We start from the raw sequence: 242,633 nt of genomic DNA, 5'->3' as shown, positions 1-242,633 counted from the left end.
TTAAGGATTTAGGTCACTAAATCCCAGGCCATTCCTGGACAGGCTGAGCCTGGGTCATGTGCCCACATTTGCCCATATTCATCTGGAATTGAGGACAGACCCTATTTGGCTCCTTTCAACACCAAAGACAGAGACTGAGCCATGCTTCCAACAAGGCTGAAACAATGGTGACTGCCTCAGTATTCATTACCTTTGGGGTGTAACAAATTACCCCAAATCATACTGACTGAACAAACATCATCTCACAGTTTCTGTGGGTAAGAATCTGGATACAGATTTGGCCCTGGATCTCTGATAAGGAAGGTTATTAGCCAGGAGAACAGTCACCTCAAGGCTCAACTAGGGGAGGGTCCACCTCCAAGTTCACTCCTGTGGCTCTTGTCAGACCTCAGATCTTTGCTGGCTCTTAGCCAGTCTTCAGTTCCCTGCCACACAGACCTTTCCAGAGGGCTCCTTTATGCCATGGGCAGCTCCTCCCCCAGGGTGTGGGTGGGGAGAAAGGAATGCCTGGTGCCTTCTCAATGCAATTAAGGAGTAAAGTAGAGAAGAGCAAGAAGAAGGAATTAAAGTAGGAGGTAAGGGCAACCTAAAGGACTGGTGAAAAGGTTTGATCTTCAGCGATTTCCTTGTGTTCTTCCATATGCTAGGCAGATAGATTCCATATGGAAAAAATATATATAGCTTAAAACTAAAGGAAAAATAACATAAAGTTTAGGAATCCATCATGTAGCAAGAAATGAACAAATTTTCAATATAAAAAAACATGCAAACATAATTTTAAAATGGATAAAACTGAAGAAGTCTAGCAGTTGCCATGAAATACAAGATCATTGGAACAGATGGAAATTACCAATGGTATTATACAGCAGGTGGAAAAGGAATGTTAACCCCTGGAAAAAATGAGTCACAGTTTGAAGCCTGTAAGGTTGTGGCATACGTTTTAATGGCAAAAAGTCATCCCACCATGTTTTGGTGTTGGGGCTCCCAATTAAAGATACTCTTGGGAGCTCTCTGTGTGTACAGAATACTTTGCATATATCCTGAGTCTGCACGAGTGACTTTCAAATGCTTTTGACTGGACAAAGAGGAAGAAATAATTTTTTTTTTTTAAGATTTTATTTATTAGACAGAGAGAGAGAGAGGGAGAGAGTGCACAAGCAGGGGGAGCTGTGGAGTGAGAGGGAGAGGCAGACTCCTGGCTAAGAAGGGAACTGATGCTGGGCTAGATCCCAAGACCCTGGGATCATGACCTGAGTTGAAGGAGGAGGCTTAACCCACTGAGCCACCCAGACACCCCAAGAAATACATTTTATCTAACAACTAATGTGCATGCATAACCCACACATAACTGAAGTACAAGTTTTATGAAAACAACACTTATCCTTATTATGTTTTATTAATCGTGTGTATTAATAGTGTATATTTTATTAATAGTGTGTATCACATTCCAATTTTTATTGTATGTCATTTTAAAATTCCGGTCAAGAGCCACTACATGGATTTCATGACCATTATTAGGTGGTGACATGCTGCTAGATTAACACTGCTTTGTAAAATTTTTACCCAGTTTCACCCTGAATTACAGAGAATAATCAGGATATAAGACATAAAGCCCAAACTTACATCACCTGACTTCCCCATAGGGAAAAGGAAGGAATCATGTATGAAATAAACATTTTCTTTTAAACTTGAATAATTCATAAAATTGAATCAAGTACTTTTTCTTTTCTTTCTTTTTTCCAAAGGGACAGGCAAGGTTTTCTTGGGCCTATGGCTCAGGGTAAAAGGATAAACAGCCCTAACAGAGAGCAGTTAGACTAGCTTCTCAACCAAGTACTCCTAAATTTTTATTCTATATCTGTGCTTATTTCCCCATTCTCATTTCTTATTTTGTATATTCATGTTTTCTTCTTTTTTATGTCTTAGGTAAGTTAGTAGTTTACTGCATTTCAAAGAGTCAATTCTTGGATTTATTAGTTTCTACTATTTCTTATATCTCTAAATTGTTGATTTTTGTATTTGATCTTTTATGTTTTTTAAAAAAATGTTTATATTCAGTGCTTAATTTGTTTAATTTTTCTTATTGTATTATTTGCTTATTGCTAATTGTTGCTAATAAATTACCTTAAAAGTTGGTGATGTAAAGTAACATCTTTTTATATTTTATTTATTTATTTTTTTAAAGATTTTATCTATTTATTTGTCAGAGCGAGAAAGTGAGAACAAGCAGGGGGAGCACCAGGCAGAGAAAGAAGTGGGCTCCCTTCTGAGCAGGGAGCCCAATGCTGGACTCCATCCCAGGATACTGGGATCATGACTGAGCTGAAGGCAGATGCTTACTCTACTGAGCCACCCAGGCATCCCCCGCATACTTTTTAAAGAATCAAATCATAGTGGATACACAATGTTACATTTGCCTCAGGTGTACACCATACTGATTTGACATGCTAGGCTGACCACAGGTGTAGCTACCGTCTGTTATTACCATACAACACTATTACAGTACAATTGGCCATGTTCCCTATACTGTCCCTTTCATCTCCATGACATACTCATTCCACAACTGGAAGCCTGTATCTTCCACTCCCCTTCACTCTTTTTGCCCATCCTCTCATCCCCCTTTCCCTCTGGCAACTATCAGTTTGTCCTCTGTATTTATGGGTCTGTTTCTGCTTTTTGTTTATTTGTTCATGTGTTTTGTGTATTCTACATATGAGTGAAATCATATGGTATTTGTCTTTCTCTGATTTATTTCACTTATCAGAATACCCTCTAGGTCCATCCATGTTGTCACAAATGGCAAGAGTTCCTTCTTTTCTAATGTGGATATTGGAATAATATCCATTGGTTTTACATGCCACATCTTTATCCATTCATTCACCAGCAGACACTACAGTTGCTGCCATGTCTTAGCTAATGTATATAATGCAGTAAACATGGGGTACATGTTTAGTGTTTTAGTTTCCTTCAGATAAATACCCAGAAGTGGAATTGTTGGGTTATATGGTCATTCTATTTTTTTTTTAAGATTTTTTATTTATTAATTTGACAGAGAGAAATCACAAGTAGATGGAGAGGCAGCCAGAGAAAGAGAGATAGGGAAGCAGGTTCCCTGCTGAGCAGAGAGCCCAATGCGGGACTCGATCCCAGGACCCTGAGATCATGACCTGAGCCGAAGGCAGCGGCTTAACCCACTGAGCCACCCAGGCGCCCCTATGGTCATTCTATTTTTAATTCTTTTGAGGAAGCTCCATACTATTTTCCTTAGTGGCTGCACTAATTTAAATTCCCACCAACAATGTGCAAAAGTTCTCTTTTCTCCATATCCTCTCCAACATTTGTTATTCCTTGTCATTTTGGTAATAACCAGTCTGACAGGTGTGAGGTGGTATTGTGGTTTTGATTTGCTTTTACCTGAATACTTGTGATGCTTAACATCTTTCCATGTGTCTGTAAAACAACATACATTTATTATCTCATAATTTCTGTGGGTCAAAATTCCTGGCTTCACAGGCCCCCTGCTTCAGGGTCTATGGTGAGGCTGCAATCAGGATATTGACCAATGAGGGGTGCCTGGCTGTCTTAGTCAGTGGAGGATGCAGCTCATGATCTCTGATCATGGGTTCAAGCCCCATGTTGTGTGTAGAGATTACCTAAATAAATAAACTTAAAAAAAAAAAGGTACTGGTCAGTGACACAATCATCTCTAGATTCAACTGGGATAGAACCACTTCCAGACTCACTCAGTGGCTCAGTTCCTCTTGCAGCTGGTGGTTTGAGGTTGGCTGTTAGTTCCTTGATAGCCTTCACCATCAGAGCAGGCATGAGAGAAGAGCCAAGGATAAAACCGACCAGGAAGATGAAAGCAGTATTTTGTAATGAAGGAAACCAAAAGATTTCACCCCAAAATATGCCTTTAAAAAAAAAAAAGTTTATTTGAGAGATAGAGAAAGCAAGCACAAGTGAGGGAAGGGGCATGGGGAGAGGCTGGCTCCCTGCTGAGCAGGGAACTTGATGTGGGGCCCAGTCCCAGGGCCCTGGGATCATGACCTGAGCTGAAGGCAGATACTTAACTGACTGAGCCACCAAAGAGCCCCTAATATATGCCTCTTTGATATAAAAATTATTTTGAGCTAAAGACAATTAAGAAGCAGGTACAAGGAAATGTCTCTGCACTCCCCCTATTTGCGTAAAAGTAGAGCATAAATATTAAAAAGATGTCTCTCCTCCTCTTTCTACCAGGAAGGACAAAATTTAATTACCAGAGTCAATGTTAGATAGACCTATATCAACCTGGAGATGGCACAGAGGAATCTACCTAACAAGCTTTACTAACTAGCTTTTATTTCTATTTTTTTCAGATTTTATTTTTGGGGCACCCAGGTGGTCATTTGGTTAAGCATCTGACTCCTGATTTTGGCTCAGGTCATGCTCTCTAAGTCATGAGATCAGTTCCTGAGTTGGGCTCTGCACTGGGCATAGAGCCTGCTTAAGATCCTCTCTCTCCCTCACCCCCTCCCTGCCCCATGCATGTACTCTCACCTCTCTCTCTTAAAATAAAATAAAATAAAATAAAATAAAATAAAATAAAATAAAATAAAAATTAAGTAATCTCTACACCCAACATGGGACTGGAACTCACAATCCCAAGATCAAGAGTCACATACTTTTCCAAATGAGCCAGCCAGGCACACACTAACTTGCTTTTATTTGCCATTAGTTCCCATATATCTAGCTTCCTATAGTTTGCCACCTTTAGAAGTCTAAAACTACTTTCCCTTGTCCTGTCATTTCTCTACAGATTTATTGTTGTTTGTTGAAGATACTGTATAAGCTGGAGCTCTAAGCCAGCTCTTTGAGTTATTCTTAGTCTCTCCCATGCATATATGAGCTATACATGTTAACGATGTCACTTCATTTTTTTCTTGTTACGTCTTTTGCCACAGAGGTCCCAGCTGAGGACTTAGAAAGGTAGAAGGAAACGGATTCTCTTTCTCCCCTGCAATAATCTGCTTAAAGAAGCTTCAGTCCATTACTACTGTTGTATTCTATTGTTAGTAGGAAATTGTTAGGTCTAATCCATGCTCAAGGGAAAGAGATTTCACAAGCGTGTGAATATAGGAATTAGGAATCCCTAGAGCCATGTCAATACTGCCTTCCACACTTACATACTATCAATTTTTGGGTGCTTTTGCAATCATTCTCAGACATGTGCAGCATAGCAAAAAATTTGAACTGGGCTGATGTGCCTGTTCCCAGCTGAATTGAATAAGGTTGAATAAGGTAACACTCTTGCCTTTTTATTTCAGCTCTCATACTATAAACGAATGTCTTTCCACAATCTATGTAATGCCCCATTTTCCACTTTACCCAAGATTTTATTTATTCATTTGAGAGAAAGACATCATGAGCAGGGGACAGTAGCAGAGGCAGAGGGAGAAACAGACTTCCTGCTAAGCTGGGAACCTGATATAGGGCTTGATTTCAGGACCCTGGGATCATGATCTGAGCCAAAGGCAGACACTTAACCATCTGAGCCTTGCAGGCATCCCCATTTTCCACATTTTTGTGTGGTTATTTATTTGTGATTTCACTGTTTATACCCCTACATTAAGTACTGAAAGGCTGCCTACTGTTCCTAAGCGCAAGAATGTTGTGAGGGGCACCTGGGTGGCTCAGTGGGTTAAAGCCTCAGCCTTTGGCTCAGGTCGTGAGCCCCAGGGTCCTGGGTTTGAGCCCTGAATCGGGCTCCCTGCTCAGCAGGGAGCCTGCTTCCTCCTCTCTCTGCCTGCCTCTCTGCCTACTTGAGATTTCTGTCTGTCAAAAAAATAAATAAAATTTAAAAAAAAAAAAAGAATGTGATATGCCATGGAGAAAATACACGTGTTAGATGAGCTTCATTTAGACATGAGTTATAGTGCTATTGGACATAAAGTTAACCTATCAACAAATATATAACTAAGACTTCTTTTTTTTTTTTTTTTAAGATTTTATTTATTTGTCAGAGAGAGCGAGCGAGAGCGAGCACAGGCAGACAGAGTGGAAGGCAGAGTCAGAGGGAGAAGCAGGCTCCCTGCGGAGCAAGGAGCCCGATGTGGGACTCCATCCCAGGACGCTGGGATCATGACCTGAGCCGAAGGCAGCTGCCTAACCAACTGAGCCACCCAGGCATCCCTAACTAAGACTTCTTTAAGCAGAAACACCCATAAAACAAACTTACACATTGATTGTTGGACAAAAATATTAGGATCAAAGGGTCACAGGAAGCTTACCCTCTGTTTTCCACAGGAGCAGTAGTTCAGTATTTGTTAAATCAGTGTTCGCATCAACTTTAAAGAATTTACAAATAGAAAAAAAATTTTACAAATAGTGGTGCCTGGGTGATTCAGTCCACTAAGTGTCCAACTCAATCTCAGCTCAGGTTTGTATTTTTGTTTTTTTGGTTTTTTTTTAAGATTTTATTTATTTTTTTGAGAGAGAGACAGAGCATGAGCAAGGGGGGAGGAGGCAGAGGGAGAGGGAAAAGCAGAATCCCTGATGAGCAGAGAGCCTGACACAGGGCTGGATCCCAGGACCCTGAGCTCATGACCAAGCCAAAGGCAGACACTTAACCATCTGTGTCACCCAGGTGCCCCTTAGCTCATGTTTGGATCTCAGGGTCGTAAGATCAAGCCCTGTGTTGGGCAAAAAAAAAAAAAAAAAAAAAAAGGAATTTACAGATAATAATATTACTACAAATAACATGAATCAAGCTGTATTAGTATTTGTATTTAAGATTGTGACTTTTCTTTCAAGCTTGGCTTTACATGCATCTTAGCATTCTGACATGTGAAGTGTATTTTTTGTTAAGCTATTCTCTGTCAAATCCAAACCCAGAAAGAATTGCTTTCCAAGGACCTTGAGTCCTACATGCTGGTGGTTTTGAATCCTCCCTGCTGGGCTCCATGAGGCGGGGCTGGAACTCTACAAGCTGCATTCCTTCTCTTTGTCAGTGGGCTGCTGTTAGGTTCTACCAGGAGGGGGCACTGGTGGGGGGGGTGCTTGAAATCAAGAGGAGGAAGTCAGCAATGTCTGTTTACTGTGGTGGCAACAGCAGCAGTTTGTTTTAGCCTCCAGGTTCTTTTCCATGCTCCTTGAACCAGCCCCACTGTACCCCTCAGAGGCTGAGTCTCAGTTCATTGGGACCTCTGCCAGAATATGGCCCCTCCTACCTGTAGGCACTACCCTGGAGTTACCTCACTGTTTCTTTGCTTTTTTCTGCCCTTCAAGATCTATGTAAGGGATTCGATTTCCAAATTAAATCCTCTCTGCTGACCCATCTACTAAGTGTCCATTTTCCTGGATACTAACTGACATATAGAAATTCTTCAACTTTTTATTTTGAAATAATTTCTATCTTACAGGAATGTTGCAAGAATAGTATACAGAAATTCTCAATACCGTGGCGCCTGGGTGGCTCAGTGGGTTAAGCCGCTGCTTTCGGCTCAGGTCATGATCTCAGGGTCCTGGGATCGAGTCCTGCGTCAGGCTCTCTGCTCAGCAGGGAGCCTGCTTCCTCCTCTCTGCCTACTTGTGATCTCTCTCTGTCAAATATATAAATAAAAAAATCTTTAAAAAAAAAAAAAGAAATTCTCAATACCTTTATACACTTTGTTGAAATCCATCAATTTTTTTCATTTGTGGTGAGATTCACATAATATAAAATTAACCATTTTAAAGTGAACAATTGAGGGACTCCCGAGTGGCTCAATTGGTTAAGTGTCTGCTTTGGCTTAGGTCATGATCCCAGGATCCTGGGATTGAATCTCTCACCAGGCTACTTGCTCAGTGGGGAGCTGGCTGCTTCTGCCTGCCACTTCCCCTGCTTGTGTTCTCTTCCTCCTACAAATAAATTAATAAATAAAATCTTTTTTTTTTTTTTAACTAAGGAAACAATTGAGTGGCAATCAGTACATTCAGTACATGCAATCAGTACTTTCACAGTACATTTGCTTTAAAAATAAATAAATAAATAAAAGATTTGGGTCACCTGGATGGCTCCGTGGGTTAATAACCCTCTGCCTTTGGCTCAGATCATGGTCTCAGGGATCAAGCCCCACATGGGACTTTCTGCTCAGCAGGGAGCCTGCTTCCCCTGCTTCCCCCTCTCCCTCTGCCTGCCTCTCTCCCTACTTGTGATCTCTCTCTGTCAAATAAGTAAATAAAATATTTTAAAAAATAAAAATAAATTTTAAAAAAGATTTTATTTATTTGAGAGAGAGCACGAGAGGAGCATGAGCAGGGGTGAAGAGGAGAGGGAGAAGCAGACTCTCCACTGAACAAGGAACACAACCGGGATCAATTCCAGGACCCCTGGATCGTGACCTGAGCCAAAGGCAGACACTTAACTGACTGAGCCACCCAGGCGCCCCTACTTTATTATGTTTTTTAAGATTTTTGAGAGCACACACATGAGCTCTATTGGGAGCGGCAGTGGGAGAGGGAGAGAGAAACCCAACCAAACTAACTCCCTGCTAAATGCAGAGCTCCTTGTGGGGCTTGATCTCACAACCATGAGATCAGACCTGAGTGGAATCCAAGAGCTAGATACTAAACTGACTGTACCACCCAGGCACCCCACCACATTTGCTTTATAATTCACTAACTCTGTAGATACATACCTGTGTGAGCATATTTATGCATTATTATTTTTTACCCCCATTGGAGAGTAAATTGCGTATGTCACATGTCTTTATCTCTTACTATAATTACATGAATTTACAAAGAACAACATTCTTATAAACCTTTGGTGCATTACTTCTATCTATAATCTGTAATCCCATTTTGTGAATTGTCCCAATAATGTTATTTATAGTATTATTTTTCCTATTAGTTCCAGACCCAGTCCAGGAAGACATATAGTTGAATTTAGTTTTCATGTCTGTTTAGTCTCTTTTATTTATTTATTTATTTATTTATTTTAAGATTTTATTTATTAGAGAGCGAGAGAGAGCATGAGCAGAGGGGGAGAGGTAGATGGAGAGGGAGAGGCAGAGAGAGATCACAAGTAGATAGAGAGGCAGGCAGAGAGAGAGACAGGGAAGCAGGCTCCCTGCTGAGCAGAGAGCCCGATGTGGGACTCGATCCCAGGACCCTGAGATCATGACCTGAGCTGAAGGCAGCAGCTTAACCCACTGAGCCACCCAGGCGCCCCTGTTTAGTCTCTTTTAATGTGGACTAGTCAGTGCTTCATAGCATTGACATTTTTAAAAATATATATTTTATTTATTTGACATAGAGAAATCACAAGTAGGCAGAGAGGCAGGCAGAGAGAGGGGAGAAAGCAGGTTCCCTGCGGAGCAGAGAGCCCAACGTGGGGCTCGATCCCAGGACCCTGGGATCATGACCTGAGCTGAAGGCAGAGGCTTTAACCCACTGAGCCACCCAGGTGCCCCAGCATTGACATTTTTAAAAGAACACAGATCAGTTATTAGAGTGTTCTTCAGTTTGGGTTTCCCTTTGAGTACAGTCTGTTTTTACATTCCCGTAAATGATTTGTGACCTTTTCAGGATATCATAAAATACCTGTCTACCTCTGATGGTGATTTTAATTTTGATCATCCAGTCAAGGTGCTGTCCAGTTTCTTCACTATATACTCTTTTGCCCTTTGTAACTAATGAACAATCTGTGAAGAGACACGTTGAAGCCATGAAATAAAATCTTAAAGAAATAAAGTTTCTTTAAGAAATTTCATAATATTTATCTTTTTCAGTTCCGTCTTGGATCTTCTCTTGTATTTTTCTTGGAGTCAAACTTATTACAAAGAATGCTTTCAAATGTCAAGGTTTTAGGGTGTAAAATGGAACTCCACAATTTCCGTTATTTATTATTTTTTAAAGGAAAAAATATTTATTAAAAAACTATTGTTATTCTTATTTTGTGATTATTTTGTAATTGAATTCTTTCAATTAAAAATCATCCTTTTAAATTGTTCATATAGTTCAATCCTCAGAAGATGCAAAGAGCGTACAGTAGTCTTTCACGAGCTCCCAGTTCTCTGAAGTAATCAATGTTACAAGTTTCTCTGTGTCCTTCTAAAACTAGTCTCTGTATATAAAGCAAAAAATATATATATCCCCCCCCATACAAATAAACTTTTGTCTATACTTGCACCACTGTCCACATTTGGCCTTTTTCATTTAACAATATATCCTGGAGCTCATTAAATCTTAGCTTCCTTATTCATCCTGATGGCTGCATGCTATTTTTATTTTATTTTATTTTTTATTTCTTTAAGATTTTATTTTTTATTTTTTTAAGATTTTATTTATTAGAGAGCGAGAGAGAGCATGAGCAGAGGGGGAGAGGTAGATGGAGAGGGAGAGGCAGACTCCCCACTGAGCAAGAAGCCCAATGTGGGGTTGGGGGGAAAAGGAAGCCCAATGTGTGAGCTCGGTCCCAAGGCAGACACTTGACCAACTGAGCCACTCAGGAACCCCTTAATATTTTATTTTATTTATTTTTTTTAAGATTTTATTTTTAAGTAATCTCTACAACCAACGTGGGGCTTTAACTCACAACCCTGAGATTAAGAGTCGAATGCTCCATTGATTGAGCCAGCCAGGTAGCCCCTGATATCTGCATAGTATTGTATTGTCTACATATACTATTATTTATTTAGCTACTCCTCTTGAATTTTAAGTTGTTTCCATCCTTTCGCCTTGTATAAACTATGGTGCAGAATAACCATGTACCTATATCAGTACACGTGCAAGTATATCTATAATATAAATTCCTGGATATAGTATTTCTGAGTCAAAAAGTGTGTAATTTTTGTACCGCAATTTCGATAAATGTTGCCAATGTACGTTTCATCAGGACTGTGGTCCACAGAGATTATACCAATTTACAGGGACTGGGTCTTACCACATTTGTTCCTTTATATGCAGTAGCTGTGAGAAAGGAAATTTGAAAATGTTATCAACCCAAGAAAATTCTAAAGGAGTGGCTGCTCTTTTTTTTTTAAGGTTTTTTTTTTTTTTTAAGATTATTTATTTATTTGACAGAGAGAGAGAGAGATCACAAGTAGGCAGAGAGGCAGGCAGAGACAAAGTTGGAGGGGGAAAGCAGGCTCCTTGCTGAGCAGAGACCCTGATGTGGGGCTCGATTGATCCCAGGACCCTGAGACCATGACCTGAACCGAAGGCAGAGTCTTAACCCACTGAGCCACCTGGACACCCCAGGAGTGGCTTTTCTAAAAATGATACATACATTCCATTTTGCAAAATATAATTCTTAAAGTTCAAAAACCTTACTTCATAGGTAAGGCTGGAATTTAAGCTTAATTCTTAGACTTGTAAAGATAGTTGTTTCTCCCAATCTGAAGTTTTGCTGTTTGGCTTAATTTTTACTTTAATGATGTGCATATTTCCAGGTCTGTGTGAAACAACTGAGTACAGACTCGGGAAGGTAGCAAATAGTTCAACTCTTACAGACATGAGCCTGGCAAAGGGGAAGAGGAAAAAAGGGCTCTCATCTGAACCTCTCCTGCAGGCTCTTACTGTCCCTGAGGCATTTTCTTTGCCCAAATAAGAAGGAAAATTATTTTCCAGTCTTGAATTGAACGCCAAAATTATTCTTGGAATTGCTCCCTTCATCTGTCAGTTTCATTTTTCCCATGGAGGCGTGATCCGGGTGGCCAAAACTTCCCAGTCAGAATGAGGGCTGGAACTTGATTGCTCCCGCAGATAACTACTTCGGAAAAACTCCTGGCGAGGTGATTTTAATAAGTGACTACAAACATCAGAGAGCTGGTTCTGGGATCTGAAACTCTAACTGCACAGGTGACTTCCGTCTGTCTACAGTCTAAGAGCTAACAGAGATACAGAGGAAGTTGTCATTTCCAGGAAAGAGAAGGCTGAGGAATCAAATTCTAGGGCTCTTAAGTGTTGATCTCTAGCTCATTTCTTAAGTTCTTCATTTTCTTTCTCTTCCCCAGTCTGGTCGAGTCAAGAATTTGGGCTTGGGAACCAGACCCACCTCTGCTCACATCCAGGCTTTGTCCCTTGCTGTCACAGGTGAGTTAGATAGCCTCCCAGAGACAAAGGGTCCTCACCAGTAAATCTGGGATCCCACTACCTTCCCTGCAGTGTCAATGTGAGGATTGCTGGAAGTCAAGTGCATGGGCACAGTGCCTGGCACAGTCCTGACAAACCTCTGTAGGTGTTTTTTTTTTTCCTTCCTAGTATCCCCTTTCTAAAACCCCTCTGACCAATGGCCTGAAACCCCTTCTTTCAGAGCTTATAGTTTTGAATATATATACCATATATTATATATAATTATATATATACTATATATAATTAATACTTATATTAATTATATATACTATATATATAAAATTAATACTATATATAGTATTAAGTTAGAAAAGAAACATTATAGTAAGGCAAACAGTGGAAATACCAGGCTTCACTTGGGCCTAAATCAGATTTGGAAGTTTAAAAAATACCCATTCCTTTCTAGGTGGTAAGATTTTAAAACCTCGGAAATGTATTTTGCAGTGTTGACAGTCACACTATTAGAAAATCCATACCTTTGGATACAACTCTGGCTGGTTTTGTAATCAAGTCAAAACTATAGCTTATATTTAAACATTTCACAATCTTGTAAGGCAATTTAGATAGAAATGAAGTTTTTACAAAGATCAAATTCAAGTTTCTCCTTTTTTTTTCCTCTCCCCAGGGAATATAAAAGACAGCTCTCAAAAATAAGGAATGGTTTTATTATAGACGGAGACTGTAGATATTCTCTGAAACAAATGGTTTCCAGATTTCATAAATATAAATATACAGTAGTGAATTATTTTACTTTAAACTCTTTATTTCCAGATACCTAACAGGAATCAACTTACTTAACTACAGCGGCAAAGTTGGGCTAGCTGTTCAGCTGACCTGTTTCCTTCTCCTAGGCATGCAGCTACAACTGTACTCCCCAGCCTCCCTTCCACTTAGGTATATCAAGTGCAGTGTGGTCAAAAGTGGTATGGAGCCCTTCCAGGCCTGGCCTATTAGAATTCCCATGACTCATGCTCTGTGCCCTTGAACCCTCCCAGCTGACAGGAATGGAGTTGACTCCCAAGGCAACCTTGGGAGCCACATTTTTAATATGGAGGGAGCCTGGATCCCCAAATCACTACTTAGAGAACTGCCCAGCCAGGAACATCTGCATTAGACTATTTTGTGAGTAAGAAATCAGCTTTTTTGTATTAAGCCAGTGAGATTTTGAGGGATTAATCTCTCATAGCAGCTAGTATTCCAATATAGTCTAATTTTTTAATTTATTTATTTGACAGAGATCACAAGTAGGCCGAGAGGCAGGCAGAGAGAGAGGAGGAAGCAGGCTCCCCGCTGAGCAGAGAGCCCGATGTGGGGCTTGATCCCAGGACCCTGGGATCATGACCTGAGCCGAAGGCAGAGGCTTTAACCCACTTGGCCACCCAGGCGCCCCTATCAAGATAGTCTTAAACACAAAGTGCTATCTCAAAGTCCTTAAAATGTCTTTATGCCAGCCTCCTCCTCCTCTCCTTTCCTCTTCCTCCCTCCTTCCCTTCCATTCTTCCCGCCATCCTCCCGCCTTCCCATCCTCCCTCCCTTCTGTCCCTCCGGCTCCTTCCCTCCCCCTGCTTCCCTGCCTTCTTTCCTTCCTACCCTCTCTAATGAGCATCCAGGATGCTCCTTCTAGGGTCTATTCTAGGCACTGGAGATGTTGGGTAAACAAAGGAGACAAATCTTAGCCCTCCTGAAGCTCACATTATAATGGAGGAGACAGGCAATAAACAACAAAATAATATGGTTTCAAGCATTGCTAATTGGTTAAAAGAAAACTAAAGAATAATAAAAGGAGTGGGAGAGCGGCAAGAAGGATCTTTCAGACAAGGTTAGGAAAAGGCTTCCTGGGGAGGTAGAATTGAGCAGAGACCTGAATGATACAAAGAAGCTAATCGTACAAATATGCAAAGGAACGAAGATCTTAATCATTTCCCTAAAAGTAGTGACTGGTAGGGATGCTGGGTGGCTCAGTCAGTTAGGTGTCTACCTTCTGCCCAGGTCATGATCCCAGGGTCCTGGGATCGAGCCCTGCATGGCCTCCTTGCTTAGCGGGGAGACTGCTTCTCCCTCTGTGTGCAGCTCCCCCTACTTGTGCAAGTGCTCTCTCTCTCTCTCTCTCTCTCTCTGGCAAATAAATATATAAAATCTAAAAATTAAAAAAAAAAAGTGATTTATAGAAGGGGAAAAAACAACAGTACAAAAAGAAAAACAGAAATGACAACTTAGTCAAAATGAATCAAAGGGAGATGAAACTCAACCCCAAGTTCCTAACCTGATGTCGCCCTTTACCAAGAATCTTTAGCATCTTCAGTAAGCTCTTTCTTGCATTCTTGGCTGACCAGTTTCATACCTCAGAGTCCTTCAGTTTGAAGTTTGCCTATATATTCAGGAAGCCCAGAAACTGTAATAATATGTCAGGCTCTAGCCTTAAATTTTTTTTTTTTTTTTTTTTTTTAGGGGATGGAGGTACAGAGGGAGAATCTCAGGCAGGCTCCGTACCCAGTGCAGAGCCCAATGTGGGGGTCAATCTCAGGAGCCTGAGATCACGACCTGAGCTGAAATTGAGTTGGATATTTAACTGACTAAGCACCCAGGCGCCCCAGTCCTTAGACATTTCTAACCCATCGAAATGAGCTTAGCTGTGGAAACCCTAGCAGGTTATAGAACTCTTCAGTCCTTCACTGCCTTATCTCTCAAAATGGAGAGTCCTAGTAGCTAAGTTACTTCACAGATTTGTTCTGATAATAAATGAGATTGTACATGTAAAATGCTAGCTCAGAGTAAGCGCTAAAGAAATATTTTAAAGGGGCACCTGGTTGGCTCCATCAGTAGAGCATGTGGATCTTGATCTCAGGGTCATGAGTTCAAACCCCACATTGGGTGTAGAGCTTGCTTAAAAAAAAAAAAAAAAAAAAAAAATATATATATATATATATATATATATATATATATATGATTAACCTGCTACTTGCCATTCAAAGTCTGTCTGTCCAATCCCCAAGTCCATGTTCTTAAAATGCCAAGATAGTTCTGACTTCTTTAGGGTCACACTCTAATTGAATCCTGATCTGAGGGGAAAGGATAATATTCCCCACAGCCTTTGTAGACAGGAACAGGCAGGAGTTGGCTCTGATATTCAGGAGGCTTTATGTTGGGGACACTTAGTTATGAAGCTGAGACATCCATCTGGCTGTCTGAGGCAAGATCACTACCAGTCACTGTTCCATACAACTCCATAGGGCACCAGTTCTATAGAACTGTGAGTAGCACTCTGTTTGTGGGTTGGAAAATCAATTTGTAGGTCATGGCCAGCATCTTTAAAAGTTTTTATTTAAGTATAACCTAAGTATAAGCAGAAAGTGCACACATCAAAAGAGCTCAATAAATTTTTACAGAATGGACACACCCATGTAGCCAAACTGACCTGAAGAAACAGAATATTACTAGCATCTCAGAAACGCTCCTCAGTCACTACTTTCCTCCTAAGCTAACCACCAGCCTGATTTCTAGCACTAGAGATAAATTTTTCCTTTTTTTAAAAAAAAGATTTTATCTTGAAGTTTTCTCTGCACCCAACAGGGGCTTGAACTCACAACCCTCAGATCAGGACTCACACTACTGACTGAGCCAGCCAGGTGCCCCAAGTTTTGCCATGTTGACGTTTCATACAGATGAAATCATATGGTATGTCTTCTTTTGTATTTGACTTTTTGTATTTGACTTCTTTTGCTCAACATTATGATTTGTGAAATTCATCAATGTTGTTGTATGTATCAATAGTTCTCATTGCCCTAAAATATTCTATTATATGAGTACACTGCAATTTATCCATTCTGTTCCCAGAAGACATTTGGGTTGTTTCCAGGTTTTTGGCCATTATAGATAGTGGTATAAAAAAATGGTCATTTATCATGTTCACAGATTTCTCTGAGTTGGGAATTTGGAAAGGGCACTTGTGGGGAACAACTTAGCTCTGCTCCGGTGAGGTTTCGGGCTCTGGCTGAAAAGACCCAGCAGCTGGAGGTGAATTGATGGTGGTGCTGGTACATGTCTGGCACCTGGGTTGAGAGGGCTCTTAAGACTGAGTAAGTCAAGGGGCACTGGGGTGGCTCAGTCAATTAGGAGTCTGCCTTCGCTGGGGTCATGATCCTGGGGGTCCTGGAGTGAGCCCCTCTTCAGGCTCCTTGCTCAGCGGGAAGCCGGCTTCTCTCTCTGCCTGCCATTTACCCTGTGCTCTCACACTCCCTCTCTCTTCTCTGTCAAATAAATAAATAAAAACCTTCAAAAAAAAAAAAAAAAAGACTAAGTAGGTCAATTAGGTTACCTGTAAGTGGATTCTTCTGGTTGTTGGCTTCCTTACAGTATGGTGGCCTTAGGGCAGTTGGACCTCTCACAGAGTATCTCCAAAGGCCAAGCACAACCGTCCTTAATCTCCAAAGGCCAAGCACAACCGTCCTTAAGAAGGAGGTAGAAACTGTGAGGCTTTTTCTGATAGAGCAGAGAAACACGGTTTTCCCTCCACCCATCTTAGTTGATTGGCTGAGGTCCTGTAAATTAGGTGGACAAAAAAACAGATTAAGGAGGAAAAAACAGTGGATTAACATGTAAACTTGGTGATGAGTTATACACAAAGGGCCCTTAGAACTTGACAAAAGAGTAACAAAGTTTTAGAGAAATGGCAGATGAAGAGGACTTCAAGTTTTTAGGATGTCACGTTGTGGGAAGGGAAATATATGAGGGAACTACTGGGAAATAAAGCTCAGGTTAGAAGGTTTGTTATGTAAATTCCTCTAGTACCATCTCTGGACTGATAAGATCTACAGTTGTATTGGATGATTAACTTCTGTCCTTCCTGGTGGAGAGGAGGGGAGGACCGCCTTTACAAACTGTGCCCCACCTTTAGGCACAGACAGCGATGGCAGAGAGCTTTGCCTATACATGCTTTTTCTCAGTTGCCTTCTGCTCAAAAGAATCAGAATGCCAAAATGCCGTATTTGGGGGCGGTGTATTCTTCTACCCTCCATTAACTTAACTTTGCTTTTGACTTAACACAGCGTTACTTCCACACCATTTTGTTTGCTGCAAATGAGTCATAAGCTTGCTTAGTTTCAAAGGGTGGAAACACAGATCCTACTCCTCTTAGTAAAGTGAAGACTTTCTAGGTTACATTGGAGGAAAGAATAGCAAACAGGAGAGATTGTTGTCGCCATTTTGGGACATGTGGTATGCCCTAGCTGCTAAAACCATTCTTAGATATTTTTCATGGCCACATGTATGTTTTTGTTGGGTTTGTACCTTGGAGGTGCAACTGCTAAGTTGAAATGTGTATGTATGCTTAGCTTTAGTACACAGTGCTAAATAGTTTTGTTTGTTTGGGGTTTTTTTTTTTTTTTTTTTTTTAGCTTGTGCCAATTTATACTCCCATAAATGATGTGTGAAAATTCCAGTTACTCCATAGCCTTACTAACAATTGGCATTGTTTTTCTCAGTTTAGCCCTTTGACTAGGTACTGCCTTGTGGTTTAAATTTGCACTTCTCTGATGACTAATGAAGTTAAGGATCTTTTCATATGGCTATTTGTGTATTGTCTATGTGAATATCTTTTGTGACGTGCCTGTTCAGAGGGTCTGTGTATTTTTTCAAATGGAACAGAACAGAAAATATAAGAGTACACTATACATAACAAGAGTAGGTATTTTGGGGAGACAAACCATAAAAGACTCAATCTCAAAAAACAGACTGAGGGTTCCTGGGGGGAGGGGGACGGGAGAGGGGGGTGGGGATATGGACATTGGGGAGGGTATGTGCTATGATGAGTGCTGTGAAATGTGTAAACCTGGCGATTCACAGACCTGTACCCCTGGGGCTAATAATACCTTATATGTTTATTAAAAATAAATAAATAAATAGATTTTTTTTTTTTTAAGGGTAAAAAGTTTTTAAAAAACGAAAAAAAAAAAAAAAGAGTAGGTATTTTTTCCCCTGAAACATTTGTTTAGTCTTACACATTCTAGTAGATGCTGTGGTACCCTACCCTGATGACTCCCTACAGGATTAAGACGCATAGTCCCCAACTCCCAGGAATGTTGCCTCCTGCTGACTGAATGCTCAAAATGACTCTTTCCCCAGAAGCTGCCCTCGGTCTGAAAGAACAGTCATCCAGGGTTAAGATCCCGCCCCGGGGAAAGCCCACATTCAGTGGCTGGTCAGTTTGGAAGGTGGGTACAGAAGTGTACCCCTCCTATAGGCACCAATTTATCCTGGTTTGTCTGGAACTTTTCTAACTTTAAAACTGAAAGTCCTATATTCTGGGAGACTGCCCAGTCCTAGACAAAGTGGGATGGTTGGCCACCATACTCTGGCCACAATTTCAGACAGTACTAATGAGCCAACTTCAGAACTTTCTGTAGAACCAAAGGAAGCTTCATCTGGGTTGCAAGAGCATCACAGTTCAACTTCTCCCTCTGCCCAGTTCTGCATCCTTTGTTCTGTCACAGGTACTGATCCCAGAGTACTCCCCAATAAATAAGTTGCATGCAGTTCTTCATCCAGAATCTGCTTCCCAGGTAACCCAAAGTACTGCATACAGGTAGTAGTCCTAACGATTAAAATTCTTTTCTTTCGGGGCATCAAGGTCAAAAAAGATGGGGAAGCCACTGTTAGAATAGACATTATTACCACTGTCCACCCAGTACCCCTCTCTTCCATTAGTGGTAGCACTCTGGTTCTTCACGAGAGGTACAACTCCTCTGACTCAAGTCAGGGGTTCTTGTGGGCACCTCCAATTTAAGCACCCCAGCCTTCACTCTCAACTACCATCACAGAAGTGGTCCTAGGTCTCAATCCAGCATCCTTTCCTAGCATTTCTCACTTCAGCATTAGAGAAAAAGAGTCCTTTCCCGGGTCAGTCTCTTCCACTACAACACTAAACGAGAGGCCATGTAGCCCCTACACAGGGCAAGGAGCGGGGAAAATATGGAGAAAGTGATTCCTGTGACATTAGAGTCTGGCTCCAGGACAGCCCTGAGACCCATTTGTGCCTCTTCACCTCCCTGATTCTCCTTCAGCTCGGCTTCTGCCTTTCGCAGCCAAAAAGTTCTGGACTCGTGCATAGGCTTTTAAGAAGAGAAAGTCGGGTGCCTGGGTGGCTCAGTGGGTTGAGCCGCTGCCTCTAGCTCAGGTTGTGATCTCAGGGTCCTGGGATCGAGTCCCGTATTGGGCTTTCTGCTGGGTGGGGAGCCTGCTTCCCCATCTCTCTCTCTCTGCCTGCCTCTCTGCCTACTTGTGATCTCTTTCTGTCAAATAAATAAATAAGATTTTTTTTTAAAGATTTTATTTATTTATTTGACAGAGATCACAAGTAGGCAGAGAGGCAGGCAGAGAGAGAGGGGAGAAAGCAGACTCCCTGCTGAGCAGAGAGCCCGATGCGGGGCTCGATCCCAGGACCCTGGGATCATGACCTGAGCCGAAGGCAGAGGCTTAACCCACTGAGCCACCCAGGCGCCCCAATAAATAAGATCTTGAAAAAAAAATAAGAGAAGGTTATGATAATTCATCAGCCAAATAATCAACAGCTGTATTGCTATCTAATTTTTTTTCAGTATTCTATTTATCTGTCTTCCCTTCTTCTGCCTTTTTTCTCTAGGTAATCAAATCAAACCCATCCTTCCAAGATTTGTTCAAAAGCCCTCTGCCCAGTGAAGTCAGACTTTCCTGACACCCCAAGTTCCCAAGCAGGCAGAACCCAGCCATTACTGAGCTCTTGGAACTGTTATGCAGAAAGCTGCTGCTGTGCGAATGCACGAATGCTCGAAGATGGAACAGGGTATGGCCCAGGCCTCTGGGTGCTTGAGTTCAGTAGTGGGAGAGGCTAACCCAAGGACAGATAGTTAATCTTATTGAATGGCAAGTGCAATGCTAGAGAGGGGAAGAATGTGGCAGCTAGCCTCCAGGATGGTCACCAATGACGCCCAGCTCCTGGTGTGCATACTCTGTGCAGTCCCCTCCCACACTAGATCAGGGCTTATCTCTGTAATCAATAGAATACCATGAAAGTAATGCTGTGTGACTTACAGGGCTAGACCAGAGGTTGGCAAAAAAATTTTTTTGCAAAAGGCCGGATAGTAAATATTTTAAGCTTTGCAAGCTCTGTGGTTTCTTTCTTTCTTTTTAAAATATTTTATTTACTTATTTGACAGAGAAAAAGAGAGCACAAGTTGGGGGAGCAGCAGAGGGAGAGGGAGGAAACAGGCTCCCCACTGAACAGGGAGACTGCTGTGGGACTTGATTCCAAGGCCCTGGAGTCATGACCTGATCTGAAGGCAGACGCTTAACCATCTGAGCGACCCAGGCACCTCTATATGGTTTTTGTTGCAACTACTCAATGCTGTCACGGAAGCATTAAAGCAACCAGTAAGTAATTAAATGAGTATAACTGGGTTCCAATAAAACTTTATTTATAAAAACAGGTGGCAGCTGGCTTTATTGGCCACTTGTAGTTTGCCAACTCCTGGTCTAGGTCATAAAAGACATTGCAGCTTTTGACTTGCTGTTTTGGGTCACTTGGCTTTGGGGGAAGTCAATTTCCATGTCATAAGGACATTTGAGTCCTACAGAAAGGTCCACATGATGAGGGACAAAGCCCTCTGCTGAAAGCCAGTACCAAGTAGTCCAGTCATATGAGTGGGCCATCTTCTAAGTGGATCCTTTTACCCCATCAAGCCTCCAGATGGGTCTGTAGCCCCAGCTGCATCTTCACCACAACTTCATCAAAGACCTTAAGACAGAAGCACCCACCTAAGGTGCTCTCAATTTTTTTTCCTTCTTTTCCTTTCTTCTTTCTTTCCTTCATTCCTTCATCAGGAAGAGAGAGAGAGAATGAGAGAGTGCACAAGCAGGCGGAACAGCAGGCAGAGGGAGAAGCAGACTCCCTGCTGAGCAAGGAGCCTGATGTGGGACTCAATCCCAGGACCTTGGTATCATGACCTGAGCCAAGGGCAGATGCTTATCCAACCGAACCGCCCAGGCATCCAGGTGCTCCCAGTTCTCTGAAACTCTCTGAGCTAGTTAGTGTTTACTATTGTTTTAAGCCACTAAGCTTTTACTTAGTGCAGAAATAGAAAACTAGGGTTACCTGAGTGGCTCAGTTGGTTGAATGTCTGCCTTCAGCTTGGGTCATGATCCTGGCATCCTGGGATTGAGCCCCATGTCGGGCTTCCTGCTCAGCAAGGAACCTGCTTCTCCCTCTTCCTCTGCTGCTCTCCCTGATAATTCCTTCAGTCTCTCTTTCTCTCAAATAAATAGGTAAAATCTTTAAGGAAAGAAAGAAAGTGAGAGAGAGAGAGAGAGGAAGGAAGGAAGGAAAAACTAATGGTTTTAATTTTTTTTTAATGGTTTTTAATACTGAGATTTGTTTTCCTCCTGACTCTGGAGATAAGCATTAAGAAACAATAAGCTGGGGGTTCCTGACTGGCTCCATCAGTGAGCATGCAACTCCTGATCTCGGGTTTGTAAGTTCAAGCCCCACGCTGGGTATGGAGATTACTTAAAAATAAATCTTAGAAAAAAGGAAAGAAACCATAAGCTGTAGCCTAGATTCTTTGGCAAGCCATTTATTTAAATTACAAATACATAAATATAAACTCATAATAAGATTCAAATAATACAGCAGTACAGACCCCAAACAAGGAGATCTCCCCTTATTAACTCCCTACCCTCCTCAGCCTCACACCCACTGACCTTGGAGGAAATAGTGACTTTTTTTTATATAACCTTTTGGCCCCTTTCTGTTGTCCTTTTCCCCCTTTCTTCCTTTTTTTTTTTTTTTTTTTTAAAGATTTTATTTATTTGTTTGTCAGAGAGAGAAAGCACAAGCAGGGGGAGGACCAGAGGCAGAGGGAGAAGCAGGCTCCCAGCTGAGCAAGGAGCCCGATACAGGACTCGATCCTAGGACCCTGGGATCGTGATCTGAGCTGAAGGCAGAGGCTTAACCTACTGAGCCACACAGCCATCCTTTCCCGATGAAGAATACCCGATGGCTTTTTCCTTTTTTTGTTTGCTCAGTACCTTGTGTATTCTCTTGTGTTTACTTCATTCTTCTTGGCCTTAAGGGTTTGTTGTTTTCTTCAGGGCCCACTTCACCTGTGCGTAATCTATTCAGTGCACGGAGCCCTGCAATTAGAAGGGCTCTGTTTTGATGGAATGCTCTGTTGTCATGTTCTTGAAAATTCTAAAAAATTTTTAAGAAGGGGCCCCCACATTTTCATTTTTTACTGGACCTAGTTTTTTGGGTTTATCTTCCCCAAGATTATAAAGACAGGGGCCAAGGGCTGCAATCCTGTCTATGTCCTGTCATGGACCTCTCTGAATTTCCCATAGTACCTTGAGAATGCCCCTAGTAAACATCTATTAATATGAAGGGAAAGTTTCTTCTCTCTAAAGGGCTTTTTTCTTCTTTTTGTTTGTTTGGAGAAGCCATACACAGATATCTTTAATAATGATCAACAAACACAGAATGATCCAGAGTTTTTATTATTATGGTTCAGTCTCATTTTCCCTCTGATTTTTGCATGTTACTCTGAGCTTCATTTGTTCCATGCAAGGAACAAAGGAAGAATACTGTTCTCTGTTTCTCATTCAGAGAGATCTATAAACACATTCTTAAGAAGCAACAATTTTAGCCCTTTGCAGCCTACAAGTGCCATGTTTCAAAAAATATCCGTCCTGAAAGAAGGATTGTGAAACCAGGCATAAAGAAGTGCATATTTTCAGGCAAGCTCAATAGGAGCAAGTGAATATATAATGGAGCATGTAACTGTGATGTTTTATAATTTTCATCTGTCTATGCTCCTGTGAGTGATTCTTCTGGTCATTTCAGGTGTTCAGTATTCCTCGAATTTCAGTCTTGGGAAGATTTATCATGACTTCTTCAAAAGGACTTATTAGATTTCCGATTATTCTGAGTAACATTTTCAAACAGATTATTTAAAATCAAATTCTCGGGGCCCCTGGGTGGCTCAGTGGGTTAAAGCCTCTGCCTTCAGCCTATGTTATGATCCCAGGGTCCTGGGATGGAGCCCTGCATCCGCATCCGGCTCTCTGCTCAGCGGGGAGCCTGCGTCCTCCTCTCTCTCTGCCTGCCTCTCTGCCTTCTTGTGATCTCTGTCAAGTAAATAAATAAAATCTTTAAAAAAAAAAAAAAGTTTTAAAATCAAATTCTCTACTTTTACAGATTTATATTTGGAGGTAGTTCAGGCCTTTAAGTACATTCCCCAAATACTGAGAGAAAATGTGCCCCAGGAGGAAAAAAAAGAAAAAGAAAAATTTCCCTGATTTTTATTTTACTTGTTAAAGTGGTTTTTTTGGGGGGGAGGGGCTTTTAAGAGTATGTTCCATGATTTTTTTTAAGTTTTATTTAAATTCCAGTTAGTTAACATACAATGTAATATTCATTTCAGGAGTATAATTCAGTGATTGCCATGATTATTTTATTTTTATTTTTTTAAGATTTTGTCTATTTATTTGCGATGGGGAGGGGGGTGGAACAGCAGGGGGAAGGGGCAGAGCAGGTAGCTCAACAGGGAGGGGCTCAATCCCAAGACCCTGCCCCGAAGGCAGACGCTTAACCCACTGAGCCCCCATGTGCTCCTTCCATGATTATTTTAAAATAAAGTAAATAACAACTTCAGAAAAGTAAAATAGTAAAAATTTAATACAGAAATAGTTATATCTTAACATTTAAGGTAAAATTTTTTTTTTTTTTTAAGATTTTATTTATTTATTTGACAGAGAGAGATCACAAGGAGGCAGAGAGGCAGGCAGAGAGAAAGAGGAGGAAGCAGGCTCCCTGCCGAGCAGAGAGCCCGATGCGGGACTCGATTCCAGGACCCTGAGATCATGACCTGAGCCGAAGGCAGCGGCTTAACCCACTGAGCCACCCAGGCGCCCTAAGGTAAAATTTTTTTGTTACTCATTTAATCATCCATTTATCAAATATGTACAAAGTTCCTACTAGGTGCCTGGCATTCAGATAGGGAATACAGCAGACAAGTCCTCTGCACTCTGGTGTGAGAACATGACAATTAACAGAAATAAGTGGAGGATGGATAAATAGTTATAATAATAGAATGTTTAATTTTAGCTATTATTATGTAGTAAGAAGAAAAACACAAATTTGAGGGGTACCTGGGTAGCTCAGCCAGAGGAGCACGTGACTCTTGATCTCAGGGTCATGAGTTCGAGCCCCATGTTGGGTGTAGGGATTACTAAAAGAAAATAAACTTTTAAAAAATACAAATTTGGGTATTTATTGATATGTAAGAATCTTGAGAGTATATTGCTAAGTGGAAAATGGAAATTGCAAAATAATAACATAAAGGGATCTCAGTTTTAAGGATATTAGGTTTATTACCCAAAATTAATAATGATAAAGTTGAGAAATATATACACTAAAATAAAAGTATATAAAATACCTTAAGGGGCACCTGGGTGGCTCAGTGGGTTAAAGCCTCTGCCTTTGGCTCAGGTCATGATCCCAGGGTCCTGGGATCGAGCCCCGCATCGGGCTCTTTGCTCCGCAGGGAGTCTGCTTCCTCCCCTCTCTCTCTGCCTGCCTCTCTGCCTACTTGTGATCTTTGTCTGTCAAATAAATAAATAAAATCTTTAAATAAATAAATAAAATAAAATACCTTAAAGAGAGAGAGAGACCATTAGAATTTGGGATCTATTTCCCAGTATTAAGAATAAGAAGAATATGGGAAGCTTAATTCTCTGGGACCATCGAAACCACTGGCTCTATCAGATTTTATGGCTAACTGGAGAGGAATTTTTCCTGATGGCCTGGAGCCAATACTGACAAAAATAATTGACAGGGAGCCAATTACTCTATGATCTCTGGTTTGTGTTAATGTGCTCAGAGCCCACCTCTGTGGCCAGATTTTCACATTACCCGAAGCAACGCTGTGCACACAGTAGGTGCTGTTGAATGACTCTTTGCCACCAGCTGGCAGGAAAGAATGTGTGACCGTGCCACACAATGGAAAACAGATGTGACCACTTCGGAAATGTCATCAAACAGCTTCTGAGGTACTGGAAAGGAATGTATTTGCAAACCAGGAAACACCCAGCCCCAGGAAGCAGATGCTGGTCTACTTTTGGTCAAAACATCTTTTTCATAGAAAGCTTCTGGGTCTCATTTTTCTTTTGGGGATGATCAGAATTTTTAATCTGTCTGGGGAGTTGAGTTCCAAAATGAGATTCTGAGTGACTGCCTCCATTCACAGCAAGCCGGGTTTTATGATAATTGCCTTTGATGTCTGTTCTTTGGCCTTTCTACCTCTCCTAACCCCTGTCGCTGTCAGTTACCCTGGGAGGCTGCGCACAACAATGGAGACTATTGCCTCAGGAACAGTGGTACCAGCAGTGGCCCGGGCTGCAGGTTCTGCTGAAGGCTATGCCAAGAGCCAAGGGAATTTCCAAGGGTTCGCTCACGCTGGAATCTGTGATTTTTCTTCCTACGCTGTATGTTCACCATCATAGTTTGGGGCGGCAACTCCATCTCGGATCTTCCGTGCATCCCCAAACTGCCTCTGCTGTGGTCACAGAGATTGTTAATGTTGCAAGGCTGCAGCTGGGAGACTCTGAGGACAGGTAGGGAAAAGAGATCCTGCCCTAAGGGGCTGTCTTCCATCACCCATCCTGCCTTCTACACTTGGCAGTCTTAGTTGAAGGATTAACATATTTTAGGCAGTGCCAGAGTGAGGAACTAACATTTACTGAGTAGGGGCTATGGGCTACAGGTTTACAGATCTATCTTAATCTAGCACATTTAAGATGTACTATCAGTGGGGCGCCTGGGTGGCTCAGTGGGTTAAGCCGCTGCCTTCGGCTCAGGTCATGATCTCGGGGTCCTGGGATCGAGTCCCGCATCGGGCTCTCTGCTCAGCAGGGAGCCTGCTTCCTTCTCTCTCTCTCTCTCTGCCTGCCTCTCAGTGTACTTGTAATTTCTCTCTGTCAAATAAATAAATAAAATCTTTAAAAAAAAAAAAATTAAAAAAAAAAAAAAAGATGTACTATCAGTGGGGCGCCTGGGTGGCTCGGTCAGTTAAGTGACCAACTCTCGATTTCAGCTCAGGGCCTGATCTCAGAGTTGTGAGATCAAGTCCTACATCAAGCTGTGCTTCGGGCTCTGTACTCAGCAGGCAGTCTGCTGGAGATTCTCTCTCTCTCTCTGCCCCTCCCCTGCTCTCTATCAAGTAAATACATCTTTAAGTTAAAAAAAAAAAAAAAAGAGGTTCTATCAGTCCCACTTTACAGATGTGAAAAAGGAGTTTCCATTTGGGGTCTAAATTCATGTTATTTTGGGGCACCTAGCAGGTTCAGTTGGTGGAGCATGTGGCTCTTGATCTTGGGATCGTAAATTTGAGCCCCACTTGGGTGTAGAGATTGCTTCAATAAAGTGAAATCAAATCAAATCAAATCAAATCATGTCCTTTCCACTACAAGGAGCTTTGAGGGAGTGGGGATATAAGATTCAAGATTATTGGCTTGTTTGGAGTGGTATACTCAGTAAATGGCACCACAACAATTCTTCACAGGGATTGTTATAAAATAGGATAATCCAACATAGTAGTTTATTGTATTTTATTTGTGGTTTTATTTATTTATCTTTTTTAAAAATTATTTTTTTTAAAGATTTTATTTATTTATTTGACAGAGAGAGATCACAAGTAGACAGGCAGGCAGAGAGAGAGGGGGAAGCAGGCTCCCCGCTGAGCAGAGAGCCCGATGTCGGACTTGATCCCAGGACCCTGAGACCATGACCCGAGCTGAAGGCAGCGGCTTAACCCACTGAGCCACCCAGGCGCCCTTAAAAATTATTTTTAATTAATTTATTTATTTGACAGACAGATCACAAGCAGGCAGAGAGACAGGCAGAGAGAGAGAGAGGAGGGAAGCAGTCTCCCGCTGAGCAGAGAGCCCAACTCGGGGCTCAATCCCAGGACCCTGGGATCATGACCTGAGCCGAAGGCAGAGGCTTTAACCCACTGAGCCACCCAGGTGTCCCTGAAGAGCCTACTTAAAAAAAAAAAAAAAGATAGGGGCGCCTGGGTGGCTCAGTGGGTTAAAGCCTCTGCCTTCGGCTCAGGTCATGATCCCAGGGTCCTGGGATTGAGCCCCGAGTTGGGCTCTCTGCTCAGCGGGAGACTGCTTCCCTCCTCTCTCTCTCTCTGCCTGCCTCTCTGCCTGCTTGTGATCTCTGTCTGTCAAATAAATAAATAAATAAATAAATAAATAACGTAGACTCTTCAGCCCTGAGACAAAGACCTGAGCTGCAATCAAGAGTTAGATGTTCGGGGCACTTGGGTGGCTCAGTGGGTTAAGCCGCTGCCTTCAGCTCAGGTCATGATCTCAGTCAGGGTCCTGGGTTCGAGTCCTGCATCTGGCTCTCTGCTCAGCGGGGAGCCTGCTTCCCTCTCTCTCTCTGCCTGACTCTCTGTCTACTGTGATCTCTCTGTGTCAAATAAATAAATAAAATCTTAAAAAAAAAAAGAGAGTTAGATGTTCAACCAAGTGAGCCACCCAGCTGTCCCCCAACATATTAGTTTAATTAAGTTAGAGTAAAATGTTCACCTTTAAACAGTTCAACAGGTGTCTTGATTCCCAGACCATCACGAAATCCAAGAATTAGTCAAGGAAGAGAGGCTCCTTTTTCAGTTACTTTCTTTCCAGGTTCCCAATCTTGGCCATTTCCTTATAAGATAACCTAAGGATGCCAGCCATACATACTGGAGGAAGTTACACTTTGGGCTCCCAAAGTCTTCCATAATCAATCACATTTCTTTCTTTTTATTTTTAATCACATTTCAAATATGCTGACGTAATAAAAGTTACCTTATCATCATTAACTTATCCGTGTCTTTTTCTTTTTTTCTTAAGATTTTATTTATTTATTTTTTAGATTTTCTTTATTTATTTGAGAGAGACAGAATGAGCGGTGGGGAGGGGCTGAGAGAGAATTAGACTCACTGCTGAGCAGAAAGCCCCATGTGGGGCTCCAGCCCAGGACCTGGAGGTCATGACCTGAGCCAAAGGCAGACGCTTAACTGACTGAGACACCCAGGCACCCCTAAAGATTTTATTTATTTATTTTAGAGAAAGAGAGAGTGCACGAGCATGTGCATGCACAACTAGGGTAGGAGCAGAGGGAGAAGCAGAGAGAATCTCAAGCAAAGCAGACTCATGGCTCAGCATGGAGTTCCACACGGGGCTTGATCTCACAATCCCGAGATCATGACCGGAGCCGAAATCAAGAGTCAGACACTTAACTGACTAAGCCACCCAGGCGTTCTTCTCCTTGTCTTTCTGAGCCTATCCCAACATTTAAAATAGACTAATTCTTTCCTATAAGTGATACTAAAATGTACCTGCAAACCTGGCAAAGAGAATTACAGGTAGAAGTGGTTACCAAAAGTTCCACGAAGCCAAGAAGTTCACAGAAAGGGAAAGGTGGTTTCTCATAATGAAAAACTATCAATGTCTTGACTGTGGAGTAGAACAAGAATAAATTGTCACAGAGAATGCTAGGTTGTCTACAAGCAGTGTCAGATGAGTTCTTTATAAATAGAAAAAGATTTTTTTAAAGTGGCTATACTTGATTTTGGAAGGGAAAGAAAAAAAATATGGGAAGAGTAACTATCTTACCTCTTCTACCATCTGACCTGTATTCTTAGAGATGACTTTGTGCCAGGACTGAGTTTAAAATAAGAAATTTGTCTTTTTCATTGTCATCAGATAAGTTCTACTTATCAATACAAAATTCCAGCTCTCTGGAAAAAGTTGAGTGCTTACAAAGGAGCTTAACCTCTCTAGCAGTTCACTTGAATGAATAATACTAAGTGTCACTGAATTTACTAGAACTTACAAATCTGATTTTAGAAAACATTTCCATATTAGATTTAGATTTAATTTGTCCTACCTCTATACAAAAATCTCTTAGTTCCCTGAAGTTTTCCTAAATTCCTTTTACCTATTTTTTTTAGTAGTGCTTTTATTATTTTAATGTACAAGACAGCTTGGTGGAGGTCTGGTATTCTGCAATTTTTTTTCAGATTTTATTTATTTATTTATTTATTTGAGAGAGTGAGAGTATGAGAAGGGAGAAGGTTAGAGGGAGAAGCAGACTCCCCACAGAGCCCAAGGCAGTTGCTTAACCAACTGAGCCACCCACCACCCTGGGGGTTCTGCATTTTTAAAAAAAGATTTTATTTATTTCTTTGACAGACAGAGATCACAAGTAGGCAGAGTAGTAGGCAGAGAGAGACGAGGAAGCAGGTTCATTGCCAAGCAGAGAGCCCGATGCGGGGCTTGATCCCAGGACCCTGGGACCATGACCCGAGCAAAGGCAGAGGCTTTAACCACTGAGCCACCCAGGTGCCCCAGAGTTCTGCCTTTTTAACAAGCTTTCAGGTGATGACAGTGTGTTGGCCCATGGACTGTACTCTGTGTGGCAAGATTTTAGATCACAGAATTCTTAAAACCCAGTGAAACCAGGTCTCAAAAGCCTTCGTAAAGACTTTTCATAAAGGGACATTTAAGAATGAAAAGGACACAAATAGAAATTAACTTCAACCAGGACTTGTTGAGGCCTTGACCTTGGAAAAACATGGATGGGTTTTAAACAAAAGGGACTTGGTCAAATTAGTATATTATCACTCCTTTCTTATTAGGTAAGGACGAAATTTTAGTACTAGAGTCAATAATGAAGGATAGTTAGAAGAAAAGCAGGCAGGTTGGGCTCCCCGCCCAAGAAGAAGCCACCTTTGAAAGGATTTTACACCACCCTGGAAGCAGCCCTCCACCCTGTCCCATGTGACAGGTAGATGACACAAACCTGGTTGGATGACAGGGGCATGGAGGCTTAATCAGAAAAAACAGCCCACCAACAAGCCCATAAAAACCTCTAGACTTAGAAACTCTGGTGGTGCCCTCCCTCTTTGGGAGCTTTGTAATATCACTCAATAAACTTTGCTTTGCTACTCACTGTTCTTCATCCGGTCTACCTCTCATTCTTTGCTGCTCACCACTCTTTGTCTGGTCTACCTCTCGTTCTTCGAAGCAGTGTGACTGAGAACTGTGGGCACTAAAGGAAAAGATATCCTCAGCATCAATATTAACACCCAAGTCACCACTGGAGAAAGAAGCCATAGAACAGAGCAACAATGCCCTGGCCAAGTCTTTATTTATCTCTCCCTGTCTCCCACCCTTCCTCACAGCCGTTTAATGTAAGTTGAGAAATTTCATCAAGCAAAGGATAGGAGATATAGTCTTCGTTTAAGGTATGTATGATCTCAAAACTACAGACTCCTAGGCCTTCATGGTTTTGCAGAATAACTAAATCGATCAGTCAGTCTTTAAAGAAGCTTTCTGGATTCTTCATCATCTGTTCTCTGATATTTCTAAGCTACAATTTCTTTGTAAAATGCAGTACATCTCCTTATAGGGTCATCATAAGGAAAAAAAAAAAAAAACGATATAGTCCAGATGACTCACCTCAATGAGACTCTTTCGTGTGCTCCTATTAGCCCAAGCATCTCCTCTGCCCTTCCATAACCCCAATGCGTGCTTCAATCATGACACCGTATACCTTGTATTTATAAGGCTCTTTATTTTCTTACTTAAGCGATCTCCTTAAAAAAGATAATGAAAGTGACCTTTACTGAGCACTTATTATGTGCCAGGCATCTTCTAAACACTTCGTATCTCTACAACAGCCTTATGATAGAGGTAGTCCCCTTTCTACAGATGAAGAAACCGAGATTCATGTTATGGTAATTGCTGAGATTCATGGAGCTAGTTGGTGATAGGACTGGTATTTGAGCCCAGGCAGTCGGTCTCTAGAACCCACATTCCACTCAAGTGGAAGCTTCCTCAGGTATTCCTCTCAATAATTCTAATATAACACAGTGTGGTGTGTAGTAGGCGTCCAATCTTGTTGGATTTCCCATTGGTGACATCATCAGGATCCTTTCAGAAGTGTAATAAATGGTGGTCAGGGTGCCCGGGTGGCTCAGTTAAGCATTTGATTCTTGAGGGTCATGGGATCGAATTCTGCATCCAGGCTCTGTGCCCAGAACTCCGTGGGAAGTCAGCTTGAAGATTCTCGCCCTCAGCCCTTCCCCCAACTCATGCTCCTATGCTCTCACTGTCTCTCTCTCTCAAATAAATAAATCTTTTTTTTTGAGATTTTATTTATTTATTTGACAGGCAGAGATCACAAATAGGCAAAGAGGTAGGCAGAGAGAGGGAGGGAAGCAGGCTCCTTGCTGAGCAGAGAGCCCGACGCAGGGCTGATCCCAGGAGCCCAGGATCATGACCAGAGCCAAAGGCAGAGGCTTTAACCCACAGAGCCACCCAGGCACCCCTCAAATAAATAAATCTTTAAAAAAATGTACTACAGGGTGCCTGGGTGGCTCAGTGGGTTAAGCCGCTGCCTTCGGCTCAGGTCATGATCTCAGGGTGCTGGGATCGAGTCCCGCATCGGGCTCTCTGCTCGGCAGGGAGCCTGCTTCCCTCTCTCTCTCTCTCCGCCTGCCTACTTGTGATTTCTCTCTGTCAAATAAATAAATAAAATCTTTAAAAAATAAAAAATTTAAAAAAAATAAAAAAAATTTAAAAATGTACTACATAGTTGTAGAGTCTAGATCTCTGCTGGAAGTCTCAGGTTTATCTATAATAGAAGTTTTCCATTTGTGTTGTCTCCACATCTTTAACTTCCATTCATCCTTCAACCCATTTGAATCTAGCTAAGCCTCTGTCTCATTACTCCACACAAGGTGACCTTTTAAAGTCACTGCCATCTTCCACGTTACCATATCTAATATATGCACTCTAGTCCCTGCTGTCACTACCGCTCAGCAGCATTTCACCTGGATCAGCTCTCTGGTTTCTCTGACACTAAACTGTTTTCTCTGATGTCTTCGTTCCCTCTCCAGTGTCCTTTGCTACTTCTTCATCCTCCGTGGGTCTCTGTATACCAGAATTCCAATTTGACGTTGCATCAGGTAAACAGTCTTCATTGCTTCTCTCATTCCTTTTCCTCCTCCCTCATCCCTCCCCATTTAACCTTATGTCTTTAAATACCTTCTTGATGAATTCTGCATCCAGGCTCTGTGCCCAGAAGTGGTGTGCTCTGTCGTGATGGCTTCTAAACTTACATTGTCAGCCCAGGCTCTTCCCTCAGTGTGAAGGTCAGAACTTCCGCCATCTCCACTGGCATGTGTCATGGACATTTCCAGCTTCACATGTTCAAAACTGAACTGGATAGTAAGTTATAAGCAGAAAAAATAAACCCCACAAGCTGTGGAGACAGGGTGAGTTTCTGGCCAAAGTAAAGGTCTTGTCACATGACATTAACTACAAAGAGGAAACTAAGGGGTTAGGAAATTAATTATTAGTAACTCGCCCAAAATTCAAATATGGCTCCCAGACGTATGTGTGTGTGTGTGTGTGTGTGTGTGTGTATGTGTGTGTGTAAGATTTGTTTAACTTACCTGTGAAGGAACTCAGGAACTGGCAAAGGTAAAGCCAGTTCAAAGACCCTTTGAAGAATAGAGATTTATAAAGTCTTCCAGGAAACACATTCTGAAATAAATGTGCTAGATGAGAGAGAAAACCAGTTGATGTCCTACAGGGCAATAAGACTGGAGGTATCTTTTCCACTGGGGAGAAATTATTTGCTTCTCTATCAGACAAAAGTCTGCAAATTATCATGTAACTTCATGTTAACTCGTCACTGAATCTGGGCCTAATCAGTAGCAAAGAGCATAGCAAAAGCAGTCATTTCCCTAGAGAATTAAATCATCCTCGGGCAGGCCGGTTAAGACAGAACTCAAGTATGACACTGAAAAGATACACAGCCTTCTTTTTGCCTATTTCCAAATTTTGGATAATTTTTCTTAACCAATGTCAGAGTCCTTTCACACTTTTCCCTTGAGCACACAGTTTATATTGGACAGCGCTGCCATGTTGACTCCAAAGCTCATATCCTTCTACCATACTCCACTGCCACGTGATATCTTTTGTTTGGGAGGACCCCTATAGAGATTTCCAGGCTCTAGGGCTGACAACTGAGTATCTGTTACCAGGACCAAGTGTTCTCATAACTTGAAAGGTAAAATCTTGTTGCTAGATTTCCTTAAAGCCTACTCTCTTGGGACGCCTGGGTGGCTCAGTTGGTTAAGCGACTGCCTTCGGCTCAGGTCATGATCCCAGGGTCCTGGGATCGAGTCCCACATCAGGTTCCTTGCTTAGCGGGAAGCCTGCTTCTCCCTCTGCTTCTGCCTGCCTCTCTGTCTGCCTGTGCTCACTTGCTCTCTCTCATTCTGTCTCTGACAAATAAATACATTAAAAAAAAAAAAAAAAAAAAGCCTACTCTCTTAGTCCCATTGAGTTTTCTGCTCCCAGAGACCTAGTAAACACTTCAGGGTTATGCCATTCATTTGCCACTTTATCCAATGTTTTCTTAGTGTTATTTATATTTATGTACATGTCCAGTCTCCTAGTGTAGATTAGATTATAAGCCTCTGGGGAGCCTGAGTGGCTCATTTGTTAAACGTCTGCCTAAGGCTCAGGTCATGATCCTAGAGTCCTGGGATTGAGCCCTGTGTTGGGCTCCTTGTTCCCTGGAAGCCTGCTTCTCCCTCTCCCACTCCTCCTGCTTCTGTTCCCTCTCTCGCTGTGTCTCTGTCAAATAAAATAAAATAAAATAAATCTTAAAAAAATAAATTATAAACCTCTCAGAAGAAGATGGGTTTTCTTAAAAAATAATTTAGGGGGTGCCTGTGTAGCTCAGTGGGTTAAGCCACTGCCTTCGGCTCAGGTCATGATCTCAGGTTCCTGGGATTGAGTCCCACATCGGGCTCTCTGCTCAGCGGGGAGTCTGCTTCCCTTCCTCTTTCTCTCTCTGCCTGCCTCTCTGCCTACTTGTTATCTCTCTGTCAGATAAATAAATAAATAAATAAATAAATCTTTAAAAAAAAAAATTTAGAAAGGAGGCTGGATTTCCTAATACATTGCTATAGTAACAGCTCCTTGACTATACTCTATAATGCTATGGATTAGCAGGTAATCCATATGCACATGACAAAATGAATGTTTAAAAAATGGATAAAGGGGAGCGCCTGGGTGGCTCAGTGGGTTAAGGCCTCTGCCTTTGGCTCAGGTCATGATCCTAGGGTCCTGGGATCAAGACCTCCATTGGGTTCTCTGCTTTGCGGAGAGCCTGCTTCCTCCTCTCTCTCCCTGCCTGCCTCTCTGCCTACTTGTGATCTCTGTCTGTCAAATAAATAAATAAATAAAATCTTTAAAATAAATAAATAAAGGATAAAGGGGCGCCTGGGTGGCTCAGTCGTTAAGCGTCTGCCTTCAGCTCACGTCATAATGAGGGTCCAGGGATTTGGGCTCTCTGCTCAGTAAGAAGCCTGCTACTCCCTCTCCCACTCCCCCTGCTTGTGTTCCCTATCTCAATGTGTCTCTCTCTGTCAAATAATAAATAAAATCTTTTTAAAAAATGGATAAAGGAGACATATTGTAAAGTAAAGTAAAGTAATATGGAAAAACTTAGTGGAAAGGAGCAATCTGGAATTCAACCAGAAGGAGGACTAGGATTTGTACTGATAAACTAAGGCCGTACTTTGCCTCAAGGCAAATTTCTGTAAGTGAGAATTTCCAATGATGAGTGCTGCACAAATTGTTGTTTCGTGAGCAAATAATTTATTCATCCACCAATTTATATTGTCTATTATGTGCTAATCATTGGGGATACAGCTATGCATAAATCAGACGTGACTCTAACCTTCATGGAGATTACAGTGTACTGGGAAAAACTGATACTGATTGCACTACAGAGAATTAAATTACTATTGGGGAGTTATACTTAAATAGAAAGTTTACTTGAAAAAATAACATCCAGCCATACATCTCACCAGGCCTCCTCAAAACTGTCAAGGTTATCAAAAATACAGCAAGTCTGAGAAACTGTCACAGCTTAAGGAGATACGATGACTGAATGTAATTTGGCATTCTGCATAGGATGCTGGAACAGAGAAAGGACATTAGGTAAAAACTTTAAAAATCTAAATAAACTACAGACTTTAGTTAATAACATATCGAGGGGCACCTGGGTGGCTCAGTGGGTGAAAGCCTCTGCCTTCGGCTCAGGTCATGATCCCATAGTCCTGGGATCGAGCCCCACATCGGGCTCTCTGCCTGCCTCTCTGCCTACTTGTGATCTGTCTGTCAAATAAATAAATAAAATCTTTAAAAAAATAATAATAACATATGGAAAGTAATGAACACATAATGGTTCTCTAACAAACACACCATTTTATTTTATTTTATTATTTTTTTCAATGTCTTTTTTTTTTTTTTAAGATTTTATTTCTTTATTTGACAGAGAGAGAGATCACAAGTAGGCAGAGAGGCAGGCAGAGAGAGAGGATGAAGCAGGCTCCCTGCTGAGCAGAAAGCCTGATGCTGGCTTGATCCCAGGACCCTGAGATCATGACCTGAGCCGAAGGCAGAGGCTTCAACCCACTGAATCACCCAGGCGCCCTTATTTGATTTTTTATTAACAAATAATGTGTTATTTGTTTCAGGGGTACAGGTCTGTGAATCATCAGTCTTACACATTTCACAGCACTCACCATAGCCCATACCCTCCCCACTGTCCATCACCCAGCCACCCTCTCCCTACCCCCCACCCCCCAGCAGCCCTCAGTTTGTTTCCTGAAAATGCACCATTTTAATATAAGATATCAAAATCACATTATGATGGCACTGACATGAGTTATGTCTTTCCATAATATCAGCTTTATTTAATCATAAAGCAAGGCTACCATAACTGTAGAGCAGGATTCTAACTGTAGTTCAGGATTCCAAACTCGAATGACATTTCACTACGCTTTTAACTTAGCTTCAGGGGCTCCTGGCTGACTCAGTCGGTAGAGCGCGCAACACTTGACCTTGGAGTTGTGAGTTCAAGCCCCACACTGGGTGTAGAGATTACTTAGAAAAATAAATAAATAAGAGTGAAACAAAACAAATATCCTTAACTTGGCCTCGTCTATGTCAGACAAAGCAAAGCACAGTACAAAGCTGCCCAACAACAAGATGCAAGAGATGGGAAGTTAACCAAGTGCCAGGTCAGTCCGTGAGCATATAGCTGAGACGAGGACTCAGTCCAGTTGGGGTCAGCTCTGGGCACATGCTGCTTACGATGTTCAGGTAGTGAAGAATCTGTTAGGATTCAGGAGATCAGGTGGACAGAACCTGTGGTGGCAGTTGCCTTTTTCATGTGGTCAGACCTGAGAGGGTCAGTTTCTGAAGTCTGACAGTTTGCTGCAGAAATCTCCCATTTGAAGCATTTTTTTCGGTCTTGGGGCTGTGCAGGCCTCTTCTGGTTCTGCTGGTTATCGGTTCTGGGAGCCGTCAGACCATGCTGGCTCTAGTGATATCTGGTCTTGGCTGCGCCATCCTCGGCTGCTTAACTCACTGCTTGACATGTGACTCCATCTTGCTCTCTACACAGATGTTAACAAGAGGGGAAACTGTGTGTGTGTTGGGGTGTTAAAAAACAATATTCAACCAAGAGAGTCTGAAGATCTGGTTGGCTTTATAAAGGGACTCGTGAATTGGGCAGCATCCCATCTGGCAAAGAGAGAGGAGCTCTGAAGGCCGGTTGTGCAAAATGGAAGGTTTTCATAGGAAGGAGGGTAGGGCAAGAAAATTATTAGTAAAAGAAAAGAAAGGATTGTTCCAGGCAAGATCACCTTCCCTTTGAGGGTGGTGGGGGAGAAGACAGGGGGTCTTAGATGACCTCATTGTCCTTTGTGGGGTGGAAAGGGCCACCATATGACAGATTACCTCGCTGTACTTACCAGAAAATTCCTGACTGACAGGTTAAGATTTTATTATTTCTGGGGGAAGTTGACACTGCAGTTGGGTTTAGGATTAAGCCCTGTTTGGTAACTTGGCCCCCAAATGACACCATTTGGGCCTGTGGTTTTTTTTTTTAAACTGGAGACAAAGTATGTGGGAACTGTGTACTATCTGTTCAATTTTTCTATAAATCTTAAACTGTTCTTTAAAAAATAAAAGGTCTAGAAGTTAAAAAAAAAAAAAAAACAACTAACTCTTCACTGTCAATATAAACAGAAATAATCTGAGAAAAACACCAAGAAGGCAAAAAAACAAGTGTTTGTTGTTAGGGTCTATAAAGGTCACAAGCAAATGTTTTCCTGAAGAAATCACATGCAGGCTGAGACTTGAAGTTTGAAAAGGAGTTGGCTAAGAGGAAGTCAGGATCCTTGTAGGCAGAGGCCACAGGGAATTCTAAGACTGTGAGAAAGTTAAAAGTGAGGTCAGTGTGGCTGCAGCAAGAGCCCTAAACATTAATGATAAGATGTGGCTGTGACTGCCCTAAACAAACCTTGGATACCAAATCAGTAATTTTAAAATTTATTCTAAAGACAAAGGAGCACCGTGCACTTGATAACCAATATTGTCAACACTAGTCTGCAAAGCTCTGCTAAGCATTGGCCCTCTAGCAATGAAGAAAACAAAACCCCTCCCTCATGAGGCCTCCAGTGGCTGCGTGGGGGGGGGGGGGTATGCAAGAGGGAAGAAGACAGGAAAGGGGACAGAACACTAATAGGCATTCGGGTTTACCCTGAGATGAAGGCTTTTGAGCCAAGGAATAATTTGACCTTTGTGCATTATTTATAGACCCTCACTTAGGCTGCTACACTTCCCTAGCATTCATTCCCCCACATCAGCCCAAGTGACCTTTTGCAAACACAGTCAGATCAGCTCCTTCTCCTGCTTTCAACCCCCTATTAGTTTCTGCTTGCATAGAGACAAAAATCCAAACTCCTAAAACACTTAAAGAAACTAAACACTTAAACACTAAAGAAATCTCAGCAAAACATATCTATCTGAAAAGTAAAAAAAAAAATTTTTTTCAAATACATTTTACCTACAGTCATTGGGGAAGGGTTGTGGGGGCGTGGGTAATTTTCTCTCCAGGTTAAACCAGGTCCCAGAGGAATTTTCAACATCTGTCTGCAATGACCTGAATGGGCAAACCAGTCTTTATCTAGTCGACCAAAAGCCTTATCTCTATTTAAAGATTTCCCTCTGTGGAAGATGGAGGGAAAGTTTTCACTGTATCCTGAAACTGTATATCAGAAATGCACAAAAAAATAGGTTTGTGAAAAATCCTTTTTATTTCTTCTGTACTGACTTCTTCTACCCTTCTACCCACCCAGACCCTACTCTGGGGAGATTTTCTCCAACAAATTCGATCTTTCAATTTGATTTGGTAGGTTTTATATCTGAGCAATTTTTTTTTTAAAGATTTTATTTTTAAAAAATAAAAATAGAACCCAGGTGCTCCTATCTGGACAACATTTGCTGTAATCTTTATAGATTACACAATCCAGTGAAAATGATAAGTGAGGGTATTTCATTTGGACAACCTAATACGGACTTAATTTCAGTATGCAAATATTTAATTTTGTTTTTGGAATGCTTTAAATTTTTAATTAATGGGGACGCCTGGGTGGCTCAGTTGGTTAAGCAGCTGCCTTCAGCTCAGGTCATGATCCCAAGGTCCTGGGATCGAGTCCCGCATCGGGCTCCTTGCTCGGCGGGGAGCCTGCTTCTCCCTCTGCCTCTGCCTGCCTCTCTGTCTGCCTATGCTCACTCGCTCTCTCTCCCTCTGTCTCTGACAAATAAATAAATAAAATATTTTTAAAAAATTTTAAAAAATTTTTTAATTAATGGAATTCTGGGAAGTTATTAAAAAGAACCAGATGGGGCACCTGGGTGGCTCAGTCAGTTAAGTGTCCAACTCTTGATTTCGGCTCAGGTCATGATCTCAGGGACATGAGATTGAGACTGGCAATGGGCTCCGGCTCAGCGTATGCTTGGGACTCTCTCTCTCCCTTTCCCTCAATCTCTGCCTCCCCAGCCCTTTCGAGGACCTGGTTAAACCAGGTCCCAGAGGAATTTTCAACATCAGTCTGCAATGACCTGAACGGGCAAACCAATCTTTATCTAGTCTACCAAAAGCCTTATCTCTATTTAAAGACTTCCCTCTGTCTCTCCCTCTCTCTCCTTCTCTCAAAAATAAATACATAAAATCTCATTTTAAAAAGAGAACCAGGGGCGCCTGGGTGGGTCAGTCGTTAAGCATCTGCCTTTGGCTCAGGTCATGATCCCAGGGTCCTGGGATCAAGCCCCACTTTGGGCTTCCTGCTCAGCAGAGGGCCTGCTTCTCCCTCTCCCACTCCCCCTGCTTGTGTTCCGTCTCTCACTGTGTCTGTCTCTCTGTGAAATAAATAAATTAAAACCTTAAAAAAAGAGAGAGAGAACCAGATAGATCTGCATAAAATAACAGTTTCAAGATATATTATTAAAGGGGAAAAAAGTAAAAAAAAATAAAAGGAAAAAGTTTCAGGACAATACAAAGTAATTTTAATTAATGTTCATTCTGGGGTACCTGGGTGGCTCAGTCAGTTAAGCTGCCTTCAAGCTTGGGTCATGATCGCAGGGTCCTGGGATCAAGTTCCATATCTGGCTCCCTGTTCAGCAGGGAGACTGCTTATCCCTCTGCCTCTCCTCTCTGCTTGTGCTCTCGCTGTCTCATACAAAAATAAATAAATAAAAATCTTTTTAAAAAATGTTTATTCTGTATGTATGTTTGTATATGGTTATAAAAAAGTATGTAACTAAGTATGTACCTGTTGACACTACTTACTCTGGAGCACAAGTAATGTAGAAGAAGATTTTAGTTTTCAGGTGCACATTTCAGAAATGTTCGATATTTTCTATTTTCTACAACCTTTTTTTTTTTTTCTTAAAGATTTCATTTACATATTTATTTGAGATAGGGTAAGCACACATATGAGCAGGGGAAGGGACGGAGGAGGGAGAGGAAGAGAATTTGGAGCCAACTCCGAGCTAAGCATGAAGCTGGATATGGGGCTCCATCTCAAGACCTTGAGATCACGACCTGAGCAGAAATCAAGAGTCGTCCGCTTAGCTGACTGAGCCAGCCAGGTGTCCCTGGACTTTCAGTTCAAGATGACCTTACACTTGGTGATAAGTCATTGGTGATTATTCTTTAAAAAAAAAAAAAAAAGTTGGGGGCGGGGTGCCTGGGTGGCTCAGTGGCTTAAGCCTCAGCCTTCAGCTCAGGTCATGATCTCAGAGTCCTGGGATAGAGCCCCACATTGGGCTCTCTGCTCAGCGGGGAGCCTGCTTCCCCCTCTCTCTGCCTGCCTCTCTGCCTACTTGTGATTTCTCTCTGTCAAATAAATAAATAAATAAAATCTTTTTTAAAAAGTTATGCTGTCATTTTGCAGCTTAAATTAAGGAAAAGTCTACCTCCTTAACTGTAAACCCCACTCCCTTCTTTGGGAAAAAAGGGCTCACCCGGGGAAAAAAGGTCTCAGTGGTTGCGCGTCCGCCTTTGCCTCGGGTCATGATTACAGGGTCCTGGGATCCAGCCCCACATCGGGACCCCTGCTCAACGGAGAGCCTGCTTCTCTCCCTCTGTCTGCCATTCTGCTTACTTGTGCTCTCTCTGTCAAATAAATGAAAAATCTTTAAAAAAAAAAAAAAAAAAAAAAGGGCTCACCCAGTTCTTACTCATTTATTAACCAAGCCCAACTTAGTACTTATGATTAGTTGCTCTGCCTCCAACCCCATAAGTGAGAAAGCGTAGACGGCACCTGACCCCAGGACAAATAAATAAGTCTGGGGGACTGTCACGTGGGCATGTCGGCATCCGAACATTCCCAAAAGGTCACTGAGACTGTCCTTTCTCACTGCACCCCTGCCTGCCCCCATAGATACTTCGTATATAGGCTTGTTGAATATATTTCTCCCACAAATTCCCTGTCTCCCCTAATATGTCTATCCTGGCCAAGAACTGTGTTAGGTGTCTCCTGAGTGGATCTGAGGTGTCTTGCATCTGTTCCCTCATCCTACTACTTCTAGTAATGCATTGTCACTTTCCTATCACTTCTCAGTCTGTCCTCCCCACCAAACTATGAGTGCCTTTTTCTCCCCAAGGCCTCATAGGGAATGCATCATTTATCCACAAATACGTATTCGAATGCCTATTCTGTACCAGGCCCTGTGCTCTGTGCTGGCATTACAGTGATGGCCAACACAGTAAACACAGCCTTATGGAATTTACAGTCTGGTGGGGGAAATGAGTGGTTAAGTAAATGCAAAAATGACGAACTAACATAGTGTTTAAGGCCATGACCCCCAAGTACTAACAGAGCATATACAGACTTGGTAGGACTTGGCCCAGGCCGGGAGAAGGCTTTCTGAAGGATGTAACACTTAAGCAGATTCCTGAAGAATGAGAAGGAGTAGCCCAAGCAGAATGTGTCTGTGTTGGGATGGAGGGAGGTGGAGTGCTGAGGCCCAGAGGAACCCTCCAGGTAGTTGGAACAGCTCATAGAGGGAGCAAGGAATGGGAAGGCACTAAGGGGACTTTAGTGGAGGAATGATGTGATCAGGAGATCAGATCTGCATTTTAGAAGTTGACTTTTTCAGGCCACCAGAGGGAAAATGGAATGTAGAGGAGCAGGAATGGGTGAAGGGAGACGAATTAAGGCAAAAGGTAAAGGTGGCTTAATGAGTGTATATTGAATGAATGAACCTTAGGATCAAAGTATAGGATAGAAGGGCTGGAAAGTCTCCCAAATCCCATCCAAGTTTTATCTCAATTAATGAGAAAACCTAGTCCTGGAGTGGCCCCATAATGTAGTCATGCTGCACGGTTTATTCACAGCAGAGCTGGGACTGCAAACCAGTTATGCATTTTGTGTCTTCCCATGGATCTCCTTAACGCAGTAAGTTTCTGGGTGGAAAAAAAACAAGAAACAAAAAACAAAACAGTGCTTCACTAAGTGATGGGTATATGGAATTCCCTGCACTGTTTATTTTTTTAGAGACAGAGTGCACGAGTGGGTGGAGGGAGGTACACAGGGGGAGAGGGAAAGAGTCTTAAGCGAGCTCCATGCCCAGCAGGGAGCTCAACTCGAGGCTTAACCTCATGACCTGAGCGAAAATCAAGAATCGGACACTCTAATGACTAAGTCACCCAGGCGCCCCTCATTGCACTATTCTTTACTTTGATGTTTGAAAACGTTGATGATAATGCAGTTTTATAAAAAGTATTGCTTTAAAACTGTTCGGGCATAGGTCAGATTTAAAGCCTTTGAAACAATTTGGCAAAGGAAACCAGTCCAGGAGGATGCCTGGGTGGCTCAGTTGGTTAAGCGCCTGCCTTTGGCTCAGGTCATGATCCCAGGCTCCTGGGACTGGGTCCTGCGTCAGGCTCCTTGCTCAGCAGTGAGCCTGCTTCTCTCTCTGCCTGCTGATGCCCCTGCTTGTGCTCTCTCTCTGTCTGACAAATAAAAAAATAAAATCTTAAAAAAAAAAAAAAAAAAAAGGAAACCAGTTGAGGGCTTCCTGGCACTATTCTACTTATACAGCGCCCTCGGGTTCCCAGCCTGGTAGGCTCAGCAGAGTGATGTGAGGACTGATTGCTGTCATGGATAATGCCAGCTTGCTGGACTCCATGGCACTTGCCTAGAGACACCCAACCCCGCCCTTGCTCTTCTGTAAAATTGGGAGTCCACGCTGTCAAATGACAGAATTAATACAATTTCATAACAAGTTTATGTTTTTTGTTCAAGGTAATACAACCCATGGATTGGGGAACTACAGTGCCTAACAAGCACTGAACACTCTTCCCAAGGGATTTTGGGCAGGCGTGAGTCCTACAGAGTGTTAGAAGAGGGAACATAGGAACAGGGCGTGATTGGCTGGGAGGCTGGGGACTTCCTTATAAGACTAGCAGGTCCATAGGGCAGGGACGAAACAAAACAAAACAAAAAAACCTAGCAAGTCCTATTTTGTAGGGTAAGCTAGCTGAGTTGGAGGATTGTGATTGGTTTCTGTTAGGTTGTCTTGACAATGAGACATTTCTTGTAAATGCAGGCTATCAGGAGGTAGACTGGGGCAAGTCTAAATTACCTGGAATTGAGTTTATTTGGAAATCGCAGAAGAATTGAAATTCGAGAAATACATGCTGTAGCAAGCTAGAGTGTGCTGAGAGTCTGGGATAGGCTCCCCCACAGGGAATGTAAAGTGGGGAAGCCCAGCCAGAGTCCCAGAAGTAAGTTAGGTGGCTTGAGGAATAGGAGAGAGTCTTGGCAGATGTCCCTCAGTCTTTCACAAATCAGGCATTTATTGGGAATCAGTCTCTTGGTTCTTAAATTTCTTTCTTCTCAAAGCATGGTCATGAGCTTCTCCATTTCACAGCCTCTGGTTCCATTTTAGATTGAAATCCTTTCATGGGGTTTCCTTGGGTTTGTGACCTAGGCTGGGCCACAAGGCAGCTACCATTCAGTGGGTCCCCATATATGAATCGCTTTTATCAAAACTTTTTACAGAGTGCATGTTGTGAAACGAAACTGAGTCCATATATCTTCCATATTTCCTGAACCATGAATGCTATTTTTTTCCTTAAAATTTCCTTGAAACTGAGTAATCAATGTCTCCACGCTGTTTGCATAAACCACCGAGTGTCCAAATAGTGTCTATTTATAATTTATATTGCATGTTAAAAATAAACTTGAAGGGGTGCCTGGGTGGCTCAGTGGGTTAAGCCTCTGCCTTCAGCTCAGGTCATGATCCCAGGGTCCTGGGATCAAGCCCTGCATTGGGCTCTCTGCTCAGCGGGGAGCCTGGTTCCCCCTCTCTCTCTGCCTGTCATCCTGCCTACTTGTGATCGATCTCTCTCTCTCTCTCTCTGTCAAATAAATAAATAAATCTTTTTAAAAAATTTTAAAAATTGAAGAAGTTCTGTTTTTTCCTTTTCATTTAAGCTGGGAATTATTACTCATTTAATAGGTTCAGAATATGGAAAGCAAAGGTAATAGTTTAGAGTCACTGAAACAATTTCATGGAAAGTGGGTGAGGTCATCCTATTTGCTTTCAGTCTGAAATCTCTGGGTTTTGGTGGGTGGCAGTTGACTGATAAAAGGATTAATTCACTTTGGTTATCAGTTTCTTTTCTAAAGTGACCGGCGAGGTGGGCCCTCTTTGGCGGATGGGATCCAGAACTCTGCAGATAACACCCTGCCTTTTACCTTCTTCCCAGTCTTTCATTACCACATTGCTTCTCTGCTATCCCGAGAACAAGCAGCTAATGACCTCCCTATTTTGTGTTCTTTTAAAATTATTTTTTCACGCCAATCTTGTGAAGGCAGATTCAAAGGGGCAGACCTTGGGGCGCCTGGGTGGCTCAGTAGGTTAAGCATCAGCCTTCGGCTCAGGTCATGATCTCCAGGTCCTGGGATTGAGCCCCACATTTGGCTCCCTGCTCAGTGGGGAACCTGCTTCTCTCTCTCACTCTGACCCTCCACTGTCTAGGCTCATGCACTCTCTCTTAAATAAATAAATAAAATTTAAAAAAAAACAAAGGGGCAAACTTGGTGACCCATTTTAAGTACCAAATAGTTACGAAGCAATTCATAAGCAAATTTGAACCCTAGAATCTAACTATAACTTAAAAGATGCATATTACAGAGGAGCTCCTGGGTGGCTCAGTGGGTTAAGCCTCTGCCTTCAGCATGGGTCGTGATCTCAGGGTCCTGGGCGATCTCAGGGTCCTGGGCATCGGGCTCTCTGCTCAGCGGGGAGCCTGCTTTCCCCTCTCTCTGCCTGTCTCTCTGCCTACTTGTGATTTCTCTGTCAAATAAATGAATAAATAAAATCTTTTTTTTAAAAGATGCATATTAAAGAAATGCATGTTATAGAAAATGAAAATACCCTCCCATAAACCTGTTCCACAGAATAATCCTGGCTAATATTCTGACCAGTAGCTTTACTGGAGTCACAGGACTGAACATTCTTGTATGTCTCCGTGCACCATGGAAGGTTATGTTGCGTCTATGCCGTGTGTGTTTGTTTTGGCAGTGCCATCTCATTCTCCAAAAAAGTTGCAAAATTTTTATTCCCCAAACAAAATGTTATGAGATGGCCCATGATTATTTTATTTTATTTTATAAAAGTGATACATTCGTTCAAAAAGAGTTGGAACAATTTGGAAGTATACAAAGTAGAAAATTAAATTTTACAAATCATAATCCTAATGGCAGGAAACAAATGGAGAGTTGCTAGAGGAGAGGTGGATGGAGGGGGTAACGACATTAAGGAGGGCACGTGATGGAATGAGCACTGGGTGTTACATAAGACTGATTATCACAGACTTCTCCATCGGAAACCAATAATACATTATATATTAAGTATTTGCATTTCTATTTTAAAAAAGCTAAATTTTGCTACATCCAATTTTCGAGATTATTAAGAATAAGACAACAATATAGTCAATATAGTCACTTCCCAAAACCAATGTTACTCTATCTTTTCTTCTTTTTCCCCAGCATATGTAAACAACCTATGTCAGTGCTAGGAAATGGGAGAAACACGCCTCAACCTTCTAGGCCTTGCATACATTTACATTTCAAGACTCTACTTCACCTCTTACCAATCATCTTCAGATGTACACTGTCAAATATTACATGTGTATGTAATATATAAAAGGGTAATAAGTTAATTTTTTTTCATAAAAATACTTGGCTATAAATAATTTATCAACTATAACTTCTCAATAATTTTTCTACTCAGGATTTCTTAGGAGGTGAGAAAATGTAGCCCATAAGATTTTTAAATTGACGTTTTTAAAAATGCTAAGTTTATTAAATTATGTCAACTTAATATATCTATAGACATTTCATTAAACCTTTATTGATATCTGTCTTACTATTTGTTATTCAAAGTTTGAAGCATAAACCTTTGTAAGCACAGCTGATCTGGCTTAGAAAGGATCAGACCAGCTGCCTGGAGGGCTCAGTTGGTGAAGTGTCTGCCTTTAGCCCAGCTCATGATCCCAGGATCCTGGGATCAAGCCCCACACCAGACTCCCTGCTCAGTGAGGAGTCTGCTTGTCCCTCTCTCTCCCTCTACCACTGCCTCCTTCCCTTCTCATGTGCACTCTGTCTCAAATAAATAAATAAATAAAATCGTTTAAAAAAAACATTGCGGGGCTTAGTTTACATGAGAGAATTTTCTAGATGATACTATTAATTATTTGGTGGCAGCATAACAGAACAGGAAAATGACTTAGTTTTTTACAGGTTTCCAATCAGCCTTCTGGCCATGTCTATTTCACAGTGAAGAAAGGGACAAAAAGGTGGATTTTCCATGCAAAGATTGCTGCTCAGAAAAACAATGAAGCAGCATAACACCCAGGCTAGTGGGTCTCAGCCAGGGCAATTTTCTCCCCAGGTAGGGTTGCCAGATTTAACAAGTAAAAACACAGGATACAACAAGTATTACACAGGACATACTTATAAAAAACTGTTTGTTGTTTATCTGAAATTCAAATTTAACTGGGTCACTGTATGAGACAACCATATCCGTAGGAGACATTTGTCAGTCTCTGCAGTTACAACTCAGGATTGGGGGGTGTGCTACTGGCATCTAGTGGGGAGAGATCAGGATGCGGCTAACACCCCATAATGCAAGGACAGTGCCTCCACAGTAAGGAATTATTCAGCCCAAATGTCAGTACCAAAATCTAGAAACTGATCTAGGCTAACTGACATGTAAGGTATTTGCTGGGTTGAATGTGTTTCAACTTATAAAATAATAAAACTCATTATGATTTTGAAAATTCTGGGATGCCTGATGGCTCAGTCCATTAAGCGTCTGCCTTCAGCTCAGGTCATAATCCCAGAGTCATGGGATTCAGTCCTGCATCAGGTTCCTTGCTCATGGGGGAGCCTGGTTCTCCCTCTGCCAGCTGTTCTCCCTGCTTGTGCATTCTCTCTCTCTCTCTGATAAATAAATGAATAAAATCTTAAAAAAAAAAAAAAAACCCAAAAACTCATTCAGCAAGAAAAGTGCTATTTGAAAGCAGAAGTCTCCTGTGAGCCTACTTCCTAAATCACCACAAATAGTTTAAATGTTATTTTTCCATACCAATATATGCCCTTTTTAAAAAATTAAAAAGTGGCTCATACTCTATGTTGTTATTTTTTAAAATAATTTCTTTCTTTTTTTTTATTACAGATTTTAGTAATTTGAGAGAGAGAGTATGAGAGTGGGGAGGATCAGAGGGAGAAGCAGACTCCCCACTGAGCAGGGAGCCTGATGCAGGGGACTGGATCTTGAGTCTCCAGGATCGTGACCCGCACTGAAGCCAGTCATTTAACTGGGCCACCCAGGCACCCTCTGTGTTCTGTTCTGAAACCTGCTTTTTTTTTTTTTTTAAAGATTTTACTTATTCATTTGACAGAGATCACAAGTAGGCGGAGGGTGGGGGGGGCAGGCTCCCTGCTGAGTAGAAAGCCCCTTGTGGGGCTCAATCCCAGGACCCTGGGATCATGACCTGAGCCAAAGGCAGAGGCTTTAAACCACTGAGCCACCCAGGCACCCCTGAAACCTGCTTTTTAAAAATGGTACAGTGTGCCTAAGATAACTTTTTATATCGATATGCACTTTATTTTGTCCCTTTTATTTTATTGTTTAAATATTTATTTATTTGAGAGACAGCATAAGAGAAAGTGAGCACAAGCATGGGGAGGGGCAGAAAGACAGGGGCTCCCTGTCCCATGCGGGGCTCCATCCCAGGACCCCAGGATCATGACCTGAGCCAAAGGCAGACGCTTAGACTGAGCCACCCAGGTGCCCCTATTTTATTCCTGTGACTATGTCTAAAACCAATTTTCTACTGACAGGCACTTGGGCATTTCCAGTTCTTTTGCAGTTGCAAACAGTGCTACAATTACCATCCATATACATAACACATTATACATATATTTGCAGATATTTGCAAATATTTCTGTAAATTCTTAGAGATGGAATTGCTGGGACAAGGGGTCAGTACAATGAAATCTCTGAGTCATAACCAAATGACCCTCCCAAGAGGTGATACCTATTTACACAGCCCTTAGAGTAGAAGAGACTGCTTAGTCTCCCCCTGCCCCCAGATTGAAAAAGCAATGTAATACCAGCAAATACACATATTTGAAAGCCAAGGAAAAGCTCTCACTGGGGCCTCAGATCTCTTTCTGCTCTGCTGTGTTCCTCTGCATCTGAAGGAGGCTGGCCTTGGCCAGCTGCAGTTCCCAGGCTTCCCGGAAGCTGCTGTCTGACCAGGTTTGGGTAGTGGAAAACCCCAGCAAGACACTGCAGCGGTGAGGAAGTGAGAAGTCTGGCATTTTCCCCCACTCTCCGTCCTGAGAAGTGTGTTCGCCAGGCCAGTGATCTCCGCCTTTGCTCCACCTCTGGCTGGATTCCTGCCCAACAGGCTCACTGTGGAAGTTCTCGCACCTGTTGGATACCCCTAGCTCTTTGGTGGCCCTGGTCGGCTTCTCAGCTCTTCCGCCACCACTGTGAACAACATCTTGTCTCCAACTCCCTCTGTTTTAAATACTTAGAAATGGATTTTGTTTTCTGATAGGACCTGATTGCTACCCTCATCACCTCACCATCCCAGCATTATTTTCTTGGCATATTTTCTTCCAAATCCTCACATATTTTGACATTGTCACAACTGTGTAACTTAATATTTTGGCTTGTTTCCTTCATTTTTTTAAAAGCAAATTTATTCTAAAGATTTTATTTATTTATTCGACAGAGAAGAGAGAGAGAGAGAGCAGAAGCAGGTAGATGGCAGGCAGAGGGAGAGGTAGAAGCCCGATTTGGGGCTCCATCCCAGGACCCTAGGATCATAACCTGAGTCGAAGGCAGCTGCTTAACCAACTGAGCCACCCAGAAGCCCCTTTGCTTCCTTCATTTAACATTATATCATCAAATACAACAGTAACATATTTCCAGTACTTTTAATAATTATGTTTAATGGCTGCAGAGTATCTTTTCTTGTTGATGTACCATGAATCATTAACCTAATCATTTAATGTGTTTGTACTATAAAATTACTAGCCATGAGAACTGAAACTTGCTTACTTTCTTGTCCCTGGGCTAAAGAGTTCTGGGCTCAGACAGAGATAACTTAGCTATTTGTGCTGTGAAATTCTTGTTCTTGAAAGATACCACTATGAACCAAGTAAAACAGGTTACTAATCAAGATTAACATCTTGCTCATTAATACGTGTTTTAATACCCTCACCCTGCTATACTTACTAATCCTAAACTATTAATTATAATTCTGCTTATTCCCAACCAGTTTCCTGTCCTCCCAGACCTGTTGAAGTCATCTAACCTGGGCCTAGAACCCTATAAATACCCTTTCCCGATTACTAAGATTCTGTCAAGGTGCTTCTCCCTCTCCCTGCAGGATTCTAATAAACTTGCCTTTGCCTGATCAGCAAATTTTTCTGGTGGTCTTTCGGGAGGTTAATGATTGACAGCAATAATCTATATCAAGGATTACCATGAACAGTGAATGAAATCAAGTATTTGAAAGCCTCTCCAAACAATAATGTGCTTTCCCATGCATGGCAGACCGCCTCTAAGATGGCCCTAATTATCACTTCCCTCCTCTTCCCTTTTCTGGAAACATCAAGATCTAATGTGACGTGAGAAACTTGGAGCAGAAAGGCAATAGACGGACACTTAATGAACGTTCAATATGTGTCAGGCACTTCTGTGAGCTCATTTTGTCCTTGCATGAGTCCTGCCAAGACAGCATCATTATTGTGATTGTCCAGGCGAAGAGAGGTAGACTGAGGGAGGTTGGACGATTGGCTTGAGGTCTGACTCAAGCCAGCATTCCAACCGGAATGCTGAGTACACTCAGCCTGTACTTTCCCTCCTGTTACGACTTTACTTCCCAGACTTGTACTGTTTTTATTGCAATTATAGAAGGTGAAGCGGAGATTTCAGAGCAGAAGGCTGTTGGGCTCCTTTAGAGAACCCCCACAGAGGAAAATAACATTCTGGAGCAGCCCTGATCAAATAGAAATATAACGCAAGCCACATATGTAATTTAAAGCTTTCTAGTAGCTGCACTGAAAATAGTAAAAAGAAAGAAGTGAAATGACCTCTTTAAACTTTTCATTTTAAAATAATTACAGAGTCACAGGAAGTTGCAAAAATAATACAGAGGGGTCCTGTGTTCTCCTTCCTACTTTCCTCTAATGAGAGTATCTTATGTAATTATAATATAAGATTGAAGCGAGGAAATTGACATTGGTACAATCCACAGACCTTATTCAGTTTTCATCAGATTTACATGCAGACAGGGACACTTGTGTGGCTCAGTCGGCTAAGCGTCTGCCTTTGGCTCAGGTCATGATCCCAGGGTCCTGGGATTGAGCCCCAAGTAGGGTTCCCTGCTGAAGGGGTTCCCTGTTTCTCCCTCTGCCTCTCCCCCTACTTATCCCACCACTTGTGTTCTCTCTTTCAAATAAATAGAAATAAAATCTTTTTAAAATTCATGTTTTATTTTTTAAAAATATTTACTTATGTGAGCAAGAGAGAGTGAGAGAGAAAACATGAGCACAAACGGGGACAGGTTGAAGCAGAGGAAGAGGGAGAAGCAGGCTCCTCACTGAGCAGGGAGCCCTGACCCCGGGCCTCTGGGATCATGACCTGAGCCAAAGGCAGGTGCTTAACCAGTGGAGCCACCCACGCACCCCTGAAAACAAAATCTTTTTTTTTTTTTTTTTAAAGATTTTATTTATTTATTTGACAGACAGAGATTACAAGTAGGCAGAGAGGCAGGCAGAGAGAGGAGGAAGCAGGCTCCCTGTGGAGCAGAGAGCCCGATGCGGGGCTCTATCCCAGGACCCTGGGATCATGACCTGGGCCAAAGGCAAAGGCTTTAACCCACTGAGCCACCCAGGCGCCCCTGAAAACAAAGTCTTAAAAAAAAAAAAAAAAGATTTACATGCAGACAGAAGTGTCCCATGTCAACAAAGATTTCCTTTGTGGTACCCCTTTAAACTTGGCAAGACACGACCCCACATCCCATTCTTAGCCCTGGGCCACATCGAATCCACTCTGAGTGTGTACCTCCATCAGTTGGCAATGTCACATAGATGGAATCATGCTGTGTACAAGTTTCCCAGGGCTGCTATAACAAATTGCTACAAACCGGGTGGTTTAAAACAATGGAAATTTATTTTCCCACAGTTCTGGAGTCAGAGGTTCAAAATCAAGGTGTCAACAGGGCCGGGCTCTCTCTGAAAGGCCTTTATGGAAAGCTCCAGTCCGGGTCTCTTTTAGCCTCTGGCGGTTGCCAGCCTCTTTGGCTTGTGGCCAGATCACTCCAAACCTCTGCCTCAGTCTCCACATTGCCTTCTCTTCCATGTGTCTTTTATAAGAACACATGTCAGTGGATTTAGGACACACCCAGATAATCTCACCATTTCAAGATCCTTAATTTTATGACATCTGCAAAGGCCTTGAGACAGGAGGATGCCTGCCAAGTGTGGCTGGGGTTCAGCGCGGGAGGGTGAGGAAAGGAGATGTAGTAGATGTTAGTGGAGAACAGCAGGAGAAAATGCAAAAATCAGAATACCAGTTAATAACTTAATTGTGTCCTGGAGTCAACAGTGTGGGGGCAAATATTATTACTATTAAGTTGTTTTGTGAGCATGCACTCAGTGTCAGGAAAGCTTAAATAATTTTGACATCTATGCTAAGTCATGGAGAATCCAGTGAACTGTCCTTTGTCCTAAATCTAGGATTCTAGAAATCTAGTTTCTAACTGCCACATCCAGTGTCTCAGTCTTCTCTGGATAGCATGAGATCAAGCCAATTCTCTCCCTTTCATTTTCCTCCTTTCGAGATTAGAGGTGGACCAGCTTCTTCGGGAAACACCTTCTTTCTTCTGAGCAGAGTACAGGTATCTACATTTTCTCTTCATCCCAATCAACATGCGTGATTTGGTTAAGGTTTGATTGTGTGACCATCTCTGGTCTGATTAGACTGTAGTGTGGATTCCATTGGTGTTTTTGTTTGTCTGTTTTCCTGAAAGAATTCATCACTGCTTATTTAAGACATCGTTGGTAGAAAGCCAAGCCGGTACTTAACAGGGTGCCAGGCCCAGACTGATGCCAGGCACTTCACCTTTAGTCCTCTTTTGCTCCAGCCCGAGCTGGTTTGCTCTTCTGGTTTACCTGACTTTCCTTCCTGCATCTCTGTTCTTGCTTCTTCGTGTTTCATCAGAGAAGCAGCCTCCTCCTCCTGGAATGACACGTTAGCCATGACCTTAAGGTAACTGGTCTCTAGACTTTGAACTCTTTCCTTATGAACTATATCCATGGGCTGCTTCTCGTCCTGCAAGACATCCCGGGCTGCCTTGTGGAAGCTTTGCTGTAGCTGGAAGCAATTTCTCTTCCAAACTCAAAAAGCTCTTATGGTCTGTTCTTTAACTAAAGCAGGGTTTTATTTCCCCAGCTCAGTTGTAAGCTGCTAAAGATCAAAACCTACTTTATACTTCTTTACCGCCTCCCACCCCCCAACCCCACCCTTGTGCCCTAAATGGAGGAGGTGCTTAGTAAATATCTATAGAATAAAAGAGCTTTAGGGCTAGAAATTGACTTTTTAGAATAAAATGGCAGAGATTTCTATTAGGAGAAAAGTCACCATTGCCAGATATATCATTTTGTGAAAGGATTTCAAACACTTCCCAAAATAACTCAAATAAACAAACACCTAGACAAAGAAAAACTCACTTCTATTTTCTACAGCTATATTTCTGAAAGGTGAGGCTTATTTTTTTAATTAATTAATTAATTTATTTGACAGACAGAGATCACAAGTAGGCAGAGAGGCAGGCGGAGACAAAGAGGGGAAGCAGGCTCCCCGCGAGCAGAGAGCCCGATGCGGGGCTCGATCCCAGGACCCTGAGATCATGACCGGAGCCGAAGGCAGAGGCTTAAACCCCCACTGAGCCACCCAGGTGCCCCAAGGTGAGGCTTATTAAGGCATACTATGCATTCAGTAAAATTTGCCCATTTAAGTTGCTCATGTCTATGGATTTTGAGTTTATACTTGTTGAATTGTGTAGCCTTCCACCATAGCCAAGATACAACCTTTGACATCACCCCCAAAATTCCCTTTTGCCCTTTATTTATTTATTTTTAAAAGATTTTATTTATTTATTTGACAGACAGAAATCACAAGTAGTATAGGCAGAGAGGCAGGCAGAGACAGGAGGAAGCAGGCTCCCCGTGGAGCAGAGAGCCTGATGTGGGGCTTGATCCCAGGACCCTGGGATCATGACCTGAGCCGAAGGCAGAGGCTTTAACCCACTGGGCCACCCAGGCACCCCCCTTTTGCCCTTTTGAAGTCAATCCCTTCCCTAACCAGTGGCCCCTGGCAAGCACTGATCCCACTGTGTCTCTTGCCTTCCCTAGAATGTTATATAAAAGGAATCATACGGTAAGTGGACTTTTCTCTCTGGCTTTTTTCACTTGGCATAATGCTCTCCAGACTCATCTATACAGTTGCCTTATAGCTAGTTCCTATTCTTCCAATAGCTACCGGAAGAGTCCAGAATATGCCACTTAATGTGGCATAAATATTTTTAGAAGAAGGGGTGCTTGGCTGGCTCAGCCAGTAGAGCGCATCACTCTTGGTCTCAAAGCTGTGAATTTGAGCCCCACATTAGGTGTAGGGATTACTTAAAAATAAAATCTTAAGGGGCATCTGGATGGCTCATTCAGTTAAGCATCTGACTCTTGGTTTCAGCTCAGGTTGTGATCTCATGGATCATGGGATCCAGCCCTGTGTAGGCTCCATACTCAACAGGAAATCTGCTTGAGAGTTCTCTCTCTATCCCTCTCCCTCTGCCCCTCCCCCCCCCTCACTCACTCACTCTCTCTCAAATAAATATTTGAAAAATAAAAATAAAATAAAACCTTTAAAAAGATTTTTAGAAGTCATTTGAGTTCCTGAAATCTCTCACCTTCCTAAAAGCAGAGTCTCTCAAAAGAGCTAAAAAATGACCTCAGTTGTCATAAACCCCCTCCCTAGGATCAACCAGTAACAGAGACTCTTGTCACTTATCCCAGAAGGTGAGAGGTCTCCACACCTTTTCACAGGCATTGTCACAAAACTCTTAACACCTCCCATCTCTTCTCCTGAGGCCATTTGTCTTCCCATCAGTACTATTCCCCAACCTTCCCTTAAGAAGTCATTAGTAATTTTTCCCCCTCCAAGTGTCCTTCTCCTCCTCCCCTGGCCTTTTCACGGTGGTGTCCAAGCCACAAATGTCCAAGCCACGGTGGTGTCCAAGCCACAAATGTCCAAGCCACGGTGGTGTCCAAGCCACAAATTCTGACAGCCCCTTTGTGTCACGTTTTACTGTGTGCCCTTATATGATTAAATTTGATCTTTTGCTAATCTGTCTTTGTTAATCTAATTTGCAGGGCCCCAATCACTTAAACTAAGAGAGTAAAGGCTAAGTTTTAATTCCCTGACACTATGGGGCGCGCCTGGGTGGCTCAGTGGGTTAATTCCCTGACACTATGATTCCATTGTATGGGTAGATCAAAATTTGTTTATTCATTTACCAGTTGGACTTCTGGGTTGTTCCCAGTTTTGGGACACTTTCCTACAGGGTCTTTGCAAGGATGGCATGTGTTTTCAGTTCTCTCGAATTAGTACTGTTAAACAAAATCAAGTGAACTTGAAAATCTAACTGGCTTTATTTATCAATTCTTGAATTGGGCACCATCCCCCCCACCCCCAGCAGGTAGAGGGGACGCTCTGAGGAGGTGTACAAAAATGGAATGTTTTTATAGGAAGAAGGGTGGGGCAAGGAAGTTATTAGCAAAAGGAAAGAAAAGGTTGTTTCAGATAAGATCACCTTCCCTTAGGGGGAAGAGCGGGAATCTTATCATGCAGATTACCTCATCTTTTTTTGGAAGGGGGGAGTTGATGAAGAGGGCCCACGTGACAGATTACCTCATTGATGTTGATCAGAAAATTCCTGACTGACCAGTTAAGACTCCATTTATGGGGGAGGATGAAACTTGGCTTAAGTGATGCCATTTTGGTCCTGTGGTTTTCTTTTTAACAATAGGATACCTGGATTATATGCTAAATGTCTCTATAGGAAACTACAGAGACCGATTCCAATGTGCATTTCCACCAGTAATATATGAGAATTTCATTTGCTTATCCTTCTTCTCAATACTTAACATTGCCAGCTCTTTTATTTTTAGCCATTTTTATATGTTAGGTGATTATCTGAAGACAAATAAGGAAAAGGGACAGTTTTACTCATCTAAGAAACATTTATTGATAAAACCAGTGCCTGGTTTTAGCTTTGGCTAGGTTGATATACTCTGTCAGATGTTTGATTTTGTGGACTTGGGGAGGGAATATTATCATATTGAGTTCCTTATCTCCAGGTTCTCACAGGTGAGAAAGACACAGGAGAGAAAAGAGGTACGAGTATACTTTCTTCATGGCACTTCGGGAGCATAGATTGGGAGCTTTTTGCTTCTCTGTGGGAGGAAGGAAAAGGCTGTCTTTTAAGGTAAGTCGCTTTTCCCCTAAACTGATAGTGAGTTTTGTAGGTTCAAATGTCAATATTGGGTCATGAGTACTTTGAAGATTTACTTACTTATTTTGAGAGAGGGGGGTGGTGGGAGGTATAGATGGAGAGGGAGAGAGTGTGTTAAGCAGACTCCACACTGAGCTTGAAGCCTGCCGTGGGGCTTGATCTCAAGACCCTGAGGTCAGAACCTGAGCTGAAACCAAGAGTCAAATGGTTTAACTAACTGCAGCACCCAGCTGCCCGGGAGCTGGAGTTTTTTAAATGCAACAGAATACCATAAGCGCTTCCCTAGCCTTCCCTTTTAAGCCTATTTTAATATGAAGAATCTTATATTTTCTGGATATATATTTTCTGGTTATATTTTGGGAAGACTGGAGATTTTGAGAGATGTGGAAAGAGCACCAGACTGGCTGGAAATCTGAGCCTCTGGACCCTCATTTCAGTTGTACCCTAACTTGAGTGCCGACCTGCACAAGCCACATACTTGCAGGCCTATCTTCTTTCATCTATAAAATAAGAGCTTGGATCCCTAAGATCGCTTTCAGTTGTGAGATTTTTGGAGAATTCTGGGAGGAAGAACAATGACAAAGGCCGGAGTAAAGAGATAGAATGCTGGGAAGGGCAACAGATAGGGGCACCAGAGAAAATCCAACTAGAGACTGCTGTGTGAAACCAGCGGTGGGCTAGAACACAATACGCAGAGGAGGTGAGAGGGAGATTTGCAACAAAAAGGCAGACCACAGGGCCCAGGGGTCCAGGAGAATATCTTTATTCCTTCAACAAATAATTAATTATTGAGAAGAGAATATTTTAGGGGAGAGTCAGAGAGGCAGGCTAGCATTTAGCATGAGGGAAGTCTGTGATGGGTACTGAATTGGAGGTACTGATATATGTAAGGGGTGTCCTCGCTTTGAAAGACTGCCGAAACCAAGCTGAGATCCCCCAACCATTCATTTCACAAACTCTTGTTGAACAAGGACTGTGTTATAGGCACTGGAGATAAAGAACAATTTCTCTTCTGCAGCTTAAGTTCTAGTAAGGAAAGAAAATAAATAAGGCAAATAAAATGTATAGCATGCTAGTTAGTGATAAATGCTAATAAGAAAAACAGCAGGAAGGACAGCAGGATTGGATGCAAAGGGGAGGAAACTGTAATTCTAAAAACTTGGTAAATGGGAAGATGACATCTGAATCAGGAGGGGCAGGAATGAGCAGCATGGATAGAGGCTACTGGAGAGTGTTTCCGAAGAGGAACGGCAAGCAGAACAAGGAACCACAACTGGGCTTCAAGGAGGCCAGTGGTGCTGAAGGGAAGAGGAACAAGGGGAGAGTAGTTCAAAGAATGTTCTGGGCTCTGGGAGTGGGCAGGAGGGAGCCCAGCTCATTCTGGAGTTCCCTTGTTCACCTCCCTTCCTTCTCTCAGCATTTAGGGGGCATCTCTGTGCCTCAAGCTGCAGATACTGTAGTGGATTAGACATTGCGTTCCAGCTGTCAGAACCAGAACACAAGGTCAGGGTCCTGCTGGAAGCTAGGATAGATAGATGATCCCACATTGGGTAGAGCTAGACCAGGCCTCAGATCCCTGGCTTCAGACAACACCAGTCTTCAAGCCAGTATGGCTCAAGGCTACTGGTGGGTTTCCAGAGAGGGCAAAAGAGAACCATAGAGAAGAAACCAGGGACACCTGTACATTGAACTTAAGATGTATATAATTGTACTAGGAAAAACTGCACATGATTTGAAATTTCAAACAGAATAAAAAGCACCCTAGGCTTCAGAGAATTTTTTTTTTATTGTTTTTTAAAGATTATTTATTTATTTGACAGACAGAGATCACAAGTAGGCAGAGAGACAGGCAGGGGGGAGGGAGGCAGGCTCCCCGCTGAGCGGAGAGCCCCATGTGGGGCTCAATCCCAGGACCCTGAGATCATGACCTGAGCCGAAGGCAGAGGCTTAACCCACTGAGCCACCCAGGCACCCCTGTGCTCACTCACTCCGTTCTTTTCTTTTCTCTTTTGCCTTCCTGCCTTCCTCAATCCCTCTTTCTCTCTCTTTTTTTTTTGTAAACTTGATGAAACAAGGACCCCAAAAATTGGCTTAAGACTCAGTCATCCCTTTCCACAGAAATCTTTAGTAAAAAGCGAAACATTTATATGATCTGAAGAGAAATCAGAGTATCCAGTGTTTTTTCTGTCACAACCCTCCCCCCCCCTTTTTTTTAACTCTCACTATAAGTTTCAGAATAGGGACGCCTCGGTGGCTCAGTCAGTTGAGCCACTGCCTTTGGCTCAGGTCATGATCCCAGGGTCCTAGGATTGAGTTCCGCATTGGGCTCCTTGCTCGGCAGGGAGCCTGCTTCTCTCTCTGCCTCTGCCTGCCACTCTGCTTGCTTGTGCGCTTGTGCTCACTCTCTCTCTCTCTCTGACAAATAAAATAAATAAAATCTTTTTTTTTTTAAAGTTTCGGAATAAAATTATAGAGAAGCTAGTGCAGTGTTGTCTTTTAAGTCCACTTGAACTAAATGCAAAATAGAAATTGGGCTAACTCACAGAGCACAAACTTCAGAGCCAGGGTTCAGGCCCTGTAGGATCAATTACATGGGGAAGAGATTCCCAGAAGTGTGAATAGTGACAGGTACAACTGAAAATGCACACAGTGGGAGAAACACCCAAAATGTTAGTCCTTGACACACCAATGTCTCCCTTTGGTTGGTGACAGCAAAAGAGTGGAAGCAAAATCTTTTAACATCATATTGGAGATGTTGTACCCCAATTTCAGTCACAAACCTTGAGTTTATGTAACATGTAGAGCAGATAATTGAACTTCAGTATGGCATTCATGTGGGTTCAGCCAAGCTAAGATCTGTTCTAGAGGAAAAAAAAAAAAATGAACCATGGATAGGAATAAAAAGCATATGAAAGCACAAAAACATATCAAACTTTTGAAGTAAATCTCCAGAGAAAATGTTATTAAGAACATATGATAATTAAAATTGAAAAATTGATGAATTAAATATATAGGAAAGAATCCATATTCTCAAAATAAGAAAACTAGAACTCATTCACATGTCAAAGTCTTTATCTTACAGAAGATCTTAAATTTTGGATGCAGCAAATTATACTGTCTCTTGAAAAACAATTAAGAATTCAAGTTCATAGCACTAGCTTCCCCCCAAGGAAATTTTCTATTGATTTGTAACTTGGCCTTGAATTTGACCTGTGCCCTTCATGTCATGATAATTTAGGTCACTCTGAATATGCCATCTCTTGAACAAGGGCCTCTGCTAATTTTAAATGAATGCAGCTGCCAATTTGCCATTCTTCTTTTTGCATCACAATATGTGGGAATAAATTTGCAATTAATAAAACATTTCCAGCAAGCAGTCAGACTGAGGAAATGAAGGACATGTATCTAGTAAGTTTAAGAAGAGATATTTCATTTTTGCCTTTTTGGATATAAAAAAAGAGAAAGAAAATAATTTATGCCTTTGAGGGCTTTGACAGAGGCCAGAATTGTTCCCTGAGCTACAGCATCTAAAAAGGCCATGCAACTCAGATTAGATTTTAGTTAAAAAGAAAAAAATTTGGGGGTGCCTGGTTGGCTCAGTGGGTTAAGCCGCTGCCTTCGGCTCAGGTCATGATCTCAGGGTCCTGGGATCGTCCCGTATCGGGCTCTCTGCTCAGCGGGGAGCCTGCTTCCTCCTCTCTCTCTCTGCCTGCCTCTCTGCCTACTTGTGATCTCTCTCTCTGTCAAATAAATAAATAAAATCTTTTAAAAAATTTTTTTAAAAAGTAAAAAAGAATAAATGTAGGCAAATTTGTAGCAGGCTAAAACAGTTCTTTCTTTCTTGTCCTTTCTTTCCTCTTTCTCTTTCTCTTTCTTCCTTCCCTTCTTTTCTCTCATTCCTTTCCCTCTTTCTTTCCTTCCCTGCTTCCCTTCTTTCCTTCCTTCCTTCTTACTTTCCCTCGCTCTCTTCCTCTCCTCTCTTTCTCCCTCCCTCCCTCCTTCCATTTCTTCATTTCTTTCTCTTTGGCTCAATGAAAATGAATAGCTCTCAAGTTTGATTCATGGGGGAGTGCTTGCATTCAATAGTAAGTAACTGGACCCTTGGTGATTAAGCCCTTAGGGCCTTTATTCCATCTTGCATCTGAAGCTGCATTAATTAATAATATACTGTTCTAATACAGGGGGACAAGCTGCATTAATTAATAATATACTGTTCTAATATATAGTCTACAGCCTAATGGGGGTGTAGACTAGGAAACTGAAGAGTGTGGAAGCTGTGTTGTAAGAGAAACCAGTGAAGGAACTTTAAAGAGAAGGAACTGGGGAAGCTGGAGGAAGAGTTAGGCAGTCTCAGCTGATGGTTTTTTGAGCACACTGTTTTCACTGTGTAAAATGTTCCTTTTGCTACTTTCCACCTAATTCTGTAAGGGACGATTGGGTCATGCTGTAGTGTGAGAAGTTATCTAGATTCTGGTAGCTAAAGATCCCTACTCTGAACCCCCATAACACTTGCTGCTACCTCTATTTTAATCCTAGTGATAGTCCAATGTATCTAGATCAGGTTGGTCAGGGCCTTGAATGCCTTGAATGCCAAACTAAGGGGTTTAAGGAAGCTAATAAATTTTTGAGGACGGGCATGATGATTTAGGGTTCAAAGGCAAACTAAGAAGGCATTTGTTGTAGACAGAAGGTAAGGGGTACATGAGAGTACGTTCTTTCTCTTTCTCTTTTAGGTTGCGCCACTCTATAAACAGGGAAGCCAGGTTCCTCTCCCACACGTGGTGACCAGGCAGCCTCCATGTCCTCACCCTCTGCTTTACTGTCCTTGTAATCTGAGGATAATTGCTCCGCTGAAATCGTGTTTCGAAGGCTCAGGAATGACCTGCTACTGGCCAGGTCTATGGACTTGTCCCCTCAGTTCTGTTTTGAGTCCGTGATCTGACCGAGACATTTTCTTCTCACAACTCAGAAACTGGCTGCATTTTCTTCGCTTATTGTTCAAAATTTGGGATGCGTTTCTACCGCGTGAGCTTAACGTTTAATTAGTTAAGGGTGGCTATGGGTGGAGATTTCAAGAGATTCTAAAGGGTATTTTCGAGAGCTTTACACTCGAAACGCTTTAGACAGTGGTTCTAAAGAGAACGGTCAAAGCCTGCAGATTTTTCTTTTAACAGATCTATTCTCATCCCTGCACGCCAGGGCTAGGGGCAGCTTTTCTGTCGTTTGTTTATGAAGAAATCGAGAAAGGGACCGGGGCTCGCCTCTTTTTTGACGTAAGGGCAGGAGTGAGGGGCCGGGCGGATTAGGTGCGGCTCCCGGTAGGCGCGCCCACAGCCCAGCCAGGGCCCAGAGCAACCCCCTTCGCAAGGGGCGGGGCGCGCCGGGCGGCCACGCGCGCGGGCGGCGGGGTGGGCGTGTCCCGCGGGCGCGCGCGGGCGGTGGAGGGGGCGTGTCCCGCGGGCGGCGGCGGCGGCGGCGGCGGCGCGGGCAGGGTGCGCGGCGCAGCCTCCTGTGCTGGAATGTGCGGCTCCCGCGAGCTCGCGGCGCAGCAGCAGAACAAGCGCCGCCGAGGCCCCGGGCCACAGACCCCGGCGGCGGCGGCGGCGGCGGTGGCCGGGACGGCAGAGCGAGAGCCGGCGGCCTGAGCATTCTCTGCAGTCCCACTCCTGGGCCTTTGCGGGCCTCGACGTCCCCAGCGCCCAACTTTTCCATCCTCCCCCACCCCTCCCCCCGAAACTCCAGCAACAAAGAAAAGTAGTCGGAGAAGGAGCGGCGGCGCCGGGTCTCCCGCCCCTCGTCGCCTAGGAAGGCCGGTAAGCGCGGCTCAGGGCTGGGGGCTCGGTCGGGGTGGGGGAGGGCCGGCCGGGCGGCGGCGGCGGCGGCGGCAGTGGCAGGGGGAGGGCGCGGAAGGACGCGGAGCGAGGCGCTGTCCAGGGCTGATTTGCAGATACTGTGGCTCCGGCGGCGGCCGCAGCGCGGGGCGGGGGCGGGCGGCCGAGCGGGATCGGGTTACACCGGCGCGGCCCGGGGGCTGGGCCGGGGGCGTCCTTGGGGAGCGGTGTGGAGCCAGGACCCCCTCCCCAGTCGAGGCTGGGCCGTCGCCTCCGCACGGGCCCGAGCGTCCTTCGAGTCAGTCCTGAGGAGCGGAGCTGCTTGTGGCGCTGGTCCTGAAACTTCTTCCCCGTCCTCCTGCTCCCAGGTCCCGCCGCAGCCCCTCGTCGGCCCGCGGCCCTCGCGTCCCCCTCCCTCTCCGGCCTCTCCCTTTCGCCGGAAGGCGCCGTTGAGTGCGGCCGGGCGGGTTGAGTCAGCCCCGCGGCCCGGGCGGTTCCGCCAATGGGGCTGGACAGCGATTTCTGCTCTTGGGCCGCCCCGCCGCCTCGGCCCTCCGCACCCGACCACCTCGGCGCCCGAGCTGGCGGGGCCGGGGCGCGCGTCCCGCGGGGCGCGGTGGGGGAGTGAGTTCGCAAACTTCCGGGGCGCGGGGGAGGCGGCCAGCGCGCGTGGGGGCCCCCTCCGGCGCTAGGGGCCCGACGCCTCGGGAGGGCGCCCGCGGAGCCTCCCGGGCCCTCTGCGGAGGGTGAGCCCAGGGGCGGTGAGAGGAGCTAGGACGCCGGCAACGCGGTAACTTTCCTTCCTCTTCCCGGACTCGGGCCCGCGGGCCGGGGAGGGGGCAGCCCTGAATGGGGAAGACTTGGTCTGGCCCAACGGCGCCCCGACTTTGCCCACCTTGCTTTTCTCAGTGTTGGGGAACTCAGGAGAAGCTTCGGGACGAGTGTTGGGGCAACTCCCGCGAGTTGGTGTGTAAATGTGTGCAGTGAGCGGGCCCAGCCGAGAGGAAGCGAGAGCGCCCGAGTTTGCAAAGAGCTGCTTTGTGTTTGGTATTTTGAGAAAATGGCCGAATGCCTATTTCAGTCAGGAATGCCGCCGCCGAGGCAGGCGCTGGTGGCAGCCGCACATAGGAATTCGTGCAACACGTCGGGTTTTCGGGCTGTGCTTAGACGGCCTTCCTGACAAACGTGAAAATTCCTTTAGGGACGGTAGTTAGGGTTGGGGGGGGCGGTATTAGAAAAGTCGATGTTTGGATAAATTGCCGAGTAGCCTGGGCTGTTAAGCCCTGGGACTGCTCTGGCCCTCAGTTTGTTTTCTGTGATGGCATTTGATTCCAAGTTTTGGTACATTATAACTCGGTCGGTTTGTGTTTAATGCACCTGGGTGAAACGGACTGCTTTTGGGGTTTGGAGTTCGATTCGATTTTTTGAGTGCTTGCCACTTACTTTGCTTCTTCTAATTTGCAAGACAGCACTCAGTTGGAGAATAGCACCTTCTAGATTGGAAAGTGACGTGGTTAAGGCGACTTTAAAAGCCCAACATGTTTTCAAGAAGGTGATCTTGTAATGGCTTCCCCTAAGCAAGTAGGCCAAGTCAAGCACAATGCAAGAAAGTTGCTGATGGTCGGGTTGAGTGGTACGGTTATTAGAGGGTTTGAAAGTTTCTTTAATATGTGAAGTTTTGAATACACGGAGCTTCCTTTAAAAAAAAAAAAAAAAACAAGGAAAAAAGTTCTGCTTTTTCTTTTTCTTTAAAACGGGTCTAGTTATTAAAATAAACTTAAGTGGTACTTTTTCACAGTGGTTTATTTTTCTGGAGTTAGTTGAGTTTATATGAAATTCAGTTCAGTTGACCAGTTACTACAGGCTTCTACTGTCCAGATAGGTTTGTACTTAACAAATGAACAGTATAGTTTTGGGGGGTTCTCCCTTTTCTGACTAGTAAACTGTGGAAAGGGGGAATTGAGAGGACAGCAGTTTACTATTCATGTATTGAATTGAAAAATAATTTTAATTAACATAAAAATGAAGTTATTTTTTCACCAGAAAAATTGAAAGTGCTTGAGGGAAGACAAGCCAGTGGTAGGCCTAGTTGATGGATGAGTTATGTCAGACAATTGATAGACATTTTTGTAGGGATAATAGAGATTTTTTTGGTGATTGCAATAAGGAAAATTTGGTAGTACAAAAATACTTCAAAGCTTTAATTTTAGTGATTAACAAAGCTCATTGTATTGAAAGATTATTTTTGATAAATACCTTTTTTTAAGTTAATGAAGTATTGGAGCAATGTTTTGGATGTTGTGTTTAAACTGGTTTTGTACTTTTTGTCTTATTTTGAATTCAGAATACAGTCATGGCCACCCAGGTAATGGGGCAGTCTTCTGGAGGAGGAGGGCTGTTCACGGGCAGTGGCAACATTGGCATGGCCTTGCCTAACGACATGTATGACTTGCATGACCTCTCCAAAGCTGAGTTGGCTGCGCCTCAGCTTATCATGTTGGCAAATGTGGCCTTAACTGGGGAAGTGAATGGCAGCTGCTGTGATTACCTGGTTGGTGAAGAAAGACAGATGGCAGAATTGATGCCTGTCGGAGATAACAATTTTTCAGATAGTGATGGAGAAGGACTTGAGGAGTCTGCTGAAATCAAAGGTGAACCCAGTGGATTGGAAAACATGGAACTGGAAAGTTTGGAACTCAGTGTTGTAGAACCACAGCCTGTGTTTGAGGTATCAGCTGCCCCAGAAATTTACAGCTCAAATAAAGATCTTCCCCCCGAAACCCCTGGAGCGGAGGACAAATGCAAGAACTTGAAGAGCAAACCTTTTCGCTGTAAGCCATGCCAGTATGAAGCTGAATCTGAGGAGCAGTTTGTGCATCATATCAGAGTTCATAGTGCCAAGAAATTTTTCGTGGAAGAAAGTGCTGAGAAGCAAGCAAAAGCCAGAGAATCTGGGTCTTCCACTGCAGAGGAGGGAGATTTCTCCAAGGGCCCCATTCGCTGCGACCGCTGTGGCTATAATACCAATCGGTATGATCACTATACTGCTCACCTGAAACACCACACCAGAGCTGGGGATAATGAGCGAGTCTACAAGTGCATCATTTGCACGTATACCACAGTAAGCGAATATCACTGGAGGAAACACTTAAGAAACCATTTTCCAAGGAAAGTATACACATGTGGAAAATGCAACTATTTTTCAGATAGAAAAAATAATTACGTTCAACATGTTCGAACTCATACAGGTAAGAGTACCCTGTAGTCCATAAGTTGAGTTCACTTTTGATAGTTAAAATTTAGTAGGCTGTTAAAGTAGCACTGAAGAAGGGATTCTGGGGTCAAGTTCTGGTCCCATTATTTGCTGTCTTTGTGACCTTGAATAAGTCAACTTAATCTCTGTGCTTTAGTTTCTCTCTCCATGGCGATAATAACTTCGGGATTGAGGATAAGTGAAGAACACTTACTTCACAGAATGACTAAGACAGATATTATCCATGTTCTTGTTAAAATTTTTATTCTGACAACTTGAAGTAGATCATTTAATTAAATTGGACTATTTTTTTTTTTTTTTAGAAGATGTGTTTAGTTAGTAGTGAATACATCTAAGATGCAGCATAGTTTCTTAAAGCAATTGAGAACTTAGACAAAAAGGAAAACTCAGTGATTAACCCTTGCATAGATCCATTTCACAGAAGCCATAAACTTTTAAGATAAATTATCTTGGTATTGAGTTCCTGAGTGGAACAACTTAACCTTGTCTGCAAAACCTAGAAATGTGAAAAGTTAGTTTTTAAAAAACTGGTGGGATTACCACACTTGAAATCATTTTCCTGAGAAAGCAAACACACGTGAAAAATGAAGCTATTTTTCAGGTAAAAAACAATGTCTTTCAGCATGTTTAAACTCATACAGGTAAGAGAACCTTTCTAGTTTGTAAGTTACTCTATCAAAAAAAAATGGAACAACATTAAAAATACGAAAAATTTCAAACATCTCAAAATACCAACATGTACTACTCGTTACCTGTACTCATTAGTTAATGATATTTTACCACATTTGGCAATTTTTTTGGTAAATACCAGTTCTGTTGAGATACAGTCCACTACTGCAGAATTCATCCATTTAAAGTTAAAATTCCCTGGTTTTAGTATATTCACAGAGGTGTGTAACTATCACCACAGTCCATTTTTAGGATATCTTCAACCAAAACGAAACCCTGTCTGTTCGTGGTTACTCCCCCATTTCTCCTCAGCACCCTGAAAGACCATCATGGCAGCGATGCATGTGCCACTGACTGAGCCAGCCAGGTACCCCAAAGAGTCTCATTTTTTAAGGAAATGTTTGCAACTTCCTGGTAGTTTTCTCACATTTTTCTGCTAAGAATTGGTACCTTTGAGGACTGATTAGCGCTGATTAGCGGTCTGAACAAAATCGGATAGAGTAATCTAGTATAGTGGTCTGGATCACAAGTAAAAAGGGGTTTTAGGATGCTGTTTGCATCAGATCCGTTTTGCAGGAGTTATCACTGGACTGAACCCCACAGGTAAAGTAGGGCACAGTGAGGAGGGGAATCAGTAGTGCTTTACTGAATTGTGGTAGACTTAAACAGTAAAACTTGCAGATGAAATTCAGTCACAAGAAAGATGTGAGGGCACTTGGATGGCTCAGTCAGTTGAGCGCCTGACTCTTGATATTTAGCTCAGGTCATAATCTCTCGTGGTGGGATCAAGCTCTGTTTGGGTGGAGTTGGCTTGTTTCCCTCACATGGGATGCGTTCTTCCTCGCAAATAAACTTTAAAAAAGGCGGGGGGGGGTGTCTGTGGCAAGATTCTAAGCTCCAGGAGAATGCTCCAGTATTACGTGTATGGCCTTAAAACCTAGTCAAGTAAAAATGTTTGGAGATCCTTTAGAATTTGTTAGAACCTGTGACTGTCAACATGTTTTAAAACCATTTTAGTTTCCAAAGTCTAGAAGTTCAAATATTTAAAAATTACATGGCATAGGAAGTCAGAGTTACTTGGAAATCCTATCCCATTAATCACTTAATAGTTTGAATTAAACAGACAAAACCTCATGTACAATATCTTAAAATAAGTCTTAGCTATTCTATATACTTCAGCCATAATTACTTCATATTCATTTAACAGTTTTTTTAAAACATTGGGGCTTAATTTGGATTGGCTGTGATCTGTAGAGCTTTCAGGTAGTAGCCATGGCCTGACTTTTATCTGTACACTTTGATGAATTGTTTTGATTGAAGCATAATTGATGACTTTGAACAAATACATGTACTCCTACCCACCATGCAAGTCAATATAGAGAATATTCTGATCAGTACCCCAGTGCTTTTGTCTTAATACATTTTGATTTTGTCAGTTATATTTTGATAATTCATGTTTCCCATAAAAGCTAAAAATGTTTTCAACTGTAAATCTAAATTTGTCAAATTTTAAGAATATTTCTAGAACCAAAAAGAAAACAGAAAGAACTGGAAAAGGTTTCTTTTAGTATTTTGTGTGTATTTCCAGTTTTGTGGGGGGGGGGTTGGTATTCCAATTTTTTAATGTAAAGCATTTTTTGTTTTGTTTGTTTGTTTTTTAAAACAAGAACTCTTGGGGTGCCTGGGTGGCTCAGTTGCTTAAACCTCTGACTTAACTCTTAAATTTTGGCTCAGGTCGTATTTCAGGGTCCTGGATGGAGCCCTGCATGGATCCTTTGTGCTCGAAGGGGGAGTCTGCCTCTCTTCCTTTCCTTCTACCTCTACCCCTGCTTGCAGGGGCACATGCTCTTATAAAAAAAAATAAAATAAAATAGCAGGGGGGAAAGAAAACCAAGAACTCTTGGCCATTTATAATGTTTTTTATATAGTAGTTTATTTTAACTGCAGTTTAGTTGACTAATTTTTAATGGATGTATTTTATATGCTTAACTGTACCATCAATAAATTTTTCTTCCCATTAATTTAAAGTTGATATTTTCTCAGTAAGGTAACATTGGTTTTATGTATCTCATTTCACATTTTAGTGTCTTCCCCTTCCCCCACAAATTTTAGTGTTGAACTTTATTGAGAAGATTTTTTTTCTTCCTAATGTTATCTTTGTGAATTTTTTTTTTTAAATTTTTGGTAAGCATTTTGAAACAATTTGGTAGTGTATGCATTGGGAGGATAATATTTCAATTATGTAAATTCTGGGTATCTCTGGTGTTAAATGCATGGTTCTGAAAATTGTGTTTATAAAGGAAAATAAATTCATTTAATGCTGAAAAGTAGAGATAAATAATAGACTCACTTCTCATTTAAGTAACTTAGTTTTCAGATTCACTTAATGGGTTTCTTCTGTTCTTCGAATGGCCAGTGTTGAGTACTTCTCTGCTAATCTGCAGAACAATCTATGGAGGAACTAAATTATAATAGCCTGTGTTTACTGAGAGGAAACCCTGAAGTGATGTGTCCAAGGTCATACTATACAACTAAGACTAAGAATCAAAGTTCAGGGGTTTTTTGTGAGTAATATGTGATAGGCTGAGGATTTTCATTTGAGTCTTCAATTAAAAGATTTTTAATTTTGTGGGTTTGATCATTTTAATCAGTTCACAAATTCTGGGTGCCTGGATGGCTCAGTTGGTTGAGGATCAGCCTTTTTTGGCCCTGGTCATGATCCCACAGAAGGCATCGAGTCCCTCATCGGGTTCTTCGCTTCACAGAGAGCCACCATCTCCCTTACCTCTCTATTCCTCTCCACTGTTCGCTCTCTATCTCTCAAATAAATTAAATACAATCTTAAAAAAAAAACCAAACACACCAGTTCACAAATTCTAAAAGATGACATTTTTGCCTCTATGTGTGACTGAAAAATCACTAAGTTTTCTAGAGTATTTATGCCTGTTTCGTAGTTGCACAGATAGAAGCAATCTTTTCTCTTACAAAGAATTTAAATTATTCTTAATTGATCCCTTTGTTTATCTATAATGGTATTTGATATTTCTTCCATTAACTTTTCTTTTTGTGACAGCTTAATTGCGATGCGTTTTACATACCATACAATGTGGATTGGCCCATTCTAGGCATTTCTGATAAACAGAATCATACAATAATATATGGTCCTTTGTGACTGCCTTTTTTAACTTAGCATAATGTTTTCAAGGTTCATTCATGTCCTGTGCACAGTACTTGTTTTCCTTTTGCTGCCAGATAATCTCTTGTAGGGATACCATGTTTTGTTTATCCATTCATCAGAATATTTGGATTGTTTTCCCTTTTTTGGCTGTTGTGAATAATTAATTCTTCCATGAACATTCATACACACATTTGTGTGGACAAATTTTTATTTCTGTTGGATATGTACAGTTGACCCTTGAACAGTGCAGAATTTAGGGGCAGTAGAAAATCTGCACATACCTTTTGACTCCCCCAAAACTTAACCACTAAGAGCCTACTATTGACCAGAAGCCTTACCAGTAACATAGTTAATTAAACATTTTATGAGTTGTATGTATTATATACTGTATTCTTAGAGTAAAGTAAGCTTGAAAAAAAATCTTAGTAAGAAAATTCATGACGGGGAGCCTAGGTGGCTCAGTGGGTTAAGCATCTGACTTGATTTTGATAGAGGTTCTCTGGTCTCTGGGCGGCACTCTGGGGGGAGTCTGCATGGCATTCTCTCCCTCTGTCTTGCCCTTGCTCCATATCTCTTTCTCTCAGATAAATAAGTGAACGAATGAATGGATATAGGTATGTTTAAAAAAAAAAATCCAGAAGAAGAGGAAATAAATTTACAGAACTGTGCTATATTTGTTGGGGGGAGGGTGGGAAGCACGTATAAATGGACCTGAACAGTTCAAACACATGTTGTTCAAGGGTCAACTGTTCATACCTAGGAGTAGAATTGCTGAGCAATATGGTAACTGTTCAGTCATTTGAGGAACTGCTAAGCTATTTTCCAAAGTGGCTGCACTATTTTACAGTTTCACATTGTATGAGTGTTCTGATTTTTCCATACCCAGACCAATACTCTAACATCTGTCCTTTGATTATAGCCATCCTCATGGCTGCGAAGTCTTCATCTCATTGTGGTTTTGATTTGCATTTCCCACATGGGTAAAGATATTGAGGATCTTTGCATGTGCTTATCTGTCATTTATATATGTTTATAGAAATACTTTCAACATATTTTAAGCTAAAATTCTATTGATAGGACTTATTTATAGCTGACCTATAGCTACCAGCTAATAACAGCTGTATGGCTACTAGGAACACGTTTCCTACTCATTACAGTATTCCTCTATTTTCACTTGTTTTTTTTCTTTCCCATGTCCATTTTACTAGACACATCTGTTACTGTAACTTACTGTATAGACAAAATAATAACTGGTATTATTGAGGGCTTGACTATGTGCCAGGCACAATATCAGATGTTCTGTGTGTATTATCTTACATTTAAATTCTCACAATTCCAGTAAGTGAAGGTGCTTTTACTTCGAATGAGGAAACTTGCCCAGGGTTGTAATTATTATCTTGTGGCCAAAACCAGATGAAAAGAAATTACAAATTGTTAGGCCTGTGTATATGTGTGTGTGTGTGTGTGTGTGTGTGTGTGTGAAGCTTTTTAAAAAATCTGTTTAGTGTTTGACAAACCATGTCCCAAAAACATATATTTCCTGCCGTTGAAGTCTTAAATTCTTTAGTACTGAAATCTTTATCTTCTCATCTTCGGTTATTGTCAGTGCTTATGGGTTTATGAGCAGGATTTACCTTAACACTGATCTGTTCTGTGAAATGTCTGTCTGCCTACTTGAAATTTTTAGCTTAAGCATCCCCACTTACATGTTCTTGGTTTTAAGCAGCAATTTTAAATGATAGCTTTACCCTTCACAAAAATCCCAATAAATAAATAAATTTCTGAGTGATAGCATGAGAAAATTTGGGTAGATTTTTTCCTAAGGGTAATTCTGATTTTTTTTTTAAGGGTGCTCCTTGATACCTTATCAATGTAATTATTCAGTTCTTAATATTTAATGCGAGAGTTTGTAGCATTACTATGGAAAATAAAAGGGCTATGAGAATTCAGAAAGCCAGTGATCTTTTTTGTCCGCAAAGCTGAAATGTAGTTATGTGAATTCTGAATTAAATCATTTACTTATCTATAATAAAAAATGGACTATTTTGCCAGGAATAGGAAAAAGAATCCTTATCAAAAAATGCTCAGTACTGAATATTGTGTTTATTGTTAGTGAGGATTTTATTTACCTTATTTTATCATATTTAAACCCTAACCCTTCTATTCTTTCAGGGGAACGCCCATATAAATGTGAACTCTGCCCTTACTCAAGTTCTCAGAAGACTCATCTAACTAGACACATGCGTACTCATTCAGGTTGGTAAGAAATGGGAACCCTTCTATGATTTTTAGTAAACCATACATCATTATAACAAAATCCTTCTAGACCTGAAACTGGGTCATTATTAATGATTTATTTGTTTATTTTAAAAATCAATTTATGATTTATTTTTAATTTAGAAATCAGAGTTAAAAATCAGTGTTGTATTCATGTGACACTATCTAAATTTAGGTTCTTTTTTTTTTTATTTTTATTTATTTGACAGACATTTCACAAGTAGGCAGAGAGACAGACAGACAGAGAGAGAGAGGAGGAGGAGGCAGGCTCCCCGCTGAGCAGAGAGCCCGATGCGAGGCTCGATCCCAGGGCCCTGGGATCATGACCTGAGCTGAAGGCAGAGGCTTCAACCAATGAGCCACCCAGGCGCCCCTAAATTTAGGTTCTTAAGAAGGAATCTATAGTGAAACTCTGAAACTGAGTATAAAAGGCACATGCACTGTTCTTGGGTGGACGGTCCATAATTTCCACCAGATCTTCAAGTTCTCTGACTAATAAAACTTGAAATGCTGTTATAGACCAACACTGGTTCGTACATTTTGAGCAGTGCCTACCTTCTCACCCTCTCCCCCACTCCCAACGCAATATAACACCACATTTCATAGTGTGGTTTCTAATTCCTTCTTCACTTGTCAGGTCCTGAAATGTGGGTTTGTCCTTTTTTGAGAGCTGATAGGGCTTCTGTGAACTAATTTACAGAAGCCAAACTTTAAAGAATAATAGATAATCCAGGATCTCAATTTATTAACCTATACTAGATAAAATGCAGGACTATAAATGCAGTGGGAGATTTGTCCACTCCAATGACTGGAATAATGGTGATCACTAACCAGAATTGGTCCCCATTATCAAAGTAGATAGATGGCAAAGTTAAAAAGTAAATAGCAGCATAGGTGGTCTTAGCACAATTCATTTTGGCTATAATTCACCCTTGAACCTTGGTGAACCACCACAACTGAACAGAATACTCGACTTCCAAATTTAGAATATATACCCCTGTAGGGAAGCTATGTCAAAATCTTGGTGTTAACAGAAGTCTATGTAAACTCATGTCCATTAGGTTCATTAATTGCCTGAAATTTGTGCAGTCTGCTAGTGGCTAGTAGCCACTAGCCACATATGGTTATTAGCTTGTGAAATATAGCTAGTTTGAACTGAAATGTATAAAATACATAGCAGAATTCAAACAATATAAATAAAGGCACCTAAAACCTATTTTGGGGTGGCTGGCTGGTTCAGTTGGAGGAGCATGTTACTGGATCTCAGGCTCATGAGTTCAAGCCCCACATTGGGTGTAGAGATGACTTAAACATAACTTTAAAAAAAAACTTTTTTTAAGTTTTGATTACATGTTCACATGACATTAATTATATTGGGTTAAATAAGTAGTAAAATTTAGTTATACCTTTTCTTTACCTTTGTAAATGTGACTATCAGAAAATTTAAAATTACATATATGCTTGCATTTTATTTCTATTGGATATTGCTGTTTTAAGTCAGTAATTGAGTAACATTTGATTATAGTACAGATTCTTATTTGAGCAGCTATGAAGAAGTCACATAATATGTGGGCTAGCTTTTCTTTACCCTCAGTGCTTGTCATGTTAATATACTGGAATGTTCTTTCTAAATCTCTTAAGCTATTGAGTTGAGTCACTTAACCAGATACCTGAGTTTATTGCTTAGGGGTGCTTCCTGGTTTCATTTTCTGAGGGTCATTGGGAAGCTCTTTCAGGTTTCCTTGAGGGTAGGCATCATGTTCTATTGATAGTTCTGCTCTAGCCCTTAAATAAAACATTTAAGAGTTTTATGTGAATTAACTAATTTTTGTCCTTTATAACTATGCAGTAATGTATAAGTTCAGTTGTTGTCCCCATTTTACCAATGGGGAAACTTAAACTAAGGGATTGAAGAAATGTGGCCGTTTTTCCTATAGAATGTCCCCCTTTCTGGATTTGTCTTACTTGCTTTCTCATGGTGTCACTGGGTTTTTCTTCTGTCTCTGTGCCCTGTATTATATATACACTAGAAATCAAATCTGAATGCTTGAATTCTACTTCTGTGTCTCATTTGAAGTCCTCTCTGGTTGAGGCACTATTAGTGTTGCTGGTTTACTGGATTAGAATGATAACATACTTGTATCTTTCTCATTGAATGGGTAATACTTTTGTCACCCTTTAAGTGTCTGTGGTGTTTTAGACTAGTCAGTAACTTCTGCTGGAATAATTTTGTGTTTGCTAACTGTTGTCTTTTGAATTTCTTAGCTGTATTAAAAAGATGATATTCAGTAGCTACTGTTAGAGTACAACAAGTATTTTAAAATTCTTTTCAAGAGTAGTAGCTACTGTTTTTAAAGATTTTATTTTTTTATTTTTTATTTTTTTTTTTTTAAGATTTTATTTTTCTAAGTTATCTCTACACCCAGTGTGGGTCTCAAACTCACAACCATGTGACTCAAGAGTCACATGCCCTATCGACTGAACCAGCCAGGTGCCCCAATAATAGCTACTATTTGTTGCATGCATGCCAGGTACTGAGAAATTGGGATTTGTTATCTTTGATCTTAGTACCCCTTAAATATTTAATTCTAGTTTATGGATTAGGACACAGATACAGAGAGGATAAATGTTTTCTCTGTGGTTAATTGTCATTCCTTTAAATCAGAAGAGCTAGGATTTAGCCTTAAACTCCTCACCCCTCCCATTTTCAGGTATTAACATCATTAAAAGAAAATTATGTCTCAGAAAATGGCTCTAGAAGCTATAGCATAACAGAATTGGAACCACAGCCTATGGAGAGAGCAGAGCTATGTCTTTTACTGGGTGTCAGTAGTTTGAGTTGCAAACAGGAAACAAACATGGTTAGTTTGTTTTGTGTATGAGTGTGCAGTTATTTCCAGGAGATCCTATGTTTCAGTACTTTTTTTTTTTTTTAAGATTTTATTTATTTATCAGAGAGAGAGAGGGAGAGAGAGTGAGCACAGGCAGACAGAGTGGCAGGCAGAGGCAGAGGGAGAAGCAGGCTCCCTGCCGAGCAAGGAGCCCCATGTGGGACTCGATCCCAGGACGCTGGATCATGACCTGAGCCCAAGGCAGCTGCTTAACCAACTGAGCCACCCAGGCGTCCCTGTTTCAGTACTTTTAATTGAAGTTGCTGGTAGCCCTCACAAATACACTGAGGCTAAATTAGGTCAGATTGGATAGGTAGTCTTTTTTTTTTTAATGGGTTGCATGGAGTGAATATATTGCGCGTCTTCTCTGTGGTCTGGAGTCTGATTTTTAAGGTCCCCTGGGCCTTGTTTTTTCCCTTGTTCATGTGAGTGTATTTCAGAGAGGAAAAGTATGTGCTCATTCTCATTTTTGGAAGAAATTAGGCTCTGTGGAGTTGATACATTTTAGCTTAGCTGACAGATGGGTTTATAAAGCAAAACTACAGTGGTCATTTCCTTAGAGCATTTCCAACCATAGAGTTTGGTTTCTTTAGGCCAAATTAGGAAGGGATCAGAATGTTGATGAGGTGAAAAATTGACACACTAATATAACCTTATCTGGTGGTGTTCTCCATTTTACTGGTGTTTCTCCCTAATGGTATTAAAGTATCCTTCACCACCAGGCTAGTCTGAGATATGCGGACATTATCCACAGTTCTCCCTTTCTTTTTCTCAGTGGAGATGCTGTCATTTCATCCTGGGTGAAATATCTCATTCCAGATGAAATACATCCAGTTTGTATATGCTATTAATAATAATTTTTTTATATATTACTCTGACTAGTTCCCCGTTCTGCTAGCATAGGAATTCATCTTGAATATTTTCCCACAATGAGTGTAATGGATGCTGTTGTTAAAGAAGATCATCAACTTGCCAACTTCCATCTCCATTTATTACTCTTCTTAAAATGGAAAATACTTTTTTCAACCATAAGTTTATTTTTCTTTCACCAAGTATTTGATAATTATTGTGGAGGCACTATTTGAATAGGGTGGGCTTATTTGGAAGACATTATGGTTTGAGGGTATAATGAATTCTAGAATGTTTTTTTCACAGTGCCTTTGTGGTTTTTTTCATTTTAGTATGTCATGTCAAATTCAACTTACTGTGCGGTTTGGGCTTTTTCAGTCAGTAAATGTATTTTTTATTGAGGTATAGTATATACAATGTTACATTAGTTTTAGGTGTATAGAGTAAATTTTTAAACTGTGTTCTATTGAGGTTCAGTTTACACACATGAAAATGCAGAGACATGTGTCTGAAGCAGACAGGTCAGGGACTTCACATGGTTTCTCCTGTTTGACTGCCCCCTAGAGGAAGATCTGAAACATTTATATACCCTCAGAAATATTCCCTCCTCACCCTTTCTGGTTAGTACTCCCATGGTCTACCCCTAACTGATAGTCTGACTTCTGTCAAAAAGAATATTATGACATTCTTCTATGAGATAGTTTTTGACAGTCATCCCATGCTGCTTTATCAGAACTTGGTGTTTTTTTGCTAAGTAAGAATCAATTGTATGCCCCATTACTCTTCAGTAAGTCCCTTTTGTTATTCTTTCTGGATTCTTCTTGAAAAGAATAGGTAAAGTATATAAAAATCTTTCCTCTTTTGAATTTGCTATATATTAATTTAATTTGGGAGGAATAAAGTGGACATCTGACACGTTTATAAAGATGAAAAATGTAGATGAATACTAGAATTGGAAAAGAATTAAAATCATTGATAAAAAGCAAAAAAAATATATATTAGGTGCTAAAAACCTATGCAGTTTTATGACTGTATCTAATACAAGCACGACTCAAAGGCAAGAAAATAAAACTGAGAAGGAATGAATGGAACAAGTAAATTTTGCCATCAAAATTTAAATAGGTTTTTATGAACTCCCATTCTCTGACCATTTCATAGGTGGAGGCTTGCACTTTGATGCTTGCTGTGTAAATACTCTCATTTGTTAGGGGTTATACAGTGGCATTACAATTCTTTTATTAGCACAGATATTTTTTAATTAATTAATTAATTTGACAGGAGAGAGAGAGAAAGATCACAAGTAGGCAGAGAGGCGCAGGGGTCGGGGGGAGTGGGAAGCAGGCTTTCCGCTGATCAGAGAGCTGGATGTGGGGCTCGATCCCCGGACCCTGGGATCACGACCTGAGCCAAAGGCAGAGGCTTAACCCACTGAGCCACTCAGGTGCCCCAGCACAAATATTTTCTTAAAGAGATAAACTTCATTCATCAGCTACTTGTTTACTCAGAGGTAGGGTTTAAATGGAAAGGCAGGATAAACATATGAATCTTGCCTTTTGTTTACCCATACTAAAAGTACCATTTTCAAAAGTGATGATTTATAGGGAGTGTATATGGACTGCTTGGCTGTGCCAAGCTAAGTCTGTGCCATGCTAAGTGCTTTATATGGATTAAATTATTTACAGGTCATAGCTTAAAAGTATTTTTACAGATGCAGAAATTGGGCCTTAGAGAGTTTTCAGTACCTTGCTCAGGATCTCAAAAGTGAGTTGGAGAAGAGCCCATATTTGATCTCCCAGATAGTCTCATTCTAAAAAAAAGTTCTTAACCATTATGCCACTAATTTTCTTCCTCATTCTGTGTCTGTATATGTTAAGCAAATGTTTGTGTCCACTGAGGTAATTCATTGGAGGGGACAAGAGTAATGAAGCATGTTGTAGAAACCTCTGGTTGTGACTCTGTTAGTAGTCTAACATGGAAAAGAGTTGTCCAGCTAGCTACATAACCAATCTAACCAATCTGATGTACCTCGGTAAGTTTTGGTTTCTACATAACCAATCTAACCAATCTGATGTACCTGGGTAAGTTTGGTTTTATCATCAGACATTTTCTCATCATGTAAAGCTTAATGTCTGAGAAATTTGCTTTATGAAAAAATTAGATTTGATACGAATTTGAGAATGTTTGAGAGATGAATTTTCATAAATGTCAATTTCCATTTTTCTACTATGCATTCCATTGGACCAGTGGGGTATGGATACCGTTTGGTAATATTTACTAGAGTGTGATCTAGATGGGTATGTATTCAGGTAGAATGTGTTAATCTTCTATCTTTAATTTTGGGGTGGGGGTGGTTTTGGTATTGTATGTACCTATGATCTCTAATGATCATGACTTTGTTCAATTATTTTACATACCATATCTATTTGTATGCCCTTTCTCACCTATGCTGTTTCTTTACCCATTTGTTAAAAGAAGGCAGAGAAAAATCAGAAGGTTTCTGGCTTGGCTATATTTTTGCTTTAAAATAGCAATTCTGGCATTGGATGACTTGACTGAGTGAAGTTTGACTCTATTCCTGCTGAGATAGGCAAAAGGTTTAAATTTAAAGAAAAGACCTCTTGTTCCCTAAGCCCAAAACTTTTACAACTTCTACATCTAAGGTCTGAGAGTGTAGTTTGAAGTGTAAGATATTTCTTTAGAAGTCTCAAAATTTATCTTAAAAATGTACGGGAATTACGAAGAGGGTATGTGCTATGGTGAGTGCTGTGAAATGATAAACCTGGCGATTCACAGACCTGTACCCCTGGGGCTAATAATACATTATATGTTTATTTAAAAAAATAATAATAAATAACTTGCAAGTTAAAAAGTGTGGGAATTATATATTCTATTCCATTGTACATTTGTTTTCATGAAACATAAAACAATTAAAATGATCTTTTCTTTAAAAAAATACATTTTTTCTCTTTGAGTGCCCTTGCCCCCAAATTCACATCCATAGCCCAACCAACTTTGCCAATAATTGTTGTGTACTTCTTGATGAATCGTTGTTCTATATAGTGTTTAAGAGCTCTAGCTTGATGGACGTTTTAGAAGATGATGGTTAAATGAAATCGTTGTTCTTCCATTTGGTATGAGAGTCATTGTCAAGGGATAGAGAAAAGATCTACAAATAAATATGGTAAATGTAAAGTGCATGATCGAGTCTTTTCAATGAATAGTTTGTGTGTGTGTGTTTCAACATATCCAGTTCCTTATATTTTAATAAATGGCTTGAATTCATGTCTTAATCTATGTTCTCTCTAACATCTCTTGTTTACTTTAGGTGAGAAGCCGTTTAAATGTGATCAGTGCAGTTATGTGGCCTCTAATCAACATGAAGTAACCCGCCATGCAAGACAGGTTCATAATGGGCCCAAACCTCTTAACTGTCCACATTGTGACTACAAAACAGCAGATAGAAGTAACTTCAAAAAACATGTAGAGCTACACGTTAATCCACGGCAGTTCAATTGCCCTGCGTGCGACTATGCGGCTTCCAAGAAGTGTAATCTTCAGTATCACTTCAAATCCAAGCATCCTACTTGTCCTAATAAAACCATGGATGTCTCAAAAGTGAAACTAAAGAAAACCAAAAAACGAGAGGCTGATCTGCCTGATAACAATATTACCAATGAAAAAAAAGAAACAGAACAGACAAAAATAAAGGGGGATGTGGCTGGAAAGAAGAATGAGAAGCCTGTAAAAATGGAGAAAAAAGATAATGTTTCAAAAGAGAAAAAGTCTTTTAGTAATGCTTCAACTCAAGTGACTACCAGAACACGCAAATCAGCAATGGAAACTAAAGAAATGGATGTGCATACAGGAAATAATTCAGAAACAACCTGTAAAACCAAGAAAAGCAAAAGAAGGATGGAAACTGAAGCCCATTCCTTAAAAGATACTATTAATGATGAGGAACCTGTGACAAAAAAGAAGAAGAAGGCAGAAGGCAAATCCAAAAGTAGTCAGGAAGTGCCAAAAGGTGATAGCAAAGTAGAGGAGACTAAAAAACAAAATACTTCCGTGAAGAAAAGTACAAAGAAGAAGAGTCTGAAGAACAAGTCAGGTAAAAAAAGCAGCAAGTCTGCTCAGAAGGGGCCTGCTCGGATGGTGCCTTCTCCTCCCGAGGGGCCTGCTCAGATGGCCACCTCTTCTTCGAAGGGGCCATCTCAGATGCAGCCTTCTCCATCTGGGGGGCCCATTGAGATGGAGCCTTCTCCCCCTGTGGGGCCTGCTCAGATGGAGCCTTCTCCTCCCGGGGGGCCTGCTCAGATGGCCCTTTCTCCTTCCAAGAGGTCTTCTCAGATGACGCCTTCTCCTTCCAAGGGGTCTTCTCAGATGATGCCTTCTCCTTCCAAGGGGTCTTCTCAGATGACGCCTTCTCCTTCCAAGGGTTCTTCTCAGATGGCGCCTTCTCCTTCCAAGGGGTCTTCTCAGATGGCTCCTTCTCCTTCCAAGGGGTCTCCTCAGATGGCACCTTCTCCTTCCAAGGGGTCTCCTCAGATGACGCCTTCTCCTTCCAAGGGGTCTTTTCAGGTGGTGCCTTCTCCTCCCGGGGGGCATGCTCAGCTAGAGCCGCCCCCTGCCATGGAGTCTGCTCACATGGAGGTTGGTCAGGTGGAGCCCCCTCCTCGAGTGGCGCCTGCTCACATAGGACCTGCTCAGACAGAGCCACCACCTCCCCCTGGGGGGCCCGCTCAGATGGAGGTTGTTCAGAGGGAACCGCCTCCTCCCACAGAGCCGCCTCTTCACATGGAACCAAGTCCCAGAAAGTCTCCTCGAAAAGATAATAAAAAAGAAAAGCCCAACACGCAGAGTGAAGTGGCTCGGAAGGAGCAGGTCCTCATTGAAGTTGGCTTAGTGCCTGTCAAAGACAGCCAGCTTCTGAAGGGGAGTGCAGGTACGCGGGATCTCTCTGCACCATCACCACCACCGCCAAAGGAAAACTTAAAAGAAGAGGAGTCAAAAGACCAAAAATCATTCACTGAAGGTGAAGGAAGTAAAGAAGCCCCTCTTCAAAAGGTAGAAGAGGCAGGGAAGATTCTAGCTGGTCTTGCTGCTATTAACAAGGAATCTGCCGGTATTTCATCCTCTGAGCAAAACTTGACTATGGCAGAGGGTGAAATGTTAGATGCTAAGTGTCTAACTGACACTGAGCTTCGTGAAATGGAAATAGACACTGATGAGAACAAAACAGAGAACCCCCCTGGCAAAGAGCCAGCAGTTGAAGAACCTGTTTCACCAGTGCTGCTTCCCCTGCCAATAGAAAATCACGAAGCAGTGTCCAAAACTGCTGTGACATCACCTCCTGTCACCATGGCAGTAAATGAGTCTCAGGAAATGGATGAAGACGAAGGCATCCATAGTCATGATGGAAGTGATCTAAGTGACAACATGTCAGAGGGTAGCGATGACTCTGGATTAAATGGGGCCCGGCCAGTGCCACAAGAAACCAGCAGGAAAAATGCAAAGGAAGCCTTGGCAGTCAAAGTGGCTGAGGGGGATTTTGTTTGTATCTTCTGTGATCGCTCTTTTAGAAAGGAAAAAGATTACAGCAAGCACCTCAATCGCCATTTGGTTAATGTCTACTTCCTTGAAAAAGCAGCTAAAGGGCAGGAGTAATTTAGGATAAGGCTTCACTTCTTAGTTTATAAGATCTATTACATTTAATATTCATTTGTAGTTGTAGACAACCTTTTATTTTTTAAATTGCTTTAATTAGTGTCCGATGTTGATTTTTAAGTGGCACTCTTTTCCTTAGGACTCTATATACCTGTTGATGGATAAATTTTAGCAAATCCAAGGAAGGTAGTGTACTAAACCAGCAGACACCTAAATCTGTTAGTTTATACGTTTAATTGAAATGAGAAGGCCAAGGTGGTATTGTAGCATTCTGTTGCTTTGTCTGGCTGTAACTTGTCACTTTCCTTGCCATGTCTGTCTTCTTGTTTCACTTTAGTTTTTTTCTCTTAGTTCTTTGTTTAGTTCTATAAAAATTGGCATACTTAAATAGCAAATTACTTGAAGAATTTGCCTGCTTTATATAAAGTTAGCACTTTAAGATTTTTTTAGAGATGAGGAGAGACATTTAAATTGAAGAAAAATTTTCCCAGCAGTGGACATTGTATCAGTCCAGGTATTTACTTCTGAGTTTTGATCAATATTTCTTATTTGTATATGTTAATCATCATAAAAACAATTGATTTTGGTGTGGTTTTTTTGTTTGTTTTGGGTTTTTTATTTGTGGGTTTTTTTTTTTTTTTTGGTGCTTTAATGGCTTAAGATGTTGCACATTGTTTTGGTTTTTTTTTAACCTATGCAGTTCAATTTTTTTCTAGAAATAGTATTTGTTGAACAGTAACACTTTATACATATATATGCATGTTTATTTTGACCTCTTTGGAGGGATGCTTTTAGTCTTGTTTGCAAAAGGGCAGTTTTCTTTTTCCTTTGCTGCAATTGTCTTTTTTGCAGAATATTAGTGTGTGCAAATTTGTGAGCAAATGAAACATGCAGGTTCAATCCATTGATTTTGAATTTCACATCTTATATCTATGCCGGAATCTGTATTTCACATAAGTTATTTATTTTAAATGGATGTAGTGAGTTCACAGCTCTCATATTGACCTTTAAACAAACCACTAGGCTCTTTATTAAATGGATTTTAATCTCAGATACCAACCATAAGTAAAAATTTTTGGCTTGTTTTAGTACAACTACTTCCTAGATGTACAGTGTTAAGTTACATATTTGAGGAAGACCTTTTTACATAGATGGTTGGTGTCCATATGGCTCCTCAGCTGAATAAAGAACTGTAAATGATGTTTGGAAACTGCAGACCTGGAATTAGGAGACATAATTACTCCTTCAAGGTATACCGAATATCAGTTGTGAGATTCCAAAGCCATAGCAATGATACAGCAAACCTAGGTTGAGAGAGGTAGTATGAGTGCTGGTAGACCAGCTGCTACTTACTTCCTATGAATACAGTGAAAAAGGCAGGTGAAACCTAAGTACAGTCCAGATTTTTAAAAAATCACACTTTCTCAGGGATCTCCACAAACTAGTGGGTGTCCTGGCTGTCCCTGTGACAGCCGCTTTCTACAGGTGAGGCCTCAAATGAATTGCAGCTATCCTGGTGTTCCTGTGGGGGCACTTAGTATTAAGAAAGAGTGTTCTTCTAAACTTTCTTGGTAGGTTCTTTGGCCAGTTGCCAAAGAGTATGAAAGAATCCAACAGGATTTTTCTTCCTAATAGCAGTTAATTCATTTCAGTCAAAGTATGATTCCAGTAGGGAATCTGGAACAATTCTGATCCTCCCATGTTCTGTCCTGAAATAACCACTTTATATATCATTTATTTTCTTTCACCTGGCGATCTCTTTGAGGCAGGTTTCAGAGTTTGGCAATGCAACATGAAAGACTAGGGAAAGCATTGATGAAGTGTGGGTAGAAAACTTGTTAAAAATCTGAGGGTGAAGTTTGAGTTAAAAGACATTTGAACTTGGAATTGACTGGGAGGCCAAAGATTTAAAGAAGAGAAGATTCTCTCAAGAAAAGAGTAAGTTGTGTGTTAATGGTGTGTGTTTTGTGTGCATGAATGGGAATTTATAAATGATGTTGAATTCTAGATGAATTCACGGCTCCGACAATCATTGTCAACAGAAGATCAAGCTGCAAATATTTATGTTTTAAATCTTAAATTATAAAGCTAGTTAAATCTTTCTAACAACTAGTTTTAATGTTCATGGGTACATTTTATGTAAGTTACTTTTACATTCTGTATGAAAAGACTCATGTTAAGTACAGATTGGAGATTGGGAATCCATTTGGGGAAGAGGTTTTGTGGATTGTTCAGTGCTACAAAAGAAAAAAAATTAGACTTCTGGGGAATTGGACTAATTTTCTTATCTAGTTTTTAAGACTAGAGTGCTAAAAACAAAATATGAAGGAAATTAAAACCCCTTGTTATTAAATTGATCTGTGAAAACATTGTTACTGGAAATTGAGTGGGACTTGAGGCCTTTCTTCCAGAAAACAAGGACTTGATTGTCAGGCCTATATTAGGTTCTGAACCTTAATGCCATGTATTTGTACTTGTTAAAATTGTTTCAATGAAAAATATGTTAGTAATAAGAACTTCTGGTTTAGTTGGGAGTTCTTCCATTTGAAAAATGTGATATTTGCATGGAACTGTTTGAATCTTTGTTTTCTCAGTTTCCCCTCCACTGGATAGAATTGAAACTAGAATTTTCCCTTTTGTTAAAGGAATAAAAAGTGAATATGTTATTTGTAAATTGATGTTTAGTAACTAGAGATAAACTTGAATACTAGAATACATGATAAGCCTAATCTAGGTAGTCTTAGGAAAATCTCTCTTCTGTCTTCTCAACCTATATTCACATTGAACTTCAAGATATATTAAGTTATATTTTTTCCTCTTTTCAGAGCTGCTTTGGGGCTACTTTTTTTTTTTTTTTTAATTGAGGTGTAATTTGTAAGGGGCTACATTTCTGATAAGGCTTCTTATAATTGGCTGGATGTTTTTTGTTCTAGTCTTCCAAGAAGGGCCATTTTATTTTTTAGAGTCACTTCTAAAGTCATGTGGTCTTTAACTTTGGGGACTGTTTTGCATTTAAGTGCTAATGCAAATAAATTTAAGCCCAAGTAGACCTCATCACATGTCACCTCATGAATGTTGACAATGGAAGGAATACCTTGCCTGTAGTATATCAGTTCTGGACCGAAAAGCTGGGGAAGAAACTTCATTTTCTTTTTTGCATAAACCAGAAAAAACAGCTAGTCTGTGCAGCTTCCTTGTTGACCTCAGCAGATGAACTGAGCTGATAGTGTTAATTCAGATTTGGTAAATTATCTGAATCTTCGTTTCTGTAGACTTGCAATCTACATGCAATTTTTACTAAATCAGATAGCTTTTACATTTTCACTTGTGTACATAGGCTCCCCACCCTTTTCAACATCCATTAGTTAATTGATCTTTGTAAACTGGCATTGAAACATTACAACAATGTTTTGTTGCACCAATTTTATAAACTTACAGTGCAATACGTGTTATTTTTCCGAGACAAACCAAAGGTTAATATCTCAAGGTTCTTGCTGCCTGCTTTAGCAGCATTTGATGGGAGGATCTTTTATATACATTTGTAATAGATGAGAAATAAACCAGATTGCAAATAATTTTTTTTTTTTAAAGCTTAAACCATGTACCAAGTCTTTGGTCCAAATTGTGTAGGGTAAGTTAAGCTTAAATGGCATTCTATTAACCAGTATGAGTGTATTTCTGTAAGCATAGTTATGTTGAAATAAAGTTTTAAAAAGCCTTCCATGCCTTTGTTTATTATTGGTATATGTCAGGGATCAAAGAAACCAAATTTATTTTGCTAGAATTGGAAGTGTATTAATTCCAAAATTCTTACATCTGATAAACCATGGTAGGTAGAAGGGTCATGGCAGTCTGTTGTTTGGGATGACAGTCCAGTGGGTAGTAGTCCAGAGCATATCTTCCTGTACTGTAATTTTCTGGGAGATGGAGGTCAGGGAGAAACAACCCGAAGACCATGGCATGCTTTACATAGTAATTTTTTCCCAATCAGATTCCCTTACATCCAGCTTTACTGTATGTACTTATATACTCCCTTCCCATACAGCTTTAACATAAATAATCCTTTCTCAGTAGCAGGCCTGGTGTTGGTACATTTTGACTCATAACTGGAAAAGATGCATTGAAGGGAAAATAAGTTGAGTTACACCGAGTGTTGACTGCCAAGGTACTGTTTTAAGCATTCTTTCTGAGAAGAAAATGAAACAAAGGAAAGGAAATCATCTTTTTTTTTTTAAGGTTTTATATATTTATTTGACAGACACAGATCACAAGTAGGCAGAGAGAGAGGAGGAAGCGGGCTCCCCGCGGAGCAGAGAGCCCGATGCGGGGCTCGATCCCAGGACCCTGGGATCATGACCTGAGCCGAAGGCAGAGGCCCCAACCCACTGAGCCACACAGGCGCCCCAGTAAATCATGTTTTTAATAAGAATCTGCCTTTTGTTGTTGTTGTTGTTGTTGTTGTTGTTGTTGTTAATGGAGAAATGTGTTTTGTTTTATTTTATTTTATTTTTTTAAAGATTTTATTTATTTGAGAGAGAGACCGTGAGAGAGAACATGAGAGGCGAGAAGGTCAGAGGGAGAAGCAGACTCCCCATGGAGCTGGGAGCCTGATGGGGACTCAATCCCGGGAATCCAGGACAGTGACCTGAGCCAAAGGCAGCTGCTCAACCAACTGAGCCACCCAGGCGTCCGAGAAATGTGTTTTTAATGTGTTTTTGTTGAGTTGAAAAAAAAAAGGGAGAGGGTGTCAGAGAAACCTGGCTATGCAAAGCATCAAAACAACTGGATTGCTTTGTCCTGATACAGCAAGTGACCTGGAAGGTTCTGAGTCCTAAAGAATGGATACTTCATACTGATGAGAGTGATTCACCCTCTGACCTCTTTTGTAAGACTCCTTAACAGCAAAAAGCAAAATAAATTTCTAAACACTTACTTTATTGGAATGGTAGAATCAATGACAAGGAGCATGAAAGTTGGCCCAACCAGGGCTGTGTGGGTCCTTTATCTTGAATATATAAATACTAGTGATGTCTGACTTGCTATGTTACCTTTAATGAAAGAGGGAGTGGCTAGAAGTGTCTGTCTTCAGTCCCTTTCTTTCCCAGGGACTTACCCTTGGTTAGGATGTTTACATATGCTATACAGTTACACTTGTCCTGTTGGCCATCTTTTTTTCTCCCCAGGTCTCAGTGAGGACTTGACTCTTATTTGTGGGTAGAGTACAGTATAGTCGTGTGAGCTTCCGCCTGGGTACTCCCACACTCCTCAGCTCCATAAAGGCAGATTGGTGAAGGTGCTAGGAACAGTGTGCTAGTGTTTGGTAATGAGGGAAAGTTTCAGTGTTAAGAAACTGCCTTTTTAGGGACACGTGGGTGGCTCTGGGCTAAGTGTCTACCTTTAGCTCAGGTTATTCCAGAGTCCTGGCATCAAGTCCCACATCAGGCTCCCTGCTCAGTGGGGAGCCTGCTTCTCCCTCTGCCTGCTGTTCCCCCTACTTGTGCTCATTCTTTCTCTCTCTCCCTCTGGCAAATAAATAAAATCTTTAAAAATTAAAGAAATTGCCTCTTCAGAGTATGGTTTCAAGTGCTCCAGGGCCTTTGAGTTAGAGCTGGGTTCACAATGGGTCTCTCTCTTCCTTAACCATATAAAATGGGCAAACCCTTTTAACTTTACTGAACCTATTTTTTCATCTATAAAAGGTACATGGAATTTCTGTCCATTGCGTGGCTTTGAGTGTTAAGTGCTTATTAAGGATTTAGCCTGGTGCTTTGTATATAGTTCAACTGGGACCTCTTTCATTACATGACACACCAAGTAACTATCCTTAAATACGTGAAGTCCAGGGCACCTGGGTGGCTCAGTGTGTTGAGCTGCTGCCTTCGGCTCGGGTCATGATCTCAGGGTCCTGGGATCATGTCCCGAATCGGGCTCTCTGTTCAGCAGGGAGCCTGCTTCCCTTCCTCTCTCTCTGCCTGCCTCTCTGCCTACTTGTGATCTCTCTCTGTCAAATAAATAAATAAAATCTTAAAAAAAAAATATATATATATGTGAAGTCCTTCCTTTATTTGGGCATGAGTAAATTGTGTAATTCACCTGTTTGTCTTGCAAAACAGCTTTTTTTTTTTCTTTAACATTTTATTTATTTGACAGACGGAGATCACAAGTAGTCAGAGAGGCAGGCAGAGAGAGGAGGAAGCAGGCTTCCCACCAAGCAGAGAGCCTGATGCGGGGCTGGATCCCAGGACCCTGAGATCATGATCTGAGCCGAAGGCAGAGAGAGGCTTTAACCCACTGAGCCCCTTGGAAAACAGCTTTTAATATTAAAGTAATATGTGGACTTTTGTTGTCAGATGATACTGTAATATCTAAGGAGTCCGAATGCTTTTATGTTCACTGCTTAATTAAGCAGCTGAAATAGTTTGTGGTCCTTGGTGGAGGAAAGAGTTGCCTGGGCTGAGAGTTGTGTGTGTGGCGTGTATTTCTGTTTCTCCTTGATTTTAGCTTATTATTATAATGGTAAGTTTGCTGATGTTTTTAAATTTTGGTAATGCAGAAATCTCTTATTTCTAGAGGAGGGTATTTTTCTGGATACAAGGAGAGTCAACCCAAGTAGCAGGAAATAGTAAATCTTGAGAAAGAGACTTAAATTTTATTTTGAGAACGGTTCAAACTTAGAAATCGCAGTAATTGTACCTTGAAATTTTGTGTACCCTCATTTGGATTCACTCATATTTGCCTTCTCTGTGTTGTGTATGATTTGCCAAACCACCAGAAATGAAGTGGCGTTACCCCTTTATCTCTGAATATTTCCGTTTTTGTCTCCTAAGGATAAGGGCATTCTGTTATCAAATTTAGGACTTCAGATACAGTATATTACAGTCTGTTCAAGTTGTGCCAAATGTCTTAACACTAACCTTTAACAATCCCTTTGTTCCTGTTACCCATTGCCTTTAGTTGTCTCGTGTCTCAAGTTGCCTCTAACAGACAACAGTTCCCTAGCTGCTGCTTCACAACGAAAGAGTTTGAAGAGCCCATGCCAGCTGTTTAAGGAATGTTCCTTAACTTAGATTATTCTAATACTGTTTTACCTCAATTCAGGTTATGCATTTTGGCAGGAATACTAAATATTGGTGCAGCACACCAGAGGGCGTACATCATGTCACTTTGTCCCATTATTGGTGTTAACTCTTACTTGGTTAGGGTGTTGTCCACCAGATTTCACTATTACATTTTTTCCCTTCATAATATTCTGTGGGAGGATATATCGGAACTATCAACAAACCCAGTGATTTTAGCATGTAATTATTTTTGCCCAAATCAGTGATTTCCTCTTTTGTTCGCTTGTGTTCTGCCCAAAGAGCTTTTCCTTTTGGTAGACTCCAGTTCTTGTTTTCTGTGTTATCTGGCAATCATTCACTTTACTCCAGTTCAGCTAGTGGGGCAGGGGGGCAGGGGAGTGCCCTTTCTGGTCGCTTCATGAGACTTACCAGTCTTAATACACTAATACACTTAATACACTGAATACACTTACATATGACCAAATACTTTGTAACTCAGGTATATCAAATTTCTCTCTTCTTAAGGTATAACTATTAAAAATTATGGAAACTTTCTGGAATGTCTTAAGGGATGAATTATAGGTGTTAATTTATGAGTGGTCAAGATTCTACCACTGGAAGGGGCAATTTTAAAGAATAGTATCCTAATTCTTAATTTTGAAATACCACACATTTTAGTATTTGTATGTGTGCCCTAATTGCTGCTTAAAAAGCACATAATGCATATGGAACTAAATTCTCATAAATGAGTTAAAATCCATCTTGACTAGCTCTCTTCCTGTTGACCCTCTTACTCTGATTTGTTCTCTAGACTTAACTATTTATGGTTTACTGTTAACTCTTTACCTCCCTATCTGCATACATATTAAAATGTTTGGTTTCTGGGCTTTTGACAAATGGGATTATTGATGTTTGCAGAATTTGGGGATCTTTGTCAGTAGCTAGGAACTTCCTCATTCTTTGTAACTATTGCATAATATTCCAGAGGGTAAATGTGTCATAGTTGAATCTCTTCAATGCCTATTTTTATGACATCTTACTGCCAAAATTGGTTGACAACCTACAAGTATTCTGAGAGTGGAAACCGTATGAAGTAAGGTTCAGAGGACCCATTATTTCTTTTAGTCTTACAAATCGTGTTAGTTTATGCTTGTGTTCTTAAGATAGAACTTTCAGGTTTTCTAGGTAATCAAGTCGTGCATTTTTTATGTTAAAGCTTTTTTTTTTTTTTTACACAGAAGATGTATGTATTTGGAATGTTTAATTTAGTGTTGCTTAAAATAACAGAATGATGAATAATAATCCCAGCATTGAATGTTCAGCATAGATGGAGGTAGGTAATAGCACCTCACACTCAGCTGTTATTACTGGTATGAATATATTATCCATATAATGGCATATTAAGGAATTGTAATTTGAACATAAGATATAACTAGCTGGGCCACATCTATTTGACCATGTGAGGAGCCCCATGGGAATCTTCTTGGCATAAAAGAATGATTTTTCTGATGAGATGTTCTGTTCCCTGTGCACAGAAGTATGAAATTCCATTAAAGGAAGCATTGGAGAGAGAGAAAATGGCTGATTTCATGTAAGAGTAGGTGGGACTTAATCATAACCCATGTGAGAAAACTCATTAGTCATTGGGAAACTGCAGTGCTTGGAGATCCTGTATTAGCCTCTAGGAGTATAAGTACTAAGTATAAGTATAAGTACAAGCACAGTTCTAAGCACATCACATTAACCGAACCCCCACCCCCCAGCATCACTAATAAGTAGGTTGTTTCTCCCACATTGCATCCTACAGACAAGTACATTGCTTGATCTCACAGTAGGAAGTGGCAGGTCTGTGTCACGGTGTCTTTTTGGTTAAGTAAAGAATATGTGGGGAAATGGATGTTATAAAAAGGGAAAAAAATATATAAAAAGGAAAAAAAATTAGGAGTGATCAAAAGGATATCCGCCTAATCGGAATGTTCTCAATTTACAGTGCCCTATTAACATGATAAAAGGATACTCTTTAAATAGGCTTCCTTCTATCATAACTAATAATCAGTTTGTATCTACCAAACACCGTATGAGAAGCTTACCATCAGTAGATTAATCCACCTCTTTGAAACAAAAGTAAACTAGGATAAAAGCATTTTGTGCCCTAATCCTTAAGCCTAGTTCTAAGATGGCACAAACTGGCATTTTTAGATAAGCCACTATCATGTGGGTAGCCATATGTATACTTTACAGATGAGAATGAGCATGAGCTGGGGAAGGAGCAGAGGGGGAGGGAGAGGGAAAGGGAAAGAACTTCACTCCCAAGCTGAGCGTAGAGCCCAGTGTGCGTTTGGTCCCATGACCCCGAGATCATGACCTGAGCCGAAACCCACTGAGCCACCCAGGTACCTCTGTCGGGTAGCAGTTTGAAAGCACAAGAATAGGTCATAGTTTAAAGTTGAGAGCTGAATTTATTTGAAAATGCCCTTGGTTCTTGGGCCCTGGGAGCCTGCTGTATTACAGGTCTTGGTATTTGTCCTAGTCCGATCCATGGATTAGAATACCAAGTTGCAGATACTTGGCAGTGTGTGCATATCTTCCAGTCTCCCAGAACTGACTGGCAGTGGCGGAGACCTACGGTAGTAGGCTCTCCACTCGACACAGAGGGAAGGAAGGGGAGCGACCGATGTCCCTGCCCTGGGTTTCCCCCCATACACTTGGTGCCTGCTGGACACCCAAGTGTTTTTTAAAACAATGTAAGCTGCTGTTTGTGCCATCTTGCCGTGTTTCATTTATTGTTGACCAGGCAGCAGTTACTTGACACTCTTCATCTTGTCCCCGGCAGTAACACTACCTCACAGGCCCCCGAGGGGTTGGGGGGGGGGGGTTGCTGTGCAGGACGTCTCTAGTGGGATAGACCGTAAACTAATACTTTGTCAAATTTCTAGATATCCCAGTATACAGTTCTAGTAAAACACGAAAGGCTGGCTTTAGGAGCGAGTGCGACGGCCTGTGTGATTACTTCCGCTTCCCACTCCTCCCGACCCGTCTCTAGCTCCAGCCTAAGCCAGGACCCAGTGTCCTCCCACAGGACTGGAAAGAGCCGAGAGAGACAGAGACCAAGAAGTGTTGGTAGGTGGCCAGAAGTCAAAGAGGGGTTCCAACCTCATGTCACTCCACCCCTCACCCCGGTTGTGGAATCAGGGAAAGAATTATTTCTGGGGCCTCAGGACTTCAGCTTGCATTCTGCCTCAAACCTCGCTTTTTCCTTCTTGGAGAGCAGTAAGACACTGTTTCGAGATACAAAGGTCCTTCATTTCTGTGTTCTCATTACCTTCCCCACCATAGAGACTTTGTGAATAGCTGACTTACTGAGATAGTATTTTACAACTCTTAAGTGCTCCGTGGGGGTGGAGATAGGCTAGATTTGAATCGGAACTGATTTTTTTTTTCACTTAAGGTTTACAAAAGGAGGGTGCCTGAGTGGCTCAGTGTGTTAAAGCCTTGTCCTTCGGCTCAGGTCTGAGTCCCGTTGAGGCCCCCCCCACCCCCCCACCCCCGCATCGCATGGGGCTCTGTGCTCAGCGGGGAACCTGCTTCCCCCACCCCCATCTGCCTGCCTCCCTGCCTACTTGTGATCTCTGTCAAATAAATAAATGAACTTTTTAAAAAGAAAGTTTACAAAAGTAATACAGGCACAGTTAAAAACAATATTCCTGGAGCACCTGGGTGGCTCAGTAGATTGAGCATCTGCCTTCAGCTTGAGTTGTGATGTTGGGGTCCTGGGATGGGGTCCTGGGATGGAGTCCTGTGTCGGGCTCCCTGCTTAGTGGGGAAGCCTGCTTCTCCCTCTCCCTCTGCCGTTACCCCTGCTTGTGGTCTTTCACTCTCTCTCTCTCAAATCTTAAAAAAAGGGGGGAGGATGCCTAGGTGGCTCAGTCGGTGAAGCCTTCTGCTTGGGTCATGATCCAGGAATGCTGGAATGGAGTCTGGCAATGGGCCTCTTGCTCATCTGGGAGCCTGCTTCTCCCTCTACCCCTCCCCCTGCTTGTACTCTGACAAGTAAAATCTTAAAAAAAAAAATTTTTTTTTTTAAATCTCGTTTTTTTAAAGATTTTTAAAAGATTTTATTTATTTATTTGACAGAGATCACAAGTAGGTAGAGAGGCAGGTGGGTAGGGTGGTGGGGAGGGAAGCAGGCTCCCTCCTGAGCAGAGGCTGAGCAGGGCTCAGTCCCTTTGGATCATGACTGGAGCCGAAGGCAGAGGCTTTAACCCACTGAGCCACCCACCCCCCCCAAAATCTTTAAAAAACCCAATAGTCCTAAAAGGTTTATGACGGCATCAGTATTCCATAGCCTTTTCCTCCCTCCTTTCCTCAGTCACATAGCTATAGGCAGCTGACATACAGGTACATACAGCAGTAAATTTAAACTAGCCCCAAATTTCTTATTTTGTAGATTTACAGTGGATTCTCCTCATAAGGTTGTTAGAGTAGATAGAATGTTACACTGCATTTTCCTCCAGGTGTTCAACATGCTAGATACTTGTGGATAAAATCTGGTGCACAGATTCTTTGTAGCCCTTCCAATCAGCTTGCATCTGGGCTGCCATTGTGACTCGCTTTCACCAATAGACTGCAGGAGAGTGACATATGGCTTCTGAGCTTCCGCTCCTGGAGAACTTGTCTCTTATCTCATGCTCTTTCTGAACATTGTCACCTTGTAAATAAGCTTGAGGGTGAGACCCAGTAGAAAGAGTGACCCGCTGGAAAAAAGGCCCAGGTTTCCTAGCACTGACGAGCATCCCAGCTGGAGCTCCTGATGGAGAGTGAGCTGTGCAAGTGCATGTCCCTACAGAGCAGGAGAGTCACTGAGCTGAGCCTAGATTAAACTGCTGAACTAAGGAATGGGAGCATAAATGCTCGTGTAAAGTCACTTAGTGTTGGTTTGTCACTTAGTTTGTTATCCAGCGATAGATAAGGATACAAATCTAATAATGCTCTCAATGCAGTTAATAAAAAAGCATTTCTGGGGCACCTGGGTGGATCAGTTGGTTAAGCATATACTTTTGGCTCTGGTTGTGATCCCAGGGTCCTGGGATGGAGTCCCACACAGGGCTCCCTGCTCAGTGGGGAGTCTGTTTCTCCCTTTGCGCCCCCCCCCCCGCCGCTCCTGATCACTCTCTCTCTCTCACTCTCTCACATAAATAAATTAAAAAAAAGAAAGAAAGAAAAAAGCATTTCCAATTAACAAATGAGCAACTACCTAGAAGTGACTTAACCCATGCCTATTGGGGGAGTTAGTGGGTAAATGGGACTATTAGGCATAGTTTTCCCTTGTTGAAGAGTATCATCCAAGTTCCCATGCTAAAAATTTTCACATTTCTCAGAATAAGCTTAGCTAATTTGAATTAGTTTTACATAATAGCTTTATTTGTTCTGTGAAAAAGACATTTTCTTTAGCTAGTGTTTCAGCAAAATACATCTTTTATCTGGCTTTTAGAGAAAAGTCATCCCCTTTCTCTATTTTTTCTTCCTGTTGAGTTATCATGGAGTTTAAAGTCAAAGACAGGAAAAAAAACCCAACTTTTTTTTAAGCCTGATGTTAGATGCTGAGAAAAACTGGAGATAATAGAAAGTCTTCAGTTAGGCAATCAGGATTCCCTTTTAGTGAAAGTATGATGTAAAAATGAGGAACACAAGGAGTGCTATGCAAGTAGAAAATGCGAGTCCGTTTAAGTTCAGGACCAAATCAATTTGGTATTTGAAGCCATTTGATTTGTGAATAGGGTTCTTCTATTCTAATACAGTTCTAATTCTATGTCACTCATAGAGTCAGGACTAAAAATCCGTTTCTTTTCTTTGGTAGTTTAGTGGTATAATTCTTTGGATGTTTGCATTCCAGATTTCCTGTGTAATTTACTATTTTCTTAATCAGAACTGTGGGTCAGGATCTCCACGCATGCTGTGATCTGTCCGTGGTACTTGGCAAAGCTCAACTAGCACTGTGAAAAGATTCCCAGCCAGTCAGGAAAGCGCAGTTGATTTAAAGCTCTCTGAGATGGTAAGAGAGCAAGGAAATCACACTGGGACACTTGATGTTTGCTCAGCACTGCTGAAGTAAGACAGCACATCACACACACACTCTGCCCTAGTCCTGAGAAATACTCTTCTCACAGTACCATTGTGCATAGTAGGATTCAAAGGGAGCCAGAAAAAATTACGTGGCAATTACAGAGTTTCCGTGGAGATTGTGTCATTGCCTTTGAGGTCTTCAAAGTGACCTTTCTGAGATAACATGTTTCTGCCCTGAGGTTGAAAAGTTCTTTCCTTTAGACTTGTGATGTGTTCCCATATACAGAGAGTATTTTGTAGTGGTTAGAAACCTGGGTGCTTGTCAGATGGGACTGTTCTGTAACCTGATTATGGTGGTTGTTACACAAACATACCATATCAAAATACTTAGAACTGTACAATGAAAGAGAAAAATGTGTTTCCCTGTATAATCAAAGCCACAGGGGTGCTGAACCTAGACAGCTTGGGTTTGTTGGAATCACAGCTTCATTGTTCATTAGTTGTGTGACTCTGGGCAAGTTACTTGTGCCTTAGTTTCCCCATCTGTAAATGCAGGTAATAATAGTATCTCCTGTGTGGAGTTTGCTGTAGGGATTCAGCTAATATATGTAAAGCACTTAAAAACAATGCCTAGATCATTGTATGTACTATGTAAAAGATAGCCAATATTATTATAATGTAAAGGAATAAAAAGATGTGTGGGCTAGCATGTGATCATAGCAACCATGAATAGTCTAAAATACAACTACCACGATGTGATGCCCTTATGCAGGAAAGGAAGAAACCCTAGAAGAATGCAAATGTTACTAAGCAAAAAATTAATTTTTTAAAAAAGAAATTGCACATGCGTGCCTGCATGTGTGCCCTGTGAGGGTAGGGGCAGAGAGAGAGTGAGAACCCTAAGTAGTCTCCACACCCACCCAGTGCCAAGCCCAATTGGGTGCTCAATCTTACAACCCTGAGATCATGACCTGAGCCAAAATCAAGAGTCAGATGCTTAGCCAACTGAGCTACCCAGGTGCCCCTCTACTAAGCAAATTTAAGTCTGCTCTGTTTCTATTTTCCAGGGAAGGCAAAACCCAAGCAATCAAATGAGAAAACCCCCTCATTTTCTAATTCATTCAATTATGCATTGAATACCTGCTATTTTCCAGGGAAAAGACAGAAAGGATCTTGGCAGTCGTTCACTTCCCAGATCTCCTGATGATGTGTTCTCCAATGCATGTCTACTTTGTGTGTGTGTGTGTGTGTGTGTGTGTGTGTGTGTGTGGGTGGTCTGGCTTTTCAGATTTACCACAGCTACTGGCTAGAAGTACTGATGATATCTACGACCAAGCATCATATCTGTTGCATCTACCTGAGAGAATATTAAGACCAAAGAAATTCTTCCAGTAGGTAGGATTTCTTCTACAAGGTAAATAGAGAATTATCTGGGAGAGAAAAGGAAGCTTTTGAAAAACAGGAACCTGGGGTTCCAAGCCATGGATATTTTAAGGATGCTTTAGACAGACTTGGGAATATTCAGATCAAGAACCTCTTGTACAAAATGAGAGAACAGCAATGCTCTTTGACATGAAGGGGGAAATGAGGCATCGTTCCTGCATGGTGTTAAAATATGAATCTGGAACCGCTCCCCTATCACTACAGGACATTAATGGGGCAGACAACATGACGCAGAGAACATTAGGAGCAGACAGAGGTGCTCTCTACTCAATTCACATGAGTGTGAGGTCTTGTTTTTAATGTTTGAGCATTACTCTTTGACAGTTGAGAAAACAATCCCCCTGGGAGGAGGAAAGCAGCCAAGAGAAAATGGAACAGTCTGAGAAAGAATGGAAATGATTCTATTGCTCCACAAGACAGAGCCAAGTGGGAGGGAAGCCAGGATAAATGATCAGAGGCTGTCTACGAAACAGCTCGCCCCGGCTTGAGCACTCGGTGCCTACTCAGTGAAGCAATAGCAGCCCTGCCCGCTCCCCCTTCCTCCACCGCCACCCCCCCCCCACCCCCAGCGCGCGCTGGCACAGCGGGAGCTCCCAGTTAGTCACCGGCAGGAAACTGGCCTTGATCTCCATTTTGTAAGAAGTGTCTGAAGCACAAGCACACAGGATTGCATCTGTGCTCGACTTCGCCTTGGTTGTCATGGGAAGTGAGCATGGGAGTAACATAAACAAATTCAGACTCTGGGGAACGACCCAGTAAAGTTCTGATGGCCATTTATGGTGATTAAAAATACAAAATGTGTTAAACTTTGTTTCAGGAACTTGGAAGAAGATGCTGCTGTTTCAAGGAGGGGAAAAGGAGAGATAAGGTATAACTTAAAATAAAAACAACTTTTGAGTTTACTGTTACACAAAAGTCAAAAACCTTCATGGCAGGCATTTTACTTCCTTTAGTGTCCTGAATGCAAAAGAGGTGATATGCGGAATGCCACAAAGCTGCAGAACTTGTAAATGATCTAGTATAAACTTGCTTAATTGTTTTCTAGCCACTTGAAACCATCTCTGTTCTGTGGAAAAGTGAGTGGGCTGTCTTGACACTCTGCCATTAATTTCTCCTACGATTCCTGTGTGCTGCCATCATGGAAATGCTTACTGATTCAAGGGAGCTCTTCATACTTAGACTACTGGATTAAGAAGTATCATTACGCTGACTAAAGCTTGGAAACCAGCACAGTAAGAACTTTCTTAAAGTTAAATCCACTGTGGAGCCATTGAATCTACCAGCAGTGATCCAGGGCTGTATTAGGTTGGCAGAATGGGGAGTTAATTAACGCAGATCCTAGCTGAAGTCCTTGACTCTCTGGGCACAGGGCATCTTTTTTGTCAGTGGTATTGGAACCACTCTTTCCTGGCTTTCCTGCCTGTTTTTGCTGAGAATTATACAAGGACTGAGAAAATATAATGTCTTTCCCTCCTTATAGGTGAGAAAATGAAGACCAGAAGACATTAACTAATACAAACAGGGAAACCAAACTTGCCTAATAAACTGTACTGTTTGAAACGTCTAGCAAGGTACCCTAGAACGCCTGCTTCAATCAAGCTTTACAAAACAAAACCGTTGAATTATAGAGCTCAAAGAGATCTGAGAGTCTGAGTAAAGAACATTGAAAAACCGGATCTTTGTTAGTCAAGAGGCCTATAAGCCTAGAGACAATAAAGAGGAATGTTTTGCTTTCTAAAATATTCAGAAATTATTGGTGTAATGACAGCAGTATCAGTTCCTGGTTGTTTTTGTTTTTTTTTTTAAGATTTTATTTATTTGCAAGAGAGAGAGAGAGAGAGTACACACAAGCAGGCAGAGAGGCAGGCAGAGGCAGCAAGAGAAGCAGGCTCCCTGCCAAGCAAGGAGCCCAATGTAGGACTCGATCCCAGGACCCTGGGATCCATAACCTGAGTGAAGGCAGCAGCTTAACCAACTGAGCCACCCAGGCATCCCAGCAGCATCAGTTCTTAAGTTCTATATTTCCGTACAAATGCCAGATTTTTAACTTATAAAATTAATGGTATTTCATTTTTTCCAAAATAAAAACAACTAGAAATTGATTTTCTCAATTTGGGAGGCTACCGCCCTCTAGAGGGTAGGCTTGGACATGGGAGAGGTACTTTTTTTTTTTTTAAAGATTTTTATTTATTTATTTATTTAATTTTAATCTATTATTTTATTTTTTAAGAGATTTTATTTATTTGTTTGACAGAGAAACAGAGAGAGAGAGAGAGAGAGAGAGAGAGCGCACAAGTAAGCAGAGCTGCAGTTAGAGGGAGAGGGAGAAGCAGGCTCTCTGCTGAGCAGGGAGCCTGATGTGGGGCTGGATCCCAGGACCCTGGGATTATGACCTGAGCCAGAGGTAGACCTTTAATCCACTGAGCCACCCAGGTGCCTGAGAGGTAGTTTTTGTTTGTCACAGTGACTAATGGGGCAGGGGGATCTGCTATGGGCATTTACTATCTGGGGATGAGGGATGCTGGCATATTGAAATGCAGTTTCACACATAAAAGAACTCCCTTCCCCAAGATGCCAATAGTATATACTTTGAAATGTGATGAAAGCGAGATCTAGTTTTTGCAAGTTGCATCTTAAAATGCTAACCGTTCATTCTAAGCTGTGTTAGTGAGATGCAGGCTGGGGGATACTGTTAGGACTGAGAACATAGGTATGTCTACTAATTTTACGGCAAACCTTAGTCTACAGGAAGTGCATGGACCTGACTGCATTTCAGGCTGGCTAATCCCACCAGCGTTTATCTCAGCATTGGGATCTGGGACTTGACTTGCTAGTTGGTCACTGTATACAGCTACAGTGCTACTTACTCAGCTTGGAATGAAAGTAGACTTCTGACTGATGTAATGTTCTACAGTATATACAGGCAGCTGTCGATAAAGGGTTACAAGTGCTCTGATAATTGCAGAATAGACTGGATGCCAAAAAGACATAACCTGAGTCTTAATATTCTCAGGTAGGATTTTGTAAGGTGAGTATCTACTTGACTCCCCATTGTTCATTCTCCCTTAGGTAATAAAACCCCCACATGGTCTCCATTTCCCCAGGATCTTTCAGCTCTCTTGTGGGTGGGTGTGACCATGACTTGACCAATGCACGATACAAAATGTGTGCGATTTCCAACCTTTCCCCCTTCTTTGAAATAGGCAAACTGTGTTCTTTACTCACTTTCTATCTTGCCACTTGCAGGGAAGGGAAGACAACCTGAGTAACCACCTTAGACCTAGAGACGAAGCCACGGAGTGTTCCAGAAGTTGGAAGACTTGGATGACTGTATGGTGCAGAGGCACCTACTCATTTCCATCTTCCTTAAACCAATATATTTTGAACAAATTAATTTTTTGCCATTTTTTCATATGCCAACTGTTGTGTTGCTCTCAGTTAGGCTGCAAGAAATGACATCTGGTGTTTTCATCTTTTTTTTAAATTAATTTATTTATTTGTAATCTCTATCCGCAATGTGGGGCTCACACTCATGACTCTGAGGTCAAGAGCTGTAGCTTTTCTGACTGAGCCAGCCAGGCGGCCCAACAACTGTTTTTTTTTTTTTTTAAAGATTTTATTCATTCATTTATTTATTTATTTATTTATTTTTAAAAAGATTTTATTTATTTGACAGGCAGAGATCACAAGTAGGCAGAGAGGCAGGCAGAGAGAGAGGAGGAAGCAGGCTCCCTGTGGAGCAGAGAGCCTGATGCGGGGCTCGATCCCAGGACCCTGAGATCATGACCCGAGCCGAAGGCAGAGGCTTCAACCCACTGAGCCACCCAGGCACGCCAAAGATTTTATTTATTTATTTGACAGAGAGAGATCACAAGTAGGCAGAGAGGTAGGCAGAGTGAGAGAGGGGAAGGCAGGCTCGCTGCTGAGCAGAGAGCCCGATGTGGGGCTCAATCCCAGGACCCTGAGATCATGACCTGAGCAGAAGGCAGAGGCTTTAACCCACTGAGCCACCGAGGTGCCCCTAACAACTGGTCTTAATAAATAAATAGTGTGAGAAAACTGAACATAGCTGAACTTCTTTTTAGGTACTTTGGGTCTCAAATACATACATATACATACCTTACAAAAAAATAACTTATTTTTACAAATCCAGTACATTACAAACAGGCCCAGTCCTGGGTGGTTTTAAAAAGGGTGGGAGCAAAGAGAGCTTTATTATAGTTATATTTAATACAATTCAACACATGTAGTTATGTCTAGTATAGTTAAAATTCAGTGTGAACAAGATCAATATCAACTATCTATTTTTTCTTCTTCTGCAGATTGTACACAAGGGAAGGAGGCTTCTTGGTTTTATAGGCCACGCTTCTCCTGAGGCGCTCTCCTTTGATGTTAACGATATGCGGCAAGAGAGGGGGCCGGACTGTCAGAACCGTTCCTTGAGGGGTGTAGCCTCTGAGATGCAGTCTGTCCTTCAGTTGAGCTGTTACTGCAACCCAGCCTATGCGGGTAAGCGACAGAACACACAATAGTGTTAGCAACCATCTTATTCAAAACACCAAGCTCAAGTTCAGATGCGTAATGATTGAGAGCCACCCAGGTGCCCCTCTTTTGCTCTATTTTATAAGAAAGCATTCATTTGTGAAAAGGTACAGATTTATTTTTATAGTAGGTTGCATTTAATGAATAAACTAGTATGTATTTCCTAAAATTCTCAGTCTGTGTCCATTAAATGAACATTTCTATAAAAATACACCAGAAGTCAGTAAGGGGACTTTGCTTACTTTTTTTTTTAAAGATTTTATTTATTTATTTGACAGACAGAGATCAAAAGTAGGCAGAGAGGCAGGCAGAGAGAGAGAGGAAGGGAAGCAGGCTTCCTGCCGAGCAGAGAGCCCAACGCGGGGCTCGATCCCAGGACCCCAGGATCATGACCTGAGCCGAAGCCAGGGGCTTTAACCCACTGAGCCACTCAGGTGCCCTGACTTTGTTCACTTTTTAAAAGTGCCTGGTGTAAAATTACCTGCAGAAGAAAATTTGATGTCCGCCACTGCTTTAGATTCCCCAAGTCCTTCTTTTAATGTAATGTCTTCACCAACAAGAGGAGGAAATTCTGCCATTCGTTCTTCTCCACCCATTGGAACCTGCCATCGAAATAAATATTCTCAGCTACTGAAAACCCCAAATCACTTCCTGTTCAAATGGAAAGCATGGGAGCTCTGTGAGGAGATGAAGCCTGAAGATACCAGTGCCAAGAGCCGCAGGTGAGTGTCTACTGATGACTTCCTGACAGCGGCATCTTGTTTTCTTAGTTTACACTATCTGTACAGCCCTTCAGAAAGCTTTACAAACTAGTGTTTGGCAATTAAGGTAACATCCTTTGAAATACCTTAGTTCTCATAGGCCTGGCCGGCCTCAAAGATTAATCCCCCCCTCCTTACAAGTGAAGGGCATGGTGTAACAGGTAAGGTTCAGCTTCTGCTTACAGATGGGTCCATGCATGAGAAGTAACTGGATGATTATTTACTAACAGATCTCTCTGTGTTTAACACTGGGGACACAAGACACAAATGTTACAAAAGGGAGTTAGAAGGTGGAGGTAACATGCAAACAAATTACGAGGTAAGGAATGTGATGGGAAGCGTCTATTAAGCACGATGGATGTGGTGGAAGAAGTAATGAACACGTTTTGGTTGAGGAAAACATTAATGAACAAGCAGTATCTGGGCAGTATTTGGAGACATAGGTTGGAGTTACTGGAATGGTATTCTGGGTTTGCATCATGTACAGACACAGGAAAAGGAAAAAGGATGGTGAGTTCAGGGAACTGTAGCTGAACTGTGCAGGGGATGTTGTCTGTGGATGAGTGTGAGTTTAGATTTTTCAGTGATGTGGAACTACCAAGGCATTATGAGCAGGAAAAATAGAGATAGGAATAAAAAAATACTGTGGCCTGCTTTGCATTTTTGAATGATCTCTGTAGTGCAGGGTGTCTTAACGTTGGCACTATCAACCACTTAGGCTGAGTTCTTCTTGGTTGGGCAGTGGGAAGGCTGTCCTGTGCATTGTACAATTTTTAGCAGCATCCCTGGCATCTACTCAACATCCACCAAGTTGTGAAAAACAGACATGTCTCCAGTCATTGTCAGAGGTCCTCTGGGGGTGGAAGTCAGCCTTGGTTGAAACCACTGCTTTAGTGGCTGTGGAGGTATATTTGGGTTGGAGGTGCGAGGGCAATAAAAGCTGGAAGCTAAGACAATACTTCCAGATCTCAAAAACAGTCTCATGAAGTCAGACTACAGCTTGGATTGGGAGGCTGGGTGACAATGAGGAGGCAGGGCTGACTTTGGTTTGGGAGGTAAGAAAACCAGGAGGCAGGAATGAGTCTCAGAGCAGCCCCCAAAACAGATTTCCGTTACAGTGGGAGAGAAGGCTGAGACAGCTGCTTTGGAATCTACCTGATGTCCACTCAGAAAACTACACAGATGCATGGGGGTAGAGAACTACAGAGTTCATTTTTATGAGAGCCATATTACACAAACTAAGGTGGTTTTCTTTCCTCTAAGTCTCCAGCTGTATTTCAACTCGTGTATTACTGTTTTGCCTAAAAAGTGAGCAAATTTAACAGGACAACAAAAGGCTTTTAAGTGTAGAAAAACCAACAGGTCCTATATTGCTGATGGCCTTTCTGTGCTCACCCACCCTGCAATTCCGAGAAGACTCTGCAATATTGACTCTGGGGGAGAAAACAATGGAGTTTTCATCTCAGTCCGGCTTTCTTAGGAAATACAGAAAGAAAGAAGCATTTACTTCTCACGTGAGGTTTATCTTTAGCCTGTTTGAAGGGCAGGTGTGTATTTTGGGTTTTGGCTTATATTTGGCTACATAAGCATTAATTAATACTAAATCACCTCTGCGGGACGCACCTGGTATTTCTGTAGATGTGTTCCGTCATCACAGACACTTACAGAGCGCTTAGAGCAGTGCCTTGCAACTCAGTCCTCACCACAACCTTGTGGCATAGGTACGACACAGAGTCACCCAGCTTTGTGGGGTGGTGGAACAGGGTATTTGAACCCAGTCTGGCGCTGGTGATCTTCAACATTATACAACAGACACTGCACATTAACTGTGTGTATGTAACGCCTTACTAAGTTCAAAACAGTTTTCACGCAGTATTTGGTGAACTTAGTAAGAACTATTTCAGTGATACAGTACGGACCAGATGGGACTGCAGAGGTTGGGACATGAGGTGCATGCGCGGTATTGGCTGTAAAAGAAGGGATAAGCAGGACAGAGTTTTGTTTTGTTTTTTAAAGATGAGAGAAACTGTAGCATACTTACAAGGGGAAGAAGGGAACTGGCAGAGCAGGAGTAAAAAGCTGGATAATCTGTTAAGTGTCTGGGATTAAGAACCTGGGGGGAGAGCTTTTCCACTCCGCCCAGGACTTCTCAACCGTGGCCTATGGACATTCTGGACCAGATAATTCTTTGTTGTGAGGGTCTGTCTTGGGCACTGCAGGGATGTTCACCATTATTCCTGGTTCCGTCCACTGGATGCCAGGAATGCCCCAGTTGTGAGAAATGTATATCTTCTCTTCACTCAGCATTAAACCAATACAACTTTCTGCATTGATGTGACAGCTGGGCAGCTGGAAAGTGGCTAGTGCAACTGAAGAACTAAATTCTAAATTTTATTTATTATTTATTTATTTATTTGTTTTTAAAATTTTATTTAAACTGAAATAGCCACTCATGGTTACAGTATTGGCCAGTGTAGTTTAGAGAGAACACAAGCCTGTAGCTATTCTAGGATCAGTCCAAACAACATCCCTTTTCTTATAGGGCCCACTTGACTTTGTAGCCAAAATCCTCAAGCAGAACAGGTGAGGAGAGAGCTAGCTGATCATGTAACAAAAATGGTATGTCCAACAAAGGCTTTCTTAGCAGGACTGTGGGGCTTCACAGTGTAGGTTAACCTAACTGTAATTTTCAAAGTGTGTTGCCTCACCTTGAGTAATGTATGACCGGCATGCTTCTGATACACTGTATCTGCCCTGTCCAAGGAAGTAATATGCACAGGGAGGAGGTTGGAAGCCACAACTGTAAACCAAGCCGACTGATTTCCCTTAAGAAAGGAAGAAAATAAGTTATTTTACAGAATGAAAAACTTGCAAAACCAACACACTACAAATTACAATTAATTTCCACCCCTCCCAATCAAGCTCCCTTTATAAGTTAAATGGAGATTTAAATAAATATAAATACAGGAAATACATAAGGAGGGGTGCCTGTGTGGCTCAGTTAAAGCGGCTGATTCTTGATCTCAGGGTCGTGAGTTCAAGTCCCATGTTGGGCTCCACGCAGGGCGTGAAGCCTACTTAAAAAAAAAAAAAAAGAAAAAGGTACATACATGGAAATATAAGTTAAAAGGAAATGCTTTAATTGTGCCAGTGTAAAGTGAGGTTTAACATTCTTTGGGCTTTAATAAAGATTTTAAGGGTTTTAAGTGTGCAAGGCTAAACTGCCAACAAATTATGAAAAAACACAAAACCCAAGAAATATACTATAGCAATGGCCTATGAGTTACATTTACCATTGCTGGATACATCCATGTTTCATTCCCTTTTTCTTCTCACTTTGGGAAAACAGGGAGCAATTCTATAAATCCTCTAAGATCCTGGAATGATGCTATATAAAAGAATATCAAACAGAAAAGCACATACATAATTGCATACATATCTTGGGATATAAAGAAGTGTGGCTCAGGCAGTGGAATGCGTGACTAGATCAGGAGTTTTGAGTTCAAGCTCCACACTGGGTGCAGAGATTACTTCAAAATAAAAACTTAAAAAAGTGTGGGATTTATTTAACGCACGCTAACCCTGAATGTATTTTTCAACATCCTAATGAAGATCTAGTTTTAGAGACCTACTACTTGTTTTCCTATCCATTTCTTTTTCCCAAATTTTTATTATGGGTATTTTCAAACAAGCAAACAAAAAAGTATCAACATTCTTTTTATTCATGAGCTAGTTATCAACAATTTGCCAATCCTGTTCATACATCTGCATCCTTAAAGTAAACGTAGGTCATTTTTTAACAGTACAGACTTTCCTTACCTGCAGAAAATCTATGCGGCCTATGGCACCCAAAAATAGAACCATTCCTGGTTTAAGCACAAAAGTTCGTGGAACAATGGAATGTGTCGGCAAAACAGTATTTACTTCTTTTTCTGTTAGAAGGTTTAAAATCTGTAAAGCAGAGGGCAGATTTTTTAGAGAATTACTTTTTTTTTTGAGACTTACTTTTATTGGAGATATGGATGGCTCTACTCTTTTTTTAAGATTTTATTTATTTGACAGAGAGAGAGAGATCACAAAGAGGCAGAGAGGCAGGCAGAGAGTGAGGGGGAAGCAGGCTCCCTGCTGAGCAGAGAGCCTGATTCGAGGCTCGATCCCAGGACCCTAAGACCATGACCCGAGCTGAGGGCAGAGGCTTAACTCTCTGAGCCACCCAGGCACCCCAAGGATGGCTCTACTCTTGCTTCACAACTTAATACTGAGTAAAAGAACTTATATGCGAGTGTGAGACTTTATATGTCAGTAGCATCCCTCATATGTCAAAATTGATGTGAACTGAAAACACTGATGTGTTAATCCCAAAACAGCACATTTGTTCTCTCTCTCCATCAAGGCTTCTAGGGACCAGTAGCTCTCAGTTAAAGGTAAGGCAATATGCTACCTTCTGTCCCAGTGGCAAGTATGCATGCATTAAATGCAAAATGGTCCCCTCATTCTAGGAGCAGTTAGAGAGCTTTGAAGAAGCCTTTTCTTAAGTCTGGTCTTCAGTTTTCTTATTTCCCTCAAATGCTTAGCAAAAAATGACAAAGTTATGAATCCTCTGGCTTCTAAGGATGAAGAGTTCCTAAAGACTAGAGAAAACAGAAAAGGAAAGCCAGCAAACACAAGATTCTGGTAGGATTTAAGGAATAAAAATCTGATTAAAAAAAATATTATGGGGGCATTGGGGGCTCGGTTGGTAGAGCATGTGACTCTTGATCTCATGGTTCTCAGTTTGAGCCGCACACTGGGTGTAGAGGTTACTTAAAGTATTTTTACTTAAAGTGTTTTTTTTTTTAAAGTATTTTTTTAGGGCACCTGGGTCATTCAGTCAGTTGAGCATCTGCTTTTGGCTAAGGTCATGATCCTGGGGTCCTGGGATGGAGTCCTGCATCAGACTCTCTGCTCAGTGGGGAGTCTGCTTCCCCCTCTCCCTCTGCAGCTCCCCCTGTCTATGCTCTCTTCCCTCTCTCAAATTAAAAAAAAAAAAAAAAAAAAAAAATTAAAAAAACACAAAACATTTTTAAAAAAGAGAAATATTAGAAAAGGTAAAAAAGTGGATAAAAAACTTTTATGAACTTGATTCTTTTTTTTTTTTTTTTAACATTTTATTTATTTATTTGACAGAGAGCTCACAAGCAGGGAGAGAGGCAGGCAGAGAGAGAGGGGGAAGCAGGATCCCCGCTGAGCAGAGAGCCCAATGCGTGGCTCAATCTCAGGATCCGGAGATCACAACCTGAGCTGAAGACAGAGGCCCAACCCACTGAGTCACCCAGGCACCCTGAAGCTATAGACTTCTAAGAAAGAGACAGGACATAAGCAATTATTCTAGGAGCGCAAAAAAGTTAAAAGATGTACATGAATCTAACACATGGGGGACTAAATAGAGCATAATTCTGAGAATGAAACTAAGTGATCCAGACAGGGCAGAGAATGAAAAGAAGCTAAGACACCACTGTGGTTTCATAGGCATATACAGACATAATTAGGTAGAATAGGAACTAGTGTCAGTAACCAGATTAAAAGAAACTGATTAATGGATCTGTTGTAAGGCTGTATCCTGGATGCATTCTTCAATAAAGCTGTAACTTGGATGATAATCAAAACTGCAAATGAATAAAAAGTTGTGAGATTTAATGAGTGTGTAGGATATGGGCTTAATTTAATGAGATAAAAGAAAGTTGCCCAGGAGATTGTAACTGGAGTAAAAAGACGTGTTAAGGGCAAGACAGGTGGAGTTAATCTTATTCTAAGTTGTGCTCATCTGAGGGTATTTTATACTTTAGTTCTTTAGTAACTTTAGTTCTTAGTGTCATATGTATATATTTTTTAAAAGATTTTATTTATTTATTTGACAGAGACACAGCGAGAAAGGAAACAGCAGCGGGAGTGGGTGAGGGAGAAGCAGACTTCTCTCTGAGCAGGGAGCCAGATGCAGGACTCAATCCTAGAACCCTGGGATGACCTGAGCCTAAGGCAGCTGCTTAACGACTGAGCCACCCAGGTGCCCCAGTGTCATATATTTCTTAAAAGATTTTATGTATTTGGGAGGGAGGGAGAGGGGGAGAAAGAGAGAGAGCACGTGCACAAGCAGGGGGGAGGTACAAAGGGAGAGAAAGAAGCATTCTCCCCACTGAGCAGGGAACCTGATTTGGGGCTCTGTCCCAGGGTCCTGGGATCATGACCAGAGCCGAAGACAGATGCTTAACCTACTGAGCCACGCAGGCACCCTTTAGTCATATTTTAAAGACAGAAACAAATTAGAAGATAGTCTGAAAAGAGGCCTGAGTTCATGAAAAGCCTATCTCTCAGAACAGTTGCAAGCAACAGAGAAATCATCTGGATTATGTCAGCACAGTAAATGTTCAGTATTTGTTGGGCGAACAGAATAGAGTGGGGTAGAGACAGGACATGGCACTTTAAAGTAGTTCCAAGTCTAGCAGAGGCATTATTTTCATTTCATATGGGACCATTTGGAGGAACAAAGGGTACAAGTTACAGGGAGACTGTTCAGCTCTACACAAAGAGCAGGTCAAAGGCCAAATGGGATACCGTGGGAGAGGAGGAAACACTGCTTCAGGGGATGGTTGAGGCCCTCCTTATTTCAGTTTAAGCTGGATGGATAGGTTTAGAGGGAATTCAAGCACTGAATGGGTGGGCTGAACTACAGCGATAGTTACGTTTCTTCTAACCTCAAAATCTAGGATTTTATAAATGTCTCCCTAATGAAGTAACCACCACAATAACACAAAGAGATTGTGAGCAGTGGAGCCTACCAAATGGAATACAGATCTTGACGACACACAGATCACCCTAAACTGCTTCTACGAATGAAACCAGAACGGAGTCTAAAGTGAAAGGATATGCCTTTCCTGGGTTCTGCCCATGAAGACGGCACTCGTGCAACTGAAAGTTCATAGTTCCAAAAGACATCAAATACATACACAATTTTCTTTTATAATTCCAGGGGTGTCATGAAACCAGTGGGCATCTTTCACATCTTGCGGGGTCAATTCTACTCGTTTGGTGGATTTATCTGGAACCACAACAGGTTCATTTTCCATGTCAAAGGCAAGTGCATCAGCATCAAACTCAAAGGTGGCTTCCTCTTTCCGTTCTTCTGAATACAAGAATGTTCTTCTAACTCTTCCTAGAACAAGTTATATTTAAGCTATTAGTCACTCCTTTGAAGCTTTTGATTCCAGACAGGTAATACTTATTCTCCTCGCTTGCATCAAAAATAAGTCTAAGTAAGACTAACTATGGTGTAGGGAAGCAAGACTACAAGGATACCTTTGCTCGTTTTCAAAGGCAGTGGAGGTCAGACTTTTGCAATGGTCAAATATGTCGCTAGCTGTGTACACTGGGCAGGGGCCGGGGAGTGCTGGTGAGGGGAAGTGCTGGTAATCAAACTGTTTTTAGTGAAAGAAGGTTGAAAAAAGATACCAAGGGAAGAGGGATAATAATCTGATTTAAAGCTGCAACATGGAGTCCACAACTTGTGCTGGTTTGCAAGGAGAGGGTGCTGTTTCCCAGCGAAAATGCTTCCACTGCGGACAATGGCCGGTTGGGCATTTGTTGCAGGTTTCCCCTCCTGGATTTCTCCAAGTACCTACTGTTTCAGTTTTCTTAGCACAAAGAACTCTGGGTTTCCAAACAGTAGCCTTGCCTCTCAAGGGCCTCTTTGTTCCAGAACAAGGAGAGTAGTCTCTCCCCACAAAAACTGGCTAGCCCTAGGCAGCTGTATTTCAGGTTGTTCAACAAAAAATTTTAGCATAGCCCCAACAAGAGTTCTCCTATAGAAGATGCTTACCTACTACATAACCATGCTTTTTCAGGTGATTAAGTTGATGTTGTTCTTGCTGACTAAGATCTTCTTCAGCCTCAGCTGCAGTTTTTTCAAGCCTTTTTTGTCTTTCAAACATCCTGTAAGGTGTTGGGTTGCAAATAGGGAACTTCAGAAGGTTTAATGTGGTACCTGAAATGCCAAAGAATAAATATGTTCTTATAAACACTGTCCAAGAAGAGGGAATAAGAAGAGGAAAACTAACATTTTTGAGGAGCTACACTGACCTGTGTACTGCAGTTTACTTCATTTAACCTTCATGACAACCGTCTACAAGATCATTCTTATTTTACAGATGAGGAAATGGGCTCAGAGACAGGCCCAAGGGCTCAACCTGGGTTTGAATCCCCAATCTGCAGACCTGCTTTCTTTCCATTTTCACTGCATTACTATCCAGGATAAAAGCACTTCTGTGTGTAATTTAGCCAAAATCCTGGACAGAGAAGAACAGCTTATTCAAGTTAAACACTGGTTTTACAGGAACAAATGAGGCAGTTTTGCCAACTGTTAAATACCAACAGGGTCACAGAGGGACCCATTTTGCAATTATAAAAGTTTCTTAAACCACAAAGTTGAGGGAAGCCTGGGTAGCTCAGTCAGTTAAGCGTCTGCCTTCAACTCCAGTCATGATCCCAGCATCCTGGGATGGAGCCCTGCATCGGGTTCCTTGTTCAGCAGGGAGCCTGCTTCTCCCTCTACCTGCAGCTCCCCTGTTTGTGCTCTCTCACAAATAAATAAATAAAATCTTAAAAAAGGACAAACAAACCCAGGCGCTTGGGTGGCTCACTTGGTTGGGCAACTGCCTTCGGCTCAAGTCATGCATGATCCCGGAGTCCTGGGATAGAGACCCACATCGGGCTCCCAGCTTCACGGGGAATCTGCTTCTCCCTCTGACCTCCTCCCTTCTCCTGCGCTCTCCATCTCTCTCCCAAATAAATAAATAAAATCTTAAAAAAAAACCCCACAAAGCTGACATTTTTTCCCTCAAATCATATAAATCATATAGCATTAGTGAATTATTAATTATATCAAATAATACAGCATTAGTGAATTATTCAAGTGTGAAGTGTGTATAGCATACTGATCTCATGAATTAAATTAAGATATGAAGAGTAAGACTGAGTGGGTGGAAGTTTAGGAAGTAAAAGAAGGAAAGAAAGAAAAAAAGTAAAAAGAGAGACTTTCCAGAGAAACAAAGAAGTAAAGCTACCAGGAAAACCTCCAAAGAGAGCAGGAATTCTTGCTCTGTTCCCTGGTTCATCTACAGCACCTAAAGAACAGTGACTGGAACATAGAAGTGCTCCATGAATATTCCCTTGAGTAAATGACTAACATATACTAAATTTCCAAGCAGTAGACTGACACAAAAGAGAGGAGTGACTAAGGTAGAGCGAGAATTTTTTTTTTTTTTTTAAAGATTTTATTTATATATTTGACAGAGAGAGAAAGGAAGCGAGAGAGGGAACACAAGCAGGGAAAGCTGGAGAGGGAGAATCAGGTTTACTGGCTGAGCATGGAGCCTGCTGCGGGGCTCCATTCCACCACCCTGGGATCATGCTTTGATAGGAAGGCAGAGGCTTAAGGACTGAGCCACCCAGGCGCCCCAGGGAGAGTTTTTTAAATGGAAGGCTCCAGATAGTCCCTGGTGGACATTAAAAAAGGATATACTAGGGGGGCCTGGGTGGCTCAGTGGGTTAAGCCGCTGCCTTCGGCTCAGGTCATGATCTCAGTATTCTAGGATCGAGTCCCACATTGGGCTCTCTGCTCAGCAGGGAGCCTGCTTCCTCCTCCTCTCTCTCTGCCTGCCTCTCTGCCTACTTGTGATCTCTGTCAAATAAATAAATAAATAAAATCTTTAAAAAGAAAGGATATACTAGGTACCTGGGCTGCAACAAGACTTTCAGCATCTCAGAAAAGGGGGCGGGCCTCCCAAGACTCACCAGGCCAAGGGGAGATGGTGGCTCTGTCGATAGCTTCAGCGCCCTTGGCGATGCAGTAATCGGATTCTAGGAGCGTGTTAAACAGAGTGGACTTGCCAGCGTTGGTGGCGCCAACCAAGTACACGTCGCCGCGGTAACGCCAGGAGCGCTGAAGCGCTGTGATCAGTTCTTCCACGCCATAGCCAGTCTTGGCGCTAATGAGCCGCACATCCCTGAGCACCGTGCGGGGCCTGGTGGAAGTATTCGAATTCTCCGTCCAGTCTTGCTGCCGGTCCTCGCCGGAGTGCTGGGGCCCTCGGTGGCCACAGGACCGCAGGAGCCCCGCGCGGGTACAGTCGTCCCACAGTCGCTCCCGCAGCCGCTGCAGGTAGCCCGGCGCGTCCTGGGGCAGCAGATCCACCTTGTTCCCCAGCACGATTAGCTGCCTGGGGCCCACCAGCGCGGGCAGGTCGGGCAGCAGGACGTCGGGCAGATCGAGCAGGTCCACCATGTAGAGTACCAGGGCGGGCCCCGGGCGTCGGAGCGCCGCGCTCACCAGCTCCAGATACTGCTCGCGGCTCATCTGCACGCGCAGGGCGCGCCGGTGGTGCACCAGCAGCCAGCAGCGCTGACACACAGTTCGCGCCAGTCCGCCGTCGGTCTGCGCCGCCGCGCTGAGGAACTTCTCGCTGGGCAGGTAGCCGGGCACGCCGGGGTCCTGGCAGTGCAGCTCCGCTCCGCAGCCCGAGCAGTTCAGGCCGCTGGGCCGCACGGTCGGGTCCGGGTGTCCCACGACCGGGTGTACCCGACTGCCGGCTACCTTTTGCTGCTGCCGCTCGTCCCGCCGCTGCTGCTTCTGTCGCTCCTCTTCCTCCTGCCGCCGCTGCAGCTCTCGCAGCTGTTCTTCGAGGTTCGGCGCGGGCTCGGGCTCTGGGACGTACTCGGGGAACAGAAAATGCTCCTCCGTGTCAGTCCTCCCTTCGTAACCCCCAGTCGCCGTTGAGCCACTGGAAAGCCTATGTCCCAGGCCCGATGGGTGCGGGGAGGAGGAGGCGGCCGCACATCTCTGGAGAAGGGGCTCCCGAGGGACATGGTGCGCTACGGTGGGAGCGGATCCCCGCAGGAAGGGCCACAGCACCAGGCGGGTGAACCGTGCAGGCAGCATGGGGAACGGGACCCCGGGCAAAGGGGCGGAGCCACGTGCGCGCAGGCGCACTGGGGTTCGAGATGCGCCTTAAAACCTGACTTCAGCCCGGGACTACGGGTGGGCTGTCATTTGTCGGAAAGCGCACTTCGACGTCTCCTTTCGCTGCTCCTTCCGTGAGTTCTCGCGATGAAGGATCTGAGGCCGGAGAACCCGTTCAAAGCTACGTCAAAAGCGTCCGCGATTAGGCTCAGCTGGGTGGGCTGGAGAGGGTAGTGAGGGTTTGTGTCCTTTCAGGCTTCTTCAGCGCGTCACCGCTGGCACAACGTGCTTTTAGTGAATCACATTATTTGAAAGCTTCATGTTTTTGGTCTGGGAAGTGCAAAAAAAAATGCCTCATATTCACGGCCTCAAAACCCCTTATTAATAAATCTTTATTTTTTTTTTCAGGTGTCACTATTTGTGCAACAGTATTGAAAAACAAAAAATTTAATTGGCGGGATCCGACCGTCACGGTAGGAACCGTTCTCCCAATCAGCCACTGGAGGCGGGGGTTTACGATTTGCGCGTGCGCAATTCTAACCCTCACAAACCGTACCCTCCCACTTGCGCAGGCGCAGATCTTTCGTTGGCTGCTCTGTGGGCGGCCATTGGCCTGAGAAGCAGAGCATTCTGGGAACGCCGGAGACGGAAATTACTCGCCTCACGCTGCGGGTGCTGTCGGTTGCTGCGCGATTTTCTCTGATTCCAGGAGTTAGGAACTTGGGAACCGTTTGCCAATATGTATGACGCGGACGAGGGTAGGTAACCCCTCAGAACACTCTGCGACGACCTAAGGAGGGAAAAGAGGGGAAGCTGACCCAATGGAGGGTTCGCGGCCTCCCCCTTACTCGCGGCTCCAGTGTTCCCAGTCGTACCCCCAACATTCCCCAGGGGAACGAAGCTGGGATTGTGAGAGATGGAGGGTGCAGGGAACCGCATTAACGCCCCTGCGCGGGTGATTCTTGTTCTCTCCTCGTTCGGCTCCTGGCTAAGTCGGACATCGCCTTCCCGGATTGAAATGGCGTGCGGAGCAGTAAGACAGTTTGCGCTGTTTTGACTTTGAAGCAAAGGGCTCCTTTCTTGATTTCCCCCGAAGCCAGAGTGAATGTATTTCGAATAGTTGAATTGTTGAGTGTCAGCCTGTGCCGAGCATTATGCTAGGCTTTGGAAAGAGTATAGTGTGTATGTCGGGGCGCTCCTTCATGCTGTCGTATGTCTAAGTAAATTGTCTTAGAGGATGACCTTTAAATTTCGTCTTCCCACAGATGGAAGAGTTTTCAGGTGTTCTGTATCCTATGGAGTAGGGCCAGTATGTCTTTATTTTTTCTTTTCACATGTAGAATTCTTAGTCGAGTCTATTTTCATTACGTGTTTTTAATGCTCGGTCTTCCATACTCCACAGCTACTATTTCAAACCACTTTTTTTCTGACTCCCAGTCTTGTGGCCACCTCTCCCGTTTCTCCTTATTCGCAAGCCACTGCATGGAGAAAAAGAAGCAAAAGCATAAACTCTGCTGTTTAAACTTCTCTTTCTCTTGTCTTGAGTCTGAAAACCTATTAGCATCACTAGGTTTCTTAATTCCTATCTCAGAAAAAAAGTTAAAAGTTTTTTTTTTAGCTTAACTTTTTGAGTCGGTAGCATAGTCTTATGGCTCTCAAGGTAATAAATATAAAAAGGTTAAAGTGTAAGCTTTTGTTCTTGTCCACCATCTGTGTAGGGTGAGCCCCTCCACAGTAGGTTCTCATTCCGGAATGCTTTATGCATATTCAAGCAAATATAAATGGGATTCTGTATTCCACCCTTTTTTAAAAAAAAAAAAAAAGGTAACACCCTTTTCTGGATATGTGTGTGTGTGTGTGTGTATTATTTTTAGGAGATTTTCCTGAGCACCTCATTTTTTTTCACACTACCTAGTTTGTACGAATGTTCCTTAAGTAGTGTTTTGTTGACGGGTATTTGGGTTATATCCGATCTTTTTCTGGTTCAAATAGTGTTGTTAGAAATTATCTTTTTTTTTTTAAATTTTTATTTATTTATTTGACAGAGATCACAAGTAGGCAGAGAGGCAGGCAGAGAGAGAGGAGGAAGCAGGCTCCCTGCTGAGCAGAGAGCCCGATGCGGGGCTCGATCCCAAGACTCTGGGATCATGACCTGAGCCGAAAGCAGAGGCTTTAACCCACTGAGCCACCCAGGCGCCCCAGGAATTATCTTGTACATGTAATTTTGTCCAATGCAAGTATGTCTGTAGGAGAAATTCCTCAATATAGAATTGTCAGCTCAAACAATATAGATGTTTAACATATTGCAGATGGTACGAAGTGACCTTTATAGAGATTATACTAGTTTATATTCTTTTTTTTGAAGATTTTATTTATTTATTAGAGACATAGAGCACAAGTGGGGAGGAGAGGGAGAAGCAGGCTCCCCTTGAGCAGGAAGCCTGACATGAGGCTCCATCCCAGGACTCCTCATCATGACCTGAGGTGAAGGCAGGCAGACACCGAATGAGCCACCCAGGTGCCCCAATATATTCTCATTAGCAATGTATAATAATCCTTTGGGAAGAGAGTTAAAGTTATTTCATTTATCAGGTCTGTTCCAGCATTGAGTCTACAGTCCCTTCCTGCCTGTGTCCTTTCATATCTTTTTTTTTTTTTTTTAATATTTATTTATTTATTTGAGAGACCGCATAAGTGGGGAGGAGAGGAAAAATCAGGCTTTAGCAGGGAGCCTGACTTGGGGGTTGATTCCAGGACCCTGGAATTGTGACCTGAGTTGAACGTTGGTGCTTAACCAACTGAGCCATCCAGGTGCCCCTCTTTTTTTTTTTTTTTTTAAGGTTTTATTTATTTATTTGAGAGAGCACAAGCATGAGTTGGGAGAGAGAGGGAGAAGCGGAAATCCCTGCTGAGCAGGGAGCGAAACATGGGGCTTCATCCCAGGACCCCAAGATCATGATCTGAGCTGAAGGCAGATGCTTAAACTGACTGAGCCACCCAGGTGCCCCATTTTGATAGCTTTATTGGATATACCCTTATCAGTTTTTCAGACACTTCTTTTCACTTGGCTTCTTTTTCTGTGTGAAATATTAGATCTCTTGTACTAAAAAACAAAAACAAAAACAAAACAAAACACACACACAAGTTAAACTCTTTGTTGTTGTTAAATTCTTTGTTTACTTTTTCTTCCAATATTTAGCCTTTCTCCATTCATTCACAGCCACTCTTCTTAAAAGAAATAGGCTCTTTGTTATTTCCAATTCCTATTTTCCAGTTTCTCCTCAACCTATTCCAATTTAATTGTGCTCTAGCCAGTACATTAAAACAGCTCTTAATAAGAATGTCAATGACTTGTCAATTGATAAATTAGAGGGACATTATTTCAAAGCTTATCCAGACCCCGTGGTATTCAGCATTGTTGATGGCTTCCTCTTGGAAATCATTCCTTCCTTCTGCCGCATAACTCTCACGTAATTCTTCTTACCTGACATTCCTTCTTGTTCTCTTCTATTTGTATTATTTCTGGAGGATTCCATCTCCATGGCTTTAGGTACCATTTATATGTGGATGACTTCGAATTTATATATCCAGTTCAGGTGTCTAACATATCTAACTGCCACTGCACAACTCATATAGATGTGTTCTAAGCTACTCAAAGTTGGCACTGCCCAGACTGAGCTATTTTCCGTTACTCATCATCCTTCCTAATCTGTTTTGTCCTGTATTCTCCGTCTCAGTGAGTGCTATCCCCCTGTTGTGTTGTTGAAGCCAGAAGCCGGGCATCATTCTTGATTCCTCTCTTCTGCCCCCATTATCTAATGAGCCACAAAGTCCTGAGGGTTCTGTCTTCTAAATATGTCAGATCTAGTCAGTTGTCTGTCCCCTCTGCCATAATTTCTAGTTGGGGCCACCACCGTCTCTTATCTAGATTACTTCTCTGGATTCTCATCTGGTTTGTGTGCTCCAGGTTTCTTGGTGTTTCCATTCACCATCCATACTGTGGCCACAGTGATCTTTCAGAAATGAAAATCTGATCTAGCCAAACCCTTGTTAAAATCTTACAATGGTTCCTCAAAGCTCTATTGGTAAAGACCAGTCTCTTTTACCACTCACACTCCATGCTTCAGCTACATTAGCCTTCTTTCATTCCTTGAGTAGCTTTCATTTTGAAGTCTTTTGTGCAAATTGTTTTTTCTTTTTGAAAGACTACTTTCTCTGCCCCTCACTTCCTCACCCTTTCCTTTTGCCTGGTTTACTCCTATTTATTTATCCTTGAGGTCTCTGCCCAGCTCTACATTGGGGAAGTCTACCATAACCTCTCAGGTCTTGGTTAGAACTGTCCATTCACTTTGTTTTTCCTTTTAATTGACTTCATCTTGTTTGCATCCCTCTAGTAGGTGATGATCTCCCTGAGGATACAGCCATCTCTTATCTTGTTGAAGGTTGTGTCTCCAATGTCTGGGATATAGTAAATATATTCAACAAATATTTGCTGAATGGGCATGGCTGAGTGAATGAGTCTCCTTCGTGGATTCATTTTTTGTCACATGACTGTAATAGAGCTATTCCTTAATATCCTGCCTTCAGTCTTCCTTCTGTTTGGAAGCTCTCCGTATTCTACCAACGACTTGCTCATGATTCTCAGCCGTTTGTAATTTAGTTCCCTTATTTGAGCTTTATATTTACATCCAGTTGTTTACTGTAGGTATTTAAAGGGATAAATGATTCACAAGTTTACCTAAAGCTAACCCCCTCATTTCTCTCACCTTCTCACCTTCTCGCTTCTCTTTGTGGCTTTGATAGTAATCTCTAATCTGTCATCAAAGTTAGATATCCCAGAGCTATTTTGGGTAGCTTTGTCTTTCTTACTCACTCCCAGCCACATGTCAGGATCAGTAATTTCAATCTGCTCAAGAGGCATTTATTAAATAATTTGCTTTGAACATGTATTAAATTTCAAATTGGAAGCCCTTAAGTTCTACAGGCTATAGAAGTTAGAATATAAAAACAAAAATACAACACACTTGTCTTTTAGATAAGATGTTGAGACTATTGGCAGAGGACCAGTGCACTCTTGATTTTTTAAATCCCCTGTTCAAATTACTATTGCTGCATAACTATCCTGAAATTTGGCTGCTTAAAAATTAATGTGTTCATGAATTTGGTGGGTCAGGAATTTGGATAGAGTGTTGTAGGAATGACTTGTTTGCTCCGTGATGTCAGTGGTTCAGTGCAAAGACTCAAAGGTTGGGTTTTGACGACTAGGGCCTCTATGATCTAGAGAGTTTATTACTCACGTGTCTGGCACCTGGCTTCGCAGGACTCAAGGACCAGGATTGATAGGAGCATCTGTAAGTGTCCTTTCTGTATGGTTTGGGCTTCCTTGTACTAATACCAGCCTTAGAGTAGTAGGACTTTAACTAATGGCCACTCAGAGCTCCAGAAGCATGTGTTTCAGTAAAAAAGGTGGAATTGCATTGCCTTTTCTTACCTAGCTTTTTAAGTCATGCAGTGTGGCTTCAGCTGCTTTCTTTTAGTTACGGCAGTGCCAAAAACCCACCTAGATTTACCAGGAGGAAACATAGACCTCCCTATATCTTTCTTTTTCCCCCAAAGATTTTATTTATTTTTTTTTTGACAGAGACACAGCAAGAGAGGGAACACAAGAAGGGCAAGTGGGAGAGGGAGAGGCAGGCTCCCTGTTGAGCAGGGAGGCCAATGCGGGGTTTGAAGTGGGAGAGGGAGAGGCAGGCTCCCTGTTGAGCAGGGAGGCCAATGCGGGGTTTGATCTCAGGACCCTGGGATCGTGACCTAAGCTGAAGGCAGACACGTAATAACCGGTCACCCAGGCACCCCTAAACCCCTATATCTTGATGGTAGGCATATCAAATGACATTATGAAAGAGCATGTGAAATGGCAGATATAGTTGTGGCCATCTTTGGGAAATATGTCTGTCATACCTTTACCTATATGAAATCTTGCTGTAATAAACCACTGCACCTTAAGGTATTACCCAACTATTGGAACCCTTCTCTGGCTTTACACCCTTACCCTAATCTTTCACTCCAGTCTCTCAGGAGCTTATTGATCAGAGGACTGTATGCTTGCTCCTAGTTATCATTTTAGTTAGCTATTAATGAGAATTACATGGACTTTCCGGAGAAGATGGGATATTAATGAACTCAAACAACTTACACTGAACCTTTGTAATGTATACTGGGAAAATGCCTATGTGATATAGACCTTTGTATACTTGGATGTGTACCTATGTCTATTGTAATATATTAGTAATAATTCAATTAACTGAAAGTTCAGAAAAGTGGGGTGAAAAATTGCTTTTTATTTAACAAATATGTTTCTGCTACTTCAAATCATAGGAGCGAGATGTTAACAACTAGCATTTTATTGCACACGGGTATAATATTTTTGGTTTTTGCAGATATGCAATATGATGAAGATGATGATGAAATCACCCCAGACTTGTGGCAAGAAGCATGTTGGATTGTAATCAGGTAACTTTGGAGACCAAACTTCATAAGCTTTAAAAGCAAAATAACCTATAAAGGGATTTCTTGCTTATTCTGTTCTTAAAAATTAGATGGTTATATGAATATGCTACATGGGAGCTGGTTTCTCTATTTATATATTTAACTTGAACTTTTAAAGTATTTCAGACTTAAGTAAACAAAGAAATCATATATACATTTCACTCAGGTTCCCTAGATGTTAGTTAACTTTACATATTTTCTTTGCCTTTCCCTTTCTCTGCATATTTTTCTTCTGAGATATTTGAGAGTAAGTTACAGATTAAGAATATTCTTTTACATAATCATAAGTCATCAAAATCAGAAAATTGATATTAGTACAATAATTTTTTTTTTAATATTTTATTTATTTGTTTGACAGACAGAAATCACAAGTAGGCAGAGAGGCAGGCAGAGAGAGAGGAGGAAGCAGGCTCCCCGCAGAGCAGAGAGCCCGATGCGGGGCTTGATCCCAGAACCCTGGGATCATGACCTGAGCCGAAGGCAGAGGCTTTAACCCACTGAGCCACCCAGGCGTCCCAGTACAATAATTTAATCTATAGATCTTACCCAGATTTTGCCAGTTGTCCCACTAATGTTGTTCATAGTAAGATACATTTTTTTCCTGATCCTAGATCTAACCTAGAATTATATACTGCATTTAGTTTTTATGACCTACTTTTTATCTCCTGTAATTTAGAACAATCCCTCAGTCTTCCTTTTTTTTTTTGACCTAGGAATTTTTGAAGAATTCAGGCCAGTTGCTTTTTAGAATGCCCCTCAGTTTGGGTTTTTCTGATGTTTCCTTGTAATTAGATTCAAATGATTACTTTTGGCAGTGATGTTCTCTCTGCAGTCTATCAGGAGGCATGTGATGCTGTTTTTTTCCATTACTGGTGTTAATTTGATTTTTTGGTTTTCTTATTATTTTAAATGGATAAAGTTACATTAGGTTGTATTTCAGCCCAAATTCCCATCCAGTTCTATGTGTAATTAAAATGTAACAAAACTCAGAAGCCTTACATGTAGGTAAGAAAAACAACTTTTAAGTATTGAAGTAACATCCTGCTGTATTAGGATATAAAATGCTACCACAGTTGCTGTGTATATAGTAACATGATGATAACTCTGAGCCCCTTCATCGCCAAGATGCACATCCTCTTTGTTGACAGTTTCTTCCTTTTCAAAGAATATATGCTTCCAACATTGTACCAGTTGTATTTGGAGTAAAACTGAATCTTTTTGAACCTTGTTTTATTAAAAATGTATTGAGATTTTGGAATGTAAGTGTATATTTTTACTACTAAACATGGGCTATAAAAACTTTTTTTTTTTTTTTAAGATTTCATTTATTTATTTGACAGAGATAGAGAGCACAAGTAGGCAGAGTGGCAGGCAGTAGGAGAGGGACAAGCAGGCTCTCCATGGAGCAGGGAGCCTGATGTGGGCCTCAATCCCAGGACCCTGGGATCATGACCTGAGCCGAAGGCAGCATCTTAACCGACTGAGCCACTCAAGTGCCCTAAAAACTTTGTATTAATACATTTGTATTTTCTATGATCATTCAGTATTAGACACCAAGAGGCATCTGACTAGGAAAAAATAACTAGGTAGATATTCTGTGGGTATGCCTATATTCTACAATATCCAGGGAGAAGGAATATTTTAATCTTAAAGAATTGTTTTCGGAATATGTGATTGGTTGTTCAAGGTAAACTATTGTGAATAGTTACCCCATTTAGCATTTGTTACAATATACTTGATTTTTATGTTTTAAATGACTATAGGTGCTTTGTTTATTGTGAGCTGATGCTTTGTTTTTTTTCACTTTTTAATATCAAATGATTTTTTCCCAAGCAGTGTGATTATGATGTTACTTAAGATTACTAGGGACTGCAGTAAGATGACTTCTGATAAAATAATCCAGATAGTTATAAAATGAGATATTTATATAGTTTAGGTATGTAAAGAGCAACCTTTTTTTTTTTTTTTTTTTTAAGATTTATTTATTCGAGAGAGAGTGCACGTGTGTGTCCGCACGTGTGAGCAGGGGGAAGGGCAGAGGGAGAAGGAGAGAAACAGACTCCTTGCTGAGTACAGAGCCCCACATGGAGCTCGATCCCAGTACATTGAGATCATGACCTGAGCTGAAATCAGGAGTTGGGTGCTTAACTGACTGAGCCACCAGGCTCCCCAGGGATAACAGTCTAATGAAACAGTATTATAATGATCTTGGGAAGTCTCCCTGGGGGAGTGAATCTTATCCATAGTTTTGTGAAGGTTTTTTCATTGTTAATTGTCTATAAAAACTATTATTATTTTAATTACAGACAGTGCCTTTTTCCATGTGTTTCTTACATATCAGTGGTGGACCCAAGTGGTTGTGAGAAATTTCTTTCCTGTTAGCTCACAGTCTATACTGAAGGAAATTGTTCTATCCATTCTTTAGGCTGTACCTTCTGTAAGGATGATTGTGTGCTGTTCTTTACCAAAGGACCTAACTTCTAGTATTGATGTCTATGATTGATTGAATCAGGGTGAGATCTTGACTCAAAGTCAGCCAGTTAATGGCCTGCTGATGACCTGTGAAGTGACCTGGTGATGCCAAAATGGAAGACTGGTGGTTAGTTGGGCTGTGCATATTGCCTTAGAAAATTGATTTGAGCATAAGGGTAGTGGCCAGGGAAAGGGGAGCAGAAGCTGAGAAAGTGTCACAGGTACAAGATGGCAAGGGTTACAAAGTGAAGGAATTGAGACACAGGGGTGTGCCAGAGGGCCAGAGAGATAATCTCCAGAGGGCCAGAGAGATAATCTCCAGAGGGCCAGAGAGATAATCCAGTCCTTAGGGTTGTGATGGATCTCAGAGCCTTAGTCTCGCTGAAGCCCAGGTATACAGCTGTTCCTAGTTGGTGGTGAGGAGTGAGATTGCTCTTGTACTCACATTTTTTTGTACATTTATTATATATATTCTTCTCCTTTCCCTCATGTGAATAAGTGTCTCTTCCTTGTAAATCATGTATCTCTCTTTCAGATTCTTCATTCTTCTGTAGGGCTTCATTGTGATTTCTGTATCTATTGGTAACTCTCATCTGTTACCCATACTTCATTTTTTTCCCCCCAGATTTTATTTATTTATTTGACACAGAGAGCTCACAAGCAGGCAGAGAGGCAGGCGCAGAGAGAGGGGAAAGGAGGCTCCCCATTGAGCAGAGAGCCCAACTTGAGACTTGATCCCAGGAGCCTGAGATCATGACCTGCGCTGAAGGCAGAGGCTTAACCCACTGAGCCACCCAGGCGCCCCAGCCATACTTCATTTTTTATCATCAGTCATTTGCTGAGTATTTTCACTTGAATGACTTACTCTCATCTCACCTTTAACATATACAAATTCGAGCTAATATTAAACCTAAAATTGAAGTTTTTATATCTTCCATATTTTGGTCATGGGTATCATCTTCCCACTTACTCAAATTAGAGTTCTTTTATCTTTGACTACACATTTTCTTTAGTTTAAGACTTACTTCCTGGGGCGCCTGGGTGGCTCAGTGGGTTAAGCCGCTGCCTTCGGCTCAGGTCGTGATCTCAGGGTCCGGGGATCGAGCCCCACATCGGGCTCTCTGCTCAGCGGGGAGCCTGCTTCCTCCTCTCTCTCTCTGCCTGCCTCTCTGCCTACTTGTGATCTCTCTCTGTCAAATAAATAAATAAAATCTTTAAAAAAATAAAAAAGACTTACTTCCTTTAGAGATATAAAGTGAACACATGGGGAGGGGCAAAGGGAGAGAGAATTGTAAGCAGACTTCTCACTGAGCGCAGAGGCCCACATGGGGCTTGATCCCATCATCTTGAGATCACGACCCAAGTCGAAATGAAGAGTTAGGTGCTTAACTAACTGTGCCACTCAAGTATCCACATTTTTTTTAGTTTGAAAAAAATGTTTCAAAGGGGTTGGATGAAGGGCGCCTGGCTCACTCAGAGGAGTGTATAGCTTTTGATCTTGGGGTCATGAGTTTGAACCCCACGTGGGCCGTAGAAATCAAATAAATGAGTGAATGAATAAATGAATAACTTAAAGAGGTTGGATAAAACTTATCTATAAAGGACATTTATATTAGCACTTCCTTATAGTTCTTTTGTTGTGCTTTAATTATTTTACCCATAAGTGTAAGTCGTGTTACCCGAAGCCTAACAAGTTCTACAAAGAAAGTATTCCTGGTCTCACTATGATTTTGGATAACTCATCATATCTGTGTAATGATGGACTGGTATTTAATGATTGATTATTTGTTGGATTTAATTAGAAGGAGGAAATATGCTAGAGAAATCACTGACTTATAACTGGTTATAAACTCTTAATATTTTCCCAGTTCCTATTTTGATGAGAAAGGCTTGGTCAGACAACAGCTGGATTCTTTTGATGAGTTTATTCAGATGTCTGTTCAAAGAATTGTGGAAGATGCTCCACCTATAGACCTACAAGCTGAAGCTCAGCACGCTAGTGGAGAAGTTGAAGAACCGGTGAGACGATTATTCTATTAAAGTAACGTATGTGAAAGGAGAGTTTTGCTTTGAAATTTCAGTCCTCTTACCTGGTCTAAAGGTAAAAGAAAAGAAAGTTGGTGTTTTTAGCAGGGTATTTACAGCATCTTTTATCAGTTCCTAATTTATTCTTACTAATGAAGAGATACAGTTTTGCAAGTAATCTGAAACCTAATCCTTATTCAGATAGTAGGGATTTAATAGTTGGGGAGAGGGAACTTAAGAAATATGATCTACTAGGAGAAGCAAGGCATAAATAGTTATATTGCTTCAGAAAGACCCCCTTTTTTCTTTCACAGTAAGGAATCATGAAAGAAAATCTATTTGAAGGACTTTCCCCCTTATTTTATAAGAAATACATTATTATAACAAAATAAGAGATAAGAGAAAATCACCCAAATGTACCAGCTATTCTTGTTTTTCTAAGTTCCTCATAGTCTTTGTTATTAGCATTATTAAAATCATAGCAAGAGTATACTTTTATAATATAATTTATAATTTTATAATTTAAATGAATGATTGTAAAGAAATATATAGTCCAAGTCTATCCCTAGTTTTTGAGGAGAAGAGAGATGGCGAAACTGAAAAAGAAAGTGAGTCAGGGGAGTTAGGGAGAGCCCCAGTTCAGTCCTTTTTTTAGCTCATCTCCTGAGGGGTTATCTGTTCTTCTCATTCTGGTTGGAGATGCTACATAGACTTTTGCTGTTAAGAACAAAAATAATTGGCCTTTCTGGCATTGTGCTGGAAAATGGGCATTTAAAAAAATTTTCTTTTTTATGGTTAAGCATTTTTTCTTCCTGGTATTTGCAAAACAAAAGAGAAAACAATGTAACAGACTCAAAGTGCCAGTACTATTAAATATAATCGAGGAAGAGGTCTGAAATTGGAGTATCAGAACTTGGTGGAAAAAATGGGGGGAGACTTAAGCTGACCATGAAGGGCAGGGTAGGACTGTCTTAGTAGAGAAAAGATACTTAAGGGGTTCAGCAAGAAAATACTTGGTGTTATTTGACTTGGGAATGGAATTACCACAACAGTCAGTATTGATTTTTGTCTTGATCTGTCCTTTTCTTTTCTTTCTTTTTTTAAAAGATTATTTATTTATTTATTTGGCAGAGGTCACAAGTAGGCAGAGAGGCGGGCAGGCGGGCGGGGGAAACAGGCTCCTTGCTGAACATTGTCTCTCTCTCTCTCTTTTTTTTAAGATTGTATTTATTTATTTGAGAGAGAATGAGTGAGAGAGAGCATGAGAGAGGAGAAGGTCAGAGGGAGAAGCCGACTCCCCAAGGAGCTGGGAGCCCGATGCGGGACTCGATCCTGGAAGTCCAGGATCAACCAGCTGAGCAACCCAGGCGCCCCCATTGTCTCTTTGTCCAGGATTTGGTTTAGAGAGAAACCCATATCCATTTATCTCTGGAAAGTTCTCTTGGATCTTGTTTATTGGGGAGCAAATAGATACTAATTGAAAACTTTTTTTCCCTTTTGGGGTGGGTGAGCTATAGTCAGGGTTGGAAGTTGGAAGTTCTCAGTCCTTTATAGAGTAATTAGGATTTTTTTGAGTGTTGAAGAGGTAGGTTAATTTTTTTTTGGTGTTTAGTTGTCCTGATTATCTGATTTATCTTTTCTTTTCTGGTAACTTTTTTCTTCTGACCTTAACCAAGGAGAGGGCACATAAAGTTATATAGATTGTTTACACAAATCCTTTAACTATTTGGTATAAACACAGAGCATATGAGCTATGTGCGTAGTCTTTATTTACTTGGGATATTTTAAGACTGTTTGTCTTTTGTCTTAAGAAAGCCATTAAGTATTCAACTTGACATCTATGGAATATGGATATTGGCTTTGGAGAGTCTCCGTAGTAGTAAAGTGTGTTAATTTCAGCAGTTTCTAGAGTTGCGTCTAGTGAAAAATGCTAATGTTGATTAAAATGGAATCTTATGGAAAAAAGTTATCCTTTTCATGTTTTTGGTTTCCTTTTAGCCAAGATACTTGCTGAAGTTTGAACAAATTTACCTCTCCAAACCTACCCATTGGGAAAGAGATGGCGCTCCTTCACCAATGATGCCAAATGAGGCCAGATTAAGAAATCTCACGTAAGACTTTTTCCAGCAGTTGGTATTGACATACAATTCAGAAAATGTAATTTTAAACGGTTCAATTGAGAGTTTAGCAAATATCTTACTATTACATAATTGTGATCTTTGTTTCTAAAGGTATTCTGCTCCACTTTATGTTGATATAACAAAAACAGTCATTAAGGAAGGTGAAGAACAACTTCAAACTCAGCATCAGAAAACTTTTATAGGAAAAATTCCAATTATGTTGCGTTCAACTTATTGCCTCTTGAATGGCTTAACAGATCGTGATCTTTGTGAGTTAAATGAATGCCCCTTGGATCCTGGTGGATATTTCATTATTAATGGATCAGAAAAGGTATAATAAGTATTTTTTATTTTTATTATTTTTTTAAGATTTTATTTGTTTGTTTGTCAGAGAGAGAGAGCACGCACAAGCAGGCAACGTGGTAGGCAGAGGTAGAGGGAGAAGCAGGCTCCCTGCTGAGCAAGGAGCCTGATGTGGGACTCGATCCCAGGACCCCGGGATCATGACCTGAGCCGAAGGCAGCGACTTAACCGACTGAGCCACCCACGTGTCCCATAATAAGCATTTTTTTAAAAAATTACAGTATATAATTAAGATTTAAGTTGTGAAAGTTCAAATTAAAAAGTAGATTTATATACAGAAAACCTGGAGGTGGTAGTGGAATTATTTAGAGGGTGACAACTTACATAAACCAGAACTTTATTTAGCTATATGTTATAAAGGCTAGAGATTTGGTGTTCAAGCTTATATGTTTCTGTGAAGCATTTATGTAAAATGGAGTTTGTAAAGTTCAAGAATTGATATTTCAGTGAGCCCATGGATCAAGTTAAGATGCAGATTTTGCTCTTTCTACTTCAAAGACTTGTGGGACTTATGGCATAACTTTTTTGTTGTCCTTATAGGTTCTGATTGCTCAAGAGAAAATGGCAACAAACACAGTCTATGTGTTTGCCAAAAAGGATTCTAAATATGCCTACACAGGAGAGTGTAGATCATGTTTGGAGAATTCATCCCGGCCCACCAGTACTATTTGGGTTAGCATGCTGGCAAGAGGAGGACAGGTATGGACTGGAATATGATATTGTTTGGCTTTATTTCTTTTTGTCTAGTCTTATAATTTATCAGACTGCATTCTTAGTCAAAAAAGCTTTCGTCAGTGTTAAGGTAGGTGTTGTATTATTTACTTATTGCTAGTAGCAAATTACTCCAGTACCAACATTTATCATCTTACAGTTTCTGTGAATCTAGAACCTGGGTGTGGCTTTGCTGGGTCCCCTGGCTGAGCATCTCTCATAAGGCTGCAGTCATCTTTTTTTTTTTTTTTTTTAAGATTTTATTTATTTATTTGACAGAGTTCACAAGTTGGCTGAGAGGCAGGCAGAGAGAGGGGGAGGGAAGCACGCTCCCTGCTGAGCAGAGATCCGATGCAGGTCTCGATCCCAGGAACTTTGGGATCATGACCTGAGTTGAAGGAAGATGCTTCACCAGCTGAGCCGCCCAGGCGCCCCAGTAAATAAAATCTTTTTTTTTTTTTTGTAAATAAAATCTTTATGAAAAAAAATGGGTAGGCTTTCTTGAATATTGGTCATGTGCTGGTTAGGTAACTCAGATTTCTTGATTTTTATCTTTACAACTATTTTTGAAAGTAGTTGTAATTGCCTCTGTTTAATTTCAAATAACAGTTTTGTATTTTGTTTTGATTAAGTCATACATGCACATTAAAATAGTTCAAAAGCTGAAAAAGTATACTATGATTTTTTTTAAGAGTTTTAAAAATTTATTCATGAGAGACTGAGAGGGAGAGAGTGAGAGAGAGAGACAGACAGAGGGACAAGCAGGCTTCCGGTGGAGCAGGGAGCCTGATGTGGGACTTGATCCCAGGATCGAGCTGAAGGCAGACACTTAACTGACTGAGCCACCCAGGTGCCCCAAAAGAGTACACTATAAAAAGTAGTCTTCTTTTGACCATTCTTTTCCCCAGAGGTAGCTGCTTTTGATAATTTCTCATGAATCAGTTCAGAAATAGTCTTAATGCAAAAAATACGAATGGGAGCATGTGATACACACTAGACTTTGCTGGTATGCTTTAAAAACATGGATGAGCACTTGATCATTATTTTGTAGCCGTTATGTTCCATATGCAGATGTAGCATAATTTATTTAACCTTTTCCCTTTTGATGGACATTTAGGTCTCTATTCTTGTGGCTTGCCAACAGTTCTGCAGAGCCTAATGCCACCTTTTTAAGTCTTACACAAATGAAGAACTTGGAGATAGAGAATTTTAGCTACTTGAAGTTAAAGAGATATGTAGAATAGGTGTTTTAAAGAATTAAAATGGGGGGCACCTGGGTAGTTCAGTGGGTTAAGCTCCTGTCTTCAGCTCAGGTCATGATCTCAGGATCCTGGGATCAAGCCCCGCATTGGGCTCTCTGCTCAGCAGGGAGCCTGCTTCCGTCTTTCTCTCTGCCTGCCTGTCTGGCTACTTGTGATCTCTCTCTCTCTGTCAAATAAATAAATAAAATATTAAAAAAAAATGGTTTTTACTTATAAATATAGGTAGAACAGGGCCCAAGCTCAAGTATTTGGAAGTATTGGAAAAGTATTTGGAAAAGTATTTCCAAGTATTTGGAAAAGTATTTGGAAAAGATCTCAGGTGTTGCAGATATGCATTATTTGTTGAGAAGGATTTGCCTGGATCATGGAGAGCAAAGAAATGAAAACAGTATATTAGGTTATTGTGGCAGCTATGGGCAAAATGAATGAATTAGAGGCAGAGAAAGGAAAATCATCTGGTGCACCTGACTAGTTCAGTCGGTAGAGTGTACAGCTCTTGTTCTCAGGGTTGTAGTTTTGAATCCCACATTGGGTATGAAGATTATTTAAAAGTCAAATCTTAAAATAATCATCTGGATTTAGTGATAAGTTTGATATGTTTGTTATAGTATGAATCAATTAAGATTCTGATGTTTCTATCCCTAAGTTCTGGATAAAAAGAAAACTTTCGAGAATTGATTAAAAAAAAAAATTATTTATTTATTTGACAGGCAGAGATCACAAGGAGGCAGAGAGGCAGGCAGAGAGAGAGTGAGAGAGAGAGGTGGAAGCAGGCTTCCTGCTGAGCAGAGAGCCTGACGCAGGGCTTGATCCCAGGACCCTGGGATCATGACCTGAGTCGAAGGCAGAGGCTTTAACCCACTGAGCCACCCAGGCACCCTAAGAATTGATTTTTAGAATGTAATGAGTTCATTTTTTAGACAAAAGATTTTGTGAGGGTACGTGATGTATGCATTATTTTTCTTGTGTTCTTATTCTGAGAAAGATCTGTGATGAAACAAATAATAGATTGAATGGAATAACTGACATGGAAGTAGAAACAACCAAATGGCATTTGGAGATATGAGGGCTGAGGGTACAGGAAAAAGAGCAAGATTAAGGTTTGGATATTGTTCATGAAGAGTGGTTAACTGAAGACCCATAAGTTGGGATAAGGTGTCTCAGGACCAAGGCCTGAATAGGAGGAGAGAGATGACAGAAATTGTTATTAGAGGGACCATGATAATGTAGGGTTATGAAGCCAAGAGAGGATAGAGCTTAATATTAAAGAAAGAAATATAATTAAAAGGGAGAAACCAGTTATTTGTATGAAAGTGCAGGTTAGTAACTTTCATTTTATTTTTGTATGTGTGTGCAGTTAAAGAGAAACTGGAAAAGATAAATTTTTGGAAAGAGGCTTTTTGTTAATTTTGAAATATTCAAATGAGAGATACTTTACAGGCCAGCTCTGAGTTAATACTTGTTTTTCATTTGTTGCTTAGCTTTTTTCCCATATTTGTCCATATGTGTGTATATATTTTTACCCCTCATGTCTTTCTTCCAGAGAGTTTTGTGTGGTCCATTTTGTTTTGTGTGTGTGTGTGTTTTGTTTTGTTTTGTTTTGTTTTTTTGCCAGGGGACAGGGTGCAGGATCAGTGTTCATCTTCTTTTGTAGCTAGTCAGTTGGCTACAAATGTCAATTCCAAGTGCAGTATTGGGTAATTCTAAGAGAGTCTTGGCAGGCAGATAGGAGAGGATGGAAGTTCTCTCATGCCTACATGATTAGCCGATTTATAAAGTTAGTAAACCTGTTCCATTGGTTTTCAAAAGGAGCCATAGTATGTTCCTTAAAGTATGAAGGTATACTTCCTTTGAAATACATACAATGAACATGTATATGAAATGATTCTCATGATGTTTGTACATGGCTATGATCTCTTTGTATTGATATTCAAATGACGTTTTATTTTTCTAGGGTGCGAAAAAGAGTGCTATTGGTCAGCGCATTGTGGCAACCCTACCATATATCAAGCAGGAAGTTCCCATCATTATCGTGTTCAGAGCATTAGGTTTTGTGTCTGACAGAGATATTTTAGAGCACATTATTTATGATTTTGAAGATCCAGAGATGATGGAAATGGTAATGTGAGAAAACAAAGTGTATTTGCAGTGTTTTACAAGAGGTTTAAAGTTACTGTTGCTAATCTTAAAACATAATAGAAAGATGCTCTGAAGAGTAATTTAGTTGTCACAGATCCCATGCCATTTACTGTGTGGTGAAAGCCTGCAGCCTTGCTTCAGCTTCTTTTTTGACAATTTTGTGTAAAATAGACATAAAAACTAGAAGCAGCCAGAGTTCACGTACAGTATCAAGAAGAAACCCTGGTAAGGAAAATCATGAAAACATACAACGCTGGTGCGATTTAGTAAAAAAGGAAAATGAATAGTTGATGCCTTCTTTTTTATTTTGAGATAATGTCAGACTTATAGAAAAGTCGCAAAGAACTCTTGTATACTCTTCACCCAGATTCACTAGTTGTTAGCTGTGCTATATTTGATTTCACATTCTTTTTATATACACACATTATTTTTTTCTAGATCATTTGAGAGTGATTTTCAGGCATTGTGCCTTTTATTCCTAAATACATCAAAGTATGTTTCCTAAGAACCAAGACATTAATTACATATTCATAATATGGTTAGTTAAATCAGAACCTTTCACTTGGCTACAGTACTGTTAAGCCATAGATCTTTTTTTTTTTTTTAAAGATTTTATTTATTTATTTGACAGCGAGGTCACAAGTAGGCAGAGAGGCGGCAGAGAGAGAGGAAGGGAAGCAGGCTCCCTGCTGAGCAGAGAGCCCGATTCGGAACTTGATCCCAGGACCCTGAGATCATGACCTGAGCCGAAGGCAGTGGCTTAACCCACTGAGCCACCCAGGCGCCCCAAGCCATAGATCTTATTTAGATTTTTGCCAGTTGTCTAGATAATGTCCTTAATGGTTTTTTTTTTTTCCTGGTTCAGAATCCAATCGAGGATTGTGTATTGGATGTCATTTTTATGTCTCTTCAGACTCTTTAAAAAATGTTTTGTTGTCTTTTCCCTCAGTGTTTAATAACATTGAAGTATTTGGAGAGAATAAACCAGTTACTTTGTAGAATTTGCCTCAATTTGGACTTCTCTGGTATTTCTTCATGATTAGATTCAATTTATCCCTTTTTTGCCAGTAAAAATAAAGAAGCAATATTGTGTGCTTTCCAGGACATTGCATCAGGAGTCATGTGATGGAATTTTGTTCCATTATTTGTAATATTAACTCTACAGTAGCCTCTTAGGTTCCTCTACAGTAAAGTTACTGTTTTTGTGGGAAGGTTCTTTGAGTCTAGGTAGATATCCATTTCTTTGTCAGTGCTTTTTATTAATGATTCTTGTCTCGGTAGTTGATAGTTTTAAAGTTGTCCTGAATTGTTCAGTCTTTTAAGACTACTGAGAAATAAGGTTAAATGGAGGCTAAACATTGGTCACAAAGTGAATTGTTGGAGTGAGTATATGTTATTAGAGCACTGACACAGTTCCATGAGAAAATTGAATTCTGGTTAGATTTTACTTTAAGCTTTTAACAGTGTTCATATATTTTTTTGTTTTGTTTTTGTTTTTTTTAAATACTTAAATATGTTAACTACTTAAGTATTTAAAAGAAAATATATGTTATCTTTTATCCAAAGACATCCCAAATGATTCAGACTGGATTTGGACCAAAATCAAACTAGAATTTTCTTAGTAAAGTGAAAGAGTTGATTCATTTTCTGTATGTTATTTATTTATTTTTGAAAGTTACTACATGTTCCTTTAGCTCTTACAAAGCTTGGGCCAATTTTTACAGTCTGTGAGTCAAGCGTTCACTTTGCAAAAGTGCTTTAATTTTTTCTTCTGTAAATATTATTATTCCTTTTTCTCAGTCCATATTAACCTTAACAGAAGTTCCACAACAACATTGACAATTTAAAAAGACCACTTCCATTTACCAATATGTGGCCTCACTTTGAATGGTTTATGTTACCTTTTTCTGGTCTTTGGTTCCATGATTGGAATTTGGATGTTTAAACTTGAGAATCAGTGATAAATAGACCTAAGAAGTCAAAGGCAAGAAAGGCATTTCAGTATATGTGATAGGATTAAAGTGTATTTACAGGCGCCAAAGTTACTCAGTGGTACCTCTCATTCCTTATACTCCTTGTGTAAAATTGTAATTTTAGAATGGTGAAACTTAGAGATTATCATAACTGATTACTTTGTAGGCAAGGAAACAGATTACATGACTGCTCAGGGGCCACGGCTGTTTAGCAGCAGGGATGGGATGTAGGTCCCTATAACAATGTGTCTTTGAAATATTCTCTTTTACAAAACAGAGTGCTTTTATTTATAGGTTAAAAACTTCTTAAACCAAGGCTAAAACCAGTCTGGCGCATTTATTCATTTGTAGTTTAGTAAATTTTAAGTTGACTATTAAACTTTTCTAATTGGTCTAAGATATTTAGAAGGGATTTTTGTTTTGCCATTGTTCATTAAATTGTAAAAACCAAAAACTACTACTCTTTTTTTATGATGGAATTATTATTATTATTATTTTTTTTTTTTTAGGAAGTATAATTACCTGTGTTGATGAGTGGATTTTGTCAGAGATCTCTAGATCTTAAAGTGTATTCAAGTTCTACAATTTTATGATTCCTTGTTTTTTAAAAAAAATTTTTGTATATCCTATTAGATACATAGGGATACTTAACATGTTATAAGTTTAAGTTACAGTTGACTTATTTTAAGGTGAAAATATAAATTTGAAAATAACTTTCATTTGAATTATCTGATAGGTGAAACCTTCTCTCGACGAAGCTTTTGTCATCCAGGAACAGAATGTTGCACTAAATTTCATTGGTTCAAGAGGGGCAAAGCCTGGTGTCACTAAAGAGAAAAGAATTAAATATGCAAAAGAAGTCTTACAAAAAGAAATGCTTCCTCATGTTGGTGTCAGCGACTTTTGTGAGACCAAAAAAGCTTATTTCTTGGGGTATGTTAAATACCGTTCTAAGATTTTTGCCAAGGTAGTATTGAGATAGAATTTTTCTTAAAGTTAAAAATGTCAGAAATGTGTTTTTAACATACGAGTTTTTTAAAAAGCCGAAAGCTGTATGTTTTGTTTTTCACTTCTTTTTCTTTCTTTTTTATTTTATTTTTTAAAGGTACATGGTTCATAGGTTGCTTCTAGCAGCCTTGGGTAGAAGAGAATTAGATGACAGGGATCACTATGGAAACAAAAGATTGGATCTTGCTGGGCCACTGCTTGCATTCTTGTTTAGAGGGTAAGGAATGATAGAATGATATTGGTTAAAGTAGAGAGATTTCACTTTAGATTGATCGTTGCACTAACAGAGGTACTAAACTGCCTTGGCATTGAAGTTAGCTACATTCTCTTTACCACTTGTCCAGAGTTTATTCTGCTTTATGTCTGAGAATTTCAAGTTTATGAAAACAGTTTATTATTTATTCCTCTTTATTCCTCTTGTAGCTTTATAAGGCATTTGTCTTGATTTTCTGAGTACTGATGATATTGGAATTTTTAGTTGTGCTTTTACATTTTATAAAAACAAAAGCTGGAGGGAAATCTGTCAAAATATTAGCAATATTGGTATAATGTGAGTTTTTTCCTTCATATGTCTTTGTTTTTCATATTTCCTATAATGAACATATAACACTTTTGTAATCAGAGAAGTTACAAAAAAACAAAAAATAGACAATTCAATTAAAAAAAAGTTGCTACATACTGTTTTTGTTTTGTTTTCTAAAACATTTTTTTTGAGAGAGAGAGTGTGTGCACATGCATGAGCAGGGGGCTGCGGGGAGAAGGGTCAGAGGGATAGGGAGAAACAGACGCGGGGCTTGATGCCAGGGCCCTGAGATGACCTGGGCTGAAGGCAGACACTTAACCAACTGAGCCACTCAGGCACCCCTATGCATTCTGTTTTTTAATGTGTCATAGATTTCTTGTTTTTCAGCCTTTTGTTTTCACCCCACTAAGGAGCCACTTTTGACATTTTTCCCCTAGTTGCTCCCCTCATGTATGTTTATGTACTGTAAGCACATCAGTGCTTTTTACATAAAAAGAGTAATAACACTTCCTTTCCGGGGGGCCTGGGTGGCTCAGTGGGTTAAAGCCTCTGCCTTTGGCTCAGGTCATGATCCCAGGCTGGGATAGAGCCCCAAATCAGGCTCTCTGCTTAGCAGGGAGCTTGCTTCCCTCCCCCTCTCTCTTCTTGCTTCTCTGCCTGCTTGTGATCTCTGTCTGTTAAATGAATAAATAAAAATTCTTAAAGCAAAACAAAACAAAAACACTTCCCTTCCTCTACCCTACCTATTTTCCTTCGCATTGTGGGCAATATTGTCCATGTTAAGAATGCATGTTGTTGACCTTTACATATTTATAATGATACCATTTTATTTGGCAGTATGTTTAAGAATTTGCTTAAAGAAGTACGGATCTATGCACAGAAGTTTATTGATCGAGGAAAGGATTTTAATTTGGAGTTGGCAATTAAAACAAGGATTATATCTGATGGCCTAAAATACTCTTTAGCTACGGGAAATTGGGGCGACCAAAAGAAAGCTCATCAAGCCAGAGCTGGAGTATCTCAGGTAGGACATTGCCTGTGACTACAGGTTTGATAGAAAAATGTTGTGCAACTAATAGGGCCTTTCATTCACTGAATATAAATAACTTTGCTTTTTTCCCCCTCAGGTATAGTAGCATTGGGGGATTTTGAATTATGAGAATGAAATTTTTCTTGAATTAGCTGTTTAGGATTACTTTTTTTTTTTTTTTAAAGATTTTATTTATTTATTTGTCAGAGAGAGAGGAGCGAGAGTGAGCACAGGCAGACAGAGTGGCAGGCAGAGGCAGAGGGAGAAGCAGGCTCCCTGCCAAGCAAGGAGCCCGATGTGGGACTCGTTCCCAGGACGCTGGGATCATGACCTGAGCTGAGGGCAGCTGCTTAACCAACTGAGCCACCCAGGCGTCCGAGCTGTTAGGATTACTTAAGAGAGATTAAGGTTTTGGCTTGCAGCAAGATAGTTAATAAATAAGTGTAGCTGCTTGGGGGTAAGACAGTCCATGTTAGTGAAATTTTTTTGTTTTTGGAGCTCCATGTTAGACACTCACTCAGAGAATAAATGGGTGTTCCTTTCTTTTGATGCAAAGTGCAGTACAGTGTTGACCTGTGAACAGTTTGGTGGTTAGGGGCGCCAGCTCTTAACGGAATTAACAGTCTGGTGATTGGAGGCGAGCATAAAGTATTTATGTGGTATGTTAGAACTGTACATCACATATTTGCCATCCCTGCTATAAGGGGCACTTAAGTGAGGGGGTGCATGATATTATTCAGGGGCAAGATGCAGTAAGGAGGGTTTAGGAGAGTTTGACAGTTGATTATAGGTAAAAATGTGACTTTGCCTCATTCCAGTATTTGCCAAAAATGTGATTGTTTGAGTAACAGAAATGTCCAAACTTAAAAGATTTGCTATTGTTTTTTAGGTATTAAACCGCCTGACTTTTGCATCAACTCTTTCTCACCTACGTCGTTTAAATTCACCTATTGGTAGAGACGGCAAGCTAGCAAAACCAAGACAATTGCATAATACGTTGTGGGGAATGGTGTGTCCTGCTGAAACCCCAGAGGTAATACATTAGAATTTACATTTAGGACAAAAACTCTACCATTAATTACATAGGGTATGTAATTACTTGTACAAGTAAGTATTTAATTAAGCTGTGTGGTTTTGGAACTAATGTTTACTTATGATTTTGTTTTTAGAAAGCGTGAGTAAATCCTGAAATCAAATTGAAGGAAAAATGTTTATGGAAAAGAATTTTGATAGGCATGTTAAATCAGAATGATTTATTTTTTGTTTATTTTTAGGGCCATGCTGTAGGACTTGTGAAGAATTTAGCTCTGATGGCTTATATTTCAGTTGGATCTCAGCCTTCTCCAATTTTGGAATTTTTAGAAGAATGGAGTATGGAAAATTTAGAAGAAATTTCTCCTGCAGCTATTGCCGAGTATGTATAGATGTGATTTCCTTTCTTTTTTTTGAAGATTTTATTTATTTATTTAACAGAGGGAGCGAGCATGAGCAGGGGGAAGCAATAGAGGGAGAGGGAGAAGCAGGTTCCTTGCTTTTCCCACATGGGGCTCAATCTCAGGACCCTGGGATTATGACTTGAGCCAGAGGTGTATGCTTAACCAACTGAGCCAGCCAGGCACCCAGATGGGATTTCTTTTTTGAAACTATTGCTAATCTTTGGTTGTTGCTTAGTATAGAGTACTAACTGCAAAATGCTTTTGGTTTCACATTTTAGTGCAACCAAGATTTTTGTTAATGGCTGTTGGGTTGGAATACATAAAGATCCTGAACAACTTATGAACACCCTAAGGAAATTGCGGCGTCAGATGGACATCATTGTGTCTGAAGTGAGTCTTTAATTAAGAGTGCATGATTTCTTTTTTTTTTTTTTTTTTTAAGATTTTATTTAGTATTTATTTGACAGAGCATAAGTAGGCAGAGCGGCAGGCAGAGGGAGAGGGAGAAGCAGGCTCCCCACTGAGCAGGGAGCCTATTGCGGGGCTCAATCCTAGGACCCTGGGATTATGAGTTGGATGCTCAGCTGACTGAGCCACCAGGCGCCCAGAGATTTATTCTTAAAATGTGATACATCTCTAAAGGTTTCTTTATTTAGGTGGATATTGAAGTACTTTGGGATTAGGATAGTTTTTTTAAAACATTAATATATATTATATGGGCTTTATTACTACCCCAAATAGGACTTTTGGTTTTAGTGTACTGTTAAGGGATATGGCTTGGTCTTTTGATTTCCCTTAATCTACACTGTGGGTTCTTTCTAAGTGAAAGTGGATCTGGAGAGAAACTGTAACACACTTAAGCCAGTAGCTGATCTCTTTTCTCTGTAGCTGAGCAGGGAACAGAGTTTGATTGTTCTGGGCTTTCCTCTAGCCGGCAGATCCTGGGTTTTGAACCGCAAGTACTCATAGCTTGAAGGCAGGAGCAGCATGCTTCACTTGAGTGCAGGTGGAACTAAGAGAAAGCCCAAGAACCAAAATTGGCTTGGTTTTTTTGTGATTGAGAACTTTGGTAATACCATGCTTTTCTGCTAAGAGCCGCCTTTAGCTTTTCTGTGTTTTCTAGGATAAGATTAAATTCTTCATGCTGTTTTAGGCCTCTTTACCTTTCCATGGGCCCATTCCCTTAACCTGGAATATATGTGTTCCCTGTCCCTCATTTCTTTTCAAAAATGAGCAATAGGGAAAAAGGTTCTTACTACTTTTTTTCAGGTAAATCTCACTTACTCTGTAAAACTTATATTCTCATCTCCTTCAAGATACTTTACCTGAACACCCCTTCCCCCCAAAAAAGTTTGATTAGATCACAGCTTGGCAAAAGTTTTCTGGAAAGGGCCGGATACTAAATTAGTCTTTGTTTACCATATATTGTCTGTTGTGTATTCACCTCTGCTGTTGTAGTGAAAAGTAGCCAGAGGCAGTCGATAAGCCAATAAAACAATTTATTTATAAAAATAGATGGCAAGTGAGAGTAGATTTGGCCTGTGGGCTCTTCCATGACCCCCTGATTTATTAGATCTCTATGACTGGATATAGTGGTTTAACTTAAAATGTTTTTGACAGAGTGCTTGTCCCAGATAGTACCTTCTGACTTACTTGCCTGCCTCACTCACCACATCATTAACTCTCCAGGGGCAGGGAACATGTATTAATATGACTTTGTATTTTCAGCTGTGAGCATGGAATCTGACAAATAGTAGACATTAAGTGTTTATTGAACATACAAGGTAACCCTGTGTCCTTGGACTAACCACTTTAATCCCCTGTTAGCGATTTGGGGAGACTCTAAGTAAGTGGGAGAATTGTATATATTTTCCTGAAGGAGTCTGGCACTTTTTCTTTTCTTTCATGTTTTCTAACTACCAGAGGTCCTTATTTTACCAATTTCTGCCTTCTGTTGGACCTGTTAGGCTGTTCTGTCAGTAGTCCTCTCTGGACCTACTGAAATACACCTTTTTCCTTTGGTGCTTTGAGGAGATCTAGCTCACAGTTTATGTTGTCCTGTTAAGACAATAAAACTATTGTATTACGAATTTTCGAAGGATTCAAGGCAGTGCATTTGAAAGCAACATCTTTCCTAGGAATTGACAGCGCCACTGATGGTGTTTCTGTTCAAAGACATAGTGTTTCTCCTCAGATTGTTTTTGAAGGACAGTATGTGGGCTAAGGGTGTAGAACATTTTCCCTTTATAATGACTTCCGACTTCTTAGTTTTGGAGACATTGATTTTTTTTTTTTTAAGATTTTATTTATTTATTTGACAGAGAACACAAGTAGGCAGAAAGGCAGGCAGAGAGAGAGGGGGAAGCAGGCTCCCCACTGAGCAGCGAGCCTGATGTGGGGCTCGCTCCCAGGACGCTGGGATCATGACCTGAGCCGAAGGCAGAGGCTTTACCCACTGAGCCACCCAGGTGCCCCAGACCTTGATGTTTTTGATCAAGCTTTTATGATTTACTCTTACTTTTAAAGCCAGTAATCCAAATCTTTTCCTTTCTTAAATAAACCCAATCTTTAACCTTCAATAGAAGTATCAAAATGTGATTTTACTTTTAAGTATTTTTCTAGGAGAAATACCAGTCTGTTTTTTCATTTCCCAACTCACTGTCAATTCATTTTTGTAGCTGATTTCCAAGATTATATATTAGGTCGAGATAATTCATCGAAAATTCTTTGACTTATTTCTTTGTAAATTGGTACTTCAAATTCTGCAGTGCTTTTAGTAATTATTATTATTATTTTTAATTGTAAATTCCCCTCCCCCTGCTTTTTCTTTTTTTCAGCTTAAGCTCTATGCCCCACGTGGTCATGATCCGAAGATCAAGAGCTGCTTGATCTTCGACTGAGCCAGCCAGCTGCCCCTGCCCAAAATATTTTTTTATGTTTTCTGGGAATGTATTTTCTAGTTCTGCCAGTAGAAATAGCACCTGAGCTACATACGTAATTTAAATTTCTCTAGTAGCCATGTTAAAAAAAAAAAGAAACATTAAAGTAATTTTAATGATATATTTTATTTGACCTGATACATCCAAAATAATACAGTTTCAACATCTAATCAGAATAAAGGATTATTTATGGGAAATTTTACATTCCTTATTTTTTTGTGGTACTTTTTTATTATTATAATTGACACTCAGTATTACATTAGTTTCAGGTATACAACAGTGATTTGACAGCTCTCTATATTATGCTCACCACAAAGTTACCATCTGTCACCATACATGCTCTTACAGTATCCTCGACTACATTCCCTGCACTGTACCATTTATCCCCATGACTTATGCATTCCGTAACTGGAAGCCTGTACCTCCTACTTTCCTCTACCCTATCTGCCCATCCCTCCAGCTCCTCCCCTCTGACAACCACCAGTTTGTTCTCTTTATTTATGGATCTGTTTCTGCTTTGTTTATGTTTATGTGGTACTGCCTTTGAAGTCTATTTTGTAGTTTGTACATGTTGTACACTGCAGCCTATATCAGTTCAGAACGAATGGCCACATTTCAGGTGCTTAATATTGACATGTGGCTAGTGACTGCTGTGTTGGACAGGTAGACTATGTCATTTGTTTGATAGGTGTCACAAGTTGAGCTTATTACTGAGAAAATATCAATGCAGTGATAACAGGGTTGGTTACCGAAAGGTTGCAAAGTGAAGACTATGTAGTTACCAAAATAAGGCAAAATAAGGTTTATATACTAGTGTTTGTGAGGCCAAAAATATATTTTCTTCATTTTACTTTATCTTGCATGACATTATTGCCAGATATTATTCAGCTTTATAATTACCAAGTTTAAATATTTGTTCTTTATAAAATTTTACTTTTTATTTTATTATTATTGTTTTTAAAGATTTTATTTATGTATTTGACAGAGAGAGACACAGTGAGAGAGGGAACATAAGCAGGGGAGTAGAATAGGGAAAAACAGGCTTCCTGCTGAGCAGGGAGCCCTATGTGGGGCTCGATCCCAGGATCATGACCAATCTGAAGGCATACGCTTAATAACCGAGCTACCCAGGCTCCCCTCTTTTTTTTTTTTTTTTTAAGATTTTATTTATTTATTTGACAGAGAGAGAGATCGTAAGTAGGCAGAGAGGCAGGCAGAGAGACGGGGGGGGGGGAGCAGGCTCCCTGCTGAGCAGAGAGCCTGATGTGGAGCTCGATCCCAGGACCCTGGGATCATGACTTGGGCCGAAAGCAGAGGCTTTAACCCACTGAGCCACCCAGGTGCCCCTCAGGCTCCCCTCTTTACAAAATTTTAAATTAGACTTAGGTTTTTAGCATATTCAACAATGATAAACTAAAATTTGTCCATTTTATTTGATAGTTGTTTCCTCAAGAAATTTACTAGGAATTTTATTTTATTTTTAGCTAAGTCTTAGTGATACAGAAAAAATAAACATTCATGAGATTCTTTTGTCTTTTTACTTACAGGTTTCTATGATTAGAGATATTCGAGAGAGGGAGATTCGGATCTATACAGATGCAGGCCGTATTTGCAGGCCACTTCTGATTGTAGAAAAACAAAAGCTACTTTTGAAGAAGAGACATATTGATCAATTGAAAGAGAGAGAATATAACAACTACAGGTAAGAACATGCAGTGAGAAAAAATTGAGTACAATTCACACCATAAATTTAACATTTGAAAGTATTACAGTTCATTGGTTTTTAGTATATTCATAAGATTGTGCATCAATCACTACTACCAAATTCCTGAACATTTTCATTGCCCCCAAAAAGACACTTTTAGCAGTCACATTTGTGTTTCTTAATTTTGTCATCACGTAAGGGACTTATAGGGTTTTAAGAATAAAAGTCTTTGTGACCTGTTAAAATGTAATAATAATAAGTAACATATAAGTTATGTATATGTAATATGTAATACGGATAATAGTAAATAAAAATTTTAATAAAAGGATGAACCTGTTTTAAAGCTTCTTTTTAATACTTAAATGTATATTTTTTATAAAAAAATTTCAAACAACATATATAATTAAAAAACACATAAAAGCCCCAATTCATGTTTTCCTCTTAAAAAGTAACTCATATCTATATATCCACAAATAATTTCCTTTATTTATTTAAAAAGATTTTATAATCTCTATACCAGTGTGGAGCTTGGACTCATAATCCCAGTATCAAGAGTTGCATGCTCCTGTGACAGAGCCGGCCAGGTGCCCCCACATAGTTCAAAGAAAGGACAAAACAAGACAAACTAGTAGTATTTATAGGACCACACTTCATGTGTATTGTTTAGTAACTTGCTTTTTTCCCCCCCCCACTATTAATAATATACTTATTTTGGAATTCTTTTCTGTATTTGTACATGTAGATACAGGAATACTCTTTGTTAAGTAGTAAGTTTAGTTAAAATACTTAAGTAAGTAAGGAAATAAGGTGTATTTTATTTTAGTTGGCAGGATCTTGTGGCCAGTGGGGTAGTAGAATATATTGATACACTGGAAGAAGAAACAGTGATGCTTGCCATGACTCCAGATGATTTACAGGAGAAAGAAGTAGCTTATTGTTCCACATATACACACTGCGAGATCCACCCGTCAATGATACTTGGTGTCTGTGCATCTATTATTCCCTTTCCTGATCATAACCAGGTTGGTAGCAGTTTTTAACTTCTGGTTCGTGAGGAATTGGGAGAAGTAGAAAAAATTAGATTAATCTGTAGTTTTTCTTAAAAGGGTGGTGATGAAAAGGACTGTGAATTCCTACAAAATATGCGTATAATATACTTACTATTTCACTGTTAGGAGCCATAGTTGATTTTTCCAAATGTTCATTTACCTTTCAGAAAAAAGCATAACCTTTTCCAACCGTATTCCTGATATATGTAGTACCCTGTGAAGATTGTTCCTTTAGAAGTAGTTAAATTTTCATTGATTCTGCTTTTCGTTTCTACATTTAGTCCCCTAGAAACACCTATCAGTCTGCTATGGGTAAGCAGGCTATGGGAGTTTATATCACCAACTTCCATGTTCGTATGGATACACTGGCCCATGTTCTGTATTATCCTCAAAAACCACTTGTGACTACACGGTCTATGGAATATCTAAGATTTCGGGAGCTGCCAGCAGGTATGTTCAGTTTCGGTCTTTAGTTTTTTAATATCGTGTCATGCTTGGCACTTTTCTGGGTGCTTGGGAGGGTTAATAAAATACATATGACGCAGCATTTCTTCTCTCAGAATTTATAATGTGGGAAACAACACAAATAATAAAGAGGTAGATACGCGGAAAGTGTTATGATGAGGTACAGGAAGTGATTGACTCCTAATGGAAATCTAGAGCCAGTTACACAGGGGAGGTGGCATTTTAGACCAGTATAAAGTTGATGAAAGGGTATTTGAATTTGAGAGATGGGATGAGGAAGGGCTTAGATGCATGCGTGTATGAGATATGGGAATAGTAGTAGTCCTGGCACTTTAGTGTGACTGGAGTGTAAGTGCAGGAGTCTCTCATAGTGCAGAGAGACCAGGTTGAATTTTGAGAATGAAGACGCATCCAGCCTTTTTGTAGCAAGGAAGTAGTGCAATTAAGAGATTTATTTTAGGACTATCATTCTGCCAGTTGATACAGATTGTAGTCAGGTATGGTATTGGAAGGAGATAATTTAGAGGTTTTTGCAATGGTCTAAGTTAGGAATTGGTAAGGTCCTTAAGAAAGAAGAGTAGGGGATAAATGCCTGTTGGAATACCCTCGATTAATTGGATGTGGAGTGATGAAGGGAGGGAAGATAGGGATTGGAAATATTGTTAGTATTTGTGGCTTGGGTGATCAAGAAGATAGGGGGTACTCTTCATAAGATTGGGAGCACATTACAAGGAAGATGTTTTAGATGTAAGATATAAAAAAAAAATGCTTTTTTTTTTTTTAAAGATTTTATTTATTTGAGAGAAAGAGTGAGAGAGCATGAGAGGGGAGAGGGAGAAGCAAACTTCCTGTGGAGCTGGGAGCCTCATGAGGGACTCCATCCTGGGACTTGATCCTGGGACTTTGGGATCATGACTAAGCTGAAGGCAGTTGCTTAAGCAACTGAGCCACCCAGGTGCCCCAAAAATTCAGTTTTCAGTGTGTTGATTTTGAATTGTTGCCATAGCTAAGATTTTTTTTTTTTAAGGTTATTTATTTGAGAGAGAGTGAGAGCATGCACACAGGAGCAGGAGGGAGGGGCAGAAGCCAAGGGAGAGGAAGAAGCAGATTCCCTGAGGGGTGGGGTGGGGGGTGCTGGATCCCAGGACCCCAAAATCATGACCTGAGCTGAAAGCAGACACAACCGACTGACTCACCCCCGGGCCCCAGAAAAGATTTTCTTTTTCTTTTTTTTTTTTTAAGTATGTTTAGTTTTTAGGGGTTTTTTTTGTTGTTGTTTTTAGAGATTTTATCGTCAGAGAGAGAGAGAATGAGCTGGGAGAGGAGCAGAGGGAGAGAGAGAGAAGCAGACTCCCCACTGAGCAGGGAACCTAATGCAGGACTTGATCCCAGGATCCTGGGATCATGACCTGAGCCAAAGGAAGATGCTTAAACTACTGAGCCACCCAGGTGCCCCCAGAAAAGATTTTCTAATAGTTATAAATGTGGTTTGGAAGCAGGTCAAATCTAGAGCCGTGAAGTTTATTAGTGGTAAGTATAGGATACCATGAGAATGGCTGAGGGAAATTCGCCAGAGACAGAACTTTAGCCACCAGGAAAAGAAATGAGAAGAGATTAGAGATGTAGCTGATGAGGAGAATCAGGAATTTTCAGGAGGAGATTCTTAAGGAGACTGGACAACAGGTAAAAAAGTCTAAAGGGTAGAGAAGCGTTGAATGTTAAAGGAAGCAGCATAGTTCTTTGGTATAACTGTTTTCTTACCTTATTATTAATAGGATTTTGGCTTTAACTGTGGGTAATGTGATCTATTTAGAACTTGCTTAGTAAATAGTGGCCTTAAATTATTAACTATACTAAGGGATCTAACATTTTGATAGCATATTCTCATGTTAGAATGATTTATTTTCAGAGTCCTCCACAAGGGGTTACTCTTGTCTAGGAAAACAGAGTCTGTTAGATTGCCTACAATATGCTCCTATCTTTGGGGGATGCTTGCACTGCTGGGTTTTCTTCAACATTTAGATAGTGATTTCTTTATGGCTACAGAAAAAAAGAAATAAGGTAAAGGATTAGATTTGAGGTAAAATCTTTTGATACTGGTATGAAGTGGCGAAGTCATGGCTGGTAGGGACTACACATGCCTTTTGGTTCTGTTATGGCTTCATGCCTTAATCACAGTATCTATCCTAAAAACTGTATTTTGAGGTAATTTCAAACTGATAGAAGAGTTGTGAGACTAGTACAAAGAACTTCTGTATACTCTTTTCCAGATTTCCCAGTTCACGTTTTACCACATTTGCCTTATTCGTCGCCTTCCTCTTCCTGAACCATTAGAGAGTAAGTTGTAGACATGAAGCCACATCACTTTTTAATTCTTCAGTGAATCTTTCCTAAAAACAAGGCCATTCTCCGCAATACCACAGTCAAAATCAGGAGCTTAGCTTTGAACTCCATCTAGTGAACAGTCCCTAGTTCACAATTTGCCAGTTGTCCCAATAATGTCCTTCATGGGTCTAGTATCTAATCCAGGATTGTGCAGTGCATTTAGTTGTATGTCTCTTAGTCTCCTCAGGGTGGAGCAGTTCTTTTCTTTTTCCTTGTCTCTCATTTTGAAGCATTCAGGCAAGTTATACTTTGGACCTTGTTTCTGTTTCCCCATGATTATATTCAGGGTATGAATTTTTGGCAGGACTAGTGTAGAAATAATGCTGTATTCTCTTTGCATCCTATCAGGAGGCACATGCTGTCTATATGTGCCATTAGTAGTGACTTTTAACGTTTATCATATGATTAAGATGGTGTCTAAATAGATTTCTCCATTTTTTGTTAATTATTAGTATTTTGTACTAAGTCATAGTAAATCTTCTGTGAAGAGATACTTTGAGACGATGTAAATATTCTGTTCCTTGACAAACTTTCAGCCATTAGTTTAGCAGGATGATTTTTGCCAAATGGCGATTTTCTAATTCCATCATTCATTCCATTTTGATGCTAAACTTGCTCCAGATTTTCCAGTGGGAACACCTTCAAGATGACTCCTGATAGGTCCATCATCTTTCTTTACGTACTTGTATTTTGTGCTTTCCTTAAGCGTGGAATCAGCCATTGCTCCTTTCAGCGAAGGATAGTATGGGTGCTAAGTGTGCTTCTTTCTATTAGGATATCATCATTTCTAGGTTCTCTCAGCGGATAACCGAGGAAAATATGTATGCACATACTGCCCCCCTGCCATTTTGCCTATTTTTGTGACTGTATGTCAGAGGAAATGTGAGTTCACACTAATATCGCTCATTGTAGTCCAACACTGGAGTGTTTAGTTTAGAAGTCCAAAGCGCTATCCATTGCGCTACAGTGGAGTGTTTATTTTAGAACTCCCATTTTCTGATAAGGAGAAATCTGGCTCCAACTGACCTCATTTTTTTGTACTTCTTGGTTCACTCTGTTGATGTAACCAATCTCCCGACCTCCTGGCTGAATTATTGCCCCTGGCCTTGTCTTACGTGCCATCTTCATTGGCCAGATTCTGAGCCCTGACTGAGGGGTTGGAGCCAATCATGTTATGTTAAGGAATGACTTTTTTGATGAGTATCATTCCTGTTTCTGTAGTGTACTATTACCGTGGTTGACATCTTCTGGGAGCAAAAATCCTTGTGACAGAATTTCATGTTAAAGTGTGTCTAGGGACTGGGCGCCTGGGTGGCTCAGTGGGTTAAGCCGCTGCCTTCGGCTCAGGTCATGATCTCAGAGTCCTGGGATCGAGTCCCACATCGGGCTCTCTGCTCAGCAGAGAGCCTGCTTCCCTCTCTCTCTCTCTGCCTGCCTCTCCATCTACTTGTGATTTCTCTCTGTCAAATAAATAAATAAAATCTTAAAAAAAAAAAAAAAGTGTGTCTAGGGGCTTAGCGCGTCCTCAGTGCTGAGCTGCGGTTTGACGTGCGTGAGAGCAAAGTGGCAGGAAGGGGTGACCCTGGCTGACAGGTGGGCTGTAGTCCTAGATTTCAGATTTTTATAGTCCTTTAGCTGACAGATACTTTCTTTTGTCTTTTCTTTCTTTTAAAGATTTATTCATCTATTTTAGAGAGTGAGTTGGGGGGACAGGGAGAGAGAATCCTGAAGCAGACTCCCTGCTGAGTTTGGAGCCAGATTTGAGGGTCCATCCCAAGACTCTGAGATCATGACCTGAGCTGAAATCAGGAGTTGGCTGCTCAACCAACTGAGCTACCCAGGCGCTCCACAGCTCACAGATACTTTTATTGAAGTTACTTGTATTTATTGGGCATTGAGTTTGCATGAAACACCATCCAAGGTGCTTTACACATGTTACTTTTAAGCATCATAAAAGCATTTTGATATTTTTTTCACCTGCAAATTGAGAATAATAATAGTACCTATCTCATAAAGTTTTTGTGATGACTAAATGACTAAATCTATTTAAAACTCATGGCTTAGTGCCTGGCAATTAGTATGGGAGGCATAAATGTTAACTGATTATAAATATTGGTGGTGGTATCATCTCTGATTTACAGCTGTGGAGACAGGAGCCGAAAAGTTATTGCCCAAAGTTATACAACTTAAGAAATAGAAGTCTAGAATTCAAGGCTCTGGCCTATGTTTTTCCTTTTTGACCAAATGTTGACCTTTTCTCCTCTCTCTCTTTCTTCTTCCTTTTCCTCTTCATTACATTGCATCTTGATTTGGGACTTTTAAGAAAAAACTATAAGAAGCATAATTAAGAAGTTCCTGTTTTTAGATAAATTTGGCTGATCTCAGACTTTCCCAGATACCTTGGGTAAAGGTTCTGGGAAGGAAGGGACTGCCTCCTGGGCTGTAGTTAATGGAGCACACAGATGTGGGTGATCCAGGAATTGTCACACAAGAGACAGGAAAGCCTCACAAGGCCAAGACAGTTGAGCACCTATAGGCTGCATCACCTGGATAGAGGTGCAGGGCATAGGTGGTGCTCCACCACAATGTGAGGACATGCTGGGAAAGTCTTGCCAGTTCCCCGTATCACAGATGTGATATATGCCCTACTCCTGGCTTCCTTAGTGGGAGCATATCACATCATGCAGGACCCCAAGATTTCTGCAAATGTCCACCTTTCAGAGCCTCCCCTGCCTTCAGGAACCTGCACCTTTATGTATTTTCCTTGTATTATGCTGCTTGATCATTTGTAAAACTTAAAATTCTTCTAGTTCTCTCAAAGAATCCACACGAAATGATGGTGACCAGTGTGGGTGCTACTAAGATTTCATGGAGGAAATCATTTAGATTTCAGGAGGAGTTTTCATTGCACACCCGAAGAGTAACTATTTATTAGACTTTTCTGATTCTCTGAAGGCCTTCCCTGCTACGAGGGTTTTATCCACTTGTGTCCACTTCCCCCAATACTGCCCTTTCCTTGTAGAATTTCACACTCCAAGCAGAGCACTTTAGCTCCAACTTTAAATACACAAACCCATCAAGGTCCTCAGAAGAACAAATGCCCTCTTGTTAGTATGATTCTTCTTTTGTAGAGAGCAGTCAAGGTTATATTTAGCACAAAGTACTTAGTGTTATCTTTTAATTAGGGCTTGCAGCCTTAGACTCCTGTAGCATTAGGCAGATTAGAGAGAGGTTTGCCTTTCCACTGGGGTTAGCTCTATTCAGCTTCAGCTATGGTTGTGATGTGTGTAAGTGAGCCCAATTATGCCAGATCTGATTTTTCAAGAAAAGTTTGAATTCTAAGCTTTGTAAATTTATTTTTAAGGTGTTAGAAATGAATTCAAGTTAATAACAAAACTCTTGGGGCACCTGTTTGGCTTAGTTGGAGGAACATGGAACTCTTGATCCCAGGGTTGTGAGTTTGAGTACCCTGTTGGGTGGAGATATTACTTAAATATTTAAACAACAACAAAAAAAGGAGTGGCAAGATTGAAACCATGGAAGTTATGGAAGACAGGAAGAGGTGGAAAAGGAGAGGACTTTTGTAACTTTTGATGATCATGATACAGTTGACATAATTGCTATTTAGAAATGCCACACTATTAACATGCAGGATTGTGAAGTGGAAAAGGCATTTTGTAAGCAAGAAATGTAGTGTGCTGGATCACAAAGAGGTCGTAGAGGTGGGTGTGGCTACTTCGTAGGTGATGGAGGAAACTTCAGTGGGAGAGGAGGCTGTGGTGTGGCAGCAGAGATGGTTATAGAGGGTGGTGGTGATGACGGTGGTCGTCTTGGTTATAGCAGTAGAGGAGGTTGTGGTGGGCCCAGGATATGGACACCAGGGACGTGGATGTGGTGGTGGTGGAGGAAATGGTGGTTACGGTGAAGGGGGAAATTTTTTTTTTAAGATTTTATTTATCAGAGAGAAAGAGTGTGAAGCAGGGGGAGAGGGAGAAGCAGACTCCGCTGAGCAGGGAACCGGATGCAGAACTTGATCGCAGAACCCTGAGATCATGACCTGAGCCAAAGGCAGATGCTTAACTGACTGAGTCAGCCAGGTGCTCCTGAAGGGGGGAATTTGGAAGAGTTAACCATGGTGGTGGTAGGAACTATGATGATTTTGGAATTTACAGTGGACAGCAGCAGTCAAATTGTGGACCCATGAAGGGGGGCAATTTTGGTGGAAGAAGCTCTGGTAGCCCCTCGGTAGTGGTTCTAGTGGTGGTGGAAGTGGTGCATATGGTAGCACAAGGTTCTGAAATAACTCAGAAGAACAGGGCTACAGTGCTTAGCAGAGAGAGAGCGAGTTGTCAGAAAAACTGCAGGTTACTTTGCGAGTCATCCTGAATGCATTAAAGGAATGTAAAAATCTGTCGCAGAAGGAATGATAATCCATGGTCAGAAAAATTACTGCAGCTTAGATAGGAAACGTGTCTTGTTCAGGACCGTCACAGCCACAGTTTGCAAAACGTGCAGCTATTGCTTAAAGTAAGGTAGTGTCAATTAGATGTACGTTCCTCTTTTTTTTTTTTTTTTTTTTAATATTTTAAGTAATCTCTACACCCAACATGTGGCTTGGACTCATGACCCTGAAATCAAGTCGCTTGCTCTACTGATTAAGCCACCCAGATGCCCCTAGATGTACATTCCTGGGGTCTTATGTCTTGTAGCTTTGCCTTTTTCTTTTTCTTTTCATTATATCAGGTACATTGCTCCGTAAATGGTGGAAATGGTACCAGGTATAACAAACTTAAGGAATCTTTAACTTTTCAAAAATAAATAAAAGAAAGGAACAATTTTATTTTTTCCCAGATGAGGCTTTAATATATGCTCTATGTGCACTACAGGTATCAACTCCATTGTGGCCATTGCATCGTACACGGGATATAACCAAGAAGACTCTGTTATCATGAATCGTTCAGCTGTAGACAGAGGCTTTTTCAGGTCAGCTGTTTACAGTAGTTGTTGAAACACAGATACAGTGCAAACAGTAATAATAAAACCTTTTTTTTCTTAAAAAAAAAAAGAAAAAGAAAAAAAAGTTCTTTAAAAATAGATTTGACATGTATGTATCCAAACTTTTTTGGTGGTTTTGAAGGTCAGGCTGGAGGAACGTTTGATCTGACAACAGAGAAATTTTTCTGTTAAGATATTTATTCTTTTTTTTTTTTAAGATTTTATTTATTTATTTGACAGAGAGAAATCATAAATAGGCAGAGAGGCAGGCAGAGAGAGAGAGAGGAGGAAGCAGGCTCCCTGCTGAGCAGAGAGCCCGATGTGGGACTTGATCCCAGGACGCGAGATCATGACCTGAGCCGAAGGCAGCGGCTTAACCCACTGAGCCACCCAGGCGCCCAAGATATTTATTCTTTTGCCTCCATTCATGACACTTTCTGGAAATCTGACAGGCACATACTGTTCTGTAGGTATCCGTATGGAGTTTAGTGTGGTGAAATCAATGCCTTACTCCAGAAAACAGGAGGCCTGGTTAATGGTCATGAATGACTGAAGACACAGGTCTTGTGTCTTCACAAGGATTTTCAGATGCTACTATTTTGAGGTCCTCACCCCCACTCTTTTTTGCTAAGCAAATACATGTTTGCATTTAGATAATATGGAAATGTCTAAAAATAAACCTATTAATCTTAGGACCCATAAATAACTATTAAAATTACAGTGGGTTTAAAAAAAAATTACAGTGGGTTTTTTTTCCCAAACTTTTTTTATTATAATCAGTTTTATTGACAATCTCAAATACATAGCATGTGAAGATTGGTTAAAAACTGGAAATTAAAAAAAAAAAGAAAATTTAGAAGATTTTTTTTTTTAAATGTATTTATTTGACAGAGACAGATCACGAGCAGGCAGGCAGAGAGAGAGAGAGGAAGCAGGTCCCCCGCCGAGCAGGGAGCCCGACACGGGACTCGATCCCAGGACCCTGAGATCATGACCCGAGCCAAAGGCAGAGGCTTTAACCCACTGAGCCACCCAGGCGCCCCAATGAGTTTTTTTTGTATAGTGTTAGGATAGCACTAGGACCAGAAGGTGGGCATGATAGCTTACTACCATAAACTTCTCATGAGAAATATTGGAGCAGATTCTGAGTGACCATCTCTGAGCAGTATTATGGAAGGGGTTCTTATTTTAGGTAGGAGGTTGCAGTTAGTGACCTCAGGTCTTTGCTGTTCTCATATAATCTAGCAGTGTTAAGATTACAGGTCAAATGCTTGTATGTGTGGCCCATGTAACAGCATTTAAGACTTAACTTTGACTCTTAATACAGTAAACTCTTGTCCTAGATTCATGGTTTAAATTGTCTCCCAAATATCAATAAAATGAAAATTGTCAGTATGTTCTAAGCTCTTTCATAAAAGTAAAATATAAGTTACCTTTACACCCATGTGTTTTTAGGTCTGTCTTCTATCGATCATACAAAGAACAGGAATCTAAAAAAGGATTTGATCAAGAAGAAGTTTTTGAGAAGCCAACTCGTGAAACATGCCAGGGTAAGTGATACATTTAAATTATGGAATTTAAAGTCAACATAGCATGGTTTTCCTAATTTAATACCTCTCCCTGCCCCGTCACATGGGAGTGTGTTTCATTTTATGCAGAGTTCATAAGTAAGATAATGTCTTCGCAGATAGGAGTTGGCTTGTTAAGGTCCACCCTGGTAGATCCTGCATTGAAGAGGCGATCACAGAAGTCATGTGATTTCATGGGTTACACTGCAGACCTTTTTACGTGTACTCTGAACTCTGCCTCAGTTTATGTGTTTGCATGGGAACTCCCTCCCTCTCCACATTGTCGTGTGACCATATTTGTCTAGCCACAATATTCAAATACACTTAACAGGTAAACCGAGGTCATACCTGGCACTTTTGTTTCTTCTAGAAAACTCAAACTTAACTATCTAGTTACGATTTTCACAGACACTTAAAAACTGTATGCAGTGGGATGGATGGGACGTGCCAGGGAAACTCTATCTGCTACAGTTTGGACTTCTGATGGTATTGTGTGAAGTAAAATGTGTTTTGTTTTTAAGTCATCTTTCTATTATTTCATTTTCTGTGAGTGGTTCTGTGTAGTAGTGAATTGATGTCCAGTGCAGTTAAGTTTACATACGATGAAATTCAAAATTTCTGTAAGAATATGTGTAGAGGGCATATTGTTTTTCTTTTTAAGATTTATTTATTTAGGGGCTCCTGGGTGGCTCAGTGGATTAAGGCCTCTGCCTTCGGCTCGGGTCATGATCTCGGGTCCTGGGATCCAGCCCTGTATCGGGCTCCCTGCTCAGCGGGGAGCCTGCTTCCTCCTCTCTCTCTCTCTCTCTGCCTGCCTCTCTGCCTACTTGTGGTCTCTGTCTGTCAAAAAAATGAATAAAATCTTTAGGGGAAAAAAAAAAGATTTATTTATTTATTTCACTGAGAGGGAGTGAGCACAGGAGGGAGGGATAGAAGAGGGAGAAAGAAACCCAAGCAGACTCTCCACAGAGCAGGACTCAGGCCTTCATCTCATGACCTTGAGATCACAACTGAGGTGAAACCAAGAATCAGATGCTTAACTAGTGCCACCCAGGCCCTCCGAGGGCATATTCTTTCTCACGTAAGAGATCAGAAGATGGCAACACCTGTATCCAAAATCAGCCAGCATATAAATAATCTAATTTTCCAGTGCTCAGTCCAGTGTTTTTTTTTTTTTTCTTTAAGAATTCAGAATAGTTTGTAGTATTTAGAATTGAGAGCATTGTATTATTACTACACATGTTTCATGGTGTTAAAGATTCCTATGAATTTCTCTCTGACTTGGAACTGATATGTATTTGGTTTTAATCTTTTGGAGGGATTATGTGACTTTTATTTGAGAGTATGTGTACGCACAAGTGGGTGTGGGAGGTGGAGGGCACAGGAGAGGCAGACTCCCCACTGAGCAGGGAGCCTGATGTAGGGCTCGATTTGACCCCGGCTGAAGGCCAGTGCTTAACCGACTGAACCATCCAGATGGCCTGGATTATGTGACATTTTAAATACTTTATATAGTAGTACCATTTCGGAAAATTCCATGTCTGTTTCCTCCTAGGTATGAGGCATGCCATTTATGACAAGCTGGATGATGATGGTTTGATAGCTCCTGGAGTCCGTGTATCAGGAGATGATGTTATTATAGGCAAAACGGTCACCTTGCCTGAAAATGAAGATGAATTGGAAGGCACTAATAGACGCTACACCAAGAGAGACTGTAGCACGTTCCTGAGAACCAGTGAGACAGGCATTGTGGATCAAGTTATGGTAACTCTCAACCAGGAAGGATATAAATTTTGTAAGATAAGGGTGAGTATAGCTTTTTCATATTGCTCTTTATAAAAATTAACCAGTTTGGCTTAAGTTAACCTATTTTTATATGAATTCAGGTCCGCTCTGTTAGAATTCCACAGATTGGAGACAAATTTGCTAGTCGACATGGTCAAAAGGGTACTTGCGGTATTCAGTACAGACAAGAGGTAGGTATCTTGTAATTCCCTGACCCGAACCCCAAATTCTGCTTAACATTTTAATGAATCAAAATCTGCTTTAACTTAAAACTGCAAAGGTGATAGAGGCTTGACTTTTTAGTGTTGAGTAAGAATATGAATGGAGCATGTTGAACAGAACTGAGGACATAGAAAACTTCAGGGTGGGGGGAATCAGTTCCAGTTTTGTAGTTGAGAGTTGTCTCCTTTTAAAAATTTCCTTTGGGGCGCCTGGGTGGCTCAGTGGGTTAAGCCTCTGCCTTTGGCTCAGGTCATGATCACAGGGTCCTGGGGTCAAGCCCCACATCGGGCTCTCTCTGCTCAGTGGGGAGCCTGCTTCCCTCTCTCTCTGCCTGCCTGTCTACTTGTGATCTGTCAAATAAATAAAATCTTTAATGAATAAATAAAAATTTCCTTCTAGGATATGCCTTTCACCTGTGAGGGAATCACCCCTGATATCATCATAAATCCCCATGCCATTCCCTCTCGAATGACTATTGGTCACTTGATTGAATGTCTTCAAGGGAAGGTAAGAGATTTCCTTTAAAAATATATGTTCCCCTGGGCGCCTGGGTGGCTCAGTGGGTTAAAGCCACTGCCTTCGGCTCAGGTCATGATCTTGGGGTCCTGGGATTGAGCCCCACATCGGGCTCCCTGCTCAGCACCGAGCCTGCTTCCACCTCTCTCTCTTCCTGCCTCTCTGCCTACTTGTGATCTCTGCCTGTTGAATAAATAAATAAAATCTTAAAAAAAAAAATTTATATATATATATGTTCCCCCCAAATAAATATATATATATACATATATATATATATACACATGTATGTGTGTGTGTGTGTGTGTGTGTGTATATATATATATAAAATAAAAATGAAATGTTCCAAACAGGTGTTTCTTCCAAAATGATGATGGTGACTTCTCATATTTGAGTTCTTTGTTGGAAAAAAGCTAGTACTTATTTTCCTGCTTTTAAGTTGGTTTTAATTGTGGGGTTTTTTTTCCCCCGCAGCAAAAATCTGTGAAGTTTTGGCTAAGTCAGAAATTTTGTAAAATTTACTACATCCAGTCTCTGCATACATATATGGTTATCCTTTTGCCTGGTTCTTTTCTGTAGATGAGGAGTTAATTCATTGGTGGTTAGTTCACTGTGAACTTAATATTTGTATAGCTATATTATTAGCTATATTCATGTATCGTTCAGTGGGGGTTTGCTGTTTTTAAGTATCTTGTTCATAGAGAATGAACATAGAGAATGGTTATAGCTTAACACATGGGTGACTTGGTTTTATGGCATTAAAATGTTATTTTCTTTGAGCCATGGGAAATAGTAGGGAGTTTCACTCTTTTTGTATCTGTTCTCACGGATAGCTTCCTTTTTGAAGGTTTATAATTGAGTTTTAATTTTTTCAGATTAGTTTGTTAGAAATATTTAAGATACTAATAAAATGAAATTTAAATATTACATCTTTCTGTAACAGATTTTGAAGTTCAAAATTTTCCCTATATAGAAGGGCTTTTTTTTTTTTTTTAATATTTGTATTTATTTATTTGAGAGAGAGACAGTGAGAGAGAGCATGAGAGGCGAGAAGGTCAGAGGGAGAAGCAGACTCCCCATGGAGCTGGGAGCCCGATACGGGATTCGATCCCGAGACTCCGGGACCGTGACCTGAGCCGAAGGCAATTGCTTAACCAACTGAGCCACCCAGGCGCCCCTAGAAGGGCTTTTTAAAACTGAATATATTTTTATTGATTAAGATTATAAGGGGCGACAGAAGGATTCACCTTTTAAAGACTACTTTTTTTAAAAAAGGTATCAGCCAACAAGGGCGAAATTGGTGATGCCACTCCATTTAATGATGCTGTTAATGTGCAGAAGATTTCTAATCTGTTATCTGATTATGGCTACCATCTTAGAGGAAATGAGGTATGTTTGCTCTTACATTAGTAGCTCTGTTTCTGTATGTATGTAGTTTCCATGTAAAAAAAATCAATTCTCATATTGAACTATGCATGCTTTAAATATGTGCACAAATCATATATATATGGCTTGATGAATCTATTTCACACAAAGTGAACACACCTGTGTGACTGGCGCCCAGATCTCAAAAATTACCAGAACACTTGTGGGCCTAGATGCCCCCTCATGTCTCCTTCCATTTACTACTCCCACCCCAACCCCAAGGTAAACAGTCTCTTGATTTTATATTCTGTCTGCTTTGTTTTCATACAAATGAAATCATATAATCTACGTGTGTATGTTTAATATTTTTAAGTCTATACTTCAAAATCTGTTTCAGGTCCTGTACAATGGGTTCACTGGTCGAAAAATCACATCACAGATTTTTATTGGTCCCACATATTACCAGCGTTTGAAGCATATGGTGGATGATAAGATTCATTCTCGTGCCAGGGGACCTATTCAGATCCTTAATAGACAGCCCATGGAGGGTAGATCTCGGTAAGAGAGCTGCATCACCATCATTGTTATTATTAATTAGCCTTTTTAAGTGAAAAATGTTAAACACATTCAAAAATAGAGATAATGGTGTAATGAAAGCCCCTGTGGGCCTGTCCCTCCCCATCAGTGATTATCAGTGGCCAGTCTTACTACATTTATCTCCCCACACCTACCAGCTCCTGATTTTTTTTTTTTTAAGATTTTATTTATGAAAGAGAGAGAATGAGAGGAGAGGTCGGTCAGTGGGAGAAGCAGACCCCCTGCTGAGCAGGGAGCCTGATGCGGGACTCAATCCTGGGACTCCAGGATCATGACCCGAGCCAAAGGCACAGCCCGCTGAACCACCCAGGCACCCCAACTCCTGATTATTTTTAAGCAAAATGTAGACATCAGTTTCTTTTATAAATATATTTCAGCATTTATTTATGAAAGAGTGGTTCTCAAATTTCTTGGTTCCAGGACCCCTCAGAGCTTTTGTTAGAATTGTATCCATTGATGTTAATCATGCTAAAGACTTAAAATAGTAACTAATTGAAATTAAGACTTAAATATTAATTTATTAAAAAATAAGGGGGCACCTGCGTGGCTTAGTTGGTTGAGCATCTGACTCTTGGTTTTTAGTTCAGGTCATGATCTGAGGGTCCTGGGATCGAGCCCTGCATTAGGCTTTGTGCTCAGAGTCTGCTGGAGGATTCTCTCTCCCTCTGCGCTGCCCATTTTGTGTGCGTGTTCTCCCTCTCTCCCTCAAACAAATCTTAAAAAACAAACCCATTACACATTAACATAAATAACATTTTTAATGGAAAATACATTTACCATATTTAGTGATGAGTGACATTTGTTTACCTTTTTGCAAATCTCTAAAAAATTTTTTTAATTTAAATTCAGTTATCCAATACACAGTACATCATTAATTTCGGATGTAGAGTTCAGTAATTCATCAGTTGTGCATAAGTCAGTGCTGATCATATCCTATGCCCTTAAAAGGCAGACTGCCCACTGAGCAGGGTGCCTGACTGGGGCTGGATCCCCGGACCCTGAGGTCATGACATGGGCCAAAGGCAGACTCTTAACCAACTGAACCATCCAGGTGCCCCTGCAAATCTCTTTAGTGAGCTGGTTTACTAGATGATGACAGGATTCTTGTATCTGCTTCTGCATTCATTTCATTGCAGTATTTTTTATATTTAAGTATATGAGGAAAAATCCTACCTCACATAGATATGTGGTTGGAAAAGGGAGGAATATTTTAGTAACCTTTTTAGGTGACTGTGGATATTGTTTTTTGATGCTGTGCCAAAACCAGTTGTAGTTTCTTAAAGGTTAGCTGTGATGTAGAATCTGAAACCATCTCAGTGAATCATTTGTATTTATCAGCGCCCCTTACACATTTTTCAGGGGTCACCTGTAACCTTGCTATTATTAAGTATCTGATGTTAAAATTTCCTGATTGGATTACTTATTTATTTTAAATGAACATATAGTGTATTATTAACCCCAGGGGTAGAGGTCTGTGAATCGCCAGGTTTACACACTTTGCAGCACTTACCATAGTACTTCCTGATTGGATAATTTTTAAATAGGTTGGTTGATTTCAGTCAGGATACAAATACATCTGTGTTTCACAGTTGAAGGGTTTTGTTTCTTAATTTTTTTAAACTATAGCTTGCCCTTCAACTTGATTTCCTTATAGTTTATTTGTTGAAGATACTGGATTATTTGCCCTGGAGGGTTTCTCACACTCTGGCTTTTGCTGATTGCATTTCTGGGCTGTATATTCCTGTTTTTCTTATAAACAGCTAATTAGATCTTGAGCTTTGATGAAATGGTAAGATTGCATTCTTTTGCAGGAATGCTTACAGTGTTGTCTATTTCCAGTATCTGGTTGTGTCTTAGAATTTTAGTAGCTATGTGTGATCATTATTTGAAGCCCTTAATTAAATAGGGACTGCAAATTGATGGGATTCTAATTTTATGTCTTCTCTTAATAGCTAGAAGACTTCTGTAGAGAGAAACTTTGTTTCTTCAACTGGTTACCTCGTGACATAGTTCATATAGGCAGGATAAATGTTTGTTTTGAAAACTGGTAAAGAAAAAGAATCAATTAGTTGTCTGTATCCTCCAGAGTTGACCGATGATTTCTCTTTTTTTGGTGAAATCATTTGTATGAAATCATTGTATTTGTATGTGAGACCGTTAAGGAAGCCATTGCCATCCACTTTTTGGTCATTTAAACAGCACATTTCTTCTCACTTCCATACTGGGGAAACCTGTTACCATTTACATGTTCTTTCTTTCTTGTTTTTTTTAAAGATTTTATTTATTTATTTGACAGACAGAGATCACAAGTAGGCGGAGAGCGAGGAAGGGAAGCAGGCTCCCTGCTGAGCAGAGACCCCACCCCCACCCCCACCCATGTAGGGCTGGATCCCAGGACCCTGAGGTCATGACCTGAGCTGAGGGCAGAGGCTTAACCCACTGAGCCACCCAGGCACCCCCACATGTTCTTTCAATTACTTTTGCCAGTGAACATTTATCATTTCAGGCTTGACTGCCTGGGAGACTCATTCGTGGAGAAGCAGCTTTATAAGTACAAAATAATCTGTTCTTTGTTCCTTAACAGTGATGGTGGCCTGCGTTTTGGAGAAATGGAACGAGATTGTCAGATTGCCCATGGAGCAGCCCAGTTTTTAAGGGAAAGATTGTTTGAGGCATCAGATCCATATCAGGTTCACGTGTGCAATCTCTGCGGAATAATGGCGATTGCTAACACGAGGACCCATACGTACGAATGCCGGGGCTGCCGCAATAAAACCCAGGTGTGTAGACCTTGCTGGCAGTTGATACTTGTTTAGGTTATAACCATGTTGGTCTGATCATCCAGGCAGGTTCAGTGTGGTGGGACAGACTGGCATTTCCAGGTTTGATTAGTTTTGATGAAAAATTAGATTTTTGTAAAAACCAGTTTCAGTGGGGTAATTTCTCTAAGCTTTTTTTTTTTTTTTTTCCTGGTCATCCTTTGGAAATAAGGATGTGTACAAGGAATTTTAAACATTTTAAATTAAGTTTAAAAGAAATCTTGAGAAGGGTGAATATAAATTATGTCTGGCAGGAAGGCTGAAATCCCAAAGCCTCTCGGGAGAAAGAACCACCACAAGCCCCAGTAGCAGGACGAGCGCTGCCAGCTCAGTACCAAGACCTTATACCGTTCTCTGGGCGAGGGAAGTAGGATCACTTCAAATAGTTTTGCTAATGACCTTTTTCTCCCCCCGCAGATTTCTCTGGTGCGAATGCCTTACGCGTGCAAACTGCTCTTCCAGGAACTCATGTCTATGAGTATTGCCCCTCGAATGATGAGTGTTTAGCTCTTTCAGAAGAGTCTCAAGATACTTGTAAATATTTGTTTTTTCAATTTAAAAAAACCAGTGTACTGCATTGTGAGAGAAAGCATTTTACTGATTTCAATTACATGCATGCTCTTCTTCTGTAAATAGACAATAAATTTTTGTAGGAGTCTTGATGTTATCTTTATTGTGGATTTCCTCTGCGAAACCAGTGAATGTAATTAAGCGTTAGTGGATTGGAGGAAAAGAAACTGTTACTAGGCAAGCACAGGGCTGCAGCGATCCGGGACTACTACTAGTGAGGCAGACGGATACACTTCTGCAGGTTTACAGGTCAGCACCTTCACCTGGTTAGAAAAAGATGAAAATTAGTTACAGATACGGATGTGGCTGACTTTCTAATTTTCAGCTACTTTTTACTGTTTCCAAACAATGTGAAGGGGATGTGGAGGGCTGTACAAATGAGAGGCTGGGGTGCTCTCTGGAACATGAGCTCTGGGATTTTTATGCGTAAGACATGGACCTCGTTACAGAAGTAGAAGAGCTCGTTTCACAGACGAGCTAGTTGAGATGCAGAGAGGCTGAAGAACTTTGCTGGGTCATGAAGCTTTCACTCAGCATTCCAAGCGGAAGGGGCAGAGCTGAGATGCAAACAGGACATCAGGCTGAGCTCTGTCGTCTCGTCGCCTGGCTTCGCACAGCCCGGCCGAGGAGAGCCCGACCAAGCCCCTGTTTACTTGGTCCTTCCACCTGCCATACTGCAGGGCCCCGGGGATGGGTCCGCGGATGCTGACAGTAAATTTTCTTATTCTTGATTCACAAGAAGCCAGTTCAAACATGAGTCTAAGCGAAGTACAGAAACGTAAAGTAGCATTACTCTGATGCTCCTGGGCTAGTGCTTGAGAGGAAGCTTTTGATGGTACAACAGAGGAGAGTTTGGGTTCCTGCCGGGACACTCTCCCTTCTGGCTTTTTCTTATAAAAGCTCAAAGGGAAGGACCGGATTTGCTCACAATAACTTACTTTAAAATGGAAATTTAATATAATAGTTGCAACACCAGGGAAGACGGCCATGTGGATAGAGAAGTTATGGGAAATATAAGCCATTCCGTTCAAGTTTGGGATGTGAGAGAAGGAGAGAGTGACGTCCTGACAGCAGCCTTCCACTAACCGCCCGGACGTGCGTTTAGAGCCCCGCGCCCTCCATTTTGCTAACAACGTCAGTAAGAGCGGTGTCGGATGCTTTCATCCCTGGCTCTGTTCGTTCTTAAACAAAAGCACTAGTCCTTAAATGGATTTATTACCTTTTTTCACTGGTGTTTAATGTATGGCATCCAGCACTGTGATTTTGGCCGACGCGGAAGCCTCTCCTTGCGAGTTGGACGCGTGGCACTCATACTCTCCAGCGTCGTCCTTACTGAGAGGAGATACCTGCGGGCGGAAGCAAGGGTCTTCAGCTCCTCCGGGGCACCTCTCTTTTCCCCGTGGCTTCAGTGAGGCCATTATTTCTTAGGATGAAGAGGGGACTCACAGCAGAGATACTGCCAGAAATCGCGCGGGCCCCGGGCTGCGGGACAGACAGCTGCCCCGCGCGTGCTGCGGGAGGGTCACAGCACAGACAGCTGCTCGCCGTGCTCCGGGGCTTAAGAACCGTGAACAGGTGCACATACCAGTTCGAGGAAGACGCTGACAGGGTTGTAAGTACAATTTAGGAGTATCAAAGGCCAAATAAAAATAATTAATGCTCAGGCCATTTAGTTCCGTGTAAGGACTTTGATTTTTTTTTTTTTTTCTTTTTAAAGTAAGCTCTAGGCCCCACATGGCGCTTGGACTCACAACTCTGAGATCAAGAGACACGCGCTACGGACTGTGTCAGCTGTGCGCCTCTGCTTGAATTTTTAAAAAACTTTAAAATTTTGACAGAGCACAAGCAGGGGGAGCCAGAGGGAGAAGGAGAAGCAGGCTCCCTGCTGAGCAAGGAGCTGGATGTGGGGCTCAACATACCCTCCCCAATGTCCATAACCCCACCACCCTCTCTCTCCCCCCTCACCTGCCTTGAATTCTTAAAAAATTAGTTCCCATGTATTTGTTGGTTCTAAAACATTCAACCAATATTAGCTCTTTGTTAAGTTAACCCTGAAAAGAGCAGCATGTTTTCTGGGAGGCCTGTCCCAAAGAGGTGTGGCTGGCGAGGCACAGCCTTTCAGCCTGGCAGGACTTCTGGCACCTTTGCCAGGTTGGCTGTGTCTAATCCTAAGAATGAAATCCTTGCCAATCCTCAGTACTCACCAGCACCCAGCCAGTGACTTCATGCTTTTCTGGGCCACCCCGAGTCTGAATGGCCAGGTTGTCCCGGTCACCAGGCAAGAGTTCTGTCCTTTGAACTCCGTGGTTACCCCTTTTTACCTACAAAAAAGGAAACAGTCTTGAGTTTCCTGCACTGAATTATCAACTTGGAAGTACCCACATTCTTGGAACTGTACGGGGCATACGTCAGACTTTCTAACTGGATTGAACCCAGCAATTTCCATATTATTCTTTCCTGAATACTTAAATATAGATCTTTTATTTCTTCCTGTCAGTTTCCCTCTGAAGTCTATATATTTTGAACTAATGTATATTTCCGCACGCTTGGGGAATACACACTGTCACACTTTGCAGCCACTATCATTCACTTGTGCCCTTGTAAACACTGCTTTTCTTTGCTGAGCTTTTTCTTCCTTGCCACACGGTGGTTGACAAACTATCACCAAGTGTTAGGTTATTCTTGGGACCTCATGTGGGAAGCCCAAGTCCTGCAACCCCCTCTATAACAGAAAACAGGAGGTTGAGTCCAAAACCAATACCTTTCCTTTTGTTCTGAGGGCTGAGCGTTCATTCTAATGACTTATGAAAGACCTGAGAGCAAAAATGCCTGTCAAGTACATGCTGTCACTGTTCTCTTATGACAAAAGCTGCTTGCTGCCCACCCCTGTGCATCATGATGAGAACAGGGATGGGTTAAGAAGACATTCAGTCTCCTTGGTTTCAGGATAATAGTGAACACTTTCCTAATTTTCCTCCTGTGAACTGTGTTCATAAAATAAACTCTGGAAAATACAGAAAAATACATGGAAAAATTAATTTTACTTGCAGCCCTTTTGTACATACACATTTAGCATAAATTTCTAGAAGTGGAACTGCTGAGTCACAGAGTACAAAAAAATATTTTAAGGCTTGTAATGAGGATGGGTTTAAAAAAGACCAAAGGGATACACAAAGCAGTATTCATTCCATCCCGGGCCACCTTTAAGAGCTAGGTTGATGTTTACTGATACTACTTGTAATTAGAAAAAAGGATTTGCAATCTCACAGGTAGTTCTCATTTTCTTTTCTTACTAAGCAAGTTCTGAGTCCCAGGAGCCCAGCTGCCCGTGTGGACTCTCTCCATGTATGTTGCTTCTCCCTTCCTGATCCTACTCCTACCACAGGCTGGTAAGCTTCTTGTCTCAACCTCAAACCTACTCTGTTTTCCCTGTGGCGTGACACCAGGGCTGGGGCTCTGAAAACTATGAGGTGATTTAGGCCAACACGTTTTTTTTTTCTTTTTTTTAAAGATTTTATTTATTTGACAGAGAGAGAGATCATAAGTAGGCAGAGAGGCAGGCAGAGAGGGGGAAGCAGGCTCCCTGCTGAGCAGAGAGCCCCATGTGGGGCTTGATGCCAGGACCCTGGGACCATGACCCAAGCTGAAGGCAGAAGCTTAACCCACTGAGCCACCCAGGCCAACTCTTTTTTTTTTTTTTTTTTTTTTTAAAGATTTTATTTATTTGTTTGACAGAGAGAAATCACAAGTAGGCAGAGAGGCAGGCAGAGAGAGAGAGAGAGGAGGAAGCAGGCAGGCTCCCTGCTGAGCAGAGAGCCCGATGCGGGACTCGATCCCAGGACCCCGAGATCATGACCTGAGCCGAAGGCAGCGGCTTAACCACTGAGCCACCCAGGCGCCCCCCAGGCCAACTCTTACTCCTTGCATTATTAAATTAAAAAATCCTTGCATTATTACTGATTTGGGATGCCTGGATTTTGCTTCCTTGCTCTTTTCCCCTGGGATTTTCCCCTATTGCAATTATTAGAGAAAACCAGTTATCTTAATATTTTTCGCACAGAAGTGCTATCAAGACAAAACAAATAAATTCGGGAGGCATTTTTTTCCTTCTGTCTCCCCAGTAGCTGGCAAAACCAGATTTTGAAAATAGTTGAAAATGGTTTTAACAATGGTGTAAGGATTGATTCAATGGTGAAAGTAACGTATCTCTGGTCTTCAGTGAATTTCAGAATTCTCTAAGAGCTCTGAGTGTGACCAGAGCTGGTCCCCAGATTGTGTCACTCTTGGTAAGGGGCGTTCTGTGCCTGTTAGTCTGATCCACTATGTACGGAGAAACTGTACTCGTCAAGCATTTGTTTGGAAAGTGAATACTTACATTTAACAGAGCTCCTATTTTACTATATTGTAAAAAGCTACACACCACGTGGAAAACACGCAGAAATGTCAAGAACTGCTACATGGTAAATTTTTATATGGCACATTCCCTTGCTCCCTTTTGGGAGGGGGAATTTGTTGATAAATGTGCTTTACGGTTTGAGGGGGAAAAAAAAAAAGGATGCAGGCTGAGAAAAGTGGCTTTTAAGACAATCTGACAGATGTGCAATGGGCTGGAAGTGCTCCTGAGTTTGAACCTTAGAAATCCAGGCAGAAAAAACTGGCTAGCAGTCACTGCTTGCCGTGAAGGCTCAACGAGGGGGAGAATCCGAGGGAGCCCAGGAAGTCACTTCAGCTCTCTCTCCTTGTATTTTAGCTACAACAGTGTCTTCCTGAAGCCTGCTACTGCAGATAAGCAATTAATAATGAAAAGTGCCAGTGGTTACAGAAGCAGGATTAAACAGTCTGATTCTTACAGGTTAATGCATTTCAAGGTGTTCACTGAGTTTCAGGAAACCACTGAAGGACATTTATGCAGTGTTGGACACATTTGCTGGGCCTTTCTGGTGAAGTTTCAGAAGAGGTTTATGATTAAATAAATATATGTCTGTTGAAACTTCCAGATGCCACTGTAACCCACTAAAGACAAAATGATTGTCAAAGAAAAAATATATTGTGATACGCGGGAAAGGATCAAGATCGCTCATATACAAAAGGACACAGACTAATAATTAGAGACAACCCAAAGAGAAAAATAGTAAATGATATCTGGAGAGGCAATTCCTATAACACATGAATAGGAAAATATTCTCTTCAAAATACATCAAGAACTTCTACAGCTCAACATCCAAAAAAGTAATCCAATTAAAAATGAGCAGAAGACAGGAACAAATGTTTCTGTAAAACAGACATATGGACGGCCAAGAGACACGCGAAGGGTGCTCAGCATCACTCCCCATCAGGGAAATACAAATCAGAACCACAGCAAGATGCCAGCCGACATGTCAGAATGGCTGAAGTCAAACCCGTAAGAAACCAGCCCTGGGGGGGATGCGGAGGAAATGGGTCCCTCATACACCGCCGGCAGCGCAGCCAGGGGAGGCTCCTCAAAAAGTGAAAAATAGAACCACCCTGCGGTTCAGTTACTGCACTACTGGATATTTACCCCCCAAATACAGAAACACTAGTTTAAAGGATGCATGCCCCCATCTTTATAGCAGCATTATCTTTAACACCAAATTACAGAAGCAGCCCAAGTGTTGAAAGATGGATAAACACGCGGTTTGTGTGTATACGTGCACGCGCACAAGTGAAATATTATTCAGCCATAAAAAGAATGAAATCTTGCCATCTGCAAGATGGATGGAGCTAGAGGGTATTAACGTTAAGCAAAATAAGTCAGAGAAAGACAAATACCACACGATTTCACTTGTATGTGGAATTTAAGAAACCAAAGGAACAAAGGGGAAAAAAAGACAAAATGAAACCGATGATTTTTTTAAAGTCCCATGCCCAACATGGAGCCCAACGCAGGGCTTGAACTCACAACCCTGGCATCAAGGCCTAAGCTGCTATCAAGTGTCGGATGCTTAACCGACTGCGCCACCAAGGTGCCCCTACAACACTTAACTACAAAGAACAAACGGATGGTTACCAGGGGGGAGGCTGGGCTTGGGGAGTGGGTAGACCAGGTGACCAGGTGACAGGGATTAAGGAATGTACGTGTGATGAACACCGTGTGATGTGTGGGATTGATGAATCACACTACTGCACACCTGAAACTAATTATACTGTATGTTAACTATACTAGAACTAAAATAAAAAAAAAATTAGACGTACCTGGGTGATTCAATAGGTTAAGCCTCTGCCTCTGACTCAGGTCATGACCTCAGGGTCCTGGGATGGAGCCCAGTTTGGGCTCCCTGCTTAGCGGAGAGTCTGCTCCTTCTCCCTCTGCACCCTCCTGCCCCCCTCCCAACCCCGCTGCTCTCAGTCTCTCAAATAAGTGAAATCTTTAAAACAATTAAAATTTTAAAAAGATTACCAAACCACAAAGAAATGGAAATACTACAATGTGAAAAAAATTTTCTCAGTGTAGTCAAGGAAATTAAAGTAGTAAAGGATATTTTTACCTATCATTAGCAAAAATTAAAAAGTTGGGCAATATTCAGTGCTGGTGAGGATGCGGGAAAATGGTTCCCATGCACTACTGGGGAGAGTGTGAACTGCTACAGTCTGTTTAGAACGGAATCTGAGAATGTCTATTAAAACTGGCATGAAACAAATCTTCTCCCTATTCATGTATCTTCTGGGGAAACTATCCTCTACGGGGAGGGGGCGTGAATAAGAGCACTTGGATATAGGATACATATATACTTGCATGTTATTTAAGGTGGTCAAAACCTGGAAAAAACAAACAATACAGGAATGGCTCAATAATTATGGTAAACCCATACTCGGACTATCGTGTAGTTACTGAGAAGCAAATCTGGAGGGATGCCCTGGAAGTATTTATCGAGAAAAGCAAATTTCACAGTAATGTTCTCAGTCTATTCCTACCTCACACCACACATTGGGGTATGTGCTGGTTTACGGGCACAAGTAAGAGTTCAGAAAGATGAAAACCAGGACAGTCCACGCTGGTTATTTCAGGGAGTGGAAGAAGGTGGGAGATTCTGAACTCTTTTTATATCTTTGGAGAGTTTCTCCTAATATTACCATTATCACTTACTGTTTTTAATTTAAAAAAAATTCTTAGGGCGCCTGGGTGGCTCAGTGGGTTAAGCCGCTGCCTTCGGCTCAGGTCATGATCTCAGGGTCCTGGGATCGAGGCCCGCATCGGGCTCTCTGCTCGGCAGGGAGCCTGCTTTCCTCCCTCTCTCTCTGCCTGCCTCTCTGTCTACTTGTGATCTCTCTCTGTCAAATAAATAAATAAAATCTTAAAAAAAAATTCTTAGAGGTCATGAAAGCTCAAATCTGCAGAAATGTTCAGGCAGGTAAAGAACTGAAGAGAGAGTCTCAGTCTCAGAAACTCCAAGTGTTTGGAAGGTATTCTAGGTGTTTTATCTTCTCCGAGAGCATTTCTAACTTGCTTGAATTAAGGCTATTTCAGCCTAAAATACAGCTATTTCAGTTCATTTCCCCATCTGGAAAAAATTGCTCCTTTCCTTTAAGGCTAGAGGCTTGCGGAGAAAGTATGGGACTTAACATCACTTAGTAACTACAGGTCAAGTTCAGACCCACGCACCAGCTGTGGCGGCCACAAGGGGGCGCTACTGTAGCCTTCAGTGTCTCCGAGACAAGGATCGCTCTGTAAGCTAGCTCTGCCGTACGTAGCTAACTAAGAATCCTTGAGGAAGAAAGACCTGCGACCTTCTTTGAACTCTGGCTTAACAACTGAGATTCTAATATCCATTCATAATAAAAAGCAATGCTGTGCTTAAACTGAATCTGAATGTGCCATTTTTTCTTTGAATTCTCAACAGTTTGGTTCCAAGGACAGTGGTGAGAAAACAAACGGCCTATTCAATTGTGAACATGGCCCGCAGCAAGAAATGCGTTTTGCACTGGGATCTGGTATAGGGGAAAGAAGCGTTGTGGGAAATGATACCCTTACTAAATGTGATCCACGCCTCAGGATAGTTTCTGTTCTACTTTTTAAAGAGAGTGCTGGTTGCGATCCCTACACTGAATTGAGGACATGCTGGTGGGTCACAGACTGTCTAAAAAAAAAAAACCAAAACACCACTTTAGGTTACGTGTGCTGCAAATTGCTACAAAGGCAGACAAAATTCAGCAGAGCCCGGCCCCGAGGTTTTGCTAGGTTCTGGCAAGTCCTCCCCGGACCCCTCCCTCCCGCCACAGATCCTCTGGGAAGCTTCCAGGGAAAGATTCCCGAGGCGGATTTACTGTCCTGGGATGTACGTAGGTTAGCTGGGGTGCGGCAGAGCCAGGACGGAGGAAATTACTCTCTGCCAAGATCGGCCAATAAGGTCACATGCTCCACACACTTGGGGTCACCCTGGCCCCCACCGCGTCCTCCCTAGAGAACTGCAACAGAGCTTTCTGTGGAATTCTCTGGAAAAGTTGTTCCTCCGCGTCTCCACCCTCTGAACAAACCGGGAGCCTCCACATAAGCATTGGGGAGCGGAGCAGCCTATGCCAGGAGGTGCACATCTGGGCCTGGATGGCTGCTCTCCGCTCCCCTTTCAAAAACAAATTGAGGTGAAATTTCACTGTCCTTTTTTCTCCTTTTTTTTTTTTTTTAAAGATTTCATTTATTTATCTGACAGAGAGAGTGAGAGAGCACAGGCAGTGGGAGTAGCAGAGGGAGAAGCAGGCTCCCCACTGAGCAGGGAGCCCATGAGGGGCTCGATCCCAGGACCCAGGGATCATGATTGAGCTGTAGGCAGAAGCTTAACCGACTGGGCCACCCGGGCGCCCCTTCCCTGTCCTCATTAACAGGAGTTACAGTTGTAAAGGTCAGCTCTAATATAGCTGGTGGTGTCTCTGCCCATCCCCATAGCCAGGCATTTTCTGGAATCACCCTGATTTCACGGCCACCAGTGGGCAGCACATGGTGATGCACCCTCTGGCCATATGGGGGAGCCAGAGTGCGGCAGGTGACCCCACCTGAGTCCCAGTCCTATGGGATTCCCGGAGCAGCAGGGAGAGGGGAAGCCCTTTCTTTCCCCTGGAGTCTTCCAGGGATAATGGGAGCCTGGGGCGGCCAATAACGCTGCCGCCTACAGTGTGGAAGCAGCGTCTGGAGGTAGAAGGACAAAAATGAGACCAACAACACATGGAGAATCGAGAGTCCAGAACAGAGTCCTGACCACACTGGGTTCCTGGATGTGCGAGCCCTGGAGGCTGGAACCACTCCTCACCTTCCCTTTCTCTTGCTCAAGGCAGCCTGAAGGGAGTTTCTACAACTTGCAACATAAGGATTCTGACCGCGGGAGCCAAGATACCCTGTGGAATTCCAGAAGCTGATCCTCTGGTCAGATACCAGCAAAGGAAATAATCAAGAGAGCGCACCTGAGAGCTCGCTGGAGCGGAGAACCAGCTAAAAAGGGGTATCTGGTAATGCCTTCTCACTTAAACTCTATTTTCTTTTTGACAGCACCAGTTTGGTGACATTTACTCCCTCACATTGCTGTGGGGGCTTAACTGAGTTAAAATGGGCGAAGAGGGAAATCATGGAAAATAATGCGCAGTATAATGGTGATGCATTATTCGATCTGGCAAATAAGTGCTTTCTTTTCCCTTCTACAGACGCTGGGGATAGGTTACCCTTCAAACGTGAAGACAGTTACACAAGACAATGCCACTTGAAGGGAAGTATTTCCGGGAAAAACAGCTAACATCAATGGAGAGTTAACTATATGTCTGAGAACAGGCCAAGGGATTTTACCTACATCGCTTTATGCAATCTTTACAAACATTACATGCTACCTTCATCATACAGAGAAAGACACTGAGTTTGGGAGCATTTGTTCTCATTCTAGGCGATTTTCCCCCTTGGAGACACCTGACAGTGCCTTGACACATTTTTGATGCGAGCTGGGGTGGCGCGTTGGCGTAGAGCCAGCCAAGAGAGGCCAGGGACCAGGGCCGCTGCTGAAGCTCTTGCAAGGCACAGGGCAGTGCGCACAACAAAGCATTATCCAGTTCCAAATGTTCGTAGTGCTCAGGGTCGGACACCCCGGGCTTGGAACGCTACGACCTGGTTGAGGAACTCACATCGTTAACCGCCATGCCGTACCGTCTCCGACGGGCACACACACTCCTGCACACGCGTGCTCGCACTCACACATGCACACACTCTCTGGGTGGGTTTGGGTGTTCGGCATGACAGTTTCCGAGTTCCTACACCTCCATGCTCAGGCAGCGACACGGAAAGCAGAGCGGAGACCGTTCTGGAGGTCAGGCTCAGGGGCGGTGTCTGGAGGATGGCCACAGGCCTCACCTTTGAGGAGCAGTGGGGAAGAGAAGAGGCCAGAGGTTTTAGATCGTGGCCGTCCCTGCGCCTAAGAGAGGAGCTCGTCAGCCTAGGAGACCTTCCTGGAGGCTGTGCCACTGACCTTGTTCCAGATGAGCACCGGGGTTGGGATTCCGATGACCTCACAGCTCAAGTACACCTGGGCGCCAGTGACATTCCGGATGTCCTTGGGGGGTGTCACGATGGAAGGCCCTGCAGGAGAGAACGCAAAGCCAAACACATCTTTTTAAACAGTCTGTAACATCAGTCAGCGTACTAGGAAGTCAATACTTGATTCTGTTTGGGAGGCTGTCCCTCCTGTGCACGATCTAAAGCAAATTGCGAAGGCCGCACTGGCATCCCCCTGTCACCAGCATGACTTTGAAGCTCTGCTTTGGAAATGCATACTTCGAAACAAACAAACAAAAAGCAGTAGGAAGAAAAATGTGTTGTTCACAAAATTTTCTGCTCCCTTAAATCACATTTACTAGTTTAAATTTACCAGCTGTTTTGCATTATCTGTGCTATTCCAATTAATATAATGAGATTAGTTCCAAAATGTTTGTTTTTCCTTTTTGCTTACCAGAATTTCTTTTAAAGTAGGCTCCGTACCCAGCATGGAGCCCCCCCACAGGGCTTGAACTCATGACCCTGAGATCAAGACCTGAGCTGAGATCAAGAGTTGGTCACTTAACCGAATGAACCACGCAGGTGCCCATTTACCAGAATTTCTACTTTTGGCAGGGAGGGAATAACTGACGTAGGTAGTTAAAGAAAAAAAATCTAAAGATATTTGAAACTGTGCTGTGCACTTAGAAAAGATGGCAGTCCCTGTTTTAAGAAGGTTTAGGATTGAAAATCGACAAGTCAGGGTGATCAAGAAGTAATGGCGACTTGGCCGTGTGACCTGGGAGACAGCAAGGAGAGAGAGACCTCTGAGAAGTGGCCTAGGTCTCCCGGAGGAAGGGGAAAGGGCTTTCTTCTCAGCTGGGGGAGGCACTGGGTAAAACAGCAGCAGTGACAGGTGCATGGCCAGGACGCCCAAGGACACAGCTCTTTCCTGGGCTCGAAGTGTCTAGGTCCCTGGCAGGGGCCACCGGCAAGTGGGGGAATGTGTCAAGGCACTGCCCACATAGCTTTGGCGGGCATGAGACCACCCAGCGAGAGCCCAGAGCGGTACCTGCCCAACCTCCCCATTCTGGAACATCTCTCCAGGCCTTCTCGGTCTGATTATCCACTCTGGTAAGAAGGTCCTTACACAGGTGCTCTCCAGAAAGTGCCCCCTGACTAAGACCGAGGGCTCCGCGACTGGTTCTGACGATAGGGAGACAGACGCGAGTTAAAATAAGTGATTTGTTGAAGGCTCAGGCCCCGGGACCTCACAGGAAAAGAAAAGTCATCATCAATGGGACGCATCTTTTTTGTTACTAAAGAGGTCCTTGGGTTGGCCAAAACTATGGCCCATGGGCCAAATCGGGCCTGCCACTCGTTTTTGCCTGGCGCCTAAGAGGTCTTTGTGTTTTTAAATGGTTGGGGAGGGGGAAATGGATATTTCATGATGTGAACATTATGGGAGAGTCACGTTTCAGTGTCCATTAATTAAGTTTTATTGGAACACAGTCATGCCTCGAGTCTGGCCACTGTGACAGAGGCCAAATGGCCTAAAGCATTTACAGTGGAGCCCTTTATGGAGGAAGCGCCAGCCAATGGCTAAACACGATGGCACGGGAAACCCACTCAATCCTTCACACGTTACCTGGAGTTCAAGCAAGTAACCCAGCTCTGAAATGCGGCACTTTTTAAAAATTTTATTTTTTTAAAGATTGCATTTATCTATTTGACACAGAGTGGAGAGAGAGAAAGAGAAAGGGATCACAAGTAGGCAGAGCGGCCGGCAGAGCAGGGAGCCCAAGGCGGGGCTCCATCCCAGGACCCTGGGATCATGACCTGAGCCAAAGGCAGATGCTTAGCGACAGAGCCACCCAGGCGCTCCTGAAACGCGGCACTTTTGAAACCAACAGACACAGAGAGAACGGTGCTTGCTCAGTGCTCCTGGGGGGTTTGGGAGAGGAGCTCCCCCGCATCTGCTGTAGGGAGGCACAGACACCGTCTTCTTGGTGGCTTGTGTTTAGTATTTCACTTCTGCTCATTCTGAACGCCTGGTTTCAAGCACAGGGGCCTTCAGGGGCATGAGGGACAGTCCACAGAAGAGGTGGGGGCAGGGCTGGGAGCCTTACATTCCGCCTGGGCCTCCCCGCCCCACCCCCACACTGAAGCTAAGACGGCACCCTACTCCCAAACCAAACCTGGCCAGTCCTCAATGCTCAGTGCCAGTTCTTGAATGAATGAGTTAATCATTCCCTCCGAACCGTGGCTCTCCACTGCCAAATAAAATGTCTAACTGTGGGGTCATCTTGCATCAGTGTCCTGGGAGAGGGACAACTTCCCCTTTAGGCCTGGAAAATTTTTCTGGCACAATCAGGATTCAAAGGACACAAAATCTCCCCTTTTTCGACAGGCTATTTCCAGCACACTAGTAATTTTTTGAAATAGAAAGGAAATGACTCCAGCATTTAAGATTTTTTTCCCACTCATCTGAAGTATTAGATGCTGATTTTTTTTTTTTCTAATCCCTCGGGGTATTTTTATTTTTTTCCCCTTTGTAAGAATGTGCAAAACAATCAAAGTTCTGAAAGCCCTAAATAGATTTCGTGCTTCCTTTCCTCTATACCGTAGGTCTGAAGAGGAAGCCTCGATCTTGGCCAGGGGTCTTGGCTTTTCAGTCACAAATGTGGATGGGGTGAGCGTGGTGGTGCTGCGTTTGTGTGTGTTTCTGGCTCGGTCTCCAGTGCTTCCTAGTCTGACCGGACCCACACAGGACCCCGCAAAGGTCTGGGCCAGGCCTGACTGCACCCCTGGCTTCCCCCAGGGTCCCGGGACCCCAGGGTGGGCCTACAGGAGAACCGGATCTGGCTGAGTCTGAACTACTTTCCCTCACCTCCCTGCGGGCGTCCGTGTGGCTCTGTCCTCCCTCCCACACACAGACTCTCTAGGATGACTTCAAAGCTCAGGGGACCTCAAGAGATTGTTCAGAGAATATTCTAGTATTTCCTTGTGAAGGGGCTCGGGAACAAAACTGCCTCTCATGTATTAAAACCACACAAGGAATATAAGACTTTCTTTTTCCTGTGAGGTTCCGATGCCTGAGCCTTATAACAAACCACTTATTTTAACTTGCATCTGTCTCCCTAATGTCAGAACCAGTCGCAGAGTCCTCAGTCTAGTCAGGGTGTTCTGAGGACACCTGGAAGAATTTCTGGAAGAACAGAAGCTTTTCTGTTACAGGCCTTGAATACATGCTATGAATTCTTCCCATGGCATAATTGTAAAACTAAGATATTCTTCGTTTTTACATGGTCCAATTTATCACATTTTTCTTTTATGAGTAATCCTTTAAAAAGGACTGTTAAAAGAAATTGTGCCCTATTGAAGAAATTGTGCCCTGTTAAAAGAAATCTTTGCCTAGCCCAAGATCATAAAGACCTCCTGTTTTCTTCTATAAACTCTTTGGTTTTACCTTTCACATTAGGTTTGTGGCCCATCTTGAATTGGTTTTTGTGTATCCTGGGAAGTAGAGGTCAAAGTTCATCCCCCCACTGCCCCCAAAGGACATCAACTGCTTTGGCATCATTTGTTGAAAAGGCCATCCTTGGGGCGCCTGGGTGGCTCAGTGGGTTAAGCCTTTGCCTTCAGTTCAGATCATGATCTCAGGGTCCTGGGATCGAGCCCCACATCGGGCTCTCTGCTCAGCAGGGGGCCTGCTCCCCCCCCCCACCCGCCTGCCTCTCTGCCTGCTTGTGATCTCTCTCTCTCTCTGTGAAATAAATAAATTAATTAATTAAAAAAAAAAAAGAAAGAAAAGGCCATCCTTTTCTTGATGAATCGTAACAGTAAAACCATCGGCCATATATGAGTGAGTCTACTTCTGGATTCTTATTTTTTTTTTTTAAACATTTTATTTATTTATTTGACAGACAGAGATCATAAGTAGGCAGAGAGGCAGGCAGAGAAAGAGAGGAGGAAGCAGGCTCCCTGCTGAGCAGAGAGCCCAATGTGGGGCTCGATCCCAGGACCCTGGGATCATGACCTGAGTCGAAGGCAGAGGCTTTAACCCACTGAGCCACCCAGGCGCCCCTACTTCTGGATTCTTTCTTGTGTTCCGTTGCTCTGTGTCTGTCCTTGCACCAGTAATGACTGTGGTATAATTTAGAAATGTATTCAGAGCGCAGCACTGAAGAGAGGGCAGATTCATTACATCTACCCCTCTCTAACCCTCTCCTTATTCCAAGAAGCATTACATTTCAGGAAGCACAAGAGTTCTTTCAAAACTCTTTCTGAAGCCAGAAATATTCTGAATGAGAGCCATCACCAGGAGGTTCAAGATCAGGACAAATCAGTCTGTGGGTTCCTCTTTCTCTGTCCCAACCCTTGGAACACATATTAAACCTGAGGTGAATGGGCTGAGTCAATATTTAGATCACTCTAAGGACACAATTCTCATCAATTCTGCTACCAGCCCATCCCAAGAATTCTACAAGATTCCATACCATAAACTGTGCATTACTTGTTGAATCCGTTGAGTTGATGGGGATGGAGGGGCAGAGGGGCTCTGAGGACCCGTCTGCTGCACAACATTCACAAAAACCCTTGGCTATTGCGTATGTCCTTGAACAAATGTCAGATTCAAGAACATAAAGAAAACTTGAGTAAACAGCATCTACACTAGAAAGTGCTGACCTACAGAATGCCCTATAGGTTTTGCTATGTAGTCTCTTGCAAAGCCGAGTCAGATCAGTGAATGATTAGACTAATATTCAAGACACCAACCAACCTCCCAGAGCCGGTGGAGGCACGCTGGCTCCGATCGGATTTCCTGTGCTGGAAGGATCCATGGTTTCAGACTTTTCCTGTTTACGCTGCTCAGTGCTGATACCCACTGGGTCACCTACTTACTAAACTCTGCCTGGTTCTTTGTGACTTACTGGTCTGGAAATTTCCTCAGAGAGTGAAGAGGGAATGGACAAGCTCATGATGAAGGCAGAAGACAGCAGTTGTATAGAAAGATGAGTGGGCAGCCACTGTGACACAGAGTGAGAGAGGGACTTCATGGGACCCGCAGGGACACCAAGTGGACAGGTTTTGTATGGAAGCAAAGGGAGAGTGAAAATATTTGGGGGTAATATGGTGGCAGATCCAGCAACACTGTACTCCCCTCCCCCAGTCTAAATCACCGTCATCCCACACACTCCACTGATAAGCAATTTCACCGCCAACTGTCATCTTGAATTGCATGTCTGTCACGCAGTCCAGTTCCCGAAGTTTCTGTACTGCCCTCAGGAGAGAGCTCAGCGAAACGACTCCTAACCAAATAGCTTCTCTTTCCACTCTGCCTTTTTTCCAAGAAGTCCTAAACTGATCCAGAATTTGTTTCTGTTTTTAAGGGTAAAGGAAGTTTTGGTACCCTTTGAACTTGTTTTCAGGCAAAAAGCTGAAAATCAGTTCTCGAGGCCGGGCCAAGGGTACCAATGATACGGTCTAGATCATGTTCCGTGTTTGGATCCCATTTGAAACAAGCTGCAGACTATTTAAATGTATGGGGACAAACACCAGATAGGTTTGGTTATTTATTTATCCTTGTCTTTGTTCCAGTAAGCACTTCAGGCTGCTCAGACATCTGTCTAGCAAACATCCTGTACAGAGAATATCTGACTTGCCCACCACCTGTCTCCTCCCCTTCCCCACCCTGGGCAACCAAGCTGCCACGGCGCTGCCCGGTGGCCGGCATGAGGCGTCTACCCCAATGCTTCCCCACCTCAGACACACTTACCTTTCTCAGATGACTGGACCCAAATCAGCCTACTCCATTTTCCTTTCCTACTTCTCACAACCCCATGCTCATCCGATCTCTCTTCATCTTAGCTCTTTAAGTTCATTTTCTTGCCTGCCCCCGCTCCTTTTAATAACTCTTGCCTGGTGACCTTACATGACCTCTTCTCTTTAATGGTTCTCTGAAGGGAAGGAGGAAGAAGAAGGGAGGGAGGAGGCAGAGGAGCACAAGACAGCCAGATCCTAAATGAAGTTGTAGCAAGAAGTCCTAAGTTTGGAAGAAAACTAAAATTCGATTTAATGTGTCAGTGTCACTTTAAAATGACCTTGGAGGGGTTAGAAGTCTCCCACAGAATTTCCACCTAGAGGTACATCCTTCCTCCTCAGCTCCTTTGAATTAAGTTCTAGACAAATGACCCACAGATTACCAGATTATTTTAGGAATATTCAATTATAACCTAGAAAGAGCTATATCCTGAGAAACCATGAAAAAGGTAGAAAAGGGAAAATTGTGGATGGATGGATTTGAATCTGGAATATTTCAATTTGATTCTGAAGAGGCTAAGAAGAGCATTTCTTACAAAACACACAAATGAGGGGTACCTGGTTGGCTCCGTGGGTTAAAGCCTCTGCCTTCGGCTCAGGTCATGATCCCAGGGTCCTGGGATGGAGCCCTGCATCAGGCTCCATGCCGAAGCATGGAGCCTGCTTCCTCCTCTCTCTGCCTGCCTCTCTGCCTACTTGTGATCTCTGTCTGTCAAATAAATAAATAAATTCTTAAAAAAAAACCATAAACAAACAAACAAACAAACAAAAAAACCCACACACAAATGACATAGGAATAGATCCTGAAGTGGAATCTTTAATTTGACCTATATTTTGCTCAAGCTGATTTACATGAACTTGTAGTAGAACATAGTTAAAATTTGTTATCCTATAAAAAGCATGATGATAACGTATTTAAATATGTGAACAATTTCCTAGTCTCTTATAGAGCATAAAACACTCCTCGACTTGATCTGAGAGGTCCTTACCATGTTATCATTAAAAAAACAAAGCCCTCTGGGAGACAGAACACTTGGCTTTCAGTCCGTGTCTACTGCTGAAAGCCAAGACCCCGGACAAGCCACTTATCCACTGTTAACAGAAGAAACCAGGATGAGCCTGAGAATCTTCTCTTTGGGCTTAGAAATGAACATACTTATCAGGAGCGTGTCCTAGAGCTCACTCCTCTGGAATCTTCAACATCTGTGAGGTTCTGCAGTTCCAGGGCCGGGCTCTGGAGCTCTGGTGGCCCACAACTCAGCCCAGTGACCTCTCTGCCTATGTAAATGCAGTCTGTGTTGGGGTTAATGTAGAGCATGAAACCAGCCATAATGGCTGGTTTACATAGAGGCCACTGGGGGCCAGAGAAAGTTTCCGAGAAGGGCACTGGCCTTCGGAATGCCGAGGCCTGCGTGACCACTCTGCTGTAGGAAGGCCGCCAGGAGTTGCCTTCCCTGAAGCTTTCTTTCTTTCTTTCTTTTTTTTTTTTTAAAGGTTTTATTTATTTGACACAGAAAGAGAGATCACAAGTAGGCAGCGAGACAGGCAGAGAGAGAGGCAGAAGCAGGCTCCCTGCCCAGCAGAGAGCCCGATGCGGGGCTCGATCCCAGGACCCCGAGATCATGACCTGAGCTGAAGGCAGAGGATTAACCCACTGAGCCACCCAGGCGCCCCTCCCTGAAGCTTTCTTAACCCAAACAGCCACCCTGTGCTCTAAGACATGTCTGCATTGTCCCTGAGTCTATGTTTAGTAGATCAAGCAGATTATCATATCGTATCTTTCCCATAAACAGATCCTCCTAGTTTGAGTAAGACCCCTTGTCACACATCAGGGGCTTGAGAAATAGTGATAAGGACCTGAAGGACCTTATCATTATCCCGAAGGACCAATAAAAGTGGGAGCAAAGAAGAGCAAAGGCTCTTTGTGTCTAAGGTTGACCCCTTGCCTTCTCCTCTCTTTCACGGTGAAGTCTGGAGTGATCGCTCATCCCTCCTTACAGGGATTGCTGGCCATTCCCAGCAAATGTACGTGACGTGTGACAAAGTTCATTCTCCCAGGAATGAATAAAATAGAGCTTATAAAGGTTTCAACTGTTGCCTAGTGAGCCAAATTTTTTAATTTGAAAGAGTTGAGTAGACGATGTGAGGAGAGGTCACATTCTGAAGCTGAATATATTCCACTGGAAAATACTCAAAAGTCGAATTTTCCCCAATTGTCTATTTTTGTCCCATTTGATTGATACTACATTCAATCATGTATTTTTTTTTTCTTCATCGCTTCCATTTCCCTCATCATCTCTTCCATTTTCGCTACAAATCTGCTTTTCTAACTTCTACCCAAACTCACGCCCATGCTCACCCACCATTACCTGGCTCATTACTACTCTGAAGTTTCACTTATGATGATGCATGGCCCACTTGGGATGTCCTTCCTCTCATCTATTATCTCTGCTCTATCCTTTCTTTGAAGCTCTGCAGCTGAAGCGTCACCCTCCCTTGGCACTACTGTATAGCTGAGATTCCCACTTCCTTCTTCTCTGAAATCCTGTTGCATTCACAGTTAGTGCCATACAGCTTAACACATCATTGTTCTCCCACGCTTGCCCTGGCAGGGCTAACCGAAGACGCCAGTGCCCTCCTGGAGTCAGAACTGAGCCGGAAACTCTGGAATCAGATGTTCCTCACGTTCACTGGAAGGAGGGACAGCCCAGATTATATGCAGTGGGTCAAGGGCAGCAGTAAACTCGCAACAAACGTGATTAGCCATTTGGAACGGAGTAGACAGCCACTGTCTTGAAAACGCACCCGTGTACATGCTGCCGAGACACCTAACCGAAGTGATGCTAGAACCACTTCTTAACCAGCTGGCAGATTATTCATCATCATTTTCTTTAATCCTCCACTTGACTTTCTCTTGCAATAAGCAATGTTTCTTGGCTACTGCCCACTCACTAACCTATCTATGATCGGGGGATGCAAATTAATTTGTGTATATTAGCTACGGAATCTCCCGCAAGGAGGGTAGGTCTGCCGGGAGTGGAGCAGGGGAGAAAGATCATCAATCATCCTCACATGAAAAAAAGGGTTTCTGCGCCATGTTGGGTTATATGATGGGCATTATAGCTCTGAGTACTTATCCACATGGCCAAGACAGCTGAGTATAAAGACTTCTCTACATTATAGTGGATTTTCCAGCCATACTTATCTAAAACTCTTGAAGTTGCTGAATCTTGGAACAGTTCATACACAGTATGTGTATTCATACCAAAAAAGGAGGGTTGGAGAAAGAACAGTGATACCACATATGGAGATGAAGAGTTCAGACACCTTGGCAAAAATCCCCAGATTGAGTTCTGATAACACATCGAAGGGAAAAACACTAAACAAAAGTACAAACTAGGAAAAGAATAGTAGGAAGGCACTATGGCCAAGAGGGGGAAGGGGATGAAACACGCAAAAACTTCCTGATATTAAATAAGGGGAAGCAGTAGCTCGCTGTCTAATTAAAGAGCAGAGCCATCTGCCAAGGCAAGTCATTCTGGGAACTTCCAGAGGTGGGGTGACAGAGCAGCCGAGCCTGGCTATGGGAATCCAGCACACAGTCTCCCGGGTGTCAGTGGAGGACAGAAAGGGCAGGAGGAAAAAGTACTAAATCCTAAGCAGCATAGGCCAGGTTTCATTTCAGGGCTTTAGTTTAAGATAAAGTCATCCGCTCATGGTAGTTACTGTTAGTCATTTACACTTTAGTGTGAACAAAGACCCAGTAGTTTGTCAGGATGGGGCCCTGTCAAACGCCGCTGGGGGCAAAAGTGTGTAAGAATTGCTTCCTCTCCTCCAAATATAATCTACTGGGATAGATGGGGGCTGCTGAACAGTTTATATTAAGAACAAAATGCTGGGGAGGTAACAGACTATATAGTGAGTTTGGAGCACGGACCTTGGTATCAAGGCTTCTGTTCTAGCATTTCAAGTCATGTGACACTGTCAAGTTATTTAACCTCCCAGATTGTTCATCTTGAAATGGGGTGACAATATTGAAATCCTTAGATTAGTGGATAGATCAAAGATACAGCCATGGGCCTGGTACCTGGGCAGAGAAAAAAAACCCAGTAAGTACTAGTTCTTGCTTCGGTTTCAACGTAGATTCCTTACTGACTGGAGCCGGTAAAAATCCTCTCTTCAGAATGAAGACAGAACATCACTTGGACACGCAACAGCTGGGGAAAGGAAATGACACTGGGCAGGCCCTGAAGTTCAGGAGTAGGACTTCTGTCAAGGCAGCTCCCACCTTGAGGGACCAGCCTGAGCCGGTCAGAGCAGAGGTGCGGTGGCAGGGAAACGGCAAGAGCCAGCCCAGCGGACCACGGCTCTGGGAGAGCGCACTGTGCAACAGGACAGCCGCGAAGATCCGGTGTGGGGCACCATGGAAGGTGGAGGCCATGGGCTTTACCGTGTCGCATGCCTCGGTGTCGGAGAGGCAGGATTCCCGCGGCATTTCAGGAGGTGGTTTTGAAGGCCTTTGCAGGAGGAGTAGGACAGGGTGGGGGTTAGGGAGCAAAGTCAAGGTTGTAGCCATGGAAACAGGAGAGCGGCAGCCTGGAGTACTCAGGAGGAACAAATGCCATCCGTCCAGGAACTGACTGGATGGGGGAAGTGGGGACTGAGTCCAAAGCTGTGGGCCGGGCTAAGAGAAGGCGCCTACCCATGAGCGGGAGTGGGATGCCGGTCTGGGGAAGGTGCTGCATGGGGGAAAGGGGAAGGGACAGATCTGGGGTTAAATCTGGGCACTGAGGTGTGAGACCCTTTGGATAGAGAAGAAAGGCTACAGTCTGTGGGGACCAGTAGTACCAAGGTCAATACCGTCTAGTGGACATTTTGGCCCTGGGAAGGCAAGGTAGTAGGTTCCTTCCTACAGAAGGCAGGCAGCTTTGGCGCTCCCCCCCACCCCCCATGGGCAGCTTGTCTGCGAGAATTAGCGAGCTGCTGACGACGTGACCACCCCACCCCATCCACAGCAGAGAAGGAGACAGCTAAGGCATAGCTTAGTCGTGGCCCAGCCGCTCTGAAAGCAGACCATCCAGTGACAAAACCCTAGTGACGGCACACAGAACTCTGGTGATGTTGTGAATCACACTTCCTGACTCCTACTCCCCGCTGGGTTTTAACAAGACACCCCATTATGGCTTGAATCTTCCATATTGAAAATCTTTCTAAATTGTATTAGTTCCCCCCCCCTTTTTTTTACTGTCGCATATATCCTAGTATTCACAAGTCATTCTATGAGGACTGTGAACCTTGCAGTGTCTCAAAATTTTCACTCTAAGTCTGACCACGGAACGTGAACAGAAAATTCCTTCTTAACAATCTGCTGCTTACAAACAAATCTTACTTTGATGTTTTCTTATTCTTTCCCCCAACTTGGGTCTCGCACAAGAAGGAGTTGGGTACTGACCAAGGGTGTGACCCCCAGAGGTGACTCTGGAACACACGGGATGGGGTGACCCTTGGAGGGACCCTGCACGGAGGGTTCAGATATGTAAGGTGAGGTGACCACTGTGATAGCCACGTGGTGGGTGAGCAGACCCGGGCTGCGTCAGCAACAATGCCGGGGGGTGAGGTCATTGATTCGGCAGGGCTCGCACAGAAGTTGGAAAACCTGCTAGCATCACCTACCAGACGGACTGGCGTCCATACAAGTTAAATCAGCAGGCTAGAGTTTTACTTGGTTGGAGCCTCTGGAAGAACTGACTTTATATGCAGTACACTCTGAAGGGCAGCTCCCTAGTTATGTGGGCGTAACTTGTTCACATGGTCTTGGAAATTCCTTTTCTCTACAGTTCATGGGCCTGTCCCGTCTGGACTATGACTCACCTTAAATCCAACATATGCAAAATGTTGGCTGCTCGTTCCTATTCCGTGAGCACAGAAACGGGTGGGGAAGTTTCCATCGCGGGGCTCTTTTCTGCCACCTGATTCTGGGATTCCTAAAAATCCAGACCGTGAGCAACCCCCGGGATGAGTCCCTGCTCACTCCCGTTCTCCCCTCCACACACACCCAGCGCCCAGCAATGGTCAGGCGTCAGCAAATGTTTCCTGACCCAAGGTGTAAGAAAAAGGCTTCCGGAGCTTGGAGGTGACCCACTCTCAAAGCTTCGTCTTTGCCCACAGGTCCTGCACCCTGAACAAGGGCTACCCTTTGGTCCGCCCCAAAGAAACAGATGTTCTCGAACGCTGCCTGTAGCTCCACTCTGTCCAGGCACAGCCTGACCCTGTAGGGGTCCCAGCAAATCACTTCAGGCGGGCTGGCTGTTCTGGAAGCTTGGGGGAGCCGACAGGCCAGTAGAGAGTCGTTCTTTCAGAGCAGGAGTTAATCAGAAAGAGGAAACCTGTTCTGTCGGCACAGGTCATCTCACAGAGGGGCGTCCAGTAGCAGCCAGACACCCGGGGCCGACACGGGGTGAGCGCTGGGGCAGGGACCTGGCCTTCCAGCGGTGGCACCTTCCCTGGAGGCTGCCGATCCGCCGCACACTGGACCCCCGGGCACTCAGTGCCCACAGCGGGGCGGCACGCCCGGAGTGGCTCACTGGTCTGGCTGTGGGGTCTGGCACTGGGGCTTCTGGAAAACTCCCCAGGCAGAAGCACTTGGTTACAACACCACTTCCAAGCCGGGGACACGCAGATGATGAGGAAGACAGACAGACAGACAGAAGGCGGGCGGGGAGCCCAGAGGCCATGAACCCAGGCTGGAAGACAGAACACGTCCGAGTGTCTTCGGGGAGAGACCGAGGGGCCCTGGGAGGTGCAATCGTTGGGGAGGGAGAGAGAAGACTCGAGAGAGCCGGCTCTGCTGACGGGCACGCACACCAGAGACTCGCGACACGATCCGGCTGGCTTCCTCCGGCTCTAGCCACAGTCGGGCCATGTCTGAAGCTTTGTCAGAAGCTCCCAGCTGCCCTGGCTCCTAGCAGTTCTCCTTCTGGGTCATTTTCCTAAATAAAGCAGCTGGTTCTCAGCTCTGCCCCTGCCCCTCTGCTGCCTCCTAACTCCCCCCTTCCTGGCAGGCAGCACCCTTAGCGGCGGGGCCTACTGAAAATCCCATGAGAGCGGACCCTTGCCCTTTGCTCGCCTCCGTTAAGACACTGGTCTTGGTCTGAAGAGGGCCAGGAGCAGGGTCCCAGGACCCCCCTGTGTGAGGAAACAGTCCCCTCGGGGCTGGGGTGTGGGGCGAGGGCTGCGGAGGAACGGCGCACCGGGTGCCTGGCATTTTTACTTGGTGAGGTTTTTCCCTTCAGGCCCCAGCCTTGTTCTTTCTTAGAGCTCATGGCTACAGTTGCCTCCTTGGCAGACAACCCCGGACGTTAATCAGCCGCCCACAACAGCTTCCCTGTTCTGTCTCCGTGCGCCCGCCTTGCACTGTGCCCTCTGGTTATCTCCTGTTCTCCTCCGCTGTGTCCGCAGACTCGAACGCTCTCAGCTATTTGCCCCCAGACTCAGCCTCTGTCTGCAGCTGCTCTGCTGAGTGTTCTCAGATGGCCTCCCAGCTTCCTGACAGAATTTCCAGTTTCTTCTCCCATGTTCTGCATTTTCCAGGGCTGTCCCTGAGGCTCAAGCCAGAGCAGGACACTTCTCCTTACCTTCTGGGCTAATTCTCATCTGTGTGTCTTGGGCCCTTGTGACGGGTGCCACCGGGTACTTGCTTTCCAAACGTGCTCTGTGTTCTGGCACGCATGCAAGCCGTTCTTCCTGAGTGCTGGGAGGAGATTCACATCATGGAAGGTGCTAGATGTGCATGCGGTGGACCGTCTGGACTTGGATTAGCCAGACTGCTTGATGGGGCTCACCAGTGCCAAACAACACTGCTCTGAAGATTCAGAAAAATGGGTATGTCTGGCTGATCTCAGCTCAGGAGGAACTCTCTGGTAGGAGCTGGAGAACTCTGAATAAGGATTTCTTTTTTTTTTTTTTAAGATTTTATTTTATTTGACAGGGAGAGAGAGAGAGAGATCACAATTAGGCAGACAGGCAGGCAGAGAAAGAGGGGAAGCAGGCTCTGCGCCGAGCAGAGAGCCCGATGTGGGGTTTGATCCCAGGACCCTGAGATCATGACCTGAGCTGAAGGCAGAGGCTTAACCCACTGAGCCACCCAGGTGGCCCCTGAATAAGGATTTCACAGATTTCATTAGGGAGGCAAATCCTGCTGGCTCTTACCGGGTGGAGCCCCTCTGGGTGGGTGTGAGCCGTGACAGGGGAGGCAGGGAAAGCAAAGCTCTTGCCAGTGCACAGGGGAGTCATTACTAGAAGGGACCCGGGGACATGGGAATGCCCTTTGCTGCCCTTACCAGTAGTTCTAGGACCAGACTCTCTGCTTTGGCACGTTGGTTATTTGCAGGCAGCAGTGCTACGTGTTGTCTGTTTGTTTTGTTGGTTTTTCTTGTTTTCTTTTCCTTAAGTTGTTAATTCTATTTACAGTGCAGGAAAAAACGGGAAGTTTTCACGGTTTCAAGAGCAGATTGGGCTTTAAACGAGAAGACAGTGTGTCTTTGTAAGGACTGGGAACAACGGCATGCCAAGAATCCTACAGGTGAGGTGAAAGCCTCGCCCCGACGGAATCAGCCTTTTCCTCCACCACAGGCGTTCCTGTTAGAGCCACCGTCAGGCCCGGGCTTCGAGAGCTTACTCTTTTGTTTGAGTGAAGAAAAATAATTTCCTCATCGAGCAGCTGGGCCCTCAGATTTGGCACCTCTTCAGAGCGACCACACATAAAAGTTAGAAAACTCATTCTTTCTAAACCTGGGGAAGAAAATGTTCTCAGTCTTCCTGAAATTGACGTAAAACCTGCAGTTTGCGCTCCCTCGGTCCTTGTCTTTTGACTACATTCTTGGGAAAAACCTCCAGCAAAACGTGTGACCTCTTTAGGAAGCTGGAATCTTCAAAGACGGCGCCTGTTCACAAAGGGGGTTCATGCTTGTTCTGCTTGTGAACAATGGGGAGGAGACGGAAAAGTAACCTAAGGCTTTTCTAGTCCAGGGCAAAGATTATGGTTTTTTTCTTTTAGATTTTATTTATTTATTTGACAGACAAAGATCACAAGCAGGAAGAGAGGCAGGCAGAGAGAGGAAGAAGCAGGCTCCCTGCTGAGCAGAGAGCCCGATGCAGGGCTCGATCCCAGGACCCTGGGATCATGACCTGAGCCGAAGGCAGAGGCTTAACCCACTGAGCCACCCAGGCGCCCCAGGATTATGGTTTTGAACCCGTCAGATATTTGAAGAGAAGAAAACTCAAAAGAGACTCAAGTAAGTAAGAACAAGTATGTTGGCTAATCATGAACCTCTCTCCGTATTTCCACCCACACTTGGCCTGTGAGGGTCATGATCTTGGGAGTGGAGATTAATCCCATTCAGACAGTTCTAATTTTTCTTTTTATTTTATTTTATTTTATTTTTTTAAAGATTTTATTTATTTATGTGACAGACAGAGATTACAAGCAGGCAGAGAGAGGGGAGGAAGCAGGCTCCCCGCTGAGCAGAGAACCTGATGTGGGGCTCGATCCCAGGACTCTGAGATCATGACCTGAGCCGAAGGCAGCGGCTTAACCCACTGAGCCACTCAGGCGCCCCTAATTTTTCTTTTTTAAATGAGCAAGCAGTCTCTTAACCTACACAGTAATACTGAGGAATAACAATTCCACAAATATCCTGTAGCTCGGCACTACATAGCTTTCCCAATATCATGTTAGTAACATCAGAAGATGTTTAAAGAACAGATCTTACTGGAATACGCTGATCACCAGATGTAAAAGTGGCCTGGCCAGAGATTTCATTCCTAATAATCAGGTGATATCAAAAGAAAAAATGTCATCTAATCATCATTAACTTTAATATCCATCCCTGTAATTATAACACTAACTTCTACTGTTGCCTAGTTGAATTGATTCTGTAAGGGAAAATCCCAATGAAAAAAGGCACAAAAGGCTAGAACAGTCCACAGTGAATATTAACTAAACTGAATTTCAGCATTGCATTGGCACAAAGCAGGTAAAAACAGGGCGTGGACCTGATACGGGTTCCCAATACAGAGAGTGTGGCCGGGTACACAGGTAGATAAGCAATTATGATATGGATGGAATGTGTCTGGTCCCATGATATAAGGAACTGAATTCATAGAAGAGAAAGGGGCTTGCAGAAGTTCAAGGTGGTGGATGGGGCAGGTGAGGAGACAGCAGGCAAAGGTATTAGTGTGCTCAAAGAAAGGAGGTGTTACTTACAGGAAAACTAAGTAAGACTTGTACTTTATACCCCACAAAGAGCTTTTCTATCTATTACTTTATTTTTGATTTCCCAATAATCTTGTGAGATAAGCTAGTCATTTTACAGATACAAAAGCTGAGGTTCAGTGGCTTGTGCAAGGTCACCCAAATGAGTGTAGCTAGGCCATGACTCTAGTTTTTCTGAGTGCAAACCCTAAGCCTCCATGTCGCCTCTCAACAGGATGCACGATGGCTGAAATGTTCCATCTTGCTCTGTTTTGTTGCAAGAGAAGGAAAAGAAATCTTGAGAACTGGAGGCCAAGCTAGACTGCAGAGGTTTTCAATGTCAACCAGTGAGATAAGCGATGTCTACAAGTTATACTGAGGAAAAGGCAACAGAGAATAAAAACATTAATCCATTTTGGAGAAGAGTCCCACAGAATCCTAAAGAGAGATCATGGCTCACCATTCACACTCTGGCCTGAAATGCTTCAGACGTGATTATCTGAGTGGTTCTGGGTAGTTTAGACCTACAGCTCCGGATAGGTGAAAATTATCCCCCTTATACTGCGTGCTGGGCAGACACTCACCCCACTGCAACCATACGGTTAGAGTCCTACCCAGTTCTTGGAGTAAAACAATCTGGAAACTGCAGCCCATTTTTATTGCATTTTAATGGTTTCAATAAATGTTTAATGTGACAATCAGTATTAGAAAATACACTTCATGTTTTGTCTTACAAATTGTTGGGGTTAATGTAGAGCATGAAATCAGCCATAACACCTGGCTTGCTAAAAGGTAACACGGAGGCCGCTGGGGGCCAGGGAAGGTTTCAGAGAAGGGCATAGGCCTTTGGAATGGTGAGGCCTGTGTGACTCCTCTGCCGTAGGAAGGCCCTATGGAGCTGCGTTCCCTGAAGCTTTCTTAACCTAAACAGCCGCCCTGTGATCTAAGACATGTCTGCATTGTCCCCTAGGCTATGTTTAGCAGAACTCATGGAACACGCAGATTAGCATGTCATATCTTTCCTATAAACAGATTCTCCTGGTTTCAGTAAGACCCCCTGTCACACATCACATGCTTGAGAAACAGTGACAAAGACTTACGATTATCCTGAAGGACCAATAAAAGTGGGAGCAAAAAAGAGCAAAGAGTCTTGTGTCTCGGTATTGAGCCCCTTTCCTTCTCCTCTCGCAGCAAAGTTTACAGTAACGGTTCATCCGTGGGTACAGGGACTGCTGCCCATTCCCGGCAACAAATCATGAAGAAGATGCCATATTCTTGGAAAGTACCTTATATGTGCAGGAATCCTATGAGAACTTTAAAGTTCAACGTTAACACTTAGTAAACATTCCTGGGTAGAGCCAAGCAATCCTTATCACAGTGAAAGTGGGATAGATTATGTTTTAGATTTACATCTTCATCTTGAGAAGAACTTTTTAGTTGCTAGAAAGAGGGTAAGGGCCCTATGTGAAAACATTTACTAAACCATAAAATCCAGAATAAATAATATCAGGCCCTGAGTATCATCTCAGCCTCATATATATATATATATATATATATATATATATATATATATATATATTTTTTTTTTTTTTTTTTTTTTTTTTTTTTTTTTGGCCACATCCCACCTGAACTCTAAACGCCAGCCATAAAGAGCTTTTTGTTTTCCTCGAATGTCCTGTTCTCCCCTAAGCTTTACATATATCATTCCTTTTCCTGGAACAATCCCCCATCCCACCCCCTTAATTTCCCACTCCTCCCCACTTTTGCTTGGTTAACTCCTACTAGATATCCTTTGGTCTCAGCTATCTTTTTTTTTTAAGATTTTATTTATTTGACAGACAGAGATCACAAGTAGGCAGAGAGGCAGGCAGAGAGAGGGGGGAAGCAGGCTCCCTGCTGAGCAGAGAGCCCAATATGGGGCTCGATCCCAGGACCCTGAGATCATGACCTGAGCTGAAGGCAGAGGCTTTAACCCACGGAGCCACCCAGGCACCCTCAGCTATCATTTGAACAGATTTTCCTTCCTCATCTCCCTCCACTCCTTATCACACACCTCCCCCCACCCAATTTAGAATCGGGGCTCCTTTCTGATTCTCCAGGGCTCTCTATATTTACCCTTATCCTAGCATTTTCACAAGGCATTCTGATTGTGTCTGCATGGCACGTCAGAGGGTGAGCTCAGTGCCTGGTAAGGACTTGTCAATTTCCTCTAGTCCTTTCTTCTGTCCCATGGGCCCAGCACGGACTCAGTACACAATTGAGTAGCTGAGCGAAGCAATGCCTCTATCAAATCACACACCAGGTTGCATATTTTTATGCAAAGGTTTAAATAGCATGGGGCACCTGGGTGGCTCAGTGGGTTAAAGCCTCTGCCTTTGGCTCAGGTCATGATGCCAGGGTCCTGGGATCGAGCCCTACATTGGGCTCTCTGCTCAGCAGGGAGCCTGCTTCCTCCTCTCTCTGACTGCCTCTCTGCCTACTTGTCATCTCTATCAAATAAATAAATAAAATCTTAAAAAAAAAAAAAAGGTTTAAATAGCATGAGTTTAGGAACCATTCCAAGAAAATGGTTTACTTTGTGTTGATTATTAAAAAACACTTTGGGGGGGGGGTGCCAGGCAGCTGTATATAACGCTCCTATCCCAGAGTTTGTACAAGGCACGTTTTGGCACTTGGGAAGGGTTAAAGTGACAAGATTCTGTTAACCGTGGCCTTGAAACATCATCCTCAACCATCCATAGATATAGACAGGTCAACGCTTAGGCATGCCTTTCTTATGTTGCTGACTCAGCTACTCAGGAAAGCAATCAAAGGGCCAGAAAAAAGGGCTGATTCTGTATTTTTCCCTTATACTAACATAGATCATATGTTTAAAAATCTATAAAAAGTAGCAATCTCATTTAAAAACTTATATAAAGCCCCAGGAGACAAGAGATAAAGACTGGCTCTATAGCAAAATGCTGGCTTATTAGTCAATTTAGAAGATTCAAAAATCCAGGGTCACTGGTCAGACTTTGAGTGGGAGAGACCGGAGTGGGGGCTGGGCAAACACTTCCAAGTGCAAAAGCAAGTCCACACTGACCAGCAATATTATTATATTAGAAACGATGGATTAAAACAAAACAAAACAAAACAAAACAGCAAAGCATAAGCCACGGTTACCCAAAGGTGTTAAAAAATTTATACCAGGGGCTCCTGGGTGGCTCAGTGGGTTAAGCCTCTGCCTTCGGCTCAGGTCACGGTCTCAGGGTCCTGGGATTGAGCCCTGCATCGGGCTCTCTGCTCGGGGGTAGGGGAACCTGCTTCTGCCTCTCTCTCTGCCTACTTGTGATCTCTCTCTGTCAAATAAATAAATAAAATCTTAAAAAAAATAAAAACATTTATACTAGATTTTAAGTGAAAAAATCAACTTAAAGATGTTTCCAAACATGAAAGAAGAATTGTAGATTCCACATGGAGAGGAAACTTCCAGTGGAGGGATGGGGCCTAGTTTTAGTGGGACGAGAAGCAGTACTGAGATTTGCGTCTTCTAGTAAAAAAGAAAATCCTTTTCTGTTAATGTTTTCATACTCTTCAACTAACATATAGGCACTAACTTTAGACTTTAGTCTTTAGACCCTAAGGTATTTTACAGGTGAGGCTGGGGGGTGGGGTGTTAGCCATTTGCCTTAACTCGTTACTGGATGCTGGCAGCCATGAAAACTAGAACCCCAATGTTTATAGCAGCAATGGCCATGGTCGCCAAACTGTGAAAAGAACCAAGATGCCCTTCAACGGATGAATGGATAAGGAAGATGTGGTCCATATACACTATGGAGTATGATGCCTCCATCAGAAAGGACGAATACCCAACTTTTGTAGCAACATGGACGGGACTGGAAGAGATTATGCTGAGTGAAATAAGTCAAGCCGAGAGAGTCAATTATCATATGGTTTCACTTATTTGTGGAGCATAACAAATAACATGGAGGACATGGGGGGTTAGAGAGGAGAAGGGAGTTGGGGGAAATTGGAAGGGGAGGTGAATCATGAGAGACTATGGACTCTGAAAAACAATCTGAGGGTTTTGAAGGGGTGGGGGGGTGAGAGGTTGGGGTACCAGGTGGTGGGTATTAGAGAGGGCACGGATTGCATGGAGCACTGGTGTGGTGCAAAAATAATAAATACTATTATGCTGAAAAAAAAAAAAAACTAGAACCAAATTTATCTCCTTGCGCTTTACTATTAACTGGGAAAAACAGTATGTCTGTTCTCAATCCACCGGCCACCATCAAACGGTATGAAGCTGAGAGCTTAAAAAGCTGTTGAGCAAAGCCATTCAGCATCCACAGCTCCATTTCTTAAGCAAAATGGGCAGCACAGAGTTTTGTTGTGGGAAGACGTCTAGTTTGCATGAGTAGAACATGAACAAACCAGATAAGGATGGCTCCAGGAAAGTAATTCCCCCAAGTCCTCAGAGTCTTGAATTTGGAAAACCACAGACGACTCTGGAACATCACAGACGGTACTACTACTGGACAGAACTCCCCACGTGACTTCAGCCCACACATGGAGGCTTGTCAAGGTCCCAGGTGCTGGCTCACCCACGGGCTATGGCTGAGCCAGAATAACAAAGAAAGAAATCCTCCCCAAGCACACACATAAGCAAAAACTATCTTCCCCCGGCCTCTGCCAAGACAGCTGGAGCCAAAGAGACTAGTTCGAAACTCTGATTCGTCCCTCAAGACAAATGAACTCAGTCTACGGAGGCAATGCAGGCAACTTTCTTCTCAGTAAACAAAAGTTAAGGTTTTGGAAAGGGGCTTTGGAGAAAAGACTGAGGCCACCCCAGAATCTTAACTTTACAGAGAAAACAGAGAAGGGCTCAATCTAAGCTTCGAAAATGCCAACAGACGGACACGTACAAAGGGGCAAGTCCAGAGGCAAATGGCATCAAGATGTCAGCCCTCCTCCTACTTCACAGAACCGTGGGGTCTGGGTTCTGAGCCAGCTTCCTGCTGAGCCGAGGAAGGATCTTTAGTGCACTGTTCAATTTTGGCAACAGCAAACAAGAGTCTGATTGGGAAAACTGCTTCTTCCCTCCCAGAGCACCAAGCTCCTGGGCTGGCCCAGAGCATCTATCTTAGTTCCCTGGTCAAAGCCACGGCCCCAACCTTCTTCACTGCTCTGGTCTGCCAGCCAGTTGTTCCCCTGGATCTCTCTGCCCCACGCCAGCCGACTGTCAACCACAGATGTGAACTGGTGTCCAATTCTGCCTGCCTTGCATCATCACCAGAATAGTCAGTCCAGGTCTGCTGTGTATCTCCCGCTGCATGAGTCTCCCCATCCCCTTACCAAATCCTCCCTTTCTAGGCAGGGCCTAATTCTCCTTCCCTTGACTATGGGGTGGGCTTCTAACAAATACAGTGCAGTACAAGTGACAAAATAGGACTTCTGAGACTAGGTCATTAAAGGCATTGAGCAGCCTCTATCATGCTTTTTCTTGGGTCACTTGCTCTGGGAGAAGCCAGCCGCCATGTTGTCAGGATGCGCAAGCATTGCGGTGGAGAAGTCCAGGTGAAGAGGAACTACGCCCTCCTGACTACAGTCATGTGAGGGAGCCAGTGGGGAAACACACCCTACAGCCCCGGTCAAACCTTCAGATGACTGCAGTGCCCACTGACATCTTGACTGGAACCTCCTGAGAGGTCCCAAGCCAGAACGCCCGGAGAAGCCAGTCCCCAGTTTCTGACCCCCAGAAAATGTGTGAGTTACATTAACAAATATTCATTATTCTTTTAGGCTGTTAAGTTTTGCACTGATTTATTACATAGCAATAAACAACCAATACAACATCTTTGAACCTTCTCTATTGTCAGCTAGAGTTGTTCTTGAATTAATTAATCCCTGGCCACCTGACAAGTGCCTGCCTTCAGCTTGGGTCATGTTCCCGGCCTGTGTTAGGCTCCTTGTTTAACAGAGAGCCTGTTTCTCCCTTTCCCTCTGCTGCTCCCCTTGCTTGTGCTCTCTGCCAAATTAAAAAAAAAAAATCTTAAAAAGAAAATCATAGTACGTCTTGGAGAATGAGTTTTTTGTTTGTTTTGTTTTTGTCATAAAGTCCTTTCCCGAAGGGTTAGGGTAAAATATGCCCGCATATACAGAGTCTTCATGGATGGATATTTATTGATTTGGGCCATTATTGCTCAATCCCAAGAAGATGACTGCAGTGATGATAATACATATTTCTGACAACTATTCTTTTTTTTTTTGAAGATTATTTATTTATTTATTTGACACACACACACACACAGAGAGAGAGAGAGAGAGGGAGAGGGAGGGAGCACAAGCATGGGGAATGGGGAAGGGAGAAGCAGACTTCCTGCTGAGCAGAAGCCCGATGTGGGACTCGATCCCAGGACCCTGGGATCATGACCTGAGCCGAAGGCAGACGCTTAATGCCTGAGCCACCCAGGCGCCCCCAACAATGATTCTTTTTTTTTTCCTTTTCTCCTCAAGATTTTATTTATTTATTTGACAGACCGAGATCACAGGTAGGCACAGAGAGAGAGGTGGAAGTAGGCTCCCTGCTGAGCAGAGAACCCGATTCGGGGCTCGATCCCAGGACCCTGAGATCATGACCCGAGCCGAAGGCAGAGGCTTGACCCACTGAACCACCCAGGTGCCCCCCCAATGACTATTCTTAACATGCTCTTTGTAACTTCTACCTTAGAATCTTTTATGTTACCTCCTCATTATATAATAATCAGAGCTTCTATCACCCCAGGATTTATTATTTTTTTTAAAGCTTTTTTTTTAAAAGATTTTATTTATTTGACAGAGAGAAATCACAAGTAGATGGAGAGGCAGGCAGAGAGAGAGAGAGAGGGAAGCAGGCTCCCTGCTGAGCAGAGAGCCCGACGCGGGGCTCGATCCCAGGACCCTGAGATCATGACCTGAGCCGAAGGCAGCGGCTCAACCCACTGAGCCACCCAGGCGCCCCCACCCTAGGATTTTTAAAATAGAAGCCCTAACTGTGAGCATTTGTAAACTTAAACAGCCCATAGTAGATATAAGGGACTTTTCCCCCCCTCAAGAGTCTTGTATTTACACTTTATTAGTGAGGGAAATTAATCTGCCACATACAACAGCATGGGCCTCGATGGGCCTCGAGGACACTATGCTAAGTGAAATAAGCCAGTCACAGGACACATACGGCATGATTTTATGTACATGAGGAGCCAGACTCACAGAGGCAGAAAGTAGAATGGTGCTTGCCAAGGGGCTGCAGGGAAGGGGAATTAGGGAGTACAGAATTTCGGTCATGCAACATGAAATTTCTAAAGAGTTGCCGTACAACAATGTGCACATAGTTAACTACATCGTACTGTACACTTAAAACATTGTTAAGAGGGTAGATTTCATGTTATGTATTTTCCACCAAAATAAAAATTTTAAAAAAAGGAATCATGAGATTAAAATGACCTTCTTCCAAGATTTACGGCAGTGATTCTTTTTTTGCAACACTCCAGAATTTTTCCAGTACGTAAGTGTCATACTGTCTTAAGAACCCCTTAAAATTAAACAAAAGTTTTACTTGTTTTCACATTAGCAGACACAAATGTTACTCTCTTCTCGGAGGATTGGCAGGGTGGCGAAGGAGGAAAGATGTCCTATAAACCAAATATAAGGAAAGGACGTTGCAATTTCAACAAGTTTGGGAATTACTGCTCTGGAGATGTGTTGAGGTTTCAAATTAAGTGGGCCTAAAAAAATACCTGAGCATTTGAAAAGCTAAACTCCAGTCAAAGGCCTGATGTCACCAGTGCATGATCTCATTCTCCCTACATCAAAGACCTGTAGACACGATACCCAAGAGAACTGGGAAAAACAGAAGCTAGTAAGACTGGGATAAGCAACAAGCGAAGTCACGCCAAGAGGAGCCTGGGAATACAGCAGTAATGGCAGAGAAAAATAAAGATAATAAAGACAGAAATGCTTCCTGTTCATTCACACATGACTGGGGTAAGAAACGAAGAACGCATAGATTCTTTCACCACATTTTCCCCAGGAAGAAGGAAAGAAAATATTAAAAGGGAGGAGATAGCATAATAAGGGTTGAATTTTCACAGTTCAAACTCAAAATTACCACGGCCGTAAGCCAGGAATGGGGTTAGCGGAAGGCATGGAGGGAAGTGCAAGGAAACTTCAGGTATTCCAAGGACAAGGTGAAAGGGGCAAGTGTGTCTACATTGAGAACATCTGCTAATGCTCTTAAAGTTGACGGACAGCGCTGTATCCTCTCTCTTCAGTCATTTCTCAACGTGTTACTTCTTTTTACATGAAAAGCGAATTCCCTGAAGCTTATCAACTGTCACTCTTGGGTGTAGAACCCTTCTTAAGGACACTAGAGGGAAAAAAAAAAAAAAGCCATGGAAGGAAGACTCTTTGGCCAAGACTAGAGAAATATTCTGAGCCCCTTGTCCAGACATTAGGGGGGGCTTCGGGGTGGGTGCCTGGGTGATGGGCAGGATCCCCTGAGAGGCCTTCCCCCTGGTGTGCTTCCACGACTCAGGACGAAGGACACCATGACACCCTCCTATTGTGCTGCTTCAAGACAGAACTTTACCATCAAGACACACTGGCTTGCCTGGGAAGGAAACTCAAACTGGTGTGGAAACCCCAAATGCCTTTTTTGTCTCTTGGACTATTTCAGGCTGGAGGGAGCCAAAGAGAAAAATATAGAAAGCAAACAAGCAGCGAGAAGTTGGACAGGAACCATAGGTTGGGCTACTGTGGGAACTTCCAAATGCTGAGATTTCTGTCCCTCGAGGTTGCCCATGGCCCCTCCAACAAAACCCAAATGGTAGTTCCTCCCATCAGGAGACCTCAGCCCCGGAGTTCTCCTTAGATTTCCTACAGGAATCTTAGGTGAGTCTCTCTTTCTTCCAGAAATACTCCTTTCGCATTTGACAGAAGTTTTCCTATCTTCGTTTCCTCCATCCTGCCCTCCTTTCCAACCCCCCCCCCCCAAAATGTCTGATTGTCTTATGATATTAGCCAAGATTCTGTTTATCTACACATTTCCATTATGGCTATCACCAAAAAAACACATTTCCTGCCAACAAGCACATTTAACAAATCCCTTTGGGGACAGAAAAAAAAGTGCAAGCCATTTAAAAAGATTACTTTGTGGGAAGAAGTCAGTCCCAAATCACTCCTCTGCATTATGCTCTAGTTAAATGAGGTGGGCGCCCCAGGACACATTTATAATGATGGAAAGTTCTCAGTCTCTTCCTGCAGGCCAAAACCTCTCTGAGACTATCACTGTTCTCAAATCAAAATGTGTGGATATAAAACCAAAAGCTTAAATAAGAACACCTTTATTTTCTCTTACAGATGCTGGAGACCTTTCAATGCAGCTGACAGTTTAAGGGGAGGGTTAATAAGCCATGAACCCTGGAGTGGGGGGAAACTTGGGGCATTTTCCTATTTGATTAAGATGGATAAATCCTGAAAAATGAACGTGACCAATCTTGTGGATCAATGTCGAGTGGTACAACACACACATTTCAATTTATTAAGTAATTTACTGAAATCAGACTGCTAATTACAAAGGCCAGCTTGCACGTGTTCATTTTACAGGAGCTCCTGTTTCTTCTGCTCCGCACACGCTGCCTCACCAGGTTAACCAAGTGCCTTGGCGGCCCATGTGCCTATGGCAGTGGCCAAGTCGGGCTGAAGGAAGTATGTGTATCCGTTCAGACTGCAGCTTGAGTAGACGATGGCCACAAGTGATGCCCAACAGGGCGCACTGCCAGGTCCTACGGAAGGCACGTATTTTTGATACATCTGCAGTGGAAACGCCAGCTGGAATGTACAAAGAATGCTCCTCCTGTTCTGGCCTTTGGAAAGCCTCCCCTAGTCACACGGTACATGCCACGCTGTTCACGGAGCGCACGTGTGTCTCATCACACCAGGAGAGTTGTGCGCGGTAGGGAGAGGAGAGTTGGTCGGTAGGAAGCCTCTCTGGGACTCTTGCATCTGGCATCTCCTTCCTCCATCTGCTGACGAACATTTGCTTCTGTACACTTAAACGTCTGGCACTGGTCACTCAGGCTTAGACACAGCAACCCCAGATCCTCAACACACAGGGCAGGAAAGCCACCCTTTCTTTTCCCTCCTTGGTCACTGAGGGGGTGGGAGTCCATAAAGGGCCCACACTGGGGACCCGGCCCACAGACCCAGTGCCCAGCCCAGCAGAGGGGGCTAGTATCCTAACAGGTCAGCCCCAGGGGAGCCACGCCGGCATGGTGGCCTATGTGGCAGGGTGGATATCTGGGTCACCAGGAAGGCAGGTCCATAAGGGCTTCCAAAACTTTGAGTTTGCTTAGAAGGTCTTGTCTTGAACGGCTGTTCTAGATGGACTGCCAACACTGGCTGGAGGGAGGTGGTTTTAAGAATGTTCTAGAACCCCCCCAAGATGACTAGGGTCTCTAGAACACGAGGATCAGACTAGGACGGGCATGGGCTTTATTTTGGGGGGGGGGTAGTCCCGTCAACTCCCATGAGTACGCAGTCCTTGGCCAGGCCGTAAGCCAGCCAGATCCAACACCACAGTCATCAGCACCACCTCCAACTTCGCCCACCATCACTGCCCATCTGTGGAGAACCTTCCAAGTGTCCATTATCTTAGCTGACCGGCAGCGCAGTCCTGTGGTGTTGACTGGGAACTGCAGTGAGGACCGGTGCGGAGGTGAGTAACACGCCTGAGGCCAGAGCTCCCACCGCCGCTCCCCTGCCGGCTCCAAACTGCTCTCCTCTTAGGAAACCACATCTCTGACCCAGAACAACACCATTTTATGGTTTGACTACCGTGTGCTTCCTCCAACCCCCCTCTGAATGGGTTCCAAGGTGAACATGAGCAGGAAGTGGCATCTGGGGTCTGCTTCTCCCTCGGCAAGTATGAAAAGTACCACAGGCTTCACTCGCTTCTCTCTCGCACCACGTGGGACCCTCGAGTTTACTCTCCAGCCTTACTTCAGGGGCCTACGTCACTCTCCCCAAAACTCTCCCTTCTTTCTCTTTTATCTCTTGAATTTCTTTCATAATACCCCATTTGCTTTCTGCCTGATACTGATCATTCTAATAACCGAGTTCTCTTTTTTAAAAAACACCTTCCCAGACATCTTGCTTCTTTCAAGGTTTTCAATTAAAATAAAGAAGGATAGAGCTCCCAATTAAAACCAAAACCACATTGAGATACCACCTTACACCAGTCAGAATGGCCCAAATTAACAAGACAGGAACCAACATGTGTTGGAGAGGATGTGGAGAAAGGGGAACCCTCTTACACTGTTGGTGGGAATGCAAGTTGGTGCAGCCTCTTTGGAGAACAGTGTGGAGATTCCTTAAGAAATTAAAAATAGAGCTTCCCCATGACTGTGCAATTGAACTACTGGCTATTTACCCCAAAGATACAGATGTAGTGAAAAAAAGGGCCATCTGTACCCCAATGTTCATAGTAGCAATGGGCACAGTCGCCAAACTATGGAAAGAACCAAAATGCCCTTCAGTGGACGAATGGATAAGGAAGATGTGGTCCATATACACTATGGAGTATGATGCCTCCATCAGAGAGGATGAATACCCAACTTTTGTAGCAACTTGGACGGGACTGGAGGAGATTATACTGAGTGAAATAAGTCAAGCAGAGAGAGTCAATTATTACATGGTTTCACTTACTTGTGTAGCATAAGGAATAACATGGTGGACATGGGGAGATGGAGAAAAGTGAGTTGGGGGAAATCGGAGGGGGAGACAAACCATGAGAGACTGTGGACTCTGAGAAACAAACTGACGGTTTTGGAGGGGAAAGGGGGTAGGGGTTGGGTGAGCCTGGTGGTGGGTATTAAGGAGGGCACGTATTGCATGGAGCACTGGGTGTGGTGCAGAAACAATGAATTTTGGAACACTGAAAAGAGATAAAATAAAATAAAAAAAGAACTCCCAAATAAAAAAGTTACTAGCGCCCAAGTACTGTTATGCTTCAGGAATTTAAATTGTACTTCACTTGGTATCATCTGTGTTAAAAGAATAGAGCGTTACCTACTTTGAATGCCCTAGGAGCCCTCAGGGTAGAGTTGTGTTTTTTGAGAGAGATATTAAATTTGGCTAGAACCCAACAAGAAACAGCCTCATGTGGGGCATACTGGAGCCTACTGGACCCTTGACTGATCACATTTCAAAGCCTAATGCTTTGCTAAAGGGCATCTGACTTTAAGCATAAGCAAACCTATTACTCAGAGCCGTCTCCGCACACCATAGCCTTGAAGGAATTTGATAGTTTGCAAATTCAAAGCTGAAAATTAAAAACCCACGAGTAAGACTTTGAATCCATTTATTCATGGTAAAATGAATATAGCTTTGAAAAGTCTATCCTCATTAGGATCAGTTCAGTGTAATCTGTAATCTGGTGTGAGGCTGCTTAACTAGCTTCTTGCTCACGAAAGGAGAACCATTTTTCCGAAACAAACTCTGTCTTCAGTAGGCTCCGGAGCTACCACGGAATAATATTAACTTAAGTACATTTCTTCTTCAATAATGTTTCATTGTTTTTCTTAATCACGGGTATTTTCCTTTTGCCAGATTTAGAGCACCTCTTCCCCTTGCTCCCCAAAACGCATTAAGATAAACCCTGTTCCCTGCAGGAGGGATCAAAGCTTCCCTGTTCACAGAGGAATGTCCATTCCTACAAGCTTGGGGAGGTTTCCTAACTAATGAACTACAACACTGTCAGATGTCTGGTTGCCAAGTAATATATTAAAGTGCCTTTCTAATCAGATTTCTGCAAGGGAAGTCTAAAGCCATAAAAAGCACACTAAGTTTCAGTGAAGCAAAAACATTAAAAAAAAAACCAAAAACCAAAAAACAACCAACCTAACAACAAATGCCTCTAAGAGAAAGAGTTCAAAGCAGCAACTGAAAAGCTACAGAGAATTGACATATTTCCGGAAAAGTAAAGTCCAATAATTTTCAAACTGAAAGGGGGGGCATAAAGCAAGCAAGCGTCGTCGTCAGACCCTAAAGGAGCCACGAGAGAATCTCCATATCCAGACCTTTCAATCTCTCCTGCAACCTGGCCCATCTGTAATACAGATCTCTGATAAACACAGCTATAGATGTCCACTAGCATCACGCGAAAGGAACATTTTTTCATTGTTGGAACTTGTGCCTGAGAATTTAGTAAAAGTTTATAAAAAATATTAAATATACTGGAGTGCCTGGTGGCTCAGTTTCTCGAGCATCTGGCTAGTGGTTTTGGCTCAGGTCATGATCTCAGAATCCTGAGATCAGGCTCAGTGGGGAGTCTGCTTCTTTCTCTTTTCCCTCTTCCTCTGCCCCTCCCCCTGCTTGTGTGCTCTCTGAAATAAATCAGTATCAAGAAAACATCTTTTTTTTTTTTTAAGATTTTATTTATTTATTTGACAGACAGAGATCACAAGTAGGCAGAGAGGCAGGCAGAGAGAGATAGAGAGAGAGAGGGAAGCAGGCTTCCCGCGGAGCAGGGAGCCCGATGCGGGTCTTGATCCCAGGACCCTGAGATCATGACCCGAGCCGAAGGCAGCAGCCCAAACCACTGAACCACCCAGGCGCCCCTCAAGAAAACATCTTGAATGCCAAGGTCTCTTTGTTAGGAGCAACATAATGAGGAATTCTCATCTAAAATACAAACAGCAATGATACCAAAAGACTGCTGTGGCTCACCCTGGAAGAATCTGGGAAAGCTCTTTCCTCGGTTTCCACTTGCGGCTCTGCCTTATTTAACCATGGAGCCCACCATGACATCGATGAGGCTACGGGGCTACCGGACCCCTTGGTCTGCATTCATGGGAGCCTACGGTTCTTGTGTGATCTGCACTAATCCTTGCAGTCCTGCAGCCCAGGGTCCCATCTAAGAGGTTAAGAGTGGACCAGACCCGTCCAAGAATGGTGTGGGGTCTGAAAGCCAACACAGAAGGTGATGTGGCTGTTTAAAAGAAGAGAAGCCTGGGGTGGGGAAGCACCTGTTACGTATCTTCTACCATCTGAAGCAACGCCATGTCAAGAAATGAGAAGTCTTGATTTTAGTGACCCCAGAGGGAAACACTAAGATCAAAGTCACATCACAGGTTTAATGTCAAGGTAATGAAGCGCCAGCAGTTAAAGATGTCCAACAAGAAACAGACTTGCTTAAAATGCAGCCCTGGAGATATGAGCGAAGCCTGAAGAGTTTGAGGGATGGATTCTTTGTGTTATTCATAGTTTCAACCAAATCCAGTCCAATGATAGATTGATCCCAAAGGAAACCTTTTAATTACTTATCATTTTATTTATTTATAAGATTTATTTGAGAGAGAGAGACAGTAAGACAGAGACACAAAGAGAGAGTATGCATGTGTTTTGACTCAGGTCATGATCTCAGGGTGGCTGGATCAAGCCCGGCGAGGGCTCCATGCTCTGCCCAGAGCCTGCGCTAGATTCTTTCCCCTCCATCTCCTTCCCCCTTTGCTCTTCCCCCTGGTCACACTCTCTCAAGTAAATAAATAAATAACGTCTTAAAAAAATGTAATCGGATTTGTTTTCCTGGTTAAGGAGGAGGCTGGACTAAATGACTTTTATAGTTCCTTGCATCCCCCATACCCTGTTACCCTAATTCCACATGACTTTCCCTGCCCTTCCACTCACTCCTGCCCCCCACCTCCCCACCAACCGTCATAACAAAACAACAACAAGTCCTGTTCACTGACTGCTCACTATGGACAGATATGTAACTAATTTAACCCTCTGAACAACCCTGAGGTTGGGGCTGTCTCCCATTTTATAGAAGGGAAAACTGAGGCAAAGAAAGGTTGAATAGTTTGCCCAAAGTCACAAGGCTCGTAAGTAGGGGTGCTGGGATGCAAAATGAAGGAATTTGGTTCGAGAACCCAGGCTCCTAGCCACTATCCCGTATTATCTTACAGGTGACCTAAAAGTCGGCCTCAACTAATCAATGAACAGACATACAAGCAAACAACTGTTTGCGGTGGATGGAAAAGTGGTTAGAAGTCCAGGGTTTGCTTTCAATCTCCTTTTCTCAGTCTTCAACAACCCCTTCATTCGTGATAATCAATTTCTTTCCCTCTCTTTCCACAGCACACCCTTACCCTTGATGGGTCAGTGAAATAAATATGTGCTGCCCATTTACCTTCAGGTTTGGGGTTTAAAAAAATGTTTTTTTGGCTCAGTCACCTCCCCTTGATCTCTGCTTATAATACGGACTGGGTGTGTGGAAGGCTGGTTAATCCTGAGCTTACCAAGCCCCGAGAACAGTCAGGCATTTCAGAAATGCACTTGGATGATGACTGGGAAGTTTCTCTGATAACGGAAAGTTCCCAACAGAACTGTTCAGGCTCAAGTGCACCAGCTCCAACACCCACCCTCGCCGGCCTGTGGGGTGCCACCCGGGCAGCTCTGATTCCCAGCCACAGGGTCGCCCACCTCCCGGCGGGCCTCCGTGCCTCCTGCTACAGTTGGGTCATTTCTTCTTGTCCCTCATGTTGTTCTCCAGTCCTGAGGATCAATATCTTCTATTTAGGGTAAGAAAAATGACCTTGCTGTCCACGCAAGTGAGACTCACTCATTCAACCCACCTACCAGGGGGGCACAGTCTCCGGGCTCCACACACAGTATCCCATTTGTTGTCTTTCTGTCAAACACCACCAGTTCTTCAAGCAAGGTGTTACACTGTCCTGTAACGTCCTTTTTTCTTAAAACAGAAAGCAAAGTGCAGATGACTCACTGCATCCTGCGTTGCTCAAATTTACATCCTGGTGTAGTACATTAGTAAAAGCTCTTTTTCTCCCCCACCTTTCAATGCTGCTTGACGAGATGCAAATAGAACCGTTTCAGTTTTCCAGTTGAACAGCCATGAAAAGAGAGAGCGAGAGAGCGAGCAGCGCCTCGCTTATCTCTGTGTTACACATTAACACGACCTCCTTTGCAGAGGTTCTTCAAGGTAAGCACACTCTCAAAAGTCAAATAATTGACAAAATAATTACCCTGGCATTCCAAGGTCAGTGCAAATGCTGGGATGTGGCCTTCAGCTGAATACGGTAATAAAGCCTCAGTCTCCGGGAATGTAAGAGAAAGTGAAATGCAAAGGGAAAGGAATTTCCCAATTTCTCCGTGAAGATATGAGTGGAATAAAATGAGAGCGCTCAAGGGAAAGCAAGTTAGCAAGTCAAGTTCTACAGGGAACCTTTGCAGGCATGCCTGCCCAGCAACCTCCCCGCAACCTTGACATCTGACAGTGCTTTACCCTGTCACTCTTGTGCTGTTGGCCTCATTAATAATAACAATAATGATGATGATGATAATAACTGCCACCAGCCTGAAGGTGACCCTGAATCCTGTCCCTGACACCATTTACTGAGCTTACGGTCAGGTAACGTGCACATGTGAATGAATGAATGAACAAATGAATGAGTGAATGAATGAATGACTACATAAATGAATAAACCAACAAACAAGTGAATGTGCTTTAAAAAAAAAAGTATTCTCAGAAAAGCAAGAACTGGCTGAAATTGAGTATGGGAATACTTGGGATTTCCAAATGAAATCATTTCTTCTCACACTTAAAATTCAAAGGAGAAGAAGTGACAGCCCTGCGCGCTACCTCCGTGGGTCCTGAGTGCTCCTGGCTGTGGGGATAATGGCTAAAATCACGGAGGTGGAGAGATTCGGAAGAATATTAACTACAGATACAGGCAGGGTTTTACTTACGTCCACATCAAAGCCTGTTCTTCCTGTCCTGAACTCCCCCGGCCATTTAGAGGGAGTCTGCTGAATGACATTATTTTTCTTACTTTTTATTTAGAATCAAGCAGAGAAAGTGTCATTCTTATCCACACTGCCTTCCCCAGCACACACCATGCAGGAAATGCGAGGAGATAAAGCAAAGAGCCCATGAGGAGAAAGTGCTCGAAGACATTAGTTGGCTCAGCACCACCGACAAAAGTGCTTTGCGTCACCAGAACTGGGCTGTTTTCCTTTCCCCGGACAGCCCGATAACAGTGTTGGCTCTCTCCTCCCCGGCCTGGACCGGTGCCCCCCGAGTTCCCGGGGTGGGCTGAGGATGCTGACAGGTGCCATCTGGTCCAACCTCACCTTTCCCCGAAGTCAACACCCTTTTCCTCCACAGAGCTTCCCCCTTTTGTCAGCAGAGGAAGTGAGGATCCCAACCAGGGAACCTCGAGCGTGCCTCGAGTGGACACCTCTTGGAGCATTCCCAGACTCAGGGTGGGAAGCAGAGAAACCAGCCTCCATGTCCAGCTTATTTTTAAACTTGCTTGCTAATCACTTTGGAATTGGCTGGCCTTCCTAGATGCCATCCCCCTTCTCTCTTGGCTAGCGCCCAGCTATGGAGTCTAAGCATGAAAGCCTGTCAGGGTATTAAAAATGGCTGCCGCTAAAATACTTAAGAATTATGAAAAGAGGAAGCTGATGTTTAGATGTATTCCCCTCGACCCCCGCCCACTCACACCATAGACCACATAGTTTCCCTTCAGAAAAGAAAACATTCTTAACCTCTGTTTAAATGTTTATCAGAAGTTGTCTGGACTTGCAGAGTCTCTGAAGTCACATTCTTTCTTAGTCACATCCTCCTTGGTGTGACCGTCCTGTCAGGCCAGGAGGAGTGCTGGGACCTTGTGTGGAGACCATTTGGTGCTGGAAGCCTCCACTACCCCCCAGGGGTTTTCACATAGCCCGAACACAAGCAGACGCTGAGCAAAGAACCCCAGCTTCCTAATGGCAATAAGGCTTCAGTTTTGAATAGATATGAAAAAAAAATTCCTCTTGGTTCCTAATCCTGTGAGGCTTTGACTAAAATAAAATCTTGGCATGGGGTCTGTACCAGAGAGGGAAAAGCAGAGGTTCTAGGTCCTCAGCCCAAAATGAGTGTGTTTCTGAGTTTCATCCTTGCTCTGAAACACTCCTACTTCGGTGTGGGATGGCAAATCCCAACACTGAGAGATTAGTTTCTACTTCACAAGTTCTGTGAGTCGTGTGGACCTAAGCGACCTTGTATCAGTGGGCGAAAGGCACCGAGCGTAGAACCAAGCAGGTGATGCTGGTGTCTGAGAGAAAAGCAGGGCGAGAGCAACAGAAGGTGCCCTGGGCAGGCAGGGAGGGTGTGTAGGTTTTGGTACCAGTTCTCACCACAGGCAGGTTCCATGTGCTACCTGGTCCTCAGTTTTTTGTTTGTTTGTTTGTTTGTTTGTTTTAACCTCTGAGATGGGAAGGTTGAAGCAATCCTCTAGGAGGTCCCATAGAAGCCCGGAGTAATTTCTGATTCTCTATTTCTAATCATTGAGGTGGAGAAAACAGGTGTAAGCTTCAGTCCAAAGAAAGGATAGCACTCACAATAAGAAAGATCTTCCAGAGAGAGAACCTGAGTTTGCAAAGGATACTGTGACATTTTCCATTCTAGACCAGTGTGGATAGCAAACTGAGAGAACTCTCCTATTACTGGTGTCTTTGAGGTGGTTATGCTTGAAATCTAGACCGGGATGATATGGGGAAGAGGGCAGGGGATGGCTAATGGTGAACTGAAATGTTTGATAATCACTCTAGATCTTTGAGTCTCCACTTTAAATCTATTTGTGTGTGTGTGTGTGAGTGTGTAACTAAAAGAAGGGAAGGAAAATACCTTACAATTTTAGTGACTTTTAATATGTTACACAGAGAACACCAATGTTGTAATGATACAGTGTTTTAAAAGAATATTTTGTGGGATGCCTGGGTGGCTCAGTCCGTTAAGCCGCTGCCTTCGGCTCAGGTCATAATCCCAGAGTCCTGGGATCAAGTCCCGCATCGGGCTCCTTGCTCAAGGGGGAGCCTGCTTCTCTTCTCTCTTTGCCTCTGTCTGCCACTTTGCTGGCTTGTGCTCTCTCTCCAACAAATAATTAAATAAAATCTTAAAAAAAAATTTAGTTGGTGTTTAGAAAAACACACAAGTACATAATCATCAACACCCATACATGATAAAAACTCTCAACAAAGTGGGTATACAGAGAATGTACTTCAACATAATAAGGGCCACGCACAATAAACCCACAGCTAAGATTGTGTTCAACTGTGAAAAGCTGTAAGTTTTTCCTCTAAGACAGGAACAAGACAAGAATACCCAGTCTTGCCACTTTTATTCAACATAATATTGGAAGTCCTAGTCAGAGCAGTAAAGCAAGAAAAAGAAATAAAAGGCATCCAAATTGAAAAGGAAGAAGTAAAACTGCCATTATTTGCAGATGACTTGAAATTATATATTGAAAACCCTAACAACTCAGTCAAAAACTGTTAGAGCTAATCAACAAATTTGGTAAATCTTCAGGACACAAGATCAGTACATAAAAATTTTATGTTTCTATGTACTAATAACAAACTATCAGAAAGAGAAATTAAGAAAACAATCCCATTTATAATCGCATCAAAAAGAATAAAATACCTACGAATAAACTTAACCAAGGAGGTGGAAAACCTGTGCAAGGAAAACTGTAAGACACTGATGAAAGATACTGAGGAAGACGCGTGCGTGCACACACACACACACACACACACACACACACACACACACAAATGGAAAGATGGTCCATGCTCATGGATTGGAAGAATTAATATTGTTAAAATATCTGTAACTACCCAAAGCAATCTACAGATTCAATGCAATCCCTACTGCAATGGCATTTTTCACAGAAAACAAAAACCTAAAAATGTGTATGAAAACATAAAAGACCCAAATAGTCAAAACAATCTTGAGAAAGAACAAAGCTGGAGGCAACATCCTCCCTGATTACAAACTATATTACAAAACAGTATGGTACTGGCATAAAAACATCAGGCACACAGATCAGCAGAACAAAATACTGAGCCCAGAAATAAACCCATACATATGTTTATGACAAGAATACACAATGGGAAAAGGTGTCTCTTCAGTAAATGGATCTGGGAAAACTGGACCACTATCTCATAGCACTCAGAAAACTCCACTTAAAAAGGATTAAAGACTCAAATGTAAGACCCTGAAACCACAAAACTCCTAGAATAAAACACAGATGATAAGCTCCTTGACACTGGTCTTGGCAATGATTTTTTGGATACCAAAAGTGAAGGAAGTAAAAGCAAAAACAAACAAATGGGACTCTATCAAACTAAGAAGCTTCTGCCCAGCAAAGGAAATCATCAACAAAAAGAAAAGGCAACCTCCCAAATGGTAGAAAATATTTGCAAATCACATCTGATAAGAGGTTAATATTCAAAATATATAAAGAACTCTTGCAACTCAATAGCCAAAAACCCATCTAATTAAAAAATGGTCAGAGGATCTGCAGAGACATTTTCGCAAAAATGACACACAGATGGCCAATAGGTACAGGAAAAGATGCTCAACATCATTAATCAACAGGGAAATGCAAATCAAAACTACAACGAGGTCTCACATCTGACAAGTCAGAAAGGTTATTATCTTAAAAGACAAGGAGTACCTGGGTGGCTCACTTGGCTGAACATCCAACTCCTGATTTTGGCTCAGGTCATAATCTCGGGGTTGTGAGATCGAACTCCATGTCAGACTCTTTGCTCAGTGGGGAGCTTACTTGGAATACTCTCTCTCCCCCTCTGCCCCTCTCCACCCCCTCAAAACAAAACAAAAGCAAATGAAAAAACATATAGACAAGACATTTAAGTGCTGGTGAACACATGGAGAAAAGGGAACTCTTTTCTGCACTCCTGGTGGGAATTTAAATTGTTGCAGCCACTATGGAAAACAGTATGGAGTTTCCTCAGAAAATTAAAAACAGAAATGCCCTAGGATCTAGCAATTCTTCTTCTGGGTAGTTATGTGAAGGAAACTAAAACACTAACTCAAAAAGATATATGCGCCTCCAGGTTCACTACAGCGTTATATACACTAGCCATGGCATGGAAGCAACCTTAGTGTGCACTTGATGGATGGATGGATAAAGGTGTGGCACAGAACAATGGAACATTACTCAGCCATAGAAAAGGAGGCAATCTTGCCATTTGCTACTACATAGATGGACCTTGGGGGCATTCTGCAAAGTGAAATAAGTCAGACAAAGAAAGGCAAATATCTCATTTATTTGTGAATCTACAACAAAAAATGCAAGAGAGAACAGACTGGTGGTTGCCAGAAGTGGGGGTAGGTGGTGGGTGAAATGGGTGAAGAAGGTCAAAAAGTATAAATTTCTGGTTAGAAAACAAATAAGAGTGATGTAACGTACAGTATAACATACAGCTAGATCATTAAAAGTTCTCATCATGAGAAAAAACACTGTTACTATGTATGGTGATGGATGTTAAGTAGACTTACTGCAGTCTGTTTCACAATATATTAAAAAAAAAAAAAGAATCATTTTGCACACCTGAAACGAATACATCATGTCAATTATGTCTCAATTAAACAACAAGAAAGAGTAACAAGAAAAAAAGTCTCACTACGTAATATTATTAAACTATTATAAAAACTATCATCACTAGCCATTAGGGAGATTCAAATTAAAACCACATTGAGATACCACCTTACACCAGTTAGGATGGCCAAAATTAGCAAGACAGGAAGCAACGTGTGTTGGAGAGGATGTGGAGAAAGGGGAACCCTCTTCCACTGTTGGTGGGAATGCAAGTTGGTGCAGCCATGTTGGAGAACAGTGTGGAATTCCTCAAGAAATTAAAAATAGAGCTTCCCTATGACCCTGCAATTGCACTACTGGGTATTTACCCCAAAGATGCAGATGTAGTGAAAAGAAGGGCCATCTGTACCCCAATGTTTATAGCAGCAATGGCCACGGTCGCCAAACTGTGGAAAGAACCAAGATGCCCTTCAACGGACGAATGGATAAGGAAGATGTGGTGCATCTTTAAATTTAAATTTAATTTAAATTTTTAAATTAAAATCCCTGGTTGGGATCCTCACTTCCTCTGCTGACAAAAGGGGGAAGCTCTGTGGAGGAAAAGGGTGTTGACTTCGGGGAAAGGTGAGGTTGGACCAGATGGCACCTCTCAGCATCCTCAGCCCACCCCGGGAACGCGGGGGGCACCGGTGTATATACACTATGGAGTATGATGCCTCCATCAGAAAGGATGAATACCCAACTTTTGTAGCAACATGGGCGGGACTGGAAGAGATTATGCTGAATGAAATAAGTCAAGCAGAGAGAGTCAATTATCATATGGTTTCACTTATTTGTGGAGCATAACAAATAACATGGAGGACAGGGAGATGGAGAGGAGAAGGGAGTTGAGGGAAATTGGAAGGGGAGGTGAACCATGAGAGACTATGGTCTCTGAAAAACAAATCTGAGGGTTTTGAAGGGGTGAGGGGGGGTGGGTGGTTGGGGGAGCCAGCCGATGGGTATTAAGGAGGGCATGTATTGCATGGAGCACTGGGTGTGGTGCAAAAACAATGACTTCTGTTACGCTGAAAAAAAATTTAAAAAAAAACTATTATAAAAACTATCAGGGTTGGAAGGAATCTTAGAGACATCTAGTCCAACCTTCAAAACCAGATACAAATGTCTTCTCTTCAACAGCTTATGGCTCTCTGCCTGAGTATTTCCAGAGACCCTCACCCAAGGTTCTCAAATCCACTGCTGAATTACTGTTGTGGCAAAGTTCTTCCTTAGATGAGCTAAAATCAGCCTTCCTGAAACTTCTACCATTGATTACAGTTCCACCCTCCAAAACATCATGGAGTAAGTTAAAAGGTTTTCCCACATGATGTTAAAAAACAAAAAAAGTACAAGATCATTGTAAGAATTCAAACATTATCAAGTAATGCATAAAGAGGCAGTAAACTCTCTAATCTCACAGCAATGCTAAGCCTCTAATAACCTCTTTAGCATCCATATATTTTTCATTTTAAATTAAAAATTTCATATCTATTACCCAACAAATTGCTTTTTGTCACTGAATAATCAATATATCATATATGTTCTTGTCAGGTCAATACAATATACATAAATCAAATTCATGCTTTTCAACAGCTGCAAAATGTTGTATAACATGGGTAAACTTCTTTAAGAATATTCGGGATGTTTCCATTTTTTTTCTGTATACAAAACAAACTATGATACAGTAAGTACTCTTATACATGTCTTCATGTCTTAGTGCTTTTGTATCTGTAGGATAGGTCCCAGGAAATATGCTTTCCCGGTCAAAGGGTATGAGAATATTTCATTTTAATAGACACTCCTAGATTACTTTCAAAAAGGCTAGAAATTCTTGGATGTGTGCTCATTTCCTCACACATTTCCCAGCAGTGGGAGTTAGGAATTTTCAGAAATTAGGCCAAGCTGAAGGGAGAAACACCACCGTGGTTGTTCTCACTGCATTTTCAGAACTCCTTGCGGGTGGAGCAAGTCTTCCCATGTTTGTTGACCATTTCCAGCTGCTTCTTTTAGTTCATTACCTTTAACTTTTGTGTATTTGTCTATTAGGTTACTTATTATTTTATATGAGCTCTTGTGTATTATAATATTTATCATGTATTTTGCAAATAATCTCTTCAGGTCATGGTCCGTCCGTCCCCCCCAGACATTTATGGTATTGGCTGCCATACAGCACACAACAGAAGGTCTTTGTGAGCAGTGACACTGGCTGTTTAGGACGCCGCTGTATCTTTAGCACCAAGAACAGTGCCTGGTAAATAGCATGTTCTCAATAAAAATAATAAATGAGTAACTATAGAAGCCTAGAATTTTTACGCAGCCAAGTCAGTCAATATTCTCCTTTATGGTTTCTGGGCCATTAGAATAGCTCTATTAGTCTTACTTTTTTTTTTTTTTTTTTGCAGTTAATCCCTCTTGAATTTATTTTTAATGTGGTATGAAGCAGGCTAAACGGAGTCTTAACATTGGCCAGTACTTTGTATAAAAAGTATTACATAAAAATGCAAATTCCAGGCACCTGGCTGGCTCAGTTGGTAGAGCTTACAACTCTTGATCATGGGGTTATGAGTACAAGCCCCAAGTTTGGTGTAGAGATTTCTTAAAAAATATATGTATATTTTAAAAGATTTTATTTATTTATTTTGACAGAGAGAGATGACAGGCAGGCAGAGAGGCAGGCAGAGAGAGAGGAGGAAGCAGGCTCCCTGCTGAGCAGAGAGCCCGATGTGGGGCTTGATCCCAGGACCCTGAGATCATGACCTGAGCCGAAGGCAGCAGCTTAACCCACTGAGCCACCCAGGCGCCCCTTAAAAAATATTTTTAAAAAAATGAAAATTTCCTTTACATTTTAAGGTATTCTATACATTAAAATATAAATATACTCTGCCATCCATTTTACATGCTATTAAAAAAAATGGAGAATACTTTGACAGTTAATTTTGCTCAGAATTCTGTTCAATTATATATAACCACTTTTGTCTTAATTATCAACCAACTCAAAAGCTGGATGACCAAGGTTTCCACTTAAAAAAAATTTAAGTATGCTTGGGGCATCTGGGTGACTTAGTGGGTTAAAGCCTCTGCATCCGGCTCAGGTCATGATCCTAGGGTCCTGGGATCGAGCCCCACATCAGGCTCTCTGCTCAGCAGGGAGCCTGCTTCCCTTCCTCTCTCTCTGCCTACTTGTGAACTCTGTCAAATAAATAAATAAAATCTTTAAAAAAAATTTAAGAATGCTGCTTATCACATCTATTCTTAAAAAAATCACTGAATTGTACATAATTTTTAAAAGAGTAGCTTATTCTGGTCTCACAGACTAAATTACTCAAATTCCAGTATTAAGAAAAACTCTTTTAGCCAGAAATTATGTATTTTTTGTAAAAAATAATTAAGGAGAATATGGACACAGGGTGGAGTGCAATGAATCCAATATTATACATAGTTGAACATTGAGAAGAAATCACATTTATATATAATGTAATTCTGAAATATGTTAGTTTAAAAATTTTCCAAGATTTCTTTAAGGTACAAACACTTCTGCCTCTGCCATGAAGCCCTCCTAGTTGAAGGCGATGGCTTTTTTTTTTCCTGGACTTTTCTAGTGATTCCTGTTTATACCACTCCTAGGGCACCGCTCACAAAACAGATCTCAGTAAACCTAACTTGCCTCCCTTTCTCAGTGGTTACACTATTTTCCCCTGGCATAAAGAGCTGCTGTCAAAGGTCTGATAAATTTTTTTCCCCTTATAAGTCACTTCCCTTTTTATTGAGATCGCTCAAGGATTTCTTTCAAGTCCAGTAACATTTCTAGAATGACTTGTTGTCTACCATTCTATAGCAATATTCTTAGGTTGGCTGTCTGCTCTTCCAAAATGTGGTTTTGATTTTTTTTGTATTTCCGTTTTTGTATTTTGGTCTCTTAGAATATAGCCTTAAGTATTTATTCTGTTCTGCATCAGTTTCCTTCTTCAACAACCTCTATTATCAGTATGCTAGATCTGCTTTACATATTTTCAGTAGTTACTTTTTTCTCTTCATTTCTTTCTTTTTTTTTTTTTTTTTAATTCCTTCTTTTGGGGGTATTGGGTGGCTCAGTTGGTTAAGCATCAGATTGTTGATTTTGGCTCAGGTCGTGATCTCAGAATCCCAAGTCAGTGAAGCCTGCTTAAGATTCTCTGCCTTGTGGGATGTCTGGGTGGCTCAGTTGGTTAAGCAGCTGCCTTCGGCTTGGGTCGTGATCCCGGGGTCCTGGGATCAAGTCCCGCATTGGGCTCCTTGCTTGGCGGGGAGCCTGCTTCTCCCTCTGCCTGCCTGTGCTTGCTTTCTCACTCTCCCTCTCTCTGACAAATAAATAAAATCTTAAAAAAAAGAAAAAGATTCTCTACCTTGGCCTCTCCCCTTTCACCTCAAAAAAAAATCCTTCTTTGACCTTTCTATTTCTTTCAAGGAATTATTTGTTTTGTTTATTTGCTATTGGGTTTCTTTTGGTTTTGCCTCTAATTCTAAAGTAATTGTTTATTTATAATTAGAACTATTCACCTCATTTTTGACTTTTTCTAAGCCTGATTTTATTGTTATTTCTTACCTTTTATTTCTTTGAAAGAGGTGTCTGAGCTTATTTTGAATAGCCAGTTACAGTTTTATCTGTTCGGAGCACACGCCTTTGGGGATGGTTTCATTAGCTTCATGCTATTCTCTCTTCTGCCCTTATAGAAGATTTCTTTTTAGTATGGCAGCAACCTTAATCCTCTTCTGAGGTTTTTTCATGTAAAATTGGTTTTCCTGAACTTTTAGAAGGAGGTATTCCAAGGCACCTTTTACTAACCTCTCAAGAACTCCATTTTGAGCTATTTTCACTTAGTATTAAAAATATGATGACCGGCTTTGTGTGATTTCCTTGCTGTTTCACTCCCCACCATTTTTTTTTTTTTTTAAACTGGAAGAACTGTATTTTTATGTAATTGGTGCTGAGTTACTTCGTAGGTGAATTGCTTGACAAGAGATCCAGGTGCTTCTTAAGACTTATTCTACTTAGACAATAAAATTATGCTGTACGCTTAAATGATCTTTATACTAATTACAGTATAGGAACCTTAAAGACAGAAATCGTACCTTATTCATTTCTATCCCACCCCAATTCACAGATGACTCTGATCTATTAGGTAGTCAATAATACTTATTTAAATTAATACTAGGGCAGCAGAACATTTCCCTATTTTATCCAAGAGAATTAAGGATATTTTGAAAAGAGGCTCACACACAAGTGCACAGGTCATCCCTGAGAACTCATCTTGGATATGTGGGAACAGGTCTACCGAATGCAATTAACAGGAGGATTCCCACAGACTGTGAGTACAATATCTGAAGCCATCACATAACTGGGCATGAGAGCAAATTGTTCCAAATATTGTTGATCATATACCCAAAGGGCAGGCCCCTTCTTCCTTAAAGGCAAACTAGACTGTTTGGGTCTTCAGGCTCTCATGAGCTAAGGGAAGGTTCAAGGTAGGTTCGGGGAGGATGATGACTGGGCGTGAGTGTCTCATTCCCTTTGACAGTCAATGGTTCAGGCCTGGCCGTGTGACCCAATTCTGGCTGAGGAGACCCACACATAAATCCACTGGAGCACTTCTTAGAAAAAAAGTTTTCCCTCATAAGAATGAAGTGGAATGCAGGAGAAGACATGACCCTCTTCTTTGTCTCTGGCTGTTTGTTGCTGAGCGGTCCTGCGATCACAAGGAGCTAACTCCCTCCGCACTTTTGCCTGGGCCTCCTCTTTCCTTCATGTGTGTTGTCTCTTTGCTGCCCAATTCTGATCCTACTCCTAGCAGTTTCTCCTTAGTCAGGGACCCTGTCTTGGAAGAGAGTCTGGGCTGGTCAGTTCCAAGAGCTCATGGGGTCCAGACTGCCCCAGCTCTTTGGACCCTTCTGTGGGTCCCTTGCCCTCAGCCACAAATGGACTTGGTGCACCACACTTGCCAGGGAGTGCCCCTGGTTGTGTTGGGATCGATCCATAATAGGGTCCATCACCTCAGGACTTTCCTCTGCTTCCTCACCCAAAGCTATCGACATCATGCAGACCTTGTGGCATACGTGGTTTAACACACTTGTTTTTTTTTTTTAGGGGATAGCTTGTCACCTCTGTGTGGTAAATACTGCCCATGAGGTTTTGGTTTTGGTGTCTAGTGGCTTTATTTTAATATTAGAAAACTAAAATTTACCATCTTAACTATTTTTTTTTTTAGATTTTATTATTTATTTGACAGAGAGAGACACAACACAGCGAGAGAGGGAACACAAGCAGCGGGGAGTGGGTGAGGGAGAAGCAGGCTTCCTGCTGAGCAGAGAGCCCAGCATGGGGCTCGATCCCAGGACCCTGGGATTATTACCCGAGCAAAGGCAGATGCTTAACGACTGGGCCACTTAGACGCCCCCCATCTTAACTATTTTTAAGTGTAGTTCAATAGCGTGGGGGTACATTCACGTTGCAGTCCAATCTCCAGAGCTTCCTCCATCTTTCAAAACTAAAACTCACTACCCATTTAACAATTCCCATTTCTCCCTTCCCCAACCTCTGCTAACGACCCTTGTATGGCTCAGTTTTTATGAAGAGATTGAATTCAGGGGACCAACACAGTCTGCCGCCACAGGCCCATTACTCAACTAGATATTCCTGGAGACCGGAGTCTGTTTCATGGCCACAGGACCAACATAGCAGCCGACACAGAGAAAACACATATTTAACCAGTGAACAAGTCACTCTTAATTCCCGCATCTTTTGGCAGCGTGACAGGATGCATTCTTGTACTCATTAAAGTGATCGATGGTTCACATAAAAGTTGCCATCCTTACCTGGACTAATACCTTTCCAGGTCAATATGAAACACGAGCTTCTGGAAAGAACACTGCCAACTCTTGATTACCCAACTAATGAAGGGCAGGAGAGGAACAGACTATCTCAATTCCATGCTGATTTTAAAGTACTTTTTATTTTCTTGTGTATGAATTTGTGGTGGTGGATTTCCTTACTAATTACGCTTGGTTCAGGCTAACACTGTAACAGCAGTGGTCCCTGGGCACTACTTGCTGGCAGTGATTGGAAGGGAAGGAGGTGGTTCAGGCATACATGGGACAATCTAGTAAAAAGGAAACACCTGACACACAGGTACACAAGACAGTTCACTAAGTAGGCATATTGGAGAGCTGCTGCCGTAAGAATTGGTAAAACCAAAAGGAATAAGATCTTGCATTCGCATCAAGCTGTACCATTACAAAGGGCTTTCAGATCCATTACTCACTTATTTCCCACAATCCTACCCCTTTATTTTTATTTTTTTTCAAGATTTATTTATTTGAGAGAGAGCATGAATGGGGGGGGGGAGGAAGAAGGAGCCAGAACCTCAAGCAGACTCCACGCTCCGTGTGGAGCCTGAGCAGGGCTTGATCTCACAACGCTGAGATCATAACCTGAGCTGGAACCAAGAGTTGGATGCTTAACTAACTGCACCACCCAGGAGCCCCAACCCCACCCTTTTAATACAGGCCCTGCTAGCTCCGCTTTACAGGCAAGGAAATGGGGGGGGGGCAAGAGACTAAGTAACGTGACCATCCACACACTCAGTCAATGTACAATCTGGACTCTCTTCCAAGTTCAGTGTTTTCTTACATTACACCTGGAGAGTGTGGGAGCACACACTGCTCACATCCCATGTCGGAAGAAGGCAGGGTCTTAATTACACATACATAGAAACAGAGAGCATCTGGACTAGTTTGTGCAAGAATAACCCTAATTTTCTCCCTGCAATCCCTAAAACCACTGCTACCACTCCGTCTCTGCCTCCATCTCCATTCACCACGTCTCTAGACAAAGGAAAAGAGGGAAGACAGTATGGTATTTTGGGTGTGTTCCAGAAGCATCAGCGCGAGCTCTAATGACGAGGACAGCGACCAAAAGGCTCGTCCCTACTGTGCGCTAGGCACCTCCTCTCACCAGCCCGGCGGGGTAGGCTGTTGGGTCCCCACCTTACAGAGAACTTCTCTGAACCTTAGTTGTGTCAAATAACTTGCCCAAATCAGGTATTTAGTAACTAGAGGAGCAGGGATTTGAACCCCATGCTCTTTAAACAAACACCTCTGTAATATGTGGAATTTAATTTATTTTTGAAGATTTTATTTGTCAGAGAGAGAGAGAGCACAAGCAGGGGGAGCAGTAGGCAGAGGGCAAGCAGGCTCCCCACTGAGCAGGGAGCCTGATGTGGGGCTCGAGCCCAGGATCCTGGGATCATGACCTGAGTCGAAGGCAGACATTAAACTGACTGAGCCACCCAGGTGCCCCTATGTGGAACTTAAGTAAGCATAAAAACATAACAATTCATCATACCTAGGCCTGAGGATGATTTGAAGTTTGATTTTCATAAGCTGCATAAAGTATGCTTGTTTTCTAAGCATCTTCATAGCATGTATCTGCATACAAACAATAAAGACTTTCTTCCTATTTACCTTCAAAGTGTCCTTTTCCACATAGTAAAAGCAAGCTAGGCAGGAGTCCTCAAATCTGCTAGCCACCCCTTCTGGAACGAAAACCATTAAGGAGTGAAATGTCCTTTCTTTCATAAAGGTCTCTGTGAAGATCTTTGGCACCTTTTCTATAGAATCTCTTCCCACTGAATTTTGGGAATGACATATTTTGCTATAAATAAGCTTGTCTCATTTTTTTTTCCAGACATGATCTATTTTGTCATCTGTTTTTCAAAAGTGGTTCCTGCTGAGTGAAGTCTGGGGTGGGTGTGTGTGGTCTGAGGACTCCAACAGAACACCAAACTTCCAGTCGTCCTTTGCATTTCCCTTAACACCTGTTTCTGCAGAGAAACTGCTGCCCGGCTCTGGCAGACATGGAAGGGTTGACTCTGCCCCAACCTCCACTCTCCTTATTCTCAGTCTTTCCTGCAGCTAGGGTAGCCAAATGACCCATTTTTGGCCAATGAGATTAGGCAGACACTCGCTGAAAGGAGAGCATCTGGGAAACTTCAGCTTCCCTGATAAAACACACAACCAGCATTGCTTTCTCCTGTTCCTGCTCACCACCCTGAATTAAGAGTCAATGGCTGGAGGCACAGCAGCCTTCTTGGAGCTATTAAGCGTGAAGATGAAAGCCAACAGAAGGCAAAGGATGACAGAACAGAAAGAACCTGGGTCCTTGGGAGGAACGGCTACACAGTTAAACGCACACTGGCAGTAGTCTACACCTGGACTCCTTGTTGTGCAAGCAAACAAACTGTGTGTTGGATGAAACACTGTAGCCAGATTTTCTGTCACTTGCAGCTGAACACACTCCTTACCGAGACGCTAGCTGCTGCTCTCTTTCGGTGATCATTCTGGTCTTCCCCCTCCCCAAATCCAACCATCCCCTTATGTGTTCAAGGAACTGGTCCAGACTAGCACCTTCTCATCAGGCACAGACTTATAGAAAAGTACTTACAAACTAAAAAGTAATACAAACTACAAATTAAATTACATGACTGATTGAGAAAACTGCTGAGAAATGTTCCTTCACCTCCTTGCCTAAAAACTTCTTGAGTCTTGAGATAAATGTCATACTTCATGAGAAACCTACTTCCTGCTTTCTTTGGCAGTGTTCAAAGTCAGGCCTATTCTGTTGTTATTATACACCCTGCTGGTTTCAAGGACTTCTGAGTGGGTCACATTCCCATTCCTTAGAGATCACACACACACGCACACACACGCACACGGTAAATCTCCCAGGACTCAGTTTTATCCATATTGACTGAAAACTTAATTTGTTCTTCACAAAATTCTTCTGATTTTTTAAAAATTAAAAAACTTGTAATTATTTGAGAGAGCAAGCGCATGTGAGCCCACGGCGGGGGTGGGGGGCGTGGGGACAGAGGAAGAAGGAGAGAAGCAGACTTCCTACTACAGAGCCCAGGGCAGGGCTTGATCTCGGGACCCTGAGGATAGTGACCTGAGCTACTGACCTGAGAGTCAGAGGCTCAACCAACTGAGCCACACAGGCGGCCCCAAGTTCTTCTGCTTTTTAGTGACAATTTTAAGAAAATACATGCGAAAGCAGTGATTTGTGATTACCTCTCCAAACTTATTTTGCATTTTCCTCAGAAATTTGAATGACACACCAGTTACTGAGCAAAACTGACCAGGCAGGCAGTGTGCACAACTGGGAGTTGGACGACTTGTAATTAACCAAGTTAATCACAGGCACGTGGGGAATCATTTTATCCTGCTGTACTAGGCAATGCCACTGCCAAAACCTTGACTTTGAGTTATTTTTAGCTTACTCAAAGAACAGTGTTAGATTTTCTGGATCTTTTCCTTCCAAAAGACATGTATGGTTTAACCAAACAGAGCACAGCACAAGCACACGCCCTTCCGCACACTGGTGATAATCAGAGTCACCGGAGGGTGTGGACACGTGGCATTAATACAGGGAACTGCATGGGAGGAACGGAAACCAAGATCCACAGACCAGGAGCCAGAATGAAGCATCTCTTGTGTGTAACTGATCCTGGGGCTCCATTTTAGCTTCTGGGGCTTTCAATGGGGGTACACATATACGTGTATATGTGTACACACCTGCCTACACAGAATTCTTGCTCCCGCGTCAAGCGATTCCCGTTTAGTTAGGGCTCTGCTTGGGCACAAACACACCGGGCGTCGGCTGCCTCATTTGTAACCTAAGGATAATACCCCACAGCGGTCCTGGGAAGATTAGGAACGCGACATACATATGTGTATGTGCAAAAATGCTCATAAACTGTGCTATTCCCTGTTGATGGAGACTATCGTTCCTATTCCTAACTCCTGGTCAAATACGGGAAAAACTCTGCTGGAAATATCACGTGCAGCTTTTCTGTTTTATAAATCTATCCTCAGTGCTCTGTAGTTACTGCTGTACTCACAGGAACAACCGCTGCACAGAGAGGACGACTGTCTCTTAACTGCTGGAGAGGAAGGGTTTGAGGAAAAGGAAGCAAGGCTTGGCCAGTCTCTAAGGACGCGAGGAGAGCTGCAAGGACCTGTGCAGTAGAATATTGAAAGCAGATTCTCTTCCAGCTGTAGTAAGTGGAACAGGCCACAGGCTGTCCCTGAGAGCTGGAGTGTAACAGTCCACCTCACAAAAGCGAATGAAAGAGGTGGCCGAGCCCCGGGCTCACTACTCTGCACCAAACCCATATTTAATGAGATGCCGAGAACCGACAGTTGAACGAGATGCTGATAATCAATAATGTGTTTGACTGCGGTCAAACAGTTAGAAGGGGTCTTATTTTTCCTCTGTGAAAAAAACCTTAAAGACAAAGCCCTCCAAAGTTCGCAAACTGTTGACCATTCAGATCGCATGGAGGTAGGTGGCTGCCATTACAACAGACGTTTTCAAGCTACTCTAGCAGAGAGGCACAGGCTTTCAATGAATCCTAATTCAGTGATGTACAAAAAGGCATATTCTCTCCAGCTCCCTATTATTTTGAAATGTATGACCGACCAAACCGGACTTTTTTTTTTTTTTTTTTTAAATAATTTATTTATTTATTTGACAGAGAGAGATCACAAGTAGGCAGAGAGGCAGGCAGAGAGAGAGGAGGAAGCAGGCTCCCTGCTGAGCAGAGAGCCCGATGTGGGACTCGATCCCAGGACCCTGGGATCATGACCTGAGCCGAAGGCAGTGGCTTAACCCACTGAGCCACTCAGGCGCCCCCAAACCGGACTTTAACAAATGCAAGGCACTGCGGCAGACGCCTGAGGGAGGGGCTCCAGCTGAGCCCGAGCTATCTGTCTCCTCCCAGGGCCTGGCGAGCCCCGGGAGCAAACTGGATGATGGGCAGAGCTCCAGGGTGCTGGCCAGTCACTGCACATGTTATCAGAGGGGCTGGGTCACTCTCAGCCATCTGTAGACACTGCAGAGGGACAATCACAGTATAGTTCAAGTCTGAAGATAATGCGAAAGTAATTTCGACTACACATTAAAATGCTTTGCTTTTGGCCTTTTGTTTTTTTGGAGAAAATATGTCTAATTGAGACTAGACTGCTTTTATTTATTTATTTTTTAAGGTTTTGTTTATTTGAGAGCGAGCGAGCAAGCATGAGCTGCCGGCAGAGAGAGAGGGAGAAGCCAGATCCTCACTGAGCAGGGAATCTGATGCGGGTCTCGCTCCCAGGGCCCTGGGATCATGACCAGAGCGAAGGCAGATGCTTAACCTGTTCAGCCACTCAGCGCCCCAAGAAGCAGCTAATTTTTAAAATGAAATCACCAGGGACGCCTGGGTGGTTCAGTTAGTTAAGCGTCTGCCTTCAGCTCAGGTCATGATCCCAGTATCTTGGGATTGAGTCTCACATAAGGCTCCCTGCTCAGGGGGGAGGCTGCCTCTCCCTCTGCCTGTGCTCTCTCTCACTCTCCCTCTATGACAAATAAAATCTTTAAAAAAATAATAAAATGGAATCACCAATATTAATATGTATTAAAAGTGTTTTTGAAATGTGCATACCTTTGAATCAGTAACTCCAATGCAAGGGTCTATTCTAAAGACCTTGAAAAAAAGAAGAAAGAAGAAAGAAGAGCTTTTTGTCCAAAGATGTGAATTTTAAGGTTATTTATGACAGAAGAAAACTGGAGTAAATTAGGATTCACTCAAATGATCATGTAGCATTATGAAATTTATAAGAATGAAACACCTGGAAAATAGTTATTAATGAAAAAGATATAAAAATGTGAATAACACTATTTAAATAATTCTATAATTAAATGCCTAGAAAAACACTAGCATGAAATATAATAAAATATGGAATGGGTACAATAAAAAAATTAACAATGATGAACACTTAACAATTCAATGAATTCTGCAAGTTTCCATAACATTTGTTTTTCTTCAGTAATGAAAAAGATCTTAATTGAAAACAAAATTAAATGAGCTCACATTCCCAGAACACACACAAACTGCACACCAGCTGAAATGAATTAACAAGGATAAGTAAAGTCTAGACTTTAAAACCCACTGTAGTTTGTCCCAAAAGTTAAACATCTGACAATGGATCACTAACGTCAAAATAGTATCTTTGTGGGGAGCCTGGGTGGCTCAGTGATTAAGCCGCTGCCTTTGGCTCGGGTCATGATCTCAGGGTCCTGGGATCGAGTCCCACATCGGGCTCTCTGCTCGGAGGGGGGCCTGCTTCCCTTCCTTTCTCTCTGCCTGCCTCTCTGCCTGCTTGTGATCTCTCTCTGCCAAATAAATAAATAAAATCTTTAAAAAAAAATAGTATCCTCGTGATCTTGGGAAGTCATTTGCACCTATTCAATATCTTGCTTTTATACATTTGTCAGGGAACTGGGTAAACAAAGTGAATTTACTACATTTTTTCCTTAGTGTTTACCAAGGTAAACACAATATTTTTTTTTTTAATATTTAAGAAATTCTTTTTTTTTTAAAAGATTTTATTTATTTATTTGACAGACAGAGATCACAAGTAGGCAGAGAGGCAGGCATAGAGAGAGGAGGAAGCAGGCCCCCTGCTGAGCAGAGAGCCCGACTTGGGGCTCAATCCCAGGGTCCTGGGATCATGACCTGAGCTGAAGGCAGAGGCTTTAACCCACTGAGCTACCCAGGCGCCCCCAGGTAAACACAATCTTAGAGGTTCTTTTGGATCAACAATCTATCCTTAGCTCAATTCTGGGCAAACAGAAATAAAATGCATTTGTCTCTACTCCAGAATGTCACTTGGGGCAAAGTAATAACTGGTCATTTGTATACTACACATCGAGCCATAGTTACATTATTTATAAGCTCATGAAGTCTGTAATTAAATTATAATGTAGTCATAGACTACAAAGGTGAACATACCTTTGTTGCCTTTTTTTCCTTTGAAATTTCATTGAAAATAAGGCTTCTGATTATTAAAAATAAAGAGTTGAGGGGTGGGCTGTATGTATGTTCTTTGCTGCTACACATTTTTATTGATCTGACGCACAAGGGGCTCTTTCATGTTAGTCTAACTGCCTCTTCTCTGCCTTCCTATACTTTGCAAACCATCAGACCACAGGTTTGCAGGCTCCTCAGAGAAGGGGCACGATCCTTCTCATCCCTGCAAATTTCCTTATTACAGCACCTAGCACAGCATTTACAAGAAGGTACTTGACATGATTCCTAGGGAATCATTACGATTTTCTGCTTCTAATGACAGTGATGACCCAGGTAACCTTGTCTTCTGAGAGAAGTGATGGGTGAACCTGGAGGAGCCTAGACAGAGCCTGGTTGCTGAAGAGAGAGGAGAGGGCTGGTTTCGGGCAAGGTCAGGAGCAGCGCCTGCCAGCCGGGCTCTGTTGGGGGGGAGGACCCCGCACAGGAGACTCCAGCTGGTGGGAAGGCTCGAGAGAGAAAAGGGAGGGACCCTCCTGCTGTCTCTAGAGAAATCCAGTAAAATCTACCCTTCTAACAGCTGGGGAATGGGAATGCTGCTTGCAGATGGGTGTAGGGGAAAAACAGAAGCTTGTCACAGGGACAGGTGACATAGGGACAGGACATGTGTTTATTAAATTGGATTAAGAGTCCAATACTTGGGATCAGGAGGGAGACAAACCAAAAGAGACTCTTAATGTCACAAAACAAACTGAGGGGTTGGGGGGATGGGTGTAGGGAGAAGGGGGTGGGGTAATGGACATTGGGGAGGGTATGTGCTATGGTGAGTGCTGTGAAGTGTGTAAACCTGGCGATTCACTGACCTGTACCCCTGGGGCTAATAATACATTATATGTTTATAAAAAAATTAAAAAAATGTACAGGTACCACAGACCTGTACCCCTGGGGCAAATAATGCATTATACGTTAATAAAAATAATTTTTTAAAAAAGGAGTCCAAAAATTATCTACTAAGTACCTGCTCTGTGCCCTTAACTTCCAGCTTTGGGGCATACCAGGGAAGCACAGCCCACAGTGGGCTCTGCCCTCAGCAACCCTGTAGTTCCCTAATGCTGGTCATGACCTGTGTCCAACAGTTGACCCCCATTATTCATGGATTCTGTATTTGTGGAGTCACTCACTCACTAAAATTTGTAACCCCTCAAATCAAATGTTCTTGTACAGGGAGAATGGCAAAACAAACAAACAAAAACAAAAACAAACAAACAAACAAAAATATATATTTATATAAATAAAATAAAATAAAATAGATTGAGGTCTCCTAGCCGAGGTCAAACACAGCCAACCTGCCTTGTTTTGGCTCTCCTACGTAAACAAGAATCCCCTTCACAGTCGATTATTGCCACTTTTTTCTTTTCTTTTCTTTTCTTTTCTTTTTTTTACTGTATTTTTCTTTTCCTGCTGGTGATTTCACTGTTTAAAATGGTCCCCAAGTATAGTGCTGAAGTGCCGTCTGGTGTTCTAAGCAAACACACACACGGGGACAGGGTATGTTTGATCAGCTTCATCCAAGCAGGACTTATAGGCTGTTTGTTATGAGTTCAATGGGAACACATCAACAATATAAATTAAGTTGTCTTTAAGCAAAAACACACATGAAACACAGTTATGTGCTGACCGGCCGGTTAACAAACACATGATCAGGAACTCAACTGCGTTGCCCCTCAAAGCAATGGCTCAGTGCTCACTAACTCAGGGCAAATAAGAAGAATGAAGCGAATCTGTGCCTTCCTCTATTGCGGTTTAACTGGAGGGGAAAGATCACCAGAAGTCATCTTTATTAAGGGCCAAATGTGGGCCAAACACACTGCTAAACATTTAAAATGCATTCATCATGTAACTCTCACAACCAGCCTGTGAGGGAGGTAGCAGCTTCATTTTACAGATGAGGAAACGGATGCTCAGGGAGGTTATGTATATTTCCCAAGGTCACACAGCCAGTGCCCTACTACTTCCCAGTAGATGACTGGGGGAGATGATAAAATTGAGAACAGAGGTACCTGGGTGGCTCAGTCACCAGGCATCTGCCTTTGGTTCAGGTCATGATCCCAGGGTCGTGGGATGGAGCCCCACATCGGGCTCCCTGCTCAACAGGGAGCCTGCTTCTTCCTCCCTAGCTCTTCTGTGCTTGTGTTTCCTCTCTTGCTGTCTCTATCATGAATAAATAAAATCTTAAAAAAAAAAAAACTGAACAGAACTAAGACAGACAGCAGACTCAGTTGTTGTGATGGTAGAATAGGAGTTTAAGGGGCAATCTGAGAAGATGACAATTAGGACGATCTAGGCTGAGTGATGGAAGATCCTCCACAAGGTTGGGGGACCTGTAAGCTAGACAGTCACCTCTCCCTGTTGGAGATCCAAGGGTGCAGGTGACACAAAGAAGGTGGGCGTCCACCAGTATGAAGGCTCCCCTGCCCCACAGGGCACACCATAATCTACTCTTAATTATTTATTCATTTGCTCAACAAGTAATGGATCCCTACTATCCTATCCCAAGTAGAGACACCGGGAATTCAACAGTGAACAAAACCGATACAAAGCAGTGGGGCTCGTGGAACCTAGGGTCTAGTGACAGGACTGAAAGACTGAGTTGTGTGGCTTTAGGGCAGTACTTTTCCTCAAGTATGGTGGTATTCCAGCTTCCCTGAATACCAACAAATGCTGATGTAGAAACAGTTCCATTCTGTCTGACTCTGATAACAGCACCGAAACTGCCAAGGAGATAAGCAGCAGCCAAACCACCCTGCTGTTTGCATTGGGATGGACTGCTTAGTTTTCTAGGGCTCCCCCTTTCCCACGGTGAACCAGATATCCTGAGAAGTCGCCCTGCTGCAAGATGTTACCTGCTGGATAAACAGAGCAAAAACTGGTCCATCATTATTATCCTAAGGAAACGATGTACCCCCAAGTCCACTGAAGGCTTTCTAGTTCAATGATTCTGAATCTGGCCTGCATGTTAAATCATCTAGGAGTTTTTTAAAGTCCTGCTGCCCAGGTTTCGAGAAAACCAATTACATCAGAATCCTGCAGGAGAACTTGGGCATCAGAATTTTATAGAACTCCCCAGGGGATCCTGATGTCCAGCCAGGGTCAGGAACCACTGCCTTAGAATGTGACAGAGCACACTGCGTGCAGGGAGAGTCCGTGGTTCCAGTATCCTGTCGATGTCACTTAAACCCTCGGAAGCTGGTGGAGCTGAGAAGCTACCATTCCCTCCTTTCTTCTGCTCTCCACCCTATGCTGGGATGTTGATGGCACCACTTTTCAAGTAGATGCAAAGAACCGACCTAAGTGGGTACCTTCCTGAGACGAATAGGGCTGTTTATAGTTAAATGTATTGATTTTTAAATGAGTTCCTGCTAAGCTGAGGCTAATGTGAAAGCCAAAGAGGAGATTCATGAACTGCATGCAAAGGGATTTATTATTTGCACCAATAAGTCTCTAGGAGTCAAGGATAATACCCAATATGTACCTAATAAATACTAACCATACTCTTTGCCAATCTCTGATTTGGGTTCATATTCTTCTTTGGAGCAATATCTTTATTTTTCTTTGTTTTTAAATGAACCAACCAACGAACCCCCAAAACATTTCCTATTATATGCAGGGAAGAAACAGACCAATAATTTATTTGAGTGTCCTTTGGGTGCCTACGTGGCTCAGTTAAGCATCTGCCTTTGGCTGAGGTCATGATCTCAGAGTCCTGGGCCAGAGCCCCACATCAGGCTCCCTGCTCAGTGGAAACCTGCTTCTCCCTCTTTTGGCTCATGCTCTCTTCTCTCTCTCTCTCAAATAAATAAATACATAAATAAATAATAAATGAAAACTTTAACAAAATAATTTGAGTGTCCTTTGAATCTAAAATGTCTTCTATATCTGAAAGTGCTGTTAGAAAAAAAAGTGTGGGACCCGGAAGACAGAAATATTCCATGCTCCAAAGCAAAGTGATCCCTCTGGACAGGCTCCTGGGGCTTTCCCATGTAACTCTTTGCATTTGGCTGTGGGATCTCTCAGAGACGGAGGACTCCCTGTCCTGAAATCCCTGAACAAGATGGAAAGTTTTCAGGGATTTGTTTGTAAGAACATCACCCTGGCATTTTGTTGGCATAGATTTAAACACAGGTTTCAGATCTAGCCTGAAGATACATAGGGCAGAATTACATCTGGATTGGTCAAAGTAAGACATCAAGTGGAGGCGTCTGGTGGCTCAGTCGGTGGAGCACCTGACTCTTGATTTGGGCTCAGGTCATGAACTTGGGGTTGTGAGATGGAACCCGTGTTCGGACGTGCACCGGACAGGAGGCCTGCTCAAGATTCTTTCTCTTTCCCCGCCTCCCCCAACCTCCCTGGCAAAGACATCAACATGTCACAGTCAAGGTACTTATAAACTAACTTGCATCAGGGTTTATAATCCTAAGAACAGTAAAAACTGAAATGAAACAGCGTTTACTGAAGCTCTCCTATATGACAGTTACCAAGGGTTTTCATGTATTAGCTCACTTACGATCCCAACGATTCTAAGTGGCAGACGTCACTATTATACCTGCTTTGCAAGCAAGAAAACTGCATCAAGGAGGTTAAGGTCACCCCAGTAGTTAAGCGGTAAAGGGGGATCTGACTCGTTTGGTCCGACTCCAAAGTTCATACCCTTAGCCAATCTTTGCTGTTATTTCCTCACTTGTATCGGTCAGATTTCGGCTGCTGGGTGGCCCAGAAGTCCCAAGAACTGAAGACGATTGGTAGGGGCAGGTCTGGGGTCCGCCTTGGAGACCTATCGAGCCCATGGTCACCAGGAGGCTATGACTGTCTCCCCAACCTCCTGGACTGGACCTGGGAGGGCCCACAGGGTTTGCGCTGATGCATGGAATAAACCAGGGTCCTAAAGCATCTAAAAAAAGCTTCATCTCAAAGAAGCCTCAAGAAAAGAACGACCATCTCCTGGCTAACACGGGCCTTTCAGAGGTGGCGAGCCAACTTCTGGCTTATTCGAGCTCTGTGGCGAATTCGTGCTCCTGTGGCTCAGGAGTCTAGGGATGGAACGGGGAGGGGGAGTAGTGGTGGTGGTGGTGGTGGTGCAGACTGTGCAGAGTTCACCATTTATAAAGTTGCTGGCCAAGCTCTGTGACTAACAAAGGGTTGGGGTTGCAGAGAGAAAACCACATTTCTTTGTGCTCAGGCAGGAGAAAAGGGCAGCATGCAAGGACAGGCCAGGCTGAGCGAGTGAAAGGAAAGAGGCCTCCACGGAGGCAGCAATGCGGGAGGGGCTGCTCATGTTCCCTGGTCTCAACTCGGTCCCAACAGGCCTGCCCAGGGCCCCGACAGTTCTCTTCCAGCAATCCAAAGGCTTGGTGGTGCAGAAAGAGCCAGGCTGCGTCAGCAGCTCTGATCTGAGACCTGCCCGAGCAGAGAGGGGCCTCTGGTTCTGAGGCTCTGGCCGGTCAAAACCCAGGCAGCCTCTGGCTCTCTGCCCCAGCCGGCCCTCTCCCGCTGGGCCGCGCAGCTCTAACAAGCCTCTCCGCACGAATCCCTTCCCCTCGCTGCCTCTCACGGAGAGCCGCTGCTGCCTAAGCATTTCATTCTCGGTCACATGCTGCACGGCTTCCCGAGGGGGGTCCTTCGGAAGCCAGGCCCGCAGGGTAATTGCTGCCGCTGCTGCCGAAATTCACGTTCAGGTTTCTGTTCCCGGAGCACAGACTTCTGAGGGCTCCCGTGGAGAAGGAGCCGCTTCGCATCCTGCAGGCGCGGGCTACCCAGGCAAACGCCTAAAGCCTCGTTTCTGTGTGGTCTCTTTCAGAACCTTCTCGATGTTCCAGGAGATCTGTTTCTTGATAAAATTTTCTCCCTTGCTTGGGGTCAGGCCAGAAGAGAGCAGAACAGATGTTAGATCTAAAGCTTTCCCCATTCAACCACTTGACCGCTGGCCTGCTAATCCGCCGTGATGTAAAGGAAATGTCTTTGAGCCCCTCTCACTCAGGGAAAAGACAAGCCTCCAAAAAAGCTGGAGCCTTCCCTTCTTCAAGAAAAACAACATGAAAGGACAGGGTGATTGAAGGCAGCTGCATTTCTGCCTGTTAGAATATTAAAGTGCTCTCTCTTTTCCTCTCAGAAAATCAAAATGGATTATGCTGGAGTTCTCAAACCCCGACAAGGATTTTCCTTCTTTTGCAAGTCATCACCTGACAAAAAATACGCTTCAATCCTGAAAGAGAGTAGCCCTACAATGAATCACAGCTTAGATATGGAGTAAATACTATTTTTTTTTTAAAGATTTTACTTATTTGACAGAGATCACAAGTAGGCAGAGAGGCAGGCAGAGAGAGAGGGGGAAGCAGGCTCCCCACCAGGCAGAGAGCCTGATGTGGGGCTCGATCCCAGGACCCTGGGGAGCGGAAGGCAGAGGGTTTAACCCTCTGAGCCACCCAGGCACACCTGGAGTACATATTATTATCCCAGCTGGGAAAACTGACACCAGAGCGTGTGGGGGTGGGGGGTGGGGGAGGCTAGGGGGTATGGGGGGCAGGACAGAGCTCAGTCAGTGCTCAGAGCTAAAATTTCAGGTGAAAGAGAACACTGGAGTGTACTGACAGTTTTCTTAGTAATTTTTCTCCTTCAGCCTAGCAAATGATCAAACGCCACATGCCAACGTTATGCTCCAAGAGGTCCTCCTTGGGAAAATATTCAGGCCAGCTGCTCCCAGCACACTGTCCCTTCAAAAGCCCTTGGTTGCAACTGAGGAGACGTCCCCATCTGGCCCTGGAGGGACTGACTCTAGACGGAACTCAGGTATCTGGCGGGGGTGGGTGGTGGGTGGTGGGGGTAGATACATTCAAGAAATACCCTCCTTCACTGAATGCAATATGGCACTTATTATAAGGTGCATCCCATTACCCCAAAAAGCCAAGTAAACTAAGACATTACCTTTGTTATCAAAACGAATTTCTATTTTATGCTCATAAAGCTCTTTTAGAACTATTTACACAGGAATGTATCATCTAACCCCCGTCAATCCATCAAAGAGAAAATATAAGCAAGATATATCCACTAGGGTATTCTTAAAACTTTTTCCACACTGAAAAGGTTTTTTGTTTGTTTGTTTTAATTTTATTTTTAAGTAATCTCTACACCCAACGTGGGGCTCGAACTTATAATCCAGAGATCAAGAGTTGCACGCTCCACCAGCTGAGCCAGTCAGCGCCCCCTGACTCTTGTTTTAAAGTGTTTATTTTGAAATAATTTTAGGTTAATGGTGGAGAAAGACCGTGCTGAGGGTCGAGGCTGCGGGTCTAGGCACCACACTTTGAACAGCAAGCCTGGAGAATACCTAGATTTACACACCAGAAATGCTGCATTCTGGCTCTGTGGATGGCTGACGGGCAGTTTCTGTGTTTGGAAACTGGGATAAGTAACTCCCCTTACCTTCCAAGGCTGCCGTGAGGAGCAAAGGGGCAAACATCCACCGTTAACCATAAATGACGCAAAAACATCAGTTATTCTCATTACCTACAAGGTAATGAGAACCCATGATGACTAATGAGAACCATGTACAGTTCTTGACCAGTTAAGAGTCAAGAGTGACTCTACACTGATTTGGTGCTACACACGGTACGGGATGGCATACATCCTGTGAAGCAGGTAACTGTTCCTTCACTCATTAAGTGGGTTATCCTGAAGTTCTGAGGGCGTTGCTTTTTCATAGTCAACCCTACTCCGAATGTGTGGGCTTGTGCCTGGCTCTCCCACTGTACATAAGGAACTTCCTACCTTATGAACGTGGCTCAGTTTTCCTTTGCGGACCCAGAACTTCTCCGCAACCTCAGCCTGCTTTAGGGCCCAGCCCAGGCTACGGCCGGCTTCTCTCCTCCTCTCCCAGGGAACCCACCCACGCAGGCACCATCGGAGGTGGGAGCTGGGGCTCCTTCTTGCACCTAGGGTCCTCATCAGCCTCAAACCCGCCCTCCTTTGTAGAACAGTCAAGTCAGTTCAACACATCAGCTTTTTCAAAGGCCCCAGATCATTTTGCCATTAACCCAACTTGAGATAAAAGGGTTCAGCAATTTAACGCATCAATCTGAAGTAAAACAAAACCAATTCCTCCCTCCCCCCAATCAACCAAGGCTTTCTTCTCCTCACCTCTGCACTTTCCTTTGTAGGCTTTGTGGGGGTGGTGGGCTGGTGGGTCTTATCGACCTGGAACACCCAGCCAGCGCAGTCTTGGGAAAGCTCTCCTTAGACGTTTCTAGCCCCTCCACTCACCTTCCTCAACAGTAAAGGTCTCACGGGGAAATCTTTAGAACTGCCTAAAAGAAGCTGACATTCCTTTACACACTCATAAGTCTTCTCCCACCTCGGATCTTTCTAACAATGCCACTCCTGGATCTAAATTACAAAAAAAAGAAAAAAAAAAAAAAAGGTTACACTCATAGGCTCCCTGGTTTAAAAGTCCTTTCGACGACAATGCAGGGTTCCTTCTTAATCGCTGCTAAAAACAAGAGCCTTACAATTAAAAACACAGATGAGGTGAGATCATTTGTGGGGTAACTTGAGGTGAAGGAAGCACCATCATCTTATCCCCTCCGTGGGGAGGAATTTAGATCGGAGGAAGGCTGGCTGCCCTTGGGCTCCGTCCAAGACAGGGTTGTCACTAAACCCCCAAAGAGGGCCTTATAAGGCAGCTTCCCGTAGAAGGCAAATCTGCAGTAAACCCAGAGGGCAGGCTCTAAGGGAAGGATGGAAATCCTATTTAGTGCCCGTCAGCAGATGCCGACTTAGCTCAATCATACCATTGCATAGGTCTAGAGCATCGAAGATTTTGAAACTTGTAACAGCTTCTCCCGCATGCTTCCCCTCCTCACTTAGATTCTCTCTCAGCTCTCCGCAAGAGAAACTTTCAGACAGAATTCTCTGGACTCCTACAGGAGCATGGTACAGTATTCCACGTTTTTGTTGTTTTTTAAACCAGCAAGTTCTTCCTACTGTGTAATCTAAATGTGCCTCATGGCTACAAATTCCAGGCCCTTTAATTCCATCTCCTGAGGAATTTTAGAACAGAAGGTCAGGCACCTTCCACTTAATAACTCATTCCTAACCATGGAGAAACATTAACTTGTTTCTTGGATGACTTTCTTTGAAAAGAATCTGAAGTCCTTTAGGATCCTTTTCCAAAGCTGCCGATTGTCTTGTCCAAAGTTTCTTCTGGCTTTCAAATCTCCCCTGAAATGCGGGGATTAAAACTGGGTAAAATAAGAATGAGCCAAAGTCCTGAAGTTTCTGTGGTCAAGAAGGGCAAAATGCGGCCAGAAAAATTTTAAAAGCTGGGGTAGACTTTTTTGGGGTCTGACTTCTTCTGTGTCTGATCGGAACGTGGATCGAGGAACGGGGATTGTGGGAGAGAAAGGAAGAGCTTCCTGAAATGAGAAAGTGTCTGTAATTCGGGAGCAGGGCTGGCTAACCAGCAAGCCATGTGACAGGTCATTTCTAAGAAAAAAAGTGCAGCACCATGCGCTCATCTCTCCCGGGTAACACACAGCTTGCCCCCATAGGTTAGGGACCCAGATTTAACAATGCTTCTAAGATCTGGGAAGCTTAAGGTGTGAACAAGTCTAGGCATCTCTCGCTGGGATTATTCTAACAGCTTCTTAATGGGAGTCTCTGACCCCATTCTGCCCTCTTCCAGTCCATTCTAAGGGTGGCCAACACAGACTTTTAAAAAACGTAAATCCAATCACATCACTCACTAGATCCCACTGCTCTTGTGATCACCTCTAAACCTCGAAGCATCTAAACGTCTCCCTCCATCACTGGGCTCTGTCAAGTGTCTAGCCACCTCTGCTCTCTCGTTTTGCAAGGAAGCCCCATGGAACCACGTGCCAGTCCTTTTGCGGCTAACAATACCCATCACATCGCCCTTTTAAGTCCATTCCAACTCCCAGGCCAGCTCTGCTCTAGCCAATTCCTTCACATCCCTGTCTCAGGGCCTTATTCTACAAAGAAGTCATTCCCAGCTCTTTTCCTACAAATCCGGATGAAGGCTCCTTCTTCCTCTGGGTCCGTCTTATGATGTAACTGTGTTAGCTTAACAAAGTATTGCACGGACTTCCATTCCCCCCATCCCTGGAGATAAACCAGACATTTAATAATTTAATTTTTGAATCCCTGTTTCAACTTTCCATAGAGTTCTACAGTTCTGAGTTCTACAGTTCTACAGTTGCCAGTCGCGACGTGTTTTTTCCATGCCACCAAGCAAGTCTTTGACACTCGTTGGGTGTCCTACAATCCTTTTCTGACACTGTCTGCCCAGAGACAGTGTTAGTTCGCACTGCTTAGTTCCACCAGACTATACCCACACTTTCAGATGCCCATCACAAGTCGTTTGTCACCTGTGTTTCTAACCGGCCACAGATGGGAGGTTCCAACCACTCCCTCTGGTTCAGTTAATTTGCTAGAGAGAGTGGCTCACAGAACTCAAGAGAAACATTTTGCTCACACATTTACCAATTTATTATAAAAGGACACAATTCAGGAAGAGCCAGACAGAAGAACTGTGTAGGGCAAGGTATGGGGAAAGGGGTATGGTTGGAGCCTCCATGCCCTGTCTGGGAGCACCACTCCCCCAGCATCTCCAATGTTGACCGACCCAGAAGCTCTCTGAACCAGTCCTTCCGGGTATTTGTGGAGTCTTCTCTACATAAGCATGACTTAAGGATTTGATGACAATCATCGGTGATTGAACTTGATCTCCAGGCATCTCCCCTCCCGGGAGGTAGAGGGGTGGGCTTGAAAGTTCCCATGGAATCATCAAGTGGTTGGTCCCACCAGCAGGCAGCCTGCCCCTCCTCAGTCCCAAAGTCACTCATCAACACAGCAAACGATACTCGACCACCCTCCACACTTAGGAAATTCCAAAGGCTTTGGGAGCTTCGGGGCAGAAACGGAGTAAGATCACATATGTATTTATTATAAATCACAATATCCCAAGTTCATACCTCATTGGTGGATAGTAATACAACAGGAACAGCTAAATGATAGGTTCATTTTTAGGTTGCTAACTAAATGAGCTTTTCAAAGAGCCAATGTTTAAAACCCATCAAATGAAATGAGTTTCTGAAAACAAAAATCTTTTACTGAAGCTTCTCCCATTAACACAACCGTTTCTGCAGCTCTGAGCCTAATTCTTACCATGAAGGGGATGGAGAAATGTTGGGATTTCGGGGGGAAACTGACCCCCTAATGTTAGAGTTCAGGACAGCATTAGAAGGGAAGAGGAGTCAAGGGTCAGATGTATTCCTTGGCCTAGACTTCAGGAAGGCAGAACATACACGGAGAAAAAAGAGACAGACAGGCAGCAGGGTCCATAGCCTGCATTTCCAAACGGGAAGGCTCTTTCTTCCATGGATTCCTTTGTTTAACCAATATGTATTTACCAAGTGTCCAACTAATCGCCAGCCACTGTGTTTATAAATAATTCTAAGATGGACTCCCTCTTTCAGGATGCTCCTGGTCTAGTGGGGAGGACAGACATCCCCAGAGCCCTGTGGGGACAATGGGGAGTGCTCTACGAACCCGCAGAGCTGGTTTTTTCCTCGGGAATGCTGGTCCTTTGGCCGAAATCTCCCACGGATCCTCTGCGGGGCTTGGCCCGGCCTCACTTCACACGGCTCCATCCCCAGCCTCCACCCCATGAGAATGTTGTACATTCTCAGGGCACACGCTGTTAAATGTGCTGTTTCCGTCTAAAGCTTCCAGTAAAAGCCATGAGAGAGGGATCCTGTTTATTTTATTCGAGGCTGCTCGCCCTGAGACTAGAACACCTGGCACACTCAAAATTCATTCAGCGCATGTTTAAAGCATCTACTAGTGCCAGGCAGGGATGGAGGCACAGGTCAGGAAGCGAAAATTCCCTTTCCTCGCAGAGCGTACTTTCTAGTTTCATAATGACAACGCCTATCTACTGAGTGCTTTCTGTGGATAATCGCCACAACCCTGAATGTCAACGGCGACTCTGAGACAGGTCCGATTATAATCCTTTTTATTACCGTTGAGGAAGCCCAGTCCCAAGTGGTCAAGTAACTTGCCCCAGGGTAAGTGATGGGGTTAAGATGCGCACCCGAGAGTCCGGCTCTAGAGCTCAGTGTCTTAGTATTCTGGTAGAACGCCTCTTGCTTATATATACATAGTATCTGTGCAATAAATATGGTTGGAAAATGGCTGGATGCTTCCAGAGAACCGAAGGAAGACCAGGTCATCATCATGGAGGTACGGGGTAGGTGGAGCGCAGTGGGGTTGGGGCAGGGAGGGTAGGTTGCTTCATGGAGAAAGGGACAGGGGCTGATCCCGGAAGGCCTGGAATTCAAAGGGTGGGAAATAGTGAGGGTGTGATTGCAAACAGCAAACTGCAACATTCTGTGCCTGGAGCATGAGGGGGTGGGAGAGAAGAGGCCAAAATAATACCATTATGGTCAAGAGGTAGTTTGAACTTGGGTCCCAAAGTACTCAACACAGAGACCCAAAGTGGCTGCAATGCAATCACCAAGAAGCTCGGATTTAAAGCATCACGAACAAAAGGTGTCAACCAAGAACCAGAATAAAGGAGCGCCCTGTTCTCTTCCAACTGAGTGATTTCGTTGTAGACCTCAGCACCTCCAGAACTTTTTATCAAACTGAATTGTCAAATCCTCTCTTCCACTTGCTCAGGACATCAGGGACCTCAATCAGATCTAATGGTTCTAAATTCATGACGGCAGTTCCAAGGTTTGAGATGATTAGCTCGTTACCATTTGGACATATTTCAAGATGACGGCTTTGCCTCTCATCACAGGCACAGAAAACAAGCAGACCAAGATCTTTCCCCAGACCGTAGGTAGGTGGTGATCTCAGAAAAGAAGGGGACAATTGGTAGGGTCTCCAGGGCTCCAAGGAAAGCACTCAAGGAGGCGAGATTGCGACTTGTAGGGATAGTTTCTCACTCATCAAGACCAGATCTGTTTGTGCATCCGTGGCTGGAGAACACTTGCGTCAGCACAGTGCTGACGTGCACTAGATGCTCCAGAAATGCCGGTAAACGGGATGAACAGGAACACCCCCTTCCTCTCAATACTTGAGGAAGCCTAACTCAAGTTTCTTCTCAGGGTAGAAATGGCTGGAGGAATCTAGAAAACACATCTCGTCTTTGCAGAGCCCTTGGACTAAATGGCACAGAAAGAAACAGCACTGTCAGGTTTGCCTGTCACATCAGGAGAAATAGATCAGGAGATCTGGTTTTGGCCCCATTCATCTCTGCTGTAGAAAAGTATACTGGTAGACCTCACGGTCTTTTCTGCTTTCTATGGTGTAATAATAAATGGTCCCAGGCACTAGACCCATATCTCTAAATTTAGTTTGGGAAGAAAAGGCTAATTTATGTCAAAGTTGCCAGTTTTAGATGCTATTTCCCTTAACATTTTCCCAGAAAAAAAGAAAAACCAGGTCCGTATCTTCATGGGGTTTGCAGTCTGAAAAGATACTGAGAAACTGGGTATACCTGGCATCAGGTGATGGGACTATTCTATACGATTATTCAGTCTCAAGATGTTATAATCCCACTGTGTATTTAGAGACACACATAGTAGGAGAGAAAAAGGAATAAAAGCAGCCAGAATCAGCAACAATGCTTAAACAATCACCCAGCGAACCTTCCGCTCTGATAAGCAAGTACCAGTCCTTTGGAAAGACTATGGGGAAAATTTCCCCTTGGAAGGTTTATAAGAAAAATCGCAGTATTTGGAATGAATTTTTAAACTGCACACATTTCACTTTTCAGGAAATGACTGATAAATTAGATCCAAAAGAACAAATGACTGTGTTTCTGTTGGAAAAGTCTGTGAATTAGTTTGGGTTGTGATTTTCTAAGTTTAAGGTGACAGTAATCTAAGGAGTCAACAGTAAGTTACATGACTTAAGGCTTTCAGTAGTGAACTCTGAAATTAGTGACATATGACCTATCAGAGTATGGATTTCTGGGAAAAGCTCTAAAAAAAGAATTATTTGGAAAGTGTGGGGAAAAGTCTGGGCTGTGCTTAAGGAAGCAACTGCTTCTGTCATTTCAAGAGAACTGCCTCCTTCCCTTTCTCTACATTGGCTGGGGCTGGGGCCAGGAGAGGGACTGCCAAGGTTGGATCTCTAGCTTTCCCTTGAAATTACTGCCTACGGAAAATGTTATTTCAGACAGAGTTAAAATCTCTGAGGTCTCTTTCCCCTTACAAGTCCAGACACTTATTTATTTTCCTCTTTCATTTATGGCAAGTTTGGACCTGTCTGGAATTAAAATAAATGATCTAACATAACCTCAAAGGCATTCCTGCTGAACCGGGCATCCTGGGGACGAGTTACACAAAAATGGGACAAGAAAGAAAACAAAATGGTCATCAGGTTCATAATATAAACTACATAAAAACATTCTTCCAAGAGTTTGTACCTCTTGTCCACAAATAATTAGCTAGATTACTGTTTGAGAATCTTTAATTTCCAGTAAGTGAATTACTCTAATATTAAGAACCATAAAATCCAATTTTCAAAATTCTTACAGCCTATCCAATTAAACGCAGGATAAATAACTTCTTTGAAAGTCCTTGCTTTGCACTTCATCGTCAAACTCTTTCCCCCTCTCTGACTTCACTTCTACCTACCCACCCAAGCCAAGAAAGGACCAGGAAGAGGGCCTCCCTGGCTTTCCCAAAGAGTGGGGGCAGCTTTTGCGAATCGACTTGTCATCTGAACGTACATACACTCGCCAGTCCTCACTTCTGGGCGCACGCAACAAGCTACCAAATAAAACCAGAGGGAGAGAGAGAGGGAGAGAGAAGAGGGGGCGTCGTCCACGCTTCCCGGCGGCGCCAACTCCTCCCTTCGCCTCCGTCTCCCCCCCCCCCCGATGCCCGCTGGGTCGTCGCGGGGCACCGCGACGGCGGACGCCCTGTCGGGTCGGATCCGCCAGGGGGCGCGCGGCCGCCCGGGCGGGGTCGGAAGGGAAAGCGCTCGTGCCCACCTTGCTCGCAGGTGCCCTTGCTGACCTGGGTGACGGCCTTCTCCCCGCGGCTCTCGGCCCGCAGGCTGGCGGCGCGCAGCTGGCACCCGCTGGGGTAGGTGACGCCGTCGCTGCCGCACACCGGGTAGCGGCTCTTGCACACGCACACGCCGCTCACCTCCGGGCCGCCGGCTGCTGCCCCGGCTTTACCCTTCCGCCTCTTGCGGCTCTTCACGCACTCCATGCCCGGCGCGCAGTGCCCCCTGCCGGCGCCGCCGCCCCCGCACGGCTCGCCCTCGCCGCGGGCGCACACCGGGCAGCAGCCGCACGCGTCGCGGGTCTCGCCCAGCGGACAGCCCCGCGGGGGCAGGGGCGGGCAGGCGGCCGGCTCGCAGGGGCCGCAGGCGTCCGAAGAGGAGGAAGAGGAGAGGGGCAGGAGCAGGAGCAGCAGGCCGGCGGCGCCGACGAGCAGGACGCTCAGCGGCGGCCGCTCCATGGCTGGGTGCGGAGGCGGCGGGAGCGCGAGTGAGTGCGGTCCCGCGGCCCCGCGCTTTAAACCCGGCGCCCCGCCCGGCCCGGCCTCGGGAACCACACCCGGGGGCGGTGAGCGCTCGGCCGCCCCGCCCGCGCCGCGCCTCCCGGGACCGCCCGGCTCCAGCGCGCCCCTGCCGGCGGGGCGGGCTTGCGCGCGGGCCCGGGGCGCTCGGCCTCGCGTCGGCTGCGCTCGCCTTCTGCCTCCCGGCGCGCCGCCCCCGCTGCGCCCGGGGCCCTGCGCTCAGCCCCGCGCCCCGGCGCCCAGTCCCTCGGGGTCGCCCGCGGGGACGGCGCCTGTCCCAGCCCCGATGTGTATACTTCTTGACGACAACAATGACTTCGTGACGACCCTGTGTTTAACCTTCTCCTTGGGCCTGGGACACCTGACTGCTGATGACTCTTTTAAGAACAAACCGTGTTTAAAACGCCACGGGGGGATTTGTGTCCCCGTCGGCCACAGACCGGCTGTGGTCTCGGGTGCCGGGCTAAGAGGACAAACCATTGCCAAGCACTCCTCTTTTTTGGAACTTCCTAATTGACTCCTCCCCCTGTGTTCGCTTCTGCCAAGTCAAGCTCAAGTGTGAGTTCTGGAATTCATGAGAGAGCTGCTTCATCGCCTTGGGTTCATTCTAAATTGTGGTGCATCTCCATCACACCTCTCCAGGGAGCAGGGCACCGCTGGGTGTGCCGCTGAGGCACCCGAAGCAATTTCCCCTGTAATCCCGTGAGGTGTTTGATACAAACGACGGACATTTCCTCCTCCATCTCCCTGTAAAGTGCTCTGCAGACTTACCCTCGAAGGCTCTTTTTCTGAGAGTGTGCCCTTAGAAATCCCTCCTATCCAGACCTTTACATTCTGTCCCTTTTAATTGAACATATAACCCTGCAACGTGCGTCATTCTACATGTCTTTTAGTTCTTTAGAGTTCTTTTTTCTTAGTATAAATCCAAGGATTTATGGGATTGCTGACTCCAAGTGTGCGGTTCACGATGCCACCGACAATGTGATGTCAGTCTCATCGGCTTTCCTAGGATTCCTTTGTAAACTTTTTTGAAAATTATACAATCACAAAATTTATTCAGGTAATAAAAAAACGAAGCATCCTTCTCTCTAGAAAACCTAGCACTCCTTTTTGGCGTCTCCTTAGATATTCTCGGAAAGTGACACTTTTCTTTACAAGGTCATATGTGGACATGGCCATTGTTTAGGAATGATGAGTCTTTGGAGCAGAGTTTTCCTAAATATTCTTGCCTTCGTCCCACTGTGAGATACAGTTTACATGACCCAGTGTACGTTCCCAAACTGAAACAAATCCAGAGCGCACTCTGGTATTTCCTGTTCCGTTGTAACGTTGTGAGCTCATTGGTCAAGTTCCACTAAGTTGATGATGACCCACTGTGACTAGCCTGTCACAGTTTTACCTTCCCCACAACCTGACAGGAGAAGGAGTCCAGGGCAAGTAGTTTACTTGAGAGGCCACATAAGGACACACCAGTTGCAGTGGGGTTTGGGGAGGCTGATGGACATGGACAGAAAGGGAAGACAGGCAGCAAAGGTGCTTATCAAGTTAGTTCCCAGGTGGGTGTGTGGCGAAATGAAGCCCTGAGGCTCTACATGTTGTGTGTGTGTGTGTGTGTGTGTGTGTGTGTGAAGCATAGGGACACTGACAGCAGCTGTATGGTGTCCTGAAACCCTGCATCAAAGCCAGCAGTAAGAATGCAAGCCTGTGAGACAGTTGAATTCCTTTGGGGGTCCTCACTGCCCAGGAAGCAGAAGAGCAGTGGTGTTCTTGTCACTGAAGGGGGCGCCTGGGCTGTGTGATAGCGCCACTAAGGAGACCTGCAAATAGGCACAAATGTGGTTATTCAGAAGGAGAAATGGCAGGAAAATGGAGCCTGAGGACAAAGCCATATGACAACTCCTTGCCTGCAAGAAAGAAGATATTATCACCAATTCAGCTTTCGTTCTAGTCTGTTGAAAGGCCTGGGTCTGGAGAAAGGATTATGTCATTTGCAAATAGAGGGAACTTTATACTTCTTATTTAATCTTGATGCCTTTTTCCCCCCTTGCCTAACTTTCCTGGGTAGAGCCTCCAGTATAATGTGGTAAGAAGTGGTGGTAAGAGTGGGCATCCTTGTCTTGGTTTTGACCTTAACCTTAGAAGGAATGTTTTCTTTCACCACTAAGGATAATGTTGCCTGTGTTTCATAGATGATCATATTAGGTTGAGGAAATTCTTTTCTTTCTTTCTTTTTTTAAGATTTTATTTTTTGTTTGACAGAGACAGAAAGGAGGCAGAGAGGCAGGCGGGTGGAGGTGGGAGCAGACTCCCCGCTGAGCAGAGAGCCCTATGTGGGGCTTGATCATGACCTTGAGATCATGACCTGAGTGGAAGGCAGAGGCTTAACCCACGGAGCCACCCAGGTACCCTGAGGAAATTCTTTTTTGTCCCCCATTTTGTTGAGTGCTTTTACCACCAAGAGTTGGAATTTTAACTCTCAAATTGCTAAATGCCTTTTTTGGATCTGTTGAGAGGATCAATTAAAGATGTGTTTCATTCCATTGATATGGCATGGCAAATTAATTGATTTTTGACCGTTAAATCAAACTTGCCTGCTTGGGATAAAATCCCACTTAGTCATGGCTATCGCCCTTTTTTATGTGTCTCTGGGTTTGGTCTGCTAATATGCTGTTGCTAATATGCTGCTAATATGCTGTTGCGGGGTTTAGGCATCTGCATTCATTGGCAATATTGGACCACAGCTTGCTTTGTTTTTGGTTTTGGTCTCAGGGTGATAGTGGCTTCAGAGTGAGTTAGGAATATTCTCTCATCTTCTGTTTTTGTTTGTTTATTTGTTTTTGAAGAGATTCTGAAGAGCTGGTATTAATTTTTCCTCAGATGTTTAGCAGACTTCACCAGTGAAGTCATCTGGGTCCCAGCTTTTCTTCACGGACTGTATTTTGTTACTAACTCAATCTCTTTACTTGTTATACATGCGTATTAGTTTGCCGGGCTGCCATAATCAAATACTAGAGATAAGGTGGTACAAACAACAGAAATTTCTTTTTTTTTTTAAGATTTAATTTATTTATTTGACAGACAGATCACAAGTAGACAGAGAAACAGGCAGAGAGAGGGGGGAAGCAGGCTCCCCGCTGAGCAGAGAGCCCAATGTGGGGCTCGATCCCAGGATCCTGGGATCATGACCCGAGCCGAAGGCAGAGGTTTAACCCACTGAGCCACCCAGGCGCTCCCAGAAATTTATTTTCTTACAGATCCAGAGTCTCGAAGCCCCAGATCAAGGTGCTGGGAGGGTTGGTTTCCTCGAGGGCTATAAGGGCAAGCTCTTCTCCCTACTCCAGACAAGGTGACGGCCACAAAGTACTAAGCCGCCCCTCCCTCACTAAGCAAGACTACTACTTGACCTAAATAAAGACTTGAAAGAAAAAAAAAAAGACTGCTGCTTTACCAATTATTTCTATTACTCAAGTCGGCCTTCCCTATGGATGAGAATGATTGAGATAATCATAGAATTGCTCCATCCCCAGTGAACTCCTGCCTCCTTAGACCATCCCCAAAATTACTCAGACGAAGTCCAAATCCTATAATTGGTTCTTTCTAACACTCTTAACTGTGGGAACTCTGCCGCCCAATGGCTCTTGCTACATTGAGTACGAAAGCCGATGTATTCGACTACAGGTGTGTTCCTGGTGACCTTTGGATGAAGGTCAATGGCACATGAGAGATTTGTTTCCCAGCTCCTTAGTTTCTATCTATTCCAGCTCAACATTCCTCCACCCCAACCCATAGCACACTCCCAAACCCTTTGCCAATGGGCCATGTACCTAGCAAGGCCCTTTTTGGGGCGGGGCCATCTCCAAGACTTCCCAGTCCAGCAAACTTCTATGGGAGGCTGAGGGGGCCATGCGGCCTGCTCTGCTGTGCCCCTCTGTGCCCTGCCTCCCCAGTAGATCAACTGGAAAATGGACTACCTGTCTCCCATTTTTGCAAATACCATAAGTATATTGGCTCCCCCCACCCCCTTGGCTTCTTTGGGTGGGAAGGGGCAGGCATGGAAGGGGAGGAAAACCCTTCTGTGTCCTCCACGAGGCTCTCATTGCCCCCCACCCCCCACAACCTGCTTATATAGAGCAGGGGTGAGTGTATCTGATGGGGTTGATTGTTGTAGGCCATTTAGCACTGGGAAACATTCTGGTGGCTCTTTTGAAGAATCTGGGGACAAGAAGCATCTGTAGTTGTGGGTTGTGGATCCTAGTTCCATTTCCAGGCACCGGAAAAGTTGTTCTATCTAACAGTCTGTTACGATAGACACTCATCATCTTTATCATCATTTCATTTTCTCCTCCTCTCCCTCCCCCTCCTTCATCATCACCAGTAAGTAGATTGTCAGGTGGTGGGATGGTGCGTGAACGATGTCCCCAGCCTAGGCAAACGGCACACGAGGAGGATGAGGCCAGTGGGAAGGATTTTGGTACATCCCAACAATGGGAAAAACTCCAGCACCGCTGAAGCGAGGTGTGCATGGGGAGGCTTGGGGAGAAATGACTCTGGAGAGAAGGCAGATACGAGATGATCCGGGTTTTTGCACACCACGCCCACGACTCTGGACCTGAGCTCATAGATGCCAGTGAGCTGTTGAAGGATGCAGGGGAGAGGCAGGGTCAGGTTTACAGCATAGGGAGGTCAGTACAGAAGAGTCAAATGGATTCGAATAGGGACAGACTCGAAGGAGTGTCATTTCTACAAAGTAGGGGCTACCTTTAGCCTTTGGAGTGTCTTTATATAAACCAGAAGAAAGCCCCCCCCCCCTTCCTGGGCAGATACAGCACAGGGGGTGCAAGACTTGGCCAGTAGATGGTGTCTTTGTGCCAAGAAGAAGTCGCCTCTTCCTCCTGGGAGGAGAACTAAGCGCACACCAAAATACTCGGCGCGGCAAGTGAAGGGAGAGCTGAGTTTCAGCCTCACTCACTTCCGGTGTGCACAGTGCACAGCCTTACAGGGAAGCCCAACCTGGTGCCAACCTTGGGTCTGATACAGAATGGGCACAGAGTTCAATATTTTTTTTTTAATAAAAGATTTTATTTATCTATTTATTTGACACAGAGAGATCACAAGTAGGCAGAGCAGCAGGCAGAGAGAGAGAGAGAGAGGGAAGCAGGCTCCCGGCTGAGCAGAGAGCCTGATGCAGGGCTCGATCCCAGGACCCTGAGATCATGACCTGAGCGGCAGGCAGAGGCTCAACCTACTGAGCCACCCAGGCACCCCCTGAGTTAAAATTTTTTAAAAGTCAGTAGACAAGAGACAAGATAACTGGGCAACTGCTACTGTCCACTACAACTCCCATCCAGGTAAGAATCGAGGAGGGCTTGAAGTGGGCTGTGGCGAGGGGAAGTCACGGAAAGGACCACGTCATCTGTTGCCCATCCCAGAGACCTCTGTGAGCACAGGGAGTACTGCTCATACCTCTGTCGGGACGACAGGCATCAATCAAGATTGCCCTGGACAACAGGGACATGCAGTCATCCTAAATGGAGGGTAAGGGATGGGTGAGAGTTATTTTTGTTGTTTGTTTGTTTGTTTGTTTGTTTAAGATGTAAAACATACAGGTCTTTGAAGGTAACTGTGAGAGGAAGTCAAGAGAAAAACCTCAAAATTTCTGGCCTGGGAGACTTGGTGAAAGCTGCTGCTGAGCCAGTTTTGTGTTGAGAGGAGCGGATGAGTTTGATTTTGGTGGTGCCGATTCTTTACAAAACCAGGTCTGTCCTTTTTGGACAGTTCTAGAAAGGTAAGGGGAGGCTCCCTAGTGATCATACCACATTGTCATAGAGACATTGCAGGAAATTTGACTTAGAGTCAGAGCCCTTGATGTTGGTTCTCTCTCTGTGAAGTCCCTCAATGATAAAATCTCATTGTTTAATAAAGGACAGAAACCGATTTCTTATCAGCATTCTACATCTGATCTCTTAAAAGAGCTATAGCTATGCAGGGAAATAGCTAATGATATAATTGAAAAGGCATTAAAAGCCTATAAAATTCAATATTGGAGACACAGAACTTGAAGGACTCTCTAGAGGTCATGGAAAGCAAGATGATGCCGGAGCATGCCATTAGCCCCAGTCGTAAGTCATCAGGGGCACAGAGATCCCTGAAGGACTTTTAGAGATCATCAAGGCAGACAGTCTCTCTCTCTCTGCTCTATTATCTGACAACCTTTCAAGATTTCAGAAGGTCACTGAATCACAAGCTGACTTCCAAACATACACAATTGCAAAGAAAATTTAGGTTTTACGCTCTAATCCTCACTGTAGCAGACATACCACACGAGCCTGTTAAATCTCTGGGAGCTTCGTTTCCTGGCTGAAAATTCATTATTTTTCACTTTAACTTTGAATTAACATAGAATTCTACATTTGCATCCCCCTATAAAATGAATTAGAGAAGCATTGCTTCCTGTGACAACAAGTAGAGAGAAATCTCCTTGGGTTATTCCATAATTAGGCCCCATCCTTTTTTGTTATGGGGGAAATGATATGATCATTTGGTGGTAAATGAGGCAGTGCCCCCATATTAATCTTCTAGTTGCCCGATCCCATAACTCACCGTAGCAAAGTAGAAAAATAAAAAATAAAGAATGTCTCCTCATCGTCGCTAGAGGCCTGGGAGAATATCAAGCCGGGATGAATAAAATATTTTCAGGGAATAAGTGGTTCAGGCACAGACTCAACTGTGAGGAAAACTTCGTGCTTATGGGGGGGGGGGGTTATATGGGTGTCAGAAAGTCTGTGAGGATATTTATCCCGAGAGCTTTGATCCTTTCCCTTCAGAACAGATCGTCAGCGAGGGCGTAAAGATGTTGAGTAACAAATTTTCTTTCACTGATAACTGCTTTGCTTTGTTCTCAAAGCTTGTTAAGGGAGTAGAATAACAACATTCCTTTCACTGATGCTAAAGATTCACTTTTTTAAAAGCTGATAACCAAAAGACAGGATTGTTACTTTATCGGTGACTACAATGTAGCTACCTGGCTGGTGTGTCAGCCTCCTGGGTGGGTAACAAGCTAATTCTGGTATCGTCACCAACCAGAGCCATCAAGTGTCAGATCCAAATCCCTAACACCAAGGCACCTCCCTCATTACTGCCATCTCCTCGCATTAATGCTTTATAAAAACGGTTGCTTTTTTTTTTTTAAAGATTTTATTTATTTATTTGGCAGAGAGATCACAAGCAGGCAGAGAGGCAGGCATAGAGAGAGGAGGAAGCAGGCTCCCTGTCGAGCAGAGAGCCCGATGTGGGGCTCAATCCCAGAACCCCAGGATCATGACCCGAGCCAAAGC

The 242,633-nt window shown here is 42.7% G+C and overlaps 4 protein-coding genes and 1 long non-coding RNA gene across 9 annotated transcripts; 3 read left to right on the top strand and 2 right to left on the bottom strand.

Annotated features, from left to right (window-relative positions):
• Nucleotides 1–61,163: 61,163 nt before the first annotated feature.
• On the top strand, nt 61,164–84,077 carry REST (RE1 silencing transcription factor). 4 transcript variants are annotated; one of them, XM_082728604.1, is made up of 4 exons: nt 61,164–61,539; nt 63,902–64,805; nt 70,851–70,934; nt 78,021–84,077. In XM_082728604.1, exons 2-4 carry the CDS (start codon nt 63,911–63,913, stop codon nt 80,357–80,359), a joined length of 3,318 nt encoding a protein of 1,105 aa, XP_082584730.1. In that variant the 5' UTR covers nt 61,164–61,539; nt 63,902–63,910; the 3' UTR covers nt 80,360–84,077. The 4 variants fall into 4 exon arrangements, with proteins under 4 accessions (XP_082584730.1, XP_082584731.1, XP_082584729.1 ...); XM_082728605.1 differs by lacking the exon at nt 61,164–61,539 and adding an exon at nt 62,209–62,347; XM_082728603.1 differs by lacking the exon at nt 61,164–61,539 and adding an exon at nt 62,313–62,523.
• A 12,008-nt stretch (nt 84,078–96,085) lies between these two features.
• Nucleotides 96,086–96,487, top strand: LOC309863792. The gene is made up of 2 exons (XR_014311262.1): nt 96,086–96,155; nt 96,404–96,487. It is a non-coding gene; the product is annotated as an uncharacterized lncRNA (long non-coding RNA).
• Nucleotides 96,488–99,103: 2,616 nt separating this feature from the next.
• NOA1 (nitric oxide associated 1) lies at nt 99,104–111,200 on the bottom strand. Its single transcript, XM_082728615.1, has 7 exons — nt 110,052–111,200; nt 108,079–108,243; nt 107,210–107,415; nt 104,046–104,177; nt 102,935–103,051; nt 99,947–100,067; nt 99,104–99,424 (listed from the first exon to the last, which is right to left on the bottom strand). Exons 1-7 carry the CDS (start codon nt 111,193–111,195, stop codon nt 99,225–99,227), a joined length of 2,085 nt encoding a protein of 694 aa, XP_082584741.1. The 5' UTR covers nt 111,196–111,200; the 3' UTR covers nt 99,104–99,224.
• Nucleotides 111,201–111,242: 42 nt separating this feature from the next.
• Nucleotides 111,243–157,896, top strand: POLR2B (RNA polymerase II subunit B). Of its 2 annotated transcripts, none has more exons than XM_082728601.1 (27): nt 111,243–111,350; nt 111,625–111,689; nt 111,789–111,974; nt 117,657–117,729; nt 122,106–122,256; nt 124,261–124,373; nt 124,494–124,713; nt 125,286–125,444; nt 128,673–128,837; nt 131,567–131,763; nt 131,936–132,055; nt 133,199–133,385; nt 134,281–134,424; nt 134,666–134,805; nt 135,106–135,217; nt 139,314–139,468; nt 140,295–140,493; nt 140,802–140,970; nt 148,257–148,353; nt 149,821–149,915; nt 151,489–151,739; nt 151,820–151,909; nt 152,340–152,447; nt 153,729–153,842; nt 154,216–154,376; nt 157,000–157,195; nt 157,652–157,896. In XM_082728601.1, the coding sequence occupies exons 3-27, from the start codon at nt 111,956–111,958 to the stop codon at nt 157,739–157,741; spliced, it is 3,525 nt and encodes a 1,174-aa protein (XP_082584727.1). In that variant the 5' UTR covers nt 111,243–111,350; nt 111,625–111,689; nt 111,789–111,955; the 3' UTR covers nt 157,742–157,896. The 2 variants fall into 2 exon arrangements, with proteins under 2 accessions (XP_082584727.1, XP_082584728.1); XM_082728602.1 differs by lacking the exon at nt 111,243–111,350 and adding an exon at nt 111,389–111,455.
• Nucleotides 157,812–235,334, bottom strand: IGFBP7 (insulin like growth factor binding protein 7). The gene is made up of 5 exons (XM_082728624.1): nt 234,765–235,334; nt 168,262–168,371; nt 160,009–160,125; nt 159,024–159,150; nt 157,812–158,067 (listed from the first exon to the last, which is right to left on the bottom strand). The coding sequence occupies exons 1-4, from the start codon at nt 235,237–235,239 to the stop codon at nt 159,040–159,042; spliced, it is 813 nt and encodes a 270-aa protein (XP_082584750.1). The 5' UTR covers nt 235,240–235,334; the 3' UTR covers nt 157,812–158,067; nt 159,024–159,039.
• Between the last annotated feature and the right edge of the window lie 7,299 nt (nt 235,335–242,633).

The sequence above is a fragment of the Mustela nivalis genome (genome assembly GCF_964662115.1).
Source record: "Mustela nivalis genome assembly, chromosome: 4".
NCBI classification, from domain to species: Eukaryota; Metazoa; Chordata; class Mammalia; order Carnivora; family Mustelidae; genus Mustela; species Mustela nivalis.
The sequence above is the reverse complement of the archived record's forward strand: the minus strand, read 5'-3'. Positions and strand labels throughout refer to the sequence as shown.

What these genes read in the sequence shown, in the direction of transcription:
- IGFBP7 (XM_082728624.1), bottom strand. Translation starts at nt 235,239, where the DNA reads ATGGAGCGGCCGCCGCTGAGCGTCCTGCTCGTCGGCGCCGCCGGCCTG. An exon ending in CAAGGGCACCTGCGAGCAAG is followed by an intron (nt 168,372 to 234,764) that starts GTGGGCACGAGC and finishes TCTCTCCTGCAG; the next exon opens with GGCCTTCCATCGTGACACCC. An exon ending in CGGTGCTCATCTGGAACAAG is followed by an intron (nt 160,126 to 168,261) that starts GTCAGTGGCACA and finishes CCTTTTTTGTAG; the next exon opens with GTAAAAAGGGGTAACCACGG.
- POLR2B (XM_082728601.1), top strand. An exon ending in GTAGACAGAGGCTTTTTCAG is followed by an intron (nt 148,354 to 149,820) that starts GTCAGCTGTTTA and finishes ATGTGTTTTTAG; the next exon opens with GTCTGTCTTCTATCGATCAT. An exon ending in ACCATCTTAGAGGAAATGAG is followed by an intron (nt 153,843 to 154,215) that starts GTATGTTTGCTC and finishes AATCTGTTTCAG; the next exon opens with GTCCTGTACAATGGGTTCAC.
- NOA1 (XM_082728615.1), bottom strand. Translation starts at nt 111,195, where the DNA reads ATGCTGCCTGCACGGTTCACCCGCCTGGTGCTGTGGCCCTTCCTGCGG. An exon ending in CCGGTCATACATTACTCAAG is followed by an intron (nt 100,068 to 102,934) that starts GTGAGGCAACAC and finishes TTTCGATGGCAG; the next exon opens with GTTCCAATGGGTGGAGAAGA. An exon ending in CATCAAATTTTCTTCTGCAG is followed by an intron (nt 99,425 to 99,946) that starts GTAATTTTACAC and finishes TTACCCGCATAG; the next exon opens with GCTGGGTTGCAGTAACAGCT.
- REST (XM_082728603.1), top strand. Translation starts at nt 62,407, where the DNA reads ATGGGGAAGACTTGGTCTGGCCCAACGGCGCCCCGACTTTGCCCACCT. An exon ending in ACATGTTCGAACTCATACAG is followed by an intron (nt 64,806 to 70,850) that starts GTAAGAGTACCC and finishes CTATTCTTTCAG; the next exon opens with GGGAACGCCCATATAAATGT. An exon ending in ACACATGCGTACTCATTCAG is followed by an intron (nt 70,935 to 78,020) that starts GTTGGTAAGAAA and finishes TGTTTACTTTAG; the next exon opens with GTGAGAAGCCGTTTAAATGT.